Source organism: Pseudopodoces humilis, chromosome 7, assembly GCF_049639895.1.
Source record: "Pseudopodoces humilis isolate 2021_Gansu_Grassland_sample_001 chromosome 7, ASM4963989v1, whole genome shotgun sequence".
Classification (NCBI taxonomy): Eukaryota; Metazoa; Chordata; class Aves; order Passeriformes; family Paridae; genus Pseudopodoces; species Pseudopodoces humilis.
In genome coordinates this window covers 58,490,638-58,776,143 of record NC_142206.1, presented here as the reverse complement: position 1 = coordinate 58,776,143, position 285,506 = coordinate 58,490,638, and the positions used below count along the sequence as shown (strand labels likewise).

At 43.5% G+C, this 285,506-nt stretch overlaps 7 protein-coding genes, 1 long non-coding RNA gene and 1 other non-coding gene across 13 annotated transcripts in view; 5 read left to right on the top strand and 4 right to left on the bottom strand.

Annotated features, from left to right (window-relative positions):
- Positions 1-14,920: 14,920 nt before the first annotated feature.
- ARMH4 (armadillo like helical domain containing 4) lies at positions 14,921-66,926 on the bottom strand. 2 transcript variants are annotated; one of them, XM_005528546.3, is made up of 8 exons: positions 66,865-66,926; positions 58,966-60,331; positions 57,904-58,116; positions 56,468-56,686; positions 46,030-46,284; positions 19,721-19,752; positions 15,879-16,013; positions 14,921-15,687 (listed from the first exon to the last, which is right to left on the bottom strand). In XM_005528546.3, exons 2-8 carry the CDS (start codon positions 60,296-60,298, stop codon positions 15,619-15,621), a joined length of 2,256 nt encoding a protein of 751 aa, XP_005528603.3. In that variant the 5' UTR covers positions 60,299-60,331; positions 66,865-66,926; the 3' UTR covers positions 14,921-15,618. The 2 variants fall into 2 exon arrangements, with proteins under 2 accessions (XP_005528603.3, XP_087913822.1); XM_088057696.1 differs by having other exon boundaries at positions 14,921-15,684.
- A 9,547-nt stretch (positions 66,927-76,473) lies between these two features.
- ACTR10 (actin related protein 10) lies at positions 76,474-87,757 on the top strand. The gene is made up of 13 exons (XM_014257441.2): positions 76,474-76,633; positions 78,138-78,210; positions 78,770-78,852; positions 79,846-79,954; positions 81,773-81,880; positions 82,068-82,135; positions 82,428-82,507; positions 83,471-83,506; positions 84,791-84,870; positions 84,964-85,037; positions 85,860-85,941; positions 86,561-86,762; positions 87,289-87,757. Exons 1-13 carry the CDS (start codon positions 76,557-76,559, stop codon positions 87,468-87,470), a joined length of 1,254 nt encoding a protein of 417 aa, XP_014112916.1. The 5' UTR covers positions 76,474-76,556; the 3' UTR covers positions 87,471-87,757.
- A 2,537-nt stretch (positions 87,758-90,294) lies between these two features.
- On the bottom strand, positions 90,295-90,367 carry TRNAK-CUU (transfer RNA lysine (anticodon CUU)). The gene has a single exon. It is a non-coding gene; the product is annotated as a tRNA-Lys (tRNA).
- An 87-nt stretch (positions 90,368-90,454) lies between these two features.
- Positions 90,455-99,864, top strand: PSMA3 (proteasome 20S subunit alpha 3). Its single transcript, XM_005528543.2, has 11 exons — positions 90,455-90,523; positions 91,387-91,469; positions 92,044-92,167; positions 92,946-93,047; positions 93,169-93,242; positions 93,844-93,916; positions 94,850-94,915; positions 97,520-97,566; positions 99,049-99,116; positions 99,255-99,319; positions 99,677-99,864. The coding sequence occupies exons 1-11, from the start codon at positions 90,503-90,505 to the stop codon at positions 99,719-99,721; spliced, it is 768 nt and encodes a 255-aa protein (XP_005528600.1). The 5' UTR covers positions 90,455-90,502; the 3' UTR covers positions 99,722-99,864.
- A 5,093-nt stretch (positions 99,865-104,957) lies between these two features.
- LOC102105877 (uncharacterized) lies at positions 104,958-112,519 on the bottom strand. 3 transcript variants are annotated; one of them, XR_015772869.1, is made up of 3 exons: positions 110,199-112,519; positions 109,622-109,692; positions 104,958-107,943 (listed from the first exon to the last, which is right to left on the bottom strand). It is a non-coding gene; the product is annotated as an uncharacterized LOC102105877 (long non-coding RNA). The 3 variants fall into 3 exon arrangements; XR_015772870.1 differs by having other exon boundaries at positions 109,622-110,390; positions 112,209-112,519; XR_001331838.2 differs by having other exon boundaries at positions 109,622-112,519.
- A 342-nt stretch (positions 112,520-112,861) lies between these two features.
- On the top strand, positions 112,862-159,065 carry ARID4A (AT-rich interaction domain 4A). Of its 2 annotated transcripts, XM_088057559.1 has the most exons (26): positions 112,862-112,964; positions 113,572-113,633; positions 113,820-113,915; positions 114,849-114,955; positions 117,268-117,333; positions 118,237-118,327; positions 127,987-128,066; positions 128,169-128,263; positions 128,828-128,960; positions 130,313-130,392; positions 132,107-132,183; positions 133,547-133,713; positions 142,539-142,611; positions 144,899-144,993; positions 145,296-145,393; positions 146,820-147,048; positions 148,672-148,922; positions 150,128-150,325; positions 151,445-151,529; positions 151,693-151,825; positions 152,014-152,076; positions 153,092-154,222; positions 154,776-154,880; positions 156,301-156,516; positions 156,718-156,864; positions 157,297-159,065. In XM_088057559.1, exons 3-26 carry the CDS (start codon positions 113,909-113,911, stop codon positions 157,398-157,400), a joined length of 3,831 nt encoding a protein of 1,276 aa, XP_087913685.1. In that variant the 5' UTR covers positions 112,862-112,964; positions 113,572-113,633; positions 113,820-113,908; the 3' UTR covers positions 157,401-159,065. The 2 variants fall into 2 exon arrangements, with proteins under 2 accessions (XP_087913685.1, XP_005528599.1); XM_005528542.3 differs by lacking the exon at positions 113,820-113,915 and having other exon boundaries at positions 114,845-114,955.
- A 7,199-nt stretch (positions 159,066-166,264) lies between these two features.
- Positions 166,265-173,390, bottom strand: TIMM9 (translocase of inner mitochondrial membrane 9). Its single transcript, XM_005528540.2, has 4 exons — positions 173,291-173,390; positions 169,499-169,562; positions 169,095-169,190; positions 166,265-166,759 (listed from the first exon to the last, which is right to left on the bottom strand). Exons 2-4 carry the CDS (start codon positions 169,535-169,537, stop codon positions 166,625-166,627), a joined length of 270 nt encoding a protein of 89 aa, XP_005528597.1. The 5' UTR covers positions 169,538-169,562; positions 173,291-173,390; the 3' UTR covers positions 166,265-166,624.
- A 289-nt stretch (positions 173,391-173,679) lies between these two features.
- KIAA0586 (KIAA0586 ortholog) lies at positions 173,680-241,106 on the top strand. Its single transcript, XM_088057906.1, has 32 exons — positions 173,680-174,134; positions 174,687-174,763; positions 175,329-175,395; positions 176,464-176,530; positions 176,819-176,996; positions 177,415-177,645; positions 178,289-178,457; positions 179,230-179,409; positions 180,206-180,326; positions 181,271-181,403; positions 182,734-182,775; positions 184,113-184,336; positions 185,213-185,285; positions 185,656-185,913; positions 186,085-186,259; positions 191,783-191,971; positions 192,853-193,040; positions 194,194-194,301; positions 195,435-195,515; positions 199,748-199,944; positions 200,146-200,264; positions 200,837-201,021; positions 203,208-203,367; positions 203,948-204,185; positions 204,743-204,984; positions 205,400-205,476; positions 207,138-207,272; positions 208,890-209,070; positions 211,352-211,402; positions 212,373-212,509; positions 216,078-216,165; positions 240,753-241,106. Exons 1-32 carry the CDS (start codon positions 173,891-173,893, stop codon positions 240,896-240,898), a joined length of 4,761 nt encoding a protein of 1,586 aa, XP_087914032.1. The 5' UTR covers positions 173,680-173,890; the 3' UTR covers positions 240,899-241,106.
- A 38,933-nt stretch (positions 241,107-280,039) lies between these two features.
- DACT1 (dishevelled binding antagonist of beta catenin 1) overlaps positions 280,040-285,506 on the top strand; it is an 8,739-nt gene continuing 3,272 nt past the window's right edge. The window contains exons 1-3 of the mRNA XM_005528539.3: positions 280,040-280,396; positions 282,634-282,766; positions 284,373-284,528. Coding sequence (XP_005528596.2) covers positions 280,040-280,396; positions 282,634-282,766; positions 284,373-284,528 — 646 coding nt within the window. The remainder of the gene's footprint in view (positions 280,397-282,633; positions 282,767-284,372; positions 284,529-285,506) is intronic.

Below are 285,506 nucleotides of genomic sequence, written 5' to 3'. Positions count from 1 at the left end.
TAAAGATCCTTTACTTACCATTTCCTCTGCATTTTTAACCACCCTGAGGGAAGGATCCTTGATGACACCCTGAACAGATGCCTGTCATTCAGCATCATGTCCAAGGAAGATTAAACAAAAAAAATTTCAAAAGTCTTAGAAAGCATCACAATAATTTCCATGATTTGTGACTCATGGGAAATGTCTGGCTGCCAGTGTGACTTTAGGCCAAATTTCAACTCCTCTTGCCTCAGGCTTCCTCAGCTGTGAAACAAAAGATGCATTTATAGTGCATGGCAGAGGCCAGAGAACTTTGTCCAGCTGTTTCCAAGTTCGACCTCCCAGGCTGCCAGAGCTTGTGCATGTCCTCAGTGTGATCTCCTGTGTCCCTGAGATTTCTCCTGATGGAGGATATCAAAGTGACTCTCCCAAAGGGACAGTTACTATCACCATGGAAAAATTAAAAAAAAATCAAGCTTATGTTCTCCTATTGAATCCAAAGCAGAGCCATGGACTAAGAAGAAATTACCCCCGCCAAAACCAGGACATAAACCTAAGTTTACTGCCTCCCTTAGAAGTTTGTTCTCCTTTGTAAGTACCTTGTAGGTCTGCAGAGGATGATTTATATCCATTATAGGTTTACATTTCAGGTCTAATTACCCACTCCAGCACCTGGGCAGCGAAGGGTGAGGTTACATGAACAGGGATGTGAAGGAAGGATAAACCACTGGAAGTCCAGGCCACATCCAGCAAGGATCATTGCCAAAAGTCCCTCTTCATCTCTCTTTTATCCCCTTTAGGTACTGAAAGGCTGTTTTTCCTTGCTTCCCTGACTATTTCCCTAATATTTCCAAGCTACACTGCACAGTTTGACAAAACCAGTCTTTCTAAGCATTTGTTTCAAGATTCACTTGCACTAAGGGAGATTTGGGAGCAATTAGAGTGGCTTTTACAAACCAGTCATTTTTCTATTTGCAGTTCAGATCCTGATAGTAAATATGACAAAGGGGCACTAAACCTTTAAGTAGCTCAAAGTATTGCTGTGCTCAGAGCAAGGCAAACTGAAAGAGAAGCCAGAAGAATACTTATGCAGACCACGTTACCAGAAACATTTAAGGAGACTGCATTTATAAAGAAAAATTCTTACAGTCAGTTATTAGCCAATAAGTGGAGCAGTTCATTGGCAAAGACACAGAAATACACAGCAGGCTACTGGAGCTCTTAAGGAAAATACAATTAACTTGGTAACAAAATTAAATATAGTGAGTCTATAATAAGTGTGAGCAGCTTATAGTAAACCCAAAGGGAGTATTAAGAATTCAACCCATCAATCATCACAGCATGGAACCACCCCTGGACAACATTTCTAAGAACCTGTTTGCCATTTTATGCCTGTTCCAGTTACTATATGAATAAAGCTGATCCTTGATTGATTTTTACTGCTATGACTCCTTGAATTCCAGTTCTTCACACTTGTGATTTAATTTCACGTTTGGTTATTCTTGGTCTTTGCACACATATGAACTGTTGCAGTGTTGTTGCAAACCCTTTGGGCTCTTTCCACCTCTGCCAAATAAACTTTGACAAGGTTTTCACCAAAATGGGCATTGCTTTCTCCATCTGAAAAATCTGGATGGTGGTTTGACTTCAAATTATAAACAACTGGAGACCTAAGGCTGCCTAATGAAAATGTGTTGGTAGTGCTGCAGCCACCTGTCCTTTTGCCTCACCTGAAGTAATCATGAGTAATGCCACAAACTTGGTGAAGATTTTATGGTCAAATCCCAGCAGGAGAGAAGATGCATCTCCAATCATTCTAAAGAAGAAAATATGTCCATAAGATTGCAGCTTACAGCAATCACTCCTGTGAAAAATAATTGCTACCTGCTCTGTTTTACCATGATAAACCAGTTTGGGCTCCACAGCGGTGACTTGAAATTGCAGCATGTTCACTCAGCAGCTCTCCATTCTCCACAGATTCCCTTTGCCATCACAGGACAGAGAAATTCACCCTGCCTCGGCCCTATAAGGGAACCCCACACCTTCAGCTATGAGAGGTGACCTCAAAATGCAGCTCCCTGCTTTATCTGCTCTCACAACCATGGATCAATTCATTTCTCTCACCATGGGTGAAGTCAGCACTGACAGAGTTCTGACCTGAGTCTTCTGCTGCTTCTGCCAGCTCAAACCCTCACAATCCCTGCTGAACTGAATTTTTCCATATGTTCCCCTGGAGAAGACAGTGCTCTGTTCCTTCTGTTCAGGACCACTTTATCCCAGGGAGTCAGAAGTGTCTGTAAGTGGAAATCTCAATTTCTAGAAGACCCTGAGGCTCTGTGACCATTCCTAAGTTCACCTTGTACTTCCAGAGCCCTCCAGGGATGTGCAGCCCCAGCCTGTGCTGGTTCCTTTGCCCAAAGAAACATGGATAAACTGCAGTTTCTAGGAGTTCCTACAAGGGTGAGGAGATTTGTTACAAACCAGGGTCTGGAAAACTGCAGAAACACCTGAGAGGTCAAGTATTGACCAAGGCCAACTCTGCCTTCTTTCTCCCTGGCAGCTTCCCAGTTCCTCATCTTCCCAGCTCCTCCTCATCTTCCCTCTCCTCCAGGGACTGGAAAGGGTGTGATGCTGCCCAGGGTCTGATGAAAATGGTCTTGGAGAGGAGGTTTGGGCTTCTTTTCATATTCATCTCCATTCATAAATCAGGGAAAGTGCTACAATGAAATTCCCACCGTTGGGAGCATTTGAAACTCCATTCTCCAGCCAAGGCAATTCCAGAGAGGAGCTGGAATTGGTCACCCAGCATGCAGGGTAACCTGGGAGAGCTGTGGCATGAGGATCCGAGGAGCAGGAATGAAAGCTTTTGCTGGAGATGTTTTGATCCCAGCATTGTGTTTCCTTTGGAAATACCAATCAAAGGCTCGCCTCCCGCAGTTTCCTCTCTAGGTCTGCTCAGCAATCACCCAGAAAGCAATAAAAAAAGAAAGAAAATTGACACAGCTCTCTAGCCATTGGTTTTCCAAAGCATTATTCAGGGGGAATACCTGCACCAGTTGCTTTCTAGGATGAAAAAAAAATGTTTCCGTTCCCTTGGCATTTGGAAAACACATATTGACTGAGCTCTTAGAGAGCAGGAGCTGTTTGTGCCCCAAACCAGGACCCACAGGGACCCTCTAAAAAGCCCTCCCAGCACCAGGAGTGTGGCACAGACCAGTGGTGAGAGCAGTAGAGGGAGGCACAGACCTTGAATAAGAAATATATTTTACAACCCACAAGACATGGCACCAGCTCAGGTAATGCAGAGCATCCTCCAGGACAGCCCAGAGTAGCCCTTATTAGTCTGAACTGTCCTGTTGAATCACTCCAAGGACTTGGGCAGACCCTTTTCTGTCCCCATTTGTACTGCTCAGGGTGGCACGAGCTTGCTTCCTTTAACAGAACCAAACCCTATCTTTCTTTTTCTTACTGCTTTCACCACCAACACTCGGTCCAAGGACTGGCAGTAGATCAAGGGAAGAATCTACAAGCTCTCAGATTGTCTGATGGTTTATTTCTTACTCAGAAGTGGAGGGATGATGGGGGTGCTCAGGCAGACACTCATGAGCTGCCAGTGCTGGAGAGGCTCCTCCGTTCTTGGGGGAAACCAAATCCTGGAAGCTGTGCAGGTGGTATGAGGGTGACAAAGATGCTCCCAGGGTGGATCCTGGTGGATCTCTGCAAAGGTCTTTCATAAATACAGCTAAATAAAGTCACGAAACATTGCTACTTAATCTCTTTGGAGAAAGGGATTGTGCCACTGCTCAGAGCTAGTGAGCACTTCCCTGGCACTTGGCAGGTTTTTAAGAGCAGCAAAAAAAATCCTGTTGCCATTTGAGCAGGCACAGACATACCTGTTCTAAAAAATGTAGTGTGCATGCTCTCAGGGAAATGCTCAGCTGTCACAGAAGAGCAGGTCACAGCAGCATTTGATTATGGACTCCAGAGCTACTGGTGGACATCATGTCCTTTATGGGCAGTTAGGTGCCTGTTCTTGCCTGTGTCCAGCAAATTCTTTCATTTGCAGCCATTCCTATTTTTGAAAGGACTCTGTGCTTTTAAATAGACCATTGAAACAATGGTTCAATCTCCAGCCTCACCAGGAGGCACCACAAATTGGGCTGCAAGGACAGAGTGAACAGGCTCTGTGGCCATGACAGCATTTGGTGACATCCTGCTGCAACATCCCCATCCCAAAGGAGAGCAACAGAACATTGCTGATTGAGACAAGCTGCTCCTCAGCAGCATCTTCTGATCTGTGTTCAGATCCAGGGGCTTTTCTGTGCCTGAAACACAAACAGCACTCGCAGCCTCAGTGACACCAAAGCTCTCCAGGCCCATGGCTGAAGCTCTGGTAGCATGTAAAACCCATGCTGGACCAACATCCTTATTTTTTCCAGGGACCTTTTCCCTCTCTTTCATCTGGTCCTACAGATCATCTCAAGCATCTCTAAAGCAGAGCCATCATTTTCTTGCCCAGAAAAGTTGTGGATGAACCACCCCTGGAAGTGTTCCAGGCCAGGCTGGACACTGGGGCTTGAAGCAACCTGGGACGGTGGAAGGTGCCCCTGCCCATGGTAGGGGGTGGAACTCGATGTTCTTTAAGGTCCCTTCCAACCCAAACCATTCTGTGATTTGTGATTTTATGACACCATGTCACCAGCCAAAGCTGTTTCATGAAGGGAACCCCCCGGGCCACCACCTCTCTTCTGCCTCGTGGATCCCAAATCAGCAGAACCTGCAGTGGAGTGAGGGATGCTGGAGGAGGCAGGAGGAGAAGCAAGAGGCAGATCAGCTCTCTCTGCTCTGCGTGTGAGACTTGGCAAGTCTGTGACTTGCACTTCCATCAGGCTGCTGAAAGAAAAGGGCCTGATTTGCCTTGAAGCGGTGGGAGTTCGGGTTGTGCTCAGCCTCTCTCTTTGCCTTGAAAAGCATCTGTTAATAGAGAGGAGTTGGAGGGGAGCAGCAGACAAAGAGACATCACAGGCACGATCCTCCCCATCAGTGGCACTGCCACTTGCCAGGAGGGTTTCTCACGCAGCCCACGCCTGTGATGTGCTATTATATTCCATGAAAAGAAGGGATAATGTCAAGTTTAGAACATCTTGGCTATTTCCAGAGGTATAATGCCATTTCTGCGCTGAGATGACATGCGGTAGAGGCTGCTGCCTGTTCCCAAGAAGCAATTCAGGACCCAGCTCTTGAGGAGTCACCTGAGTAAAAATAAAACCAATCCCAGAACAAGGCAGAAGCTCCCCATTTAGCTCCTTTTATCCATCAGGGCTCCCCAGATCTCATCCTGAAGTGCCAGTTGTCGACCAGAGCACACAGGGAGGGGATGGTGAAGGGCTCTGACCTCGTGTGACATTTCCCACACTCTGGCATCCCAAAAGCCATATGTCCCAGGACAGCCACCAAATTTGTTGTCCTGCCTGGAACTCATTTTCCTGTTGCTCCTGCAGCAATAGAAGAATCTCAGACTTCATTTCCTGCATGCCAGGTCACTCCTCAACAAATGAATCATCATACCCCCTCCAAATGAGCTTAAAAAAGATCCACTAAACCATTTGCTCTGTGGTCCTTCATGAGATGCTCCAGGTATCCCCTTCAGCATCAAATTTCTCAGGATACCGGCATGGCAACAGCTCCCTTCTTACTGGGGATATTATTTTAAAGCACAGAATAATCGAACATCACACACAGGTTTTCCTTCAGCGCTAGCAAAGAAAATCCCTTTAATCTGAAATATGACACATCCTCATCAGGTGCAGGGGGGGAAAAAAAGAACCAGATCAGAGAGATTTTGCTTTCATGTGGCTACAAGATAAATCATCATCCAGGGCAAGTAATGGGTAGTAATTGTAACTCCTCTCTGCATTTACAGCACATCAGAAACCTGCCAGGGCTGAGATAGCTCGATAGCCACTGAGCCTCCCAGGCTCCAATTACCTCTCTCTCTGCTCTCAGTATCAAAGGCAAAAAATTGCTTTCTTCATGCTAAATGATCTGCAGGGTGGAGGTAAATGGGCAAAAGGACTTGGAGAAACAATTGTGGGCTCTGCTCTGCCCAGGTCTCAGCTGTTCCTTCAGCTCCATCCAGAGCAGGATGCACAGTAGGAAGGTGTGGGGCTGAAGGTGCTGTGATCCTCACCCACCCTGTGATGACCTGGCTGTTTGCTTTAGTAAACAAAACAAAAAAATTAATCTCTGCTGAATTTGGGCTTTGGACACTCCAATGTACCAGACAGAAAGAAACAAACTGCAGAGATAAACGTTTTGTCTTCCGACGCTGCGGTTCCATTTAGGAAAACAGCCTGCAGCACTGACTGTCGTGGGCAGATGGACACGAGCATGTCAGGGGAGCCATTCACCCTCTTAGGAAAGGAAAAACCAAGGCTGATGGAATTGCTTTGCTAGTGGATCACCCCAGCAGCCTTGTGGCATGAGACCTTCAGTCTCTACATCCCAGCCAGGGCTTGGCTTCTCATGCCCTGCTGCTCTCCTAAAAGCAGAGACATACCTGAATCAAGTTTCCCTCCTCCCAAGTAGCACAAGACCTGCCAGGGTGCTCAGCCATGACCAAATCTCTGTCAGGTACTTTTATCTATCCAGGGCATGCCCTCCTCATCTCTTAAAAAATGAATTTGTGGGAGGTGTCCCTGCCCAGACACTTCACACTTGCACTGCCTCTGTTACATGGCCATGCAAATGTTTCCATCACTGCCTGAAACGTGGCAGGTCCAGCAGCTCCATGGCAATGTCCCTGGGCTTGCTGGATGCAGATTTTAATTAATCTGCAACACTTCCAGTGCTCAGGTTCACTTGCTAAATCCAGGCTGTACCACTTCCCTTCTCCACTGCATCAATTTTTTATGTTTTATACACTCATTTGCTGCTGACTAGACCCAAAATCACAGTTATTGCTTCAATTTTGTCTTACAAGCAGCAGCCATGGGTTTATAACCTCAAGAACAGCCAGGTAAGCAGGAGCCTTTCCTTCACCATTCTTCAGAATCAATGCTCAGCTCATAAAACCACACTAACATTTTATTTCCATAAAATGGAAAAAAAAAAAAAAATGTCAGCCGAGATCCCTCTTCCACAGAAAATTCCCAAACTGTGGTTTTCTCATGAGCACCAGTGCCAGGGCTCAGGATTTGCCACGGCAGTGAAGCTCACAAGCAATCCACACTGAGATTTTAGCTCCAGGTTTCTGTCAGGCTGGGGTGTCCAGAAGAGTCTTGTGCAGATTCTAAAAATGTGGATGCTATTCAGCACCACAAGCCCTGGTGTGGCTCACAGCACTTTGCTTTGTTACAGGGTAAATGTGAAATTATGTTTTTTCTATTTCCTCTCTCCTCAAAGTCTGTTCTCTGCTATACAAAAAAAAAACCCCATGTATTTTCTGCCTCAATATTTCCACAGCCTCATCTCCTTTCCACTTTCAGATGTTTCAGGGTAATAGTTGCACATTTTTAAGCCAAATATGCTGACAGCAAAACAAATATCTAGTTTAATACTCATTTTTAATAGATGCTGCACAGCTTGCATGCAGCCAAATCCCTTGATTAGCCTTTTGTTTTTCATGCTATTAAGCCACATTCTTCACTTTGGGTTCTAGAGGGAAGTTTTCCCTGGATTGTGCATCCTCCTGCAGCTCCCTGGCAGTGACCTCCTTACCAACAGGCAGATCCTGTGAGCCATGGTGGCTTTGGAAGCTTTTTCTGTCACTTCCAGCAAGGACAAACCACCCAACAAACCTCTGCCAGCATTTCTCATGCAACCCACGGTCCAGAGGAGCCGCAGACCTGGCACCCTCCTGCCCATAAATAAACCCCATGTGCCCAGCACTGAGGCACAGCTCAGCTTTCCCTCACTCCAGCCTGGATTCAGTGATGCATTTTACTACCTCCCTCCTTTCCATTTTAAACCCAGCACCAGAGTATTTTCTTTATGCAGGTCTCCTTGGCCATGGCTGTGTCTTGAATATAATATCAATTTTTTTTCTAGTTAATTCTTCATTCCTGCTCCTGCTGAAGTGGGGGCAGCTCCAAACTCCTCTAGGATGCAGGATTGACATTACTGGTGTGTTATTCAATCTCACAAACTACAACCTCCCCCCAGCAATCCCCTCAGCTCCTGGTGCCCAAATTACCTTGTCTGTCACCACAAACCCATCCTGGATGTTCACGCAACAGTGCAGCTCCCATTCTGCAGCCCTGCTGCTCCTCTTGTAACAAAAATCCAATTTCTGGGTATTTCAGTTGAATTTCAGCCTGTATCCAAGTGAGATTTAACCAGACAGGAATGTAATGCAGTAAGTCAGTGGAATGGAAGACTGTTATTTGATATTTTTTTAATATTAAAAATGCAAAGTATAAATAATCTGGGGGGAAAAAAATTAAATCAGAAAGCCCAGAATTGCTTCCATAATTGCAGATTAAGTTATGGAAAGAATAAAGCACAACTCCATGGGTAGATGATTGCCAGAGGCAAATCAATAACTTTTAAAGGGCATATTGACCAGCAAGAATGAACCTTGGGAAAAGAGCTAAAATTGAAAAAACATCTACTTGACAAATTATTTAAAATAAGGATTTTTCAGCTTCTTGATCTAAAGTACACTTAAATCCAGTGGTCTAAACATTTTGACTACAAAACCCAGGTCAGGTTACAGCCTGATTCTGGCAAATGTTTTCATTATTGAGACTTCACTTGTGTAAGAGAAGATGTTTTAAATTTACATCAAACACTCTTGATTTAATTCTCAATTTTCTTTTATATGACTATATATGACTTTATATGACTTTATATGACTTTTTTTGCAGGGATTTAATTTTTTTACAAACACACGACAAATTTTTCCTTCATTAAAGAAATAAAAATCTGTTAACATCAGCCTCTTCTGTTGCCCAGTTCCATTTCCTCTGCCTCATATGAAATGAAATCTTTAGTGAAGAGCCTCGATGACTGTAATTTACCCTTCCTAGAGCCACTTTGCATTAAAGATTTGGAAAATTGAGTGAAAGTACAGCTCTGTTCCTGAATGCTGGCCCAACACAGAGGTTAACACTCCTCTCCATGCACCATGTGCAAGACCCAGGAGTCTTCTGGGGATATTTTTGGAAAGGGACAGTCAAAAGCTGCTGTTAATCTCCATTTATGTCCCTCCACAGCCCGGCTGCAGCCCAGCCCTGCCAGGAGCTGCTCAGGTCTTTGGCAACTGTTCAGTGTCAGAGAACCACAGAATCATTAATTTGGTAAAGACCTCTGAGATCAAGTCCAACCATTCCCCCAGCATTGCCAAGGCCAGCCTTAACCCCTGTCCCCAAGTGCCACATCCACATGGCTTTAAAATCCCTCCAGGGATGGGGACTCCACCACTGCCCTGGGCAGCTCTGCCAGTGCTCAACAACTCTTGTTGGGAAGGAATTTTTCCAAATATCCAACCTAAACCTCCCCTGGTACAACATGAAGTCATTTCCCCTTGTCCTATGGCTTATTACTTGGGAGAAGAGAACAACTCCCCCTCAGCCATGAATATTCCTGCCTGGACATCAAGGCTCTGCTGAACACGGTCCTTCAGCCATTGCTGAGAAGCTTTTTCTGGACAGAAAGACAGCATGGCACATTCCCATCGCTCTGGGAAGATATTTTTACCAGGAAATCAGACTAAGACCTAAGCCAAAGGACTTAAACTGAATTTAAAAACCCTGTAGTGTCTGGGAGGTGGAAAACAGGTTGCAAATACCATGTGGAGCACTGAGTGCCCAGCACTTACAAAGGAAATGTTTCTGCTGGGAACATCTCTGCTGACTCCCTGCTGCTGGCTGAGACCCAAACCCCACCCTTGGGATGAAAGGTTTTTTTCCCACTGGGGAAAAAAAAGGGGAAATCTCTGTAAGCCTTAAGGAAGCTGAGAGGGAACATCACTGTGCACTGAAATTCTGCCCATGAGGTCCAACCTTAAAGTGCTTGAGACCCCCACACAAGCAGGGGATTTCACAGGAGGGAGGATGAGGTTTGCCTCTAAGTAAAGGAGGTATTTTTGTGCCCGGCCCTGAGCACAGATCCTGGTGTGTGCCTTTACTACCAGAACATGCAGGGAAGGCCTTTGTCTTGTCCTTCCCAAACACATTGATGAAAACTCCCCCCAGCTGGGTTGTCTGTGCTGCTCTGCACAGTCAGTGTCCTGTCCCCAAGTGCCACTTGGTGATGGAAATGTGCCATGCTGTCTTTCTGTCCAGAAAAAGCTTCTCAGCAATGGCTGAAGGACCGTGTTCAGCAGAGCCTTGATGTCCAGGCAGGAATATTCATGGCTGAGGGGGAGTTGTTCTCTTCTCCCAAGTAATAAGCCATAGGACAAGGGGAAATGACTTCATGTTGTACCAGGGGAGGTTTAGGTTGGATATTTGGAAAAATTCCTTCCCAACAAGAGTTGTTGAACACTGGCAGAGCTGCCCAGGGCAGTGGTGGAGTCCCCATCCCTGGAGGGATTTTAAAGCCATGTGGATGTGGCACTTGGGGAGAACATGCAGGGAATGCCTTTGTCTTGTCCTTCCCAAACACATTGATGAAATCTCCCCCCAGCTAGGCTGTCTGTGCTGCTCTGCACAGTCAGTGTCCTGCTCGTGACTGAAACAGGCTGAGCTCTGTGCCAGACTCATCCTTGTGCTGTGCTCAGCCCCAAGGAACCCACACAGGGCAGGAACCCCAGTGATTTCCAGGACATCCAGCCCATCCTCTCCATCAAGCCATATATAAATGCTGAAAATGCAGGACTTCTGCAGCCTCAGAACAGCTCCACACACACTTCTCTTGGTTATTTTTTTTATTATGGTCTCTTCTCTCCCCCATTTTCACAAACCCCTGGCTTGGTTGGCAGAGTCAGGGACGTTAGAAGGAGACCAGCTGATGGACGGAGGCTGCAAGATCACAGAGAGTAATTTCCTAAGGAAATAGACCTAGGGAAAAAAAAAACATTGTCATTGTTTATCTCCTTTCAGCAGGTCTAGGTGTTTTTTTTCACTGGAAAAAGCCAGCAGTGCAGCAAACAGAATTCATGAATATACAGATTGTTTTTGGCAACTACCAATTAGCAAAGAATGTGTTCGTGCAATCCCCAAGCAGCTATTTCCCTGGGAATTTCTTGTTTTGAACAAGCCATTTTCCATTAGAGAAAATACACACAGTGACAAATAGTTCTTGCTGGCTCTCTGGAGGGAGATGGGAGAAGGGCAGCCACACATCCTGTTACTGGGGTGTTGGAAGATCTGGGCACAGACAAATCAGAAACAGGACAAAACAGAAAGAAAAAATGTCCTGGTGTGCAGAGATGTCACTGTTGTGGCTCTTTCCTGCCACTGCAAACCAAGGTGGGGGTGTTACTCATCCCAGTCTACAGCAAACACCTAATTCCAGGTAAATCCTACCCAAAAAGTGCCAGGCTGAGGTTCCCCATGGCTCCTATGAGCCCTGCAAGCCCAGCCCGAGTCCTTGCACTGACCATGCAGCCTGGAGAGGGAAACACAACACTCAAATCTTTCAAGCATCACTTCACAGCTTCACCTGAGACACTGAATAAACCACAGAGTAGGGAGACGAGGCACTTAAAGTCACCTATGATGGACAGCTTTTTATTTCCCAATGTTTTCATTTAACAAAGTGCTACATTCCATAGTTACAGGATGAGGAGCTGTTCCTGTCCAAAATAGAAAACCACAAGGAAGCACGAGGACTGCTCACAGCATTCTGTGGAAGCAGTGCAGTCCAGAGAAGCCTCAGCAGGGTGAACATCTGGCCTCAGATTCACCTTTAGGAATCAGCAGCTGTGTGGTGCAGGTGCATTCCATCGGGGCAAGAGCTGCCAGGCTTCTGTCAGAAGTGGGGCTGGAGATGCCAAAGCTGTTGTGCAGTGCCTACAATGAAATTCTGCCTTGTGCTAGCAGGAAAATGCAAAAGGGAGGTGAGTGGCTCGTCCTGTGTGGAGTCCAGGGGTTGTTATTGCTGCAGTGACATTGCCATGCCAATGTCACCACGCTCAGCACTCAGGGACTTGCAGTTCACCCAGCACAGAGGATGAGGAGGGGCCTTCTTGGCTGCTTTCCTTGCCCTGCCTCTTCCAAAAGAATCTCCTGGCTTGGCAAGGCAGAGGGAAAGATTAAATCAGCAGCGTTAGGCCACTGGAGCTCCAGGTCCCACCTGAACCCCTGCCCCCTCCCTGCTGCCATCTGATCTTTTCAAGGGAATGAACCAAACTCCAGGAGCTGTGCAGAGAATATTTTTAAGAGTTCAATCCGAAGTCTATTGGCCTTGAATGAGAAGGGAAGGGGCTGAGTGGTGCTTGTGCTTTAAGGACCTGCAGACACTGCACCGATGCCAAGGGCACTGCAGGAAACCTGTCTGAGCTCCAAAGGCTCCCACAAGCTTCCCTCGAGCCAAGGCTGGTTCTGACTGTCCACCTTGCTTCCAGGTTAAGCTGAAGACATGGGGAGCCTCCAGGGCTGACCAAAACCAGCTATTCCACAGAAACCTCCCCTCCAAATGGCCATCAGTTGGCATCTCTGCACTGCTGGGCAGCTCAGGAAGCTGGCAGCAGTGGTCAGGTCCCATCCTTGGGTGAAGGATTTCAGAGCCAGAGTCAGGCCTGGCAGTGCAGAGAGAGCACAAGAAAAACCTCTGGGAAACCCATCTAACTCTTAAACCTGTCTCCAGGGGAGACCAGAGAGCTCACACTGAACTGTGCATGCAACTGGGCCTCCCTTCCTTGTTGACTTCCAGCATCCAAGCCACCCCTGTCATGTTCTCTCTGAGGGAACTCTGGTTCTGAGGACACCAGGGCCCCCACGGATGCAGTACAACCCCACTTTCATCATCCTGACTGGCAGTGTTGCCTTTAATTCCTCAAGTTCATTATGCTGGACAGGGAGAAGAGAGGCAGGGAAGCTGACTGCCCCTGCAGAAAGGCAGTGTTTCCCAAACAGGGGATTTATTAGCACAACAAAAGGCCACAGCACCTCCCCACCCGCCTTCCCAATACATCAAACTGACAACCCATCCTTAAGGATCCTCCTGAGCTGCCAGAGCTGGGCTACTTAAACCAGCAGCCTTCCTCAGCCATCCCTCCTCCTCCTCCTGACTGACCCAGCAGCTCTGTGTTTTATCAGATATTTTATCAGATATCCACTTTGCAATCCCCACCGTGCCTCACCAGAAATAAATTATCAGAGAGCCCAAGGGACAATATTTCCCAATAGTGCAAGACAGCCAGGAATGATCCCCTGGACTGTTAACACCTCCCAAGCACCTCCAAGCCCCAGCACTTAGGAATGAGAAGGAAAAGGGGAGAGATCCTGGAGGGAAAACTTCATCTTAACTTGGAGTGACCACTTACTGTGTGAGAAAGAGGCCTTAATTTTGGATTTAATGGTGTATTGCCAGTCAGTGCCTGTTAAAGATGTGGGGCTGCTTTTAGCAAGGCAAAATCCTCCTGGATGAAGTTTCAAGAACAAAAAGGGAGAGATGCACTGTGGAGCCCTGTCTGGGGAAGCTTCTCCTGGAGGAATTAGGGTAGGAAGAACCCCTCCAAAATGTTGTCTCCACAACCTGTTCCCCATGCACCCAGCAGGAGGAATGACTGAGGTTCCATACACAGCTGCTGGACTGGAAGACTGAGCATTAGAACAGCATTTTGAAACCAGGTTGTCCCACCTGTTCTTGTCCAGGTGCCCCAGTGGGTGCCACAGGCTCACAGGAGAGTGCCTGGGCTCTGATGAGCAGTGGTTGTTCAGACCATCACATCTGATAACTTAATGTCCAGAGCAGACCCTGACCCTCTCAAGGGAGATCTCACCTCACAAGGGTCTTCTGAATGTCCTCTCTGCCTTGCAATCCCTCTGATACTTCCACAGGACATTTGCTCACCATCTGACAGGTCTTTCCTCCTTCACAGGAACAAATCCTGCTCCTGCCCCTCCTCAACCTCTCCTCCCTCCCACTTCTTCCAAGGCTTTGGGATTTAATCTCAGCAGATGTGGGGTCTGCCCTTACTTTTCTGATCAGTTCTCCTCTGGCAAGTCACTGTTCCTTGCAGGAAGGATGATTCTCCACAGAACAGCGATTCCCACCTCAGCAACATGGAAGTTTTGTATGTTAGACTGAAGCAATTCCACAGTGGGAAGCAGAGATCAATAGTGCAGCCCTTTTCCTGGCTATTTGGACAGCATTTTTGGGCAAAGCTACATTATTGTCCCCTGCTCAATGGCTGTGACACCTCAAGCACATCTCCCTCAGTACTCGGGGCTAACAGGGCACCTCCACAAGCCCCTGCATCCATCTGTGCCATGAATCCACCTTTCTCCCTACAGCCAAGGGTTCCCAGTGTGGTCATCTCACCCCCCACAGCTGACATCTCTCCAGCTCCTGCTGTTTTCCCAGTATTAGCCACGAATCCCTCAACAGTGACTGTCACCTGCTCCCCAGCCTTTAGTGCCTTTCTCTGTTCCATGGAGACCAGTTGTCCAGGGAATCTGTGGCTCCCTGGATATTTGCCAGATTGGATGAGGCTTGGAGCAACCTGGTCTAGTGGAAGGTGTAAGAATTGGAACCAGGTCCCTTGAGAGTCCCTTCCAAGCCAACCCATCCTGTGAGACAAGACCCATCCAGACTCCCCAAAGCCACTGCTGTTCATGCAGCTGTCAGGGGCTGAAAATGCATTTTCCAGTGGGGTAAAGGGGTACAGAGGCTCCACTCTCATCCCTATGGGAATGCAGCCTTGGAAAGAGATGAACCTGGAGCTAGTGTCCTTCCAACAGGAGGCAGAAGCTGGGGAAGTCTCTGACCTGCCTCTTCTCTCACCTCCTCGCACACAAAAGCCAAGAGATCCAGGCAAGACCACCCGTCAGTAGGTGAGTGCTGGTATTTATTGTGCTGTAACAGACAGTGCTGGTTGGACATGGACAAGAAATTTCATGGTGGAATCAGGTGCTGAGGCCATTCCTGCATCTCCAAGCAGCGTGGAGCAGAGCTGAAGGAAGAAAGGGGTGACAGTGGGGGCACCCAAGGGCAGAAATGTGCTTCAAACTGTATCAAGAGCCCTGAGCACGGGCACTTCTCAGGCAGCCAGGGATACAGTTCAGGCTTACAACTCATTAATTAAGCAGAGCAGCTAATCTTAGCACTAATGAACTCTAGCTCAGGTAATGTAACATTTAAAATGAATTGGACAGAAGTCATTCACAGTAAAGATTTCCATTCCTGGGATGGGTGAGAGTAATTGTTATGATTAGATTACTGCCAGCCAGGACCAAAACAGTACACCAGGGCAAGAGGAAAATAATCATCCACGTGGATCAGCTCCAGCTGTGGCTCTGAATGAGGCGCCGGGGGCGAGTGTGAGATCTCCACTACTGTATCAAAACAAACATCACGGGTGGCACACGTAGAGCATAGCATTGTCATTGTCATTCGGCTGGGGACACCACCCCTGCCCGGGGCAGCTGAGGGAGCAGCGCTGCAGCAGAAAAATCGCTCGTTCTTCGTCTCCCCCTCTCTCCCTCCTCTGAAAAGTCACCGTCTCTCCCAAGGACACTGCAGTTCCACTCAAAATTCGTCTTCGGAGCTGTCGGCCAAGAGCATGACTCGGTCCTGCATGCTGTTAAATTCCCTCTGCTGGGGGAGGAAAACAAACATCAGAGAGGTCCACGTGCGAGAAGGAACAGAATGAAGAGAATTCGGATGCCCCCATCCTGTAGCGGAGGCGCCCTGGACACTCCAGCTCAGACAGACCCTGCCCAGGCTGCGTTAGCTTTACAGCCAGAAGGGTTCACAATTTCCATACCTTTCCCTGGCAGTTTCCATACCTTCCTTTTATGTCTCTTTGAGCCGTTTCTCCTCCGGCGATTCATAATCTTAATGCTGTAGAGCGCTCCCAGGATGAACAGGGCTCCGGCTATTCCAACTCCCACAGGAACCAGCATCCCCGACATGTATCCTGCCTAAATGGAAAAGAGAGGAGCAGAGCAACACTCCCAAAGCCATCCTTTCAGTCATTTCCACCAGCCAAGGGCTGCAATATATCCCTACGGTGATTTCCTCAAAGTTTATTGGATTTGAGTCCCCATCACCTGCCAGGGATGATTCCTGCTTCCAAGGACTAAGCTTCACTCCAGGAGCCAGCTGGTCACCACCACAACTCAGCTTTTCCTGACAGAAACTCACAGCTGAGACCCTGAAGCGCTTGCCTGCCTTTAGGAGAGGGAACAATTCGGGTGAGTGCTGGGGTGAAATGTCTCAATAGGGATGCAGGTGTGAAGGAAAAGCCTGGCTGCCAAAGGAAGGTGATCTCGAGCCACTCCAAGGCCTCCTTGGCTTTGTGCTGCAAATCTTTGAGCCAAACACTTTGGCTTTGCATGGGAAGGGGTCCCCTGCATGGCAGCAGGATGATGACACAGAGGGAGGGCACACACCTTCAGCTGGCCTTAAGGGGAGCACAAAAAAATTAACCAGGCCTATTTCAATCGCTGGGATCTCTGTGTTTGCACTGCCCATTAAAAAAATATAGACAGCATGACTAATCTAAAACTACACATCTAAACACTTTAAATCCTTAGGAAAATATTCCCAAGTGCCTGTTATTTTATATTTTACTGCTTGAACTGAGCATAAGCTTTAAAATGCCAGATTGCTTCAGAATCCTCACCTACTTTGGGCTGGTGGGCTCAGTGCTGCAAGGGAGGCAGGTACAGCCTGCTCCCACCTCTGCAGCTCTGCCTCTCCTCACACTGCACCAGAATCCTCTGCTGTGCCACTACAGCTTCACCCTTTGCCTGCTACACCCCCCAGAAGAGATTTTACACCTGCCAAGGGACACAGGCACCAGTGCTGGACCATCAGACAGCTCCTAGCAAGCCTCAGCCCTTTGCTTACAACCACTTGTCTTCATCTGTGCCTTTAAAATACAACACAGCACACACACCACTATAACCTCTCTTCCATATCCCACTGACTGGGAGGAAATAAAAAAGATATTCAGGTGCAGTACCCTGCCTTTGTACACTTACCTGGAGAATGAAAATATCTGCTTTCATCTGGGGCAGGCACAATGCCAAGGAAGGCTGGTCTGCTCCCCCAAGATCCTACTCAGTGCTTTTTGCATAGTAACAGCCTCTTGTCTGGATCCCAAAGCTTGAGGGATCTTAAACTGCATTCCCATGCATTCCCATTCCCTGAACACCCTCAGAAAACCAACCCCTGTTCAGCTCAGGTGCTGGGAAGGGGCTGCATCCCTGAGCCCAGCTCTCAAAAAAGGAGGTTAGTGAGGACACAGCTGAAGGCTGTGTCTCCATGAGGCAATTAAGATACCTTAATTGGGTGACCTAATTAGTGCAGCGTGACGTTTTCTATTTCTGGAACTTTGCTGCTGGCATGGGCAGTGAGGGGAGGCTGCAAATGGCTTTTAGCTGCTGCCCAGTTGAGTTTCCATGTCAGAAATCACAATGAGCTCCTCAGCCTGTCTGTGAACCTTTATCACGCCTGACCAGCCCATGGCCTTTGACAGGTTCCCCCCAGCCCCCAGATCAATGTTTTATACCCCAAAACCCTGTGATGTGATGCAAACCCAGCCCTTCTGTGTCTTGCAGCCCAATTTCTGAAAGCTTCTGCACTTTCTTGATAGAAAACCCCATTTCACAGGCCAAAGCCACATTTTTACCCCTTTATGGGGAAGTTTTAGCTTCTTTAGGGATGCTTTAAATACACCCAATCCATGCTTGTGACCTTCCTGGCCCTGCTGGGCTTTGAGGTAACACCATGAGAACTTCAGAGGAACTTCATGTCCATTATTTGCCACACCAAATGCAGCATTTACACAGACTGCAGGATACCAGACATGAATTTGTCCCTGACCCACAGTCCTGGTCCCACAGCCCCCACACCTGAGGGACAGGGAAGAACAAATGAGAGGGGCAAACAAGACTGGTGCTGATAAACTCGACTAGGAAGAGGAGGGAATGGGGTGAACAGGCTCATTTGCAAGTGATTCACTACACCAGCAACTGGTTGGGAGTGGGAGTGGTTTTTGTTGGGCTTTTCTAAGGAAAAATGTGAGCCAGGTGAAAGCTTTGCTGTTCCCCAAGGGAGGGAGGTGGCTCAGGAGTCTCTCCCTGAAGTGGACACCAGTGGACCCTCAGATACACCAGTGCTTGTGCTGGGCACTGCCACACCAGGGTCTGCCTGCACGAGTTCAGACTCTCCAGAGCTCTGCTGGAGACAGGAACATGCAGCCCCTCTGCCACAGGGAAGGGCAGAGGTGGCCAACAAGGTGACAAGAGGAAAGATGTGAGAGCTACAGCTTCAGTGAGAAGACACCGATGTCCCCAAGCTCATGCTGTGCCACGTGTTGGCATGAGCAGGTGACCTGTGCATGCTGCAATCTCTGCAGGCACACAGCCAGCCTCTGGCTGCTCTTTACCTTCACTGGGAAAACCATTCTCTGTCCTTTCAGCCTTTGCTCTGGATGAATCCCAGGCCAAGGAGCTCTGCTGTGAGCAGAGCTCGCTCTAGACTTGCCTCCCTCCTAGTGCAGGCAGAAAGGCAACTCAACAAGGGCTGGGCAGAACCTGCCTTAAACCCTCCCACTCCCCAGCATTAGGAAACAGACACCCAGACCCTGTTTCTCTGCTCTGACTTGATGGTGAAAGTGCTGCTGAAATTTGGTGTGGACCATGTGGGAAGGCTGGGCTGGTTGGGTGAGTTTGCCCAAGCTCGGAGTTGTGTTTTCAGAGATCACTCTCCTTCCTGGGGATGGTTTTTGTTTCTACTGGCTCTGATCCTGTTCAAGAATTCCCAAGGCCTGTTGAGTCATGAAATGTTCTTGCTGTCACCTCATTTCCAGCTTCATGGCTCTGCTGTCAGCAGCACAACACTTGGAAGGCTTCACAACCATTTTGAAATGTCAATATTTGCTCCTGGGCAGCAGAGCTTAAAAAGCCATCACTGCCTGTGGCTGGCACAGCTCTTGATTCCATGGACCAGCCCCCTGTGATGGCAGGGAGGAACGATCAGGGTCTGTTACCTTGCCAGTTTTACTGTGTTTGATCATTGTCCTTCCAGAGATTTGCAGCACATGGAGGTAGGAAAGGCCTGATCCAGAGGCACTGGCATGGCATGCAGCCTCTCACCAGAGAGCAGCACCAGACCCTCCTGATTTGGATCCAGAACTGAGCTTAGCACTTAGGGAAAAGGGGTGGAATGAAATTCTTTACCCTGGAAACATTCCAGGTCAGGTTGGACAGGGTCCTAAGCAACCTGATCCTGATCTGGTGGAAGATATCCCTGCTCAGTGCAGAGGGGTTGGACTAGATGGACTTCCAAAAGTCCTTTCCAACCAAAACTATTCTATGGTAAACTAAGGGGAAGTAAAAGAAAGTAACTCAAGTTATCTGACAAGGTCATTTTCTGGTGCAGAGAAATCAATCAAACACTTCTGTCCCTCCTGCCCTTAGTTACAACCCATCAGGGATTTATTGTGGATTCACACCACTCTATACCAGCAGCATCTGGTTCATTTGCCTCCCAGAGAAAATTTTAAGCCCTTTCTCAACCACCTGTGTAGAGATAAAGAAGTGCACTGACAAGAACTTATTTATTCCTGCAAGTAAAAGTGGCTTTGCTTTGAAAGGAACTGAAACTCTCAGCCTCCTACCTTATCTTTCAGCTTCTCCATCCAGCTTCTCACTGAAAAATAAGGAAAAATAAAAGCTGTAACATGTTACTTCTATTAATTAGTAACAAACAATAGTGGTAACATTAAAATAGACAGCAATTAAATTGACAAGCTGGTAAGGCTGAACCTCAGATTTCCTCTTTTCTCATTCATGAGAAAAAGAAAATGCAGCAAATCAATGCAAGAAACCCTTGGAGTGAGTTGGCAGGCAAGTAGCTCACCTTTGCCTGAGCAATTCACATCTTCAGAGTGATTGAAAAAGGAAGATAAAAACCAGTATTTCATGTTTTGGGTTTTTGACCATCACTTCTCATACACACACTGGGGTGTGTGACCAGGAGAAAACCTCACAGTGCAGTTATCCCCTCCTCTGTGTGGATATTCTTCCCTGTACTTTGTGTAGCTTGTAATGATGGCTAAAAATCTATTATTCACTGCCTTTTATTCCCCTGCTTTTCTGGAAAAGCCACTGCCTGCTCTGGGAAGCCTCCAGAGGGCTGGGATAGCACTGGAGGTGCTAAATCACTAAACCAAGCAAATTTATACCGCCAGCAGTGCGACTTTCTTCTCCTAACAGTTAAATAAGTCCCGTGAAATGTGACAGCTGAGAATTAAAATTCTGTAATGTGCTTTGGGATGAAATATTCACTGATCTCAAAGAGCTGCAGGGGCTCAGCAGTGGGTGCAGGAGTCACTGACACCACAGGGCACCGGGGTGTCGAGGGCAGAATGCCCACAGGGATCCACCAGGATTTTTAACAAATTCCTGCTCAGAAGTAAGAAGCAATAAACAATTAAATGTTGGGGGTTTTTTTAGGGCTCAGCAACTGTGTTTTTTCAAGGATTCCCATCTCTCCAGGAGGACAGTGCTAAAGGCACAGGGGACTCTTGGATGCAGCAATGTCCTTCTGAGAGATATTTCTTCCAGGGCGCATTAAATCCCAAATGTAACACACAGTTTATGGATTTAGACCTGATTTCCAAGCCTGCTTTCTTATAAAATGTCCCTTCAAAGCTTGAATTAGCAATATCAGTGCCTGCACATGCACCTGCAGCACTCAGAGCACCCTTCTGAAAGGAGCCTTGGGGAGGGGAAACAGGAAGGCCAGCAGCAAATGGCTATTTTATGTCTCAGATAGAACAATAAATATAAATAAATAAAATATCAAATGGCTATTTTATGTCTCAGATAGAACAATAAATATAAATAAATAAAATATCAAATGGCTATTTTATGCATCAAAACAATAAATATAAATAAATAAAATAGCAAATTGCTATTTTATGTCTCAGATAGAACACAAGTTCAAAGAGATTTGAATGCTCCCTTTGAAGTGTTAGCAACACAACACCTTCCAAACAGAAGGATCCCAAATTGGCTGAAGGTGAACACGTGTGGAAGAGGCACAGGTGCACTTATCTCTGATGGAGAGCTAAGAAAAAAGATGAATTATCCAGGAGAGGGACACACAGAGCACTAGAAGAGGACAAGAGGTCTTGTTTTATCAGCTCTTTCCACCATTAGTCCTGGCTTGCATAGGCTAAGCTATGAGAAACTCATTTTATAAAGGTGCCACCACAATCCTCCTCTGCCAGCCCAAGCCTGCATGGCCTGGATGTTGCTCCCAGCGGAATCCCAGAGAGGAATTGGCCCTGGAATTGCCCTGGGCTGGGTTTGCAGGTGTGATAGTGCCAGGAGGAGGTGACGGTGGCTCAGCCACAGAGCTGCAGACCCAGGGCTGGGGGACACCTGCAGCGTGTGCACACTGTGCTCGGCTGCCCCAAGCTCCAGCTGAGCACAAAGCCTATTTTTACATCTTTCCCAACAATTATATGGGATCAGTGATCTCATCAATAGCCGACCCACTTTCCTGCAGCTGAACAACGGCAGCAATTAACTCCGGAGTATTTCTGCCGAGGCAGAGGCAGGGGCTGAGCTAAGAATATCCTATCACCTATTTTTAATGAACACAGATTCTGGCTTTGCTCCCCTCTGCTCCACAGAACAGCAGCAGCACGCCTGCTGGGGCCCACCAGCTCAGGAGTACAAATCTTTATTTGCTATTACACATTTGTTTGCCATCAAACACAGCCTTGTTTTCAGGCGTGCAGAACACGTCAGGTGCCTCTGGGAATCAACCCAGGCCACGGGAAAAACAAGCCAAGGTGATTTCTCCCTGACTAGGTGCCTCTCCAGGGGATGCTCTAATGCAGCCACAGCCTCTGATCTCTGCTAGAGGAAGACAGTGGCCCCACATTAATGAGATTCAGGCAGCAGGAGGTCAGAAACCCTTCAAGGTCCTGGCAGGGCTGCACCAGGAAGGAACAGAGAGCATGGAGCTGTCACAGCCAAGGTCCCAGACCTGTCAGGCTGGGGTCAGGACAAGTCAAGGAGCACTGGATTACCATGAATTACAAGCACTTCTCACGTCTCACCAATGCACAACACTGTTCTAACACCTGGGAGGTAATCGCAAGCCACCGTGTCACCAAAACCAAGCTGCTCCAATGATTTACCCATCTGAGGACAGTGTGTGTGGGGGCAGGAGACAGAGCATCATTTCAAGGTAGAATTGATAGCTATGCTAAGCAGCTACCACCAATTAACTGTGGGCTTCAGACTCTAATTATGCAACAGAATCCATAATTAATATTCTGGCTTGGCCTTGGGAGAGGAACATTATGGCTGGCACCTTCCCATGAAAATGCAGTACTCTCCAAGAACATCAGGTGACTTGCCAATGAGGCCAAGCAAATAATTAGTAAGAAATACTCTAGCCCATGTATTTTTCATCATCCCCTTTATTCCTCCTTTCTCTGATTGCTGAATGTCCTGAAGAAATTGCAAGAATCTCTGGGTGTGAATTAGTAACAAGTGTCTGCAGTGCTGGCTCATCTTCCACGGCACTTTCAGGATGGTGACTGGTCCAAACTCTCTGCCTCAGCTTAGTTTTGATCCCTTGGTTTCATGGGGAGCTAAGTAAGATGAGTGTGGAGCACTTCTGCAAATTACATACATAATCTGACATTCCCTCAGTGATTTATATAATGTCTGCATCTCTGCAAATTAATTTTAAATAACATATAGCTTAGGGTTAAGCCAGTCAGGAGCACAGAGGAGGAGCACAGTCCTTTGGCATTGGCCTCAGAGCAGCCCAGGATGAATTCAGACAGTTACAGATGCAATGTGCTATTTTTAGTCAGTTTTACCCAGCTTTCCCCTTCAAAATGTGCAGCTATTCAGATGCTCTGATGCCAGCTAAAGAAGTGAGGCTCATTTGCAGAGCTAAGCAACAGCCTGTGACCCTTTCTGGAGGGACCTGGCCCGAAGGGACAGTCACAATTCCCTGTGAGCAAAACCCTTTGGGAAGTTCAGGTTTTGGCAGATGCAGGTGGGAGGCTCAGGAGGGGACAGCAGTGGGAATATGGCGCCGGATGCCCCAAATCAGAAGGTGCTCTGAGGTCTTCCCAGAGCCTTCTCTTCTCCAGGCTGAATGCTCCCATCTCTTCCAGCCTGTCTCCAGCCCTCAGAGCATCTTTGTGGTCTCCTCTGGACTCACTTGGGTCCAGACCCTTTTTATACTGAGGCCTTGGCTCCTGCTCTCCCTCCCTGCTGCTGTTCCAAGTATTGTCCATCTTCAGATGAGTTCCTTTTCATTATCCAGGTCTCTTGTGCCCCCTCTGTCCTGGCAGCTGCAGGGGACTGGGTGCCAGAGCCTGGCTCTGCCTTTCAGCCTCACCACAAGGCTCCATCTCATCTCTCACCAAAGGCTTTTCCCTCTCCACCCTCTTCTGAAATCAGGAGCACAAGTCCTCAGGGCCTCTTGCTTTGCCAACTTTTAGTAATCCTAATTGCTTAATTATCCACTCCAATGCAATGATAAAGCTGCTTAATAATTCTGTTCGCTTCTCATTCATTCTCTCCCTTCCCAGATAAGAAAATGCAAAGACTTCTGGTGGAGATTTCAATCAATAATTCATGCCCTACTGCCATCAGTTGTGCCCCCCCCTCCCCTCTCGGATGGCCTGCTGCTTTGTCTTGTCACTTTGGTTTCATCTAATCAGCTTGTTTTAATCATATCCTCTTTTATAATCATCAGTTAAAGCAATTCTGTTTTTCCATGGCACATTATCACTCGTCCCTGCAGATGTTGCCTGGATTTCAAATCCAGCACTTACAGCTTCATTCCAGAACTCCATCTTGCTACTGATGAAGGTTCATCCATCACCTTTCCTTTTAATAACTCTCCACCACAACCCCCAGGTGAAAATGTGGCACTGCCAGGGATGGGGGATCCTCAGCCTCTCCAGACAACCTGTGCCAGGGCCTCACCATCCTCACAGTCAAGGATTTTTTCCTAATGTCTAATCCAAACCTGCACTCTTTCAGCAAAGGAGAGCTGGTTAAAGTGTAAAAAATAAGGAAAAGATTGATTACTTTCAATCAGTCTGTATATACCAAGCAACCTGAACTGCTCCATTACAGATTTCATCCCTTTCTCTTAGAGGCTGAACTTTTTTCCCAAATGAGACTTGTGAGAACAATTTTGCAGAAATGCTTCGCACTTCATCTGCTCAGCTCTGACAACTTAATGGCACAAGGGTGCATCAGCTCCTTTCCCTTAAAAAAGCACAATTTTCAATTTACTTACTAGCACAAATAAATAATAAAGAAAATGGCATCTGGCTGGAAGGCAGCATATTTTTAATTCCAGAACAACTACACCTACCTGATGGGAATGTTGATGCATGAATTGCCCAACTCGAGAAGACTTGAACAGCTGGATAATCAAACAAATTAAACTGACAATTACCATTCATGTTTTCAGATAAAAACTTTGCTTGGGTGAGCTTTGAATTAACCCAGTGACCTTTAATAGCAACCATGGCACTGTCTGGTCCCTGAACTGTTCCATTTCACCCTTTTCCCTGCCTGTCCAAGCCTGGTTGCAACCCAAGACTGCCACAAATCTCTTGGAAAAGAAATGGAGATGGGGAGACAACTGACCACACTCACCCAGAAAGCAGGACTTAAAATGGGCTTCTCAACTCCTTCCCTGACCTTACCAACCCTTTTGACACTCTGTTCCCTGTGACATTAGGTCTGGTTCTTCCTTTTCCTTTTCCCTTGCACTTTTTAAGCTGTTTTCCACTTTTTCTGTCCACAGTGAGCAGCCCCTTGCTGAGGCTGGCAAAGGCACTGCCCTTGTGCCTTGCCATTTCTCTGTGAACTCAGCTCTTCTGTGGGGCCTTCAGAACACATATTGACATCTACACACTATTTGTTTCTCCCTCAATTGCCCCAGACAGGCACAAGATGTTAAAACCAAGCCAAGGTACAAAACCTCCCATTATCCTAAAAGGCATCAGCAGGACGCTGCTGAGAACTGGCTGTCACAATTCGTTGTATGATTAAATATTTACTGGATCACACTGCACTCAAAAGCTGTGTCTGCTCTGGGAGAGGAAATGCAAACTTTGTTTATGGAAATGGCAATTTCCACGCTGGAGCACATGTGGGATCAGTTTCTCCCTCCCTCTGGCCTGGCACAGCTCCTGGAGCAACACAGGAGTCACCAGCAGAGAGAATCCACCCTGCCTCAGCTCATGGGGTTCTCCTGTGCTGAAAATGTCCAGATTCACCAGCTTTCAGAGAATCACAGCCTGGGCTGGGTTAAAGGGAACTTAAAACCCATCTGGTTCCAAGCCCCTGCCATGACCAGGGACAGCTTCCCCCATCCCAGGTTGTGCCAAACCCTCTCCAACCTGGCCTTGGACACTGCCAGGGATCCAGGGGCAGCCACAGCTTCCCTGGGTACCCTGTGCCAGGGCCTCACCACTCTCACAGCAAAGAATTCCTTCCCAATATCCCATCTAACTCTGCCCTCTGACAGTTTGAAGCTATTCCCTCCTGTCCTGTCACTTCATGCCCATGTCTGAAGTCCTTCTCCATCTCTCCTGGAGCCCCTGGAGGCCCTGGAAGGGGCTCTAAGGTCCCCCTGGAGGCTCCTCATCAAAGCTGTATCCTGCTGAAGATGAAAAATATGAGCCTTGACTTTTCAGCTTTAATAACCTTTTTAAGGTGGCATCTGTGTGCTGTTTATTTGCCTACCACTGTCCAAACAGAACTACCTAGAAGCAGCAGCTGAAGTGCCAAATTCTATTACAGAATGCTTTCCACACTTTTCCAGTGCTTTTTCCAAAGCCCTGATAGACCTCTTACCAGAGTTTTTTTGATCCCTGCACTCTCAATTCTAAAATTTTACTGTACAAATATTTTTTTCTCAGATGTCTCCAATAAAAAATATATTAATGGTTTATTCTTCCCATGATTTATCCACTGGAGCAGGTGAACTTCTTCAGCCAAAGTGTTTTTTAAAAAGTCTGGGACAAGCACTATGGAATAATCTTGGTCCAAACAGTTACAATTTGGTAAAGTTATCAAGAAGTAGAATAGAACAGACTATAAATCCAACAGATTTAATAGCTCTGCCGATTTACAGGGCGATGCCTTGAGGGGAAACATTTCCTTCCCCAGCAAGTGCAGCCAAGGCCAGGTTGGATGGGGCTTGGGGCAACCTGGGCTAGTGGAAGGTGTCCCTGCCCACCTTGCAGAGGTGTGAACAGAGAGGGTCTTTGAGGTCACTTCCAGTCCCAACCCTTCTGTGATTCCATGATCTCAACCTTACTGGATGATTTTTTGGAGCAGCTTTGAGGCCACTGCCATCCTCAGTTTGTCACCTCCTGATTTACAGCAGCCAAGGATGCTGCCCTGGAAGACAAATCCTTCCTTGCTCCTGCCAGCAGGCTCCATGGTAAATATAAATATAAATAGAAATAGAAATAGAAATAGAAATAGAAATATAATGTTATAAATATATTTATGTTTATGTTTATAGATATAGTTATATTTACAGTTATAGTTACAGTTTAAAAAATTTATTATATATATTATAACTTCCATTTGAGGTTCTCTCCCAAATTTGCCCTAGACTACGACAAATACAATATATATTCTATATAATATATAATATAAATATATATATAATATAGATATATATTATTTATTAAAAATTATTTTATATTTATTAAAAAGCACAAGATGAATTCGGTCCCATGCTACCTTATAATGCCCATTTTTCACCAAGCCTATTTTTTGCTCCATAGCCCAGCAGCCCCTCCCAGAATAGATTTTTTGCAAACTAAAACTAAATGTCAGGTCTCAGTGACGGGAGGAGTGGAAAAGGTGGAGATGCTGCAGGTGGAGAGCACCTGATGGATCCCTCTGCTCCAACAGCATTTCACAGCAGCAAAACATTGGTGGCTGTAATTTGATTAAATACCTTCCAAATCTCCAGCTGAAGCCACGTGACACTCCCCTGTACTGAGAGGAGAGGGCATTTCTCACTCAGCCCTCTCCAAATGCAAACCAGAGAGATCTTCCTGCCCTCCTGACAGTGCCCATGGCCTTATCTACTTTAAAGGATCAGCAGCTATGCTGCAAAATTTCTTTTTGTGCTTCAGTTTGTCTGATATTAATCAGGATTGGAAAAGAACCTTGGTTTGCTTTTTTCCTTCCATAAAGAACAAAAGTAGTTTTCAGAATCCTATTTCCTGGAGACACTGTACGAAGGATTTGCCAGCAGCAAGGGCTGAAATAGGGGATTTTCTATTTTTGTGTTTAAGAAAAAGATTTTATTTTTCTTATTTCAAGTTTTGGCCTTTATTTCCTCTGTCAAGACACAGCACTCCCCATGAAATGACATAAAGATCAATAAAGGACTAAATGGTTGGAAACAAAAATGATGGAGTTGACCTTTGAAGGAAAAAACAGGTATTAGACTGTGTTTTCAGCAAACAATTATTCCAGTAATTAAACCACAAAGCCCTGAGCATCGATTAGATGCTAAAAATAAAGTCTGATTATCACAGAGACTCATTTTCCTGCAAATACTTGGGAAGAGCATCATTATCCAGTGTTAGTCCCAAAAGGAAAATGAACTTGCTTATGTTTGCTAACAGGACAAGTTTTATCCCACATTCCCCCTGCATCCAGAACTGAGCATCAATTCCCACTGTGATTCAATTATCTTGTGATCAAACACCAAATGGGGCCTTAAAGTTCCTGACAGCTGTCCCTGACTTCTTGTATAACTATGGGCAAGTAAACTGATCTCTTACTCCATTTTCCATCCTTGCTGTGGGAATATTAAAGACACAATAGATCATGGCTTAGTTGGTCACTTGTGTTTCTTTTCCTTGTGTCACAGCCTCTTCCTTCATAGTTTAATAGCCCCTACTGTAACACCTCCATCTGTGTGGGATCTTCTGGGAGCTAAGACAGTACAAATAATAAATCACAGTAGAACGGGATTTTTGGGGAACAAATGTTCTTTAGGATGCCATTATTTAAAGCATCCTGTTCCAACCCCCTGCCATGGACACCTTCCACTTTCCCAGGTGGCTCCAAGCCCCATCCAATCTGGCCTTGGAGACTTCCAGGGATCCAGGGGCAGCCACAGCTCCTCCGGGCACCCAGGACCTCCCCATCCACACAGGGGAGAATTTCTTCCAAATATCCCATCTAACCCCTGCCCTCTGGCAGTTTTGCCAAAACTATTCCCAACTACTTTTAACATTCCAGGTACACCTATGGGAATGGGCCCTCAGAAAACGACAGAGGTAGAAGGGAATGAACAAAGGGAAAAACAAACCAAGTGAGGAGAGAACATGGACACAGCAGGATCTCAGGAGCTGCACAGTGATTTTACAGTGGGCTTACACTGCCAGCAATTTATTCCTCTGTCTACAAATGGCTGAGTCAGTGGCAGATTTTATCCCCTAAGAACCCTGGAAAACTCCAGGAATTCCAGCACTCCTTGGAGGGCAGGAAGGTCACAGGAGAGCCAGGTACCTGCAGACTGCTGCTGAGGCTCTGAGCTCCAGGAAACACTCCGTGCCTGGAAGCGAGGCAGACAGGGAGGTGACGGCACAGGGCATGGAACCAAAGTGCTGGGAATGAGAATTCCCTGGCAGCAATGCTCCTGGAAGGAACAGTGCCACCCTGCAGCACGGGCACTGCGCGAGGAAGGCCCTGGCACGGCCCTGAGGCCATGGTTTAAGAGCAGGCCCCAGGAGAAGCCAAGCACCAGGATCTGATGCATCAGGAAGTGTTCCTACAGCACTGGCTGAAATGAAACATCAATCAGACATTCTTCTTGTCCTTCCAGGCTGCTTGGTGCCTACAGGAATCATCCCTCCACAGGCACCAGGGTGATGGATCCATTCCCAGGAGAAAACAGCCCCTCCAGGGGACACGTGCTCACTCCCTGCTGCTGGCAGGCCCCACACAGAATCTGACAGCTGCCTTAAAATGATTTCCCAGGGGAAAAGGCTCAGGGGAATATTCTGAGGTGCTTTTGGAGTCACCTCTCAGGCAAAGGCTTTGGCCTCACTGTATGCTGTGCCCAACACTGGCAGCAGCCTGGTGCCAGAGGAGCAGAGGGCCTGGGATGGGATGAAACCCAGCAGGACAATCCTCATATTTTGTCACTGTGACATCCTGCAGCCCTTTCCTGACTGGGGACTGCCATCTCCATGGGACATTACACTCTCTGGGCTTGTGTCACAACAAGGCCTTTGTGGAGGAAGCTCACACAGATGTGGGCTCATCCCAAGCCTGTGGTGTGGGGTCAGGTCAGTGATGCTGCACAGCCTCCCATGGTCAGAAGCCTCAGCACTCTGATTTATGACTGCACACACTGGGAACTGTGCAAGGGAAAAGGCAGATTCTGGTGGAGCAGAGAATCATCAGAGTCACACAAAGGTTTGGCCTGCAAGGGACCTTAAAGACCCTCCTGTTCCACCCTCCTGCCATGGGCAGGGACAGCTTCCACTATCCCAGGGTGCTCCAAGCCCCAGTGTCCAACCTGGCCTGGAACACTGCCAGGGATGGGGCAGCCACAGCTGCTCTGAACTGGGATAACTGGGACAAACCAGGAAATCCAGTGCCAACCAAAACAATGGCTCTGCTATCTTTTGTGTTGTGACGCTGAAGACAAGAAGATGCTGTCCAGAGGGATCTGGGCAGCTGGAGCACTGCTGAGTGCACTGGGAAAGTCACTTCATGTCTCTGAGTTGGCTCCCCAAATATAGAAGAGGGTTAATGGCATCAGCTGCCTTTGTGCAAGACCTGTTTGGCACACAGAGCTGGATACAGTCACTTGTAGACCCCTCCCTAGAGCTGCACAAGGGGGACAATTATTCAGTTCTTCTATTTCTAAACATGACAGTGCTTCGTGAGCATTGGAAAATGATAGTATCTTGTTTGCCATAAATGTGGTAATTATAGCTAAGACTCTTCATTTACATGGAAATGACAAACAACAAATTAGAATCAAGCATCTACAATTAGGGTAAAAAGCCACAGCAATTTGTTATTCTTTGCAAGAAATCATTTTTCACATCATTTACTGGGAAGGAGGTCTCATTATATAATGATATTTAGCTCTTCAACTACTTTTCAGCTTCGCAGCTTTATTAATTGCACTCACAACAGTTCTCTAATATAAACAAGCATCTTCATCTGCTGACTGGGAATCCAAAGCTGACAGCAGTGACAGGATGTGTTGTATCCAGCTCTGGGGTGTACAGGAGGGACATCGACCTGCTGGAGTCCAGAGGAGGCCACCAAGATGATTTGGGGGCTGGAGCCCCTCTGGTGAGAGGAAAGGCTGGGAGAGCTGGGCTTGTTCAGCCTGGAAAAGAGAAGGCTTTGGGGTGACCTCACTGAGGCCTTCCAGTGCCTGAAGGGAGCTGACAGCAAAGGTGGAAAGAGACTTTTTACAAGGGCCTGGAGGGACAGGACAAGGGACAATGGCTTCACACTGACAGACAGCAGGGCTAAATTAGATATTAGGAGGAAACTGTTCCCTATGAGGGTGGGAAGGCCCTGGCACGGGGTGCCCAGAGAAGCTGGGACTGCCCCATCCCTGGCAATGTTCCAGGCCAGGTTGGATGGGGCTTGGAGCAACCTGGGATTGTGGAAGGTATCCCTGCCCATGGCAGAGGGTGGAACTGATGCTCTTCAGGGTCCCCTCCCAGCAAAACCATCCTGTGGTCTCTGATTCTATTTACAGCCAAATGGAGACCCAAAGCCAGCAAACAGAGGCAAAAGCTGCAAACGTCTTCAGCACAGGTGTAATTCTGTGGGTATTTCTCAGTAATAATGACTCAGACACCTGATGATGGCAACCAAACAAAAAGGTTTCACTGAGCCTATGCTGGATGAGAAGAAAGCAAGTTTGACAGACAAAAACTCTTGCAGGAGGCAGAACATGGCTTACCTTGGTCTATCCAAATGAAGGAGCTACAAATAAACTGGGCAGACCAAAAGGTGGAGAAGGCATCTCCATTTTTAGCTTGCATGGGGGAAACTGTCTGATTTCAAACACTTTAAAAAACTGAAGGGAAATTCTTTGGAGAGGAGCAATTTTGATTTATGTCTAGATAGGCAGCTTCAAGGTGTGGGCTGTGGTAGGAGGACCTGGCCTCTTCTGATCTGCATTTCAAAAGGGCACAAGACCAAATTCAACCCCCAGACAAACAAATCTGGTTTCATGGGGCTGATGGTGCAAAATTGCACTGGTGGGACTCAGCAGCAAACTGGAGCAGTGCCTGGCCATCACCTGGAGTCTGCAGCTCCTGGTTCTTCCTTCTTTATCCACACCTGAGAGAGGTGCCCTGGCTTGAGAGGGTAAACACCAAACTAAGCACTAGCTCTACCTCCACATCCCCCTGGTCTTGTACCCTAGGTCCTCACATATTGTTTGATTGCAGTGGAGAGGCTGTTCCAGGGGCTGCTGTGAAGCAAAACCTCTCTTTTCTCTGCAGCACCTGTTAACAATTATAGGTGAGGATTTGCAGACGAATTAATATCCTAAAATCTTGGTGAAATTTGCTGCCACCCACTGAACTTTATAAAATCATCATCACCTCCCAGACAAGCTCTGCATGGCCTTGCAGTGAAAGGGCTGATTTACCCTTGGATCCTCTGCTATCCACACTTCCCATTTGCTTCACATGTGGCACAGAGCACTGTTCCTCTGTGCCTCCAGTGCCCGTGGGGTTTGCTGCTGTCCCAAACACACACCCAGCACTGGGGCATTCTCCCCTCCTTCCACTCAGAAATGAAAAGATCTGGAGCTTCTCCAAGCAGATTAAGATAATCAGTAACAATTTACTTACCCTGAAAGGGCTTTACCCTGATTGGAACAGCTCAGAGCCCACTCTCTGATTAGGACAGTGATATGATGTGGCTCTAGGAAGATATTTTGAGTATCTCTGAGTCAACTCCTGATTTTGCTGCCATCATCTGTTCAAATAATGAAGAAACAATTTGATGCAAGAGAACCTTCACAACATTATCTGGATAAAGCCTCAGAGGTCAATCTGCCTTCAAAGTAGCAGCAAGTGTTTATGGTCTAAGTGCTGAAGGCCACTTGGTACTGCTTGCTTTCCAAGGACCAGAAATGGGCCAGAAAATTTTCTGTTGGCTTGACAAGGGTGCTCTCAACCCTCTAGGAAGGTAAACTCTGCAGAAAGACACAGAAAGAAGTCACTGACAAACCATAAGGAAGAAATAAGCAGAGGACACTTTTTAAACTAATTTTTTGTAGTGGCCTGATCGCACTGTGGTTTTAAGGGACAAGATACTTAGATGATATGTCAGGGAAAAATTCTTGATGCTGAGGGTGGTGTGGGAGTGGTAGAGCTTGCCCAGAGAAGCTGTGGTTGCCCCACTCCTAGAATGTTCAAATCCAGCTTGGATGGGGCTTGGAGCAACCTGGTCTAATGGAAGGTGTCGCTGCCCATGGGTTGAAGCAAGATGAGAGTCTATAATTCACAGGTGAACTGCTCATACCTTAGCTGCAAGAATAACAAAATATTAGTAAGGAAAGAGGTTGGGGTTGTCAAAATCTCTCCTTAATCTTCTGGAGAAGTAGCTGCAATTTTTCTGTTTTTAACTGCAAATACTGTGCACAGGGAGTTCCCAGGGGAAAAGCTGCCTTTTCCACAGCACAAACAAAACCTTTATGGGCCACCTGAAATCTGAAATTCTCTGTAGGTACAGAAAACAATGAAAGTGCAGAGCACTTCTGATTAAGTCCTAAACATGAAAAGTAGTTTACTGGCCTTACCCCGTAATATTGTGAATATGTTTGACAGATTTGGGCAATTACTGATCCAGCCTAGTTACAGGTTTGACTGACAGGCCCAAAGAACTGTTGACTCAAACCAGTTCATCACAACATCCTGATTTATCCATCTCTCCAGACTGAGAAATGCTTTTTGTCCACATTTCCTTGAACCCAAAGGGGTGCAGGAGCTGAAGTCTCATTTTTAAAGTCCATTTCAAAGAGATAAACAGAACTACCAAAACCAAAGGAGCAATGGCCCATGCATTTCCATGTGAGCTGTGGGACCCATAACCAGCTTTGGGAATCCACAGGTAATTTATACATTCAGGAAAGTTTCCATTTGGTATCTGGGAATAGCAAGCATGACCCTGGGAAGCTGAGCAAAGCAAACCTGGTCCCTTGCTGGAAATGCCACAACTTTCTGTGCTATTGCACCAGCTTTTCTGCCTTGAAGACATGAGATAAGATCATGCAAGAGAGAACTCAATCCAACAGTGACAGCAACTGCAGGGCAGTCTGATCACAAAAGAAAACAGGCAAAGTTCTCATCCAGGGAAGGGGATGACACAGATTTAAACTGCACTCAGCTGCCTGTCTTTGGTCCCTCAGTTAAGTTATTGACAAGGTCACATCTCTGATTTCAGTATAAAAATATTTTATGTGGAGCCTGGTGAATTTGGAAGACACTGAAAGTGCTTTGGAAGGTCCCTTCCCTTCCTGAGGCACAGCTCCCTGCCAGAGAGTTTTTGGGTTTTCTGTCCCCAGCACGTGGTTAAGGGCTGTAGGAGGAACCTCGTGCCAAAGGAAGGAAATATAAGGATGGTTGTACTGCATCAGCTGAGCTCCACATCCCATCTCTGAAGGCTCCCAGGGAAAGGCAAACACAGATCTGATACTTCCCTTCCTCACTCTCCTGCCTGCACCAATTCACTGCTGATCCAGTCCCAGCCTTCCACTCACCAGGCTTCAATACAGATTTTGTCCCAGCAACTGTGAACATTTAATGAGCAAAATCTAATACAGGAGGAAGAGACTGAATTTCTTGTTATTAATTTCTATTATTGTGAGAGCTGAAAGGCCACCTGAGATAACACACACACACACAAACGCTCTACAAACATGCAAAGAAGAGTCAGTATCTGCCCAAAAGAACCTAAAAGAATGAGCCCCCAGAGAGCACTGGAATTGTCCCATCTGTGAACACCAGCACTCAGGCACAGCGTGGGGAAGTGATTTGCTCAAGGACTCATGAAAAAGCAACACTTTTCACTGTAATCAGGTGAGGCAGCTTGGGCCAGACCAAAGGTCAGGCTGTCTCTGTGAGGCTGGCAGTGACCAAGAACATTTTTCTAGGAAAAGTTGACAGATGGCACATCACACAGCAACACTCCCCCAGCACATCTTCCTGGGGCTCTGGATGAGATCTCTGTTGTCATTCCTTGCAAAGAATCCCATTTATCCATTTATCCTCTGGTTATCCATGTTAATTTATCCTTTTGGTGATCCTCCTTCTTCCTCCTACTCTTTCCATCTCTGCTGCTTCCCTTTCCAGATGCACAGAGGGGCAGAATGGCAGAGAGTATTCAGAGTTAAAATGCTGGTTGTTATTTTTCTCTCTGTTCCTTTATCCCCCACATCCCTCCAGGATCCTACTATATCATCCTCTCCATTCTCTCATACAGAGAGGCTTTAATTCCTGCTCTTTGCCAAGAGTCCCCAGTTTGCCATTCAGATTCACTCTCTTGTGGTTACAGGACTAACAATAAAAACAACTCTCAGCCTCAATTTCCCCCTGGAACTTGACTGTCCCTAGGATTTTCTCCAGGATTTCAGAAACACTACTATTTTCAGAAACACTTACCCAGGCAAAATAAGCCCTGTTTTTCCCCATGTATTTACCCTGAACATTAACACCCACACATCCCAAGCCCAGAGGGACTGTGGGGAACATCTTAGATGGGGAACATCTCTGCCGCCCTGCTCAGGGCTGGGAACAGGGCAGGATGGGTCCAACACTCATCACGTGGGAACCCTGTTAGTGAAATCTGCTTTTAGAATCACACAACTATAGAACTGTTTAGGTTGGAAAAGCCATCTAAGATCATCAAGGCCACCACTAACCCATGTCCCCAAGTGCCACATCCACAGCTTTTAAATCCCTCCAATACCCTTTCCCTGGGCAGCTGTGCCAGTGCTGGACAATACCTTGATTGAAGAATTTTTTCATAATATCCAATCTAATTTCTATGCAGTGAAGAGCAGAGGAGGGAAACACCTGAGCTGCCAGGCCATCAGAGGGGACTCCAGCACCCTCAGGAGCAAGCCAGGTAGCTGCAGACCTCTCCTGGCTCATCCCAGGGAGATGAGGACAGGGAAACTCTCCTGCCCACCCACACTATATAATTTATCCATGGGAACTGCTGGCAGGAGCTTGAAGCACATCCAGATTATATTAAGAAAACGGAAAGTCCCACTTCTTTAAACCCTCATATTCATTTTCAGAGCCCACACAGTAGTGATTAAGCAAACCTTAATAACTAATCACTGCTGCTGTCAATTAATACCTCTGAATGTGTTTTTCCTCCTGCAGATGACTCCGACTGGGGTTGCCTGCTCTGGTTTGAGGGGTGGTGCTGCAGCATCTCATGGAACCATTAGGGCTGGGAAAGACCTCTAAGATCATCAAGTCGCACTGTCTGTGCCAGGCTATGTCCATGCACCGTCCCAGGAGCTCCCACCAGCTGCAGTCACAGCTCCAGGGACATCCCTGGGGACAGAATCCCCTGCAGTGCCTTTGGAAGGAGTCACAGAGCTGCACCCCAAGCCCTGCATTTCTGTCCTCCTGCAGCCAGGCAGGGGCGATCTGCCACGGTTTGAGACATTGAAGCTGGGCCAAACAACCACTGTGGCTCCTGCTCTGAGCTTGTCAGGATGCAGAGGCTGAGGTCAGACACAAGGAGCCAGTGATGCAGCCCTGCTAAGCCCGAAGCACAACAGCTCCCAGTCCCAGAGAATCCCTCTGCAGCCCCAAGGCTGTGGGACCAGAGCATTCACCAGAGCAATGCTGAGTTTTGCCAGCTTTTGTCTGCTCCATTAAGACATGCACCTTAACAAAACATGCTCCTGGCTGACTCAGTCTATCAAAAGTTAATTTAACTCCCTGCCTCTCCTGATCCAGACTGCAATTAAAGAATCACAGGATTATTTAGGTTGGAAAAGTCCTTCCAGCTGTACTGGAGCAGGGTTGATTCACCATGGAGTCACTGCAAACTGTGACTTAAGAGGTGAAACAGCACTCACAGGAACATGTTCTGGCTATGGGAGAGCAGACATAACCAGAAAGCTCTGCTTCCCTCAGGACACTCACCAGGTCTGACATGGCACTTGGCCCTCTACCCAACACTCCCTAAAACCAAAAAATCAAATGAGGCTGTATTTAACCAGTCCCAACACAAACAGAAAATTACAAAAGCCACGAGGAAGTTATTTTCCTGACAGGATATTTATACTGAACCCCATCTTACCATTTTCCTGAATTTGCTTATGTGTAAGGAAAGCCAGGATTGAGCAGGGCAAAGTAACTCCCTCATTCACAGGAAGAAACAGCTTCTGGTGGGACTGGAAGGGCAGACACTGAGATCCCTCCTCAGTCCTAAACCAAAGCACACACCAAAGCCATTGAGGGGTCTTGGAAAGCCTCTGCTGGTGTTAGAACTGTCCCAAAGTGTGCAGAAGGAAATGCTGGAATAACTGGCACCCACAGCAGAAGCACAGGAGGGTCACCAAGATGCCACATGTGCCAGGGGTGGCTTCCTGGGCTGTGTTCCTGACAGGGACCTTGGGGCATCCTCTGGATCACCTCAGCTTGGGCATCCCTAAGCTGCTTTGAGGGTGCAACAGCACATCCAGCTTCAGGGGACAGTGACAGCAGCACAGCATGTGCTAAACAAAACAGGGACAAGAAACAGAAGGCTGAGGAGCCACTCCTGCAAAACCAGTCCATTCACACACCCGAGTGAGAAAGGCAGCCTGAGCAGTCAGAGGGGAAAGAGGGATTTGGGAAAAACAGCCTCAAAAAGGACTCAGACTGGAGAACCTCTCGGCCTCACTTCACATTAATAAAGCCTCAAGCACAGATGGTGCTGCTGGTATATTAAAATAAATGATAGGCTATCAGGGAGCAGCCTGGCTGAAACCCTTTATTACAGCCCAGGCTCGGATGAGGCTGTGATTAAAATTACTCAAAAACAAGGGGGTGAAAAAAGAAAAAAGAAAGCAAAATCCTCCAGTAATTCTCACCATATCGACCCCTGTCTGTGATTAATGTTGATACTCAGCATCTCTGCAAAACAACAACCGCTGGAGGTTTGAGGTAATTATTTTATTTGTCAGACAAAAATCTGAGCAATTTGCTTATTTCCAATATATGTTCCTAACTCACTCTCAGGCAGAGCAGAACTTCTACATATTTATGTATAACTATATTTAGAGACAGAGAGAGCATCCTTCCAGGAAATAACTTGGATCTCCTTTGATTCTCAAGGGGTCTTAATCCGAGTGAACACCAGAGGGGAGACAAGTTTAGCATCAGTCATTTCTGGTTTGCACTGTCCAAGTTGAAAGTGCATCTACATTCTCATTAGGAAGGAACATTTTAAAATTACCCTCTGTCTCCCTGCTACTTGTTGCAAAAAGCTCTTTTGCTCCATTTTTCTCTCACCAGCTCTGCCACGGGGCCAACTTTTTAACCCCAAAGATCAGCCTCTGACATAAATCCCCAGAAGGACAGAGGCAATTCAAGGCTGATGAACCTCCACATTCCCCTCTCCATTTTCTGAATGCCATGAAAACAGACAGATTTTTGTACTGCAGTATAGATCACTATTAGGAAATAAATGTGATTCCTCCAATGTAAGGACAAGCCTCTTTTTACACAGCAAAGGCCACCCAGACAGGCACACAAAGGAAAAATGAGTAACTCTCACCCAGGAGTGGCACAGCCCTGCCTGTGTTCTTCAGTCAAGCTAAGTGACTGCCAAAATCCACAGGGAGAGAGGGGCTCCAAACCAGCTCCTGTGTCTAGATGGAGCCAAGTTTTCTGACATGTAGAAATTGAAGGGTGGGAGAAGAGGCAAAGCACACTGAGAAGTGACACCTGTGTACACTGGAACTGCAGGGGTGGGAAAGGACAAGGATTACTGCAGATTAAAGAGAGAGCAAAGACATTTTGATTTACATTCCAGCAGGGCTGACAGGCCAGGGGACAGGCAACCCAAGGCAGCTGACAGCCCAGAAGGATTCCTGCCTCACCATGCTGGAGGAAGCCAGATGGAGCTCGGGCAGCAGATGCAGCCCAGCCTTCAGAGCACGGAGCAGGCTAATGGACCCTATCCTTGAATCCAGGTAAAAAAAAACCCAAGATAAATTACCTGGAGCAGTAAATGCAAAGTCATGTTTCAAGGCAGACACATCCTAACTTTAAAGGATGTGTCAAACAGATGGATAGAGGCAGATAGCTGGGGAAGGTCAGAAACACTCAGACACGTGCCTGAGTTTCCCAGCTTGGCTTTCTTGGGCTGACAAGAGCAACTGGAGGTGCAGCAGAAAGGCTTTTGGAAGGAGTCTTCCTGTGCTGGGGAAGTCCAGGAGCCTGCTGCTGCTGTAGCTGCCCTTCCGTGCTGCCCAGCAAGCCAAGGAGAGAGAATTTCATAGAATCATTAATGCTGGAAAAGATGGCAAAGATCATCAAGTCCAACCACCATTTTCATCACTAAATCATATCCATGTTTTTTGAGCACTTCCAGGCCTGGTGACACAATCTGGGCAACATGTTTCAGATCTTGAAAGCCCTTTTGGTGAAGGGTTCCCTTTAGTAAACCTTCCCTAATGCTCTGTGTACACAGACATCACCTAAGACCCCCCTACCTGAGCCGTGCAGGGGAGTCTTCCACAGATGTTTCCACCAGAGAAGCTGCTGAATCCTCTTTGCAGGTCCTTCAGGGAATATTTGCCTGGCAGGGTAGTGGGGATTAGGGCAGGCAGCATTGGCAGCAGCCTCAGACCTGGATTCATCCATGTATCCCTGCATCCATTAGAAACTTTCCCCAGTCACTGGGACCTCTCACACCAACCATGTCAGCCATGGTGACCAAAATTCCTTCTTTCCTCCCACAACCTGGCAGATGATTTCTCTATGCCTCTGTGCCAACTCTCTCCAAACTGAAGAAAAAGAAGCAGAAATGCCGTGGATGGACAGGATCTCTTCACTCCTCACTGCAATAGCCAGCAACTTCAGTTTAATACTTTGTCTGATGGGGTTCCAACCTCTCTGTGGGCAGGGAGAGGGAAGGCAGAGCCAAAACTGAGAAAATGCCTCTAAATCCTCCCCTAGCCCCTGGAGGCAGCACTTAAGGCCTGGTAACAAATGGGCTTAGTCTTCCTCTGACACAGGATGCATAAACTTTGTGGAAGGGCTGGTATTTCAAAGTAATGTATCCAAGGATGTTTTAGTGCTGCTGTTTCCTGATACACTCCAACAAAAATGTCAGGGTTAAATATCAGCCTGATTATTGTGAGCAACAGTTTTGTGTCACCTGTTTCTGACAGCAGAGCTGGGAATCACCAAGACACCCTCCAATCTTCTGATTTACTCATCAGATCATAGGACTGTTTACTCTGAAAAGCCCCTCAAAGATCAAGACCAACCATTCCCCCAGCACTGCCAAGGCACCACTAACCTGTGTCCCCAAGTGCCACACCATACAGCTTTTAAATCCCTCCAGGGGTGTTTTTAAATCCCTCCAACCACTGCCCTCATCTCTGTTCCCTTCCCTTAGCCTTGATCTCTGCTTTGAGGACAAGAACTGAGGTGGCTCCAGCTCATCAGGGGCTCATGCTCCGTGGTTGGAATCTCCTCATCCCAGTTCACAGAGCAGACACACTGTTCCTGTCCTCCCTTTGAAACACACTGGCCTCATTGCCAAGGGCACAGCAGTCTTGTGCTGGATGGAAAAGGGAAGAGCACAAAAGGGTGGTATGTCAGGGCCACAGGGCTCAGACTTGTCCAAGGTTTGTGTCTCCTGGAAGGTCCCACTGACCAAGACCACAGGGCTGTGCAAGGAACAAGCAGGCTGAAGAAAGAAGGAATGTTAGAGAGACACACTGCCCAAAACACCTTGGAATTAGATGTGAGGAGGAACAAAAGCCATCTCTGATGTGAATTGTCCCCTCTTGGGAGCTGCTCTGCTGTTGTAACAGCAAATGTCACCCTGAGCTGGCAGAGAGGATCACCACTGCTCACAGACAGGATTGCAGAATTCCCTCTGACAAGACAAACCTGATTAAATATGAGTCTGCTCCAGGATTAAGATGCAAGCATGAACAATCTCTTAGATAAAAAAGAAGCAATTCCAAAGGGAGTGCACATCCCTCACGAGGGACAGAAACCTGAGTTAGGCACAGATTGATGGTGGGAGCTTCACTGCTGCTTGGGAGAGGGAAGGGGAGCTAGCAAGGAACATATGGACTGTATAAATTACTTGGAGCACCCAGAAAGACAGGAAAAATAATCATCTCTGTTCCTGAGACTGCTCATTTCTGTCTGCAGCTGTCTGGAACCCAGACCTGGCATGGCCAGTGCTTGGTGCCACATAAATACCTATGATGGGGCAGGATTGCTGCAGGCAGCTGCACTTGGAACATGTGGGGAAGGAAAATTTGCTGGTTATGCTCCTCATCCTGGCTCCTGCCAGCCTCTCCCACCTGGGATTCCTATGGACTGTCAGGATGGTGACTCTCTGAGTGATCCTTTGCTTCCATCCCAGGGAGAAATGCAGGTGTGCCCATCCTGCCTCCAGCTGGGAAAGGCAATGCCCAAGCACTCATCCAATTCCCCTCCTTCAAATCCCCACTCTGCCAAAGGCTCCCTGGTGAAACCAGAGGGGTCAGGGGCCCCTCCGTGGTTTTGCTCACCACCTTTAAAACACAGATGAGCCTTTCCAGGGTGATTAAGGAGATAAATGCATTAAAGATTAAAAGGCACTCCGATGTTCCAATGCCACGAGCTGTAAGAGTACTTAAAATAGATCCATTTGGGGCAGCAATTAAAGAACATATTACTAATTTCTGAGTCTCAGCTCCTGCCTTCCTAATGCTGGTTATTTTTGCCCATAAAAGCATTAATCCTATCTTCCTGTAAAAATGACATTTCAAGCATTCATCATCTTCCACTACTGTCCTTCTGCTCCTCTGCCTCACCATCATTAACCAGAGGCATCTGTTCTATGGTTTATGCAGTGTAATTTGTGACCACAGATCTGCAATACAACGAGAGTTATTTTCTCTGTAAGTAGCTGCTCAGAGCTGCAAAAATTTTTTATCCATTATAAAAAAAAAAAACCCACATTCCAAAAGTGTGTTTATTATGCAAGTGCCTTGTCATTACCTGAGAGAGTTATACGACCTTCCATTATGGTAAGAACCAATGTCCTACCCACAAAAATACATGAAACACAGACATGGTTTATGTTTTGGAAACTACATGTTGAGAATTATATTGTCACACTTCATAATTTCTTCCTAAATTGCTTTTTGTTTGGTTTGTTTGGTTTTTTTTAATCTCTAAATCCTATCCACAGGGATGGTCCAAACTCCCCTGTGTACAATTCCTCCATGGGCAGATGGAAATCAAAAACAAATGCTGTGGAACCAGGCAACTCAGGTGACTTCTCTCAAGCTAAAACCCTGTATTTTATATATATATATATATATATATATATATATATATATAAAATATATACCCTCTGGTATTGCCTTAAACAGGTGTGTGCAAGAAACACACCAATGGGTCAGCTATGGGCAAAAATGGAGATAGGCTGAAACAGAGAATAAAAAATTGTACCTTGCATACATCCAAGCCACCACAGACAGTAAATTCAGATGCAATATGGAACTGCAGTTTGATGAAGACAAAGGTGAAAAATCATGTTAGCAAAAATAGAAAAATTACATCAAGTGGACCCCAAATGGAGAAAACACCAACTCCCTACATTTTAAATGCACAAAGCAAACTACTGCATGGCCCAGTGTGGTAAAATTAAAGGCTTAGTAAATTGCCCTAGATCTCCTGCTGTTACCTACTGTGGATAGCAGGAGTTACTCACCCTGGGATGTGGGTGATAGGCAAGCACTAAGGCATCAGGAAATAGCTTGGAAGCCTGAGGCCATTTTCCTCTGGGCTCATTTTTTGTTAAATTAAGAATTCTCACAGAACTGGGAGAAGAAGCCACCACCAACAGAAGCAGAGGGGTTTGATCTCCTTGGAGCTGTAGAGCAAAGACCACCTGCTCTAAGATGCATGAGGAGTAACTAAAGGACCATGAACTGTTCACCAGGTTTGAACCCACCTCAACCAACTACAGCTCTCCTGGTAATGCAACACAAAAGAGGGAGCAGGGGAAAATCGGGTATTTTTATCTATTTCCTGAAAATTCAAGCTATACACCTGGTCTTTGTGTTCCTCTGACGCTCTCCAGGCATTCAGTGTTTGCCTACCACACACCACCTACACACAAATCAAGAACCAAGTACAGAGACACCAAAGTCACCTCACAGAGAATGCAGACAGGTCCAAAAGTGCTGCTCTGTCCTTCACTGGCAACCTGTGAAAGACAAGCACTTGAACTGGACACCAAACCAAACCCAAATCATATTCAGACCTTGCTTCCCCAGAGCTGCAGGCCTCCAGGACAGCTTTTGGAGGGTCAAATTCTATTTTATAAATGCCCAGGTTTTCTCATTTTCTGCTTTATTCTTTGTCTATATATTGCTGGTTAGAGAGCCAGTTGATGGGCTGTAAAACTGCCAGTCTTGTTATTGGTGCTTATAAATGACTTTTGCTCAGCTGGAGCTGGACTTTTGCTCATCTCACTGCCCAGAACTGACATTTTTAATGATTCTGTTCCTCCAGCGCCTTCTCATTGACCACTACAAAAATCCAAACTGTCTCTTGCTCTGCCAAGCTGTTTTGTGGATCAAATTCCTTGTTCTCCAGGGATTTGCAGCATGTCAGCCACCAGAACAAGCAAACTCAATAATAACTGAGCTGAGAACAGCAATTCCAACACTTCTGGGCTCTTCTGCACTATAGATTTTAGCATTAAATGTCAAAATTCTGAAGGCTAGAGGACAGAAGCATCCCCGGAAAAAAGACACAAGTGCAAAGTATTTTAAAAATGGAAAAATGCCAACTGTAAAAGTTTGGTGCTTGGATGTTGTCCCCTCACTCTGTTCTGTGTTGGGTACTGTCACCTTCCTTCAGGTCTCACTCTCCAATGCTGTATCCCAGGTGAAGTAGAACAACTTCCCCTTCCAAACCCTGCTTAATTTACACAATAAGGGAAATTCTTCACATCTCAGCACTATTTAGGGAAGGAAGAGACACACAGAGTTTTTCTGGGGATGTCCAGCAGTTACAAAGCTGTCCCCAAATTAAAAGAACTGGATTTTCAAAGACAAAAATCACCTAGAGAAAAAAAGGTCTCGAAGAAAAATAGCCTGTGCACCCATCCAGCAGATCTAAGACTTAGCAAGTATTTTACAGCGAGTCTGGTCTCTCCAGGTGATCCAGCAGAACAATGGGAGCAGCTCCTCCAGCTTCCTGACAGCTTTGGGGGATTTCTTGTGTTCTTAACCACCACTTCCTGCTGACACAAGCTGTGTGCTTTTTCCACCTCTCCTGCTCTTCCAAGTACACTCCATAGAGAAGAACATAGGACTAGGAATGGACACAGAGGTAGCCTGATGTGTGCCCATCAATCCAGAGCTGGGAACCAGGGCAGAAATCCTCACCTGGCACAAATGAGGAGGGGAAGGGCTACACTCCTGCAGAAGCATCTGCCATTCCTCACTACTCCCAGGAAATCAGCTCTCTCATCCCCTGGGTTCAGCTCCTTCCATGGCCTTAGCTTATCAGTGTGAGCTCATGCAAGTCCTTGGTTTTCACAGAATCACAGAATGTCTTGGTTTGGAAGGGATCTTAAAGATCATTTAGCTCAAATCTCCTCATCTATTTCCATTTTCTTTGTGCCTCTAAAACATAAATAATTTCCCTTTCTCTTAGGAGTACTGTTGAGCACCAGCACACTGCAGATGGGGAAGGAGCAGTGTCACAGAGCCACTGAGGTCATCAAGACAGGCAAAGAATAAATGGCTCTTTACATAAGTGTGTGCCTGCTGGAATCAGAGGGGTGAGTCACAAGAAGAGAGGCTGATCCCACTGCATCCCCTCCTTTTTTTGTCAGCACAGCACTGCACAAAAGTCCCATCCAATTCCTAAAAATGAACTCAGCTCAGGCACAGCCTCATCCTCTCCCTCATGGATGCTTGCACTGACTGCAACAGCCTAAAAACAAAAGGCAATCCAAACCACTTGGATCTGGTGACTTCCAGAGAGCACCAAAATCCTCGTCTGCCCAGTCCTTCAGGTGCTCAGACCCATCACTCTGATGCTGACCCAACTCACACTTCACAGGGGCTCCTCCAATGTGCGCGGAAGTCAATAAAACATAAGCTGGGGAGAAGAACCCTGCCTTTTACCACATAGTCTGTTTATTCCTTGACTGAAACTTTTGGAAAGCTGCCCTTTCCAGGCTCTGAGGAACAGCATCTGCCCCTGGTCACTGCTTTCTCATCTGCCTGCTGTAGCAGACATGAAATTCCTACCCTGAGCTGGAAATGCAGCTGTGACTCCAGTCCAGACCTGCATAAACCCTGAGCTGAGTGTGACACAGAAGCTCCTCTGTAACCCCAAAGGTCATGGCAAACATTGTCCTGTACAACAGCACCACAAACCTCCTTCACCCAGCTTGCCAAAGACAACCAGACGCCCTTGCAGACTCGGAATTATTCCTCTGCCACAGCTCCTGTGCAGCCTGGTGGGACAGCAGGACATGTGAAACAGGCCTGACACAGCCACCACCCAACAATCCTGTGTTTTTCAAGCAGGATTTAGTGTGACAGGGAGGAATCAGTCCTGCTGCAAACTCAATCTCCCCTCAAAGGCCAACCCTCCCACAGAGTTCTGGAAACACAACCTTTGATTCAATTCAGGAAGCCAACATCACTAAAGCAGGCTGGAAACAGCATCAGAGGAGAACCTCCAGGTTAAATCAGAATTACACAGTCAGGGGAAGCAATAGGAATCACACAGATATATGTAACAGACAACATACAAAAGACTTTGGGTTTTTTTAATTTGATGAGCTTCTCAGAACAGCTAACTCTAACAGTCAGATATAAAGACCTTCTGTCTAGATGTGGTTCAGCTTCCACAAAATCACCTGACACGTTCCCACTGCATTTGACTGGGCTTGGCTTGGGAACTGAGTATGCTGGGAAATTACTCCAGAGCCTTTTGCCAAGCTGGACAAGTTCCCTTCTAAGATCTCCCTTGTCCCACACCAGTTTTGGTTTGCATCATCACATGGACTTCACATATATAAAGACTGACTCTTGGGTGAAGTAAGTCAGTCCAGTCATTAAACACAGGGCCTGTACAAACAGCAGGATTAAATTGTTTAAAGCTCTATAGAGGCTTTGCAGGTTTGTCTTCACACTGCCAGCACAGGCTACCCTGGCTGGACCATGCACCTCTCAAAATGTCACAAAAGTGGAACTCAGACAAATGCTGCTGCAATAACAAACGAGCTGATGAGCAAATACCCCACTCACTTTGTCCCCACAGGACAAATATCCCTGCACCAACCCATCTTGGGCAAAGGGAACTGAAATTTCCCCAGGAATCTCATCTTAGAAGTAATTTTTTTGTCCATCCCTGGAGCAAGACGACACTAAGCTCTGGGAATGCAGGAGCAAGTTTGGAATATCCATATTCCCCCCAAAATGACAAGTCAGATCACACTGCCTGGGACACATCCCAGTGTCACCAGTAATCACTGGTGAACTGGGTTTCCTCATGAATGGACCTGCTTTGTGTTGAGAGCCAAGCCATGGCTGGTAGGAGGGACTGTCTCACGCAGAGTGAAGAGCAGGACATGTGAAAGGTAAAGGAAGAAGGGGCTTTTCTCTTACCCAGACCCTGGTTCTGCTGCTCCCACTCAATGGTGTCAGGAACCTGGTAGGATACCCCAGCCAGCTGGGCCACAGGGTTTTCCAGGCCAGCCAGGGGCTCCTGGGAGGTCTCTCCTGGAAGTGTGAAGCCTGGCAGCTCCGTGTCACCCTCCATGCTTTCATCCATCAGGTCAATGTCTTTGTCCTCCTCGTCTTCCTCTTCCTCCTCTTCTTCTTCCTCCTCCTCCTCTTCATCCTCTTCCTCTTCCTCACCCTCTGGCCAGGGAGACAGAAAGGGAACATCAGGAACCATCCCACCAGGCAGAAGGTTCACAGATCCCCCTAGGTGAGCTGAGCTCCTCCACAGGCAGAGCAGCTGAACACACTTGTGCTGTTCTCTGACAGCAAAGACACCCACAGGGCTTCGTTTGGAGGAGCTCATCACCACTGGGAGCTGCTGGGGGACAAGGAGATGTTGTCTCAGACCCTCAGATTAGTAGGAAATACAGAAATTTTTGGCTTCCTAGCAGCAGGGTGCAAATAAGGATGTGGATGTGTACCAACACATCTGTAACTGCAGAGCTCGCTGCTCAAGCAGTTACAGCTCAAGTGAGAACTCCTTCCCTGACTGCCACTCTTGGAGGCAGCTCTAAGTAACCCTTAACTCTTACTGAGGCTTTCCCAGCTCTGGAAAGGGCTTGGCTTTCAAGACCAGCTTGCTTCAAGTCCCATCCCACCTGGCCTTGGGAAGTGTTGGAAAGAAGGCAGCACGGCCAACGCTTCACAGGAGAGTTGATATTTTAATTTGAGGAAATTTCTGTGAATTTAGTGCAAGGTCTCCCCACCCACTGAAGGAGGGGGTTGAAACAAAATGATCTTTAAAGTCCCTTTCAACCAAAACCATTCTGTGACTCCATGAATTTTCTGCTACAGCAGAGAGCCATTTATTACAAAACTGACTGTAACTGTTAACATATGGAAAAATAAATATTTAAGCTGTATTTCATCACTGGAATCTAAAATGGCAACACAGGAACCACTGTACTGGATCAAACCAAAGGTTTTTTCTGTCCACATCCTATTTCCAGCCACAACTGGAAAATTTCAGATGCTGAAGAAGTCTAGAGCAGGGCAAATACAGAGCCAATCTTCCCACATTTTCCCAAGTTACCAAAGTCTCAAGGACATCCTATGCCAGAATTTGCATTGGAGCTATCTAATAGCTACTGATGGAGCCACCCACCATGGAAAGGTAATATCTGGAACAATGGCATGCTTTGAATTTCTCACAGTTAGTTTTTCAAGGCTAAGAATCAAAACATCATATTTATGCACTTTTATGTAATTTACACCAACTCTGCTCAGCCCTGTAGAAAAATTCCCCCCTGGTGCAGTCAGACTGGGAGAGCCCATCACCCTGCATCCAGGCATTAAAAACCAACAATCCACCCAAATCACCCTTTGTTATCCAGATATCCCTGTAGTTGTACCTCATACAGGCTGGTGGCAATCCATCCTGGATGAAATGGCCCCCACAGACTGGAATATCATACGAGGTGAGAATATGAGAAATCAGAGCATGTTATAAACCCACTGATCCACTGTGCTGTGCCATGGCATCTCCTTCCCCTGTAACTCAGGGATTTGCTTCCAAACACTGCACGTTTTCCTCAGCTCAGCAGACAAGACAATCCTGGTCACTGCCTTTCAGTCCTAGCCCTGTGTTCCATACAAATGAGCTGCTGTTGGGATTTAGCTGCATCATGCTGCTAGAGCATGCCTTTTGGTACCTGGAAAGATCATTCCTGCCTCAATGACACCACACAGAGCATCTAATGGAGCTCACAGGGATGCAGTTAGCCCCTTAAATTCCCACTGCATTTTACAGGCAGTTTCTGTATTATAATGTGCCCGTCATTTAGAGCTGAGAGCAGAATTTTCTCTGTCAAAATGCATGTTTGCATATAAAACACACAGCTGTGGAGCTGAGAGTGAAGCCTGGAGAGTGCTCACAGGAAACCTGCAAAGAAAAGTTAATGTAGGTCTTTTCCCTCTGCTCAGAGCAAGACAGCTATCAACAATCCCAAAATTTAACAGCAGAGATTCTGAGCAGCCAGAACACCAGAGAAGAGGAACACAAATAGAGCTTTTCCCTAGACTGGGTGGAAAAACCAGCCAAGAGAGAACAGGCATCGGATTTTTATCTCTGTAAAACTACTCTGGGACAAGGGTTTTAGAAGCTTCTCATGATTTTTAGCAATCCAAGTGACACACACCCGCCAGGATCCAGCTCTGAAGCCACAGATAGCCATCTCCCTGTCTCCAAAGCCTCGAAGGCAGCCAAGCTGAACACCCAAATTGAAAGTGCTGAGACTACTTATCACATCTGATGATCACCAAGCTCCATCCATCACCACGCAGCCACAGCAGAAAGCTGTGAATAATGAGATCCCGGCAGCACAGCCGCTGCAAGGGGGAAGGAAAAGGCTCCCAAGCTTGTTTCCTTCTCCTCTCTGGCTCATTCCCACAACTGAAAACAGCTTTTTAAGCCCCATCCCGAAATGCCAACAGCTTGCCTTGCTGCAAGGTGCAGCGCAGAGCACCACTTGGTGGTGACAAGGAGGAATCTGCGCTCCCAAAAAATAAACCCCACAAACTTCTCAAGTGTGGGATTTCAGGAGCAGAGGCACAACAGGCAGCCGTGGGCAGGCTGTGCATAAGGCTTGGCAGTCTCAGAAGGTGGAAAATGGAAGTGAGCAGCACACAGCTGAACCTCAAGCTGGAGGTTTGTGCTTCACACAACAGACTTCTACAAAAGTCACATTTCCCCATTTAATCCCCCTCCTGAATTCCCCTCCTTTTGGCCTTCAAAAGACCTCAGCAGCAGATTGAAAGAGAACTATTGGGAAAGACTGAACGTAGCAAGGAGGGAAAGTGCAAAGCCCAGCAGATTCAGAAATAATCCAGAGTTTTATGGGCATTTGCAGCTCAATATGAGCTATTTTTGTGTATCATGGAATGGTTTAGGTTGGAAAAGCCCTCTAGGATTACTGAGTCCAGCTGTTAATCCAGTTAAACCACAGCCCCAAGTGCCACATTCACACATCTTGGAGATCTCTCCAGGGATGGGGACTGGGCAGCCTGGCACAATGCCTGACCATCCTTTTGTTAAAGAAATTTTTCCTGATGTCCAATCTACACAGCCCCTGAGGCAGCTTGAGGCTGTTTTTTCTTGGCCTATCATTTGTTTTTGTAGCTATCAATATGTGTTCTTGTATCATTGTAGGGGAGGCCCAAGGAAACAAGTCTGAGATAAAATAACAAATTTTAAACAGAGGTTTTGGGGGATTCCAACTTTATTAATAGAAACAGGCAGCACTGGGCTTTATCATGGGACTCTGAGTGGATCCACAAGTGACACAGATGAGATCCAGAGGTTGGGATTTGCTGTTTCAGGGGGGCAAAAGCACCTTGTGCTTGCTCCAAAAGTGAGGTTTTTCACCACAGAACTACACATCCACGAGGACAGCTGTGGCTTAAGTGGGAGAAATGAGACCACCTCACACCTCCCTTGTGAGGCACTTCCCTGACCCAGCAGGAACCCACAATCTGTGGAATCTGAAGGAACTGGACAACTCCCAGCATCCAGCAGCTGAAAGCCTCAGACTCAAGTTTTGGGGGTGTGATGGCTTGAAAGCTGTAGCTGAAGCTACTGGGCTCATAACCTTGCTGAAGGTAAATGGGGCTACACCAGGCTTCAGCTGAAGAAAACTTCACTGCAGAATGATGTTTCTACATTTAGATATTTTCCATTAATGTTTGCAAGCACTTGTATTCCTCAGGAGAGCCAGGAAACCAGCATTTGTCAGGTTGAACACACAGGAGAAAGATCTTGCTGTGCCCTGAGCAGCAAGAGGCTCGCAGTGGAAGGTGACAGATTCACTCACAGGCACAAACTGAATTCAAAGCACAACAAAAAACAACACAAACTAAAAAGGAAAGAAGTTGCAGGGCAAAACCTGGAGCTGTCATTTGCACTGACCTTTCCCTTCCCAGCCTCCCTCACACCAAACTCAGTTCATAAAGATGTCTAAATGATACCAGAGGACTGCTGTGATCCATGACAGTTTGAGCTGTGATTTTTTTATGTGGTGTTCAGTGCTGCAGTCACCCCTATGTGCTAAAAACACCATGTAAATATGTAAATAATGCTGTGGAAATAACAGGATTAGGGATGGGTGGGGTCCATGACTCCCATCTCTTGCCAGAGCAGGAGGGAGAGAGATTAAGAAGGCTCTGCCAAGTGTTTTCTCCCACTGAGGTTCACTTTCTGCAGTGCTTTTGTGATCACAGCTGACTGTCAAGGCAGGAAGGCCTTTCTAGGACAACTCTTTCATTATTTATGTGTTGCCTTCACATGCTCAGTCACAATGTCACCATCCAACAGCTCCAAAAGGCTGCCAAGGGCCTCTGAGAGCCTGGAAGGAAAGAGCTGGTAGGAAGGTGGACAGGTTCTCACCAAGGAGTGCTCCTGGAAAAAGTGCTGTGCCACGGTGGGACAACACAGCCAGGCACAGAAACTCTGCCAAACATCAGGGTAAATCCCCCCTGGGGCGAGTTCTGCTAAGCCCAGCCACCTGCACTGCCAAGCCATCCAAGCTATTTGCAGGATGTGGTGTTGTCTTAAATGCTGGGCTCTGGAAAAAATAAATCAATCTCTTGGGAAGTAGTTTCAGCATCTGGGCAATGGCACAGGGAAAGGGACTGCTGGGAGGAATGCACCTCTTGGGTCTGACCCTACCACACAAAGCAGGGTAACATAACCCTACCCACAGAAGCTTCAAGAGAAGAGGAATTTACACATCACAGAATCATTAAGGCTGGAAAAGCTCTCAGATCATCAAGTCCAACCACCCCCCAGCACTGCCAGGGCCACCCCAGCCCACGTCCAAGTGCCACATCCACACATCTCTTAAATCCCTCCAGGGCTGAAGACTCCAGCACTGCCCTGGGCAGCCTGTGCCAGTGCCTGACCACCCCTTCAGTGATTGAATTTTGCCCTAATACCCAATCTGGTGGAACTTAAGTTTGTTTTCTCTTGTCCAAGTTCAAAGATTTCCTGCTAAAACAAAAACAAACTGCATCTACAGCAGCATTCACCTCAAAATTGCTCTCAGACTGAGCCAGGCTAGAGTCAGTTTAGCAGGACAAGACTATTTTAAAGGGGAAAAAAATACCCAAAGCGCTGCAGAATACACTGCATGTGCTATAACAAGTTTGCTCCCTGGCTTGCTGCAGAACCCTGGGTGTACAGGGGTTGAACCAACCAGTATAAAGCTTAAGACAAGAAAAAGGTGAGTTATGAAGCAAGGGCAGTCAAATCAGTGCAGATTTAATGGCCATGACCTGTGAGTGGACAGGGCAGAACAAGACAGATAAAGGCAGATAAAAAGTTTACATGTCCTAACAAAATGCCTTCCCCAGGAAAAGGGCTGTGGGTGTAGGATTTTTTTTCCAAACCACAAAAAAACCCAAAACAAACAAATCCCAACAAAAAACAAAACAACAAACAAAAGAACTAAAAAAAACACCAGCAGAGACACTCATTCCATTTTCATTAGGAAAGGCTGTTGGTGTTTTTTTTCCAGAAGCATTCAAGCCCTCTGAGGACTAAGAGGAGCCAAAGGGAACATGACTGAGTCCACCCAGCTCACATCTAGTCTGAGCTCCTGCTTCTTCCCAAATCCTTCATCCCCCTCCTGCAGCATCCCTGCAGAAAACAGCTTCCAAAAAAAGCCCCATGAGCAACACTCTCCAGCCTGGCAAGGGACTCCAGCCATGAGCAGCTCCAGCAGAAAACGTTCCTTGCAGAGCCTTACTGCCACATCCCTGCTTATCTGAACCCACCTCCCCTGAGCCAGGAGGGTAAACTGCTTAATCCTCAGATTAAAACAAACAGAAACTCATTAAAAACTTTCACTCACACAGCCCAATTACATTTCAATAACAGCAGCTGTGGGGGTTTATCTGCTGTTTTTGTTCAAGCTTGGAGATAAGCATGGGAAAGCTACAACATTAAAGTGATATTTAAGTGAACCCCTCTTTCTTGGACAAATGAAAAATCTAATACAGTTCAAAATTCAAACAAAGCTTGGTCAGAACAGGAACCAAGGTGGGTCAGACTAAGAAATGTCATCCAGCCTGCTGGAGGCACAACAGTGCCAGAACATCACAAAGAACAGAAAACTTGGGGTGCTCAGCCTTGAGATGGGAAAGCCTCAGGGAGACCTTAGAAAACCCTTCCAAGTGCTAAAGGGGGTCCAAGGGAGCTGGAGAGGGAATTTGGACCAGTGCATGACAGCACAAGAGGGATGGCTTCAACCTGGCAGGGTCAGATTGGAGATTAGGAAGGAATCCTTGTCCATGAGCGGAGTGAGGCTGCGGCTGTGCAGAAAAACTGCATGTCTGTATCAAACACTTTCAGAAGAGAGAGGAGAGGGAAAGAAGTTGGGTTTGATACAAGGAATTGTCACTTTTTCTTACCATTTTCTGCTACAAAGGAGAATGAGGGATGAGCCACCACCTACTGTGATGAAGATAGAGGTCAACACAGAGCAGTTCCCATTTCAGTGGTAGCAATAAACAAGAAGCAAGAGAAAAGCGTGTACCAAAACCATTTAATAATTCATTTTGCATGTGCTTTGTTTTAAATCTTCTGCTCCTTGCCAATTTAGTTGATATCCAAAGAGCTGGTGAGGAATTATAATATCAGCCTAGTTAACCATGCTGGGTTAAGTGCCTGCTTTATTTACACCTCTGCATCCTAATTCAAAATTTTAACAGGGTTGTAGAGATTCAGTGAGGCAGATCTTAATCCACACAGTCAAGGTCCAAACAGCAATCCCCTTCAGAGCCTTAATTTCTGGGAAAAATACCCTTCATATCCCCCAAATCAAAAAGAAAGTCCCTTCTACTGTGACACAGTTCAGAAAAAAAATGGGGAGTTGCATCATCTTTTATAAATTTATGTAAATGGCTACAAATTCTGAAATATTCAGGAGGAATTTCTTCACAGAAAAGGTGATTAGACATTGGAAGAGGCTGCCCAGGGAGGTGGTGGAATCACCATAGCTGGAGGTGTTTAAGGAAAGACTGGACATGGCCTTGTTGACACAGAGGTAATTTTGGTCAAAGGTTGGACTCAATCCTGAAGGATTTTTCCAACCTAAACTGTCCTATGGTACACAAAATGGTTCACAGCAGGCTGAAAACACACATGAAACTCCAAACTCTGCCAGCTGAGAGCCATCCTAATTAATTGGGAACACTCCACACAAGAGCTACTTGGTTAAGGCCTCCTCCTCTGGATTTAAAGTTGCCCATTTTCAGAGCTATTGGCTGCTCCTGCCAGCACACAGCAGCCAGAGCAGCTCCTGCTTTAATCAAGCTCTGAGCACCCTCCACAGCCAGCAGCCCTCCTGACCCCTGAACTGTGTGAGCAGCTCGGTCCCAGCAAGGGGATCAGACTGCAGGAGGAAATTCTTCCCTGTGAGGGTGGCCAGGCCCTGGCACAGGGTGCCCAGAGAAGCTGTGGCTGCCCCTGGATCCCTGGAAGTGTTCCAGGCCAGGCTGGACAGGGCTTGGAGCACCCTGGGGTAGTGGAAGGTGTCCCTGCCCACAGCAGGGGTTGAGATGAGAGGCTCTTTGAGGTCACTTCCATCCCAACCCATTCTGTGATACCACGATCCCCTGCTGTCCAGGCAGGGTGGTGGCACACAAGAGAACCAAATCTTGAGCCTGCAGGGCCAGATACAGACTCACCCTCACCCACAGCAACAGGACCAGAGTCTGGTGTGCTCAAGCCAGCAGGTTTCAGCTGAAAACTGCAATGATTTTGCAGAAGAGGGAGCATGGCACACATATCCTGCCACTTCAGAAAGCCCCACCTGCCAAATGCTGCCACGCTGGGGGTGTGCAGTCACCTCTGCCAACACCTACCATGGCAGATGTTACAGCACAGGAATCAAGTTGAAAAGGAATGGGGTTTCTTTCCAAAGAGTCACTTTTTGAATGGCACTGGGAGGTGGTCCTCAGTAAGGCAGCTGAACCAGCAGCTCTGTGTACCCAGAAGCCCTACAGAGAAATCTGCAGTGCTCAGCTTGCTAGAGAGACATACAAATTCTAGGCAGAGACAAAATACATAATCAATTCCCCCAGACAAGCAAGTCTTATCCTCTGCTATGCCCTGTCCCCATATCCTATAATCCCTTTATAGGATTTCTCTGACTAGGAAGGGCGAGCAGAACCAAGCTCACCATGGAGTCAAGGCAGGAGGATATCTGTTACCCAGCTCATCTCTCCAGAGTCCACCAGAGAGGAGGATAAGCTCATCTAGACATATTTTCATTCTGTCTGTGCAATTTGATTTTTTAAAACAGTTTTACATCTGAGCCAGGCAGGTGAATACACAGATGCAATTAACCACAGGCAGTTTGGCACAGATGGTCCCCAAGAAACAGAGTGAGCTGAGCAGCAGGGATTTATATTTAATGATGAGCCAGGCCTTCAGTAGGCAAGTCAGCAGGACCCCACTGAAGGCAGCAGAGCTCACTCAGCTCCTTGCACTTCTTCCAACAGTGAGCCAGGCACAGGCTCTCCCCAAAGGGCCAAGATCCCTCATTAGGGACCCAATCATGTGCTTCCAACAGCATCCCCAAAAAACCTGAGTATCCTGGGCTGGAGCTCTGTGTAGCTTTAAAGGAAAACACTCCCAAACAGATCTTGGATCTGGGAGCATCTAGATATTCTGAGAGTGAACACCAGAACTGTAATTTTGGGAGCTAAGCTTCCAAATGCCACTCCACCATGAGGATGGAATACCCCCCCAATTGCTATTAAGCAGAAAAAGATGTTAAGGGAGCAGAGTTGTAGCTCAAAAAGCCTTCCTTTGTGTTTAACTGGGGCAGCACCATCCCCAGGCAGAAAGCCTTTCCCCAAGTTGCCCCATTTTACAAGATGTGGATTCATGATCCCCAGCACCAGGGAACCTTCTGGCTCCCAGCACAAAGGTCTAGGCTGAGCAGAGGAGGTTTAGCCCACAAAAGCTGTGACAGCTGTCAAATCCACACAGCACAAAGAGCCCCATGTCCCTTTGAGAACAGGCACCTGCAGAGCCAAGAAACCCACATTTCCACTTGAGTCCTCATCACTGAGGGCACCTGGTTCCAGCTACAGCCCACAATTGCCTTTAGAAGATCCCAGAGCACAGAAAACTGAGGGCAGTAGGAATCCAGTAAAGTTGCATCAGTCCTGTACTGGAGCAGAAAGGTTTTTTTAATGCCTGTGCAGAAGGTCTCAAATCAAGAGAGACCAAAGCTCAGCTGAAACTGAAATCCCTCTTATCTTCCCATGCAGAAACCCAGGCTTCTAAAGGAGATCCCAGAGGGCTATAAAACACTTTAGCCTCCTGAATCACACTGCTCTTGCTGAGCAGAGACCTCATTTCCCAGCCTGAAAGATGAGGTTTTCCCTACACACACATGACCTTTTCCTCCCCTGCTGCCACTCTCCCATCAGCACCACATCTTTGCCTTGCCAGTGACATCCAAGATTCATCCTGGCAAGGGGAGAATGCTGCAGTTGGAATCCCAGAGAGCTCAGGGAAGGCTTCAAAGCCAGCAGCAAGCCAGGCATATGCAGTGAGGAAGGCTCCCAGCTTTTGCTGCCCTCTAAACTTAACAGGAGTGAGAGTTATTGCTTCCTGCAGAGAAAAGATGCTGATGAGCTGTTGTCTACAGCACCCCACCTCTACTCAGAGGAGAAATACCATCTGGCAATGCCACCCTGGAGAGCTGCCAACCTTTGCAGTAAAATACTACGGCAAGAGAAGGTCAAGATAAAAGAAGGGGAGCAAAAACAGGCAGAAAGATTAATTCCTGCCAGGTGGTATCAGCCCAGACACTGGAGCACAGAACTGGATGGATGAGCAAGCAGAGAGGAGTTCAAGCAGGAAAAGGAGCAAGAAACAGTTCTCTGCAGGAAAATTGTGGGTGAGCTGAATAGAAGTCAGATCAGAGCTGCAGAGCAGCTCCAGGGCAGGATCAGCTTTACCTCAGCACCCCTTGGTGGGTGTTCCCTGGCACAGAGCTCTGCAGTGCATGCACACACCATTACAGGTGTGCAGAGCCAGACCCTGCTGCAACAGCAACACCACTGCTGCTCCCTATCCAGGAAAAAACCCACCCCCACCCACCACAGCCACTGGAATTTCAGGCATCCTCCAGGACACTGTTCATTGCTTGCTTCCTGTGCCTCCTGGGAGAGGACAGGCTGTTCAACAACTTTATTGGGAACAGTAAGATGTGCACACACAGGTGTAAGCCAAACAGACAAACTGGGGGCTGTCAGGGCAGGTGTGGCACTCCACAGGAGGCCACCTGGCCCTGGGGCTCAGGGGTACCTTCTGACTCCAGGCGGTCCAGCCCGTAGGTCACGGCCGTGCTGATCCTCCGCACAGAGGGAAGAGCTGTTCTCCTGACAGAGGAGGCCACTGATGCTGGAGTCACCAGGACCACACTTCTGCTGGATGGCTCCTCTGTCTGTCCAGCTGGGCTAGAAGACATCCCACCAGTGGCTGGAACAACCTTCTCACTGGTGACCAGGATCCCATCTGTGAGATCTACAGAAGACAAGAAACATCAGCCACTCAGCCTAACAATATTTTTTTTAAAAAAAACCAAGAAACTCCTTAATGAAAATTTAACTCAAAGGAAGTCACTAAACTTTCGTTTCCTTTGAGATGTGACTCTGCTGTAATGAAACTTTCTCCTCAAGGGCAGCCAGCAAAGGAGGTTCCCTCTAATGAGGAGGGAACCCTTAAAGGTTTTAATTCTATTGCTTTAAGGACTACTCATCACCACACCCTTACAAGATCAGAGCACCAAGACACCAGCTGAGAACTGAGCCAAGTGACAGATCTAATAGTTCATTACAAAGATAAAAGTTGGTTGAATTTATAATTAAATCCCAGAAGCAAATTCAATTAGTGGAAACTGCCAGAAGAACCTTCTCCCCCTTACAAATGGACCCTAAATTCAGAGATATAATACAAACAGCTTTTTTTCTTTTGATGCCCTGCAACACAAGAATTACCAGAAAAGCTGCCCAGCAGCATTTTCATTACAATGGTGCCCACCACCACAGAAATACACTCCAGCTCAAAGTCAGCCTCATGCTGAGGGACCCTTTGCCACACTCCTGTTGGGAAGACAGGCTCCAACATGTACCTGCCAAGGTGACACCAAACCAGCAGGCAGCAGCTACAGGAACATGACTGCTTAGAGCATTTCTGTATGAGCCACATCAACCTGAGAATAACCCACCATTGCTCAGGAAAAGTGAGTATCAGTGCAGGTTTCCACACCCAAGGGCTTGCCAGGCTCCTGCAGGAGGGTGTCTTTCCCCCACCACTGGCTCCCATGTAATCTTGATGAAACATTTTCATCCTCTGGACTGAGCATCAGCAATCTGTGACTGCCTTGGGTTCCAGAAGTAAGAACTCTCCCTCCATAAGTAAAAAACTGTTTAAGTGTCTAAAGCTAAAGGCACCTTGCTAGAAAGGACAGATGGTGGGGTTGTTTGGTTGGGGCATTTTTTTTTAACCTCTACTTCACTTATTTGGGGCAAAAAAAATCCATGTGCTGGCAAATTCCAATGTGGTGGATCTCAGTGTGGGCAGAACACAGCAGTAGCCCAGGTTTAGAGGCAGAAACTTAGCAATAAGAAGTCACTTCAATAAGGATGTTGTGTCGAGACTGGAGTGTCCAGGCTCTGACACTGGTTTCAGATGTACCATCTCATCCTGTGTGGAAGTGAGTCCCTGAAGCACAGTCCTACCTTCTGCATGCACAGGGTTCACTGTGGAGGAGGCACCAGGCGCCACCAGCACCTCGGTGGCACTGGGAGCCGTCAGCATCTGGGTGTCCTCCCCGCTGTTCTCCTGAGGAAAGCTGGCAGCCCCTGCTCCCTGCGTGGCACCAGGCACCTCTGTCACAGCTGAGAGAGCAGCACCAGCCTCCTGGGCAGCTGTTGTCACCTCCTGAGTAACACCTACAGCAAGAACAGGTGTCAGGGCACACTCACAGGACAGCTGACAGCAGCAGAGCACACATCTGACGCAATATAAAAGGACTACAACTCCATGCATTAAAAATTCCAGAGCCACAGTGCCAGCAGCAGGTCCAGCCTTTAGTGACCAGCTCCCACTGAAACCTCAGCTATGCAGAAGGGTTTATTTTTGTTGCACAAGTCCTAAAGACAGTGTTGCTTACCCAACATCTGGGAAACAGCAGAGAGGGAACCTGCTGACAAGTCGAGGGCTTATAAATTAATCTAGAAATTAATCAGTCAGGTTTCAGCATCAGCCTGCAATTATCTTCCCTTCTTTTACAGCAAAAATTAGGTCTTTTGGATGCAATGAAGGGAAATCATCATTTTGCATCTGCAGCCAAAGAGGGAAGAATAAAGATGCCCAGCAATTAAAAAGTCCTCATCAAGCCAGAAACATGTCATTGCCCAGCACCTGACCAGCCTTTTTTTTTTTAGCAATTCTTTTATATTTTAAACACTAAGTAGGAATACTGTCATGAGGCTGCAGATGCCATCTCTGGAGGTATGTGCAGGGCAAGGTGACAACATCAGCCTGTGGCAGGAGGATTTCTGCCTGCAGGTGAGAGTTGGGACAAGCACTGGACAACACAGCCTGGCCACAGCTTCACTATGGGGTGAGGAGGCAACACGAGGAGTTTGTGACAAGAGCCAGCAGCTCTCTGCACAGACCTCTTGACCTCAGCAGCCTTGTAAAGGCATTAAAAACATCAATGGCTCACAGGCTGCTTGGTACAACTCACTTAAAATCCCAGAAATGAGAGGCAAGTGCCTGTAACAGGCAAGTTTTACCTTCCCATGAACTCCCCAGAGTAGGAGAGAGCTCAGGCTGGGTATCTGTCACCACAGCAGCCTCCGGCTGTGACGGAGGGACGCTCTTCTCCTCCTCTGCTGTGACTGCACTTATGTTTTCCAGCGAGCCAAGATCAGCTGTGTCTGCATCCGACAGGTTCCCAGTGTGGAAGGCATCATTGCTGCCTGTGGAAGTTGCTGGCAGCTCCTCCCCTTGCACTGGCACTGTGCAGTTGCTCTCCTTGGCAAGCCCAGGCACTGGTGGAGGGGACACTGGGGAGGGCACTGCTCTTGTGGCATCCTCCTCCTCCTCCACATCCTCCTGAGTGGTCTGGGATGGTTCTGTTGTCCCCAGCTCCTCTGTCACCTCCTGGTGAGACATGCTTGCCCCTTGACTGATGTCCCCCAGTTTTGTGTCATCCCAGTCAGGTGGCACAGTGTCCATAGGAGCGACGGTGACAGTGCCAGCCGTGGGGGGCAGCTCTTGTTGTGCGACACCTGTCCCTGCTTCTGGCTGAAGGGAGGCCTCAGTTGCCACAAGGGGATGTCTGGCAGCCACAGATGTTGGTGGAGCCAGGGATCTCAGAGGGCTCCCTGTGCGGGGTCTCGGCATCTCCAGCTCAGAGGTCACACCCACAGCCTGGGGAGTTGGGATGACAGGGTGGCCACTGGCTGCTTCCCAGCTGGGAGAGCTGGGGCTCAGTGTGGGCTGGGAGCTGCTCTCTGCTTCCTCCTCCTCCTCCACAGTGGTCCCAGAAAGGGGCTTTGCTGAGGGGCCAGCAGAGCTGGGCTCCACTGCCACACCACCCTCTGTTGTGGTGTCACCAACAGGGCCACCAGACTCCTCCTGGACTGGAGGGCTCAGCGTGGTCACAGCTGTGGTCAGCATGGCCCTGAGTGCTTCATCCTCGTCCAGCTGTGCCTCAGTGGGAGCCAGCTCCTCCTCAGGCACAGCAGGCAGTGCCCCAGCAGAGGGGTGAGCCCCCAGGGCCTGGCTGCTGGGGACAACACGGCTCGGGCTGGCAGGGAGAGCTTCTCCTCCTGCAGTGAAAGCTTCATCCACAGGTGTCCCAGATGGCTGTGCTGACACTGCACATGGCTCCTCAGAAGCTGCCTGCTCAGAAGGGCCCAGATTGTTTTTCAAGTCCACCATGCCTGTCCTTTCATCTTCCAGCCCATTCCCTGCCCAGGGGCCGTGCTGGACCTTTGTCACACCAGTCTCCTCCAGAGGCTGAGCAAGGCATAGAAGGCTGCAGGACAAGAGCAGGATGCTGCAGGTGACCACACAGATATTAAATCCTTTTGATCTCCTCATGGCTGAGGGAAGATGCATCCAGAAGCCTGCAAGGCTGACAAATCCACAGACCTAGAAGGGGAAAAAGGAACCAAGATTACACATTCCCATAAATAACCATGGACCCTGGGCCTTAAATAACTGGGAGACCAAGTCTATGGCCAGTTGTGACCCCTCCTACATATTCCAAGCAATGAATTCCCCCATCTGTTTTACTGTTCTCAGCCTACCCTACCTGAAGATGCCAAACAGAACCAAATGCTGCTCTGAAGCCCGGGACAGACCTTGCCCAGCTCTCACCCCAGCAGCAGAGTGCTATGCTCTACCCAGCAGGCATCAGACCTGCAAGCAAAGCTGTGGATCAACCTGTTTGTCCTGAACCAAGAATCAAGAATTCAAGAATGATGCTTGTCAGGGCCATGAAGTCTCAGGTTTTCTATGTCCAGCCCTGTTCTGTGCACTGGCACAGGAGGAGAGCAAGGACCCTGCACAGAGAACAAGATGGGTCTGTGGGGGACAGCACAGGACCAGAGCCACACCAGGAGGCTTTAGGGCTGCATCATGTCCTGGCTGAGGTCCTTGGCCCCACAGAGGAAGCCACAGCCCAGCCAGCAGCACTGCTGCATTAGCACAGTGCCCACGCTGCACTGCACCATGGAGGCACTTCCAGAAAGTTCCACACCCAGAATCACTGTGCCAGTCAAGAGTTTCCAAGAGAGCACTGAGCCTGTAGCCCAGCAGAGATCCAGCCAGCTGACAGCCTGCCCTTGGCAAGCTCTGCTGCCTCCAGGCACACAGCTCCAGCTCCCAGCCACCTCCCCTGGGCACTTGCCTCAGTCCTGGGATGCTTCTCCCGCGCTCCAGAGCAGAAGCCCATGCCATCCAAGGCCCCACACATTGGTCACACCAGTCCCACACACACAAACATCCCTCTGTCGCACACAGCCTGGGCTGGTGCTCCTCCTCCCAGCTCCAGGAGGCAGCTAGGCAAGGGCACAGTCAAGCCCTGCTGCAAGAGCCCACAGCCATCAGCAGTTTCAAGTTCTTTCACGTGTTCCTCCAGTTCTGGGGCCCCCAGAACTATTGAAAGATATTCAGGCATATTGAAAGACCTTGAGCTGTTGGGGTAAGTCCAAAGAAGAGCCAAGCAGATCACAGGGCTGGAGTACCTCTGCTGCAGACACAGGCTGAGAGAGTTGGAGAAGGCTCCAGGAACACATTGGAACATATTCCAGTGCCTAAAGTGGCTCCAAGAGAGCTGGAGAGGGACTTTGGACAAGGGCATGGAGTGACAGAGCAAGGAGAAATTGCTTTCACCTGACAAAGAGTAGGTTTAGATTAGATATTAGGAATAGATTTTTGACTGAGGGTGGTGAGGACCTGGCACAGGTTACCCAGAGAATCTGTGGTTGCTCCTGGATCCCTGGAAGTGTCTAAGGCCAGGCTGGATAGGGCTTGGAGCAGCCTGGGATAGTAGAAGGTGCCCCTGCCCATGGCAGGGGGTGGAATGAGGTGAGATTTCATCATTCCCAAGCAAACTGCTCTTCCCTTTGGGCTGCAGGAGTTACAAACATCAGTAAGGAAAAAGGTTGGGGTTGTCACAACCATCCCTAAGTCTTCCAAAGACCAGCAAAGTTCAGCCTGTGCAGTCTCACAGCTCATGGGCACCAGGATAAATCCCTAAACTTGCCACACTCCCCAGTTCCCCACCCAAACAGCACAGGCAGAAGTATCACTCACATTTGTACCCACAGAGTGCAGCAACACAGCTCAGAATCGACCATTGCAGGCTCCAGCATCTGGCTGAGCCTTCAGGGCACACTGAGTCACTTTTTCCATTCTCCCTGAAGCCTCATCCCAGTGGTTTGAGCTACTAGAATAATTCCTTGTCACAGGCCACACACATGCACCAGGTGCTCGGGGACAAGCAGAAGCCACCACAAAACTCTTCACCAGCCTAGATTCCTTCCACTTTATTTTTAGCATCTTCTATCTCTGAAGGATGAGGAGCCACCCATCTATTTTCTCTATCCCCCCCTATCCAAAAAAATAGCTGAAAACTGACAATATTTACCTCTTCTTCCAGGCTAACTCTTCATGCATTCCTGTAATCAAAAAGCACTAAGAATAGATTATGGAAGTTAAATTGTTAGTGCCTAACACTCCGCCTTACCATGCAGCTGAATATAATTCACCTCAACACCCCTTCAGCAAGTGCCTGTTCAGAGCAGGCATATTGAAACATCAAGAAGTAGGGTTTTTTTATACTTAAAAAATAGTTTGGCTTTAAATACAGCTTCTCAAGAAGTCAGGAGCATTTAGGTGGCACAAATGCTTTCAGCAGTGCTTAAACATAAACAGAACTCCAGCTGCACTTGAAAAAGCACTTCTCTTGCAGTCATATACATTATACATATGTATATACACATCTGTACACATTTTGTAGCTTTCTAGCTCTAGGCTCCCAAATAGCCAAAGATATTCAGGACAGGTTAGCAGAGCTAAAATGCTCATCTCCTCCCAACAAGCTTACTCCATATTTACTAGAACCTTTCCTTCTGGGTGGTAGATAATGTAGGCAACTCAATACCAGCCTGATAAGAGTTCTGGAGTCCTTCAGGCAGCTTCATATTGTTTCTACCAGTCTGAAAAGCCCTGCATAATCCTGCATTTCTACAGGGCAAAAATCACATTGGAGACTTATTTGCTCAGGAAGTCCACAAGAGCCAGATGTAAGCTAACCTAGACCTTCACACTCAGTGAAAGCAGGAGATAGCAGCATGGAGCTTGCTGCAGGATAATGGCACGGGTTCACACTTCAAAGAAGATTAGTCAGGGCTTAAGATCTACTTAGCTTTAGGAAGAGGCTGGATTAGAGAGTGTATGAACAGCAGTGACCTGGCTATCTCCTTAAGCAGAGTTTGACACCTTGCTGAAGCACTTCCACTGAATGCAGGAGCTGCAGGTAGCTGGCTGCAGAGCAGTCTGTTCCCCAAGCCGCACTGAGTTACACATTTATCCTTCCATCTCGCTATTTTTATAGTCAGCCTGCTCTCCAGCCCCAGCCAGGCTGTAAGAGCAGGCTGGAGCACACTGCCCTGACCAAGCACCTCCTCTGTAGTAAACCTGAGCTTCTGTTACCAGCTTGAAGGCAGTAACTCAGTATTTCATGCCACAGGAACTCCTTGTCCCCAGATTTCACCTGGCATCCTCAGAGCTGAAGCCCTGGAGGCCAAGCACCAGCCAGGCTCAGGGTGGAAAACTAATCCTTGCTTCCAATAGGAAGCACACACTGAGGGCAAGAGACAGTGCCAGCTACTTCCCCTGCACTTAATAACAACAAATCCCAGGAGATGCAGTTCCTCCAGCCGCAAAGGCAGCGCAACTGCAGGCAGCCAGGGAGCTTTATCTTTAGCATGGAAAATAATAACTTTTCTTTTAACACCTGGTAGGCTGGAAAATAACACAAAGGACTGCGAGGCTGAAAACAGGGGTAAAAGCTGGACATCTCCAGGAGCTCCCCACAAGAATAAGAGCCAACTACCTCAGTGGGGAAGTCAGGAAGCTGAGGGACAATAAATATAAATTGGTCACCAGCTGAAGTAGTCTCAGACTCAGCTGGATCTTTCTGAGCCAGGCTGCTTGCCTGCTCCATACAATTAGCACTTGCAGTAGTTATTAAACCATTAACCCCTCTGAATTAAGGAGACCTGTTTGAGATCAGCTCTTGGGGGGCCCAACAAAAGCCAGCTCAGAAGGAGCCCCAGCCTGTTATGGTCACTCCAGCAAGGCAGGCTTGCAGGGGACCTGCACAGGGCAGAGCAGATGCCTCTCCTTCAATAGCTGCTCCTTGCATGGACCAGTGGTTTGTGGAGACATGCTGCAAAGGATTAAGCTCCCCCTCTGTTCCAGCTGTGTGCAGCTACTCCCTCCGAGAGCTTTTTAAGAGTTTCACCCAGCCAGCTTACTTGGGGAAAACAACACAACACCCCCCCAGAAAAAAAAATAATAAATTAGCTGCTTTTTTTCTCCTGTCTTTGGCAAGTTATGGCTATGTTTCTACCCAAATTCTTGAAACAGTGTGTGTGGGGGGGGAAAAAGTACCAAGTTTTAAACACACTTGGATTAATAACTCTGCTCTGACACAGGCAGGACACTCACACGCTAAAGCAGCTGCATGCATCATAAAGCAGAGAGCAGGAGATGAACAGGTCAGCCCCAGACAAACCTGTCTGGCCTTTGAAAAGAGCTTCTCACACCTCCAAGCACAAGCTTGGTATCAGCCTTGGCTGGCTGAGCAGTCCTGGGTGCGCTCAGCTCTGCAATTCACCTGCCAATTCATAAGGGAACCGGAACAAAAAAACTGCAAATCTTTTAATGTGAAGATTTAGCCACAACATACAAGTCAAACAACTGCCAGCCGTCAAGTGCTCTGTTACAGGGTGCTAATGTATGCCGTCCAAGCCTCATTACTTGTGCTGAATACAAAAGGCAGCAGATAATACACTGCAGAGCTCCAACTCCTACTTTTGTGCACAAACCGAGAAAGATGCCTTCATCTCATCCTGCTTTATGTCCTTGCCCAGTTCAACCGAGTGAACTGGGGAGCTGATGCCCTTCCAGCACACACTTCAGGTAAACAGACCTCGACCAGCTCCAACAGCTCAGTGAAATCCCAGCAGGGACCCAACTCTACACCAGCCACCAACATAAAGTCAGGTGAGAAAAATTATGTCGAGACAAGCACACATCAGAGGGGCACATCCTCGCCTACCCTTGAGGACGCATCCTTAAAAGCAAACAAATGAGATATTAATATTCTGTAAGGCCAGCTTCCCACCGGTCCCAGTGAGGCACCTTAATACATAATACATCACCTCCACTTCCAGCCTCGGCACTCCAGCTGTAGTTCTTTGAGGAGCCAGAGACATGACATGTTTTAGGCATTATTCCCCCAACCACCAAGAGATCACTTGCTTTGTTCAGAACAGCATACGGACCACCTATGGAAATCCCTGCTGGGATTTGCAAGTAAAAGCTGCACAGTTCTCTGTGGCTTCTGACCCGTGCCAGCTCCCCGGCACCACACAAGTCTAAGGTCTACCAAATTCCTGAGGGATTAAGATAGGGAGGAGGGGGTGTTTGAGAAGGAGGCCAAAGGGTGCAGCAGTTTTCAAGCAGCAGAAGGACAGAAACGCCGCTCCCCAGCCTGCCTGGGAGCACAGGGAGAGCACTCGGATTCCAAGCAGCAAGAAACGCTCCACGATTTCAGCGCCTCACCAAACGCTGACAGCACCACCACACAGGAGACCTAGAGGATCACAACTCCCTGCGGGTGAAGCTTTAAGAGCAGATTAAATGCACCTTGCCAGGCCCTTTTGGCTCGGGCAGAACCTGCGTGGGGTCCAGGGAATAGGATTAGGGCTGGCTCAAGGCTTGATTACACCCAGCACGCCCGCTTGCCGGGCACGGGTCCATCTCCCCGTTCTCCTTAGTCATATTCACAGGTGACTTTACACCCCAGAAAGTGCACTCTTACCCCAGCGGGCAGGGGATCAAGTGCGAACAACCTCCCGGAGATTCCTCCCGCCCAGGCCCGCAGCAGGACAGAGGGACAGCGGCGGTCACCCCCAAACCACCCCCGCGAGAAACACACCCCCGCCCCCAAAAGCCTTTCCGAGGGAGCCCACCGGGACCCCCATCCCGGCAGGACGGCGTGCCCCGCTCGCCTCGCTGCCCCTTCCCCATCCCCCGGGGCTGCAGGGACCAGCCGCTCGCCGGGAACAAAGAGCCGCGCAGAGGATGCGCTGCCCCGCGGGCAGCCGAGCATCGTCGGAAAAACCCACGGATCGATTCCAAAGGCACAACCCCGCGGCAAACGCGGCACGGGGAGGGGGTGCGATGCCGACCGTGTGTGTGTGTGTGTGTGTGTCCCGGCCTCACCTGGCTGTGGCCGCCGCCGCCCGGTGCCTCGGCGCCGCGCTCCCCCAGCCCCGCGGCCGCACGGGCGGGGCGGAGCGGGCCGCCCACCGGCGGGCGGTGTCGGGGGCCGGCCCGCTCCGCCCGACCGCCGGCCCCTGCCGGGTTCCGTGCTCCCCGGCACCCGCAGCCCCCGGGAGAGGCCGCCGGCAGCCGCCTTTGCTCCTTCGCCAAAGGGAAGTTTGAGCATCCAAGCGCTCGGCTCCCGCACCCAACTCTTCCTCAGTGCCTGACCCGAGGAGCTGCCGCTCTTCGCTTAGGAGGAGCTGTAAAAACACGGCCTACGGCGCCCTTTAGTAGTTTTCCATCTATTACAGATTCTCCTCCAGTGTTTTCAGCTGCAGAGGTCACCTTCCCCTAATACTCCCTCTGCAAAGGAGAGCAACTTCTGAAGTAACAACACCTGAATTAGAAGAGCTATAGTCAATTTCCCTTTTTTGATGCTTTGTTTAAGCACCTATTTGCCCAGTAGAGAGAAAGATAAACAGCTTTACTTGTGCTTTCCTGCTCCCACCTATTTTTTTCCCAGTAAAACCCCCATAACTAATGAGAGAAGAAAACCTTCAGACCAGTAGGTCCTGGCTCACACATCAATTCACGTTGCCAAAGAACTAAGAATCCCATACCTTGACTCCAAACCCAAAAGATGAGAGCAGTTCAGCTTCCTCTCGCTCCCCCGAGGCCAGTGTCAGGGGCAGCACAAGGTCTCTGCTGCACACAGAGGGTTTTATACGCCCTCTCAGGCAGTGACTCATTCGGAGGGGGCTGCAGCAGGTGCAAGGTGTTTGAGCTAGGCAGGGACAGGTGAGGAGAGACCAAAAATAATGATCTCTCACAGAAGGCAATGGCTGCGGTGGGGGGATTTTGGGGGGTGGAGTTGATAGGAAGGACTAGAGGGAAGGCATGGGACAGGTGAGTTAAAACCTTGACTTCTTGATGAACGTGCTCTACCGCACGAAGCAAATCAGTGAATCTTCCAGTTATAACAAAGTATGAAATAAACTTATTTTTTTCCACAGAAAGTGAGATGTAACCTGCTGGCTCAGGTCACTCAGCTCTTTAAATAAACAACATAACTGGTGGAAGAAAATGAGATATTCCTTATCAACGAATTGTTCATTATTTTTTCTGCTCGCTGTGCTACTGGTAATAACATTTATATTAGTGATTTGCTCTTTTTGTGTCTCTAAAGACACCCCAAACTTTTGCCTGTTTAATTTTAGATAAACAGTGTGTTTTCTACTGGATTTCAACCAAACTGGATCCAACCCAATTCATTTGATTGTAGCACTGTGCATCCAATATTAAAACTTTAAAAAGACAGATTTGTTGCAAGTTAAGGCAGTTTTTTTCAGGGAAATATTGCTAACCCCTGCATGAGTTGAAAATAAAGTGTCAAAGTGCCTGTATCTGCAATAAAGACAGCCAGTGACAGAAGGCATCAGGAAGAACTTCAGAGTTAGGCTTAGGGGAGGAAATGGTCACTCAAAACAATGGGGAAAGTCCCTTCTGGCTTTGCCTCTGGGAACTGTAAAATCCGTGGAAATTATTAATTAATCAATATTTCTAGTGCTGTGTCATCTTTATAAATAAAATACAAATATGTGAAAAGAAAGGATGTTTCCTCTCTCCTCTAGGGGAGATGGGGTGGGAGGGGAGGAAGAGGTAAGAGCTGCATTTCTCATGCCATTTTAAACACTATTAACTCCTGGTTTAGGGACTCAAAACTCTTCACAGGTTCAGCTTCTGTCCTGGCCATTTTGGTCAAGGGCTCTGACTGAGAAGAGGGGGTGGCTCAGCCGTGCAGGAGGTGCCACCTGCCAAGGTAATGTTGAAGCCAGATTTTCCAGGAGACCAAAATCAATTCTCAAGAGCAGCACTGCACCTTGTGGTGGGTCTGGGATTGATTACTAAACTGTTCAGTCATTTGTGTGTGGGGAAAGGGGCAGGAAAACAGGGACCACTCCAGCAGAAATCAGAGCTCTCAGGGATGAGTCCAAGGGCTGGGCTTCAGCAACTGCACAATTCTTCCTAACAGCTGACCTGGGATTCAGAACAAGGGATCTTACAGTGGAAGGTGTCCCTGCCCAAGGTGTCTCATGCAAGGGGTTTGAACAAGATGATTTTTAAGGTTCCTTCCAACACGAACCACTCAGTGATTCTATGATAGTGTTTTCAATCCCACTTCTATCTAACCTTTACAATTATTGAGAAAGTTACTTAAAATGTAAAGCGTGTGTAAGGGATGATTTAGTGTTCTCCAAGGATGCAGAGCTCTTAATAGACTGGAGAGGTTTTCACTTCCCCCTTGCCATCAGCTCCGAACCCAGATTGGCACCGTGTCCTCTCAAGGTTAAATATTTCACTTCTAAGCACTGGAACCGAAATAGCTGGTTATCTGTCTTTTTTTCCCTGCCTAAAATTGCACATTCCCTGTACGCTGCAAGTTTCTCTACCCCGCATAACCTGCCAAAATCAGAGGCTTCTGCCTTATCAACAAAAATATCTGCAGCCTGAAAGAAGGAGGCATGATGAAAGAGGCAGAAATCAGAAATCACCAGAGAGCACTCTTTTGTTTATTCCTTTCTATGGTTTATTAGTTGGAAATACTGATTTTTAACTCAGATCACTATGCCATGGAGCATACATGTAACCAAGCAAAACAAGGCCCCACTTCAGCAGCAAGTTAAGAAACATCCATTCCTCTCCCCTCTCACCCTTGCTCTGGGTTGAGACATTTCAGTACAATCCTCTATTGGTCTTGTCCTTCAGAACTTCTCACCTGAGGTGAATTCAGAGACTAAATTTGGATGTAAGCAGGCTCATTCTTCCATGCAGGTAGCATAGCTGGGAAAGAGTGGGATTCATGTCCCATTTCCAACTCTGCCTTTTTAGAGGACTCTCAAAACTGAGTTTCACTGCTCTCAGCCTCCACTTCTTCTGTAAAATAACGATACCTAATTTTTGTAAGAGCCTCTTATAAAATCTGTGTGTTATTATGGCAGCCAGCTCTGTTGCACAAAGTAATGATACATCAGATTTCTTTCACAGGTAATATTCCTGTCGCAGCCTTATTGCAGAACCCAAAAAGTACCAATAGCATGTCCTAATTAAGAGACTAGGTCACATAAAAATTTATATGAAGATATATTTTGCCTGTATAAAATGAACTAAAATATCATTGTCCTGACAGCAGAATGCTGCACCTTATGCTGCTACTCCTGGCACCTGTGAGGAGATGTATCAGCTATCCTAAGTATGTCAGGACATGCCACAGAAGGTAAAGGCAATTTTAAAATAGTTACCGTTAATTTTGCTGCTGAATGACTTTCCCAAATTGAGTATTGGGGACATCCAGCACACAAATCAGTGCACATCTCCATCACAAGACTCACCTTTACACCAGCTGGTAGTATCTGTTTTAAGGGGGCCCTCTCTTTCTACTGAAAGGCAGTCACTGGAATGGAGTAGTGATGAGTAATTCGGGGAAAGTGAGAACAGCATCTCCTGCCACAGAGGGGGAAGTTTGTTTAAAACAAATCCACTTTGAAAAAGTTTGTGACCAATGAATTATTTTGAATGTAACCATGTTATGGGTGAACAGATTTCTTCTTCCTCCAACTGCAAACCTGGTAAATGTCAACTGCAATTAAAACTCAATCAGGAGAATCAGCTTGGATTCCTTTCTTCCATGTATCTCACTAGTGGCACTAACAGGAAGGCTGGGAAAGGCCAAGTGGTGCCAGTGCAGCCCCACTGCTGGCTGGGATTTACAGTAATCAATCCTACAAGGAGGCACGGGATCCAGCTTCTGTTTCCCAGCTCTCGTGTTTCTGAAGTGCTCACAGAGCAGGAAAGCCATAAGAACTTATTTTTGTCACTGAAGTCAGCAGATGTGACTTGGAGAGCACACAGAGCCCAGATCTGCTGAGTAGGAAATGCCATTTTTACACACTCACTCTTCAGAGTAGAACCAGGCTTCTGCTGACTGGCCCAAGGTCACTGGAATCTGTTGCAGTTGCTGTGGGAATACAGCCCAGGAGGACCAATGATCACATCCATAACGGAATCACTGCACAGCCCTCGCTCTTCTTCATATCCTTCAACAAAATCAATGCAGTTAATGCCAAGGTGCACCACATATTACCATTTTCCCAGAGATAAAGTGCTGAGGAAGCCCTCCACGTGCATATTGGAGTCTCAGCTAAAACATGAACCATCTGTCAGTTCCCTTGGATATTTCCCTCCCTGTCCTACAAACTTCACTACAGTATTAGGCTGACGACAAAAAAGCACTGGACCCACCACCCCAAAGCAGAATGACCCTAAGCCCTGCTCTGACATTAAACCCTCAGCTTCACAGATTCACAGAAAGAGAGACTCAAACACAGATCTCCAAGATCATTGAGTCCAACCTCCATCATATGAAACATGGTTGTTCACACACATAAAGTCCCAGAGGGGCTTTAGATAAACTGCAGCTTTCTTTTGCTTTTCAAAACGTGAGGTTAAACTAAGCCACCGAATCCACAGGTTTTAAACAAGTGCAGTGTCAGTGCTGCCAGTCCATCCCTCCCAGTCCAGCCCTTTCTAAAATAGCAAAGAGGGGCAGAAATTCCCCACCACAGAGACTTTTGGGGTCTTTCCCATGGATAACACATGGAACTGGGGTGCTTGGGTTGGAGGAGCACTATGTTTTAGAGTGAAACAGCAATGCTCCAGACACCACCAGTGTTTTCATTTTTCCCCTTGAGGATGGTTAAGAGCAGAGAAATACACTTTTTTTTTTTTTTTAAACATTCAAATCAATTAAGTCAGAATTTTTCAGCAGGAACCAGATCCAGCAGTTAGCTGAACCCCAAGCAGGGGGCTTTCCTCCTTTTTCTCCCTTTGGAGAGCTGATACGTGGATCCCTTTGAATCCGTGTGCTGGGAGAAGGTGAGGAAGCACTCTGTGATCTCCAGAAGGTCTAAAGCTGGCCCTAAGTATGCAATTCCCTGATTTTGTGAGGAAGGGATGGGTCCGTGCCTCCCTTAGCCTGTCGAGATTAGAGAGACCTAGAAGCAAGTACACAGACTAAGCCAGCCAATGCAGGGACACAAAAGAGCGTTTATTTTATGACCAATTAAAAATAACAATGCTCTGCTGTTGAAATCTGCCTGGGTCTGCTGAAAGCCGAGTCTCTGCAGGGGTCCAGGCAGGCATTTTGGCTTTCAAGGCAGCAGAGTATTAGCGGGGCGTGCTGCTCCGTGCCGTAGCCACGCAGCGTTTGTGCTGCAGGACACATTCCTTTATGTTCGCAATGTTTGCAAGTGCTCCGCGGGGATTAATTCAGCTGAGAGCCGCCTGTTTCGGGGCGAGTGGAGAAAAGTGATTTTCTTTATGAAGAACGTTTCCCCGTTATCCCTCCGGGCGGGTTCTGCGGCTGCCACCTCGAGGCAGCAGCGCTGCTGTGCTGTGACAATGACGCGTCTGCAGGACACCCCAGAGGGGCTTTCTTCTGCCAGTGGCTTGAATACCAACAGAATCCTGAAAAGGGGGAGAGAAAAAGCACTGCATTAGGCAAAAAGAACTGTCCTGCAGATTTTATTTTGTTGGGGAGAGTCCAGAGGAGGCCAACCGAGATGAGCAGAGGGATGGAGCGGCTCAGGGCTGAGATAATTGGGATTGCTCAGCCAGAAAAGAAAGGAGAGGGTTTTGCGTTGGCCTAATTGTGGCCCTCCACTGCTTCAAGGTAGCTGAATGTTGGAGAGGGACATTTTACAAGGGCCTGGAGTGATGGGACAATGGGGAATGACTTCAGACTGAGAGGGAGTAGGTTTAGATTGGTTATTAGGAAGAAATTCCAGGCCGTGAGGATGGTGAGGCCCTGGCACAGGTTGCCTAGAGCAGCTGTGGCTGCCCCATCCCTGGAAGTGTTCCAGGTTGGATGGAGCTTGGAGCAACCTGGGATAGTGGACAGTGTCCCCTTCCCATGGCAGAGTGGAACTAAATGAGTTTTAAGCTCCCTTCCAACCCACACCAGTCTATGATTTTATGATATAAGAGTTTTCACTGATTTCAATGGGCTACTGTTAATTTCTTGTATTTTTATGTCCTTATGCGACCTCTTCCTCACCTGTCAGAGGTAGCACCGCTCACAAGGGTTGCATGAAGTGGCTTCATTCAGGGAATAATTTCTTATTATTCTTATTATAAAAATCCTGCTTTTCACTCTGCTGGACATTCTACTTACAATCTGGCTTAATTGTCCCACCGTCTCCTTAGACTGTGAATAATTATCTCCATTTATATTGTTATCCTGAATGTATTTATAGCCTGATTCTTTCGGGTTAGCATCACCATCTGTTTCCTCAACAGTCACATATTCGGGGGAGAGTGAGTGCTCTTCACATTATGCAAGCAGCTTCCTTGATTAAACCAGCCCGGCTTGGATGAATTTTGTTATGAAACCCTGGCACATCTCTAACTCTCTGGCTCCTATTATCAATAACTCTGAAAAGCCCATCCATTAAATTAAGCCACTTTTAAGCTGCAGCTTGCATTTCAGAACTCTTGTTAACTGTGATTGATTAACGTAATTTAAGAGGAGATTTCCAATGGACTATAAAGACGGTGATGTGATTAGCAGGAAACTCTGATCATTCCTAACCCAGGGATAATACATTCAGGAGGAAGCCATGGGCTGTGGATTTCAAGTAGGGCCCCTGATTTTTCCAAAACATATCTAAGCAGTCATTTTACATAAAACATTATATTAAAAACATAAGCATAGTGCTGTAAATATAAAATTATAGCACGATAAGATACCATAAATGGGTGAGATCTGAGGATGAAAACAGATCATGCAAATATCACACTTAGACTTTGATCATATATTATCTAAATTACTCAGATTTTTAGACCTAAAGTATTTCAAGAGCACCAACATTAAGTATAATATATTATGTCTTTATAAGACCCGTATCACAGAGGTACTCAGGAGAATTTTACAGAATTTGAGAGGAAGAATATTCACACTCCAGTGAGAGCACATTCTCACCAGGCACAGTGACTGCACAGCTTCCCCGTGCTGACCTTGAACAGCAAGGGCAGACAGCATTCCAGGTAGTAATTTATCTCAGAATCACAGAATACCAGATTGGAAAGGATCTCAAGGATTATCTGACACAACTTGTCTTGGTGAAATCACAGTTGAAACAAGATCATCCAGCATCCTGTGCAGCTGAATATTAAAGTGTCCAGAATTGAGGGATTCACACTTCCCTGGGGAGATTATTCCAATGGCTGATTGTTCTCATTGTGAAAATTTACCTTGTGTCTGAACAGAATCTCTCCAGGAGCACTTGGGAAATTCTGCAATTGTTTCCCTGACAGAGAAACCAAATACAGAAAAGTTTCTTGGATATAATTCCTGTCTCAGTCAGGTGTAATTACCACTGAGTGCATATTCTTGCTGCACTGGGGAATTGCTCAAACATAGCAGAGTTAAGGTTCTGTTGTGGAAATGACATTTGAACATATTTTCATGCCTCGTTGTTTGCATATCCTTTAAAGTTCAGCTGCATTTCCATGTTCTGGAAGGCCATAAAATACGAATAATAAAAAATAATTTAAAAAGCCATTAAAAACAAAACCACATGAAATCATAAGGCAAGTTGAACTCAGTGTCACAATGTTTAATCGCTGCAGGGTTTTGTTTGTTTATTTTTTCATGTGTTAGCATCCTCCACTGCTGCCTTGGCAATGATCCCTCCTCCTCCAGAATTCACTGGGTGTGCTGGTCCCATCACTGTTTCTGTATCTCACATCACCACTGCAGCCTTGTCCTTGCTCCTCAGTTTTCCACTCCTAGGAGAGGATGGGAAGCTGGTGATGGGTTATTTGAAGAGTGCCTGGGCCCCTATGGAGTTGTGGGATGGTGCCTGAAGGAGAGATAGCAGGGAATTATGAGGGATGTAAAGGGCTTTGAGAGAAATCTCCCAAGTTTGTCACTGCAAAGTTCCCCTTCTTCACACCCTTCTGCAGTCCCTCTCCTCTGCCTGTATTCCTCGTGTGTCCTCTAAGAGCTCTTCCAGGATGCCACTACTTCAGCTCCCCCAGTCTGCACTTCTGCTGCACACACACCCCAGGACCTTCTCTTCTCAGTGCTGCCTCTTGACCCTGCTTTGTCACCTTGGTGACTTTAGGGTGACCAGAAGTGGGGAACAGGACAAGTCTGTGACAGAAGCAGCTGAGAAAGCATTTGTGCAGAGCTGCTAGCCCATGGGCTACTGCGGGGGGTGGCCCAGGCAACACAGCAGATGGTGGCAGCGACAGCTTTCTGCGTCTCACATCACTCCCCCTCATCATCCAACTCCCACACACCTCCACCTTCAGGGACTGCAAGTAGCAAGTGTGGATGTGGGACAAACAGTGCTGCTGCAGAGTGGAAAGCACGACGAAGAGCACAGCATCCACAAGCTGCTGCAGCAGCTCACAGGTCAGGGGGCTTGGGTTCAGTGACAACAGAGCACAGCAGTGTCACCACAGCAATCCCTGAAATCCTCAGCCTTCATTAGCACCCTTGTCCTCCTCTGCACAAACCCTCAGGCTCTCAGCCTGGTCCGTCTGGCAATGAGCAAATGTCTAGACTCAGCTCTGCAGTTAATTGCTTTTTCAATGCTTATTTTGCTTCCCTGAAGAAGAAATAGATCTCGTGTACTTTGCTGAAATAAATACCCCGGACTCATCTTTTGGGGGTGTGAGCAGGGCCACAGTCACACTTCTGGACATCACAACTGCCTGAAGAGCAGCTGGTTTTACAGGTGTGGTTTTTGTAGGGAAGGGGAGGGTTGGTAGGGGAAAGAAGGTACTTGCTGGGAATGGGGCAAGCACTACCTTCAGGATCTCTTCCACAAGTGATCCCAAATTTGCATTACACTGACCAAAATCTATTAGAAATTCCCTTTCCCTAGCCAGGTGATTGAGTCATGGGGAGACACATACCACAAACAATATTCATCAGAACACCTTTTATTGATTAGGATCTTACTACTAAGCACAGCTGATCTTCTGCCTCAGATCACCTGTCTCAGATGGTCCAGTCTTGAAAGCATGGATTCCTAGAAGGTCCTGAGCTGAAAGGGATCCACTGTGTCCAACCCATTGCCCTACACAGGTTGTTACCACCATGGGGTTTATAATTTCTATACTCACTGTATTTTGAGCTCCCATCTTCACTCCCAACCACCACACTCCTGGAGCAGTGATGTGGCTTTTTCAGTCCCTGAGTTGTTTTATTTCTGTTCAAGAGGGAGGATACCGTACCCCAAAGGTACTATTCATTTAACCTCATAGAAATGGCTTTTTGCATTAAACATGTTTCTGTAGCAGCCATGGCGTGGCAGCAGGACCAGGGCAGTGCCCGTCCCTCTGTGCTGGGCATTGCTGAGGGACCTCCAATCCTGGGGTCAGTTTTGGGCCTCTCAGGACAAGAAAGGCATTGAGAGGTTGGAGTGTGTCCAGGGAAGGAAGCAGAGCTGGGAAGGGTCTGGAGCACCGGGAGAGGCTGAGGGAGCTGGAAAGGGGCTCAGCCTGGAGCAAAGGAGGCTCCAGGGGAACCTTCTGGCTCTGCACAACTCCCTGACAGGAGGGGACAGCCGGGGGAGGCTCTGCTCCCAGGGAACAGGGACAGGACAAGGGGAAATGGCCTCAAGCTGTGCCACGGGCAGTTTAGGTTGACTATTGGTAAAAATTTCTTCACAGAAAGGGCGCTCCGGTCCCAGCACAGGCTGCCCAGGGAACTGATGGAGTCCCCATCCCCGGATGAGGTCTTTAAATGAATTTAAAAGCCATGTAGATATGGCTCTTGGGGGCATGATTTAGCGCTGGGATGGGTGGACTCGACATCCTTGGCAGACTTTTCCAGCCTAAACGATTCTGATTTTTCACGATTATTCTCGAGCGGGCGCGGCTGCCCGAACCCTCCCGCCCTCACGCGGGGCCCGCCCCTCAGGCCCCTCCATGGCTCCGCCGCCCGTCTCCCCGCGGCTGCCCCGCCTGCTGCCGGCACCGAGCTGAGGGGCTCCGCTCCGCTCCGCGCCCGCCGCCGCTCCCGCGGCACTCCCGGCCCCTCTGCAGCGCTGCGGGATGCGGCGGGAGCGGCGGCCCGGGCCGGGGGGGGGCAGGGGGGCGGCGGCGAGAAGGACAGGCGCCGCGGGCAGCCCGGAGCGCCGGGCAGCAGGAAGGCCCCGTGTAGCGGCGGCTGAGGGAGGTGGAACGGGAAGGAAAGCAGGAGAAGAACGGGAGGAAGGGGAGAAAGGGAGGCCGGGCCGCGATGCCGCTGTACGAGGGGCTCGGCAGCGGCGGGGAGAAAACCGCTGTGGTGATCGACCTGGGACAGGCCTTCACCAAGTGAGTGCCCCGCACTGCGCTCGGGATTTGGGGGTGTCCGGTCTGTGTTTCAGACTCCAACACGGGGAGACGGCAGAGCCCCGTCCAGTGCCTAAAGGGGCGCCAGGAGAGCTGGGGAGGGATTCTGGACAAGAAGCTGGAATGACAGGACAAGGGGGAATGGCTTCCCACTGCCAGAGGGCAGGGTTATATGAGATACTGGGAATAAATTCTTGGCTGTGAGGGTGCTGAGGCTCTGGCACAGGCTGCCCAGAGAAGCTGTGGCTGCCCCATCCCTGGAAGTATTCCAGGCCAGGTTGGATGGGGCTTGGAGCAGCCTGGGATAGTGGAAGCTGTCCCTGCCCATGACAGGAGTGGAATTAGATGGTTAAGTTCCCTTCCAATCCCAACCATTATTCCGAGAATAATTACGTGAGGTTTCCCCCTTTCTGTGTTGATGTGTGTGGTGTGGAGCTGATAATGAACAGTCTTGGTTTTTTGTCTTGTGTTTTAGATCAAAACAAGGTTTAGTTTGAGTGCTGAAGCAGGAATGCTTGCTATTTATTTAGTATTTAACCTCGTGGGCCAAAAGCTTTGTTACCTGGGAATGGGAGGATTTAACAGAGCCTTCATGGATAGGGACAAGTGATTCCATGAGTGGCATTTTATGGATTCACGTCATGTGGCCAACTGAAAGCTTTTCCCAAATTTGGGGTGCTTGTGAGCTTTTATTCCCTGGGCATTGTTTATCCAATGAAACACTCTTCTGGAAAAGCTATTTCTCTGAATAGTGTGTTTTTAGGGTCTGTTTCTTCATTCTCATAGAATGAATCCATAGCTGGATTGTATGAGAATTGTTTGCTCTTTTCCAAAAAAAGGCTGAAGTTAGCTGAAAGTTCAAGGAAAACTGCCTGTACATACTGGGATGGCACAAGTATCTGTTTGAGACAAAAAAAGAAAATTAAATTTTGAATTGAGGTTGTTTCAAGATTTTTTTTTTCTTTAATGATCCAACATGCTGACAATTGTCAAATACCAACTGGCAATTGGTATTAATCAATTAAAAGCATGAATTGTTTTTTTGCATTAAAAGTGCTCCAAGTCCAGCAGCTTTACAGAATGCTGTAGTTTTCTTCTGAGATTTGTAGTTACTGGGAGTGATGAGGGTACAACAAATACAAGGCACTGAGACTAAAATAAACCTTGAGTTAATTTTGCTTTTAATTTCCTTTCTTCAGTCCATGGTTCTTGTGTGTTTGAGGAAGAACAGGTGGGTTTCTGAAAAGTTTGGTTTGGGGTTGCTGCTGTTTTTATCATTTTGTTGAGGGAGTCAATAAAAAAAGATACAAAATCTTTATCTTTTAGTCCATCTTTAAATTTATCTCCAGGTGGCTGGATAGGAAAACTGTGCAAAACCCCTCTCTGCAGTTTTAGAATTCACTAATTCATTACTCTGTGATAGTCCCTAGGCCCAGGGGGTCAAATGGTAACTTCAAATAATCAGGTTTTCAACATTTTCTTTCAGGTGTGGGTTTGCAGGAGAAACAGGACCAAGATGCATCATCCCCAGTGAAATCAAGAAACCTGATGTCTCAAAGGTGAACTGTTTTTACAGTGTTGGTATGTTACGGAATAGAAAGAATTTGCAGATGCTTTTTCTGTCCATTACAAGCCATTTTTCACTGCCTGAATAAGATATTCTGAAATACTTTTATATTTTTCATTATTTTAACTGTTGCAATTAAAAGCTGTGAGTAGGTGCAGGTAAATGTGATGCTAGTGCTGGTGTTAACTGCTGCTCAGCCCCCATGGAACTTGTGTTTTGGGGCATTTATTGAGAAATTGCTTTGCCTAGTTATGCTTTTTTTCTTTAATTTTAGGAGAGGGTGGCAGATTTGAAAACTAATCCTAAAATGCCTGCATGAAAAATTAGCATTAATTGACTCTGAAATTTAGTTATAGTGTTAATTTATGAGATGTTTTAAGGACAAAGAGAAAATCAGGCAAGACTAAGTGTTTATATATAATGTCAGATTAAATATATATTATGTATGTATCATATATATTTATTTTTATATCATGTGTGAATAAATATATAGGTACATAAATAATCACTACCCAGCATTTGAGCTGACTGTGGATATTTTCCCTTCCCAGCCTATCAAGGTGGTTCAGTACAACATCAATACAGAAGAGCTGTATTCCTACCTGAAGGAATTTATCCACATGCTGTATTTCAGGTAAGAGACACCTCTTATGCCTTTCCTGAGCACTTTCAGGGCTGTGAGCAGGGGATGGACACTGCCTGGTCAGATAAGAAAACAGAGATAAAACTTTGCAAGGGGCTGCCTGGCTGTGTTGGTGGAGAAGGAATTTGGCAGTGCTGAAATCCAGGTTATCTTACAAAGAGTTCCTGTCCTGTAGCAGCAGTTGCTCTGTAAAAGCAGAAAGTGTATGATAAATGACTTTTCAGCTGAGGTATTTATAAAGGGTTTGAGAAGGGGAAGGCATTACCTCAGGAGTTGCAGTGATTTTGGTAGGGCTGAAGCTCCTGTCCGTGCAGAACTCTCTCCACAGTGGTTTGGAAGGAGGAATCTACCTGTGGGATGTTTTCACCTCAGCAATACATCTCTTTATTCTGTTCTTAGTACCCTTAGTGAATAATGAAATTGGACTTGGTCTTTTCTCTTTGTTTCCAATCCACATTTTTACACAGTGAAAGCCATCACAGGGAAGCTAGGATTTAATTTCTGTGCCTCACATCTGCTGTGGGTTGGGTTGTTTTCTTCTCCTGTCCTGGACCATCACTTTGTAATTGAAATCAGGACGATTTCATCCTCTTCCACTGAAATCAGAGCATCTGAGTATCAAAGTATCATCATTCTTATGTGCTTTATGACACTGTATGACACTGGACAAGCCATTGATGACTTATTTTTGTATTACCTTATATTGATTTGGAAATGTATAATGGATATACAGAACTATGGATATTCAGGCTCTGGCTGAAAGCTCTGTAACTTGTTTCCCCTGCCTCAGTTTCCTGGCTTTCTTTTCGGAAAGCATTGGGGTTTTTGGATTTGTGAAGCAGACTTTGGGGTCTCCTGTAGCAAGTGCTATCTAAATGCAAATCTTTAGGATTTTTGAGGAAAGTGGAATATGACTGTAGGATAGGTCTCATAATACGTGCTTAAACTTCCCAGTTTTATTTTACACATCTTGTTTTTTTTCAGGCATCTGCTGGTGAATCCCAGGGACCGGCGTGTTGTGATCATAGAGTCGGTCCTGTGCCCTTCACACTTCAGAGACACCCTCACCAGGGTCCTTTTCAAGCATTTTGAGGTAAGTGTTTGACAGAAATGTGTAAATTTGCTCCACTTTCCAGAAGGAGTTTTGCTTAGAGGCAGTGCCAGACGTGGCCAAAAAAAAGAAAAGTGGCAAAAGAGTGAGTGGCATAAAGAAGAAGAAAAATCTTGTTGTGAGGAAGTAGGGTGTAGAAATTGGATTAAAGACCATTTTTGTTCCATTCTGACTCTTCATGAGGCCACAAAGCAGCAGCAATTAACAAGACTCTGCATGGTTTCTCTGGCTTGTAGATAATACAGCTCACAGTGCACTGTCCCAGACAGATCCAATAATCCCCATTGAGCACTGCCTGGAGCCAGGATTTATATTTAAACACTTGTTAGTACCCTGTCAGCAAGTCTCATGATTTCTGCCACAGTCAATATCTGCCTAGCACGTGGCTGTGCTCATTTAGGGAAGAACTTACCTGAAATCAAATGTCTTCTCTGCTTAATCATTCTTTTTGAAGAGTTGTGGGGAAAAAAAAACAGCCTGTGGCTGCCCCATCCCTGGAAGTGTTCAGGGCCAGGCTGGATGGGGCTTGGAGCAATCTGGGATAGGGGAAAGTGTCCCTGTCCATGGCAGGGGGTGGAACTGGATGATTCTTAAGGTTCCATCCAACACAACCAGTCAAGGATTTTGTGAAAAGTCTGAACCTAATTCTTGCTCAGTTGTAACAGAAAATATTTTAAAAGGTGACTCCATGGCTCTTCAATTCAGACACAACAAAGGTTAAGGTTTTTCTATAAAAAGTAGTGAAACCAGTTTGTCTGCAGTCCTTCTTCACTGTCCTTCCACAACACAATTTACGAATTAATCTCAAGCTCCTGCATAATTCTTTCTTACTATTGGTAAAATTTTCTGATGACTTAAACTTGCTGAAAGATTTGAGTCGGTTTTTTGAGGTCATTTTTCCTAATCCCTTTACAGCAATAAAATGTCTCAGCTAAAGTTCACCCCAGGCAAAATGTCAAAAATGGCTCATGTATTCAGTCACATTGTGATGGAGAGACTTTGTAACTTGTTAAGAAGTCAGTTAATACTGATGGAAGTTTAATTCTCTCTGGTTTCTTTTTTTCTGTTTGGTGCAGAGTGTTGGTTTATTAATACAGGGTCAATATTTTGCCTTCTGTCCCTGGGTTAAGGGTCAGTACATTTCCTTTAAGTGCAGGATCTATTGAAATTTCTCATTTAATTCACACTTCAAAGTGTTCCTTTAAAGGAACTGTTGCTTTCTAGGAAACTTGATTTATGGAATTCTGGGAGAAGGAAGTAGCTCTCATGTAATTTTAACTTGAGTTTCCACATGGTTTGTGGAAATTTGTTTTGTTTCAAACAGCCTCTTCTGTTTGGGTACAGCAGTGTTTGTCATAATGCAAAAACTTTTATGGATTTTCTAGCACTTTCATTCACATCTTCAGGTTTTTACAGGTTTTCAAGTAGCTGTACTTCAGCTTCTTTAATTTCTTTTCAAAACAATAAGAGACTTGACCTGAGTTTTATAGCCAACACTTGCTTTTCTTACAAACACATTCCAACATCTGTCATTACTTAAGTACCTGGTGTGCGCCACAAAGAAGATGAACACAGAATTTGGAGTCCTGTTGTATTTTGGTCATTAGATTAATACTGGAATAATTCAAGGTACAGTTGTTTGGGTTTTGCTTTTAAAATGCCATTCAGGGAAGGCGTCAGTGCTTTGTTTCTTTTTTGTTTCTTTTTTGTTTCTTTTTTGTTTCTTTTTTGTTTCTTTTTTGTTTCTTTTTTGTTTCTTTTTTCCACCTTCTGTCAACTTTGCTTTTGGTTTCTGTGTAGGTACCTTCTGTTTTGTTTGCTCCAAGTCACCTGATGTCTCTCCTGACACTGGGGATCAACTCTGCCATGGTGCTGGACTGTGGATATGCAGAAAGCTTGGTGCTGCCTGTATCCTTTCATTTTCAGCAGTGGGGCTGTCCTGAAACGTGAGATTTTTATTGACTAGAAATTAACTTTGGACAAAAGCAGTTACAAGGTGGCTGATGCAAGGGATTGTAGAAAGGGAAAGGCATTTTGTTCCAGCAGACAGAAAACTCCTAATGAAAAAGAGGAGAATTTCCTGATCTTCCTGTAGATCTATGAGGGAATTCCAGTCCTGAGTTGCTGGGGTTCCCTTCCCCTGGGAGGAAAGGCCATCCACAAGTAAGTTCATAGTTATCAATTCCAGGTTACAAATGATTTATTTATGAAGGTTACTCTTTGACTATGAGCAAAAATTCCTCTTTAAAATCTTAACTTGCTGTATCATCCAATTTCTGGAGTTAAAACTGTGCAGCTGTTGCTGATGTAGTAAAAACTGTGTGAATGGGGTCTTCCTAAGTTTATATTTAGAAGGATGTAACTGAAAGGAATTAATCCCGTCCCTGGAGTGTAATCCAGAGACCCAGGCTGAGTTCATGGCTGTGTTTCCCCACCCTCCTGTGCACTGTTTTAGGGAGCTGGAGTATCAGCTGTTGGAGCAGTGCACGGTGGATACAGGACTGGCCAAAGGACAAAGCCTTCCCTCCGTGATGGGTGAGGACTGGGATGGGGCATCTGTGCTGGGAACTGCACTGGGGAAAGGGTGTTAATCCTAACGGTGAATCAAGTGGGTTTAGGATTCACTGCATCTCATGTGGACCTTTTGCATGAATTCTTTCTTGGCATCCTGGCCTGGATCAGGAACAGTGTGGCCAGGATCAGGATCAGGAACAGCAGGAGCAGGGAGCTCGTTCTCCCCCTGTACTCAGCACTGGTGAGGCCACACCTGAGTTCTGTGTCCAGTTCTGGGCCCCTCAGTTTAGGAAGGACCTTGGGACACTTGTCCAGAGGAGGGCAACAAGGCTGGTGAGGGGCTTGGAACACAAACCCTGTTAGGAATGACTGAGGGAGCTGGGGTTGTTTAGCCTGGAGAAAAGGAGACTCAGAGGTGATTTTATCACTCTCACAACCTCCTGAAGGGTGGCTGTGGTCAGGTGGAGTTGGTCTCTTTCTCCAGGCAGCAACTGACAGAATGAGAGGACACAGTCTAAGCTGTGCCATGGAAAATCTAGGTTGGATATTAGGAAGAAGTTTTTACTGAAAGGGTGATAAAGTACTGGAATGGTCTGCCCAGGGAGGTGGTGGAGTCACCATCCCTGGATGTGTTTAACAAAAGACTGGATGTGGCACTTGGTGCCATGGTTTAGTTGAGGTGTTTGGGCATGGGTTAGACTCAATGATCTTGAAGGTCTTTTCCAACCTGGTGATTCTGTGATTTAACAAGTATATTATTTTTATGATAAGCCTCTTCTCATGGCAGTTTTGGATAAAGACTGAGATAAAAGTTCTGTAGTAATTTTTCAGTCTGTTTTGAGCAAAGACAAACATTTCTGTTCTTAATAAATTTTCTGCTTTGTTTAATATATTAAATGTAATTCAAACTTAGAACAAAAGTTGTTTTAAGTAGGAAGAGAATTTAAGAATGAAATTAAGTTGTGGGCTTTTTTTGTATTTCAGGCTCAGTCCCAGAAGACATAGTAGAGGATATAAAAGGTAAATTTGTTTGCTTTGTGAAACTCCAGTGTATGAAATTGTGCAGTAGAGTGTGATAGTAACAAGTGTGCAGTATTTTACATTTAGGAATTTATTTCTCTTCTCTGCTATATTTATTGCCTCTTGGATGAACTTTGTGTTGCTCTTCCTCTTTGAAAGCAAAACCAGGTGTTGAATTCCACTTCCACTTTAACCCTCTGCATTGCTGAGTTGCATCTTTGAGATATATTTGGTAGGTGGGCAGAGAAAGAGCATTGCATTGTGTGTGTAGTCTTGTTTATAGATTAACTAGAAAGGTTCAGTTTGCTTTAAAGTCAATTTTTCAAAAGAAAAAGAAGTATTTATAAAAGATATTTTGGTGTGTTAATCAAGGTAGGCAAGAGGAGAAAAGAACTACATTTACTACAAAAGAAAAAACACTCTTTCTTTAGACAAAACTTGGATGAATTCCTCTGTAATTGTTACATGTACAACAGATAGAAAAATACATGTTTTCCTAGAAAATAGCACCTAGTATGTATCCCTTGGGTCAAATTAGGAAGAAATCCATCAGCAAATGCAAAATAAATGCAGCTGGTGCTTTGTGAAACTGCTTTTCTGATTCCTGGACTTGCACACATTTTCTGACAAGTTGTGTTTTCTATGCAGTCTTTTGGAGCCAGAGACAGCAGGCTAGGGATGAAATTTTTGTGGTCTGTGCGTTGAAGGGTTGTTTCTTTGTGGCAGCAGTTTATGGGGAAGGTGCTCACCTGTGCCAAATACAAATAAATAAGTAGTAGCAGTAAATAAGTAAATAACAGTAGCAGCTGGGATACAAGTGAGACTGCGCTCTGTCAGTGTTGTCTGGAAGCAGAAAAACCCTCTGGAATTGTTTAATTTACAGTAAGGAAAATGTTGCATGGTAGGAGTTTGTTCAGAAAATGAGCAATGCCTCATTTGAAGCTGTGGTGCAAGACCTGCAGTGAAGGCAGGATACAACCCCTGGAACCTTGAGGCACCATTAGGAGCATCCCTGTGGATTTAAATCTGGTGTGGTTTGTGTGAGAAAGGACAGGCAGGATTTCCAACATAATTTTAGTGTCGGCTTCATTTAACTCGTGGTCTAGAGAGCGCCTGAACTCTGCTGGAACATAGACACTGCTTCTCTTTGCATTTATTTGATAATATCTTGGACCAGCAAGGGCCTGGAGTGTGTGTTCTTCTCTAAATTAAGAAAATGTTTTTACTGCTGATGAAAGGATCCACCAAGGCCTCACTTGTGCCCCTCTCTTCCCCTCTGCTCAGTGCGTACTTGCTTTGTGAGTGATCTCCAACGGGGGCTGAAAATCCAGGCAGCCAAGTTCAACATTGATGGCAGTGCTGAGGTCAGTGAAGGATGAAGCTCCTCCTGCTCCTTTGAGGTGGCTGTAGCCTTTTTGGGCTCTAAAATAATAATACAAGTCTGTTTTTATTTCCAGCGTCCCTCACCGCCTCCAGATGTGGACTATCCTTTGGATGGAGAAAAGATTCTCCATGTAGTTGGCCCCATCAGGTGAGAAATGCCTTGGCAGAGTATTTGTCATTACAAGGATATATTTCAACTTTAAAAGCACATACATTTTTATGAAATTGGATTTTAATGAGACACTTGCACGTGCTTTTAATGCCTCTAAAACGAAAACTGTGCACTGCGCACAGTGCAAGCCCATCATGGGTGGGGGGTGGCTTCTCCAGAACTCTGAGAGGAAGATGAGAGCAGAGAGATTGGAGGGATGGGGGAAGAGAAATGAGTATCAAAGCCTGATAATAGAACAGGTTTAGTGATGTGAACAGGGCATTTTAACCTGGACAGAAGGAGGCTCAGAGGAAACCTCCTCACTCTACAACTCCTGACAGGCAGGTGCAGCCAGGTGGAGGTTGGGCTCTGCTCCCAGGAAAGTGACAGGACAAGAGGAAAGAGCCTCAAGGTGACTTGGGGAAGTTTAAATTGGATATTAGGGAACGTCTTCACTGAAAGGGTTATAAAGCACTGGGACAGGCTGCCCAGGGAAATTGTGGAGTCACCATCCCTGGAAGTATTCAAAACACACGTGGACGTGGCACTTGGGGACGTGGTTTGGTGATGAACAAGGTGCTGATGCTGGCTTGAGGGCTGAATGTAATCATCTTAAAGGTTTTTCCCAGGGATTCCATGATTGTCCCAAGGATTCCATGATTGTCCCCTCCCTGCTGGCACTGCTGGGTGCATGGGCTGTGTGCCAGGAGTGACAAAGTGTTGGCAGCAGGAAGGCTGGAGGTATCTCCAGCTCTGCTGTGCCTGAGTTCAGCTCAGTGTGGTTTTGCTGCTCATTAACACTCCCTGTCTGTGCCACAGAGACTCCGTGGTGGAAATCCTGTTTGAGCAGGATAATGAGGAGACATCTGTTGCCACTTTGATCTTGGATTCACTTGTTCAGGTATTTTTATATTAGAAACAGTTTAGGGAATGCCTCCAGCTTTAAAGAACCTGCAGTTAAAAATGACTCAAGACTTTGAGTCCTGCAGGCTGCTGGTTTACCTGTGCTAGAATAAAATTAATTTGGACATCTTTATTACAGGCAGTATATTAAATTTATTGCAGATTTTTTTCATGGCATATACAAATGCTTCACTTCTTATTATATTTAAGGAAAAAAAATGCATTAGGAAACGACTATAAATGGAAATTTTCATTATGTGGTGGTGTATGTATGTTAATTAAAGTTGGCTCCCTGTAGCTATTGATGCCATTTAAATAAGTTTGCTGAGATGCAATTTATTGGAGAGACATGGACTTGGCTGATATGACAAACATTTCAATTAGAATTCTTTATGAAAACTAATTGTTTAAGAAGTTTTGTGCCTGGAGCCCTCACCTCTGCATCTCTGGGCATTTCCCTTGCATTACTCATTACGTTGGTTATTTTCTAGCTAAATATGAGGAAACAGCAATTGGAGGGCATAGAAATGGACTAAATTTCTAAGAGACTTCTGAATGGCTTCAAGCTCAGGCAGCCTGACTTATCTGGGGTTTTTTTGTGTCCCTGTTTTCATCAGTGCCCAATAGACACCAGGAAGCAGCTGGCAGAGAACCTGGTGGTGATCGGGGGCACGGCAATGCTGCCGGGGTTCCTGCACAGGCTCATGGCTGAGATCAGACACCTGGTGGAGAAACCCAAATACAAGGAAGCTCTTGCCACTAAAACCTTCAGGATTCACACTCCCCCTGCCAAATCCAACTGCGTGGCCTGGCTGGGAGGTAAGAATGGGAGCAACTGGGGAGCAGAGATGAAACAAAACCCTTCCAAGTGGGATTTGTAGTGAATAAAACCTTTTATTTTTAGGGTTAGCAAACCAGAACAATTTCTGTGCACCAGATCTTGTGATGCTTTTGTTGCTTGGCCAGCTGGTGTGGGCTGAGTCTTCTCACTGCTGGTGTGAATTTGTGGGGCAACTTTTTTGGGGTGAAAATTGCCCTGAACACAATGGGGTTTGATTGAAGTGCTTAAAATAAAAGCTTTGTTGTAAGAAGTGGGTCAACCAGGCCAGGTTTGCTGTCAGCAGAGAGCAGATGATTCCTTGTTTTCAGTTACTTTCCAGGGATATAAATGGAAGCAGTTTGGGACTTAAATGGGCTACTGAAAAAGAAAGCAGCAGTATCCATTCATCCCTTTAAATTTAGAGGCAGAGCTAGAAAATGCCAGTTGAGATTCTCGATAGGAAGGAGTAGAAAGAGAAATTCTACATGGAATTAATGCAATTTTTTTTCTTTGCCAATAATGTAGGAGCCATTTTTGGAGCACTCCAGGACATCCTTGGGAGCCGCTCTGTGTCCAAGGAATATTACAGCCAGACAGGCCGAATTCCCGACTGGTGCTGCCTCAACAACCCACCTCTGGAAATGATGTTTGATGTTGGAAAAGCACCCCCACCACTGATGAAAAGGGCTTTTTCCACAGAGAAATAAGCAACTAAATCTACACAAAGATTCTTCCCCATTTCAATTACATCCATTGGGGTTTGTTTTTTGTTCTTTAATTTGTGTGTAACACTATTAAATGTAAACAATGTGTTCATAGGTGTTGTCAGGGTAGGCACTAACACTATTGAAAACCCTATCCAGTTATAGTTTACAAACTCTGGCAACTCCTCTGCTCTTTTGTCTTGTTTTGGAGAAATTCTGTCCCCTCACAAGCTGTTCCCTACTGAGTTGTTTATTATTTATCTGTATAGTAAATGGCATTGCTGAAAGAAGTTGGTTTAAATACTTTCATTTTTAAGCATGCTGAGAAGAATGAACGGCACTAGGGAAACATCTATGGGAATTTTTGGTGCCAAAGTCTGTACTAAAATAATCCACCTTGAACCATATGTGAAGAAATGGTTTGGGGCTGTTTAGCAAAGGTAGTGGAACATTATTTCCCCTGTTTTAAGAATTTTAGCAGAGAACTCTTCTGTCTGTAATTCTCTCAGTGCTGAGCTAAAACCTCTCCCTATATCTCCTCCAAGAAAGATTCCAGCCGTGTAAGATGATAAATTATAAATTAATTCTAAACAGGTGTGTGGGGTCAAACTTGACTCTGGCTACATGGTGACTGCTGGTATCTGCTGGTTACTGAGGTTTAAATCCTACCCTGAGGAGAAATTTTTGTCTCAGATTTGGGAAGATAAATATAACATTTCTTGGGATGGTGATGACTTTTATTGGCACAAACATGCTTTTTGTGACAGATCTCCCCGTGCTGCCTGCTGCCCACCTGCCGTGTGCCTGAAGCACGACTCTGCAAGCCAAACAGATATTTAAAGAAATCCTCTCCTGGTGAACCCTGACACAGGGAATGTGCTACTGCACTTCAGGAACTCCTGCATGGTTTTGTCAGTGTGCTTTTTACATGTGCTGTTAGTTTTTATAGTTGTGGGATGAATTGGTGTTTTAGGGACCAGCTCCTGGTGCTGTTCCAGGCTGGATGAAGGGACAGTCTCATTGCCAGGCACAGCCAGCCAGTCTCAGGTGCACAGAACATGCAGCCTGAGCTGTGCTGCTCATTTTCAGCCACAATCTGGGTAAGTTGGGGTGCAGGTTCTATTTTACCTCAGTAAGAACTGAGCCAGAGCTTCCTGAGAGAGGAATTTGCCGTCAGCACGAGTCCTGTAGAGCTGGGAGCTCCTTCCCTTCTCAGTGGGAAGGAGTGAGGAGATGAAACTCCTACACAGCCGGTGGTGGTGGTGGTGCAATGAAGTCATTTTCCTGAACTGCAGCAGACTGCAGCTGAGGAAATTCAGGATATTCTTAGCCCTTTCCTTTTTGGGGGTATTTCTGTGCTGCTGTGCGCACGTACCCTGGGACCTCTCCTGGCGTGTTCTGCCACCTCATCTTCCTTCCACCCGCCCAGATCTCCTCCTGTGGGGTTTCTGCATCACTGAACAGCCTCAGCTGCTGCTGTTTCACATGGCAGGGACAGAATTCCTAACTCCCATGTTACTGCTGGCTTCAGTGCAGAGTCCCAGGACTTGCTAAGGCAATTTTTATTTCATTGAAGGGGTGAGAAAGACTCTTAATGGCGTGCCCTGGAAAGCCCTCAGAGATCCCACCCTAAATGTGTAATGGTGTAGAAATGGTTGGGTTTTCACCCTGACTGTTGAAGTTCTTCCCTCCCTGGCACAGCTGTGGGGTCTGTGGATGCTCCCAGCAGACAAATGCACAGTGAGCCTGCCTGGTTTAGCAGGAAGGGCAGTGGCAGACACAAACCCCTGCAGTAACAGGAGGATTTTCCTCTGAGGTTCTGGACTGGACACCATTCCAGCAGGCTGGTGTTGGCCAATTGCAAACAACTCCAGGTGAGTCCTGCAATCTGGAGGAGGATTTTGGAACATGCATGAGCCCCTTGTGGTCTGCCTGTGTCCATGTTGCATCAGCAGGAGCTGGTCCCTGGGAGAAGTGGCATCATCTCATTCCCTCATCTCCCTTTCCATGGAATCAGATTGTCTCAAGTCTGAAGGGAACCCCCTAAGGCTCATGGGGTGCAACTCCCTGCTCCTTGCAGGACTGCTTGAGGTAAATCCTATGGCTGAGAGCATTGTCAGCTGCTCCTTGAGCTCTGGCAGGCTGTGAGCACTTCCCTGGAGGGCCTGTCCAGTGATGGACCAACGCAAACAGCAGAATCCCAGAATGGTATGGGTTGGAAGGGACCTTAAAGCTCACCCAGTTCCATCTCCTGCCATGCCCAGGGACACCTCCCACTGTCCTAGGTTGCTCCAAGCCCCGTCCAACCTGGCCTGGAGCACTGCCAGGGATGGAAACAGTCCCAGCTTCTCTGGGCAACCTGGGCCAGGGCCTCCCAGGGAAGAATTTCCTCCTATTATAAACGCCCCAGCTCCTGTCCTGTGGGCCTGCTCTCCTGGAGTTTGTGTTTAACCAGGGTTGCTCTATCCTGGATAGAGAATCCCACACTGGCTCTTGGTACATTTCCCATGACAGGTGCTTGCCCAGCTCTCTACTTTATCCAGGTATCTCTGTAATTCCTCTCTATCTGCGAGGGAGCCCAGCGCTCCTACTTGATTAACATCTGTTTCCTGCACTGTTTTTTAAAAAAATAAAATTTCCTGTGTTTAGCGGTCACAGCCCAGCTCCTCATGGCTCCCACATTTATTATGCACTTGTTATTCACAAAAAGTTTTTCCCACTGACAGAGTGGTTACGGATCACTGTTGAGATAATCCCGAGTGTCTCCGCACGGGGCTTTTCCGTCCGTGCTTCCGCCTGGATCCCTTCAAGGGGTCCAAAAACACTGCGCCCAACGTGGGGCTCGAACCCACGACCCTGGGATTAAGAGTCCCATGCTCTACCGACTGAGCTAGCCGGGCGCTCGGAGTGTTTGTGACACTACACGCAATTTAACGTAGCGCATGGTTACGTCACGCCGGGAGCGCGGCGCGGCGGCCAATGGGAGCGCGCGTTGCTGGGCGGTGGGCGCGGGACGGGCTGGCAGCGGCGTCGCCATGAGCTCGATCGGCACCGGGGTGAGTGCGGCGTGAGGGGCGGCACCGGCAGCGCGGCCCGGGCACAGCGCGGCCGCCCCGACCGGCCCCGACCGGCCCCACCGGCTCCGGGGCCGCCCCGTGCCGGCAGCGAGCGCAGCGCGGCGGCTCCGGGACACTGCGGGCGGCTGAGTCACTGCGGCCCGGCAGGCCCGGGGAACCGGCGGCGGGGCGAGGCGGGCACAGGGATCATACACTTATCGTGCCCCTCTATATAATATTCTTCTGTGCGTTTCAAATGTACTCCTGTGATCCATACGTTTAAATTATTATTGTCATACAGAGAAGCAGGGGAGGGACTCTTGATCGGGAGCTGTAGTGAAACGACAAAGACTGATACGGGTACAAAGCGAAAGAGGGAAAATCAAGTTTGATATTGAGACGAATTTACCCCGTGAGGGTGCCCAGAGCAGCTGTGGCTGTCCCTGGAGCCCTGGCAGTGTTCCGGGCCGGGCACTTGGAGCAGCCTGGGGTAATGGAAGGTGTCCCTGCCCATGGCACCTCCAGTTGGAACTAGACGAACTTCAGGGTCCATTCCAGCCCAAACCACTGTGATTCCATGAAATATAAAGCTATCATAGGTTTTGAGTGTTGTGTAATGCTCAGTGATTTCACATTCAGGATTTGCAGTGTGGGTACATCCAGCACTGATGAAATGGCCTTTCCTGGCTTTTAGTCTGTTTTCTTCTGTTTCTACATCTTTTATAAGGGGTCAGCCTGTTTTTGGGACTTCACACCATCTCTGGCAGTGACAGGCTTGAATTTTTTTAATAAATAGGCTTGATCTGAAAATGCTGTGATGTTATGTGGGTTTTTCTTCCTGAGAATTGTGTCTTCTTCTTCAGTATGACTTGTCAGCTTCCACGTTTTCTCCAGATGGCAGAGTGTTTCAAGTGGAATATGCTATGAAAGCCGTGGAGAATAGCAGGTAAGATACAAATATCTGTATCAAATATCTGCTCTTTTGGCCTCATTTAAAGCAGTGCTGTTGGACTAGAGAAACATGAGGGTAAATTTGTGGTGGTAAAATGAGTTCTGATCCAAAAGCCCATTTTAGGGATGTGGATTGAGGCATGCTCAGGACCTTCCATGTAAATGTGTGTCAGCTTCCTAGGGATTCCTCAAGACATGGAGGACGTCCAAGTGCTGTTGAAGCTGCACCAGCTGCTCTGGGAGTGTCTCTCTTCCCTGGAGTGCATGTGAAGGAATATTGGGAAGTGGAAATCCCAGCTGTGCTTTAGGGGCAGTGAGATGGATTGGCAGGGCATGGACTGGGTGAGCCAGGGGTCTGCTCCAGATAAGGATTAAAATCACAGAATCCCAATGATTTGGGGGTTGAAAGGGACCTTAAAGATCATTTAGTTCCACCCACTTGTTTTCTTCAGTGCTGGAGTTGTGACAAACCTACTTTGGGGGAAATCATGTCACTGTTTCCTCTGTCTTGGTCATTCTCTATGAAGTATTTTACATTGTGAGAAACTGACATTTTTCTTGTTTTTCAGTACAGCAATTGGGATAAGATGCAAAGATGGTGTTGTCTTTGGAGTAGAAAAATTAGTCCTGTCCAAGCTTTACGAAGAGGGGTCCAATAAACGCCTCTTCAATGTCGACCGACACGTTGGGATGGTAAGGTGCCATTTCATTTTAGGTCTGTAGAAATTGTAAGGTGACCCCCCCTCCCTCAAAAGGACAAATTTAGGAATCAGAGAATCAAAAATAAATAGATTAAGAAAGTAATGTTAATGTGTCTGTTCATAAAGTCAGAAATGCCAGTGGATTTTTTACTATTTTCTGTAATTTATTCTTTGCACTAAAACATACATGAGTAAAATTCAAATTTAAAGTAGGAGATTGAGGCTGTTTTAAATTTTTAGAAATGCTTTTCCAGTTGATCAAATTTGTAAATATAAATATAATAATATAAATATAATATTTATATTTATATTTTATATTTATAATAATACAAATGTAATAGAGATATAAACACAAGTGTTAAAATGGTACTCTTTTACACAGTTACCAAATAAAGGGTGTTCAGGGAAAACACGCTGCATATGAAATTTCCTACTCAACAATGTGGAAATCACCTGAATTGCTTAAAGATTGGTGTATGGAGGCCTGGCCTGTCCATAATAGTGATGTCAGAACAGTGCCAAGGAGTGGCTGCAGTGTGACAGAAACCTGGTGAATACACACAACATGAAATATTGTTTGGGTTGGTGTAGTCACAGTCAATCATGAGATGATAATTAACACGAAGATAACTTTGGTTATTGATGTTCCTGGAGAACAACTCTATTAATATATGATGATACTGGCATGTTTTGAGGCTGATGGCAGATGGGCAGTTTGAACTCCTCCAGGGCAGTGAATATCATGAGCTGCTCCCACGCTCTCGTTGCAGGCGGTCGCGGGGCTCCTGGCAGACGCTCGCTCCTTGGCAGACATCGCCCGGGAAGAGGCTTCCAACTTTAGGTCTAACTATGGCTATGACATCCCCCTGAAGGTAAGAGGCCAGTGCAGCATTCAGGGCTTTTGGCTTCTATTCTTGACATGAGAATTAAATTTTATTCCTTATTTCTGTAAATAAGAGTTTCCATAGTTTTATTTTTCCTTTTTCCACGCAGCATCTCGCAGATCGAGTGGCCATGTATGTGCATGCCTACACCCTGTACAGTGCTGTCAGGCCTTTTGGGTGCAGGTGAGTGTTGCAGACACACTCTATTTGTAAATATCTTTTGGTTCACAGTTGCTGGAACTGCTTTGGTTGTCTTGAGTTCTTTTTTGAAACCTGGAATTAGTAACCCACAGTTACTAATTCCTAAATTACTAATTACAGTTACTTCATCTCCTAAAGAATCCCTTCCCTTTCTGTCTGTGTATGTCTAACAACTCAGGTGAGGAATTCATATTCCCATGCGGCTCTGCCAGGCTTCTACAGAGCTGGTTAATTTGTCCCTGGTTTTTAAAGTTTGAGGGTTTGTGCCATTGTGATGGTGGTGAAAGCAGAACTTCCCTCTGCAATCCTTCTGCTTGCCCTGACACCTAAAGAGCAGGTTACAGCTCCCATGTGATTCTGGTACAAAGGGACTGATAAACACAGATCTGCTGCCAGGTTACTGATCAGTAAAATGCTTCTGGCAATATCCAGGTGCTGTTGTGAGGCAAATTGTTCAATAGAGTGTAGCAGGACAGGAGAGTTTTTCTCCAGGAAGGGTGTAGGAAACTGGAGCTGGTGTAGTCTCTCTAGCTGTGTGTGTGTTGGTAAAAGGAAAGGTTTTAATTTCTCTTTTCTCCTCCAGTTTCATGTTGGGGTCCTATGATAGTGATGATGGTGCACAACTGTACATGATTGATCCATCAGGAGTTTCATATGTGAGTGTGTCAAAAATATTTCCATCTTAGTATAAGTTCCTCTTTTAAAAGTTTCTAGTTGGGAAAATAGTAAGTGTTGGCCCAAAAGAGCTGTTGTTTTCTCCTTTTGCTGGGAAGTTCTCTGGTGAATCATTGCTGCTCGTTTGCATGTCCTTGTTAAAAACAAACATGGTGTATTTCTTAGAAGTGCAGTCTTAGAAATGAGTTTAAAGCTTGTCTGTCAGAAACAGGGAGTTCGTCCACATGGCTATGTCCAGTGAAAACTCCCATGCACTGCCCCTAAAAGGCAAGAATTGTAGTGATTCCCCCTTTTCTAAATACTTAGGTAAGAGAGGGCTGTTCCTCTGGCACTGCCTGCCAGCAGCAAACCCAATCAAAATAAAATTGTTGTTGTTAATTGTTGTTAGTGCTGCATTTTCAGCTATGTGTTACATACAGGTCGATGCACACTCATACTGCTAGATTTCTTAAAATTTTCTTGCGGTATATCCAGTACCATGGCTCTTGAGAGAAATAGAAATGTTTAATTTTTATGTGTTTATGCTTCTAATATATTTGCACAGTAGGTAGGTTTAGCTTGGATCCTGTAGAACTTCTGTAGTTCCTGTAGACTTCCTCTTTTCAAACTAATTCTAGTTTATTCTTCCATTTTTTTGTAATAGCAATTTAAAAAATCTGTTACAACATTTTGAACTGATAAATTTCTGTCCAGGACTTACTGAGCACTTTTCTATCAGTAGTGGTGGTACTTGATGTAGTAATTTGGCTCTATTCAACAATTTGGGGATGTGCCCCAAGAGAGAAAAATGCCAAGGTTTTTTGGCCTCTCATTGTGAGTAAGGTGAGGTTGTTATGTGCTAAGTGACAGTAAGAGGTGTAGAGGGTCTAGTATTTAATTACATTTGCATATTGTTTGTTTCTTTCTTTTTTTAGGGTTACTGGGGTTGTGCCATTGGTAAAGCCAGGCAGGCTGCAAAAACAGAGATAGAAAAACTTCAGGTATGGTGTAACAGTGTTGTGCTCTCAAGACAAATATTCCTGGTTTACCATGTTACCTTTTGGGTGCCTGAAATACATAAAATACAGGAGAAGCAGGTGTAATACTTCCTTGTACATTTGCCAGTGAGCCAAGTAAGTGAATATAAAAGTATAAATATGTTTTTCATTCTGAATGAAAACCATAGGGCAGCATTGTGCAGGGTGCTGTATCTATTTTTTTCCCAAAGGTTTTAGATGATTCTTTTGTTTAACATGTTCTGAAAAGCTGCTCTTGTTAAAGACAAATTGCTCTGTGAAGAGAAGACAACCAAAAAGTATTGAAGTGTCCCTTTAGCTGATTGAACTTAGGTTAGAATCCTGAAAGATTTCCAACTTCCTCATGTGTTTTAATATCTGACACCCTTGGAGACAACATGGAACCAAATTCTTCTTCTGGTCTGTCTCATGTAATTTTTATGTGATGCTCTGTTACAAATATGTTTTATTTTGGTCTGCAGAGGGATGTCACAGCTGTTCATGGAAAGGTTCAGAGTTTATATGATTGCTATATTTTTAAGAATAGAGTATTTATGGTGCTGTAGCATTTTTCACCATGACTGAAAAACTATAGGAAAAATTAGACTTGATTCACTCAGTTTTGAATCTGGTTCAGATATCTGAATACCAAATTAAAGGTAAGAAGCTTGCATGATCATTTGATCTTTTACACTGGAATTGTGGCACCTGGGAAATGATAATTTCAATTCCCATGTGTGCACATTGGCAAAAGACAGTGCTGTATTGGGTAACACACAATTTACTCCAGGTAATTAAATTTCTGTGCACTGCTGGGATTTTCCAAAACTTCTGCAGTTACTGATGTGAATTACTGGAACTTTGCAGCAGAGCTGCAGAATGCAGCACATGGAACAGAGGTGTGGCACAGGGCCCAGCTGCAGGTGTTTGTTTAGGGTGTGTGTGCAGTGTCCCCAGTTAAGTGCAGGTGTGGGATCCTGTCACAGCTCTGGGGTGAGTCCAGCCCCATGTGCCAATAACTTTTGTTCACTGTGGACTGGGGAGGTTTCCAGGTCACAGCTGATTTTGACAAGATGAATTTGTCAAAGTTAAGATGGGAAAAACCAGAAGTACAAAAGGTTTTGTGGGGTGATCCAGCTTAGGGTCAGCTAAGATTTGTTTGTTGGAAGAGATGACTGCAGGTGGAAAAGGAGAGATAAGCAGGGAGGTCAGGACTTTAAACCTACCTCGGGGCACTGCAGAGCAGCTCCTGTGGCTGGGGAGGATACAGTGCCTGAAACTCTGGTGTAGTTGAGAGGGCAAGAAGGAAACCCTGCATTGATCACATCTCTTGCAGTTTATTGTGTGTAAACTCAGCTGTGGGAAAACCTGTTGTGTGGGGACTGCTTTTATCTCTTGATCTCCTGCAGCTCTGATACTATGACAGCTTTTTGATACATGGACATGATCATGGTTAACTCCTGGGATAAAACTGTTCACATTGTTTACTTTCATTGTCTGCAGATGGGAAAAGAATAATGGCAGAAATTAAATTGACTTCAGTTTTCTTTTCTGTAAATGTGCATGACAGTAGTAATGCCTTAGTGTTTCCTGTTTGACTGCTAACTTTATATGCATGAATCATCATTTAAATGTTTGTGTGACACAAGTTACATTTGTGTTCTGGACCGAGTGTCACAAATCCAATGGGTCTCTGTTCAGGGAACTTCTCCAGGTGGGACTGTGATGGCACGTTTGTCTAACCAGGCATGGGCATTTCTTCTCTGGCCCATTGCTTCACCCCAGAAAGGGCTGAGACACTCCACATGAACTCTTGTCATCTTCATCCCTGTATCAGCACCTCACAACTATTTTCCATACTAAGACTTTGAAAATATTTTGGGAATTGGAAGAGATGGTAAATTGCATTAATGAAATACAGGAAATATGTTACTGCTTCATAGGTCAGAAAAGTTTACCTATAAAACACAAGTTTATTGTATCATGGAAATTTGCACCAGCCTTTGTTCTGATTAACTGTGAAGCTTTCAAAAGACTGTGATATAACTGAGAAAGTATGAAATGAGATGCTGATGCCTTGCCCAGGCAGTTGTTGGTTGTTAATATTCTCGGGGCATTACTTAAAACCCAAAATTACTTGCATAAAATGTTGGTAAGACTAAAAATATTGCTATGCAGCCTAGAAGGAATACCAGTATTACATGTGAATATATGGTACCTTTCCCATGTGGTTATTTTGTATTAGTTGAGCATAAAGCATCTAGGAACAAGTCAAGCTTTTAGGATGCCAGCATCTCCAGTGGAGCTTCTCAGATTTCAGCTGATGAGTGCTTTAAACTGGGGAATTTCCAAGTAGTATTTTCTCCCTAGAATCTTTCAGTTGTAATATTCTTCCCTGGAAGAATGACTTGCATAGAGCAGCCTGGAAGATGCACTGTAGAGAAGAAATGTGGTTCTGGCCTTTTCTGTTACTTTGATTACTAAACATGAAGCTCATTAGGCACATGCTCAGCGTCTCCTGTTCTGGCCCTGGGGAAGATTTATATTCTCTTAATAGAAATCTTATATCTGTGTGTCTTTTGCCTACAGATGAAGGAAATGACCTGCCGTGATGTTGTTAAAGAAGTTGCAAAAATGTAAGTCTCCAGCCTGTTTTTCCAACTTGACAAAATTCCAGACTGGTGAGCTTGCTTTTGTTTCAAACTGAGGCTGTTCCTTTTAAATTTGGTATCATGTTTTAAATTGTCTGACTCTAATCCCTGGTTTTAAAGTATTTAAACCAGGTGACAGATGAAGGGAAACTTCTTGGTGTGCTGCTTCTGAAGTAAGAGTTGTTTGAACAATGACCTGATGCTTCAGAGAAGCTGCCCACAAATGATGCTGAGGTCTTGGATCCAGCCTAAAAAAAAAGACTCAAATGCTTGGGAAAGAAGCAAAGTAGAACTTCTTTAAAGGAATATATACAGTATAGCTGTATTATTACCCATTTTAAAATAATTTCTAATAATTAAAATATTTTTCTTCTAGTTCTGCTACTTCAAACTCAGCAGCAGCTCCAGACAGGGTTCTGTTTTTCAGTTCAAATTCAGCTCCTTACTAGGATTTAGCAAGATAGCAAAGATTTTAATAACATTTAAACCAAAAATACTAGGCACAGTCCAGAGCAGTGATTTTGTCAAGTGCTTATAAAGGTACACTTTGTTGCAAAGGGCTTGTAACCAGCTGAAAGATGAGAAAGGCCTGGAGATCACCTCAGCTAAGAGACAGGAGGGTCTATAAGCATAGAAGGGCATTTCCCTGGACACCAATGTTCACTTCAGTCTTTATACTTGTTTCACAATACTGGAAGTGTGCTGCTGAAGGTATCCTGCCTTCCTCCACTGTCTCCAAGGTTTCCATGTTGGGTAGGAATTGCTGGTATTTTTCAGCTTCTGGCTTATTAGTGCTTTCTGAAGCAAACTAAGCAATACAAAATACAGGCTTCTTAAATACTAAATCCACAGGTTATTGTGAGTTCTGCTCTTTCAAGTGTCTCTGCCCAGGATTGTTCCGGTTTGTTTGCATGTTGTGCCACAGAATGAATCAGTGTTAACATTTCTGTCCCACAGCCTAAGCAGTGATTTTACTGGTCTGGGTGGCATGTTGTGATACCACTTGAAGTCTAAATTCCCATTTCCATGTTTGCCATAAGCACCACACTGGGAATCTGATGTACTTCTGATTAGATACAAGATATTGTGGTGGTGGTGTTATTTAGTGCTAAGTATAAACTGAAGTAAGATTTACTGGGCAAATGCAGGAAGCTGTGTTATAACTGATGTAGCAGAAGCAGGCAGTGATGATGGAGCCTTGGTTTTGCAGTATATAAATCTTAATGTTTGTTCCAGTTAAGGCAACTTGAACATCTCAACCTGCATCTTGGCTGTAATGATTTAAGGTGTTGTTAGATTAGCAGTTAAGCCTGGAAGATTCTCTGATGGTGTTTGGTGGGGAGAAGGCACAGGGAGAACTTCTATTAATCATAAGAATATTTTACTGAAGAAATCTGTGACAGGAACAAAGTATATTTAGCCTATTGGTCAGTCTGTTCTGATCTGTTCTTTGTCTATTCCTTTCAGAATCTACATAGTTCACGATGAAGTAAAGGATAAAGCTTTTGAGCTGGAACTCAGCTGGGTTGGAGAAAGTAATGCATTTCTATATTCTATAAACACTCCAGAAAATATGTAACTTTTTGTACTTAAAGTAAAACATTGCTTGTTAAATTCACTCTGTATGTCAGGGTCCTTGTGTGAATTGTAATTAAGACTCTTTTTATTGGCAGTAACCAATGGAAAACATGAAATTGTTCCCAAAGACATCAGAGAAGAAGCAGAAAAATATGCCAAGGTAAGTTCTGATTTCAGTGTTGTCTTAGTGCTTCACTTGACAAACTGTATCATTCTAACACGCATCCCCTCAGTGTTAGCTGGTGTTACTGGGAAGGGACAGTAAGGAAGGCTACAGTGTAACCCAGGGATAGTTCTTGCTCTCAGAAACTGTTAATTCAGTGCCTGCCACAAGTGGGGTCTTTCTCCTTCAAAAGTAAATGTACTGATGGGAACTCTCCTGCTGACTACAAAGGTTTGGACACAGTGAGAGAGAGAGGGGTGTGAAGCTGCAACAAACCTCATTTTGTTTATTGCAGGCTGAATTATAAAACAACTGTTAGACTATTCTTTAATTACACTTTCTTTTTTTAAACAGGAATCTTTGAAAGAGGAAGATGAGTCAGACGATGACAATATGTAACATATTGTTACTCCAAAACAAGTCCAGCTTTTCTTATCTTAGACCAGGTTTGTTTATAATGCATTATGCATGGATGCTGTTGTGTACTTGTTGGAAGAAACCAACTGACCAACTTGCACTAATAAATTTTCCATTTTACTGTCTCTTAGCTTTTATTTCAAATTATGTAGGCCAGCAACTGTACCTAAAGAGACATAAAGAAGGAAAGACATCAGGCCACTGTTGCTTCCTAAAGCACTCCATTTGAGCCAGCCTATGCACAGAAAAACAATCTATTGGGACATTAGACAAATCTGCTGTTTATGCTGCATAGTTTAGTATTAAAAACTAGCACTCTGTTCTTCCTTGATTAACCAATAGTACACTTTGCAGTTTGTTCACAGCCAGAGTCTGTGACTGCTCTTGGCAGAAGAGATGAGAACATGGCCAGCTCCAACAGCAGGTTACAGTTTAAGGTAAAGTGCACAGCTGACAGCTCCTAACAGCCTATGTAACAACCAGGAGTTCAGGGAAAGGAATGTTAATCTGAAGTACTAAGCCCAGGCTTAGTGGAGGAGTAGGAGGAATTAAAAACTAATTCAATTTAAAACAGTGCTTGTGTTAAGTTCTAAAGCTGTCAGATCTATTAAGCAATGTAATTGGAATTAATGCTTGAAGAGCCAAACTATTTTTAAACTGTTTTATTCATCTATAGTTTCTTAACACGCTTCTGAATCTGCTTCATCAATTGTTGACCTTTCCAGAAGTTAAAAACAAGCTTTGCTGCTGTCATTCCCCACTTCCTAGGAAAACAGACTGTCTATTCTAGTCATGTCAAAGTTTTGAAGCAGCAGATTCGATGGGGCTGGGAACAACCTGGTCTGGTGGAAGGTGACTCTGCCCACGACAGGGGAGTAGAATGAGATGATCTTTGAGGTCTATTCTAACCCTTATGATTTTTCTATAAGGTAATAAACTGTGCTGTTCACCTTAAACCTCAGTTACAAATGAAGTCTTGTTTGTACATGCAGTTAAAATTCTAAAGGCCCTGCTAATCTAAAATGCATACTTGTGTAATGAATCAAACTCCTCAGCTGTAGGACTACACACTGCTGTTCACCAGCCCTTAAAACAGCTTTCTCTTACAGGTTTATTTTTATAGAGGTAGTTTGGAAAATAGGTGGCCTTCTCCAGTCTCCTTTGTACCAGGATTACAAAGCACAGGTTTTACTTCCTTTTTGTTACATGGGAAGGGCAGCAGAGAGAGGTGTGGCACTGACTGTGTCAGTTCAGGCTACCTGAGCTCCTGCTGGGACAGATGGGACCAGCCTGAGCCAGCATTAGTCATGGCCAGGACAGCAGCCTCCTTCAGTGCCTCCTCCTGAGGCAACAGCAACAGCTGCTGCACTGAGTCAGCCTGGAATTCCATGTTCCAGGGCTCCAGACTGAATTTACTACTGCAGTTTCCTGCTGACTCAGCTCTTTGAGTCACTGGTGAGTGCCAGTCAGAAACTCCTCAGCAGCACCTTAAAGCATCAGCTGAGGCTGATCTCCCACTCCCTGGGTATGGCAACAGGGAAGTACCTGATTCTCTTCATTTTGTCTTGATTCTGTTGCTAAAATCCCAGAATATTCCGAGTTGGAAGGGACCCAAAAGGATCATCACACCCAGGACAGAAACCCATGAGCTTGGTGTTTTTAGCACCATGCTGTAAACTGCTAAAGGGAAACTGAAAGCTGTCCTCGTGTGGCTACACCCACCCATCCACCCCTCTAATCCTTTCAGTGACAGCCATTCACAATTAGGAACTATAACAACACTCACCAGATTTCAGGGTACAGTGAGAAGAGCAGTACCAGCTGTGTGTATTTACAAGACAGAACTGAAGGACTATAAAGAGATGAGAGGAAGGTGGACAGCCACCTACTTGCTTATCCAAAATTTCCAAATAACTACTTCTTGGAGAACATGGCAATCTAAAAAGCTCATTTGAGGATCAACACTTAATTATTCTGTACCTTTACACAACAAGCAAAAAGTCCCATAAAAAGCAATTTCAAGAGGCTGTGGATAGCAGTACATGCAAAACGCTGCCCAGTGTCTTGCCTGTCATGGCAAAATTTAGTTAAACAATACCAAGATGATTATTTTTGTCAGGTTATTTTCTGAATTTAATAATTACTTTATCAGAGTATAGGCTCAGCCTGTTGATTAAAAAAAAAAAAAAGGAGAAAAACCCTACTTTCATTTCCACTGATTGCATGATAGGGAAAGAAAAAAACTTTTGAGCATTAGGATGTGAGATAAGAAATTTGTTTTTATTTGTGGGGCAGGGGGGAGGGTCAAGGAGGAAAAAGGCAGGAGAATACTAAACAAGATATTTTAATACTGACATTTCCCTTTAATTTAGAAACAGAAAACTAGCAGAATTCTTTTTGATCGTAGGTTCAGCATTTCTACCTCATGTCAACAAGGCCCAGGAACATTAGAATAGATTTCTAGCCCAGAGAGACTCATTCCAGCAGCAAAACTACTGCAACTCCCCTGTGACAGCTATTTTTGTAACCTTGCAGTTCCATGAGACAACCACACTGTATTTTAAAAGTAACTTACAAATTTGAAGTTAGTTACTTAACAATGATTAACTAATTATACAGTAGTGCATTAGCCATCATAATGTTTAATTTCATAATTTAGTCCATAGCTGATAGGCTAAACAGAAACTTCAATGAGTTTTGATACGGCATAGTATTTACTTGTTGCTATGTCAAACAGTGAAGTTGAGCAAGGGAAGAAATCTTTCAGGGAGAAAAAAGTGGCTGCTTATGGCCACACTGACCAAATAAAGAATTAAAAATGCAGTGGGACAGCAAAGCATCATTAAACTTTATTAAATGTTGAAGACCTTTATTTTTTTTTCAAATATATAGAGCTGTCTGAGACAATCAATTGGTGAACAAGCAAAAATAATACTAAATTGCAAAAACCCAAAAAGCTTACATTTAGCAGAGGCTCTGTTTTAATTACAGGATTAGGAGGAAAAAATCTGGCTCTGTTATGGGTACTCCCATGTCCTGCAGGCTTAACCAACATCTAAGGGCAAGAGTTTGATTTAAGCCCAGAGAACAGAACCTGATCAGGCACCATGAGTTCCTACAGAAGTAACACTTGAATCCCCTTCCCTAAAATTAAAATTAGCTTTTCTAGCTGGCTTGAAAATGGTCAGTTATAACTTCAGTGTAACTAAAATGTGGAAATGCTTTGCAAGGCAAACAAATGGCAGGGTGAAATCTTCTGAATTAGAGCTTTGAGCAAGAGGTGATGACCCAAGAGTCTCACTTGGGTTATTTCTGCCCAAAGCACTAGGAAGTTTCAGATCTAAAGATAGCAGAAAAGCAGCACTGCTTCCTTCAGGCTCCACAACTAACCTGCTTTGTCCTACTGTGGCCATTTATGGGAACACATAATACAGCAGAAAGTTAAATACCCACTTGGAATGCGTAACTCCAGTTCTTGCCATGCTGAAACACTTCATGCTCAGGGTTTCAGTGGTGTATTCTTGCTTAAGACCCAAAGCACAGGGCTTAAACATATAGAATAAACATATAGAATAGCAGGAAGGGTGTACAGACCAAATCATGGCTTAGCTCAGTCATCCCTCCACCCAAGGAGTGTTTCAGAAGTACAGATCCAATGATGACACAAGAGTAGCCTGTTCAGTAAGATGCTTTCTCCGTAAGTCTCACACATCCACTGGCTGTTACTCAGCACCTGATGAGTCACTACTCTTCTGTTCATTAAGGCTGGATATGTCACATACCTTGTTACAACTATCTAGTGAGCTAGTCCACATACAGCAGCTTTGCTCAAGAGAGTTAAGAAGGGGACTAGGTGAACTGCAGGTGAAAAATTACAAAACAATACACTCTAGTATCTGATTTACTTACATCTGTCTCCCTGACTGCACCAGGGCAGATTTTAGAATATGAAAGTGCACTTGCAGAGCTTAAAAAGCAAGTTTAAGCTATTGCATCAAGATAATTAATTTTATGCTACTTTAATATGGCCATAAAAGTTACTGCCTTGGATAATATCCTCTTTACAACTGCTAGTACTGCTGATGAAATGATGGCAAGATTGTTAGAAGTAACCCATATGTGAAATTTCCTGTGTGGCAGACATCCACGAGGCCATCTCCAAAAGAAATACTACCCATTTGTATTTGGTGCTGACTCTCAGAAAGGAAACATTCCAAGCAGAATGTGTCTCATGCAGATCTGAAGTATGCCAAGCATCGGGTCATTCATTTGTAACTTCTCATCACCAGAAATAGCTGGATGGCCTGAGGTTAAAGCCCTACATGCTGAGAGTGTGACTGTCCATGTAGATGCAGCACTGCTTGGGTTGTTCTCTGACTATGCAGTCCCAAGCACCCTTAAGGAAGGGGATTTGGAATAACTCCAGGACTGTTTTGCAAGTCTTCCTGAAGATAAAAACCACAGCCATAGAAGGGAATGCAAAACAGTGAATTCAGTAACGCATCTTTGCATGACCTTAAAATGAAGTACACAGTTCAAAGATTACGAAGAGACAAATAGTTTTGATTGTCATGACAATTCTGATGCTGTAATTGCACCAAAAATTTCAGCACAGAGTCTGTTCTCTCCCCCTCATTTTCTTCTTTCAGTTGCATGTCTGTAAGACAAGGACCAGCTTTTCCTCTGCCCACCAGTTTTTCAAGTTGCATGCAGCAAGGAAGTTACTTGTACTTAAGAACTGAGAGCTATTTTGAGATGCCAACTGCCTGTAACTTTCCATTATAGAGCATCTTGCTGTCTATCATGTCCAATTACCCAGAGTTGCAGAAAACAAGTGGTAGCAGAGTTAAGTCTTGCCTTACTGTAAATACATTCTAGTATTTTAGAACATAGGATCTACAGTCAAGCTCAAACCAAGTCTCCTATTTCCAGATGGATGCAGCCACCCCCACACAGTGCTCTTTCATCTTCAGTACATTGCTATTAAAGGACTCTGAAACAGTTGTTTAAAAATGGTTCTTACGAGTTGCTGTGCCAACCAAAAATGGACAACTAGAATGAAGCAGGCAGCAGCATCACACAGTTTGTAGTCCAAACACATGCATGTCTTCAGATAGGAAAAAACTGCAATCCCCTGAAGTCTCCCCTCAAACCAGTGTAAGAACTGCCCATTGAAAATACCATTTTAGGCAATGTGATAAAACCAGCCAATCAAGGGTTTAGAAAGAACACGGTGTGCTTTATTGCTGCATAAAATTAGATATAATTTGGTACACATATTGTCTGTATATCCAAAATCAGTCAAGAGGATTCCAATTTCACCAGATTAAGAGTAGGCTCAATTACAGTGAATTCACCCAAAAACTGATGCATTCCAAACACACATATCTCCCCAAAACCCACCCAAGTGATGCCTAAATTTTTTGTAAGTTAAAATGTATCTTGTTTGTTAGGATTTTAGAAAAGCAGGACATCTGCTGCTTTCATTACATACAGAAAGAACAGAGACCTGTTCCATTGGACTACATTAACAGGTGACAAGAACAGCACAGGAAGCAGCAGCTATTTTAGCAGAATGTTCAAAGCTGTTTCAATTCTAACCCCAGGTGTTCCCAGTTGACAAATCCCATCAAGTGAGAGCTATTTCCCCCAAACACTTTCCTGTGTACATCAGGAATAGAAACGAATCTGAAATGCTGTTTGAGGCAGAACCAAAATGCAGCTAAATGTGTTTTCCATCAGTTGGTTTAACAAGAGCTGCTTCCCCCAGCCAAGTGTTTGTGTCCATGTTCACAGCAGTTGTATCCTGTTGTGCTGCCTGCAAGGACTCACTCTCACAAATACATCTTCCATTGATCCAGAATAATAAAACCCTCTAAAAAGCCATGCATTTTGCTCTGTCAGAGTTCTGAATGTCACACAACACAGCTCTGTTTATAGCTGTAGCTAATAAGGTGACACTACACGGGAGCACTGCAGGGGAAAGCACATCCCTGAAGGTATGAACTCCTGGAAACAGCACAGTCTGGCAATTAATTCACAGGTTTAGAGCTGATGGAGCAGCCAGCTCCCTGGCCACCTAGAAATGAGCTATCTGGAATAATGTCCTCCAAAAGACACACACAAATGAAAAATAACTTTGGAAAAGATGGCTGAGCAGGGAAAAAAATTCAGAATTTAATCACTGGCTGAACTGTAGATTCTTTCCAACAGCAGCTACTTACAGCTCAAAACATTTAATTTGGAAGACTGAGGGCATTAATACTTTTAAAGAATCAATACTGACCAACTGCAGTCTTGTTAGTTGAGGCTGAAAAGTAAATTAACCTGCAGTGATTGAAATAACTTGGACAAGCAAAAGCCCTGGAAGAAAGGCCATGTAACCATTGCTGTCACCAGATTTCTTTTGCTGAGCAGTCATGCTGAACAGCAGTGCTGCTGCTTCCCTCTTCGTGCCAGGCTGGAAGTGACACTCAGACTGCAGTGACACACACACTTCAGGGACACACACTCTGCTTTTGGAGGGTGACAAGGGAGGATTGTGAATCCATAGTCCTGATCCTGCTGGATCACTTTGCTCTACACTCTGCATCTGTAACAATAAAGTATTTTAATCACCAGCTTATCAGTGCTGGCAAGCTTGAGACAACCCTATTCTGGCAGGCGGACCGTATCCAAGGTCTCACCATCAATGTTAGAACCCTGTTCTTTATCTCCACAAGTATGGAAAGATGCATTTTAGTAAAAATCTGAACTCTGCAAGCCACTTGCACAAGCTTTTTCAGACACTGGTATATGAGAACATGGTCCGGAAGAGCTTTATTTCCTTCTTGTCCTTTTTTCCATGGCTATTGCTGCAGCAAAAAGTGTTACCAGGAGGCAGTGGGGAAAAAAAAAAAATCAGTCTAAGATACAAACTAGCAACAGGTAGGATAAAAGGATAAACAGGGCAGATTCTTCAGATTGGCCATGACAGATCACGCAAACTACCAAAAAAAAAAGACGACCCTGAATCTAACACAGGTAAAGAAATTAATCCAGCCACAGTTAGTTCTTTATACCAAAATGAAACACCCATTTCAGCTCTCCAGTCAGCAGCAGCTCACATCTTACCTATGGGCAGCATTAGGCACCTCTTCAGTAAACGTTTAGTCCAGTGTGATATCACAAAAGGCTGAAAAAGTGACCACACTGTTGCTACAAAGTAGATCTTAGAAGTTAAATATTTAAGGAAGAGTATACTCAGAAGACTGCACAAAGTTTCTTCAAATACAACATGCAAAACTTCAAAGACTTTTTCTCCTGTTGGTTTTCATAGCAATGAAATAATTGCCACTCCCAAACCCACATGAATTTTGCTTTCAAGTTTTACTCTGTACATTTGATTTAGATGGGAGTTTACTAAAGTGGAAGTAATTATAGAGATTTGACTCTGTTAGGAAGAATATAGACTATTTAGAGATTCAGGTGTAAGTTTAAATGTTTTCCATTTAAGTTTATTTCAAGAACATAAAATGTATTCAATCTGTAGATGGGTAACTGACTGTATTTACTGACAAAACCACTCTTCCAATTCTGTAAAAAAAAAAAAAATCTTTTCTCCCCTTGAAAGATAAAAACTTCTACAGCAAAAGAGTTTACATCAGGAATAAGGTTTACACCTCAGAAGCCAAGAAAAAAGGCTGCATGCTGCAGAGATAATTTGAAAGCCAGTTAAAAAGCACAGAGAGTTAAAAAAATTTAAATTTACAACATTGGAATGGTTGATGCACTGATGCAGCCTGCACATTCACAGGATACATTTCTGTACTAACCACTGTCTTGTGCCTGCCATGAAAAATGTTATTCAGAAAGCATGAAAGAGAACTGACAGGTAGATGTAGAGATCTGATCCTTCACCTTTACTGCTGGCATCCAAAGTGTTATTTTGAAAAATATGTAAGAACACTCTCCTTCAGCAGCTGTGTGAGCAGTGCTACCCAGAACAGTAACTAAATTCTCATTTTACTTCAAGCACCTACTTCCAAGTTTTGAAAGACAGGCTGATCACTTGATTGCAGGTGATGACAGAATCCTTTGCCACATCTAAATTAAAGCTGCTGCACAAATCTTCAGCTTCCCTGCAGTGCTGTGTAGTTGTTTGAAACACTGCATGACTTCCCCAGGATAGCTGTAACTATCGTCACCAATGTGAACCTGCAGTCCTGAGAAATAATACCAGAAATTCAGTGTATTTGTAATCAAATTCCACATCCCACATGCCTTTATTAGACAAAAAAATAGAAATTAAGCATCTATATTCAGATAACACCACATGCCAAAACATGCAGAAACTGGCTTTAGAATCCATGCTTGAGTAAAGCCTGGCAATAAGCATGTAGTTCCTAAATTAGCCAACATTAACATTTGATACAAATATGTCAGCTATCATAAAATTACATACCAGAAAGAATAAAAATAGCCTCTTACAACATAGCTCTTGTTCTGTCCAAACACAAGATTACTAAATCAGTCTTAAAACAAGCAACATTTTCTGTCTGGCATTAAAAGATTGCCTGATAGATGCCACAGCTCAGGGGCTGGGGGGAAGCAGCAGCTCCATCAGCTGAGAACTTAAACTGCTCTGGTGGTGCTGCGCTGCCAACAGCACCCTCAGTGAATGCATCACTGATTCCTGCACACACTGGAACATGTGGGATTGCAGCTCAGATCTGCAGCCACAAAGCACAACAAAGTCTGGACATCGTTGATTCAGGAAAAATGGGGCTGCTCCTCTCTGGAGAACACTGAGGCTGCTGCCAAGAGCTTGGCCGACTGAGCACAGATTGCTTTACTGGTGTTACTGGGAAAAGCAACGACAAAGTGAGTATTATATTTGAAGAGCTGGTAGAAATCCCAGTTCTGAGATTTTTCTCACATAAGTATTTCTGACAGTGCTCTACATCCTAAATATTTTCGTCATTACTCATGTCCAGAAGATACTGCACTGCTGCAAAACATCCCTAGAGCAGATCCATGAAATCAGCACTGAACTTCAGTGGAGAGAATGCATCAATTCAGGCTTCCTGAGGGTTGCCAGGCTTTGTGTCTTCTCCAGTGGGAAACCTCACAAGGCAATGATTAAAATCAGCATGAAGTTATATTTGAATAATTAAATGTCCATTTTCTGAACTTGAGGACAGACATGTCCCAGAGCTGGGGAAAATGTAAGCATTTCATGTTAACAGGTTTCATTCCAGTTGGTTTGGGTTTTTTTTCCCCTCTCTCACATAAATGATTATAAAAATGAAGGAACTTAATGCTGATAGTTTAAAAGTGAAGCACAATTTTCTCTGTAACCAGGAAAGGTTTGATCTTCCATTTTTATATACCAGCTATTACTGGCTGAATTTTTTTTGCTATCAACATCACATTTATTGGGATTTTTTTTCTCTTTATACCTGCATTTCACAGCTTACCATGCTCCTCTGAGCAGTTTGCAATCACTGAGATAGTAAAGCTTTATGGGAAGCATGTGACCTTAATTTGTACAGAAATACTGCACTTCCACACAGACAGAGAATCTGCAAAAGTGTTGCCTATTTAACTACAGAACAGAAACAGCAAGGGGAAGAGCATTAAAAAAAACCCAATGAAAACAGAAATAAAAGCTAAAAGTCTCCTGAACAGCTGCAAAGTCTGACAGAGTAGCGCTGTACTTAATTACATAGAAAGAAGCTCGAAAATAAGATCCAATATTTTTAATATTAGTACAGTATTTTGGCTGCAATTTTACATGTATTCTGAGTTCTTGTATCTACAAAAAAATTGCAGAATGTCAAGAGCAGTATGTGATTACTGAACAGAATAAAACCATCTTACTTATCCCAGAAATTTTCTTACTTTATCTTGATCTGAAGGAAGCCACGTGATACATTCAACTGCTACTTATTCTGCTGTTCTTATAAAGAGACCTGTAAGATACAGACATTCCTAAGTTTGCTCTTTCTTATCACGTGCAACATTTATGGAAGACTTTGGGCAAGATTTCAGTATATTCTGCAACTAATACACCAAACACATTTTCAAGTGTTTAAGTGTATTATATTTACTAATTTACTTAAAGCCATCACTTAGAATTCCACGTGACCAATGACCAGTGTCATTCTCAGAGTGCCTTAATGCTTCTAATTGTTTTTAAATTAAGAAGCCTTTCATTTGCTCAAGCTAAGACTCAAATGCATTTCCCCAGTCAGATCTCCCGTGCTGCATCTACAAGACCTTTGGTACTAACAAAGTACAGATAACACAAGTACTGCTGCTTTGAACAGCAATCTAAAAAATGAAATGTTTCTCCCTCACAGGTGTCTGTACAGAGAGATTAGATACTAAAATGACTTACTGTGATTGTCCCACTCTAGAGCTTCTCAGCTGTTAACTCTGTGCAGTTAATACAACAGGCCATGATAAAAAGGCTCACCAAAGTGACCTCCTCTGCTCAAGTCTTCCACTCCTTTCCACAGTGTCACTGTAAGGGTTTGCATAGGGGGATGGGGCACAGTGCAAAGATCCAGCACAGCCAGGATAGCTTCAAGTTTCAGGGCTGCTTAACAATGACATTTAGGATGAAAAATTTCAGTATCATGGAGTAAACTCTTGGGTCCTGAGGTTCCTATTCCAATGAAAAGATATTTAAACCAAAGTTAGACTTTTTTCCTGCCTTGCCAAAAGCCCAGTGCTCTCTTTCCATGACACCAGACATCATCCCTAAGCTGCATGAGAACATTTGTGCTGTGCTGAGCTGCCCACTGGGCATTAAGTGCTTTAAATACCATAAAAGAAGAAGTCACCTCTCTTGCTGGCTGGCTATACAGAAATAAAGTCCATTTGCTCACATCAGCTCGGTGAGTGATGTGCCATGAGCCTCCCTAATTGTGCTGGCTGTAACAGATACATTCACAGGGGCAGGATTTTTATGCTAGAAATCAGGAACAAGACCGATTAGTTTAATCACAAACTGTTATTTATTGAATGGTTCTACACTCAGTACAGAGATACAAACCGTGCCTCAGGAAAGCTCACAGCCCAAGCCAGGATTTGCCCAACATATTCCAAAGAGAGATCAGAAGTTCACATTCAAATGGAATTTTGGAAGTTCTGTTAACATTCTGGTTAGACATAATATATTCTAAGTCACAGAGTCAGAGAATGGTTTGGGTTGGAAGGACCAACCTCAAAAACATCATCCAGTTCCACCCCCTGCCATGGGCAGGGACACCTTCTGCTATCCCAGGCTGCTTCAAGCCCTGTCCAACCTGGCCTTGGACACTGCCAGAGATCCAGGGGCAGCCACAGCTTCTCTGGGTAACCTGTACCAGGGTCTCATCACCCTCACAGGGAAGAATTCCTTCCTCATATGGAAACTCGACCTGCTCTCGGTCAGTGCAAAACCATTCCCCCTTGTCCTGTCACTCCATGCTCTTGTCCAAAGTGCCTCTCCAGGTCTCTTGTAGGTTCCCCTCAGATAGTCTCCAGTTTATACACTGCATAAAACAGAACTACAACACAGAATCAAAGCTCCCTCAACACTATGTCTCAACCTTTAGATGTTTTGTAAAGATTCTCAAGCATTTTTATATTTATATTATATATTTATATGCAATCCAGATCCAAACACCAGAATTCCAGACCTTTCCTCCATGTTGGGTCTTGCTTGCAGTCAATTCAAGTCTTGTGTACCTTGTGAATTATTGAACCTTCAGAGTTTACCTGTACCACACACCTCACTTAACTCCCTAGAGAACTCTCCCATTACTTGTCACTTTCCAAAGCATCAGACTTCATAGACAAAAAAAAAAAAACAAAAACAAAAGCCACCTTCAAAGCAGAACTTACTTGGGAACCATACCTAAATTAACCATGTATTTCTGTCAAATTAACACAATAGTCCCCCCGCAGTTGCTTTAGGTAACCTTGAGAGATGCCTTTTAGTTCACAGTGAGCACTGTCAAACAGATGCTCATCACTCTGGAAAAAATACGGATCCGTTGCTTCAGAATAAAAACTATGCATCTGTATTATCATAAACCACAGAACAAATTCTGTGTAATATGTCAAAATGTGAAACTAACGCTAAAACATATGGTTGTATCATAGGCTTCGGCCTGTAACTCCTACTTACGTCAAAGCTCGTCTCTAAGACCAAACTCTCTCAAAGGACTCCGATAGGTGCAGGTATCCCGCCTCGTAAGGCCGCACCTCCAGGACCACACACTACAACACCCCCACACCGTCCCAGAAAAAGCCCTCAGCCTCCTCCACACTGGTCATCCCCGGCCTTGCTGCGTCTTCCTGCAAAGGAAACCGTGGGGAAGCGCTCGAGCAGCAAGAGCCGGTCGCGTTCCCTCCCCACACGCGTCACGGGGATGATGAAGAGCGGCGGAGCTGCGCCCTCCCTCGCGGGAAGGCGGCGCGGGCCGGCAGCCCCTACCTGCACCCCGGGTGTGTCTCTGCGGGGCGCTCGAGCCGCTCCGGCGGCTCCGCGCCCTCACGGCGGGCGGTCCCGGCGCCTCCATGGCGGCCGCTCCACTTCCGGGTCCGGCGGGGCCCGCTCCTGCGCCATCGCCGCCGAAAGCGGGACCGCCACCATCACCCAGCGACGGGGTCATACCGCCGGAAAGAGACGCCGTGCCGCCTCAGCGGACCTCAGGACGAGCCCCCGGCCGCTCCCTCCGCCGATCCCACGGACACTCCCGCTCCTTCCTCTCCCCGCGGCCTAAAATGGGAAAGAGCCGCGCACAAAATGGCGCCTGGGACGCCGCGGCCGTTGCGCCTGCGCGCCGGGCCCGCCGGCTCCGCCCCCACCGCTACCGTCCCGCCCCCGCCCCGTCCTTCCCCCTCCCTCCCTCCCGTCCCGCCCCGAACCAATCACATCGCGCCGTTGCCCTTCCGGTCCCCGCTGCTCGCCAATCCCGTGCTCCCGGGGCCGCGCCGCGGCCCAATGGGGGTGCTGTCCGCGGCGGCCCAATGCGCGCGGGGCGTCGGGGCGGCGGCCAATGGGAGCGGCCCCGCTCCCGCCGCTTGTTTATTGGGGCTCGCGCTGCGGCGCGGGGCGGGTCTGCACGCGCGGGGGGGGGAGGGGGGCGGGAGAGAGGGGGGGCGGAGCGGGGGCCGCGCTCAGCCGGGCCCGCCGCCGTCTGCGGAGGGGCCCGGGCGGCGCGGGGGCTGCGGAACGAGGAGTTCGCAGGTAGGAAGGGACGCGCGAGGAGGAGGAGGGAGAGAAGGGGGAGGAAGAGAAGGAGGAAGAGGAGGCGGCGGTGGCGGAGTTGCGGCTGCCGCGCCGCCGTCCCGGGGGAGGGGACGCGAAGCAGCTCCGGGAGCTGCGCTTTAAAACCCCCCCGCCCCCCCTCCCCCCCCGGGGGAGCGCACGGGCTCGCGCGCCGCCGCCCCCACGGACCGGGACCCCCGGGACCGGGACCCCCCAACTCTGTCCCGGTATCCCCGGGATCGGCCCCCCGCTCTCCCTGGGCCGGGGGGCTGCGGCGCTGCCCCGGGGGGCGAGAGGCACAAGTCCGGGAGGAGGAGGGGGCCCGGCGGGGCCGCGGAAAGTTGAGAGGGGGCCGGGGCGGGTGGGGGGCGGCGGCCCCTGAGCCCCGAGGAGCAAATGGCGACGTGACACACACCGAGCGCGGGGCCGCCCGGCGGGAAGCGGCGGCCGCGCTCCCTCGGCGCGGCCGGGACGGGCGGCGGCTCCTTCCCTCCGTCCCTCCCTCCGCCTTCCCCGGGCTCCCCCCGCCGCCCCTCGCGGGGAGCCCCGCGCTCAGCCCTCAGCCTCCCCCGCTCTTGTTTTGCAGTGTTTCCCGTGCGAGGAGAAGTCCTGGAGCTGGAATCGCTCACATAACCCTTAAGGATGAAGGTAGGCGGCTCCGGCGGGAGCGGGGATCGCCGCGCCGATCGCCCGCCGCTCTGGAGATTTCATTTTTAATCGCTCTCCGTCTGGGCACGGCAGCAGTGGGAGAACGCGGGGTTCGGTGCGTGCTGTGAGTGCTGTTACTGCTCCCCGGCGAGGTGCAGGTGATTTAAAGCTCTCATCGCCGTGCAGGAGCGCTCGGAACATCCTCATCGCCTCTGAGTTGTTGTTGTTGTCCTTCGGGCTCCCGTCTTTAAACGCTTCCTGTATCAGCAGCTGCTATGGCAAGTTTGCAAAACCACAGCTTTTGTCCCGCCTTTGCTGTTGCCGGTTTGCTCAGTACAAAGGCTCAACAATTGCAGTATAATTTACAAAACTTTTCCTTTTCCCTTCACAGTTGAATGAAATACCAAGTTAAAAAAAAAAAAACAACCTGTACATATCCCATTTTATTTTCGATTCTGTACCCATTTCCTGTCTTTTCAATGTGGTAATTTTGTCCTTGTTTATCAGTTGCAATGAACAGAGTAAAGTGAAATGTTGAGTATTAAAGTCCAGGTTAAGGAAAACGTGATGAATATTTCTCTTTAAAAATGCACAGGCAATTAAGTTTTGATAAAGGCATTCCAGGAAAGAAAAATACTTGTTAATAGCTGTTTGAAAGATTGCAACAGATTTCTCTAGAGGTCTCCTTTTAGTCACCAGGAAAGAAATCCTATATATAGAATGTTACAGACTTAATTGTAAGTGTTGGGATGACACTAATCTCAAACGTTTTAAGTTATCTGTGCCATTGGATTGCTTGTAGCTGAAAAAACACAGCTGTCTGTTATGTTGCCTTTTTGCAGTTGAAATATTTTCATTTTGTATAGAAACTACTGGAATTATAGTTGCTTTACTTTGTTGCCCTTTTTATAAGCACGTGTCCCAAGTATCAATGAATACCCTCAAAAACATTTCTGGGAGAGGCTGACAATGAATTGACAGGAGGCGTGTGTCAACATCAGTGACAAACCAAAACTTCCTGGAACTTGTTTGTTGGGTTTTTTTTTTCCCCTTTTGAAGAACTCTGTGTTGGCAATCTCAAGGACAGACACTGTTTATCAATTGAAAGTCAACAGGTTTAAAAGTCTAGCTGTAAAATGAAATATGTAATGATGCAGCTGTAACTATAAATAAGGGCTAAAGTTTGTTTATGTGTTTTTGTCTCCCTCCAGGCAGCAGATGAGCCTGCCTACCTGACAGTGGGGACTGATGTCAGTGCCAAGTACCGTGGTGCCTTCTGTGAGGCAAAGATTAAGACGGTGAAAAGGCTTGTGAAAGTCAAGGTAAGTGTGCTGAGGCTGCTGCTGATTTTGGTAAAGCATTGTGCTGAAAGGGCTGTCACAGGAGATCCTACTCCTGAAGATTAGGAATGTTCATCACTTCACTCACTGTATCACTTAAATGGGTTTTTTTCATATTTTGTTGTTTGGTTTGGGATGAGGGAGTTTTTTTAATTTTTTGTGTTATTTTGGGGGGAAATGTTTTTTAACTATATTTTTTAGTGGGATGCTGGAACAAAAATGAGCTTTCTTGCTCCTTCTTTCCTGACAGAAGCATTTGGCTTCTGTTTTTGAATGCATCAGTTTCCCAGCAGTAATTTTTGATGTCACAAATACAGGATTATGGTTTTACATGAATAATAAGGAATAAGAGTAACCTCTTCAGAAGCAAAAGTTCCTTTTCATATTAACTGTCACTCTCACCTTTACCGTTTGGAGCTGAACAGGTAATGCAAAAATAAGTCAACAGCTAGAGAGATGGCAATAATTTGTTTCTTAGGCCAGGTTTTTGCAATGCCCAGGGTAATATTTAAGTTTTGAGCATCTTGATGAAGCTTCTGAAGCAGCGTGCCCTGGCTGTAGCTAAATTTCTGTACATGGCTAGTATTGGCACATAGTATTCTTTCACATGTACAGGGCTCTTGCCAAAACAACCAAAGAACAAAGTTGTTTTGGTGTTGTAATACTGATGTAAATGCCACTGTGTGAGAATTAGAATAAAACATTGTTAAATGCAAGTTAAAACTGAAAGTAAATATAGAAGTTGTTCTTCTTTGTCTTGTCAAAGTCTTCCCACTTCCTACTTTAGTGTCTGTTCTCCAAGATACGTAAATAAGGCATTAGTGACCCAAAATTCCCAACAAATTGAGGTGAAAGTTGTTATTTGTAACTATACATCCAAGCTTTTCTGTGCTTTAATGCTTAGCTCAAGTAGAACAAGCCATCAACCTCTTCAGTTACGTATATAGATCATATCACTTTATCAGAGTGCTTTTCATCAATAGAAAAAATGTAATTCAGATACTGAAGTCTTTTGCCTGTTCTTAATGAGTACTTAGAGAAACTTGTGGTGTTCTTTGAAATCTGTGTTAATGAGAAGCTCTGTAGGAAGCAGCATGCAGGTCTGACAAGCTTGATTTTGTCTGCATCCTTGGTCTGGTAGAGTATTTAGCCTGTTAATAGGTAGGAGTTTCTTTTTCTCATTAGAATCAGATGCTTTATTACTCCACTATAAGATTTGGAATTACATGAGGCTGCTTGTGGACTTGGTGGAAATTCCTGTCGCTGGCTCTCAATTATATTAAAACAATAGAAGTTTTAACAAGCTAAGCCTGATACTGTAATTAAGAGTGTGTAGGCACACCCTGGCACGCTTGCCAAAAGTGTAAAAAGTCCAAAACGTCCAATAGCCTTTTCCTGAGCAGCAGGACAACCTATATTCATCCCTCTGCAATTTTTATTTTAAATTTTATATCAAGATAAAGTACATTTTTAACCTGAATGTGTGTTAACACCGATGCTGCTGGTGTTGTGTTTATAAATACAGCTACAGTATAGTCTGTGCTTGGAGGATAACTGGGGGAGCCACAAAATTGGACATCATTATCGAAGCAAGCTCCTGGAACTTTTTGTTCCTGAAAACAAATTTTGGAATTTTTAAAAATGGAACTGCATAGGCTGATGATCACTCTGTTTCCTCACTGTTCCCTTCTAGAATATAGGATTTTAAAGGGAGAAGCAGAGTTCATTTACACTTTAACTGAGCCTTGTTTTCATCACATTGGTAGTGTTTCATATCTTTGGCATGAAAACTTGCTCAAGGGAGCAGGAATGCTGTTACCACAGCCAGTTTGGTGATTTTTTGATACATTTTTAATAAAGAGAGTTTTTATTTTGATTGTAGTTTAGTATTTAGAGTGTTGTCATTGAAGTGCCACAGTTGAATCAGAGAGAAGAAAAAACACTGCTTAATCTTCTCATCTGGAAGCCAAATTCCTGGTTTGGCCTGGATTGTGTCAAATGCTAAACTCACCTAAAAAGTATTTTCTTTGCTTTGGGATGACTGGTGTTTGATTTGCCCTGTTCTTTAATTATGATATTTCAGATTAAAAATTGAATGTGATACTTGAGGCTTCCTGTCAGTAAAACTGGCCATACCAAGTCTTTTCTGTGGAGTAATATTTGAGTCTAATTGATAATTCTAATCTGTATAATAAGATCTTTATATATATATTTATACACACACGTTTTCTTGTGTTTTTTGTGTGCTGTTAAGAAATCAGATGCATATTAAAAAGTTCACAAATATCTTTCAGGTGGTCTTGAAGGGGGATAACTCAACTCAGTTAGTGCAAGATGACCAAGTCAAAGGACCTCTAAGAGTATGTATATTGCATGCCTTCCTTTGGTAATCACATAAATTTCTAAAACTCTTAAATTTTGATGTTGTTTAGGTGGGTACCTGTTCTTCAGGATTGAAATCAACCGAAGGAAGCTCATCACTTTAGATGAGATGGATTCTGAGGAATTTGTCTTAATTTTTGTAGCCATTTATGCTTCTCTGTGTAGTGTACTTGATACAGAGTTTGGCCTGCACAGGGATTTTTGATCTTCTCATAAGATGCAAAACTTCTTATAAATAATGAAACTTTGAACTTCTCAGAAGTAATTAGCAGCTTGAGTGCCAAGCCAAGTTTGAGCCCATTAGACAAGAGTAAATACAATTACTTTGTGCTTTAGAATAGTTGATATATTTTATATAAAAAGGTGTTTGTATTTTCATTCTGTGTAATGGTTGTGTGTTAAAATACAGAGCTGTGTCATAAACACTGAATACAGAGTTTTCCAGAAAAGGTCATCTTGCTTGTATTCCTCTTTTCTGTATTGCTTTCTCCTGCAGAAACACCAAGGCTGCTGCTGAAATTCTGATCTAGCTGACAGTAGAACTGTGTTTAACATATAAGAAATAGTAATTGAACAATTATCACTAATGAACTAATCACTTTGGATATGTGTTTTCTGTTGGCCTTCTATTTCTTGAGATGATGAAGTCATGGTGAATTTAGATGTTCTGAGTTTCTCAGCGTTATAGTATCTACTTGCAGTTCAGCCTTCCTGCTGAAGGACTTTTGTTCTTACCTGCACAGTAACTAAACTTTTAAAGCAACATTTAGCTAAACTGAGTCTTAAAAAGTAAACCTGGCTTTCTGGGAGGATCAATGTGTTTTTCTTAATTTTCTAAGTGTGGGCTTCCAGGGCTAACCTCGAGCTGCTCCTTGTTGCAGGTTGGAGCAATGGTTGAAACCAAAATGCCCGATGGATCTTTTCAGGAAGCAGTGATCAGCAAGCTGACAGATGCCAGTTGGTACACTGTAGGTGAGTGGCCGTGTTTCATTTATGAGCTGTAATCTTAGAACAATATATTTCTAATTATAGGTGACAATGTCAGTAATTGCATCTTGTACTGAAAGATCTGAGATAGTTTTTGGAGGGGACTTTTTTTTTTCTTAAAGTCATCCACATCTTGATTCCTTTTCCATTTCAAGTAAGATAATAATTAATTGATGTTCAGGGAGGCTTTTGCACGAGTAATTGCAGGGCTGAATAATCAAGTTTTATTTGACACAATGTACCTGTAATGATAGCGGTTGCACTCACTGAAATTGAGAATAATTTTTGCAGATTTTAAGACATAAACCTTGTAAAAACCATTCTTCCAGCTGAAAACCTGTGGCATGAAATGAATGCCTGAAACACATGAGCCTCCTTGCACTGTATACAAGCTTGTACACAAGGAAGACATGGGGAGTATCAACAGAAGACAGAATCAATGTCTTTTTAAGAGAAAAATCAACATCCCACCCAATAAAAAGAGGAGACATTAATTTATGATGTGAATAGCTGTTTCCTTTAATAAAATTTTCAAATAATGATCTAAAATGAAGTAGAAAACTATTTTTCTCCTCATGTTGGAGGCTCATGTGGTGTTCAGTTAATGAAATAGAAAGTTCAGAATGCAGGGTCAGTGAAATGTCAGTGTTGAACAAGAATTCATTTTAAGAAAAATTTCCTTATTTTCAATAATTCTGATCTCTAGGTTTTTCTGAAACAGCTTTAAGAACAGAATGACAAAACTCCGCAAGATTCAAGTAATAGTAGATAAGCAAGTATAAAAGGACAGTATTTGAATCAGAGGGCTTTGCAAGCACAGATCCTTTTTTTGCACAACTTTCTTACAGCAGTGGAGCCTTCTGTTCCCTAATAGTTGCCTAGAAGGAACATGGTCCTGTTAATTGTCCTGTACATGCTACTCTTGGGCATTGCTTTGGAGATTAGTACTTGTAAATTTAAACTCTGTGTTTCTCATTAGCTGCCTTGGGTACCAAATGTATTCAGCTTTACTTCATATTCTTCCATCCTCTGTCCCATGAACTCTTAATTATTTTGGTTCATTAGCTCCTTTTTAAGATTTAAATAAGCTATTTTCAGTAATTCAGCGTTTCCTTTGCTGTAGGTGAGGTTATGTCATCTTTGGTGGGATCAGGATAAAGCTCTGCAGATAATTTGGAAGGATTTATTGCTTTATGATTATGATTGTTAGTGAGTGCTTTAACTCTAAGCTGGTTGACAAAGCTCACTGTCCTTTGCCTTTTTCTTCAGCATTATAACATTGCTGTGAAATTGTAGTGGATGTCAGGTGAGGGAGGGAAAGGCAGGATTATTTTGGAGTGCAGAAGATTTAAAATCTACTTAGTTTAGTACTCTGATATGACATATATGAGGTAGAACACTGGACTTTTAACATCTCTTCATAGGTTTCCAGAGATTCGCCATTCTGTTGCAGAAGTTAAAAGAAACACAGTCTTGCACTAACAATCTCATGGTTTATGAGTTAGCATTTTAATTGTAGAACTCCTCACTTATTTCAGTTTTCAAGTAGCACTTTCAGCTAATTCTGTTTGAATTTGGACCAGAAGATATTTGTCTTCTTACATTTGACGTGTGAACTTTAAATCCCTTGTTAGGGGAGATGAGTTTTGTCTGTGTTTTATTTTTTTTTTTTTATGGGTTTTTTTTTCCCCTTTTCTTTTGAGCAGTGCATTTCTGCCAAAAAATCTTTACTTGATGAGCAGGAAATTTGAACAGTGAATAAATGCTCTGCCCTGTATTAATGGATTGTTGTTTATATTTAACAACTTGTTGAACTCTCCCCAATTATGTAAGAGAGAAATCATGCATGCCATGATTTTTACTTCATACATTTATTAAAGTGCAGTTCCTCAGAAACTTGAACAAATGGATTAATTAACTACCATAATTTTCTTTCCCCAAATAATAATTTTTGACAAGCAGAATGGAGAAATATTTTCCATATGCAAATGTGTTAAGACTGCTAGGATTTGGTAAAAATTTGGAGCTCAGGGGATTTAAGTAATCTTAGGGTAAAAGAACATGCAGAGCTGTTAAATGGCTCTTTCACTATGAAAATACAATTGTAATTGTTGGATTTAGATCTTAGGAACATTTTTCTTAGTTCTGTGTGGTGGGTTGCTTGTTGGAGCTGAAAGCACAGGTAACTTTGACCCCAGAGTAAGGAGATCATCAAATTTGCATCATGGTTCTTCGGCAGTTTAAATTGGGAAAGTGGTCTAGGTTGAATATAGGAATATTGACGTGTGAAAAATAAACCTTATCTTTTGCCTCCTGCTTCCATTGTGTCTCTGCAGAAAGTTTTGGATAGATGTGAGGTGTATATGGTGCTGGTAAAGCAAACAGTTGAATTGGTTGCTTTTTAATAGCTGGTGAGTGTGCTACTCCACAGCCTTCCTGACTGGTGCAGTCACAGCTGAAAAGCTGAGAGGGAAGTGGATTAACCAGACTCCAGGTTTACAGGATGCCTTCCTGAACATTTTGAGATGGAAAGCACAAGGGAAAACTTATATTTCAGTAGTTTGTGCATTTCCCTTATTATTTATTCTCTATGTTATCTAACATATCTTTCTCAGTGATCTAAAAGCAAACTGATCTCTGGCTAGTAAAACCAGTAATATATACAGGCAAACATTTTCAGAGTATTAAGTACAGATGTGTAAAAAATGCACCAAAATAGACTGCCTGCATGTCTGGTGGGAAGTGATGATGTTCACTTTTGCAAATCAGGTTCTCTGTTTCATGTAGGGATGTAAAGGAGAAAAGACACCTGAAACAACTTTGCTTTGATCAATAAATTGAACCAGTGGAAGTGCTGAGTTTGCTGTAAAAGGCTGCTTTGCCACCACTGTAATGCAAGAGTCACGGTGATGATCAGTTTGTGTGTTTGAACAGAATCTCCTGTTTATTAATGGTGTTCATGTACCCAGAATAAACAAGGCTTTATTTTTATTGTAGCTTCAACAGACTCACTTTTTGAACTCTTTTTATATGATAAACATGTTTATCTAGCCATGTAGTCCTATTGAACTTTTCAGCTGTGATTTGGAAGTACTTTTGAAATTACCTATGAAATTCAGCATAAGCAGGTGAAGAAACAAAAGCTGTTTGGAGGGGAAGTTTAAAAGTGTCTGGGAAATGTCATTGAACAAGGCACCCCTCAAATACGAAGTGATGTGGCACTAATAAGTGTTCAAATTCTGTGGTTAATAAATGGCTCAGTGGGACCTGATGATTTTAGTAAGTGATTCAATGATTTGATGGTGTTTGTCTTTAGGATGCAGTTATCTAAACTGAACTTCCTTAATTTACAAATTACGAAGTGCTGCATTGATACTTTTGAAGCGCTGAATATATTGTTAGGTGATAATTGCATAGAATAAAAATGGTCTGTCAGATCTGCTTTAGCTGAACAAGGTTTGAATTACAGTTTGAGTGTACCATCCACCTGATTCTCTGTTAACTTTTAAAATGCTTCAAGTAAATACTGAAATAATGTCTTAAATGACTGACAGACAAAGAAACCACAACCCAGACCACACCTTACAAAGTGCATAGTTGTATTCTGCTTCTCTCATACTCTGCCTGGAGTCTTACAAGAATTACCAGAATTTCAGAAAACAGAAATCCTTATGTAGATGTTCTTTGAGGAAACACTTTTGTATCACTTCTGGACAGAATTAGAAGGGATGTAATATATATATAAAAGTGAGAAACAGGATTTCATTTGAGCAAGCATCCAAGTTGCTGTTGGAATGGCCTGGTTCATATTATATATATATACATATAGATATATATTTATAGTGTATTTGTAATATATTTATATTGTATACAAATATTTTTATATATTTGTATTATATATATTTATATTGTCCTATGTCATCTCTCCTTTGGCAAAACTCAAATCAGTAATCTGTGTGTACTTAGGTCTCTTTTTATTATGTAATAAAATAATTTCTACAACTTTAAACAAGATTAAACAAAACCAGATAAAATACATTGAGTCTGGTATTTTGCTAGGTAGAATAATGGAAAAGTGTTTTTAAAGAAAGAAATAGAAAACACATATTAACTTTCAGAAATGTTTCCTCTGAATTGAATAGGAAATAGGAGAGGGAAACAGTGAGAGGTCCTTGCAGAGAAGTTTCTAGCAGACCTTGCTGACAGTCAATAGGATTTTACTTACTGTTTAGAGTGAAAGGGGATGCGATTCCTTTCTTTTTGAAACTTGAACCTTTCAGACACTTCTGAGGCACCTCAGTGTGCCCCACAGTTCTGCTGGTTGCTTCTTCCTCTCATGTAATCATGGTGGCAGATTCCAGGAAATGCTGAGTGGAGTGTGTGCTGAGAGGAGTTAGAGACCTGGGTGCTTGTTCTGGAAATGAGGTGCAGTCTCAGCCACCAGCTGCATCACTTCACGTTACTGTGGTGAGGTCACGGAAATGAAAGATACTGAGGATTTGGTTTTAGTCATCTTGCTTCCATGGATTTTGGAAATTCCAGTTCATAATGTTAAGGCTACTTATCAGCAAATGAACCGACACTGATGTCCTGGGACTTCAGGAGCAAGGTTGCTGACAGGAGCTATTTATAATCACATTTTCTTATTTTTAAAAGAAGTTTTCTTCTGATGCTTTATGGAGATATTTATGCTAAGAGGAAAAATAGGTTTGGTCCTGGGTCCACTACAGCTGTAAGCTCTTGCACCAAGGGTGATGGGAGCTCTCAGTGCTCCCACAGCCAGCTGAGTCCATCCATACCAGAGCTGTTGGTTTGTCCCTTCAAAGCTTGACCAGCACCCATCCTGTGCTGTGTGCCAGGCACAGGTCATGTCTGCAGGGCTGGTTTGACCAGTTCCCAGCATCCTGTTGTGTTCCACGTGGCAGAAGCATCATCTCTGGACGCATGTGTCATGCAGGAATCCAAAACCACAGCTGTTTGACTCCATTTGGCTGGTGTTCTCTACCACCTATGACCCACCATAAATTTGTTCTTTTTCCTCTTCAAAATTCACTTGTGTGGATTTTGAGGATACTCTGTATCTCTCCAGACCCCTTCCATGGCATGTGTTAAGTGCACCTGTGGCACATAAAAATGGTGCAGTAACTCTGTTGGTTGCTCTCTGGAGAATCTAGGAAAAAAGAACAGCACTATGTGTTGTGTTTACACGTGTTTAGGCAACAGGTGTGTAGAGGAACAAGATTTTGTAGTGAAAAATAGTATTTTAACAATAGAATTTGCTGCAAATCAACTGGATTGAAACCTTGCTTATAAAATTACATTTCTTACTATGTGAACTGAGTGTTAAAAATATTTTAAAATTGTGTACAAAAAAATACTCTAGGGAAAGCAAGGAGGTAGATTTTTTGTCTCTAATCTCTTTATGTTTAACAATAATAAGATTAACATTTCAGAAAAAGCAGTTTCAGGGAGCAGGCTTTTGTTTGTGAGGTGATAGTTTTCTATGAGTAGACTCAAAGGCCATTCAAACCTCCCTGTTTTTTGGCTATTTCAAGTATATTTTTGTAAGAGGAACTTGGGCTCCCTTAAAATCATTTAAAAAATAGCAAATTTGAGTTGTGTGGTCTCTCAGTAGCACAATACAGAGCAGTACTTGATCTTAACTCCTTTTACAGTGATGAATCAGTAGTACAGCCCTTGTCTACAAGGCCATTCAACAAGCACTGCACAGCTCTTGGTACTTTATATATCGTTTCCACAGCTGAATCCCAAATATCTGCAAAATCTGCACACATTAGTTGAGATATTTATTCATAGACAGCATCTCTTGTAGTTCATAAATTGCTGCTTTGCCAGGCAGCCACTGAGAATAATTCAGTGTGCACAGTGACACTGGAACAGCTTTAATTTGCGGTATGTACTTTCATTTCATTGCCGTGGTGACTTACCAGTTTCTCAATGGGCTGGGAAACGAGACAAAATCGTTTCCTTGCAGTGCAGTGTGGAGTCTAATCTCTCTTGGTTTGGGCAGCAGCAGTAACACAACTTGTTGGATTTGAAGTTTGCAAGATGCAGCTTTGAGGGTTGTTTTCCCTGTGCACTTGTGTGTCACAGAACTGCCTTGTCCTGGTAACACTGGTGGCTCTGTGGAAGTCATCTCATAACTGCTATGAGGATGTTCTCTCTAGAGTTCTGCTCTCTTCTCCTTTTTCTGTCCTTTTTTTTTTCTTAAATCTATTTATAATACAGCTATATATATATATATTTCTAAACAAGATGTAGTCAAACTGATCTGTAGTATTTTGTGATGGGCTTCTTCATAGTTCCTAAAAACTATTTTGATTAGTTGACTTATCAACTTATTATTTATTTTTATTATTTTATTTATTATATATTTATTTATTATATATTTATTTTATAATTTTTTATTATTTATTTAAATACATGAAAACCAAACTTGACACAGCCTAATTGTAAAGACAGGGGTAGTGGATTTTTGCTGATGGTATATACAAGTCTGCTACAGACAGAAAATGGAAGATATCAGCTCATCAATAGTGAGTTTAAATTTGTACATTTTAGTGCATCTTTGAGGTACTGAACTTTTAGTCAATTTACTTCTAAAATTCTTGCTAAGTGTTGTATTGATCACCACTGGAAAGTTTGTTTTTATTTTTCTGTCATAGATTAGGGTTATGTAGATTTTCACAAACACAAAAAACCCAATTCTCTTCCTTTCCTATTATCATAGACAAGATTGAGATGCAGCAAAATTCTGAAAATTTCCATTTTATTGTCACTGTTTCAATATGCTCTGTATGGAGCATATTGGACTCACTTCTTGGGACTAGACCAAGCATTATGGCAGACTGTTCCTCCAGGTTGTGCTGCTTACTCATCTCTTTTCCCCTTCTGTCAGTGTTCCTCATTAAAGAGCATGTTTGGAAGAAAGGGCTCTGCCCGGCAGAAATGTCGCTTTTCTTCCCTTCCTTCCCGTGATGTTCTGTTGACTGTTCAGCAGCAGTGAGCAGTTCCCTGTGTTCAGCAGCAGTGAGCAGTTCCCTGGCTAGTTTGTACCTTCCCTTCCCAGAAATCAGCTGCTGCACTGTGTTTCCCCAGCAAGCCCCTGCCCACCACCAGATGAGGCACTGAGAGGACCTAAAGAGCTTCTGCTTTTTCACTGTTTCTTTGGAAAGACAGGACTGTAATTTCCTCTTCAGAGATGAGAATCGTGACACTGTAAACACATCCTTTGATGACTGCACTCTCGGTGTGTGTGAATGGAGAGGTCTCCTTCTGTTCCTGTGTCCTGCCCTCTCCCTGCCCAGTGAATCCTTACAAAACACAACCTTTAGGATTTTTGCTTTTGAAGAATTTGGAGTTGTAGCAATAACCTGTTGAAGGAATTGATTAATTGATATAAGTTATTCAACATTAATTTAAAAGTTTTTAGTTTAGTTGTTAGTTCTAGGCATTTTAGCTAAACAGCCTTGCTTCTGGGTGAGATTAAAAAGAGGAATGAATTTGCAGCTTACGAGTGTATTAAGTTCTTCTGACACGACTGTTATCACAGCTTCAAAATATCTCATAGCCAAAAAACTGTGCCATCTGCCTTACTGCTTATATTTACAGAATCCTTAATATTTGATACTGTGCCTTGGAAAGACATTCCCTTAAATCCTCAAGGACTAGCATTAAGGAGTCACGCACAGGGTGACACGAATATGAACAGTACTTTGGTGTAGCAGATTTTTCTGAAGAGTTGAGATGGAAACCACAGGGCCTATTTAGTTTAAGAAAGGCTTATATTTTTAAAGGTGCTGAGTTTGTCAGTGTGAGTTTCTGATTGCCCTTTCAGTAAGGCACAGTCAAGTGTTTTCCTTAGAGGAGAAGCAAGTTTGAAGTAGCTACAATTACGAAATACTTCAAGCATCATGATTAATTGGAGAGACTCCTTACTTGGCTCCACCTTAGTAACTCAAATAATTGATATTTTTGTATGACAAATGGTGCTGCCCTTTTTCCATTGAAACTTATTAAAGGGATCACTTATATAGATAAGGAGATCTTTCTGTTTATGCTGTTCTTTTACTCCTTCTTGTTCTACAAGGATATTTTAGTCCAAGTGTTGCAGCTACACTGGCAGTTGCAGGTGCTTTGTAGATGTCTACAATATAAAATTGTTACTCTTGATTGTCATAATTTCCTTATGTGTCTTAATTTGAGTTAAGTGTATTTTACTGAGAGTATTTTACTTAACCTTTAGTATTTATAACATTTTATCTTTTAAGGATGAAAAACTAGTATATGTCATCTGGTTAATGAACAGTTGACTTGATTCATCCCTCTACTAGACTAGGTTTAAATAAATAGGTAAAGCTTCCAATTTTGGAGCTAATAAATAAAAATAAGCAGTTGAGTTCTGTTGTCAGTTGTTCTATTGGTGCTGTTTGCTTTTTTTAAATCAAGTTACCTGTTGCCAATCACCAGCCATTTGTCTCCTAAAATGATTATTCTTGAAAATTTAGTAGTTTGAGATTTTTAGAGGGGGAAAAGTTAATTGTTTTGTATGTACAAGTGTTCTAAGCCATTAAGATAGTGTGGTAGTGGAGCATATGGAGCATACCACAGCAGTATTTACTCTGAAGATGGAGGAACCTTAAAGCTTATCTTATCCAGCTTAATTAATTTTATAAGTATGCCAAAATTACCATACTGCTATGCACAACACTTGAAACTTTCTTTCACTAGTGCACAAAGCCTGTTTCAAGTAGTATAAATAAAGAGAAGCATTCTGTTCTGCACTTTGACCCCACAGAAATAAACTTGTACCTTGCTGGGATTCCAGCCTGCAGCCACCACAGGGCTCTGCTCTTTGGACTCAGGAGGAATTGGTAGCTTTGCTTTCCTTCTCATCAAGAAAATTTTCATGAGGAGGTTTAATCTAAACTGAAGAGTAGATCTTTCTCGGGCGAAGCTTGAAGTAGCCTCATAGCATTCCAGTCTTCTTCTGTTATGTATTGGTGAAATAGGTGGAACTTCCTATTCATGAGCTATAACACAACAGGATGTATACTAAATATTCCTTATGAAGTGGTCAGACTTGGAATTGCAGGTTTCCAGTATCTTTATCTGTTTGTAGGATGGCATTGATAGTGTAGCAAAAACTTCCCAGAAACTTGTTTTTCTTTCTATTGATCTTTTTGTGGGATTGCTCATAGCAAGAGGAGAACTAAAAAGTGCCATATTTATTAAATGATGATAAGTAAGGAATAAATGCATAGGGTGGCAAAAAAACCCCACAAAACCAAACAAACCCCAGAGATTGCTGGATAATAGTAACTGGTATGCAGCCAGGGCTGTGGTTTGAAATGTGCAGTTGTACTGATAAGAAGAATGTCAAAATTACACTGAGACTTTTGCATCCAAAACCTTACTTTGTACTGGCTTGAATCTCTGTGTGAAAATCTATTCCAAGACTGAATCCTGAATAATGGCTTTCCTTTTGCTTATGAACTTAAGAGTGAGTAAATTAGGCTTGAAAGTGATGTTTTAGAGAATGTTCTTGATGGTGATTTAAACAGTAGATGTGGGTTTGAGATCTGACCAGCTTGTGCTGATGTGTTTTCTTGGCTTCACCCTAGTTTTTGATGACGGTGATGAAAGGACCTTGAGACGAACTTCATTATGCTTGAAGGGAGAAAGGCACTTTGCAGAAAGTGAGGTAAGACAGTGGTGGACATGGAATTAAAAATAAATCGTTAATTAATATCTTTTTTATAACAAGGTATTGCAAACCATTGTTGCTTCCCCCTTTTCCATGTAGACACTTGATCAACTGCCACTAACCAATCCAGAGCACTTTGGAACTCCAGTTATTGGGAAGAAATCTAATAGAGGGAGAAGATCTTCTCTTCCTGTGTGAGTTTTGAGAGTGTTCTGCTTTTCCATTAGTGTCCTTTGCTAAAATTGAAGCAGTCCCATTGAAGCTGCAGTGGTCTCAATGCTGTCACCTGAATTTTGTGTGCAGCTGATAGATATGGTCATATGCTGGCAATATTATGAAATTGAAGGGTTTTTTTCTGTAGTACCCTTAAGAGCATTTATGCTTCTTTCATCTAATAGGAAATACAGGATTTTTAACCTTCTTTATACTGAACACAATAAAAAAAAGGATGCTTTCTAATTTTTGGGCTAGAGAGCACTTTTCTTTGTTTCATGTCTGTGCACAATCAGAACCTGAGTCATGTCTCCAATTCTGACATGATGCTGTTTTAAAATACTGCTACTTGGAAAGAATTCCTACAGAATTCCTCTTACTGAGTAAGTGCACTTAATATTTAAGTGTATTTCAAGCAATTTCAGCTCTTAAAGTTATAACTGTTTTTGGAGCTTTGTAAAATAGAAAGAAAAATCTTGTGAGCTCTCTTTGGTTTTCAAGTAGTAACTTCAAACTTTAAAATATTATACATTTTGGTAATTCAGTACTGAAGATGAAAAGGAAGAAGAAAGTAGTGAAGAAGAGGATGAAGATAAGAGGCGCCTCAACGATGAATTGCTTGGCAAGGTTGTGAGTGTGACTTGTAATGCAGAGAAGGCAGACTGGTACCCAGCTTTGGTGAGTTCCTTTTGCAGCAAAGCTGTGAATGTAGTCAGGCTAAGCTCTACTCCCATGTTTGCTAAAAATACAAGTGTTTGCAGTATCTATGAAGAGTAGGAAAGCAGAGATTAACATTTATGTGTAAGTTACAGTTTCATGGTGTTAAAGTGTTTTAGAACTGCATACAAAATGATCAGTGTGTAATGATACTTTTCTTCTAAAAATAAAATGTTAGGACTTGCACTCCCAGGCAATTTAAGATGATCTAGATTTATGAATTTTAATTGCAGTGGGATTTAAATTTTTTTTTAATGTAATTGTCTTTTTCCTTAGATTTCCAGTTTTATGAAATACTAATTCCTTTGATGCTCCGATGTAATGGTCAGTTACTCTAGGAGCAGATGTTGGTGCTTATTTATATTTGACTGTCAATAAATGATACAGCTGTTCATTGCCACTGCTGATAATAAATATACATTAAATAAATCCGAGTTCAAGTAGACTTGTAAAGGCAGACAGTTTGCATCTTATTGATAAACACAGAAAAGTTTACATGTGCATATTAAAAGTTGCTTTTTGTAGAAAACTTTTTGGTATTTTCAGACATGATGTAATGAATAGTGAACAGTTGACACTGCCTTATCCCCCTGTATCTACCTCAATTTAAAACATGGTATTGTACACATTCTGGTTGTAGCTCCCTTTATTAATGGCAGATTCTTATTTAACATGGTTCTTAACTGGTGGGTTAAGTCCTTAGGGGTCATATATATCTATTTAACATTTTCTGCTTGTATATAGCAAAAAAAAAAAAAAATTCTGTTAGTTGTAAATACCAATTCTGCAAATGCATTTTTATCACTTTCTTTAGACCTACAGGTGATACTGCTGTGGAAGGATGTGCTGGATTTCACAGTGGTTTATGTTATCCACACCTCAATAAACAAACAAAAAAACTAACTTAAGTCTCAGTTTAAATGCCAAAAATTGGAAGCTGGTATAAAATAAGTGGGTTTGTGACTTTTTAAATAGGCGCTTTCAAAAAATTTTGTGTGAGCAAGAATAAAAAAAGCAGATTGAATGATCAGGGTCTTCTGATATGACCTCAGTAGATTAGTTTTCAAATGAAATTTTAGACTTTTTTGGCTTGTGCATAGTAAGTCAATAGTTTGGGGTAAATTGCTTCTTGGAATTTGTTGTTGTTGGCCTTGGTAGCATAAATTGAAGTAGGTTTGTTTACCCAATTCTGGAAATAAAAGAAACAGAAAAGAGCAGTTTTCCTGCAGTCTATCTTTCTTTCCTTTCAAGATCAGCTTTTATTTTTTTTTTGTTTTTTTTTTGATAAAGGAATGTTTTATTTGAATCTTCAGGTTGTGTCGCCAAGCTGCAATGACGATGTCACTGTGAAAAAGGACCAGTGTTTAGTTCGATCCTTTGCAGATTCCAAATTGTAAGTGATAGCTCATTTTGATTAGATACCTGTGGGAGGAAACTGGGAAGCTAATCACTTACTGCTCCTGAAGATGGTATTTCTTTCAAAAGGAAAGGGTACAGTTTCCTGTAATACTGGATGGATACATCAGGCATTCACAGTCTTATTTCCAGCTGACTCCTGTGCTTCCTCACCCTTATTTCCATTGTGTGTAACAATAAGAATTCATTCAATCAAGAAAGTTTCTAGTGCTTCTTCATTTAAAAATATTGACAACTTAAATAACTTAAATTGTAAGCACCTGGGTATTTTTCTTTTTTTTTTTTTTACATAATTTCTATCCTTTAAAATGAATTTTGGTTTTAATTATTTCCCTTATTGCCTTAACCTTCTTTATGGGTGTCAGTTGTAGTAGTTTGGGTATCTGCCTCATTACCTCCAGTGCCCAGATGTCCATAGCTGTTTAGATAGTTTATAAGGGTTTAATCTACTCTTTTTTAATAGAAAAGAGAATTTAAATAGAATTGTTAATTAAAATGTTTACAGAATCTGAATCATATTCCTTTAAAAAGACGGAGAGGTCCTGTTAGTCCATCCTGCACTCCAAAAGGGAGAGAGAGGAGAGAGAGACAGAGATTTTTACATAATGAATAATGTATTCATAAGAGCATGAAGACTGTTTCTGGGTTTTTTTAAAGGCTGTTCCCCTTTATTTCTCTTCATTATTATTGCATTGCATCTGTGTTAACACATTGTAACTAAAAACTTCTTCTCCAAAGGCCACCTGTCACCCTTTATTTCAAAGTGAGCAGTTTTTGATTTTTGCTAGCCATGATTTTGAGTAGGTTATGAATACTTGTTTACTGAAATGTGCTTCAAGTACCTGAAGACTTGGTTAATTTTGATCTCTTAATGTAGATACATGTCATCAGCCCTTCTGCATGAGCCTGGCTCTTTCTGTACTGAAAGTTGAATGTTACTGGTAAAATCCAAACTTGTTCTGTTTGGCTTTTTATTTTTTTTCTCCCAGAGCATTATGGTTTTAACTTCAGAAAATGGCAGCCTCTAATTCCTGAGGTTTTACTCCAGATTTTCTGAAATAATGAAGGAAAAAAAAATGCATTAGACTAACTCACTTTTTAGGCTTTCCCTGCAATTTGGTTAGGATTTTTCTTGTAACTCGGTGACTGGATATCCAGTATGACTTTGGAACAGAGAAACCTCCATATGCTTTGCTGTGAGAACACTTTTGTAATTTAAAAATTAAAATCAACTGCCTATCAATGCAAATCTGTGAATTGGCTTCACTGTTGTTCTGTGCTAGTAAAAAGGCATTTTGAAAATAGAGGACTTGCTTCTGTCCTCTTCGATAGTTCCTTGCTTTGGAGAGCAGCTGTGGATTCTTGTGAATATTTTCAGTTTAGAAAATTGTTTTTGCCTGCATGTTTAACCTTTGCAAATTTATGCAGGTTAAGCAATTAAAATAAAGGACATTTACAAAGTTTTCTTAGTTACTTAAGGATACTTTAATGCCTGGATTTCAAAGATTGGAAGCTTACCCTGGGTAGCTTACTCTTGTATTTGGACCATACAATAACAAGTGCCTTGGGCAATTAATTCTTAGCAAGAACCTTGCAAGTGAATAACTCTTGAAAATTTTAGAAATTGCTGTTTTCCTAAGTCAAATGCTTGCTTTTCTGTGATGTAATTGCAAAACCTTATTCTTTTACAGTTACTCAATAGCAAGAAAAGACATTAAGGAGCTAGATCTTCAAAACTTACCAAAATCAGAGTCTTCTCCTAAAAAAGGTAATTTTAAATAAATTCTAGGTGTTTAAAAGAAGTAATTTCATATAAAGGTTCTTTTAACATTTGCTGATAAATGTTGATTTCTGATAATTCCTCTTGGGTATTTTGTAAACAATTTTAAATGGGAGAAATTAGAGAAACTTTGGATAGACCTGTGTCTAGTAGAAACTTTTATTTGATTTTTATTTCATTATTTTGATCCAGTCCAAATTTGTGGAAAATGAATAGAATATTTTCAGGATAGTCTGTTTGAAGTGTCAGTGAGCAATGGAATATTTAGTTACCTGTCCTAATGCTAAAATTTTGTGTTGTTGCTCAAAACTCTCTGTTTACATTAAAGATACTCAGACAGCAAGGTGTAAACTTCATAGCAACCACAGTCTGTGATTAATATTTAGTTTAAAAATATAATTACAGAATTGGATGGATGAATGGATGGATGACATGGATACCACAATCCATCAAAACATGAAATGCATTAAGGAGAAATGTCTAATTATCTTTATTAAAAATTATAATAAAAAGTCCCCACTCAACAACAAAAGTATCTGGTTTGAGTAAAGGTGTGGAGCAGCTCCTTACAAGTCAAGATTTAAAATGCTTCAAATGAAAGCTTGAACTGGTTTTGATTGATTTGTCTAATATTACACGATTTCTCTTCTACTTTGTTCTTAATAGCTGTTTCACAGTACAAGAACTTTAAAACAGCCAAAAAAAAGCAGATGCCAGGTTTGAGATAAATTGAAGAAAGGGACTTTTTTCCTGTGCAGAACATAATTGGGTTGTGACATTCCTTGCTACAAGGGAATATTTTGGAACCAGAGGTACTAATGGTTTCCAAAAAAAAAAGTTGAGACTAATGTCTGGAGGTTTTTCTGTCAGCAGTGTTAAAAACTGGTACCTTTTCTTCTCTGGTAACACTGAACAGGTCATTGCAGTATGTTCTTTTGGGTGTTTCTCTGGCTCCTTTATTGAAGTCTTTTATTGTGACTGAAGGGTTGATTTTGGGGTTATCTGGGTTTGTTTTGCTTTGTTGTATTCCACCCTTGGAGCACCTCTTCAAGTAGAAGAATTTGAGGTATTTCCATTGTACAAGTGTAATTTCTGCCTGTCTCATCTCTCCTTTGCTCACTAAACGTTAATGTCACATTTCTTTGGGCAGTGCTCTTTTTTATTTTCTTTTTTTTTTTTATCTAAAACATTATATTTTGGAAAGATCAAAGTAAGCCATGGTGCTTGATCTGTGATGGATTCATTGCATTTGAGTTGGTGTTGTGATTTTCAAGGTGAAAAGGAAATAAAAAATGCTTTGTTGACTGTGAATGCTACAGATGAGGTAAAGCCAGGGCCCTTTCCTCTGTAGGGCTACAGGAGGCAACCACGTTTCTCAGCACCAGGGGTGTTCCCCGGAATTGGAAAATGGACATCAGTGAAATTCTGGAGTCCTCTAGCAGTGACGAGGAGGATGGAGCTGCTGCAGAAACTGATGAGGAGGAACAAAAACGAGAAGAGAAAACGGAAGAAGTAGCGGTGAGTCTGGACAATTTAAATTATTTTTCAGGGATAATTTAATAACTTGGTTGCCTGAAAATCCTGCACTTTCCAACATAATTATTCTCAGACTCGTCTCACTTCAGTGTCTTTTCAGTCATGTTCATCTTCTCTCTGCAAATTGTCTTTATTGGGATTTGTGAACAGTGGCAAGTTGTCTCCTGCTAGCCAATGAATAAACTGGAGACAAATCTCAGAAATTAGGAATTCAAGGCAGAGAAGAGTGAAAGGTTCTGGGTCAAAAGAAAAGACAAACCCAAGAAACTTATGTTGAGCCTAATAGTAGTAATTGCACCTTAAATATAGTATCTTTGTATTTTTATTTTGTAATTTCCTTTTGTATTTTACTTTGATTTAAAAAAAAAGATAAATGTTTTCAAACAAAAACAGGTTGACTGAAACTGTGAACTCATCCACAGGGCAATAAATGCTACTTAGAGCAGTACAGGACTGACCTTCGTGCGTGTTAGGCTGGGAATCACGGTATGATGTGGTGGATGGATTTTCTGTCTAACGTGTTGTGGCATGTACAGACTGTGAGAGGAATTCATGGAGAGCAGCTCTGTGGAGAAGGGCTCGGGGGTTCTCATGGATAAAAGGCTGGACATGAGCCAGCAATGAGCACTCGTGGCTCAGAAAGCCAAATGTGTCCTGGGCTGCATCAAAAAGGGGATTATCCCCTTTCCTCTGCTCTCATGAGAGCCCAGTGAAGCACTTTTCCAGCTCCAAGGTCCTCTGCACAGGAGAGGCCTGTGGAGGTTGCTCCAGAGGAGGCCACGAAGCTGCTCTGAGGGCTGGAGCCAGGCTGGGAGATCTGGGTGTGTTCACCTGGAGGAGGCTCTGGGAGAGACCTGAGGGCTCCTTCCAGGGCATAAAGGGGCTCCAGGAGAGCTGGAGAGGCACTTGGGACCAAGGCCATGGAGTGATAGGACAAGGGGGAATGGCTTTAAACTGAAAGAGAGGTTAAAGTTGGACATCGGGAAGAAATTCTTGTTTGTGAACGTGGTGAGGCCCTGGCACAGGTTGCCCAGAGAAGCTGTGGCTGCTCCATCCCTGGAATTGTTCCAGGCCAGGTGGGACAAGGCTTGGAGGAACCGGCTCTGTTGGAAGGTGTCCCCATGCAGGGAATTAGAACTGGATGATCTTTAAGGTCCCTTCCGACAGAGATCATGGAATGTGATTCCATGATTCTCAAATCAACAGTTTTTCTGCTTTCGAATATTTTAAGTGGCTCGTTTTCTATGAAGTTAGCCCGTTTCTTCATGTCATCAAAACTGTCGTTACAGAATTCCTTTCTATTTCTGCTCCCTGCTTGTAACCTGGATGTTGGATTTAGAAGCATAGGCGGAGGTGGGGGGCGGGCAGGGCAGGCACTGCGGGATTTATTTGTTTCCCCATCAGGCCGTTCTCACAGTGTCCCCCAAAACAGGGGCCGTGAACCCCCAGTGCGGGCTGTGTGTCGGGAGGAAGGTCAAACGCCGCTTCCCTTTCCCCGTGCCTTCCCTTCCCACACGGAATGGCCGATGGCGCTTGGCGGCGGCCTCGGCGTTCCCAGGGCAACCGGCAGCGGGCGCGGCGCAGGCGCGGGGAGCGGCCGCGGGAGCCGGGGCTGGCCGGGGGCTCGGAGATGGGCTGGCCCTTCCCTTTCTGCCTTTCATCTAATGCCTCGCGTTCTCCCTAGTATTACTAGTTCGTTTTATTAATTTTTTTTTTTTTTTTTTTTTTTTTTTCCGTGCGGAAGAGAATGTAAGTAATGCCGGTTAACCGCGGCCGCCGCGCGGGGAGAGAGAGAGAGAGCGCGAGCGAATATTTGGAAGTCAGGCTGAAAATATGTCCAGGCAGTGGGCAGATTAGATAGAAAGGAAGTAAAACCATTTTACGTTTGAAAGAATGCAGCTGCTAGGTAAGGATCGTGTGCTTGAATCTGTGATGTGAACGTGTTGGTTGGGGATGGGGGTTTGACTTGGGTTTCTGCTCTGGGAACTGTCTGGTGGAGCTTGCAGCCAGGGGAGATCTTTCCAGGTAAAAAAAAAAAAAAAGACAATAAGAATCTATTTTTAGGTGTGAATTTTATGTTCGGATATCAGTGTTTTGGAAAATGGAGTAGATGGCTGTATAAGAATGATGGTGTGATAAGATAAATCTGAGATAAATGTGTGCAGAAATGTAAAATCCTCTGGGTTTTTTCCCTCTGTTTGCAGTGAAAAAGACTGAATAGGCCACATTTTGCAGGGTGTGAACTGTTGCAGTCTGTATTGCTCTGTCTGTATTAACATTGGTTAAAATTTGAGTATCAGTCACTGAAAATCAAGGATTGCTGTACTAGTTTTCTAGTACCCATTTTATTATCATTTTTCATGTCTATTGCATAAAATGCTGTCTGTTTCAAACAAAGAAGGGGGAGGGGGAAGCTTGGTTGTTTAAAAAAAAAATAAAAAAAGGCATTCCTGTAAAAGAAATAGAGATTATTTTTAAAGAATGATGTTAATGTAAAATAGTGAAGCAGAGGATTCCAGACAGGTGGATGTGCTGATAGGAGAAGCTGTGGAATCCATTATTTCCAGGTGACAAGTAGGAATGTAAGGTGAGCATCTTCATGCTGAAGCTGTGTAGCAGAGGATAGATACGAATCTTTTTAGATAATATCAGAGCAGAACTGTCATGATGGCCCATTAAATCAAATTCCTGGTTCAGCTGTTAGAATGCATATTTTTAATTGTGGGCCGTGCTAGATATTGCAACAGACAATGTTTAGGGAATTTAAGGAATTTCTATTTCTTCTCCCATAGAAAGGCAGTAATAGTGGCCACAGAGAGAATCGACAAGTGAATGATTGGGGGTTTTTTTTGCCTGTATTTGAATACAGATGTTGCATTACTGATATTTTACATTTTACACAGAGTGCTTCCTTTTACTAATCAAGGTCAAAAAATAGCTCCTGTCCATCCTCTCCCAGAACATTCTCAGTTTTGTTTTAGAACTGTAATCGGTTATATTATTAGAGATGGGACTGAGATTATAAAAATACTTTATTTTCCCCCATTCCCATCTTTTGGTATGCACAGCAGCTTTGCTGTCAGGGCCTGTCCAGCTGCTGCCCAGCCATGATAGGCCATCATTAAATAATCAAATGGACACAGACCTACTTAATATATAATCACAGGATAAAGTCAGTCAAAAAAGTCTAATTCTGGAATGGAAGGGATCCTATTTTTCTGAATTAGGATCTTTTATAATGATAATGGAGCAGTGAGATCTGTTGTAGCTGGTGACATTAGATCGTGCCATTTTTCCAGTAGCTGGCTTAAAAATCTGTAACTTTTTTTTTGGCAGAAACTGTCTTTCTGAGTGTGTTGCCTTTTATGACATCTTTAAGAGGTGGGAGAATTGGTACCACCAGGTTTTACATGGCTTTTGTAAGATAAGGTGGGGGAACAAACATGGTGTTGGTTTGGTGCTCCTCCTCCTCACCCGTGGAGAGTGACTTGTGTGGTCCAGAGTTGACTGGGAAGGAGGACAGTGTGGAAATTTCTTTTCATGGCCTCTAACAGGGATTGCATTACGCAGAGCTACTCAGCATGTTCAAATTGCTGGAATTTTGGTGATAGAGTGGTACAACTCAGGATTATTTTCCATTAGCAATTAAGGTTTTAATAACACATTTCATCAAAAGTGTAAAAATCCAGAGGTATTACAGAAAATATTCTTTATTGAATGAAAATTAAAAGAATCATTCAGTTAATTTGAATCCAGATAAAAATCTGGGTATTGCTTTTGCTTCTTAACCAGTTTTCAACATGTCAGAATAAGATGGTCAGCTATGTTTGGAAGGTACATTTGGCAGTCTGTGCACTGCAGCTACAAGGAAACAGAAGATCTTAAGTCAAGTATCTCCACATAGAAACAAAAGCTTTTGGAACATTGACCATTACCTGATTTTTATTCAAAACAGGTTGTATCTGTTACTGTATTTGCTTGTATTTAAGTTGTTCTGTCAGGGAAGAAGAAAGAAGAATCTAATCTAAACATAAGGTAGTGAAGTGGAAGATTCCAGACAGGTAAATGTGCTGGTAGGAGCTGTGGAATCCACCACGATCCATCACATTTGTTTCTTAAGCTTAAATATTCAAATACTCTCTGTTTTACAAGGGAATGTGTAAACAGCATTTGGTTTTGACTCTGTCTCCCTGTGAGCCATTCTGATTCCATTAGAGTGAAGATCTTAACATGTAGTTATTTCAGATATCTTTTCAGTATGTGTTCTTAAAAGATACATTCACTTAAGACCAGAGTAAAGGCAAGGAATTTCTTCAGAAAAATATTCCAGCTAGCTGGTCTCCATGGCTCATTGAGGGAAGAGTTGTAGCACCTCCAGGTGTTTGCTAGGAGGGAATTTCTTCAAGGCTTATTTCTGACAGTCACCTGGAGGACGTATGTGTAGCATGTTTAATGGGGTGCATTCATTTAACCTTTTTAAGGTTTGTGCCTCACAACAGCATCAAAAAAAATCAGTCACAGTTACTTTACATTGTTGAAAAGGGAAGATGCCAGAGGCGTTTTCCAATGTTCCTATTCTGCAAATAAGCAAGGATTTCAGTTCTCATGATAAGTTGTTACTGTATATTTTATTAGCATTAAGTCCATAAAGGAAGGATGAGAAATCCATTATGTGTTTTAGGAGGCTTGAAATTCCTACAAATAATTAGTAGTCAACTATTAAAATATTTACATTTTGCTTCAGAATAATTCTTGTTCCCTGTGTAGGCTTTGGTCTAAGTAGTTGTGGGGGAAATCACACAAAATCATACCCAAATTGCTATGTCGGTTGCAACCTATTTGTATTTTAAAATAACATTGAAATAGCTGACTCTGGAAGTTAAATACAGGAAAACGGTCATTTCAGAGTTAATGAAGGGTGATATCCAGAAAGAAGTGATTTATTAGATACTAAGAAGAAATTCTTCCCTGTGAGGATGGTGAGGCTGTGGCTGTGTCCCATTCCTGGGACTGTCCAAGGCCAGGTTGGATGAGGCTTGGAGCAACCTGGTCTAGTGGAAGATGTCCCTGCCCATGGCAGGAGATGGAACAAGATGGTATTTTAGGTCCCTCCCAATCCAAACCATTCTAAGATTATTTGATTTATGTGTATAAGACCCCCTAAGCAGCTGTGATGTGTAATGCACAGAATAGCCTTTAAAAATAGCTGAACATCGATTAGCAAATCCTCCTTCTCATGCATGTGTGCATTTGTAGGAGTTCTGGCTACTGTGAAGCACAGCCTGCATCATGCCATGCACAAATGTTCTTTAAAGGCTTTCTTGCTCACAGTTTGATGCAAAGAGGCATTCTCAGAATGTCAGTCCAAGAGAAGTTGCAAACTGAGGCGCAGCTCTGGAGTGAGTCATTGTTGGTTTGTGGAATTTCTGGTTCTTGTTGGTACAAATTAACATTTTAAGACCATGCTCATCTCCACGTGGTTTCAAGCTGTTAACTTGTTGCAATCAGTTTAATTCTTGTCATTTCCTTAATTAGTTTTCAAGCTTGGCATTAGAAAGCAAATGTGCAAGTGATGAAATCACATTGAAGTACTGTGAAGCAACAAAATTACATTAACTGTAATTCTGGCAGCTTGTCTTGATCATCTCCTCCTCTGAACTCCAAATCCTGTGTATGCTGCTCTTCCTCTTCACCTGCATTTCTTTCAGAGGAGCATTTATGGTCTTGTCAGTCTATTTATAACATAAAAGAAAGATCTGTCCCTGGTAGCTCCACCTCGAATTGCCTGAGTTCAGGGTGTACGTGCTTGGAGGTAGAGATTCATTCTTTCTTTTGTAGAAGAAACTATTTCATCTTTTGTGCTCCCACTCAGCTCTAAAGGTTGGCACCCACAGAAGCTTTAACATCTTTCTGTAGAGTAAATGATGAGTCAGGATAACAGAGCCACATTCTTGTTTAAAATCATGCTAAGGACAGAGGTAAAGCTCATGGTGAATTAGGTGGCTTGAAACCAAATGAGGCAAAACCAGTTATGAGTGTTCTACACATTTCTGTGTGCTTCATGTTGCTGGTGCTTGCCATATAGTTCTAGAAAACACACAAATGCTGATAGCATTGCTTGGAATGCAATAAGAAATTGAGTTAGGAAAGGAAGGTGGCCATTATACAAAGATAATCTTCATTGTTGATTTTATTGTTTTACTGTTTCCAGTGTTCTCTAATGGATGTGGCCTGTTTGTCAGAAAGGAGGAATAAGATTACAAACCCATATAATTTGAGACTTTCAATTAGAAAAGGGGCATCTTGGAGATTTTTATTAATTTTCATTTAAATGAAATTCAGCCTCTCATCCTGAAATGGAAAAGCTTTTCTCATGTTGCATTTAGCTGTGGTATTGGATGAACAGCAGAAAAGTCTCAGTTTTGAACTCTTGCAACTTAAAATTTTCATGTTGTTTTGCCTTTCATAAGAAAAAATGAAATGGAGAGACAGAACTCTCTTCAGTAACTGGTTTTAAACAATTATAACTGTGAATTTATTTATGCCTAGTCTAAAATGGACTGATGATGATCACAGGTTATGGCATTAGCATTTCTCAGGTGTGTCCTTGATTTGGGTGCAGATTTACAGCAGCTTAGATGAACCCCCATGGCAGAGGAGATGGGACTAGATGGTCTTTAAGGTCCATTCCACCCCAACCTGTTCTATGATTTTGTGATGGCTGATATATTTAAAGTAAAACTCAGCTCTAACTCAGAACAGCAGAGAATCCTGGTAATTCTTCAGTGTCCACTTCCAAACAGATAACCCTAGTAAAAAAATGGCATTTTATCCTCATGTTGCAGTTAAGCATATGCAGGAGGGGTTGGTCTTTCTCATTCTGGCCAGAAGCAAAAAAGCAGCTGATCCATGATTTATTCCATGGTGACAGTCCCTCAGGTCTTACTCAAGTGACTTCTCAGAAGGATTTGGTGCCTGTTCTGGCATCAGTACCAGGCACAGTTCAGACTCCCTCTGTCAAGGGGCTCATACACTATCAACAGAGAGAAGCAGGTGCAGAATTTGGGATATCTCACACTGGTGTATGATTATTGCAGCCAGGTTTTATGCCCCCACCCTATAATGCTTTTCATCTTTCCTTTTTGCTTTTCTTCAGCTGAAAGTACTGGGTTTCAGTGGAAGGGTTAAATTCTGGCTGCAATATATATCACTATTTCTAATCTACATTTCTGCTGTTCTGACCTACAGTTCTGGTTTGGCATTGTGCCCACACAGAAGAAATGGCTTTAATTCAACTATTCAGAAATATTTCTGAATGTTTACTGTTATTAGATGTATTTAGTTTGCACAGTTTGAGCCATATTGCCTTCAGTCAGTAAACATTACAGTAGATGGTAGAAATTTCTCGATCTTGAAGTTATTTTGCAGTCTAGATGGGGAGAAAAGAGCTGTGGTTTCTATAGCAATACTTCACTTGATAACCTGGAAGAGCATGCTAATTCTATAGATAACTGTCTCTCCTTATATAATCCCTGTAAATGTGCTGAGCAAATGGTAACCGATGCTGTACAGTGTTGTGATTACACATTTAATTTCCTCCAGTTACTCCTGAAGAAAAATTAGTGAAGACACAGATATTGTGTATTTCTGATTGTAGCTGAGCCCTGTTGGGTTCAGAAGCTCAGAATTCAGTGAAGCAGGCAGGGCTGGGATTCATTCTGATGCTGGGCAGATTGCTTGCTGGTTAGCGAGGCACTAGCATGTACATCCCCATTTCCTTGCCGATTTCCTTGCCTTGAAGCTTAAAGTTTACAGAATGCAGAGATGACTGAAATCTAAATTGTTGTTCTGGTTTCCTTCTGGAACTGCTTGTCACTTTCCTGTTATTTTTAATAATGTAATGATGAGATTTTTTGACACGTACTGTACGTCTTTCCTTCAAGACAGCTGCAGCCTGCCTTGTGCAAACTGCCAGGCTGGCAGGAAGAAAGTGGCATGCAGAAAGCATTGCAGGGAAAAGGTTTTCTTTTTTTTTTTGTCTCTGCTAGAATCTCAGAATTCCACAAAGATACATAGACATTATTTTCTCTACCTACCCCTTCCACCTCCCAATAAATTTACTTTATTTTAAATAATTTTCACTGGAATGGAAGGAATATCTTTATTTTACGCTGTGGATTCATTGCCATAAAGTTAGTAAGTGTTTATCTCTTTGAGGCTTTAAGTCTTAAAGGTAAGACTAAGGAATTTATAATAATAGTAAATTACAGAAGTGACTTTAAAGATGTTTCCAAATATAAGCTGAAATCAAGCATTGGAGCTTAATTACAAAACAAATACTGTCTGGAGCATCTTCAGCAGGTACTGTTGGAGAAAGAATTGTTCTGCTACCTGAGCTGAAGTTGGGATAAGGAAAATGAGTTAAACAAAAAAGCCCTAAACAAACAGAATTAACTGAACCAAAAGCCCCCCTGGAATTCCTGTGAATTCTTTCAGTCTTGTAAATACCAGACCTTTTCTGTGTTAGGCAGATATGCTAGGTGTATTAGTGTTTTCTTTCTGAGGGTCACTCATTCATTCTGTTGTGGGCTGGTGCTTTCCCTGACCTGCATTTTCTTTCTTTCCTCCTGCGGTACCACTTCAGTCTTCCTGAGTAAATTTTGTTTTCTGCATATTTCACCATTATATGGGTTCAGGGCCAAATGGGAAGTGGTTTGGGTTTAATTCTTGCTCTTAGGCTTTTGTACAAATAAATGGTTACTTTGCATATTTGCTGTTTTTATTTATGACTGCATTTATTTCCACAGCCTGAGGAAGAGCTTGATCCTGAAGAGAGGGACAACTTCCTCCAACAGCTTTACAAGTTTATGGAAGACAGAGGTAATGCTGAATTTTCTTCCCTTTTTTTATCTCCTGTTTACTTCTTTAATGGCAAAGCACTCAAAGGGAACTTAAATCCTCCCTGAGGTGTTTTGGTTTTGTTTTGCTTTCACAAAGCCTTTTTTATGTTCACAAGGCCTGTTCAATAAGCCCTTGGTTGATTTCTGGTTGTGACAGCCATGACTGACAGCTCTGCTGCTGTTAATCCCAGGCTGGAAGCTGTGGAGTCTGTCCATGGATGGTGAAATCCAACCGGCAGAGAATGGAGATGTGCCATCCTCAAGTCTTCGTGCACAAATGGAGCAGTGATACTTGAAGAGACAGCCTAAAAGATTCTATTTTTTCCTGTAGCTAGAACAATAAACTAGTCTGTTTTAAAGGTCTGTTTTCACACAATTGAGTGAAACTTGGTAAATTACAATAGTTGAAGTCTTGGCTTCAGAGCTGTATCAGAAGTGCACGTGCTCTGCATGGGGAGCTGGATGTACCTGCTGACTTGGGAGGGCTGCTGTTGCATAAGGCATTTGCAGTTGTGATGAGACTGACACTAAAATGGAGGCTTTATGCTCCTTTTTAAAATATATATATGTTCAAGCCCTTGAGAGTTTTGTCCTTTAGACTATATTGGTTTGATTAATTTTACTCATGAAGTCACTGTTTCAATCCCGTATTTCAAATACCATTTTCATCCTGCAGTAGCCTTGGTGTGGAGGTAGATTACAGGTGTAACTACTGCCCTTTCCTCTTTTTTTTTTAATCTTTTCTCTTGACAGCAGTTGCCTGAATGATATTTCCATAGCAGCACAGAGTGCAGCAAATGTTGGTGTATTTGAATTTGAAATAACCAGAGCTAAGGATAAAAAACATGAAGTACTTGCAGAGTCTGAATATCTGCCCCTTTCATTTTTTGAGGGGGGGGAGGTTGTTAATGGGGAAATCAAGCTGCCTTTGTAAGAGGGTCTGTATGCCTCCTAATGAGGTTTGTTCTAGACCACAGAATCATAAAAGAACAATTCAAAAGCTGTTCAATATTGCCAGTTCTTATCATAGGTTTAGAAATCGAGCATGTATTATAGCAAAGTGTTCTGGAGCTCATCCAATATAATTTTGAAGGCCTCCTGTGTATATAACCAGTGTTTCTGGAGAATAAGCTGCCTTAGGGGAATAAAAGGCTAAGTTGGGGGGGGAAAAAAAGAAATCAGTCTGCTGCTGGGCTAATCCAGAGTTTTCCTTTCACGTAGCCTGATTCTTCTCACTTTCCTGTTTTCTTCCTTTCTCATTCTCTTTCTTAAACACTCTCACAGACTAGAAAACAAGTAACGATGTCAGGACTTTGTGAAGGCAAAAGGAGAAAGCATTTGTGTACTGAATTTGAAGACTCAGTCCATGAAATATTCTTTAAACCAGTATGTGAACTGAGCAATGTGCAGGACTTTTTCAGGACTGGAACTTTCTCCCTGTCTGTTTGCTTTTTATTTTCCTTCTCTGTCCTTATAGGAAGATTTCTGTTCCCACCAGATTTGTTCTACATTCTGTTCTCTCAGTATAAATGTTTTGATTCACGGAATCATGACAGTATTCCCTAAGTCCTATAAAATTATTTTAATGATTCTAAATATAATTGCATGAAGATGAGGGTAAATATGAAGCAGCAGGGAGGGAGAAGGTTTGGTATTCTTCCTTGCTGGGAGGATTACTGTCTACGTATGCAGCCACTTGCCCCAAGTCACTTTTGGTTTCTCCTTTTGCAAATAATTACTGTTCTTTATGTCACTGCCACTCAGCTGATTTGAGTTCTTTTTTTTCCCTGGAACTATCCCAAATATTCATGTCTGGTCAGGGCCTTGTGCTTTTCCACATTCTGACAGTTTGCCTGAGTCTCTTCCTAATCCAACATCTCTGTTTCTTCCTCGTTCCTTTCGGCCCACAGATTTTTAGTTAATCACTTCACACATTGTTCTATTCCAGCATTCCTCAGGTGTGCTCTGGAGCTTCCTGCAGTTCTGGCTGTTCTCCCTGCTCACAAGAGGAGCAGTGGGATGCAGCCAGGTGGATGGGGGTTAATAAACCTGGGAGGCTGACAAACCACCCAGAGATAGTGATGCATTCAAAAGAGGGTGAAGCCTTAACTGGTGATTGGAATTTACTGACTTGGGAATGTACTTTAAGCCATTAAATACAGATTTTAAGATGCAGAAGAATACTTGTAATCAAATGTGTGATAAAGGAATGGAAGAGGCAATTTGATGTTCTTTGGGATAACTTTTTTCTGTTTTATTTTATTCAGGTACTCCTATCAATAAACCACCAGTTTTGGGCTACAAGGACCTTAATCTCTTCAAACTTTTTAGGCTGGTTTATCAGCAGGGTGGGTGTGACAATGTAAGTGCTGGATGTTCCCTGAGCTAAATTTGTCTGTTCATTTGTATCTATAAATGGTTGCCAGGGATACCCCATCCCTGGAAGTGTTCAGGCCAGGTTGGACAGGGTTTGGAACAATCTGGGATAGTGAAAGGTCCCATGGCATGGGGTTGGAACTGGATGTTTATTAAGGTCCCTTCCAACCCAAAGTGTTCTGTGGTTATAAAAGGCTTTGGCTTTTAGCTCTGTTAGATACTATTTCATAATGTTCTTATTTAACAAAACCTGTAAACTTCCTTTTTTCTTTTTTTTCCCCCTCAAAGATTGAGAGTGGTGCTGTATGGAAGCAAATTTATATGGACCTTGGCATTCCTATTTTGAACTCGGCTGCTTCCTACAATGTAAAAACTGCTTATAGAAAGTAAGTTCTTATATTGGATAATGGTGAAAACACTTCTGTTTTCTTCTTCCTAGATGTAGCATGTACAATATTCAAGAGATTTTTGATAGTTGTGGACAGCAGCTGATACTCTTCAGTTAATGAACAGCTATGAGCATTTTCCAGTGCTGATGTGGAGGAAAGGAGGGAGTGCTCAGGGCTGTAAGTTCCTGTTGCTCCAATACATCAGAATTCTGCTCATTTTTTTTACCAGGAAACTTTTTTTGGGTGCTGATGGCATTTCACAGTACACCAATGAAATTTATAAAATAAGCTTTGGCAGATTCATTTTTGCAAGTTCAGGCAATTAACAGTAACAGACTCCTTAATCTTTAGATCTCATGTGCATTGAAGAGAATTTTATACCAGTTGCTTTAATTTCATGAAAGGTGTTGACTGAAAAAAAACATGTTTCAGATTGTATATTTCCATATAATCTTTGCAGAATCTGTGGAATAATGACTTTAGGGCTGAACTGTGTGCATTGCTATGGTAGATGTGACAGTTATTAAATAGTAAAATCATTACTTAAAATGACCAAATGAATGAATCCTTTTCTTCTGACCCTCGCTTTTCAACTGTGTTGTAACTTTTGAATTGGAAACCTTTCAGGAATGACATTTTCCAAGCTTGTTTTCTAAATAAAAATTGTTTTTATTATTTATCCTCCTGGAAGTTTGACAAGAAACAGTTGAGCTTTTTGAGTAAAAGAGAAGAATGAGGTTCTCTTGACTCAAACCTAAGGAAATTTGGAAATAGGGATGACTCAACTCATATTAATGTCGATGAAGATGACAATATTGAGACTATCTTCAGTGGGATTTGAACTGGGCACATGCTTAAGGTCTGTATTTTACACAGAAGAGTGTTTATCCTGGCAAGAGTAATTGGTAAATGTGTACTGGGTTGCTGTTACAGTGAAAATAATGATGTTGCTTGGACACAAGAAAATGTGTTGTGACAGTGATAGTGTGTTGTAACTTGCATATTAATTTTTTGAGGAATAAGCTAATTCATACCTCTCTCACCTATAACTGGATTAGAGTGTGCACAGGCAGTTTCCAGAGAACAAGGTCATGCATGGCATTACTGTCACGAATTCTTCACTGGATGGGGATGAAGTTAAATATGTAGGAAGCACCTCTCTGTGTTCTTTTTCAGCATTTGACTTGAAATTGTTTCACTTCAAAATCATCTCTAGCATTTATATTTTCATTTATTTGGGTTTGTTTGGTTGTTCTTTTATTATTATTATTATTATTATTATTATTATTATTATTATTATTATTATTATTATTATTATTATTATTATTTTCCTGAAGTTACTGAGAAGGAAAATAGGTTCATGCACTTCATTAAATAGAAAATAAACCATGAAATATAAATGGGACCTTCCTTGTGTCTGTAGGTATCTTTATGGTTTTGAAGAGTACTGCCGTTCTGCAAACATTCAGTTTAGGACCATCCATCACAATGAACCAAAAGTGGTAGAAGACACACAGAAACACGTGGAACCAATGGAGGAAAGTGTGAAAGAGGAACAAAAAATGCCCCCAACAGAAGTTAAAAAAGAAGCAGAAGAAAATTATTCCAGCAGTGAAAGTGAGAAAGAAGAAATTGAGCTAAGATCCCCAAGGGTGAGTGGTTTGAAGTGATTTGTGTTTAGTCCTTAACAAAGCCCCTTTGTATAGTGAACAGTTTCCATAATGAGTTTTCCCTGTGGAGCAACTGCACGTTGGAATTGGTGCACTGGTACAAGTGTGGAGTTCTGTGCGTGTTAACTGTTAATTTTTTCTACCTGGACACAGTCAGGTTTTGATTATTCCTTCATATTCCTCACCACACATGGGATTTGGTCAGGCTCAGTTGGATGTGCTGTGGTTCAGGGATGGCTCGGGAGCTGCTTGGGGCTGGTTATCATCAGGATAGTGAAACACAGCAGGACATTCTTGGTTGTGGGTGAGGATTTCCACAGGCATATGGGACCTGGAGCCTTCTAGCAAGAAACAGGAATATCAAAAACCTGCTATGGATCTAAGAATCAAAGGAAGACTCATTCCTCTGAGTTGGTTTTTATCACAAGTTTCTCTTCTGACAGAAGAAACACTCAAATATTAGCGTATATAGACAAAAGCAGAGTGAGGAACAATTAAACTTAGCCTTCAATTGTCTTTAAATGCTGTAGAGATGAGGGTTGTATTAGTAGCTATATAGATCAGATCAGTAGCCCATCAGCTGGAGGATACGGAACACCGTGAGGAATACAGATAGTACTTGAAAGGTATTGGAATATAACTGTAGCACTCAATTATGTTAAAAGAACATTTTATGTTCTTTAATAGAGAATGACTACTGAAGGACAAGAATTGCTGCTTTTCAATTGTTCAAGTTCTAAAAATTCTGTTCAACTAAAATGTTATTCTGTTAAAGTTCTTGTCTTGCAAAGCAAGAAGCAAATTATGGTCCTATAAATTAATAGATGAAAGGACATGCTGTAAACACAAGTTGAGACTTCTATTATATATTATATATCTGTTTAAATGAAAGTGGTTGTTCTAAGCTGCATCAGCCTCAGTGAATTTCCTGACATGACATTAGCTTTGTCCTTAGCTTGTTTATTTATTTTTGAGTTAGTTTTCTTTTTGAGAACAAAGGATAAAAAAATAAAGTTTTTTTTTAATAATTGTCTCTTTGTTTTGATTAAAAAACAATGATCCTATCAAGAGACTTTTAATAAATCAAATTATAATCCTCTGCTAGATCTCTAAGAATCAGTTGCAGATAGTCCCAGGCAGCAACTGCCTGAGTACTCAAAGTGCCTTTTAAAAATGGGATACTTAGAGTTTTTTGAAAGCTGACAAATTTCTGCCTGTGCTGTCCACAGGTGACTGTCAGGATTGAAGATGCTGAGGGGAAGATGCCTCCCCTCAGTACTCCAACACAAGCACTTCAAATAATGCTATTGCTGTAGGTGAACAAGACATTTTGGCCCTCTCACAGCAACAAACATTGCAGGTCCAAACAAATGTCCTGAAAGCCTCCATCAGTTAATCAGAAGCTCATCCTCATTATTCCAAGTGAAGCAGATATAAAAACTTACAGGTTTAGTTTTACCATTTGAGAATATTTTACGCTTTTTTGTCATCTCCAGCCTTTTTTCTCTACAGGAGTTGCATGTCTCACTTTTTTGCTGAGATTTGGAGAGGTTACGGACAAAGCAGGTGACAGGAGTCATTATATTGATCTTATTTGTATTCTAGGGACGAAGAAGACTTGCCCGTGATGCAGCCCCTGCTAAAAAAGATGGTGAAGAGGATAAAACCCAAGACAAATTAAAAGACAATAACAAAGAAAACAAAGATGTAGAGGAAACACCGGAGAATGCAGAAAAGAAAGAAAATGAAACTCCACTAGGGAAGAAAAGCACACCAAAGCAAAAAGAGAAGAAAATTAAAAAGCAGGAGGATTCTGATAAAGAGTCGGATGATGAGGAAGAGAGGCAGAGGGAGAGGTAAACACTAACTTGTATCACCTTCTTTGAATTTCTCTGTGCCATGACAGAGCTGTTCTCCAGGCAGGAGGACAGACTTGATCTTACTGAAGTGTGAAAACCAGAAACGTCGTTCACTCAGGCAGGCAGGGAAGGGAACATTTTATTTCAGAGCCTGCTGTACTTTCTGGAAGCATCTTTTTGTGCTTGATGCCAGGCAGTATTTTTCACTGTCATTTTACTTGCCAAGACTGTGTTGGTGTTTTATCACACCAATACCACCAGACACCAAACTGACCTGGCTTTAAGTCTGCCAGGTGCTGTGAGGATGGGACAGCTTGGAGACACTTCCCTGGGCAGTTGAAACAGAAATGGTAAAAATCCCTCTTCTGCTGTGCTTTTAAGGGTTTCCTGATGGCTGGTGAAGCTGCAGGCTCCTTGTTCCTATTGTGTGTCAGATGATCAAGGCATCAAAGAGTTTGCTTTAAGCTGTGTGGGTGTTACTTGTCCTCTGAGTTGCTTGCCACAAGATAATTGATATTTCGCTAAGGCCAGCAAATCTATTGCATTAAAAGCAAACCCATAGTCCTTTCTAGTATTTTATTTCTTGCTGACTTTTTTGTAGAGTAACTTCTAAATTATGCTAAATTCTCCCTTTAATAGGGGAGAAATTATAGCTAAAAATAGGTTAGACTGTAGTTCTTTAAAATACATTTGAGTATAATATTTTAACAGTAGCTAAAGGTATAATCAGAGGTGGATGTATCTAATAAGAGCCGTACAGACACTTGGCTGAACAGTTTTGTGATCAAGTTTTTTTCCAATGGAATGGTGTTTGTGTCCATGAGAGGATCACTGTGATGGCAACTCAAACTTATGTGAAGTTAATAAACTGTCACATGTTAATCCAATTGTAAAAGTACCTTTTTTTATAAATAATGTGTCAAAATCGAATATTTCAGAAGCTGAAGTTAGTTCTTCCTATGTGTTAATAAATTATGTTTAAATTTTAATAAAAGTTTCTGGATATTTTTGGCACTTAGGGAGACTAGAGCTTTGTTCATGATTTAAAAAATCTGTTTCTGAGCAAGCTTCAGAGACAGGACAGGGTGCAGAAAATGAATTACTTTTTTTCTTGCAGCCTTTTTCTATCTTGACTACTCTCTTTAAATTTTAAAATATGATTGTCACTAATTAGTGGGTATCTTAAATACATTTTACTGCAGGGAAGAAATTGAGAACAAAGGAGAATCAGAAGGTGAAGAGGATGAGGAGGACACAGAACCCTGCCTGACTGGAACCAAAGTGAAAGTAAAATACGGACGTGGAAAGACTCAAAAAATTTATGAAGCCAGTATTAAAAGCACAGAAATTGACGATGGAGAGGTTTTATACTTGGTTCATTACTACGGTTGGAATGTGAGGTGAGGATAACAAATTGTCTTTCATTTCTTTGTTCAAAGGCTTATTTACAAAAGAAATTTTTCTTTTTAAGGAAATAAAGCAAGAGATGGTCAGTGCCGTATTGAATTATCAAAATAAGAGTCTCTGGCTTCTTCACTCTTCACTGTTGGTGATTTTGTTTGTGGTGTTGCATTGAAATGTCATAATATACTTGTATTTTTCCAAGTATCCATCTGCCTTAGTAATCCTCACCCCTTCCAGGAGCATTCCTGATATTTATGTGTCTATCAGTGTTAGCACTAGCAAACTTCCCTTTAAGGGAGTCATTGATAACAGTGAAGATATTTACAATTCAGTGTATTAAGCTCTGGAATTTTGGCAACAAAATACATTCTTGTTTTGAATGTTAACTGTGATTGTAAAAATGCTTCTCCTGGCAGCCAGTCTTTATAGTACTTTATATTCTTATGGTATATAACTTGTGGTGCTCCAAATCCATAAGCAAATTTCTTTACATGGCAACATGAAGTTTGAGTGTGGCAGTATTCCCCAGATATTTACAAGTTCCCTTTACCTTATTAATGCCTTTAGGAGATTTTGAGGAGCAATAGTGTGTTTGTGATTTTCAGAATCTCATCCAGTTTGTTTCCATAATGTAAAAACTTTACCTTTTAAAAAGAAAAGTACATTTTCCTGCTGAGGCATGGTGTGATGAAAACTGTCTTATGATGGAATATCTGACACTTCAGAGCTGACTCAGTCCTGTGAGTGTTCCAGTGCTTTGCTGGTGAGAGACAGGGAAGAGTTTGTACCTTCATTCCCTCATGCCATAAGGTTTTTTTATGGACTGGAAATGTCGCTCACCTTTCTAAGGCCAGATACTGCATGAGTTGTAAATACATGCTCTGCTGTCATGGAATGGTTTGGGTTGGAAAGGAAAGCCCATCACATTCCACCCTCCTGCCATAGGCAGGGACACCTTCCAGTATCCCAGGGTGCTGTGAGCCACATCCAACATGGTGTTTGGGCATTTTCCTACCTCATTAATAAATATTTTGTGCAATTCAAGTCTTTTACTCCTCATATTCGAACAACATTTTTATGTGCAGTGTTAACAGCATGTTGTCATTCCCTTTCAGGTATGATGAATGGGTGAAAGCTGATCGGATTATCTGGCCAGTGGAGAAAGGAGGACCAAAGAGAAAACAAAAGAAAAAAACAAAAGTAATGATTTCAATATGTTTGTTGTAGTACTGCATTTAATGACTAGCACTGTCCCTGTTAAAAAAAAAAAATAGTTATTCAGTCCACAGTCTAGTTTTTAATAGAGCAAAAAGTTCGATAATCAGTAGTGAAACTTTAATAAAAGATCCAGTTTCCCCTGCAGAATAAAGAAGATGGTGAAAAGGATGAGAAGAAGGACGAGGAGAAACAAAAATCCAAGCGTGGGCGGCCCCCTCTGAAATCCACTCTCCCATCCAACACGACCTGCAGCCTCCCCAAAACGCCCAACAGCGAAGGTAAATCCGGCTCCAGAGGTGCAGGGAGCAGCGTGTGCTCCCCACCATTCCCAGCTGGAGCCCAGCGTGGTATGGTGGCCTGGAGCTGCATGTGAGCTCTGAGGTTCCTGCTCCTGGCACCGCCACAGCAGCAAGGCTCGGCGCTCCTTCTGCTCCATACAAATTAATTCTTTCGATTTTAATTTTAGCAACACCTCGCAGGCAGACCAGACGTAGCTCAGGAATGTTTGATTCTGATAGAGGATCAAACGGTGAGTGATCTCAGCCCTGTGTATGCTTTGGAGGCTTTTTCAGTACCTTTTTGAAAAGAGGTTTGGTTTTTTTGTTTTTTGGGGATTTTTTTACCTTCTTTTTTGTTAGTTTTTTTGTTTTTTTTTCTTTTCTCCTTGTAAATTTTATTAAGTAAGCAGTTGAGCTGACACTGCTGAGGAGCACAGCTTGCTCACAGAAGAGCAGTGACTGTACAAGTCATTCCATGTTCTTCAGCCAGAGCCTTTCAGCCCTGAACAGACCAAATCCAGTGCTATAATGATGGTCTTTATTGTGCTAATTAAGTCCTCAACCTCAATACTCCATCATCCAGCAGAGCTGTTAATTATACACAAATTGCAGCACATCTTTGGTATTTCTAAGCCTCTCTGAACAAGAACTGAAGTGAAATCACTGTCTCATTTTAGTAAAGGTCCCTGAATAATCTTCTGGTAATGTACTAATGCTTGCTTTCTGCGTGGTGCATCATTTGTACAATAGTTTAGCAATGACATGTCCATATTGGGGTTTAGAAGGTTTTTATTTTTTGGGTTTGGGCTGGGTTTTTTTCTCTGCATGGAAGGGACGAGTGTTGTTTTTTGGTCTTGAAGTGTGTCATATGGGAGAGTCAGTATCCATGAGATCAGGGGAATCTGTAAAACTATTTTTGCTGCAATAAAATGTAGTTTAGTTTATTTGTATTGGCTTATTTGGGAAATAATAGTAGGAGAGTCATAGACTTCAACTAAATCACCTGAGTTAAGAGCATCATCCAGATGCTTCCTGAACTCATGCACCACCACTACTGCAGTTTCATAGAAATTTTAGGTAAAAATAAGAGCTGTAGCAAGTGTGTTGAATAATGCAGGATTTTTAAAGTGTAAAATAATTACTGTAAACTGATGTTGACACCATAGATTACTGAAAACTGGGCTTTTTGTGAGGTTCAAATAAAAAGTCATGCTGCAATTAATTATTTAGGGTTCTGTTTGCTTCTTTTTAAATTTTTTTTTTTAGACTCTGGCACATCTGACAGTGAAGCAGATGAATCATCTGAAAAGAATTTGAATGAAGAATTTTCTCCAGAAACTTCAGAACTGGAAAAAAGTGAAAAACTCCATGATGAGAAGCTGGATGAGGAAAACCCAAAGATTTCTCATGCGCTGAAGGAAAACGACAGGACTCAAGTACAGCCACTAGAAACACTGAAACTGGAAGTTGAGGAAAGTGAACAAATTGTTCAAATATTTGGGAATAAAACGGATCAAATGGAAGAAATCAAAAGAGAAGTTGAAAAATCACCTAAAGGAAAAGGGAGAAGGAACAAGACAAAAGATCCCTCATTGGAGAATGCGAAGATTGCACCAGGAAGCCAGGAAGATGTGGCAAATGAGTCTCTTACAGAACCTGAAAGATTAGATGTGTCTTCCTTGGACTGTAAAGACATTTCCAGCACTACTGAAAGTGAAACAGAGCTCTCCACAAAAGATAAGAAGCTTCTGAAAAGGAAAACTTTGGAACAGGCATCACCTGAGAAGAGAAATCGGCGAGAGAGTGAGATGGAAGTGCCAAATATTGTATCTGAAGAGAGGACCAATGAATGTACTGGAGCAGAGGAATGTAGAGGGCTGAGTGCTGAGGAGTCACTCAGAACTGAAAATGAGGAGATGCCATCCCTGGTGGCAGAATCGGTTCCGCATGGTCCGGAACTGAGGAATGACAACTTTCAACATCCGGCCGAAGCCAACGAGAGCGTTCCCTTGAAAGATGAGGATGACACAATGCCTCAGATTGGTCCTGAAACCTTGCTGTGCCATGAAGTAGACCTGGATGACTTGGATGAGAAGGAGAAGAGCAGCAGTGAAGACACAACAGCAGAAAAGCCAGACCCCAATGCTTCCAACTCAGCCCCCTCTGCCTTAGCCCCCGCCATCCCCTCGAGCTTCCCGGTGGCCTCTCCTCTGGCCCTCAGCCAGGACGAGTCGCGCAGCATCAAGAGCGAGAGTGACATGACCATCGAGGTGGACAGTGTGGCAGAAGAGTCTCAAGAAGGGCTCTGTGAGAGTGAGTCTGCCAATGGATTCGAAGCCAGTACCACGTCGAGCAATTGCAGCATGGCCGGGCAAGAGAGGGAGGTGGGAGAGAAAGGTGAGCATTTCCTGGAGGAGTCATTCTCTGCTCTAATCCTTGGCTGAAGGTGTCTTGAGACTGGTGTCACTTTGCTAAAAATTGCTTCGCTAAAAATTGTTTTGTGTGCTGGTTATAGATTCACAGAATGATTTGGGTTAGAAGGGACCTCAAAGCCCGTCTTATTCCAGCCCTCTGCCTTGGGCAGGGACAGCTTCCACTATCCCAGCTTGCTCCAAGCCCTGTCCAGCCTGTCCTGGAACACTTCCAGGGATGGGGCAGCCACAGCTGCTCTGGGCAACCTGTGCCAGGGCCTCCCCACCTTCACAGGGAAGAATTCCTTTCCAGTATCCCATCTAACCCTGCCCTCTTGGAGCCCCTTCAGACCCTGGAAGGGGCTCTAAGTTCTCCCCAGAGCTTCCTCTTCTCCAGGCTGTGATCAGCCTCAAGTCTCTCAGCCTGTCTGGTTTTAGATTTCTTTGTTGCTTATAAAAAGAGCTTTTTAGTAGCAGAAGTATTTGAAGTGTCTTATGTTTTATTTTCGGATTTGTTTTTTTTTTCCCTCCTCTTACAGGTCAAAAAAGACCCAGTGACAGCAATAGTGGAACACTGGCAAAAAAGCAAAAGCGAACTCCAAAGCGAACCAGTGCTGCAGCCAAAAATGAAAAGAATGGAACAGGTATGTTCCTGTAGGGAGAGGAGGGGGGAGGTTATCCTGTCCTGTAAATACATGTAAGAACCTACAGTTCTCATGTTACAGTTTTCACTGGATGTGGCTTCCCTCTCAAGGTTTTTCATTTTTATTCATTGTGGTTATTGGTGATAAATTGGAGAGGTGTTCTGAGCTTTGCAGTCGCTGTGTAACTGGGAAATCTCTTGGCTATTTTATATTACTTACTTAGGAAAAAAGTCTAAATTATTATTTATATTAGTAGTTACTGCATAATTACCATTATGCTGATTTTTCTATATTGGATTGATTATGAATTTGGCAGAGGGCTCATTTAAAGTCTTAAAACAGGTGTTTCTCCTGGGAAAAAATTCAACATTTTTGAAATGTGGAAAAATGGAATATTTTTTCATCCAAAGGAGTCTTGTCTAATTTTCTTCTCAAGCATCTGTCTATTTTATAACTTGCTATAGGAATCTGGATTTTTGTGTTTCTGTAGCTCATTTTTCAGAGAATCACAGAATGGTTTAGGTTGGAAAGGACCTTAAAAATCATCTTTTTCCAACCCCCTGCCGTAGTTATCGCAGGTTGCTTCAAGCCCCATTTAACCTGGCCTGGAACACTTCCAGGGATGGGGCAGCCACAGCTTCTCTGGGCAGCCTTTGCTAGGGTCTCACCATCTTTATAAAAAAGAAGGACGTTCCCTCTTGTCCCATCACAAAATTTTTAACAATCATTGCATGAATGAATCAGTGGTTTTGGCTTTGTGGCAACACTGTTATATTTTTAAATATCAAACTAAAATACTAATTATCTGACATACACTATTCAGATATATTTAACATGCCTGTGGAAAACTTGGCAGTTATTGTGGGAATCTAAAATATTTGAATATATGAGTTAAAAATTTTCTGTTACATGTTGAACTTCTGTTGTTGTAGTCACATGTTTCAGAACTGTTCCTTTAGATGTGTCCTTTAGATGTTTGATAACTAAATACAATCATGTGCTACCTACCCATAGTAATACAGGCTTAATCTTTAAGAAAAGGGTTTTACTGTCTGCTTTATATTAGAAAGCTAAAATAGTTGATTATTTATATAGAAAGTTTATCAGTACTCTAATATTCTAATTTTGGTAAATTTATTTATTATTTTTGTAAAGAAATTTGGCTTACCTTTTAACTAGGCCTAGTCAGCTCTTGAATTCTCCTGCATCAACCATGATTATTACACCTGAGAGTTCAGTGCATGTTGTGTCTGATTAGGTTATCTGTGGAATTTGAGATTGTTATTCCTTGGGTGTGTTTTGTGATTTTCTGAGCAAGAAGCAGCAGCTTTTTTCTTAATGAATGTTTCTTTACTATAACCACAGTTTTTAAAATGTCAGGGTGGAGGTTTTAAGTCCAAATTAATTATTTTTCCTGCAGGGCAAAGCAGTGACAGTGAAGATCTCCCTGTCCTGGACAGTTCCAGTAAATGTACTCCTGTCAAACACATCAATGCATCCAAACCACAGAAGATTTCCCGCTCCCCTGCCAGAGTGATTTCTCCTCACATCAAAGATGGAGAGAAGGACAAACACAGGGACAAGCATCACCACCAGAATGCTTCTCCCAGGGTGTACAAATGGAGCTTCCAGCTCAGTAAGGATTCTTGAAATGACTTGATTACAGAGAATTTGTGTGAAAACTTGTTCTGAAAGAAAAACATGGAAATTTTGGGTTTCTAAATTAGGTGTGGGCCTTTCCTGGCAGAGTTATGGAAATGGGTTATCTTCCTTGCTGTGCCTTACATCCTCTTATAAAATCACCTTGACAAAGATATATTTTTCTTTCCACTTGCAGATGAACTGGACAATATGAGCAGCACTGAAAGGATCTCTTTCCTACAAGAAAAACTCCAAGAGATACGAAAGTACTACATGTCCTTGAAGTCAGAAGTAGCAACCATAGACAGGAGAAGGAAACGATTAAAAAAGAAAGACAGAGAAGGTAAGGTTGAGATTTGCTTTATGATTCCCATGAGGAGTTAATTTGTTTGGAAATGTGTAACTCACAGTAGTTTGAGATTAACTGATGATATTTTAGAAGAAAGGAAGGTGTTACCATCTGTTTGCATACGTATTTAGAAAGAATATTTGTGGCTTTTTGGAACCTGACAAAAATGTTTGCTGACTCTCTTATAACTGTGCAGTAGAAACTTGGACTTTCTAGTGCAAGTATTTCCATTAGACTCATCTGAGTTGCCTTTTCAATAATTGGGTAAAGCTAATCCTGTGTCTGTGAGTAGAGCAGTGAAAGCAATTGGCAAAACCTCTATATGAGCTTTTGTGCCTGTGAAGTTGTTTAGATATCTTTTACACAACCTTCCTAGTGAGCTGTACCTTGATAACCTAATGCTGATCTGTTGTTCTGCGTGTTCAGTGTCCCATACAGGAGCATCCATGTCATCTGCTTCCTCAGACACTGGAATGAGCCCCTCGTCATCCTCTCCTCCCCAGAACGTGCTGGCTGTGGAATGCAGGTGATAAACATTTCTCTGCCTTGCCAGCAGCTTGCTGCCATGGACATAAACCCTGAAATTCAGCCACAGAAAGCACTCAACTGGTTGGACGTTGCCAAGTATATCCTGTACACACTTCCACTGCTGGACTGTACCTGTTCCCCCCTCCTACCCTCTTCTTTTGTTTAATTTACTGTTCAGAGAACTTAAACTCATTGGTAACTGAAGGTTTGTAGGCACAACGTGGCATCCTTGTCATTGTGTTTGTTTTTGTTTCTTGTTTGTTTCTTTTTGTTTTATTTTTTTTTCCTAACACAGAGAAAGGGCACTTATCAAATTTGCAAAGTTATGTCCAATGAGGCATTCAGGTGTTCTAGGGTGATCTTAAAATAATAAAAAAAAAAAGCAAGTGCACCAAGCAGACATCAGAGTATTATCCAAAAGAACTGAGTAACTGCTGCACTTTCACCGAGCTGTGGGTAACTCTTGGTGAGTAGTTCCTCTTTGTGGAAGCACTTGCTATACAGAACTGCCAAAGTATGTGTTCAGCAATGTGCCCAGTTTTAAAGTTGTAAATGGGACAAAATAAATTGTGAAAGGAAGTGTAGTTGACTGAAAACTACAGTTGTAATAAGTCTTCCACTTTTTATAGGATTTTTGAGCACACAATTATGCAAATGTTTTAATGTTTATTAATGTTTACAGTGGAATTGTGAATAGGTTTTCAGTGGACTATCTTATCCCTTGACAAAAATATTTTGTCTTTTTTCTATGTAATTTCAGAGTTTTTATTTTGTTACAAAAAAGACGAAAAATGAAATATATAACAACAATGAAGTTATTTAACAAGATTTCTAAAGCTGAAATTTTTGTGTAAAATAAGGTATCTTGCAACTTGTTAAATATATTTATTCAGACATTGGATGTTGTATTTTTATGTATTTTTTAAAATATTAATAAAATTGGAAAAAAAAAATAAAATTCTAGGTTAGTTCACTCTTTGGACAAAACATCCTTATCAGTTCTGGCTCTTCAGGAGGAGTTATCCAGTAGCCAAACCTGTACTTCCAATGGGTCTGTCTACATATCCTCCACCACACAGATCTGCCAGCAGGCATCTGGGTTAAAATAAAACTTTATTTGGAAACTTTGGCAGTCCTAGTACTTAAACTTGTTTGGAGGAACAAAATTTATTGGGTTGCCCTTAAGATGCTTTGTCACAAGTTCTTGTGTTTGCTGTACTGCCGAATAAATTTATATCTCCCAAAGTTGAGATGCACCAATAAAGTAAACGCGACTGTGTGTGCTCTGCCTGTGGATTGTCCCACGGGCAGATGCAGTTTGTAAATAGCTCTTCCAAACCCATGTATTTAAAGCAGTTTGCATATACATTATGTATAAAAAGTGATTTTTTAAACAATTTTTTTATTCATGTTTGTACATTGAAAGGGGGCCTGAGCCCCTTTTTCTGTGTTTAATATGCTGTAGAGTAATAACATAGATGCTCTAGACTGTATATCAGGATATTCTGGTTCTACACGGCAGAAGGTCAGGAGGAAACACTAGTGATGGCGTAGCATTACTAAAATTGATGTTTCTTGAAATTTCATTTTACAGCATTTGTCAACTTGTGATTCCAATTCCTTCCATTTTCGCAGAAAATTAAAGAAAAAGTACTCTTGTAAATGCACTTTTTCTGTCTTTTCTTAAGCAAAGCAGAACTATTTCAATGTAAGATAAATATGGAGCTCACTAGACAGCGCTAATAAAGGCCATGTTTTAAACATAGGCTTTATATTCTATTTTTATTTAAGTGATTGTTCTTGTAAATGTCTGGACTTTACTCTAAATAGGAAAGTTAATCTCCATAAATTACTGTAAAGACTTTTTGCAGAGCTAACTTTTACTTGTTAATCTTCTAACAGCTACGAATAAAAAGCAATACTCATTTAAAAGGAAGTAACATGGGTCACATGTTTAATATTTGCAGAAGCAATCTAAAATCCGGGGAAATAACAGGATTAATGACATCTCAGCTCTCTGATATCTAACCTGTGTGCACACTCTGAGATCTTCAACAGGCACTGAGGTGCTCCCAGCACAGAGGATGGAGGAGCTGCTGCCCTGGCCTGGATGTTCCCCACGTGTGTTCTCAGATGACTGCTGCTTCTGTCGCTTAGGAATATTTAAAACTCTGTTTGCAAGGCTCCAGGTATGATCCCATGGAACATGGAAACCTATTCCAGCCCATTGACAGGGAGAACTACCTCCTTGCTTCCTCTTCCACCTGCTTCCCTTGCACTGCTCACCCCCAAAAGAGCTGGTGCTACTCTGGCACTAAACCAGCAGGAAAAGGGGGACTTTGTGCCAAGCCACTGGCAAAGCCTCCAGCAGGTCACTGATTTCCTGGTTTTATCTTTCTGGGAAGGAGCATATCAGATTATTCAGTAGAATTTTGCAGTAGTTTCCTATGATGTTAAAAATAACACAGGGAAAAGAAAACTAGCTGCAATCATTGGGCTGTCCTGGGTTAAAGGTGAAATCAAGAAGAAGCCCTAATAAAATCTGTGATTTCTAACTCTACAATAATCCCCTTATTGAAGCCTTGTTGATATAAATTCCAAATATACGTTGATATAAATTCATCCTGTCTAAGACACAGTAATTATGATTATAAATAATTGGGATTTTTTTTAAATAAGAGGTTAGGTATTGTGTTTCCGAGACCAAGCAGAAATAAAGCACCATTCTTGGCTGTATTTGTGCTGTTCTCCTGCCTTCTGATCTCCTACAGGTTTTCCTCAAAATTACACTTATTTCAAGTTTCCTTAGGAGGTGAAAAAACCCAAAAAATTTGGGATCCAATGCTGTTAAAAAGAACAATGTTGTAAGAGAATCAGACTCTTCCTTCATTTCTTGCAATTGATACAAAGAACTGTCAGATTGCTGGCAGATACCTTATTTTTGTATTAACAAAAATCTGAAAGATGGAAAACCTTGGAAAGTTTCCATGCAAGGACATAAGGTAAGATTCATTTCCCTGCTTGTTTTCATTTTCACTTTTTTTCCATCAAGTATATCAGCTACATTTGTACTAATGAGTTTTTATTTTCTAATGTGAAAGTTTAGCAACACCCAGTTAAATCCCTGCTTGGTTTTGGCTCCTCCATCAGGTTGCTGGTAGCTGAGAAAGTTTTTCCTGCTTAATCAGCCTGAACAGATCAGGCAGGGGAAGCAGAGTTGTCAGAACAATAATAACAAGTCAAGTTAAACAGATCTTCAGTAGTAATTATCAGTGAATGAAAAGCATAACAAGGGCAAAGAAATGTGTGTCTTCATGAAGGATGGATGTATCTGACCTTCACAGGGAGCAGCAAAAAAGGTGATTAAATCACTGATTCTGCTTTTGTGCATGCTTCTATCTAATTTTTTAAAAGGTGCAGTATTCAAATAGACAGATTTTTTTTTAAAAAATATTCTCATTTTTTTGTAGGGTGTCCCATGCAGAAATGGCTACCAAAAAATTACTCAGGATGGCTTTGATGTGGAGCTGGGAAGAGAATCTGAATCTTAGGATTGTCATCTCCTGTGCCTCAGTCAGAATATCCACTGCTGAGAGAGCCTTCTCTCTGCAGACAGGTTTGTCAGCCAGATGGAATATTACAGTAAAAAATTAATACTTTCATAACATGTTCTTTTTTTCCCCCATTAAAAATATTCTTGGATAGCTGAGGCAGCCAAATGGATTTTCTGGGCAGCATTTACTGGAATTCTTTTACAGCAGTAAGTCTAAATGCTGTTTGTTGTCTTCTTTTTAAGAAAAGAGCTGGATTGGTTTGATGGCTTGAAAGAAATCTGACATGAGGCAGGAGCCAGATTTACCAGCTGAAATAGAAGATTAATTTGTTCACAAAAGTATGTCGAGCTGTTTACTTCACTGTGCCCCTGCCTTTGCAAAGATTATGCACTGAAATCTTGGTTATTTTTCCTTCTCTGGTCTTGGGATTTTATTATTTGCTATAGTGTGCAGGATAAAGGCTCTGGAGATGTGAGGGACATAATAAAACAGTGGAACCAAAGAGGATGTTGCCAGAGGCTGACTCACTGTAATTCCAGGGCTAAGGAAAATGACATTTTATAATTGGCTCACACTATTAAGCTATTGCTCTCATATTTTGAGAAAAATTGTCATTCTCCCATCTTGCATTCTCACACCAAATAGGATGGGATTTTAAAGAGGTCTCAGAGTTTAAAATTATTCACTTTTTATCAGTTACCACTGAGTAACTGGGATTTATTCGGGGCCTTTTGTTTGCTCTGGAGATCTGTGAGTTCTCCAAGTTCCCACAAGTATTTTTTAGTCACATCCATTGCTTTGGATGGATATGTAAATTCATTTTTTTTGTGTTCCAGTGTTTTTTGTCTGCTAGTGTGTTTGTTTTAATGCCAGGGAGTGGTGGATTTTATGATTAACCACAGCCCAATGGCAAATACCATGCTGTCATTTAAAGAAGACTGGAAGGATAAAGCTGTTGATTGTGAAAGCAGTTTTTCTAAGAATAGGACTTGTCTGGTTTCTTCTTTAGTTTGAATTACCTTTGCTATTTATGCTGTTATTCCTGCTCCTTCCCACTTCAGAGGAGCCCTAAATTCTGGCTCAGAGCAGGTTGGTTCTGCTTCAGCTCTGCAGCTGTTCACATTGGTTAACACCCTTATGCTGCTCCTTATTCCCACACCAAGAGTTTTCAGACATGAGAAGTGTCTTTGTTTGATGCCACTTGGCCTCAGTGCACCAGCACAGCTCACTCACTGCAGTAACCACGGAGGCTTTGCTTCACTTTCCCTCTTGTAGTGTTTGCCAGCAATGAAAAGCTGCCCTGGAGCTCTGCTACAGCTGTGACAACCTGCAGGGGGTTGTCACTTCGTGTTTAACCCTCACCTGAGCCTGCTGCTGAGGGACACACTGCTCTGCCTTGGTGCTGTGGGTTTGGTGATGTCTCTGGCTTTTCCTGCTGTTCAGAGTAACCCAACATTTCCATTCCAGCACTGTTGGTGTCTTCAGCTGTTCCTAAACTCCTCCTCTAATCCCTCATCTGGGTACAGCTTGACCTAATTTACCGTGCTCATGCCAGCTATGCCAGTTTCATAAGGAGGGGTAAGATGTGGAATTTGTGTGAAATACTTTGCTATATTGCACAAGAGTGTTTTTTCTTTCTGTTTTAACAAGGCACTTGTTTATGTGTATATTTAATTTAAAACCATCTCTCTTGATGCTCTTTTATTTCCCTTGTGAATAAATAAAGCTATTTTAAAAGGAAAAAAAAAAAGCCCCAATCCTTGATTCCATCTGCACATGCTCTGCTTCCCACCCTGCAGGTGACCCCTGTGTGCCATCCCAGATGGAGAGGCAGTGGCTGCCCTCAGGTGGGCAGGACAACCCCTCTCTGATAAGAAAATGTTTTGGCAGTGGAACCAGTGAGAGGTAAAAGACCAAAAAGTGTTGGTCTGTGCAGGTATTTGAATGTGATTAACTCAGAATGTGAGAGCAGCCCCACTTTATCCTGTGGGAATAATTATGGAATAATGTTATCCACAGGCAATGCAGGAGGGAGCTGGTCTTTGTGGCTGTGGTTTAGCTGCTGCTGTTCTTGTTTCCTGCTTTTCCTTTGGAGGACACTGAACAATTGTGGAGAATGTGATTTCTCTTTGGCTCAGAGGCAGTGGGCAGGGTAACACCTCTCTGGCTGATGTTTCATTCAGCCCAGAGCTGGTTTCATATAAAACCTTTACTGTGGGACTGTCCCAGTGCACAGGGCTGACACTGCTCACTGCATCCCCTGCAATGTCCTGCCTCCCCCAGAGCCTTGCTGGAGCTGAGAATGTGCAGGCAAACAGTGAAATGTGTTGTCTTTTCTTCCAGATCTTCCATAAGACATTTCATTTTGATGCTGGAGAAAACAATTTAGACTGGGACTCTTCCAGATCTACTTCCAACACCCCCAGGAGTATCTTCTTGTGCCCCAGTCTTCTCTGTGGTCCCCGAGTACTCCAAGGGTGACCCTGCCCCTTTCCTGGTGCCCCAGGATCCTTCCTCCAAGTGCCTTCTGGTGTGACCCAGCCACCTACCTGTGCCTTTTAGTGCAGTGTGGCCAGTAATACAACCACAGTTTAATTTGAAGAAATAGCCACTAATGTACTTCCCCAATCTAATTCCAGTTGGTGCTGTAAAAAGGTAACACATGCATTTTTCCTGATATTTATTGTGAAGAACCTGCTGCTCCCTGACACCAAAACACAAAGGAGTGTGAAGTTAAGGTAAAACATAATTTTAAAAACCCTCCAATATGAAGCAGAATTGTAACTTTTTGAGTTCTTTTAATGCTGTCCTCTGGAAATTCAGGATGCAGCCATGATGCAGGTTCAGGTGTCAGAGGCTTTAATTGCTTTTAGAGTTTGGGCCAGACTCATTCAAGGAATTTTGGAGCTGAGCTTAATGGACTTCCTGAGATCAGAACTGGATTCCTCAAATGCCATGTGCTGACTTCCCAACTAGCTAAGAGAAACTGCTGAACTGAGCTGTTGCTAAGCTCCAGTTCCCAGAGTGGGGAATGCCAGAGCACAGAGGATTTGCTTCCTTGCTCTGAAGCCACAGCCAGACTCAGTGTTTCACCCACACTCCCTGACACAGCACTGCAGTCACTCCTTTTCTTGCCTTCCAACAGAGCTCAGCAGTTGAAGCTCTCAGCAGGGGATTACATAAATTGGGGCTTTGCTTTTATCCTGGAGAGAATTCAAGGAGCCTCTATTATAATCTTCCAGCTGATTGATCTGATGGCTGTGCCAGCACTGCTGCTGTCCAGGGCACTCTGGAGCAAGGTTCTGATTTGACCCTTCCTGCTGAGATGGTTCTTGTTTCTGTGAGCTGAGGAGGCACTGTGTGTGTTTCCAGCAGGAAGGATCCGTGTTCCCGTTGCTGCTGCAGTGAGCATCTCCAAATGAGTGTCTGTTTACCAGCTCAGTTTCATTGAGCTGATTTTTGGCAGGCTGCCCTCCTGCTCCCTCCCCTCCCACCTCCACTTTGAGCTCCCTTTTTCCACAGCTTTCTCAGTACTCATTCCTCAGCAATTTCCCATTTTTCACCCTTTGCTCCTTCTCCCATCAGAGTGAGATCCGTTCCTGCACTTAGCGTGCCTCAGCAAGGTGATTCACCTCCTCTTGACACCCCTTACCAGCATTTAGGAAAAACGTAGTTGTCTTTCTCTTAGGATCCAGACTGAAACCATTTTTATCCTATTTTTATTATTTATTTTTATCACCTGAATGCTTTAGTTATGTGGATGCATTTTATTTCCAAGCTCAAATATATTTGAATTGTCTGTATGCAGCCTGTCATCTGGATTTGAAAGACCACATTTTTGTAAAGAAACAGAGCTTTGACAAACCTGGTGGGTAATTTATTAACTAAGTCCCTCTAAAACTTGCTTAATCATTTTTTCAAGAAATCTGTCCTCATATGTATTTATATATATTCCTACCTCCAAATACTGAAATGAGAGAAAATTATTTTTTTAACCCCCCTCAGTTCAGCCCCAAGGTGGTTTGTTCAGAAGACATGAAAATCCTCCACTTCCATCAGTTAAACTCTTCAGACACTTTCCTGAGCAGCTCTTTCCTCATGAAGATCCAGTTGAAAATCTCAATCATGGATTACTTTCACATGTTTAACAAAAAGAGAGCTGCTTCAAGGAAAGCCTTCAAGTCTTTGCTATGCATGTATTGATTCTAATTGGCTGCAACATTTGTGGCCTGATTGTAGCAAACAATCTGGACAGTTTTAGCCTGATATTCCTTTGAAAAAACAGGACACTGGATACTTGCTGCCTTATTTGGGCTGGTTTTTAGCCTTCACTGTTTCAGAGGCAGCGCTTGCCCATCTCCACAGTAACAAGGCACAGGAGGAAGGAGTTGTGGTACAGCGAGTCCAAACGTGGGGACTCGGGCTCCTTCCACCTTTGCAAGCACAGGAACAGCACCCAGGGAGAGCCGGACAGCAGCACAGAGAGCAGTGTCTGCTGCAAGTGGCAGGAGCACTGCTGCCCTCAGGGGCCAGGAATCCACAGCCTGGACAGCTGAGTTAGTCATTAAAGCTGCTGCTGCTGGAAATAAAAAGGAGGAGAAGGTAACAACAAAAAAGTCCTTTTGCCCTTTCTGTTCCTTGCTGTTGCCTCTCTATAAATAACAGAATCTGGCAGTGGATGTGAAATAGCTTTGGTTCACTCATCATTTAGAATCTCAAAATTGGTGCTTCTGGTGTTGAGTTCCTGTTGTTCCTGTATTTTATGAGCTAGAACTGAAGCACAGGGTGCCTGTTGACTGTCATTCCACGGCACTAAGGCCCTGACTGAAGGATTTCAGCTGTCAGGATCCTTCCAAAGCACTGCTGTGTTTCCTAACCCAATCCAGCTGCCTTCCAAACCTCTCTGGGCTCATGCAGCAGCAGGACAGGCCCTGTGCTGTGCACAGCCTGTATTTCCTGCTGGCATTCACAGGGAGAAAGGAGAAAACTGCAGCAAGCTCAGTGCTTGGAGTGTGTCAGGCCAGGCAGCCAGGCTGGGAGGAGCCCATGGGGCTCCCTGAGGGAAACAAAAGGTGCACAGGAGCTGCCAGTGCCCCTCTGTCCCCTGTTAAGTGACAGGATAAGGCACCAAAGATAACCTGGGGCAAGGCCAGCAGAGCGGCCCTGCCTGAGCTCCCTCTGGCATCTGTCAGCTCCTAAAGCAGCAGTGAACGAACAGAACTCTAGAGCAGCTGAGCAAAGAGACCCCAGTAAACAAAATGCTGCTTTCAAATGTCCCAAAAATGGCTCTTTGGAAAGAACACACACGTGTATTTAGCTCCTGTTGATTTTATTTGAATTAAATAAAAAAGTGTATTCCCCACGTTCAATTGATTCATCTCAACCAGTCTTGGCACAAGGCAAGTGAGCCCTCCCACCACCCCTGAAATTCGGACACCAGTCTGTGGGCCCTGGGAAAAGCTGTATCTGCATTATTCCCTCGTGGAAACAAATTCCACTGCCAGGCCACCATGACTGAGCTCCTGTTTAACCCTTCATGGCCCCCACTGCCTGAGCAGCACCCACAGCTCTGCTCTGAGCTGCTGGACACACATCCTGACAGTAGGAATCCCCCAATGTGTTCTTGCCCAGGGAACACTGGCACAGCTTAAGTCAGAGCACAGTGCTCTGGTCTAACGAGGTTGGCTGAGCAGTCCTGCCTTGGCTGCCAGAGCCTCGTTCTGCTGGATGTGGTACTCCTGGAATCTCATGGAGATCCTCTGTGTCATCTTTAGATACTTCTGCAGGCAGTTTTCTGAGCAAGTTATCTACAGCAAGAGGGAAACAGAGGGCTTCAGACAGTGAATCAAACACGTCCCCAACCAGGACACAAAATATCACCACAGACAGGGATAAACAGGTGAGGACATCTCATATTGTCAAGCCTCAAGATGAGGACAGTAGAAAATGTAAAGTTGAGTTCTTCTATGCCTGAAACATCTACTAATATTCATTCTCATATTAAAGTCTCCATGGAAAACACCCTGGACCTAGGAGGTACCATTCTTTTGTCCTTGGGCTCCTCTTGTGGAATTGAACTGTACATTTTGAAATGATTAATAAATCTATTAAATGAGTAAATTTTATTTTAATTCTGTTTACAAACATACTGGCTTTGACAGCTACATATGAGCTGCTCTCTGCTAACTCAGTTTAACCCTTTTTTACCCTTGTTCCCATTGGCTCTATCAGCCTTCTGATACCTGCCTTGTTACCCTTCAGCAAAGCCACCAGAGTACATCCGTCAGCTGGACTGGCAAATAAATACCAGAGCCTATTCCAACCACAGTAGTCTTCAAATTTAAAGTGGTTTCTTAAGTGTAAAGAAAGAGTTATGAGATAATTTCTGAACTACAGTCCTACCAATTGGATATTCTGTGCCATGGCTCAAAACCTTGCTATCACTGCAAAGTGAAATTTGGGCAGAAATGAAAGCTAACCCCTTTGCCTGGGAAAGCAGCCATTGCTTTGGTTCTGCTGGTACAGAAGGATGTGAAAAGCAGAAGGGGTGAAAATGAGCTAGACAAAACCCCAAGAAGCTCCACACACCACCCAGCACCTGCCCTTCTCTGTCCTCAGCCTGGCAGCAGCTACAGCCAAACCTGCTGAGCAGGGGTGGAATCTCCCTAGGAAACAACTTCTGGACCTGCCCCAGCCTCTGCTGCCAGAGGGAGCGGCGTGTGTGACACCTTGCTGGGAAGTCCAGACTTGCACTGGCACTTGTGCAAGGAAAGAGCTCACGAGTTGGGTTTTTTCAAGTGTAGGATCCCAAAAGGGATGCATGGAGGTAGCAATCTCAATTACTTAATAAGGAACTATAACTCTCAAGAGAAACATGGGCATTTCCACAGCAGACAGACAGTGTCCATCTAGACAAGTGTCCTGTTTCCAGAGACAGGTGCTCTGCAAGAAATCCCATCATGGACAAGATGGGCAGAACTTTCCATAAGGAAATTCCTTCCTAGTTCCACTGTTAACAGATGGTTCCTGTGCTACCAGACATGAACCATCTGCAATGGTTCAAAACATGGCAGGTCACAATCAGAAAATGGTTTGGGTTGGGATGGACATTAAATAACATCTCATTCCAATGCCCAGCCATGGCAGGGACACCTCCCACTAGGCCTGGCTGCTCCAAGAATATTTTTTGGACCTAAATTATCTTTAATCCAAGAATAAATTATGACCTGTAATAGAATTCCACTAAAGCAGATGCAGAGAAGATTAGGAAAAGAAGAAATCTGTCTTGGGAAGCTAAGAAACTTCTGTTCAGGGCAGCAGAACCAAAGCTGAAAGGAGACGAGTTTTGCCTGCAGTGAGGAGGAGGAGGCTGCAAGGAGGCAGAAAGGCTCAGAAACAGTGGTTAGTTTAAAATCTTGGGCTTTTTTTTTTTGTCCTGCCAGCAGAGTCAAGCAAAGGTTATTAGATTTTTAAGCAACAAAATGATTAGGCTCTGAAACAGCCTCTCTACAGGCAAAGAGAAGCAAAAACATGCAACTAATCTTATGGAGAGCTTAATCTTTTTGCAGATGACGATGTGAGGGAGCTCCCTGCAGTGCAGGGAAATGGATTTAACAGCCAGAGCTGTGTTCCCATGACTCACTACAAAGCAGGAGCGTGGGCAGGTAAACAAATACTTCAGCAGAATTCCTCAAAGAATGAGATGCAGGCTGTAGGTGGGTAGCTTCCATGTCCATGGAGTTGCCATCCATGAGAAGGCACAAGAACCTCCACTGACAGTTCAGGGAATGAAACACATAAAATTGCAATAAAGCAGCCAATATTCAGTGGAGACTGGGCAGATTCTGTGTGTGGCAACCACTTCTAGAATGGTTTTAGTGTCAAGGAACCCTAAAGAGCACCCAGTGCCACCCCCTGCCATGGGCAGGGACACCTTCCACTATCCCAGGCTGCTCCAAGCCCTATCCAAGCTCGGATGTGATGGGACACTGATGGAAGCAACATGCCAGACACCCACACTCCACTGAAGGCTGCTGCCTCACTTTGTATCTTAGTTTAAAGATCAAAACTCTCTAAGTTGTTTCTGAATTTGGAATGCTACACAGCAATTCTACCAAAGGGTCATGAGAAGCCATCACCTACCTCTTCTGGTTTCACATCTCTGCTAGTGAAATCCTTTATGCAATCCACAAAGCAATTTTCTGTAAGTTTATTGTATGTGCCAAGAAACTCCTTGAACTGTAAGTAAAAATTGGACAATGAATATTAAAAAAAAATTTTACAAAATCAGTGTTTATTTTTCTTACACACAGGTGCATGGTGTAAGAAAATCTGAACAAGTCACTAGAAATATTTACTCTCCATCAGAAGATTTCAGCACCAAAAGCTGCTTGTACACAAAACATGCTGTTTTGTCAATGGTCACCCATTGAAATTTTGGTTGTGTTACCTCCGTTTTTATCCTTCCCTATGCCCTACACCTTCCACTCTGTGGGACAGAGCAGCTCATGACCTTCAAACCACCCCTCCCAAATGCAGCATCTCACCTGCTTGATCTGATCCGACTCTGATATTTGTCCAGCCATGTTCTACCACCTGTGACTCAGTCACCTAAAGGTGAGGATAAAAGTCGAGTTTTAATTAAAAAAGCATTTTGCATCAGAATGGAATTTTGTGCATCCTTGAAGTTTAAATGCAACTTTGCTAGTAAACTTCCAAGCCATTCACTCAAAGGGAAGTTACCTATTGGGAATGTATTCAGTTAAAAAACCAAGATAATTCCAGGTATGAAACCTTACCAGATCCACCTGCTAATTGCTGTCCTTTAAAGACTTTTAGGGCATTTCACACAGCTAAAGTGACTTACAGAATACCTTATTTTTATAGGTGCTGTCAAACTTACTAAATAAGCTAGGGCAGGAGCTGGGGAAGAAGCAAAGTCGTAACACTTCCTAGCCTTAGAGTTTCAGTGACTTTAGATGTGATCTGTAAAAAGTAAGGAAAAAAGGCAAATATAAACTGGCAGTCACTGAACAGATGCAGAACAAGGTGCAGGGCCTGGTTTCTGTGTAGCTGCACCAAACACCTGAACTACAGCAAAAGTTGTGGTTATTGTAGTGAATTAAATGCAAGAAAAACACAGAATAATTAAAATGGCCTTAAAGGAATGACACAGACAAAGAAAAAGGGAAGAAGTAAACAGTGATGGATCCAAGAATTTAAACAAGCATCCTCATGAAGACTCACATTCCTAATCCAACACACTGAACAAGTTAAGGCTTGAAAACTGCAGGTTTCCTTGAAGACTGAAGCCTAATCTTCCTTTTCTCTTAATTTCCATGTTATCTAAGACCTATTGCCACAGATGATAATGCAAACTAATATCACATGTAGGCAAGAACGAGCTCCTTGAGTGTAATTCAACCTGTGGAAGAAAAATGAGCACTGAAGAGCAATCACTTTGGAAAAAAAAAAGTTCTTTTAGTCCTTTAGCAAGGGCTATTTACAATTAATCTTCTATTATGCTTTGCCAACTTTGGGCAAGACATTTGTGTTTTTGTGAGCTTTATCTATTGCAGTCTCTCAGCAGGGGGAAATGAAGGGATACACAAGCTCCCTGAACATGAACAAAGAGACAGCAATAATTATTTCTCCAACAGAAAGAAAATGAAGCAACTAAAAATAGCAGCAGGGAGCTCTCATGAGAGTGAACTGCCCCTACATCCCCTCCCAGCAGCACAGGGATGGTGACATCTGCCTCTTAACATCACACTTTATCCCTGCACAGGGAGCCAGTTCAGAGATTGGAGGCCAAGGGCACAGATGATTCTGGGATGTAAGATACAAGAATTCCTCATGGGCAGACAAGTCACACAGGTTATTCTGAAGCAGAACCTACAGGATATGGTGGCTAACAAGGAACCAGGTTTTAGTTAGGTTCTCACTGAATCACAAACTGGTTTGGGATGAAAGGGACCTTCAAGATCATTTCATTCCACCCTCCTGCCATGGGCAGGGACACCTTCCACTATCCCAGGCTGCTCCAAGCCCCCTCCAGCTCAGCCTGGAACACTTCCAGGATGGGGTACCCACAGCTCCTCTGGGCACCCTGTGCCAGGGCCTCACCACGGTCACAGTCAAGATCTAACCCTGCCCTCTGGCAGTGCAAAACCATTCCCCCTTGTCCTGTCACCCCATGCCCTTGTCCAAAGTCCCTCTCCAGACTCTCTCCTAAACCCCTAATTTGTTTTAGGAAAATGGACATGCCCTGGAGTAGGCAGTGAGAGTGATGGCAACTCCACTCTCATTTCTCAGCCTGTGAAAAAACAAGACCAGTGACAATTCTCTCAGGGCAGGGTTTGTAGATAATTAAACAGAAACTGTAGGGAGCAGGGAAGACTTTTGTCCTCTGCCAAAGGCGGGAAGCTCAAAGCTTCAACTGTCAGTGCCATTTTCTCACACTTGGTGTTGATCTGTGTTTACAGCAAACCTGATCCCTGTCTTTCTGTGACTGATTTGGCAAGACTGGAAATGGCAGTTTGAAACTGTAGTTTCACAGAGCTTTGACACCTGGGAAAGGCTCTGATTCACATCTGATCTGAAGTGCCTGAAGCTCTTGTCCCAGTACAGGTATTTCACACATTCCACAGTGAAATTACAAGGCTCTGCTGCACCTTCAGCTATAAATCAGTTTACAGCTAAATACAAGCTACTGAACATTCCCAGGAATGTGCCAATCTGGTTTGTGGCAAAGTCTAGTAAATGTATTATTTCAAGCTTTCCTGCTGCTTCTCCCTTTCCTTCCAACTCTGAAAAAAGTTTTAGAAGGGTGATGAAAGAGTGCTCAGCACCTCAGCCAACCCAGCCCAGAGTTTACTACAGAGCTGTTCATACCACTCCTGCTCCGCTCAGGTTTAATCCTACAGAGCCTGGAGGACTTCCCTGTGGGCTAAACATGATTTAAAATTCAGCACTGCCCTTCTAAGCAAGGATATTCACACTGCAGGAATCAGAGGTCTCTGAATAAACCTCTGCTGCAAGGGACACACAGTCTGGGCACACTGGTTCACCAGAAAGGAGCAAAAACTGGGAAATCTCCCTTCTTGAAAGGTCCTTGGGCTCTTCCAAACATATTTTGGTGTTCTAAAGAGACATTAAGACAAGTCCCTTGAGCAAAATAAACCCTGTGTTTGGGATTTTTTCCCCATCTTTTTATGAAGAGCTGCATTTTTCTGAGAAGAAGAGTGATGGAAAGACACTATAAATCCCTCACAATTGTAAGCCCCATTAACCATCTGAATCAGTTGTAATTATCACCTACTCCATAAAAACAGCTGAAATGTCTCTTTAAACCATTGCTTCCACCTGCACACAGACAACACCCTGCAAGTGTTTATGAAGAGTGAAAACATCAAATCAAATATCTCAAAGAATAAAAATCTCAAGTCAAGGAATTGTGTCAAGGTAAACTCCCCACAGCTTGTAGAGAAAGTTCTTTTATCATGGGGGATTACTAGACTACAACTGGATTAACATCAGATTTAAAAGAAGCCCAAACAAATTGATTTTAAGAGGCCAGAGGCATTTAAAGAAGTGATTAGGGCAGGGTGACATGAGAGGGGCTAGTGAGGAGCTGGATAACCGGGTGTAGCTGATGCACGGGTTGTTATCATTCCCTGTCTCCTGGGTTTGGCCTGGACCCTGCTCTGAAGGGATCCGAGGTAGAAATCGAACACCAAAGGTGAGTTACCGAGTCAGCCAGACCTCAGGCACCAGGAGAGCCTCTGAGCACACTGAACCCGTGTACGGGCGTCAGGCCTGAAGGAAAATACACGTTTTCCCACCAACACTCTCCTATTTTAAGTGACATCACACCTGGCTGACGCTTCTCGCTCAATAAACCCATAACCTGAGGCTAACACGTCAAGCTTTATTTTTTTGGTCTTTTCCTTCTACTCCACCTTCCATTTCTCCATTCCAAGGGCACACCGAGTTCCTCTCCCTCGGGAAATCACTCGCTCAGCCAAGCCCCGGCCCAACATCGAGCAGAGAGCGTCCTTATCCCCACCGAGCCACCCGGCACGGGGAAAACCCCCGGGGCAGAGCGGGGATTTCCTCATTGAGGGCCCTAGGGAGCTCACACGGGCCACGGGGAGGCTCCCGGTTCCTCACGGGCTCTCCCAGGCCACGGGAACGCTCCCGGTCCCTCCCGGCCTCTCCCAGGCCACGGGAACGCTCCCGGTTCCCCCTGGCCCCTCAGGAACGCTCCCGGTCCCTCAGGAGCGCGCGCCCGTTCCCCCGCCCGTCCCCTCACGCGCTGCGGGCCCGTGCGCACTCACCGCCCCGCGCGCCGGCCCCGCAGATTCGCCACGCGCGCGCGCGCACGAGGCGGGCCCGCCCCTCCCCGGCCCCGCAGATTCGCCACGGGCCGGCGAATCGGCCGAGCGCGGACCCGCCGCCCGATTTACCCTCTCGGGCCGCGCGTTCCCCACCGGACGCTGTTGAGCTGCGGACCCGTGTTTCCCGCCGGACGGCGGTTGAGGGGACGCCGTGGCCATGGCACCGCGCGCTTCCGGTGCCGCCGGCCGGGCTGGGACAGCGGGAACGGGCAGGGACAGCGGGAACGGGCTGGGATCGGGGCTGGGATCAGGACTGGGATCGGGACTGAGACAGCGGGAACGGGGCTGGGACAGCGGGAACGGGCAGGGATCGGGGCTGGAACAGCAGGAACGGGGCTGAGACAGCGGGATCGGGGCTGGGACAGCGGGATCGGGGCTGGGACAGCGGGAGAGCTGCTCTCAGGGACGGCAGCCGTGCCCACGGCGGGGGAGGGAAGCCCGTCCCGGAGCCTCCAGGCTCCTGCCGCAGCCGCCACAGCGCCCGGCCCGCACGGCCGCCGCTCCGAGAAGGCGCCGCTGGCCTCAGCCCTCAGGCTGCCCATGGAAGCGGGCAGCAGCGGCAGCCAGGACTCGCTGGGCAGCCTGACGGCGGGCGATGTGCTGATCCGCTCCACGGCGGTCCGCAGGGAGCGGCTCCCGGCCCGCAGCCGCCCGGTGACGGACGGGACGGGGCCGCAGGACGCTGTGCCCAAGCTCCGTGCCGGGGGCTCGCCCTGCCCGGGGGATTCGGCTGCAGACCGGGCTCCGTGTGGGACCTCCCGCCGCTCCCCCAGCGCCGCTCCAGGTGCGTCCGTGACCGCCGGGTTCACCTCAGGCTTGTGCTGACAGCGCTGAGAGGCGATTTCAGCCACCGAACAGTTCTGTGGTTAAGGAACCTTTGCATCATCGTACTGCAGCTGTCAGCACTCTTTGTGTTCCCAAACTGTTTTGCACATGGAAAGTGAGTTGTGCAGGCCCTGGCACAGGGTGCCCAGAGAAGCTGTGGCTGCCCCTGGATCCCTGGAAGTGTCCAAGGCCAGGCTGGATGGGGCTTGGTGCAGCCTGGGATAGTGGAAGGTGTCCCTGCCCCTGGGGGCAGTTAATTCCTGTTAAACATTCCTGTTTAAAGGATGTTTAGTAATGTTCTCTTTTTCAGAGGTTTCCCCGTGCTGTAAATCAAATTTCTCATTCAGACTCACAGAATTTATTGATGTTTTTAAGCTTCAGCTCAATCTCTGTGGTCATTTGTGTTATGACAGTTGTGATGTTTAGGCATTCAGAGATAAGGGAAATGTGGAGTTTTACAGAAAATGCACCACAAATTATTCTGACCACAGTAAAACTGATTTTATTTTAGGAGTCCTAAGCACCAAAGTACATCCAGAAAGTCTGCTTCCAGTTGAAAATTCAAAGCCTGTGTTTTTATCCCAAATGGTAAGAAAAGTTGCTGTTCCTCTCTGTGATCCTGAGCTAAGAGAACACGGTTTTCCTCAAAAAGCTCCCCTATAAGCAGCACAAGATTTTGGCTCAGCCTCTTCACCACAAGTGTGCAACTGCTTTTCCTCTTGGAGTTGCTGCTAAGGTGGTTTTATTGTTGGTGTTTTTGGAGGGGCTTTATTTAACACTGAATGTTAGCAGTGCTTAATTCTCTGTGTTTGAATTGTCCAAGATTAGCAGCTTCTTTAAACTTAAGCAGGTATAGTTTCACTTCTACTTCTTTGCCCACAAATGAGGAGAATAAACTTACTTAGCACTCAGAATATGTGGTTTTAATTTGAATTGTGTTTGTGGAGTTTTAGTCCCTAAAATGCCGTGTGAGTTCTTGACAGCAGTGTCCAGACCCTTTGTGGCAGAGGTCATCACATGTTTTGTGCCAAGACCTTTGTGCTGCTGTGTGCAAATGGTTCCATTTGTGTGCTCAGCAATTCCATTTGCCTCCAAATATTTGCTACTGTTGGCAGAGGCTTTGATGTCTGCTTTTTCTGCTCTTGTTCTGAAGGATCATCCTGGAGAAGCTGCAGCACAAGATGATCCTTCACTGCTGGAAGACATCAGAGAACCTGAAGGTAAAACATCAATCACCCTTTTTTTTTTGTAAGGAGACTGATTAATTAAATAAAAAGGGAGCTTTTAGGTATTTTTTATATTATAGAAACTTCTGAGTGAAAATATTCAAAGGTTGCTTTGAGAAAAAGATGATAATTACAACAAACATTTTTAAATTTTGCAAATTTTACCTCATTCTTGCTGGCATTACATTTTTTTAATTGAGTGGGACATCTGCCAGTGTGCCAGAGTGTTGAGATTCCTCCAAACTATTCATGTCTCTGAATAGACAGTTTGGGGAAGGGGCTTGTTTTGATCCATTTTCCTCTTGTGAATTATTGTACTACAAGGGCATATTTTTCTTCAAGCAGCCTATACCAAAAAAATGTATTTCTAATCCTTAAGAATCCTAGGAAATCACAATGTCAGTGTATTTTCCTATAATTTCTGAACCTGCCAATTTCAATCAGATTTAGGGAAGTGAAGGCTTTTTAAAGAAAACACACTTATGCAGGTTTCTTGCATATCTGGAGCTGTGTAGAGGAGAAAAAATACAAATCAATACCCTAGTTAAGACCAAAAATCAATATTTTGTACTCACAGGCAGCACTTACCAGCATTTGCTTCCTCTGCCCAGCAAAGAGGGGGTGAGGGAGAGCCTGCAATCCTTTTAGCATGATTTACACCTATTAAGAAAGTCTGTTGTAATTTATGAATATGGTAGGGAAATACTGTTTCTGGGGTTTTCTTAATTGAATATTTTTCAATTTTATTGAATTTTATTGGCTGGGTTGTCTGGGCTTGAGTTACCATTGAGACTTTACTCACTATTATTGGACTTCATTGATAATAGCATTCAATGCTATAAAAACTGTGTTAAATGAAGCCTGCTCTTACTCTTACCATTATTTAGGTTTTCTACTTACTGAAAGGAAACAATTTGTTGTTGCAATAGATGATGTGGGTCCTGCAGGCAACAGATTCTTCACAGCAAAATTAAATGTACTGAAATAATATTTTGTCTCTATTTGTGAAATAGACATTTTGTGCCAATTATCTCAAAAAAGGATGTTTGTCCTTTCCCACAGATAATGTTTTTATTTCTCAGTATGCTGCTGGCCAGAAAGAGGTTCTGAGAGGAGTATTAATGCAAAAGTAAGTGTGAATTGTTGTTGGTGTCTGAGCTGTTCTGTTTCTGTACAATAGAATGCCAAAATGCATAGCTGGTAAGGAAGAAGTGTTTTTACTGTTCTCTGTCAGTGGTTTGGTTTTTTTTTCTGTGTATGAAAATGTTTTCAGTTGATTTTATTCCCTGGAGTGCCTTGTGTCAAAACTTCCAGGAGAAATGCTTATACAGTGATATCAATACTGTGTGTGGGAAATCATTTGCTTGGAGGAGATACAGAGAAAATGCTGTTTACAGGCTCTTCTTTATTTTTATAGAATTCAGAACATTCCTGTTCACAAGGAGGTGAAGGTGCAGCTCTTGGGAAATGCCTCCACAGGAAAAAGGGAAATTGTTGGGGGTGACAGCAGGTCAGCAGCCAGGGAAGCTGATTCTGCAGCAACCATTGCAGCAGCCACTGCTGCTGCCATTGCCACCACAGCTCCACTTCTCAAGGTGAGTGGGTGGCTCATGGGAGTAGCAGCTCTTTGTCCTCTGAAAAGAGTAAATGTTCCAAGCAAGCCTGAAATTGTTGATAGTAGCTCCAGAGAACCTGAATGTGTCTGCTCACTGCTTTGTGTGTTTGTCATCTCACACTCACTGACCAGTATACCAGAGGGAACTAATTTGGATTTAACTAAATGGGCAGAAGACAGAGAACATTTGATTTATCTGTTAGAAATTCGCAATATTGCTGAACTACCAAACTTTAAGGCTAAGTAGAATTTTGTTTCTTTTGGGATGCAAATCCAGGATTCTGTGAAGGATGTTTTGTTCTTACCATGCTCAGACATCTTCTGCAGTAATGGGATTTTTCCTCCCCACCTTCCTTTTTTTTTTCTTTATTTTTTTTTTTTTTAATCCTTTCTTTCAGGTTCAAAATGATTTGGAAGCAAAAGTGAACTCAGTTTCAGAGATGCTTCAGAAACTGCAGGAGACAGACAGGCAGCTGCAACGAGTGTCTGAACAGCAAGCAAATATGAAGGCTCAAAATGAACCCCACTACCACCAGAGAGTCAGCGAGCTTGAAAAACAAATGAGCACTTTCATGGCACAACGGATTCAGCACTTGGAAAAGCTACAGGAGCAACAAATGAATATTCAGGTATCTAAGTCACAATGCAAAAACTTCAGGTTAATAATTTCTTTTGTATCTCGGTGTTAATGTTGTAATAATTTGGATTGTTTCTTAGTGTTAGAAAGAAAGAAAGCTAAGTGGAAGTGGATCAGAGAAAGTGAAAGCTCCCAACAGTGAGAAAGACTCTGAGGGACTGGAGCATGTCCAGAGAAGGGCAGTGGAGCTGGGGAAGGGTCTGGAGCCCCAGGAGGGGCTGAGGGAGCTGGAAAGGGGCTCAGCCTGGAGAAAAGGAGGCTCAGGGGGCCGTTCTGGCTCTGCACAGCTCCCTGACAGGAGGAAAGGGCTAGTGCAGGTTGGGCTCTGCTCCCAGGGAACAGGGACAGGACAAGGGGAAATGGCCTCAAGTTGCACCTGGGTAGATTTTGGTTTGGTATTAGGGGAAATTCTTCACTGAAGGGTAGTCAGACATTGGAACATGCACAGGGCAGTGGTGTAGTCACCACCCCTGGAAGTGTTCAGAAAACATGGATGTGGCACTGGAGGACTTGGTTGGGTGGGGAATGTGGTGCTGCTGGGAGAAGAGTTGGACTTCAAAATCTTAAAGATCTTTTCCAACCTTAACAGTTCTGTGATTCAATGACCAGAAATACTCTGTAATTTTGTCTCCCAGTCCCATCTCATCAGCTCTGCAGTGAGCACCCGTGGCCTGCAGCAGGGTCCTGTGCCTGCCCCTGGGCCCCTGGCAGGACTCTGGGAGAAGCCTGAGCAGAGATCGCTCACTAACGAAGCACCTTCGTCTCACAGGGGTTTATTTCCTCCCAGTGCTGCACCTGCCCAAGGTGGAGATAAATTCTTACTGTCTTATTTTCACTGTTGGTTTTGCATTAATTTTGTGTCCATTAATATTGGATTGTGCATCACATCAGTAATGAGTACTAAGCATTTCTTCTGTGTAATTTGTTTTATTGCCCAATGTTCTTTATAATTTTTGTGACATTCTGAAGATGTTACAGTATCCTTCAGTTTAAATTAAAGTGTCACTTTTGATTTAATCAGTCTGTACCAGGAGGGACCTGGACTTAAAATAATCTTATTGAGACATGATTTGTCTGGAAGCCTGTGATGAGCTACAGTGGGGTTTTGGGTTTTTTTTTAAGTCAGAAGTATGAAATTTTCTTCCTGTTTACTTAACTAGTGTAGTAATGTTTTGCATTTTTGTGAAGAATTTATAGACCTGGCATGGGTTTTTTCCTAGATTTTTTTTCCTAGAGTCTGCAAGGGCAGGTAGTGATAGGACAAGGGGGAATGGCTCCAAACTGAAGGAATGTAGATTTAGATTAGATGCCAGGAAGAAATTCTTGTGAAGGTGGTGAGGCCCTGGCACAGGTTGCCCAGAGAAGCTGTGGCTGCCCCTGCATCCCTGGCAGTGTTCCAGGCAGGGTTGGATGGGACTTGGATCACCTTGGGATAGTGGAAGGTGTCCCTGCCCATGGCAGGAGGTTGGAACTGGATGATCTTTAAAGTCCCTTCCAATCCAAACCATTCTGTGATTCTATGATATCATTTTTCTTGAAGAAAATTGTTAACATTTAAATATCTTTAATTTTTTAGTGCTCCTTGAAGCATATTCAAGCCATTTTCCAAGTCATGGGGCTCATACACAAAAATCTCCTCTAAAGACACCAGTTCCTCGAAGATATGCTCCAGAACCTGTGCCCAAAATTGGGAAAATCACAGAGAAAGAAAACTCTGTAGTAGAAAAAGAAAATATTCCCAAACCTACAAGAGAAGGTATTGTCCTCCACTGACCTAACTGTTACGGCCTGGTGGTTACTTTATGTATTCCTCACATCCTCTGACCTTTTCTGTTGGGTTGCTGACACTTAAATGCATATATTCAGAATATTAGGAATCTACATTTGGGAAGGGTTAATTTTGTATATAAGTAACTCACAAGTAACTAAAGACTTAAAGACAGTGCTGATTTAATCTACAAAATTTCAGCAGGACTGCCCACTGAAATATTTTTTCAAAGACAAGTTTCAGGAAGATTAGACAAAATAATGTAAAACTTGGGAGCTACTCAATAACTTTTGTAATTATCATTGGTTAAATAGAATTTTTATTTCATTTTTTCGTGGGTCCACAAGGTCTTTGGGTTGTTGTATTGAAAGCAGCAAATGTAAAGCAAATGTAAATGAATTTTCTTTTACTGCTTTTGATCAGGTTCTGTTTCTGTTACAAAGCTGTTAGGTATTCTTATTGTTCAGTGGGTCCAGGAATAAATGAAGTAAGACAAAAGGAGAAGCATTCTGTCCATAATGTCACAGGTTTGTTCTCAGGGATTCAGTTCATTGCCATCCCAGTTCCTAGCATTGCTAATTTAAAGCAATCTTGGAAAGAGAGATCAGGTTTTAAGTGACTTGCCTTATCTGAAATAGATCTACATTTTTAAATATAAAAAAATATTTTATTCTTCTTGGTGAGTATTATATAACGGTGAAATACCTGGAAAGGAAAACAAAATATTAAATATATTGAACTACCCTAACTTTCTTTTTTTCTTCTTCATTTCACTTCATTTCAGGTGAAGGGAAATGTCTGGAACATGTTTTGAATTCTCAAGAAATACCACTAAAACAAGCTGAATTTTCCAAGAAGACAGCATTAGGCAGCAATGAAAGGAGCTGGCATTCTGAGAGAGACAGGTGGATAAACACAACAACCCAAAACTGAGGAAGAGTTTCTGTTTCAGTGAAGTTGAGGGAGGTGGATTAGACACTGATGGTATAACAGAGTCACTGCTGTGGTCCTTGAGGCTGGCACACCTGTGCTGGAGTATTTCTGTTTTGGCATTACTTTTGACAGGACATGAGGGAACAGCTGGAGCTGTGCCAGGGGAGGTTTAGGTTGGATTTCAGGAAAGATTCCTCCCCCAGAGGGTGCTGGCACTGCCCAGGCTCCCCAGGGAGCTGGCACGGCCCCAGGTCGACAGAATTCAGAGAGTTTGGACACCGCTCTCAGGCACAGGGTGACATTGTTGGGGTGTCTGTGCAGGGCCAGGAGTTGGACTCTGATCCTTGTGGGTCCCTTCCAGCTCTAATACCCCACGATTCTGTGGTTTCTTTTGAACTGCAGGCAGATGTTTCTAAGGATAGCTCACTACACCTCTCTCAGATGTCAGCTGGCTGCACTTGGAGCGTTTTTCAGGAGCAGCATCCACCTAACAATTCCTGAGCTTTAAAATAGGTGAAAAAATGTTCTTAGCCATGCAGTCTGAACCATATTTTCCCCAGGCAATAATGTGAAGTTATAATTTCACTAATTCAGGGAGAAACTGCTCATACATGCTAATGTAGAGCAGTGTAAACAAAAATGTTGATTGCTTCAAATGGAGAAATACCAGAAGTTTAAATGTTGTTCTATTCAATGTAATTTCACTATTGAAAATAAAAGGATATAGCTGAAGGTGTTAAGTGGTAAACAAAGAAAACCCAATAACCTCTCTATAACTTCAGATTCCAAAGCAAGTTTCATTTTATTTAAAGATTTGGTACTTGGGCTGTAAATTCCTGCTTGCTTTCCCAGTTGAATCTTTTCTTGGGCCACCTCAGGAGCCATGAGAGGTAACCAGGAGTGTTTCTCCCCTCAGACACAATGCTTTGCCTGGAGGCTTAATTCCTTCTATTGAAAGCTACAATACAATTGAGAAAACAGTGAAAAAAGCAGATGCTTTACTTCAAGATCTTGGCAAGCTGAGAAGAGAAATGCACAACATTCTGCAGGTAAAATCAGTCTAATCACAATGAGCAGGGGTTTGAGCAAGGTGAATAAAAATTGTGGAGGAAAACATAGAGGTGTGGTATCAGCAAAAGTGTTGCTCTTGCTTCTACACCTGTTAAAAAATCCACATTTGTTTTATAATTGAAATATTGGAGTCTCTGTGTGTTGAGGAGCTTTGAGCCTGAATAATGCTCTGGGTGTGCAATTGTCCCAGACATAAAATAGGTGAGAGAGAGGACAGAAAGAAGAAAAAAAGAAGTTTATTTGTTTGTTTTAAGGTTTTGGTTATTTTCAGTTCCTGTTCTCTGCAGAGCTACAGAGCTGATGTAATTTTTGTATTTGGGAAAGAACAATGTTCCATTTATCTCCAGTCAGCTTTAAGCATTTCCTTTATCATTTTGCCACTTCTTTTTGTATTGGGTACTGTTTCCAAGGAATTGCCTGGCATTGAATCCTTGAGCTGTTTCTTGTGCTAAAGATTTTGTACCTTTGGGGGTACAAGATCTGCTTCTGTGCTGGCAACATGGAGCTTTTGACAGCTGAGGCTTTTATCTTTTAACCTGGTGCTATTCCTGGTTCCACCCATCTGCTGTGGTCCTTTCTATCCTTGTCAATATACACAGTGAGAAAGAAGAAAATCTTGAAAATTCACCTCTGTGAATTGGCTTGAAATGTAGTAACTGATTCTGCTGGTTCATTTCTGTGGTTGAAAGTTTCAACTTGTATATTTCCCTAAAAAATACTTTGTATTACCAGTCTGGTTTTCGTTGCTGTATCTTTAGAAAAAACGGGTTCATCTGTCATATTTTACAGCATAGCTGGTGTGTTTTTTATAGATTTTGTAACACTTTGTGAATTTTACATTTAACTGTTCTTACTAGGAATGGAACAGGTGCCTTGTGCCCCACTGAGGATGTAAATATTTTCTTACCACTCTTGCTGAAAACTTAAACAAGTCACATTCCTTAGTACAGGCAACAGAACAAGATGAGATGGGATAAGGAATAGGAGAAAGACAGAAATTAATTACAGAAATGATTTGAAATCTCTCTAATGAAAAAGGTCAATAGAAAGAGATGTGATGACTTAGCAAATGTAGAGTTGGGTCAATTAAACAGTTAGCTACTGACTCCTCATCACTGAGAGGTTTGTAGAGTGAGATAATGATAAATTTTTGGGTAAATGATAAATTAACTCTGTCATAAAGCAAAGGTCTGAATTAGCTGAGGACAGAAGGTGGTGCTCTAACCCAAGGAATTCAGTGAAACTGATCCACAATCTCCTATGGATTTTACTTTAAAAATTTCAACAGCTCTTCTTCTGTCTTTTTAGGAAGCAAGTTCATGGAAATCTGACATGAATAATCTTATTAAGGTATACCTTGAAATTTTTATGTGTGTTTCTTTTGTGAGCTTTTGGGCTTTCTGTAAAGTACTCTAATGCTGAAGCTGTTTGCAATGAAATACCAGTGCCTGCCTGTTGCACACCTGGGTGTTTGTTAAAGGATTGCTCTTGCACAGATCACATTGCTCCTGTCTGCTTCAGTCCTAGGAAATCCCTTGAGGGGATAATATCAGGCAGGAAGCTGCTGTGTCAGATTGGCACATTGTGGGCTGCTGCTACCAGCATTTTTTACATATTTAACAGATCCAGTTGCCATTTCATGATCTGGGTCTCACTACATCATTTTACAATTGATCATGTATCTGTATTTCTTACCTTTTCTCACTGATTTTACCTGTCTTATTGAATTAGTATTTGTCAAAAAGTTCCATTTTAAAATTAATGCCTATGTAAAATTGATAAATAATTTGGTATATTGTCTTTTTCTCACCAGACCAAAACCAAGGTCATGTGATCAGTGTGTTGATTCCAGTGCCACATCTATGCCAAATTAAACTTTTGTTTAATTCTGATTTGACAAAAGAGTAGCCTTAAAGCCAAAACCGAGTTGTGATCTGCGAGATTTTTTTTTTCTGTTCATTCAGTTGATATTTCCACAGTCTGGGTATTTTGATTTTGGCTTGAGGTTTGTTTTTTTTTAATGTACTTGTATCACTTTTAAAATTTTTTTACTGTTTAATGAAGTTTTCATGGGCCTCTGGGTTTTTCCTTAGGAGTGTGAGAATGAATGTAAGAACTTGTTTCCTGTGTTTGTGTCCTTTGCTTTTGTACTTAGCAGATAATTTATGCTCGATTTTTATCTTTGTAAAAGGGTTCTGCAAAATGAGAGGTTTCATTGTTCCTTCTGAAAAGTGAAAATGAGTAAAAGTGAGAGAGGATCAAGGGGCTGCTGAGGGATTTATCTTGTTAAAACTTACAAATATTGCTTGGTGTTTCTTGGGGTAGATTGATGCCAAACAAGTGCATATATTTAGAGGACTTGGGCTTTTATTAGGCTCTTAATTATGTTTAATTACTGTTACATGGAGAGATTTGCTTGTGATGCTTCATGTATCTAATTGCCATCTTTTCACATGCTTATTAGCCTCATTAGCATTGCCTCTCATACTTCACATCATTTTTCATTTGAGATCTTTTGGATGTCTCACTTCTCTAAATATATTTGCAACATAATGAACGTTCTTGAGTAATTGAAGTTGCTGATAGTGCACATGGGCAGTATTTCATATGATGGCATTGATGTGATTACAGATTAATAGGAAATTTCAATCTCTGATTAAAAGCTAGAGGTTCTGTTTCAATTTTAGCCCAAAAGTCCTTCTGTTGGACCTGATCCTCCTGAACATCATGTGCAGAATGAGCCATCCATCCTTCAAAATGTCAAAGTGCCAAAGTCTATACTGACAGATGCTGAAAAGGTTTTGAGAGGAGTGCAAAACAATAAAAAAGTCCTTGAGGAGAATCTGGAAGCTGTTACTCGTGCCAAAGGTGGAGATGCCACGTATTCTTTCAGTAACTCGACTACAGACAGGTCAGACCCTGCAGTTCAGTGCTTTGTGGGATTAATGTTTCCAGATCTGGGCACTGAAGAACTCATGCTCTTGCCTGCAAAAAGGATTTATTGTCCCTTTCTAGCAAACGTCGTCTGATTCTTGAAATTCAGATGTTTTTCAACCCTTGTGGTATGAACTGATTTTTATCAGGTGTCTAAATCTGATTTCTGAGGCTTTATCAGCTGGACAAACTGCTCTGCTGCCAGGGCATTTAACTGTTCCCATACCAACTTTCATTAATAAGAAAATTGAAGCCTAATTTAATTATTCAGAGCCAGAAGAGGCTTCATAGCCTGTAAATTTACAGAATTTAATCACCTCACAACAGATCTTTGGCTTTTGAACTTTTGGTTTGCTAGTTGTGTTAAATACTCTTGCTTGAATCATAATGGAACTTTTCTATTAAAATACAATCTAAATTTGCATTTTCCTGAGGAAGGTAGCTATTCTGTATGCATAAGGGATTTTTCTAGGCCTGGTACCTGCCCTCATTATCTTCTAGAGGATGTAATAATTTGTCATCTGCTTTTTTGTTAAGTTGGAATATTTTTGTTGATTTTTCAGTTGTGATCAAAGTAGGAAGTGACACATGGCTGCCTCTTACTCCTAAAACATTTGTAATAATGTCAGTATTTCCCAGCAGGGAGTGGGGTTTGCAGGTGGCACCATGCAAGAGCAGATTTGGGGCTGGGACTCTCCATGGGCTTTGCTTGATGCCTTTAGGGCAGTGTAGAGGTGCAGAATCTCACTGTCTGCTTTTCTTTTAAAGTATTTAAAGGTCACTACTTTCCCAGGAGCAAATCTGTGCAATTTGAGAAGCACTGACCTAAAATGTTTTTTTCTTCTGTGTTCAGAGATTTTTTGGAGGAGATTCGTATCCGAAGGACTGTGGATGACTGGATCAAGACAATCAGTGAGGAAATCCAGGTAGGGCTGGCAAAATGAGATTAGTTTGGATTTTTGTGTTATGTTTTTCTACCTTGTCTTGTTCTTTCATGTCCACAGTAAAGTGATTTACTCACCCCTTGAAAACATGAGAAAGCTGCCCATTATTGCTATCATGAAGTAAGGCATAATAGAATATTATACCTTATAATATAAATATATTCTATTATATTCTATAAATAATATTTACCTCTGTTTTAAAAATGTAGTTGTGTAATGAAAATCCCTGGTCTCAGTTGCTGGCTAACATGAAAAACGGACCCTTTCTCAAAGCTGCAAAGTTATCCACACTCTCTGCTGATGGCCTTGAAGATAAATATCTCCATTTATTACATTTGTGTTTCCTGTTTAGGCTGAAATGGGAACAAATGATTCAGAGCAAGAGAAATGTGATCCAAAAGCCCCATGGAACAAGAGAGCCCAAAACCTCAGGGCTGTGAAGACCAAGAAAGAAATTAAAGAGAAAACTCAAAACATCCAAGGAAGCTTGACAAAAAGGCCTTTATCTGCAGCTAAGCCATTGCAGAAGCAGGTGGAAGATGACACAAAGAAACAGAGGTTTAGAACTTACTTTTCTGAAAATGTGCAGAGCAGAGAAAGAAAGGCAGATGTGAGTTGCCAAGTAATTGGTTTCTTTTTTGAAAAAAACTGTTCAGTGTTGATGTGAAAAATTTTGTGTGCAGGAGTACTGATTCAAAATGAAAGTGATAGCTCTGTCCTGCTCCAATTTACATAAATGAAGAATTATAAACTACTTTTTTTCCTTTTTGGTGTCCATCAGGAAGATGTAGGTGGAACTGCACTGGTCCAGAATGAAGATTATCTGTCTCGAGTTTATGGGAAACCCATTTACCAGGGTCACCGTAGCACACTTAAAAAGGGACCTTACCTGAGATTCAACTCTCCCTCTCCCAAATTTAAACTTCCCAGACCCAAGCTGATAGAGACTGTTAGAGGTAAGTGATTCTTTGATGGGAACAAGGTGTTTCTTCCCTATTTTTCTACCAGGAATTCCTTGTGAAAATTAATTGTTAATTGTAATTCATCCGCTCTTCAGTATAAACATTAAGCAACTGCAGTGACTTTTCAGAGAGGTGGTCACTGCCTCAGGTTTGTCAGGGCTTGAGAGGCATTTGGAAAATGCCCTTAATTTAACTTTTGGTCAGCCCTGAAGTGGTCAGGCAGTTGGACTAGATGGTTTTTTTAGGTCCTGTCCATTTGAAATAGTTTCTTTCTATTTAAGATCCTCTTTTCAAAACTAAAAAATACTGGAAGTTTTTCAACTTTGCTTAATGTGTCTCTCACTTATTTTAGATTGTTAAATAAATTATTCTAACATAATTATTTATTTCTAAATATGATTGATGTGTTAGTGTGTATTTATTGTTGTCCAAGATTTAATGAGCTGAATTGCTAAAATTAATCACAACTGAGTGTGTTGAAAAATGAACTCAATTTTTGATAGAAATCACTGGGAGATGTATTTTTTGTGTCAGGTTTATCCAGTGATTTTTCATTTAAATATTTAATTTATTCAGAGTTCAGAAATATACTGAGATTTGAAAACTGAAGGAAGTCTGATATTTAATTTCCTGTTTCTAATACATCAATTGAAATAGGAAAAATTAAATATCAGGGCATGAAGATGACATCTGTTAGCTTGAAAATATTGAAAGATGTAATCAGAATCACTGGTTAAGTTCACTAAGTGCAAATAACTCCTTCTTCATCCAGTTAGAGTTATAAACAGAGTAGAATTCCTTTCTGTGATAGCTTGTTAAGGTTAATTAATTGATAAAGGTTACTGGTTGATGAATTGTTGCTGGTTGAATGAATTGTATTTGTTAGTTTTGTTGGCAAAGTGTTAGGATAAGAGGATCCTAATTCCCTAACCTATTAAAAATGTGTAAAAATAATTACAAAGGGAGACTATATGATACCTGACATAGGTCAGTGTAGATAAACTTCACATAGAGTTAGTGGACAGTAATGTTTTGATTGGATCTGTTTTGTTTCCTAGTTACCTTTTGAAAACTTACTTGATTCTTAATACAAAAACTATGAATAATCTTTAATTGGTATTATAAAAAAAAAGACAAAACAGTGTGGATCATTTTACTGGGGAGAAAGTGAGCAAATGACATGAGAAAAGATAATAATGAAGGGAAAGTGTGGAGATGGGAGAGAGGCTTAAGAGGAAGAGGTGGTTAAAGTGATGGTGGGCACAATGGAATAAATAGGATGTGCATCCATGGAAAAAATATTAACTGGCTCTCCCCATGCTTCTTGCACTGAGGCTGTTGTTACCCATGCAGGGAAAATATGCTTGATGCAGTCTTAAATGCAATGTTTAAAAATGCTGCCTGGGTTTTTATTATAACTGTCAAAACATTATATTCTGTGTGAAATACAAGAGATTAACATCAGAAGGCAGCCAGTCACTTAATGAAATCAGGTTTTTAGGCCATTGCAATGGATGGTGTAAAACATATCTACATCTCTGAAGAAAGGCACTGCTGGGGTTTGAGGATGGGGATTTTTTTACATTATTATTATTATTACTGTTATTGTTATTTTAATATTATTGAGTAACCTGGTCTAGTAGAAGGTGTCCTTGCCCATGGCAGGGATTTGGAACTGGCTGATCCTGAAAGTTCCTTCCAACTCAGACCCTTCTGTGATTCTGTGGTTATGATGTACATCCACAGTGGCAAGTCCTCAGAATAGTTCAAGAATCTCTTGTTTGGTCTGACATGGTCTTTATGGCACTTTCCTTACCTGTGCTCTGGAGCCCAGCTGTGATCTGTAAAGAAAAAGTGTTGGTAGAAGGTGTTCACAATTCTCACCCCCCTCCTGGAAAATATGTGTTATAGTCCTGGCAAAAAACCTAGAAAATTTCTCAAAACTCACCATTTTTTAAAAGGTGAGACCTTGGTACATATAATCCACCTGACTTGTGACTTAGGTATTTTGTTTGCCATCTCTTGAATGTCTTTTCTTTGGTGAAAAATGGTGTTTCCTCTGGTGTAGTCATTTGAAGCATGATACATCACTGTTTTTGACTATTGGCTGTGCTGTACACCTATAATTTAACTTACTCTGTATAGATATTTTTGGGTGAAATGTGTGCTAGTAAGCACTTAGGGTAGTAATGGCAGTGATATAGTGACCACTAAGATTTGGATTGAGAACAGGCACTTCTTTAAAAATATTTAATCAGCAGTTCTGCTTTTGCTGAGTCCTAAATGAATTTTCTTCTCTATTTATTGGGCTCTTGTCCTTTACAGAAGGTCATAACCTTTCCAGGGAGGCCAATTTCATCACTGCAGAAACAGTATCTTGTAAAGTGGCAGAAAGAGTGCCCCCCTCCCCAATCTAATCACAACAAATAGATCATTTGAAACCACCAGTTGAATTCAGTTGTGTGAGTGATGTGGAAAGGTGCAGGTTCTGTGCTCCTGTGCTTCAGATTTCTTCTGCTGGAGGCAAATAGAAATGAAAGGGAAAAAACTGCACTGGATCAATGCTGCCTTCAATCTTCCAGAACTCCTGCATGTGACAAACAGCTTCAAAGCTCTTTGCTGGAAAACAGAGTGAACTCTGGATAGCCTTTTCCCAGAGTGGTTCCCTTCCAAGTCATTAAGTCATGCTGCAGAGCAAATTGTGTGTTAGCAACAGTAAAGCCACCATAAAATTTGTTTCTTTATTTAACATCAGGCTGGAGTTACGGTTTTGTCTCTATCCTGACAGTAAATAAAATAAGACACCCCCTTGTGTTCTTATCGAAGTGTTTTGCACATTGTGTAAGGAACAGCACTCCATGAGTGTATGCTATTCCCAAGCTTTCTTATTTTAACTGAGACTGAGGTTTGTTTGATACTGGCATTATGTATCTTTGCCTCTTGGTAAGACTTAATGGTCAAACTGCTTCATTTTTGTCCTTTCCTATGCCTTGCCAATAAAATGGAAAAATAATCCATGGTGTTTCACATGGGTCTCATGAAGACAGAGCAGTTCAATCATTTTGGGGGCTGCTGTTCTGGAAGAAGCTGTTATGGCAAAGCAGAGTATAAATAATAAAATTAGGAACAGATCTGTGCTCCTCTATAGTAGGGGTGTAAATAAAATGCACCAAGGTTGAATGAGCACTTCAAAGCACAAGGTTCTTAAAAAAAGAAAAGAGAAAGAAATAAACAAATCTCTTTCAGGTTAGGCATGGTGAGGTCTTCCCTTCACACATCTGCACCCACAGATTCCCTTCCTGGCCTTGATGTACCAGGTGATAAAGGCTTCAAAATTATTGGAAGTCTTTGGCCTTGGGTTTGATTGGCTGAAAAATCCAGCCTTGTTAAATGACTCTATTTTGTTAGAGCAGTCCAGGGAGCTTGTTTTAAATTAGTGTTAGAATAAGGATGTTTGTTTAAGACTGAAATGGCCATCTGGAGAGTCTCTTTTCAGTCATTTTATAACTCTCAACCATTTTCTTTGCAAATAAACTATGGTGACTAATGCTTAGTTTCTTATGGGAAGTTAGGAAAAAAATTCAACTAACTTTTATGAGTAAGAGATCGTTTCTAAAAAAAAAGAAAAGCTGGAGTTGTTTTCTTGCATAATGTGAACTGATAAATACATGTAAAACACTGTTTTATTAAAGCTAAGTTTAATTAAATGTCTAGTTTCTGCCCAGTGCAAATAAACTTTGCAGGGAGAAATGAAAAGTTGAAAGCAATTAAAATGAGGTGCTGTGTGTATACAGTACTTAATCATTCTCACTGTGAAAACCTTGTTTTTACAAGTTGGCAGCATTACAGATACACTGCCAATTTCTGCTTTTACTCAAAAGTTCAAGGCCAAGGGGGACTGTTAGATCATGTAGTGTGACCTCTTCTAAATCACAAGCCTCTGAACTGTATCTATTTATGTTACAGAGTCCAGTAATTTGTCTGACTGCAGAACATTTTTTTTTGCTAACCTTTGCTTTGCAGAAAGGCACAAACTCATGTAAAGACAGCAGAAATTCTGCTTCTTCCCATGGCAAATTACCTTGTGCTTCAAAACCAAATAGGACACTTCAGATTTATTATCTGATTTGTAGTGAGGTTTTGGCTTCAGTTTACAGCTACTTCAGTTTCCAGCTGATTTTTCTTTAAAAAATGAAGAGTGCCTGTTAATGTCCAATCTATTTTAATATTTGCAGAGATACAGAATTAGTGCTGAATGCAGTGTTATCATCTATGGAAGTCTTCTCCTGCTTAATTTCAGACGTTCTGTTGAGACATCTGGGGGTTTACATTTATCCTGTTGTGTTGTGATTTCTCATTCCATTGCTTGCCCAACATGACCATAAACTCTTTTCTAAACATGCTTCTCTCTTAATTGTATTTTCCCACTGAAGAGTTCTGACTTGTTTCCACACTTGCAAGCCATAAGTTGTACAAAAATACCCCTTTATAAGTGAACTGCTTTACCTGCTTGTCTGCATCTAACAAAAGTCACATTATCAGTCTTTATTATCCCTATATTTTATAATTGTTGACTTTCATTCCTCAATTAATTAGGAGGCTGTTAAATGTGAACAGAACTAAAAAGTGCTTGTTACCACGTGTTAACTGGCTGTAGGTACAGGGAGGTAGTTATTAGAAACAACAGAGGAGTAAAATGACATTTTTTTGGCTATAATAAAGGTATGGAGTTGGTTATCAGAGTGTTTCTTTCCAGATTCATTAATCTAACACCTACAGAATAACAGTAGAAGCACTTCTGCCTGATTGACAATTGTCAACACCTTTTTGGGGGGAATTTTTAAGCAGTATTTATCCACTTACATTAATAATTTCCTTAATAATATCCATTGTTTGCTGTAAGTTGAGTAAGACCTTGCATGGTGAGAAATGCACATTGCAATAAATGCTCTCCTCTGCTCTTTGCTGAAGATGTTTTTACATATAAATTACTTCTGGCTGGCTATTTACCATACACTTGAAAAACTGGGCCAAAACATCAGCGTTTTCTTGATGATGGAAGTCAAGACTTTTGGGTATTAGCTAGGGCTGGATTTTGCAGTAGCACTGAGTTGTTAAATCAGAAATTTACAGATTATACCTGTCCCTCTGAGTACCTGTCAGTTTTGTGGCTGGATTTCAAACCCAAGTTCTGGATTTCTTCTTAGCTGCTAAATCACACATTTCATTCCAACTTACTGCTGTCCTTCAGTCCTTTTCATGTTTCTGTGCCCTTATCTGCTAAATTCAACTTAAAAATTGCAATTTTAACTTCTTCATTGCTGCCAATACTGAGACATCTGTCTATCATCTAAATACAGCACTTTCAGGTCCTGCCCTTTGGGAGTCCCTCCCTCATTCCCTCCATCCCACAGCAAAAATTTGCAGTGGATTCAGTAGGAAGGCTTGGATCAGCAGAGTGATCTCACTGGGTTTGTTCATGCACTGGGACCTACAGTTCATCTGCTCTTGTTGCAGGCACAAAGATGAAGTCAGCAAGGACCCAGACCTGCCTTCACACTCAGAAGGTCATCAGCAGCCCCAGGAAGAAGCATCCTGTGTATGCCTTTGCCCAGCAGAGCCAGTACCTCTTCAGCCCCAGCCAGGATGTCCCTGCTGCCTCTGGTCCTCTGGAAGGCCAACTCATTCCCATGGCTATTCCACTAGGTAGGAGCAAATTACCTGGGGAAGATTGTGTGCAGGTTAATCGCTGCTATTTCATGGAAATACAACTTTTATCTTCTCAAGTCAGTGGTTTGGGGGCTGGAATTAGATGATCTCTAAGGTCTCTTCCAACCCAAATCATTCCATGAGATTTGCACCTGCCCTTCTCATCAGAAATCTGAGGGATCAGTTGAAAATGTTCTGGTTTTCCTCATCCTTCATGCTGGATGTAAGGTGACACCCTGACAGAGCAATTCCTTGCTTAGCTGTACTTTTTAAAGTTCATTTTGGTTTTAGGCTTCATGTTCTTGCTTTCAGTTTGGTATCCACGTAAGCAGGAACTGAATCACTCACTCTTGGATTCAACATTTGCAATGACTTCAGCCCAACAATTTCAGTAGGACTGTGCCAAGCACAGTAAATTCCTTGTCATGACTTCTGGATTTTTGGACTTTCAATAGAACCTTTATATAGGGCTTGTTTTGAGAAGGGTTAGTATTATATAGGCATTGAAATAAGGTAATTATTTTTTTAAAGGCTGTCTCAGACAAAAATGTGTGGGTTGTTATACTAAGTGTAATAGTACTGTAGTTATTGAATGGCAAACACAATTCTTGTTTTCAGCAGTAGATGTCACCAGAGTCAAGAAAAGTGAATAATATTAAAAACAGGTAGTGTTGAGTTGACAATTTCTGCTGGGAAAACTTAAAATTAGCTGGTGAATTACTGTAGTTTAGCTAATGTTAATAGGGGGCTTTTTAATTGGTCTGTAATTGCACAAAGAATCTCTAAAACATACAGAATATAATTTTAATTAATTTATTAATTTACTGGCTTTGGAGATGGGTATATGAAGTTCTGATTGTTTTTTCAACTGTCTTTAGGTCAAACCCAAAGCAGCAGCACATTACTGCAGCCAGCTGGAGTAATCATAGATAAACCACACCCTGTCACAGTTACAACCTCCCTTCCTCAAGTGCCACCACAGCCTCCAGTCGAGGTAAAAAAGCCAAACATAGCAGTAATAGAGATGAGATCAGAGAAAAAGGACCCACCTCACCTCACTGTGCAGGTACATGTCAAGAGTGATGATGATTTGTTTGTTTGTTTTAATGAGTGCTAACTACAGGCAGCCTGATCCATCAGTAACACAGTTTGACATCAGTAGATGGTTTTCAGTGAGAACTAGAAAAATCTGTAATGGAGTGACCAAGCATTTCTCATGCTATAGTAATATATTTATTCATACTTGAACAACTATCTTTATTATTTGACCAAAATAGAAAAATATTTTTCCCTAAGTCACCTGTGCAAGGCATTTGTAAAATATATGTCACATTTTCTTTTTTTTTTTTTTTAATAAGATTTTTGAGCCAGAACAAACTTGGAATAAAAGAAGTATAAATATAAATGTCAGTTTTCTTGGATGATTGCTTTGGCCTTTAAGATTTCTGTTTCAAGCATGATTGTCAACCCAAGGGTTTCACTCCTGATAAATCAACCCTTGCAGTCCTTACCTCGTGGGTTGGGGTTTGTTGTTTGAATTTTTTACATGAGTCTGTTGTCAGGGAAGTGAATGTTTCTTACGTGTTCATTGTTTTGGATTCTGATTGTTGAGACTGCACACACTCCCCCACACCTTTCAGACACAAATGATTCATGGAGCTCAGAGTTAAACACACGTAGAGTGTTCTGTGCTTTCTTCCCTTGCCGTGTCACTTTATTCCACCCACCTGCATTTTGCTGTTATTTCACCCACTTCTTAAATATTTATGGTGATTTTTCTTTTCCCAAAGGAATAAACATTGAAATCTTTGTTCTTAACAGAAATACAACACATTTTAATGCTGTACTGGACATACCTTGATTATAAATTATATTGTAATCTTCTAAACTAATTGCAGGTCAAACACAAGAGCTCTGCTCTGACTGTTGTAGGTAATTATTATTACCTTCTTCTGTTCTGTGCAAGACAGTGCCAGGGAATTAGAGAACAGGAGAAATCAGGTACTGCAAGAGGAGAGATGACCATTTCTGGTGTTAGTTTTTGACATTACAGTAATTTGATTTTCAGAACCAAATTGATATCAGATACAGGCATGAGAAAAGGAGAACACTGAATTTTAGTGACTCAGAACCAGGTGGAAGAAAAAAAATCTAAAAAGTTCAATAATAGCCAAGCTAATGGATAGATTTTTATATTGATGCTTTTTTTTCTGTCCTAGGTGTTACCAAGTATTGATATTGACAGTGTTTCAAGTGCCAGTGAGAGTGTAAGACACATTCACCCAAGCTCTGAGCCTCTGCTCCCTCCTGTCGATGCTGTAATACAGGTACTGATTGTCTGGGAATTCAAACTTGTTCAAAAGGAAAATATGTTAAATTGCTGCAAAGTTCTCATTGTCTTTCTTTAGTTAGAGAAATTAGACAGTTCTAGGAAAAATGGAGTAATTATTCTAAAGAATTTATCGCGCATGGTATTTGTTTCAGAAAATGAAAAATTGTAGAAAGACGCTCTTTTGCCAAGATTACATGATCACCATGGTAAAACTCTAAGAAAAACAGTGTTCCTGTGTCCTGTAAAGAATTATAATCCTTGTTGGCCCATGCCTGCCTTGTTTTCTCTGGCTTCAGTGTTCTGAGGATGTTCCTCGTCCCTCCCTCTGCTGCTTGGCTCTTCAGGAGTGGTCAGTGGTGTGGGCACTGAGCCCCAGGAGCCTGTGGGGTTGGAGTGGCCACTCTATCCCCTTCCCCTCCAACTTTTAAGAACTGCTTTTAATCTTGATCTGAGCAGCAAGAAAAGTTTTTGTGCAGCTCTAAGGGTAGCTGCTGCATGCTGAGTGATCAGGACAGAGTGTGTGAAGGCTTGGTGAGGCAGTGATTGTTTTTGTGTGCTTATTGTCCGTTCTATTTTCCTGACTTCAGGAGCTGGGTCCTCTAGAGTCCTGTGATCCAGTTATTCACTCAATCAGACAGACATTGTGAACTAAAATAGTGATTTGTATTTAAAATCCTATTACTCCATCCTAGCAAGTTGATTAGAGAGGTGGAGCACCTCTCCTATGAGGAAGGGCTGAGAGAATTGGGATTGTTCAGCCTGGAGAAGAGAAGGCTCTGGGGTGGCCTCATTGCAGCCTTCCAGTACCTGAAGGGACCCTACAAGAAAGACAGAGACTATTTACAAAAGTAAGGACAAGGGGGGATGGTTTCAGAGAGTGGGTTTAGATTGGATATTAGGAAAAAATCTTTGGCTGTGAGGGTGGGGAGGCCCTGGCACAGGTTGCCCACAGAAGCTCAGGCTGCCCCATCCCTGGAAGTGTTCCAGGCCAGGTTGGATGGGGCTTGGAGCAACCTGGGGTGGTGGAAGGTTTGATTTAATTGATTATTGTCATGAAGTTTATCTTCTAATGCATTTCCACCCCCCCAAGATGAAATACCTAACAACTGCAATCTGTTTTTTTGTAAGACTCCAGAAGAAGTACACAGTGAAGAGGAAGACACAACGTTTCCAGGAACTAACTTCATTGATGTTACTGATGTCATGCAGGTAATCCCATTGCAAAGGTGTCTTTTCCTTTTAATAATTTTTGTATTTGTTTCATACTATTGTGTCAAAACTGGAAACACAGTGTAAAGAACTATTTTGCTTTCCTAGCAGCTTTAAAAGTACACTTTGTGAGCAAGACTGAACTGTTTACAGTGTTATAGAGGATATTAGAAATTACTGTGTGTTGGTGAGTAGAGAAGCTTTTGAAAAATTAGAGTAAAAAGCTAAAATTAGCTTTTATTTGGATATATTAGGATCCACTAGAAATACAAGTAGTTCTCTAAAATCAGCAGTGATTATAGCACTTAGACTTTACAATTTCAAACTCTGCATGTAATGAACATAGTGACAGGCTGAGAGAGCTGGGGTTCTTCATCCTGAGGAAGAGAAGGTTCTGAGGAGACCTTGGAGTTCCTTCCAGTGCCTAAAAGAGCTCCAGGAGAACTGGAGACGGACTTTGGACAAGGGCCTGGAGTGACAGAACAAAGGGGGAATGGCTTCAAACTGACAGAGGGCAGGGTTAGATTGAGATATTCAGAAGAAATTCTTGACAATGTTGTTGTTTCTGGTTTATGGTAACACAGGTTTATTTGAGATCCTCTTTTACAGTTTAATTTTTTTAGGTAGTAAATCCTTCCTTTGGTTAGCTGACCTCTTGTCTGGGGGGTCCTGAGACACGCTCAAGGTTGGTGAACCAGCCTGTGTTCCACTTTACTGAACAAAATCTACTGCGTGTAATCAAAATTTACCCCCAAAGACATTCTTTTTACTTCTTTTATGAGTTCCTGATCCCAGGATTAGAGTGTACATCAAATATTAGCCCTAGAGCTTGCAGGTAGATTTATTTTTTAAATTAATTAATCATTTCACATTATCAGTTCATTAAAACAGACCTAATTTGATGGTTTGTCTATCAAAAGTGTGCAAATGATTTATTCATTTATAGTTTGAAAATTATCTTATGTTACTGGAGGGGAGGAGTTAAAACTCTGTGGGCGTTGTTCTTCTGTTAGCACAAGAAAAAGGCTTTAAAGAAATAATTTTAGGAACTATCAAAAAATGCTGTAATGTTAAATTTTTATTATGTGAATAATAGTTACTCATCTTTTCTTTTTTCATTTATTTTTCCTGGATTGCTTTTATCTTTTACTTTTGGCAATAGGATATATTTTAACCACAATACCAAAAATGTTCCAAGTGAAACATATGTTTGGCCTATGACCACACAGACAATGTTCTTAAAAATGTGCAAAGCAAACACAATGGGGAAGCATAAAATCAGTCTCTGGAGTGGCAGGGGTATTTAAGACATCAAAAGAAAGCAAAGTTATTGTTATAAAAGAGTTTTCAGATTCATGAAAGTATGTGCATAAAATGCTGTACAAAAAAATAGCTTTTGTTGTCTTCCCCCCACTCCCCTTTTATTATGAAAGCTTAATTCTGTTAGAACTGAGTAGGATAAGGATTTGTGTGAAATATCTTCCTTTTTTGTTTGTTTTTGTTGCCTTTTTCTGTGTTTGTTTTCCCTGGAAGTGTTCCAGGCCAGGTTGGACAGGGATTGGAGCACTGGAAGTGTCCCTGGCCATGGCAGGCCTTTGGAACAAAATGGTCTTTGAGGTCCTTTCCCACCCAAACCATTCTGTGATTCTGGGTTTATTTCAGAGTGAGAAACTTGCTCAATTTACATGAGCCCACAGCTGACTCTCAGATTTACCGAGTCTGCTCTCAAATTATTACAAGCAGCCGCATCCTGCAGTTTCTGTAGCAAACTTCCTGGGATTTCAGATTAAATGAACTTTTTACTCCCTCTGAATATGCCCTAATTGCAAGATAGGGGCTTTTTTCTCAGAATTTTTGCTTCTAATTTGAATGCCACAACAAAATGTGGAACCTGCAGAGCTCAGAGTAAATGTATTTTCCTCAATCCTCATTTCCCTTTGATGCTCTTGGGCAGGACATTGATATTTTTACACTTCTCTCTTCAGACAAAAGCTCACAGGTGTCACCTGCAGTGCAGCCTGACCTTGCTCCCGAGAATGGCTTTAGAAATCCATCAAGAAGAAATCCATGGCTTAAGTTTCAGAAGTCTTTAATAAAAGACTCTGCATGTACATGTTTAGTAATGGAACAAAACTAATCTATAACATCTATTAATTTCAAACTTTTTTTTTTTTTTGTTAACTATCTGAATGTAATTTGGGAAATAGAATTTTGGCTAGATACTTTATTATAAAGTACAGTGATTAATATTCCAGTCATATCTGAAAGACTTTCTAATTTATGCCATGTTTTGATTGGGGGTTGTGATAGATATTTTCAACAGTCTCCAGGGAAGCAAAATGCAGAATTTAGTGCAGATTACTCAAGATTGGTCTACAAGTTGATATATGTTCAAGTTCAATCTGTATAATTAAATACTGACTATTACATTATTTTTGTATTTCAGCAGAGATAATATATCACCCCCAAATGAATATAATTTTGTGCATTATTGTGGATTTGTGCACTATAAAATATAAAATATTATAGAAATGCAGTAGAGCTGCAAAAGTTTGTCAGTTACTAAATAGATGTAAGATGTATTGTATGTACTTGCTTTATTTAATCCAGATGTTTGTATTTTGCATACTTTCAGAGGTATTAAATAGGCAACATCAAAGAAAATTTATGGAGTAATGCAGGCAGAGGAAAATGCATAATGAAATGCTGGACAAAGACATCTTTACATTTGCTGTCAGAATGAATTATTGTTCTCAATACACATATCCCAACAGCCTGAACTGCTGAGCAGCTTGCAAGGCACCCAGAGCCTTCTGACTTCAACTTCACTGTTCATTTCTATGCCTAGAATGGTTTAAAGATCTTTCTTTGTCACCCAAATACACATATTCTGGTTTTCTCCCTTCTTTGAAGATTATTTAAAGATCCAGAAAGACCCAGTAGTTCTTTGTGTAATACCCATCAGGGACCTCTCTGACTCTGCAGTTTTAAAATGTGTTAGGGTAGGAGAAGTGTTAATTCTGGGATGGGGAAGGAGACAGGGAAATGTTACTTTTTTCGTCCTTTCTCTGTTCTTTTTCTTTTCTGTGATTTTTTCTTTTTTTTTTTTTTTCCTAGATAATATATAGCATGGGGTCTTCTTATTTTGTGGGATGAAAATAAGTTTAATTTATGTAAGGGAAAAGGAGACTTTTTTCTCCTTTCACTGTGTTGGAGATTAATCTTTGTAAATATTATTTACAGTTAGCTTTTATGCACCATCACATATTTCTCACTGGTAATTCAGGGCTCAGCTCCTCATCTCTTTCTGGCATGCCAAATTTTCTTCTTAGAGAGTCATATTACTATTAGAGACATTTGTTTTCAATATTAGAAGTGGAGGTTGCAGGTTCTCATTCATCAGAAGACATTACAATATGATGGGTTAGTGGCTGCTTTTTGGGACTTAGTGCTGTGTTTGTGCTCCAGGGGAAAAGGAAGGAGGCATCTTTGGGAAAAGCCAAATATTTTAACACACCAAGTCACTTCTCTGACTTTTTAGAAATAGCATTTTGACATTAAAATCAAGATGTCTTTGAGTGTTGTCTGAATTACTGCCCAGAAATACCTTCCAACTTCCAGCAGCTGAAGTTGGTGGAAGTGTAAACACACATGTGACATATGTGTAAACTATTAATGTCTAGTTTTCAGTGCTGGCAAGTTTATTAGAGTTTTGATTGACTACATGCTCGTTAACTTTTGTGAATTTGTCTTTTCAGACTGGAGACTCTAAAGAACAAGTTTGATTTATTTTAAGAAAAAAACACCAAAACCCAACCCAAACAAACAAAAAAAAACCCTAACCCAACTAATAACTGTAGAATGTTTCCTAAAGTTTTTTGTTTAGAGGAGGAGCATTTTTGGTGTGACATTAAAGAAACCTGAAGCAGGTCACAAGTAAATTTTTCAAGTATTAGCATTGCCACTGGCTCCCTGCCCTGCGCAGCACAGGCAGGAAATATGAGCCAAATCATGTTTTACTGAGCAGTTCCTATGGCTTTATACCTCTACAGATTTATGATTTGCTAAGCTTAGAGTTGTATCAATTAACTACAACGCACTGAGGAGGGAGAATGTGGTTTGTGTGCTGTCATACATCCACAAATGTTTCTGAAAGAAAAAACCTGACAGCTACCTCAGTGACATTGCCTTCCAGAAATGTACCATAACTTAATTTACTGCTTATTTATTAGGATCAGGAAGAGGAGACGGATGAAATTCCAGAATTCATTGAGCCTCTTCTGGAGCTTAATGGCCAGTTTAAAGTTGCCTCGCCACAAGACAATGGTCCTTTGTTTCCTCCAGTGGCTTCTGCTCCTCAGCAGCCTGCTGATATTTTGGATGAACTGATTGAAAAGAGAGAAACTATAGAAAACAAGTTGATAAAATGGTGAGTTGCAACTTACCAAAGTGGCAAAGAATATATATGGAAGAAGGAATGATTCCCTCATTATCCTTCCCTTTTTTCTCTCCTCCATTCCCTTATCCATTTTCCTTTGAGCTGCCTTGCATTTTATGTCAAGAATGCTGTTTTGTGTGCTCTTAGGTGTCTTGGTGTTTACTGACACTTAAGTGGGTTTTATTCTGCCAGGGTGGAACAAGAAATAATGGCAAAAATTGTCAGTGAGATGTGCCCAGCTCAGAGAGAAACAGTGCCCAGCATTAGCAGCTTAGAGAGTGAAGACTGTGAGGTTGTAACCCCTAACATTGGTAAGTAGGAATTATTGTTCTCAGCAGATGGATTATCTCAATTTTTGGCTAATTTTAACAAGCTGTGTAGGTGGCTGTTGACTCAGCCTAAGGGTGGATAAACCTGAACCAGTGAAACTGAGAAAAGCAGCAGTGCATACCTGAATTTATGTTGAGACAGAGCAAGTGTTACAAGGCCATTGAAATGAATGATCTAAAATAAAAAGACTTAGAATAACAGCACTGTACAAATCACCTTCTGTTATTGGCCACCTAAATCACATTTGGCATTTTGCTGAGCTTGTAATGTTTGTTTGCCTTTCTTTTTTTAATAGATATGTCCAAAATTGCTTCTGTTATGAATGTGTGAGAATGGAGAGAAAAGCATTTCTCCTGTGATGTCACTGTCCTTTGCTGTTGCCTTCTTTTATGCTCCTGATTTGTTTCTCTACTGTTGTTTATCTGGAAGTTTAAAATAAATAACTTTTTTCAAAGAATGTTTAAAATTTCATAGAAAGTGAGTGGCTGCAGTACAGTACATGGATTTTAGGAAGTGAGACCTGGCTGTGTGCTTCACATTCCTTCATTTTCAGTTGAAGTCGCAGGTGGTGGAGGATTTCAGCTCTTTGTCAATGCTGGTATCCCTGTGGACTCAGAAATGATAAATGATTTTGTAAAAGAAGCTCTCAGTGAAACCATTGCAACCATGCTGGGTGACAGTCGAGCTCAGAGAGCAGTTCCTGATCCAAGTGTTCCTCCCAGCACAACCACAGTGATGGTAAGAGTCTGTTTTATTTAAGCTTTCCTACTGAACTTCTGAGGGACTTGGTACTTTATTTCATGTTGTTGAAAGATAGCTCATGTTATTTTCAACCAAAAATAGTTATTCTGCTTTCTTGCAAACAAATGAGAGATGAAGAAATTAATTTCCTCATCTAAGAAGAAATGGAAGCTGAGAGCAATATTATTTTTGGCCTTACGGGCTCGCAGCCATTCTTTAATATCTGTTAAAATGACTATTAATTCTTTCTGAGTTTTGACTTCAGTAGTTTTGAATAAATGCTTAATTGATGAGTAGAGCTTCCTGTAATACAGGATAATTTCCTGTGTTCCCTTTGATAATCAAATGACAGCTGGCTCTTACTTTGATAACAACATGACTGCTGCAATCTGGTGTTGTGTAATGTCTTTGGGATGCTTGTGGAAATTGCTGTGCTTAGAAATCCAACTATGGAAGGCTTTGTTGAAAGTGGGATCAGTCATTCTGTTCTGCTGCAGTGCAGATGGACTGAAAAGCCTCCTGCTGCCTGCTGCAAGGGACAAAGAGGTGATTCTGTAGGCAAAAGTAAAGGTTTCACTGCTAAGGGCTTAACCTGAGCCCCCCAGCATCTCTTCCACTCCATTTCAGATTGAGGAGGGCTTAATGTTCCTCTCAGCTTGTTCTGATGCTCAGAAACCTCTTCTGTTTTCCATTCTGTTTACTGATCTCCCTTTTCTTTCTCTATCAGCTTAAACTGAAATATCCTTTAGCTGAAGTGGTTGAGATTTCCTTGCTATATATATAGATTTGTGCACTCCAAGAGATTAGTTTTGTCCTCTTTGGCCCTTGTTTGATTAGCAAAGAAAGCAACCATCCATATGTGAACCATTTTTTGAGTCTTGCTGTTAAGCAGCACTTAGATGTTTTCCAGTTTAAATTTGTTTTAAGCACAGGTAACACTAATAGACATTTTTAAGAATAATGTGGTCTCCAAGTTGGGGTTTCCTCAATGCCTTGAGCTGTAGTAGTGATTCTCTCCTGCCTTTATTGGAATCCCAGGTGCCTAATTATGTTTTTTAAAGTCTTTCCACATTTTGTAGCACGATAGCACAAGTTAAAGGATAGGTAGCAAAGTTTTTTTAATTCTTTTTCCATTTGTGCTCAGTCTATAGCACAAGTTCTTAAATATGTAGTTTATGCATTCTTGACTTCTCCCTTCCCACTGTGAATTTTCCTGTCTAGAACTGAATTTTAGCTGTTACTGAGTTCTCTGGTGCTCACAATGTCACTCGGTTGGGTGTGAGCTGCCAAATGTGCTGGCAGGTTCCACTTCCCATGAGAAATTTTAATAAAAATCATCAGCCTGAGGACATACTCTTCAGAAACTAGCCTGGAAGTCTTCCTATAGCCTCCTTGCCTTCCTTTCTTTATGAAATGTCAGAGAACAAGGCTGGAAAAAGCCCAGAAAGGTCCAGCATATTCCTCCACAGCTGCCCAAACAACAGCCATCATATTTGCTTGTCATATTTATGTCCATTGCTGTCATCTTTTTAAGGAACATCACAATTCTGTTTGTGCTTCTTTCAGTGCTTTGCTGTCTTGGTTATTGCTTTGTTATCTTCTTTTAGCTGATTCTTCTTACAATAAAATCATCATACTGACTCAATTTTATCCATGACACGAAATATTTTCTTGCTTAACACTGTCTCAAGTGCTTTATTAAAATCCATATAATAATAGAATTCATGTTTAGACTGGACATTAGGAAGCATTTCTTTACCAAGAGGGTGGTTTAACATGGGATTAGGCTTCCTGAAGAGATGGTTGGTATCCCAAACCTGTGAGTGTTTCAGAGGCATTTGGACAATGCCTTTAACAACAAATTCCAGCTTTTGGTCAGCCCTGAATTGGTCAGGCAGTTGGACTGGATGATGATTGTAGCTCCCTTCCAACTGAAATGGTCTCTTCTGTTCTACACATAATGATTTCCCAGTTTAATCCTTTTAATGCCTAATTCACTGCTTTTAATTTATTTTGTCCTGGTGCAGCTTCCCGGAGGAGTTAGATCCATGGAAGAATCAGGATGTTCCTGTTCTGTGATGGGCTGCCTTTCCCTCTCTTCCTCAGCTCTCCCTGGGGCTCCTGGGAAGGCAGGAATTCTGCAGGGAGATCCTAACTGTGCTTATGATTTTTCTTCCCCTCAGGAGGCTCCTGTGCCTACTCCAGTGCCAACACCCCAGGCCACACCACCACCAACCCCACCTTCAGAAAAAGAATCGCCTCAGGTCAAAACTCCAGATTCATCTCCATCTCCTCCAGAGATGAGGGGGGATGTTCATGGACATGAAAAAATTAAAGAAACAGGTATTGAAAATAATAATGGAAGTTTAGAAGTAGCAAATATGCTTTAATCTACTGCCTTTAATTTTCTTCTTCAAAGAAATGTTATCTCTCAAGATAAATATTCTTGAGGCTATAATTCAAGTGGAAACTCATGTTCTACAAGAATTTATGGGCTAATTTATATAGAAAGCAAACATCTTTTATTTGGTAACAGTTCTATTTTCAAAATTAATGCGCATTTCTATGGTCTGTGTGATATCCACCCCTCCCACCCCCTCCACAATTTCTCACATCAGAAAAATAGCTGTCTTTTGCTCCTTCCTGTGCTTGTAATGTTAATTAAATCAAATGTACACTCTTCCAGTAAAGCAGCTTGATTTTTTAAAATGCAGAGCAGTCTCCCTTGAGGAAGAAATTGAGGTTTTGCTCAAACTTCTTCAGGTGCCAACACTGTACATAAAAGAAGCAATTCTTAATCTAGTCTTTATAACAATTAAAAAGTATCACAAAAACTGCAAGTGCTTGTTAGAACTGACTCTCTCTGTCTGAGATATATTTCCTGCTTTCCTTTCTGTTCTGAAATTTGTCTTTCCACGTGCAGGAGTTGAGATTGCAGCTGCCATGGGCCACGTTGTCACCCCTGTGGTCACCCCTGTGGTCACCCCTGTCACCACACCTTCCCCAGGAGCCACACCGAGCCCTCCTGTCTTAGAATGGGGCTCCCAGGCTGATAAAAAGGAAAGTCCAAAGCTTCCAAACCCATGGGATGGTGCAGAACTTCCTCTGGAAGAAGAGAACCCCAGTCCTGTCCCTGAAGAGCCTCTCTGTCCCAGGGCTGTGTGAGTTCAACAGGCTGCACAATTTTCTCATTTCTTAAAAGCTGGAATATGTATGTTCTTTTAACTTATATGCTCAAGGTGTCAGCAGAAAGAAGTGCTTAATGTATATATCAGGAGGCATTTGAGATAATCCAGGCTTGGACTTTGTTTTTTTAATTGCTTGAAGGGCATTTTAGAGAAAAATATGAAATCAGGGCCTTTCTCAGGGTTTATCAGCCCTTATTCATTGCCCTGCTGAACACTGTATTTAGTGAACTTGTATTGCTACACCTGCCAGTAACACAAAGAGTGACAATGAAATACTGTGCTATTAGTATTTTAATTTTTGTATTGCCTTCTTGGGAATACACATGCTAATTTTTAGTTATAACCAGAAACTCACAGATATCATTGTTTATCTAACCATGTTAACTGTTGAATTATTCTGGAAAATGCTGTGCTCTTGTATGGGAAAAAAATACTTCAGAATTAGTTTCTTTTCAGTATTGAGTTAAGATGTTGGTCTGCACTGTTCAGCGTGTCTTAGTGTATTCACAGTGCACATTCTGACCTTGCAGGAAGATGTCAGTGGCCAATGATGAGGAACCAGAGGCCTTGGTTTTGCCATCTCAGCAGCTGCCAGCGAGGTCCTTTGAGCCCTTTCCCAGCAGTGCCCAGGTGCCATCACCTGTGCCCACGGCCAGCTCCGGGGTGTCCCCGCGGGACAGCAGCCTCACCCCCACAGAGACCGAGACCACAGACAGACCCCTCTCAGAAGGGGAGGTGCTCTTCACCTATGAACAGCCACTGCCTGCAGCAGGTAACCAACTGTGGAAATTTGAATTTGAATTATCTTTTTTTTTATTCTTCTAAAGCTGCAAGCATTAACTTCCAGATTGTGAAGATTGACAAGACCTCGTTGTTCTTTTTCCCGTCGCCGAACAAAACGCTGCTGTTTATTAAAGAAAAAAGATTCAATCTGCTCTTTTGTCATGAGATCAACTTGGAAAATAATTGGGACTTGTCTTGCTGAAGTACCATGTGGTACTTTGCTGTTATTGAAAGCAAAGAAATATGAAAAGAAATATGAAAATATGTCTTTATAATAGACATCCGGCAGTAGGAATTTCCAAATTCGCTATAGCACAGTGTTGCACTTACTAAAGAAAGTGGCTTGGGTTTTCTGTCACGTAACTTGAATGTTTTTAATAGTTGTAACATAAAATATTTTTCAGCCTTAGCAGAAGGAGGATTGTCTATTCCAAACCTCACTGAGAGCTTATCCAGTACTCTCCGAGATGCCAATGAAATGGTAAGGAACTCTTTCATAAGGAATTAGAGATAATGTGGGTTCCACCTTGGGCATCCTGCTGAATTGGATGTGCTTTAAACATTTTCACTCACCAACTTTTTTAATTCACACTTTTAAACTGCATACTCAAAAAGAGTGATAGAATGTCAGAACAACAAAGGAAAAAAGATCACATTATACAAACTAATTTATGTTTTTAAAAAGCTGTATGATTTATGTACTTCTGTAGGTGAGAGATAGCCATTTTGCACTTTTATTTCTTTATTGTTTCTAGTTTTAAGGCATCTTAAACAGAATAGAACATTGCTATGCTTTGAGCTGTTGCAGCTTTGAGTCATGTTTTAATTGCTTGTGTGATTAAATTATTAAAGTGGGTTAGCTGAGGCTGGAGTTATTTAAAGCTGCTTAAAACATCAGAATAGTTTCTTATCCAATGTCTGCTCTAGTCCATGGTTCTGGAAGCCTTCCAAGTCAAGGTATTCTCCATTCCCTTTCTCTTTTGGTATTCCTCAAATGCCTGGACTTTCCCTCTCTGATTTTGTGTAAAGCTTCTTGGTAAGATGTAGCTGTGACATAAATTATAGGAGATAGGAGAGAATATGGAGGAGAGGAAGCTCTGGGGGGAGCTATACATTACCAATATATAAATATGTGGGGGAAAAAGTAACACAGAAAGAGACAGTGAAAGACAAAAGGGAGTGGACATAGGCTGAAATTCAGGAAATTTGGTTTAAACATAAAAGATGTTTTTAGCGTGGAGTGGCCAAACACTGGAAGAAGGGCTGCCTTGGGCAGCTGGATTGGGCTGGACAACTTCCAGAGGTCCCTTCCAAGCTCCACAAGGCAAGTTTAATGTTCTGGAGCAGGAGTCCTCTTCTGGCCTGTCCTTCCTACACATTTCTGCACAGTCATGGGCACACTTCACCTTCCCATTTAATATCCATGATTTCATTCAAGTCATAGCATCAGAGAACATCCTCAGGTGGAGGGGACCCACAAGAATGATCAAGTCCAACTCCTGGCTCTGCCAGAGCCAGGAGCCCCCCCCCAAAACAACCACCACAGTTGTGAGACTGTGCCTTGAACTGGCAGATCTTTAGGTGCCTCCTCTGTCTGCCACACTTCCTCTCTTAAACTCTGGGCTTGAAACTCTGATATCAGATGCATCTAAATTAAAGTTCTCTTCATCAGAGGAGCATTTGCCTGCTGAGATGTTCTTCCCCCTCTTTGTCAGCTGGATTGTAGCTCCTTCTAGTATTTCTCCATCCTCAGTCCAGGCTGTTTGGTTGAGGAAGGTAATTCCTTGCTGGTGAGAGCAGCTCTGCAGCCAGATAGTTGCTAGCAAAGCATGTGTTAGGATTTAACTGCATCCCTGATCTTTGGAGACCTGAAGGGCCTTGTTCCTCTTTAAGTGTTGCAGTCTTTTGTATCAAATAAAGAAATGTGCATGTCTGTGGTTTAAAAGATAAAACAGTGTGTCATCTGTTTGCTTATTTTTAAATGCTTGAATTTTCATGGCATAATTTTTCAGTGTGGAAACTTACTGTTAAAAAAAGCATGGTTGTGAACTATAGTAAGAATTATTCAAATTCCTACCAAAAACCAGTTTTGGAGCATGCATTACATGGATTTTTTTGTTTTGTTTTGTTTCTTTGTTCTAGGATTATGATCCTCCAAGTGAAGGGCAGGTGGTGAGGAGAATGAATAAAGGCTATCACAGGGATCCTGTCCTGACTCTTTTAACCAAATTAAATCAAGCACCTGTTTTTGCACAAGAAGCAATAGACTACTTGGAGGTAATTTACAGTTCTTGGCTTTCCAGTACAGTAGTTTTGAAGTGATTTTTTTCTACTTAAAGGTAGATAAAATATCCCAAGCTTATCCTTCCTGTTGGCTGTAGAACAGCTTCATACACTTCCTTCCCTGCTGCAAGGGATCCAACTTCTGTTTGCTTTGTTCTTGTGTAAAACTCTTTAAAGAAGTCTCAGTGCTATAAACGATCTGTACGTCATATGTACCTCATTTTCCAGATATTTTTGTGACTGTCCCCATGTCCCAGGTTTGTCCTGCCACTTGGAGTACCAGGGAATTTTCTGTCACTTCAGCAATGCAGGTGGAATGCTGAACAGTACAAATACACTGCATTTAACAGCCACAGGAGTGTTTTAGGGAGCTATGAGGAACAACCCAGCAAGTGTTTACATGTACTTTGCACATGTTGTTGAAACTGATCTTGGAACAAAACCTCAAAAATTCCTATTCAGTTGGCAGAAAAAAAAGAGGCACAGAAAAATGTAATTATCTGCATCACAATTTTTTTGTCACACATCTGAGTTATTTCTGTGTTGGAAAATAGCACTTTGGACTGGGTGTTCATTCTAACTGACATAGCTGGAGGAATGTTTGAAGGAAATTAACTTTGAATACTGCAGCAATGGTTCATGAGCACCTTTATTTACAGCAGATACTGCTTTTTTGTGATGCTGCTGATGCATATGCAGTTTCTTCCTTCTGTCTTGGTCAGTTTAGTCTAAATAATTACCAACTTGACTCACTTCCTTGCTGTTCCTTTGCTAATTTTTTGGTTTTGCTTGTTTATTTTGCTAATGAGCTCCGGTGGCTGGACTTGGTGAAAAGCTTTCTACAGTATTAACTCCCAAGTCTGCCTGTAATTGCAGTGACATTTTCTCATCAGCACTACCAATTACAAGTGCAGCTCTGATTTGCTTTTTTCTTTTCCCATCATCACAGACCACTCAGTCTGTCCATACAAGGCACTCATAAACTGCCCCCAGATTCTGGCAAGGTGTGTGCAGGTGTCCCTTCTCCTTTAGAGGAGAATCAACGTTCTCCTGGATGTTTCTTGTACTGCCTTAGAGTGAAACTCTGCACATTTGTGTGGTGTGTGTGTGTGTGTGTGTGCATTCTACCTGGAAGCAACCTGGGTTTAACCTGCAGCTTTGAAAGTCAGAATCCAGGGAACCATCCCTATTTTTAGTGCCCTCCAAACCTACTTGAAAATTGAAGCTTTTCTGACATGCAGTGCAGAGAGTCAATAGCTTTTAGATGCTGCCAGTGTTTCAAGGTCAGGCAGTCAACAGTGGCCAAATCTATAATATCAAAGGCTTCATGTGCTAAAAATGTAACTTAGGTTCTGATCACGTTGAGATACCACTAACAAAATAAATAATGTTTGGCTGCAAGTGTTTCTTTTCTGTCCAGTACTGATAAATTGAGATCTTGACTTCAAATCTAGATGATATCTCTAGGGCTTGTTTTCTTCATCCAATGCAAATAGACTAAACTTAAGTTTAAAAATGCTTTCAGGGTTAATGCAATTGGAAAACAATGCCTGGGTTTGGAAGACTTACTCTGGGTTTTTATATGTGCTGTGGTTTTGGTGTTCTCTGCAGGATTCTGATGGCAGCATTGGGGAACTCAGTGAAGGTCAGAGACCGAGGCTGACCAGAGCACAGGAGAGAATCCTGATGGGAAATTCCATTTTCATGGAGCATCCAGCTGCTCAGAGCTCTGGGAACAGACCACACCAGAGTCTCCGTTCTGCATCTCCAGGGCAGCTTGCCCAAATTGGAGGTACAAGCTGATTCTTATTTTTTCTCTATTATATTCATGTGTATTAGGAGGATTTTCCATAGCAGAATCTGAAATAATTTCAGACCATACATTCAAAATCCAATATTTACAGGCAATTCCTACAATGAAATTATTAGTGTTCCTGTTTCAAGAGCTGGATTTGTTTCGAGCCTTGTCTTCACTCTTCTTAGCAATTTCCTACAATTGGAATAAAATCATGGCAAATACCCAGTTGCCTATACAAAATTAAAGTGTATATCTTATTTTTTAAGTCAAATTCAGTTCTGAGAAACAGATGGAAGCAGTTTCCATTGGACAGGTGTTAACACCAGCAGTTCAAGCTCCTTCTGTCTGTCCCCTTGCTCAGCACTGCTCCTTTTATCACTCCATCGTGGCAATGCTGCAGTGGCTCATAAATGGCAATATATTTTAGCTTCATATATTCTTCTAATGTTATAGAAATTAATGTTTTCCCAGATAGATAGCTTAGGCACACACATCTTGTACAAAGCAGGGATATGTTGCTGTGGTAAAGCAGGGAAATTTATTCTATTTCAGTTGAAAGTAGTGCTGAAACCAGTGGTCTGTCCTTCTTCTTCCTTATTTTTTATCCCAGGTTTTCTGTTGTTGTCTGAAAATGTCCTTTTATACTCATTTAATGTAACTGCTGCAAGCATGTAGAAACTATTTTGTTGACTGTGGTTTTAAATGTGTCTAAATTAGACTGAAATAATTACTACACTGTTGCAACACAAACGTGGTTGCACTCATTCATCAAAAGTTGTGTAAATTACAGTGATCAAACAGCTGGTTTTCTGTCCTTTTAATTTTCACATTTATGAATTTGACAAGAGAAGCTTATCTCACATTATTAACCCTTGACCAGTAGGAAGTGGATTGAAATTAAATGTGTTTAACACGTGGCAAAAACAAACTTGGAGAAAGTGGAATATTTGCTTGGTTTTGAAGTGATTAACATTTGAACTGCTCACACAATAACCTTTTAAACCAGCTATGACCTAACATTTTGGACAACTACACCAGTGTCAGCCTTGAAAATATGTTCTGTACCTTATCTATTGTCAAACTTTTCCTTTAAAGTAGTTTGTTGAAGGTTGTTTGGAGATTGGTTGCATGAGGTTTCCTGAGATAAGAGATTTCTCCAAGTCACTCCTTTGACTCTGTGTTGGTAGAGGTCAGTCAGCACTAAGGACACTGTGATGTAGCAATAAATCAGTGATCAGATCATCTGCAGACAGTGTAAGACGGGGGGGAATGGTTTTAACTAAAAGACGAGAGATTTAGATTAAACGTGGTGAAGGTGAACCCTGTTCCCTGTGAGGGTGGGCAGGCCCTGGCACAGGGTGCCCAGAGCAGCTGTGGCTGCCCCTGGATCCCTGGCAGTGCTCCAGGCCAGGTTGGACAGGGCTTGGAGCACCCTGGGATAGTGGAAGGTGTCCCTGCCATGGCAGGGATGGAACAGGATGAGGTTTAAGGTTCCTTCCAACTCAAACCATTCTGGGATTTCTCTTTTCTGTAAGTCTCTAACAGTGCTCAGGACCAGGGAGCTAGAAGATGCCTGTTAATGGCAGAACCTGTCTCTATGTCTGTCTGTCCTTTTGTCCTCCTTACCCAGACTGTCCATGTCTGTATCTGGCACAACAGGGTTGTATCTCCTTGTATCTTTAAAAATACATTTTTTTAATCTATTTAATTTAAGTTAGGATGGCCTTTGACTGTCCTGTAAATATTTTAACTTCTCAAACCAGTTCCTGCATGTGATGATAATCCACCAGCAGTGTGTTTCTCTACAGATTTTTAAGCTTATCTCTGAATCTTATACTGTTGTTTTTAGTTTTTATTGTAGCATATTTTTAAGAGGAGGCAAGTGCCCTGGACTAACTGCCATAGGGCAGTGCCCTGTGCTTTTACATAAACTTTATAATCCCAGACTGAGTTCTGTTGCATTCTGATGATTTTTAATTTAGCTTCCCTCCCTCCCCACCTCTGAACACAGCACAGCAATTTGTTGCATTGCTAAGGAAACGACATTGTATAAAAGCTTGGATCTGCTTTCAAGACAAGAGTTGTTTTCATATCAAGGAGAAACAGAAATCCTTGTTTCTAAGTCCTTTTGTTAGTGAAGTGAACAGTGAATAGAAAACAATCTGGTTTGGAGGGAGGGTCAGGTGAAGGGTGGAAGGAATGATTTGTTATTGTTTCCACTTCGCTTCAAAACCTTTTTTCTCTCTCCACTGGGATGTGATTGCCTGTCCTTCAGCCTCTGGTGCAAGTCAACTATTTCCTGATAGCCACAACAGCTACAATTCAGGTTTGGTAATTATTTTCAGGGCTAATACTAAATAACAGTTACACCCATGGGTGTCAGAGCTCACATATTTGAGGGTGTGCACCTCTGCACATGAAACCTTGCAGTGGATACTCAGTTCCTCTGTCAGAATGAATCACTCACAGAGGTGTCTGTGGGGACTGTGTGTCTGTTTTGGGTTTTCAGTTTTGTGACCAGTTTTTATTTGTGTTATGGAAACACAATGTCCATTTATAGGATGGAGCAAGTGTTGCTCATGTAGGTACGTAACAGCATCTTGTTAATCAGTCATTTATAAAGCCTTGTTTCCAGTGCTTAAAGTCAGTGATATAAAAACCAACATGCAAATGAAATGTGGCACATGCAGTCTTAAAGTGAACAATAATTACAGTTAATTAAGCAATGATTATAGTTAATTAGGCTTAAAATTCATTCTTTGGCTCTGTATGATAGCAGAAGGCTAAAGTTAGTTCATGAGCTGTCAGTACATTTTTCATAAAGATGTTTTACACACTTGCAGGCTGCAAAGCCATGATAAACGTTGGATTAGAGAGCAAATTATCCCTTTAAAAGAGACTATATACAGGTTGATTTTAGTTCATACAGGACTGAAACATTTTAATGAAGAAGCTTTTCCAATTTCTTTCCACTAAGTATGATAAAGCTCATTAAGCATATAATGGTATGATGAACTGTACAGCTCTGAAGCTTTCTCAGATGCTGCCACATTAGAAATCTACAGATGATAAAGCTGATTTATTTTTTCAATTTCCACAGCCATGTATTTCTTATTTCATTTTTATCCCCACAAGAGCAATTTAAAGGGTACACAATGAGCCATGTAAGGAGGAAATCATTCTCTGTAACACTGCATGTCCCACTGTTGCAAGTTTGAAAGGCTGCACATTCTGCCACATGAGTTGACCAGGAGATTATGGCTCCAGCTCATTAAGGAATTTTTTTCTCTCAGCAGAAATTCTTGAAGGTGCAGATACAAGTCCTAGTCCAGTGCTTTTGGCTGAACTGGAGTCACAGCCATGTTCAAATCCTGCTCTGCCAGCAGCCGAGCCAAGCTGTAGAATGTCACCACTCCCAGAGGATCTGTCCCAGGTGAGCTGAAAGGACTTTTCCTGTGCCTAGTCAGAAGGAGCAAACTGAAACCTGGGAAAATAAATCTTCCTGTTTCACTATCGTGCCTGGTATCACAGAACTGGTGCATTTAAAGTGACACATTCGGCTGAGAAGCTGCAGTCAAAGTGCATGTGTGCAGTAAAGCTGATTGTGCTTCCCGTAACAAATCCTTACAATATCCCTTCTTTAAAGCTCAGACCCTCTTTTTTATCTTTTCTGCACTTCCTCACAGCTTCACTGGTCTCACAGGATCCAGTCCTATACAGTGTTCATTGGGGCATTCCCATGTTTTAGGGGCACAGTCCTTCCAATGCAGGATAACATCCTGGATACATGGCTGGGGAAGTGACAACAGAGATTTGGCCTCATGAGTTGTAACCCACTGACTCAGCATTCCAGGAGCTTCCTTTGTCCTTGTAGGGGCAGGGTTGGAAAGGCAGTGGGGGATGCTGAACCTCAGAGCACTCAAAGGTAGAGAAACATCTTATTGATCTTTGCTTCAAACCTAGACAGTTAATTTTTTACTACTTTATTAGAATGTGCTGTTACCTAGAGATGATGGTTTACTTGCTAACTAAATTCAAGTAACAAGTGGCAAAAGCTAAAAATGAGGTGGCAGACTGCTCTCTAATATGTAAGGCTTCACAGTGTGTTTAAAAGCATTATATACTTACCATGGTTGCTGTGTTCATGGATAAATTCTGTCCTTCCTTGATTTTTTTTTTTTGTATTTGATGCTTTATTTGTATTAAAAATAATCTAAAGTGCCTTTGGCTTTATGTTTTTGAGCCTTGATGTGTATTGTGCCACTGGTGTCTGAGCAGTTCTTAAATTTGTCACCTGAAGTGATGTGCTGCCTCTTCAGAGAAGATTTTTAATGTTACACTTCTTTTACTTCGAGCTCATCAGAACAGACTTTCTTGGAATTATTGTTCACAGGTAAAAGTGTATTCTAGCCAAAAGTAGTAGTGACAAGAGAGGGTAACACTTGTGTCTTTCACAGAAGATACACAGATAGTTAATATATTATCTTATCCCTTATCTGTAGGTAGTTGTACATTATCTTATCTTTAGAAACTTTTCCTTGCATCTGAACTCTTAGTGTGGCTTTTTTTCCTTGCCTGCTGGCATGCAAAACTCACCCTCCCTTCAAACCATGTAACCAAACCCCAGAACTTCGTGTGTTTTTTTTCCTGAGTGTGGTTATTCCTGATGTAAAACTCTAAGTCACTTTCTCACAGGGTAACACTGTCTTTTCTTTGAGGTTATCATATTTATAAGTGCTTGCCCCATCCAGGAGAGATGTTTACTGTGTCTGTAAGATCCAAGATCTGTACACCCTTCTCAGAAATGAAACAATAATCCCTGTACCAGGTGATTGGAAAGCTTGTTGTGACAGCACTTATCTACCTTGTGACAAGAATGAACCTTTCCCCTGGTTTAATTAAGGATTGCATCTGTGTTCAGCTCTGCCATTGGATCTGCCTTGTCACCTGCCTGCAGGAGACAGATTTTCTGGTAACATTATACCAGCTAAGAGAGCAAGAGGTACTGAGGCTTTCAGGATGATTCATTCATTTTATGCAATGTTTAAGGCAGTAATCACTTCAGACTTCTTGAAGGCTTTCCTCACAAGTTAGTTACTGACTCTCACATCTTGTTCCACATCTCCAGACAATGTTTGCCTTCATTGAAATGAAACTGTATCACCTACATACTACAAAGCCAGAAGACAAATCTATTTAGGAGCAAAGTTTGCTGAGAGACCTGAGAAAATGCAGGATTTCAGATGGTGTCCTGCTGGGCCTTGGGCTTGGGAGGTGATGGCAGAGCCTGGGTGGTTTCTGCAGCTGGTGTGAGCAGGACCCTGGGCTCAGGGAGGTTGTGGCAGAGCTGTGGAGCTGCCAGGTTTGTTTTCTCCCTGGCACTGGTGTGTAGGTCAGGTTTTCACCAGCAGAAAGAGCACTGAGTTTTCACACAGGGCACAAGCAAATGCCTTTTAGTCGTGAAGAGTGAAGTCTGTGTGGTCACTCAGTCCAAAACAAATGGCTTAAGTCATGCAGGAATTTTCTTATCTACCCAAATTCCTTGGCTGCTCCTCTATTTCTGGCATTAGACTTTTTTTTTTTTTTTAGATTTATATATGCTTTTAGCCACTGTTAGACAGAAAGCCAGACTAAATGCATCTTTACTTTGACCCCTCCTGTCCATTCTTGTGCAGCAATACAGGAATTGACTGTTATTTGTGGTCATTTTGCCCCCATGGTCTTAGCTCTAAGAAGCAAGAGAATGACATGGAGGAAGCTGGGCTCTTCCTAATCTAAATAAATCATTTTGATCATGGGAGGGACAGGAACATTGAAGTCATATTTGTATGGCTACGCATTCCAGAGATGGTAAATCTAAATAATGTAAGTCCCAAGTGCATTGTTAAAATCTTAGAAAATCACTTGCTTGCAAAATATTTTCATAATATTCTCTTATAAGTATGGATGTTTTTATACAATCCACATTTTTTAAGTGGGATTGTCACTTTGGTATTCTCATTAGCTTTCATTTTTTAGTATTTCAAAAGATATGTTTTTCTTTTAATCTTCAGGAATGCATAATTGTAGGTTATGAATCTGTGTTATCTCTCAATTTCTGTTTGCAGCTTGGTTCAGTTTAAACTGAGTTTTGCTGTATTATAAATCCAGTAGAAAAAAAACTCACTTCAGATGGACCAGTGAGAACTGCTATGCTGCTGACATTTAATATTCATTTAATATATTGGTGTCCTTCAGTCACGCTTCCATGAGACCTTCTTGCTCTCAGCAAATAATCTCCTTTTTCTCATCTTGTCTTTAAATTTGTCTGTTTTAAGAGAAAGCTTAAGTCTTCCAGATAGGCACATAGTGACAGGACAAGGGACAGTGATTTTAAACTGCTAGAGGGCAGGGTTAGATTAGAGATTAGGAAGGAATTCTTCCCTGTGAGGTTGGGGAGGCCCTGGCACAGGGTGCCCAGAAAAGCTGTGGCTGCCCCTGGATCCCTGGAATGGGAATCCAGTCCAGGACCAGACTGGATGGATCTTGGAGCAAGAAAGTTGGTTTTTTTTCTAAAAACATGGCCAAGGAAATAAATTCTAGATTTGGCCTGGGTTTTCCTACCTGTGCGCTGAAATTTTTATATTTCTTTTCTCTTTCATCTTTCTCGTATTAGTCAGGAGGGTAATACCTAGGGAGATATCCTGGGTATTGAAAAAAACCAGGGAAATTTTATGTTCTTTCCACTACATGCTTTGAGTAAAAGTTTAAAGTCTCCTGTGTCTTCAGGTCTAAATGGTACTTATCCATCCATTCCTGCTGCTCCCAGGATGTTTTTCTAGAGGGAATTGCTGTAATAGGCTAAATCAGAGCTGCATTCTCTTGGAAGTCAGATGTAGGGAGAACACGTTTAATGAATCTTTAAAAACTTCTTTGGATGTTTCTTGAAGCTGAGTGTAATCTTGCTGTGCTTTTACATCAAAAGGGAGATTTGTAATGTGATTTTAATGTATAATACCTAGGAGGAAAGCCAAGGAGCTGCACACGTTGAGACTGTGAGACCCCGAGTTATCTTTGTGAGAAGGAAATCTGAGGAGATGCAACAGGAAGGTAAATCAATGTCAACCTGCAGAGTCCTCTCAGTTAAGCACATCACTTCTAAATGTTGTATACTGACATAATTGTGCTGATTTTTTAAAATTTTTCATTCCTATAACATTTCCAGACATTGCTGTATACATGTGTACAAAGTTATGGCTGTATGTGTACACAGTTATATTATTCTTGAGGTGCACTGAAAAGATTGGAAATTCAGCCTGGAGAAGAGAAGGCTTCAGGGAGACCTTGGATCCCTTTGCAGTCCCTGGAGAGGGACTTTGGACAAGGGCATGGAGTAGCAGGACAGTGGGCAGTGGCTTCACACTGCCAGAGGGCAGGATTAGATGGGATGTTGGGAAGAAATTCTAGTCCCTGTGAGGCTGGGGAGGCCCTGGCACAGGGTGCCCAGAGAAGCTGTGGCTGCCCCTGGATCCCTGAAGGGCTCCAGGCCAGGTTGGACAGGGCTTGGAGCACCCTGGGATAGCAGAAGGTGTCCCTGCCATGGCAGGGGGTGGAAATGATGAGCTTTAAGTTCCCTTCCAACCCAATGCATTCTATGATTCTATGAAATGTATCTGTATGGAAGCCATGAGAATCTTGGCAATTACTTATTTCAATTTGGATTTGCCAAGAGCATTACAACGTGCATTTTCTGTAGTCAACTGAATGTTAATTGCTTTATAGAGTGCTGTTCAGCAAATGAGATGTTCATGATGTTGTGATAAAGGGAGTGGCTCCTGTGCTTGAGAAAACACAGGAGTGCTACAGGAGAACTGGAAGATAATGTGAAGTTAAGATCATGCAAATGTGGGGAGAAAAAGAACTTTTCAGTGTTAAAATGACCTGGTTTGAGATGGGCTTCAAGCTGGAGTGTAACAGATAATGATTTTCTGTTCTGAAGGGCACTAAGTATTATCTCTGCTATTTTTGGAGGTTGCTTAACAGTGTTTGTAAAGGTGTTCAGGATGATGAAAGAGAGGGAGAAAAAAATCTTTTGTTGATTGTAGTTCAAGTCAGTGTGGGAATAGCATAAACTGTGCACATGACTGCCATGGGTAATTGTTTTAGCAGATAAGAAGTTTGTGGAGGTGCTACTGTGAGATGTGTAGCAGTTTTAATCTTACATTCTAAGAACATGAATCTAAAAACCTGCCTGTCTGCAATATATGCAATTATAATTGCTCCACCCTAGCACAGAGAAATTCTTCCTTCAAGCCCTTTTAAAAATAATTCTTTGAACTTCTTCCATTTAATTTTTTTAAAAGCATCTCATCGAATTCTACGGGAATTATTTTGCTTCAAATATTTATAAGTGGTAAGAAAAGCCCCAGGCCAATGTTATTGGTCGTGGGACTTGGAACCTAATTTCAAAACCCTGGTTTGCATATGAAGAAAGTGATGAATAATGTAAAAATTATCTGTGGATAATTAGTGGAAAAGCTTCCAGAGCTGAAGTGGCACAACTTAGTGCAGGTCTGTGTTTACCTATTTTTACCTCTGCATTTATCTGTACTGTAACACACGGAGTTTGGGCATGGTCCAGCTGTGTCTGTCAGCTGAAAATGCGTGACCAGGAGATGGCAGTAGTCAATTTTCTTTGAGAGGAGCAAAAAGAAAAAAAAAGGATGATTTATATACCAGGATAATTGAAATCTCATTTGAAGTATACATATTTAATAAGCCAATAAAAATCTCTAGGATTAGCAAATGGAAACAACTGTCTGTCACTTTTAACCAGGATGTCTTCTCTGTCTAAGCTTTACCACAGAGACCTTAATCAGGCCAAAAGTTGAGGGTAAAAATTAATAAGAAGCATTTGAGAGAAAAAGGAAAGCCTGCAACATGATAAGTGTACGTGGGTTTAAGTAAATACAACATTTTAAAATTAAGCACATCTGTTCCTGTAAGTTCAAAGCACCTTGTTTATAAAAGCTGCGTGTCAGATGGTTGCCTTCCCTGGGATAGCAAGGGACAAGGAATGCTTGCCTGGAAATGCAGAGGCATTCTGGAGGCAGGACCATTTTGGTAGTTTTTCACAGTGTAAAGGGTAAGTGGTTGGATTGGTGTTAGACTTTAGGAAATCCAAAGCCCTGAGATGAAGTGTGAATTCACAATGTTGAGAGAAAATCGTTTTGGACTTCATGTTGCATGTAAAAAAAACTCATTTTTATTTAATTGATAAGTACATTACAAGATTTGATTCATCTTTTGGTGGCCATAAACATATATACACATTAGAGCTTTCTTTTGTTGTTTAAAAATTTCTGTGGTCTGCAGTGAACATGTGTTTTTACTGAAAGAAAGTTGGTTGATGGCTTCTAATGAACGTGGAAGTTCAGGACTGTTACAATATCATGCCTGAAAGGGTAAAGTCTCCTGAAAAGTTACAACTGAAAATCAAGCCTGGATGCATTATTAATTGAAATGTGTGCCTTCTCTAGACACAGTGGAGACAGTGGTTTGAAAACATAGAGTTGTAGTACATAATATACATGCATATATATTTTTGGCTTTATAATACCCTTTAATCTTTGTACTATTCTTTCATATATCTTCATGAATTTAATAGGATAGTAATTGTTGTGGTTGGTGAATGCTCGTATTTCCAGAGTTTAAGCATTTTCAGGCTTACATTAAAGGGATTCAGAATTTTTAAATTAAAATGAAAGAACAGGTGGCAATGCTTGAGTGCAGAGCGTTTTTCAGCTTCAATATGAGCAGTTCAGAGGTTGATGTATCTTCACTTAATTATTTTCCTACAGCATGGACTCTCAAAATGCGACCTAAAGAGCACAACTTGATGATAGTAATTCCTTTTTATCTCCAGCTCGTGAATTTTATTCAGGCAGTGTAAATACATGGAAAAGGAATATTGGGACATGAAGCAATTGGCTTTGTTTCCACAGAGAGATTGCACAACTGCTTGTGGGAGGAGATGATCTGTGCAATAAATGAATAAGATGACAAGAAGGCCTTAAAACAATCTGTATAAAAACAAGAATTCCATAGTTGTTCAGTATTGAAAATGGGCTGCTTCTGTGCTAACACTGACATTAGGCTGCATTGAAAGCTGTAAAATATGGCTATAAAAAATACTTCTTTGTCTTTCTTCTTTAGCCAGGAATTGCTCTGAGTTAGGTTTTGGGTTATTTTTTCTTAAAACTATTGTGGCATGAGGCAAATCTGTAACAGATGCTTCAAGGAAGGAAGAAGATTAGGATAAGGCTAAAGGTCTTTCTTTTTTTCTTGGAACTGTTTTGGTCAAACTCAATGACTGTTCTACTGAAAGCTTACTTTTCCCTTAATATCCTGCTGTTCCTTTTTTTTTTGGCCTGAATTTCACTGAAGGCTTTTGCTAAAGACTCTCCACACCACCCTGGATATAGCAGCCAGTGAAGCAAACCAGAGCTCTTCTTCCACACTGTAGGGAGAACCACCACAACCTGAGAGGCTGAAATAGTTTGAGTAGCCTGTAATGCTCCTTGAATTTGCTTAATTTCTGAGGGAAGATGTTGGAAATTGGAGCAATGAAATCACTTAGCTGTAGTTAAGGCATTTTTCAGGCAAGTGTTTCATGTAAATTTTTTTCAGTGCTTCTTCAGAATTCTTGTCACAGACTCACAGAGTGGTGTGGGTTGTAAAGGACCTCAAAGACTATTTAGTTCCACCCCATCCATGGGCAGGGACACTTCCACTAAACCAGGTTTCTCCAAGCCCCGTCCAGCCTGGCCTTGAACTCTTCCAGGGATGTTTCTGATCTATTTTTCCTCTGGTTTTCCTATCTAGTTACCTCTCTGTGCTATCAGGTGGCTCACTGACATCACTCAGTTAATGTATTTTACATTTGGGCAAGTCAGGAAATGCAAGGCTGCATTTCCCACAGAAGTTCTGTCTTTTCTGTAAGTAGTCATTAGGTTTTAGGTGCTCCAAGTGGTTTAGAATGCCAGTTCTCAAGGAGGTTTTGTTTATTCTGCACATGTCCACAGGAGTTACACAACAGCCCATGCAGTAGAAAACATGCATGTTAGTAATTAGTGTGCATTTTGAATAATATCCCACATAAAATCCTCAGTAGCCACACTTCAGAGTTTCTACTGTGAATTCCTGTAAGTAAATATTTAGCTGTGTTCTAGTACATTTGGAACAGGAGCTTTTCATTTCTTGGCTTTTGTAAATATTATTTATCTGTTAACAAATGTCATTTATATCTGTGGCAGCTTCTTTCCCCACTGAGTTACTTCAGTTATTTTTCAGACAAAATGTTAAACCAGAAGTTGGACTTTTCATAGCTTAAGGCAAAGTCTTGTGTGAATGTCTCAGTGTGGATGATGATGTCCTGCTGTGGGTGTGTTCTGCTGCTTCAGGTTTGAGTCACGAGGAACCAAACACCAGGAGCTGCTGTGAGTTTCATGGGACTGTGCACATCTTTGTACCCATTCCCATTTCCTGGGAAATGATCTCATACACCTGTCATTTCTTCCCCTTGTTTATTTATCCTAAAGCTGTGAAAAGCAGAACTGCAAGCAGGTGAAGCATGACTCTGGTTTGTTTTTTAGACTCCTAGAATGTAATTTGATTTTTTGAGGCGCCTAAATGAATCGAAATATGAGTGGTCAGATGTAGAAATTAAAAAAAACAATACAACACAGTTTATACTTGGAGAAAACTGTACCAAGCAGTGTCATATTGCCTTGCAGTCTGAGGGTTTCCTGCTGAGTGCTGGGCTCAGGGAGAAGGGATTCTCCTCATTCTCCTCTGGGGGCCAGTTCCACACCATGGAATCCTTTCCCTACAGGTCACTTGGCAATTTCCTTCAACTTCTAAGAAGCTGAGAGTTCATTCTTCTCTTCCTGCAACCCTCCATAAGTGTCGCGGCTCTCTGTGCTGCTGTGGCATTGCTGTGACCTTGTGCTGAGGCTTTTGCCATGTGCAAAGGCAGAAAACTTCCCTTTTCAGCCTCCCCTTGGTGCCTGTGCTGGTGGTGCTTTACAGCCATCCTGAAATCTGCACAGCTCGCTGCATCCTCCCTCATCCAGCCCTCAGGAGAATCCACTGCTGGCTGTGGCTTTGGGTGATCTCTGCATGGAACCATTTTGCATACAGTAAAAAGAATAAAGCCTCCCTTTTGAGAAGATCTTTGTGTTTAAATACGTTTATTTTGCTGAATTTCAGGGTGTGTTCCTGTATCAAGCCCCTCCTCTGGTCTGAACACAGCAGCAGGGATTTTCAGTGAAATTCCAGCACCAGATGGGGTTTTTTTTGTGCAGAAAGGGAAAGAAAAACTTCTCCAAAGTGACGTGATCACTACTGAAAGCATTACTTCCTATGGAGACTGTCAAATATTTAGATTTTTTTGCTTGTGTTTATTCAGATTTTCTGGGAATCAAAAGTAAACATTTGAAAATCTCATCCGATTCCCTCTTCAAGCCCAGATTTTAAAGGATTCCAGGTGATCTAATCCAGTGACCTGTGGCATCCCTCTAAGTGTGTTTTATAGATCACAAGTTAAACTTCAGGGCAATGCCAAAATTCAGCCTGATATTTCAGTCATATGTGGGGGCTGTAATGTGAAAATACTGAAGGACCAGTCCCTTTTTCATGCAGATAAATTGAAAGCCTGTGACACTGCTGCCCAAAGCACCCAATGTACATTTGGAGTTTGTCCTTTTTCATTGAATCATGGAATCACAGACAGGTCTGGGATGGAAAGGACCTTAAAGCCCATCCAGTCCCACCCCAAGCCATGGCAGGGACACCTTCCACTATCCCAGGTTGCTCCAAGCCTTGTCCAACCTGGCCTGGAACACTTCCAGGGATGAGGCAGCCACAGCTTCTCTGGGCAACCTGTGCCAGGGCCTCAGCACCCATATAATTAAAGAGTTTCATCCTCATATCTAACTTAAATCTACCCTCCTTCAGCTTAAGGCCTTTTCCTATCATTTTATACACTTTTTACCTCAAAATATCATGTTGTGCCTAGTCCAGGTGCCTGCTGAGCTGCCTACATCACATCACCCAGACAGCAGAAGGTTCAGAGGATCTTCTGCTCTGAAGTATATCATAAAAATATAAAGGATTTTACATCCAAATTAATTGGAATTTATTTTTAAAAAAATTAGTCATAATTGCATTTACTTTTCAAACACCTGTGATGACCTTGGAACCAAAGCAGTGCAGTTCTAGTAATGCAATTCTCTGTATTTTCTCTTCCCCCCCCCCCCCCCTTTTTGCTAATTAGCATGGGGTTTTTTACAATAGTTTAGTTGTTTGGGGGTTTTTGATAATTTTGTTTCATTTCAGGGGTTTTGCTGGCTTGTGTCTCTAGTGGCCAGGCATATCCTAGGCAGAATTCTCCTTAATGAAAGGCTACCTCTTGCTGCTGCATATCCACTCTTAGGAGTTGGAAAGTACTAGCTGAGAGCTCCAAACTGCTATTTCCACTTTGGCAGCCTACCTTTGATCTCTCACCAGTTCCAGTTTTAGTTGTATAAATCCATCTATTGTCAGCCTGTCTGGGGGTCAAGCTCCAATGTGAGGCATTTTCTTTTGTCCAAGACCCTGAGGTGATGGTGAATCAGCTGGAGTTGCTGTGGATTCCAAACAGGGGATGGTCTTGATAACAACTATTTAATACAAGTCTCTGATCTCCTGGACACTACCACACTCCTCCCCAGTCTGTGGAAATTGTTGTGCCAGGACAGCTTTTCTCACAGCCTGTCTAGGATTCCTAAACATGCTGGGATCTGACTGAAGCAGCTTTGTATTGAGGATTATGATTCGTATGCACTTTTACAAACTTACAGTAATTGCTGTTGCCTTCATTGTAAAGAGCAAAAAATAAACACACACAATAAACCCCTTTAATGGGCACTGATCCCACTGGCACTGATCTTGAGCAACTCTGAATAAAAGCAGATGGTGGCAAGCTGACTAGGCTGACCTGCTTTCCCCTTTCATGCAAACATTGCTTATATAAATGGGGGACACACACAAAAAATTAATGGGCTTGGGCAAGCCACCTAAGGACAGAGACTCCCCATGTACTTAATGCTTACATCAGCCCCAGGGCTGTTTCCAGTTAGTTCTTCTCTGGAGGGAGAAGTTTCTCACAAATTAGTGGTTCCACAGCTCTGAGCCCGTGGTTTAACTAAAAAGAACTGATGTGCAACCAGAAAGTAAGCATGGTTAGCTGTTCTGTGGCCTGTGTGTTGTGGTGGGTTGTGGAAGATGATCAGAACAGTCTCCCCTGAACCTGTTGCTCATTTGTAGACATATAATTGAATCTGAAGTCCCTTTTGCACATCAGCTGCTGTCATAATGTTGTGAAGAGGCACTGGATTTTTGTGGTCTTGTACTAGTTTAATTCACATGCCTATTTGTTAGCAGTGATGGTAAAAGAATGTAAATTGTGATTCTTGGTTGTTCTAAAGGATGTGCCTCAGTGTGTCACTGCAGCAAGATGTGATCAGAGAGCTGGAGCACCTCTGCTGTGGAGACAGGCTGGGATTATTCAGCCTGGAGAAGACTCCAAGGACACCTCACTGTGGCCTTCCAGTACCTTAAAGGGGTCATAAAAAGGAGAGAGATTGACTTTTTATACAGGCAAAGAGTGACAGGATGAGGGGCAGTGGTTTAAAACTAAAAGGAGTCACGTTTAGATTAGATGTGAAGAAGAAATTTTTTGCTGTGAGGGTGCTGGGGCTCTGGCACAGGGTGCCCAGAGCAGCTGTGGCTGCCCCTGGATCCCTGGCAGTGTTCCATGCCAGGTTGGATGGGGCTTGGAGCGCCCTGGGATTGTGGAAGGTGTCCCTGCCATAGCAGGGGGTTAGAAGTGGATGATCTTCAAAGGTCCTTTCCAGCCCAAACCATTTTGTGATTCCATGATTGAGGGAGGAACAGCATTCCCTTTCCAGCAGGGCATTTGGTTCTGCGTCCAAAACTATGCTGCAGCTTCTCACATAGATTACAGCCTGCAAAGGCAGTTTCCTGAATAAGATATATTTACATTTCTCAGTCCCTATCTGTGTACAGCCTGATGCATCTGTACCAGCTAAGCTGAGTCAGGAACCATTCCAAGGTCTCAGGCAGACCTCCTGCTGGCTGGGCTAGCTCAGTTGGCACATGCACCACAGCATCTCCTAGGATGACCATCCTTACTTGGATTAACAGTCATTTAAGTAGGTCTCTTATCTCCCATTTTTCTTTTCAGTTTTTTTTTTTTATAAAAGGCATCAGTATCAGAGCAGGAAGTCTCGATGCTTTTGGGTGCTGGCTACACATTGCCTGGATACTGTTTGGTGACAGGTGAAGACAAGGAGTATTACAAACATATTTCAGCTTGGAGAAACATATATAGCACTGTGATAGGAGAAATGCAGGCTTTATGTCTTCAGCATGTGCTGGGTTTGTTACATTTTTCTGGTTGGTAGGGAAGGCAGATGTTGCCTTTTATAATTCAGCAGCTGGTGCAAGCCTGAGAGCAGCGCAACAGAAGGAGCAGCTTCTGCTCTCCCCACTCTGCTGGGTTTGCTGAGCCCTGGGCAGAGGCAGCTGGACTCCCTTCAGCTTTACCTGTTCTTAAATTGCTCTCAAATCAGCCTTTTTAAGCACTACATAAAAGCTGGAAGGAGCCAGCTGTTAGTGTGGGGGGTGGCTGGGTAGGAGAGAAATCCCTGGGACATGAGTGTGTATGAGGTGAGTTCTGAATAACTCACAAATTCTGACTGCCTGCCCCCAGACCTCTTTTACAAAGCAGACTGGGGATTCACAGAAGCTGTCATTCTCAGACAATAAACTTCTTTTTCTTTTTTAATGCTTTGTTAATTTTTGGCACTGCTAGGAGAGGCAAGGCACAGCTGTAAAGTTATGAAGAGAACCAAAGTGGCCAATAAAAATGGGTATTTAGACAATTTGTGTCCACAATCAAATCGTATTTTTAAAATTCTATTGCTTATTAGTTTATGAAAGGGCTTGATTTACACTCAGTTTTCATGCTGCTGACCAGTGTTGTTATTAGGTACTGAATTTCTTGTTTTTTACATGCTTTAGGAGTAAACAGACCTTCCACTTCATGCACCAAAGAGAAGCCAGGTTTGTCCAGCTCCACCTTCTCAATACAGTGATACAAAGGCTGCTTGTAATTAAACATAAATATAGGGTTCCCAAACCCACAGGATTAATTTCTTAAGAATAGGAGCCCATGAAGTTTTCAAATAAGGCAACAGCACGGAGTAAATGTTATCTAGGATGTCTTCCAAATGAAGAACACTATGTAAATACTGGTAATGCTCCTCCTTGATAACATGCTGATTTTGAGAAATGCAGGCTGCCAAAGTAGCATTCTTGTTAAAAAATAGGGTAAGGACTGGTGAGTGAAGATTAAAGTTGTCATGCATGACCTGTTGCTCAGTGCTGAGGCTGCACATGGGGCTGTGTTTTGTAACTCTGTGGAATAACATTTCCTAACATAAAGCTGGAGTGAAATCCTCTTCATCTTCCATGCAACTGATTCTGTAAGTGAAGTGCAACAAATGCTCATCTCTGAAATACCATTTGCAAATGTGCTTTTGGTGACTGCCTTTGCAAGGAGCAGTAGTAAATGATGGAGATGGGTTAAACTTTGTCTGTGGACTACTGTGCTCTGGTTTTTATCATGAGTGCTGTCATTCAGGAGAGAGGAAAAAAAACCTACACCTAGAAAAACTTAATTAAAATATAGAACCTTTGTATGTCCTGTTTGCTCTAATCTTAAACTTAGATTTTACTTAATTTTGCTGTTAAAGAAGGAAGAGCTGGTTTTAAGCACTGTTCTAAACAACCTGAGTGAAAGCTGTTGAGTGTGACACAAAGTATGGAGTAGGTCTGTGAAATACATTTTTTTTCCCAAGTGCTTTGGCTGCAGGGAAGTAACTGTTTCTCTTTGTGTACAGCATGACTTTGCCTTCCAGTTAACTTTATTTTTTTAATGTCATATAGGCATGTATTTTTAATACAAATTGATAAATCATCAACCAGATGTGAACAATGAAAATGCATCTCACCTTTTCTAGGTCTGGTAGAATTATGTTTAGATTTTGGCTCAAAATTAGCCAGTTGAAGTGGTTTAGACTTAATATGGTGATCTGCAGCTCTCCATCCTAACTCAGGTTGTTACAGTAAAATAATAATCAGGGTTGCATATCATGACCTTGTTTTAGGCACTGTGCATATTGCAAAAGTTAGAGCTGTATTTGTTTAAAGACAGTAAAACAGTTGCAGTGTCTGTCCTTGTCAGGCCATTGCATCTTCAGAAGAAGTAAAAAAGCACGGAATTTGTTGCAAATTGCTTAATTTCTGACTTTTTTCTTTTTGTGTGTGTGTGTGTGTTTTTATTATCCTGAAACCATAATTACAGATCTTGAGAAAATTGTTTAATGTACTTAACAGCAGCTATTGTGGCCTGTTACGTAAATCAGAGTTATAAATGGGAAATATTTACTAGTTTGAATTACAGTGTAAATACACGCTCGACTTCTCAGAAGCGCATGTTGCTTATTTCAGTAATTGGACCCGCTCCTAGAGACAGCCAGGCAGGACAATCACACAGGGAATGCTTGTTTCTGAAGATGAGGCTTCCTTCCTGATTAAAAAGAGAAAAAAAAAATAAGAAAAAAAAAAGAGAAGAGAAAGGGGGAGCAGTTTCCTGTTGGAATCCTCACTTTGAGGGAGCCTGGGCAGCCGTGCCTCCCCCTGCTCCAGCTGGCCTTTATGTGCAAGCGTTCTCTGACGGTCCATCCAAAACCCTTTTTATAACAGCAATTGGGGTTTGCCTGTGCAGGCAGACCTGGGGTTTAAAGAGGTTTCTGCTCTTCTCTCATCTGCTTTTAATGCAGGACTATGACTGCCAGTATCTCTGAGGTTTTAAGGCTTGATAAATAAGGGCTGTTCTGTTCCTAAGGTTCGTAATTTTCTAGTAACGACCTAACAGAGACTCAACCCAAAATTTCAGCTGCACGTAGAAAATGTGGTCTGACCTCGATATATATGATGTGAAAAATGAATAATAACAGCACTGCAGGCAAAGTCTTCTCTTGCTACGATGTGACAGCCCAGCCCTGAAGCAGAGGTTTCAAGAATTTGGCTGTGCTTTTGGAAATGGGCCCTGTGGTTCTGCTGGGGAGATGTTTCAGCTCAGAGAGAGAACAGCACACAATGGCTTTGTTGGCTCTGTGCTTATGGCAGGACCCTGATGTAAAACCTGGTTTTTCTACCTACAGTACGTGGTGGTTTGGTTTGAATGCAACCAAGGCTGTGTTTTGGCCTTTTTTTGAAGTGAAGCCGTGCTCAAAGGCTGGAGAACCACGGCAGCTGAAGGTTAGAACCACTTAAGAGGATGATTAGGGCCTGACTCTCTGATTCCTTAATTCAGAGAGGGTTTATTTCACTTTCTTAAAGGACAAACTCCCTCTGCCATTCCAGAGTCAGCCTGTTCAATGAGAACCATACATTCAGAGTGGGTTTAGATTAGGTATTAGAAAAAAAATCTTCACTCTGAGGATGCTGAGGCCCTGGCACAGGTTGCTTAGAGAAACTGTGGATGCCCCATCCCTGGAAGTATCCAAGGCCAGGTTGGATGGGGCTTGGAGCAATCTTGGATAGTGGAAGATGTCCCTGCCCATGGCAGGAGGTTGAAACAAGATGTTTTTTCAGGTCCTTTCTACCCCAAACTGTGGGATAGATGTGATTCCATGATGTGAGGAGGTGTGCTAAAGCTGACAGGAGCCACTGATCTCACAAGGTCTCCAGGACATCTCCATCTCCAGGTCCTTGCTTGGATTTCCAGGTGGTGCCATCCAAGCTCTCACACTCGTGTGGAGCTCCACAGTGCAGGGCCTGCCACAGGGAATAGTCTGAAGTGTATGAAAAGAAAGTTCAGATGTTTTCAGTCTGAGAGTGAAATTGCAGAAGGCCCTTAGAGGTCTGAGTTATTGTGCAATCTCTGTAAGTAATTTGTAATCAAAATACCTTTGCACATGTCACTTTCATATTTCCTGTAATAAAACAGCAAGAGCAATTAAAATTTTGGACCATAATCTTCTACAAGCTTCTAAAAATGAGTGGGCTGGGGATTTTTTAAGTTACACCTGAAATAGACAGTTTTTAAATTTTTGATTGCTTCAAAAAAGGTTTGGTAATAGCTATCTTAATATATTTTTTTAACCATAGCCTGACAAAACTCTTGTGTGGCAACATAACTGATCTGAAGTTTGCCTAAAAAAAACCAAAACTAAGTTAGAAACCAGAAAAACTCTTCACAAAATTGGGGGACATCTGTACTCTGGTAACTCAACATGTGACCTATTGGGCTTTATGCATTTCAAATCAAAAAGAATCAGTAAATATATTGCCATATGCATGCAAATATGTCTAATAACGCTCTGTGTATCTGTAATGTTGTTCTGCCACGGTTCAGAAAGTTGTCTGTGGTCTTGGCATTCCTCAGGAAACATTAGATTAATATAGCTGCCTTTGTCATAGATTTTTTTCTTGTTTAAGTAGGTGTGTGAAGGCTGGTGCTACATAAATGAATTACACGGAAGACTTTGGAGGAAGAAGGGGCTTGTAAACGAGACTGAAATTAATGAATATGAGAATTAGAAATCAAAACTTTATGTTTAGTCTGAGGAGAAACAATTCCTTAAACCGTAACCACATGGCTGTTTCTTGTTTGCATCAACTCTGGTTGACTGTTATTGTCTTCTGTTAATTCTCTGGGGCAGTGGCCTGACTTTGTTGAATGAGCCAATTGTTTTCCTTTGTGTTGCCCATGAAGTGAGTCCCCATCTGGTTTGTATCAGACTGTTTTCACAGCCAACAACTGCTGCCTTTTCTATATCCTGACACTTAAGGGCCCCATGCTATCAAAGCATTGCTGTGATAGCCTGTCTGGCTGGGCCCATACAGCTGTGCCTTGCAGCTTGAAGCCATTACCCAAGTAATGGTAACTTAGAACTTGAACTGGCTCTTATTCCCATTGGTGTCGTGTGTACAGTGAACAGAATACATTTTTGTTGAACTCTGTGTTCCACAAAAAAAAAAAAAAAAATAAAAATAAAAATTCTCTCGTTTGAGTTTATGCGATCGGTTCCTTTTTATTTTCCAGCAGCTTCCTGTATCTACAGGCAGTTTTGTGTTCTTCTAAAATTAATGGATACAAGACAAGCAGTATTTAGTTAAGGTGCTGTTGTTATTACTTTTATGGTACATTAAAGCCCAATAAGTGAAAATTAAACAAGCAAATGATTCTTAATGAGGATTTTTCTTATCAGATTTCGAATAGGTTTCCAGGAAACTTTCCGTGTGTGATAAATGTAGGTTGTGTGAATAAAGCAACACCTTGGATACTTCACTACTCCATTTCCAAGTAGCTCTCTAAAAATACAGAGCAATGCACAGTGAGTCTGCATTAACTCATTTTCTTCTCATCTGGAGGAATAAGGAATGATTGGAGAACTCTGTAATAGCAGAATTAAAACTACATTGCAGTTTGCATTGCAGAATTAGTGAGAAGAGGCCCCAGGAATGATCCAGACCCTTTCCCAGCTTCCAGCATTGAAGGAAACAGTCCTGTTGCAGAGATTTTGCAACATATGTCTTCTCTGCCTCCAAGATTTTAAAAAAACCCAATATTGCATCAAATAACAGTGACACTTAAATGTTGTGTGTAAAGAAAGATGATCTTTAAGCATTTGTTCTCTCCTGCTCCTGTGTAGGCAACATAATGCTCAGTGACAGAGTAATGACAAGGGAAAACATATTCCCCAACTTGGAGATGTATTGAATTTTAAGTATATTCCAGGCTCAATTCTTCCCTCAAACTTAAGAGGCAGAAAGAAAGAAACTAATGGATAATGTTTCTTAAAATTCTGGTCTTATTGTAGCATGTGCAAGAGACTGCCAGAAAACAGATTGCTTTATCTGATACTTGCAGAGAAAGTGTTCCTGAGCTTGGGAGTGTATTGTGTGTATAATGTGACTGAATTTGCTTCAGGTAACATACTGAGGAGCCATTAAATTCCATGAGGCACACGAGATAAGACTTCCTTTGCCATTGTGCTTTTCCTTCTGGCACACACGGGGTGTCATCGTGTCAGATCAGGATTGTGCTAAATAATTGAGTCTGTGTCATTGTCAGGTGTGTGGAGGGTTTGCAAAAGTTGCTTTCCTGAGGAGCTTTGTGCAACTGCTGCTCCTATGAACAGCTCCCAAATTCAGGTGTGTGCTCTGTAATGATGCACAGAGACAGGTGTCTGTGCCCTTCACCTTAGAGAACTTTTCCAGCCTGAATGGTTGGGTAATTCCAAGTCGTGTCCATCATCAGGCAGAGCCACCCTCTGCTCCCACACATGCAGACTGCATTGCCATTTATGCTCCTTTGCAGAGGAGCACGTATGGAAATACAGTGAGATGTCAGTGAAAAGGAGTGCACATCTCCCTGCATTTTGGCCAGGGATATTTAAGCCCAGAGAGCTGATAAATGGTTTTCCCTCAGGTGCCTGCAAGCTCTGTTAATCCTGCTCATGGCCCAAAGCACTGAGGGGAGCTGTGGATGATCGGGGTGCTCACCGGGTTTGGCACCGACAGCTTGAGCTGGGAAGAGTCAAAGAGCTGCAGAGTTTCCTGAAGGAAACTGGTGCAGCCAGCATCCCAAATCTCAATTTGTGTGCGTGTGGCTGCAGCCTCAGAGGCAAAGAGAACCTGCCCAAATGAGAACATGATGGAAAAGGGTCTGATCAGGGCCCTGCTGGACACCAGCTCTGAGTTGTGCAGAGCAGCCCCTGACAGGAGTTGTTGGTTTCTCTGGTGATGCTGGGGAACTGTTCATTGGCAGAGAATCCTTTGAGAGGCTGGTGGGAGCTGCCTGCAGTTCTCCCTGTGTTTTATTCCACTTAGCAGGGATGGAGGAGGTGTGATATTAAAATCAGTGATGTGTCTAGGAGAGAGCTGAGAAGGTGGTGCACTGTGCTTAACGTGCAACATAAATGTAGAGCAATACATTTCTCCAGCTCATTTATTCTACTGGTTTAGAGCTGAGATTCACCCAATTTTGCAAAATAATTTTGGTTTCACTCTTTCCCATGCAACAGGCCACCAAGGTTTTTTTATTATTTTATTTTTTTTTATTTTTTTTATTTTACTAGGAGGAATGCATGTCTCTATTGCACAAAGTTTAATGATTTTATACTTTAACAAACTTTAAAATAGCACAAGGTAAAATCATATATTTACTCTCAGACCTTTCCAAGTTTCTGGTCCCAGGCATTAGATTGTGAGGGCAGAATTACTTGTCATCACACTGAGTGCTCATTTCAAGAGCAGGTCAAAATAGGGTCTGGACACAGACAGACCCAGAGGAAATGGTCTCAAGTTGCACCAAGAGAGGTTTAGATCAGATATTATGAAAAATTTCTGCACTGAAAGGGTGGTCAGACATTGGAACAGGCTGCCCAGGGGAGTGTTGGAATCACCATCCCTGAAAATGTTCAAAAAATGTGTTGGATGTGGCACTTGGGAACACGGTTATGGGGTAAACATGGTGATGGTGGGCTAGTGGTTGGACTTGATTTTAGAAATGTTTTCTAACCTAAATGATTTTATGCTTCTATAACAGTGAGCTCCCAGTTCTTCCAGTAAGGACATTTAATGTTTCCCTTGTTTGAACATGTGCTTACTTAGTCAATCCTCTTTCTGAGCTAACAGAAAAGTTGTTTGCCTCTCTAAGCTTCCTAAAAATGCTTATTCCTATGCATTTTCCAAAGGTCATTGATATCCACAAATGGTAAGACCTGTAGTGGCCACCATCTGCTGCTAAACAAAAGGCTGGAAAATATGTATTTTTTTTTTAAGTTTGTTTGTTCATGTACTAGAAATGTGCATAGAAATGTTCTGGAATTTATTAGACTGACATTGGAAAATGCAAACTGTATAGGGCTGGCTTTTGCTCTGTCTTGTTTCGTTTTGTTCCTGGGGAAAATGTTCATCATCTTCTTTTGAAAAGGTGTAATTACAAAAATTTTGGGTAATTGTACTTTAGGTACAAGGATTTTAATATGCCAGATCATGGTAATGGTAGTACAGTAATGGAAGTCTTGGCAAACTCTTTCCATATGGGGAATCCCATGACTTTTTGAGTGAAAATCATCAAAACAAATGCACAGGATCATGTGAATATTTAAATATTCAGAGTTGAGAAATAAAGCTGTTTGCTTGTGGTCATCTAGAAGAACACTTGTTATTTGAAGTTTTCTTTATACTGAGTATACCTTATTTAATTTTTTTTATTATAAGAATGCATTTAGTGACTCCATTATATGTGAGGAGTGACTTGCAGTGAGAATATTCTGCCCTGCAGCACTGCCCTTCAGGCAGAGAGTTTTCTCTTTTCTCTCTGATACCCATTCCCTACCTTTCACTCAGGTCTGGGTGCAGATTGCAGCCGTGGCTGGAGGGGATGAAACCTCCTTGCCCAGGAAATCCTCTTGTCTGGTTGAGGGAGAGCTCATCGAGGTCTCTCACTGAACTTTTTAGTGTAGAAAGTACCTTGTGATTTCTTACAGGGATTCACTGAAACTTGACCTCTGAGATTCCTAAGGATTTTTTTGGGATATTTGGGATATTTTGGGATATTTGGGGAGCAGGTAGGACTGGACAGCTTGGAATTCTCCAGTTCTGTCCCCCTGCCATGGGCAGGGACACCTTCCACTGTCCCACATAGCTCCAAGATCCAACATGGCCTTGGACACTTCCAAGGATGGACTATCCACAGCCTCACAGGGACACCCCACCTGCATTTTAGCTCTGAACTGGGAAGATGTTAATTTTCAAATCTTAATTAATCCATTGAATCCATGAAACATCCATTGACTTCAATTATTCGTGTAAAAATATTTTTAAATTACTTTTCAATAAAAGGAGGCCATGTAACTTCTAAGAATTAAAAAGATGCTTTGATTTTTATTTCTTTTCCTTGCCACTCCCCAAGAAGGCTGTGAGTGCTGTTATATCTGGCACTGTGGCACGATGCAGATAAGCTGGAGGCAGTATTGCTGCAATTAATATCATTAAGATACGAAGTCTCAGTGGATCCAGTCCTACTGCTGGCTTTGCACCGACTCTGCATCCTAAGGGAATTCAGCAGAACTTTATCTTAGAATTAAGTGTGAATTCCCACCATTGATCATTCGAGTTCCTTTTTTTTAGCTTCTTAATTTTGTTTCAGATACAGGCATTAAAATGTCTTTTGGAGCCCCAAACATGAAGGTGTGAATAACAGAACCAAATATATTATAAAAATATGCTTTTGAAATTACCTTCCTGTCCACTTGCTGGTTAGATTTTGCATACAATTAGGAAAAAAAAAATAAATTGGTATGTAGGTGATATTAGTTTTACTGAATAAGTAAAATATTAATTACACCATTAGATCTGTGGATTTTTAATTATCACTTGTCAGATTCTCCTGATTCCACCAGCTGTTTACCTAGGTTATCTCTTGTGGATTTAGGGATTACTCCTCCCCCTGGCCCTTGCACAAGATACACGTTTTCCTGGTGGTTTTTCAAAGACTCTGGACTAGTAAGGAACCAACTTCTGCTTTTTTTTATTTTGAAATAAAAGCTGCAGCTTCAGTATTTGCCACAGAGCTTCATCTGAGTTTTCCTCAAGAAAATGGTTGCAGCCTGGAGAGCAGTGCTTAAATGTTAAAGTACTTTTTCTGAGCCAATTGCACATCCAAAAATCACAGCCATCTGTGTGGTAAAATCAAATTAATTAATTTTCAATATTTCTTCTTAGTATTAATAATTATTTTAGCTATTTGGAAAGATCATTACATGTGTTCTGGAAGGGATTTGATGGGAAACAGGAGCAAGAGATGTGGCCAGGGAACAAAGTTAAGTAGTTAACGTTAAGCAGTGAGAGGTTCTACAGAGCAGAGGATGCCAGATCTAAAGGAGCAGAGTAGATTTTAGGCACCAAAAGGAAATTTATTTAGTGAACTCTGCAATCTCATTTCTAGATGTTTTTGGAGCTGCTTTCTGTCTGCCCTCCTCTACCAGTCTCTGTATTAGGATTTTGAAAAATCTGGTTCTAGTTTATTTAATATTTCTAGTTTTTGTTCTGTTTAGTGTTGCTGTTGGTGGGAATATAGAGTGTTTTGGAGAACCACTGAACCTTGAACTCCGATTTGAGAGGAGGAAAAAACCATTTTCAAATATTCTGCTTTGAAATATTTGTTAGCTGCTGAGCCTGGCCCCACCCTCCTGTACTGGCTGGGGATCTGCATTTATTTTCTTTTTGGAAATATTTATAGCTGGGCTATACATTGGGGGTTACACAAACAAACAGCAAAAGCACACAGTGTGTGTATACACGTGTTTATTTTCTGTGTGCTTGTGTGCAGGCCTTTTGTAAGTACATGACACCAAGGGGAAGGTGGAATTTGCCAAGTTTAGGTCAGAACTTGAACTGAACTCATACTATAGAGTTTTCTGTCTCCACTGGTGTCTGTGGCCCACTTATGGAAGTTTATGAGTTGGCTGCAGCCTTTGAGAATGAAACTGTGTTTTTTCAGCTCCAGCAGTAGACTCGTGCTTTTAAATCCAGACATTTTTGGCTCAAGTCCTCCAGATGTCTGTCCATTTCTGTAAAACAGCTCAAGGGTTTTAATTGTAAATGTAGCCCTTTCATGTAACTCAGCCCTAGAAATTTGGCCTTGTTTTGCCTCGAGTCTTTTCTGTTTGTCATGGGACAGCTAAGTTGGGGCAGTCTGGGTTGGAGTTGAAAAAGAGAACTGCAGGCATTTGCAGGACATCTTGCTCCTGTTTTCTGTGTTTCTGTCCCAGTGGAAGGCAGAGCTCTCACCCACAGCCAGGTAAATGTTTGGCAAAGCATTCACACAACAACAAGAGAGCCCCTGCCCTAAAAAGCACATTTCTGGCAGAGCTGAGAAAGGTCAACTTCTCCACAATAACCTAAACAAGCCCGTGGATTCAAGGTAAGAAGAGCAAGAAAAGTTTTGGAGGAGGGACTTTCATTTCTAATAAATGGAGAATAATTTGCCCAAAAATTTGGATTATTTGAGAACATGTTGATGGTCCTGCTTATTCCTGAAAATATTGTATTCATTTAGTTCTATAACCTACTCGCTTTCAACTTTATAAGCCATTGAATTCCAGAAATATGAAATAGCCAGTATGCACAATACAGCTAAACACAACTCTGAACTGGAAATGCTAAATATTGTTATAATTAGTGGCATGACTGACATTGCAGTGTAATTTCTCTTTTCATTGCAGCCTTCAGAATTACTTACATCAAAATATGGATGTTTTTTATCAGTATGTTTTAGCCAGCAAGCCTGGAATAATTTCAGTTTTGCCAAAAATGCCACTTCTTGCTCTGCCTGGTAACTCACCTGTACAGCCACGTAAGAAAGTGACTGAATTTCAGTGTGGTACCACACACACCCATGGAGACATGGACAGGACATATATTGGTACAAATATGTACCTCACAGGTTTGCTTACAGGTGAAAGGAGCAGATGGGAGAGGCTGAGAGAGGAGAAAAGAGAGGAACAGGTAAGAGAGGAGAACTGAGGTGCAGATAAGAGAGACTGACAGGCTGAGAGCTGGGGATGTCCAGCCTGGAGAAGAGTCCAGGGAAACCTTAAAGGACCTGCCAGTGTCTAAAGGGGCTCCAAGAAAGCTGGAGAGGGACTTTGGAAAATGGCTTGGAGTGACAGGACAAAGGGGAATGGCTTCAAACTGACAGGGGGCAGGGTTAGGTGAGGTCTTAATAAAAAATCCTTCCCTGTGAGGGTGGGGAGGCCCTGGCACAGAGAAGCTGTGTTTGCCCCATCCCTGGAAGGGTTCCAGGCCATGCTGGACGGAGCCTGGAGCAACCTGGGATAGTGGAAGGTGTCCCTGCCATGGCAGAAGTTGGGAACTGGATGGTCTTGAATGTCCCTTCCAACCCAAACCATTCTGTGACTCTATAAAATGACAGTGATTCTGTTACCTTGGAGGCTGTAGACATTTGTTCTACTTTGCTTCAGCCATTAGTGTAAAGAATTTCTGACAACTCTGTTTCCCTTCTAATGGTCTTTGTAACTATATGCCAGATGTAAATCTTTTTATGTAGGGAAAAAGCAAAATTGGGGGATGACAATAAAAAAAAAAAAAGGCCCCTTCAATGAAGATTTGAAGATGCTGAGTTGGATCTGCAGGTGTTGTGCTATCCCAGTGCTCAGAGCACTTGAGCTAATGCCATCTGGAGGAAGTTATTTGTTGGGACAGGACAGTGTTTGAAACTTTGAAGTCAGGAATAAACAAAGCAAAGCAGCTGGAATCTGGCAGAAGAAGAAACAAGCCATTCCTATCAGCCCCTGCTATTAAAGGAATGAGAGCACAGCACTGGAGTTGTTTTTACAGTCTTGGAAGTTTATTCTTGCTCTTGAAGAGAGCTGGTTCAGTTGGGAAATAGAGGGAGGATTGTTTTGAAATGTTAGGAAGCAATATGTAGGTAATTACACTAATTATGGTTCTAGTTTTATACTGAAAAATAACCTGGGTCCTGATCTTTCAAACCCCTCTCTATTTATTGTCTTGATGGGGAGAGATGATTTACAAGACCATGGACTGACAGAGAAGGGGGAATGGCTTCAAAATGAAAGAGAGGTTTTAAATTAGATATTGAAAAAAAATTCTGGACTGTGAGGATGGTGGGACACTGGCACAGGGTGCCCACAGAAGCTGTGCCTGCCCCATCCCTGGAAGGGTTCCAGCCCAGTTTGGATGGAGATTGGAGCAACCTGGGATAGTGGAAGGTGTCCCTGCCCTTGGCAGGGGTTGGGATTGGATGATATTTAAGGTTCCTTCCAACCCAAACCATTCTGTGTTTCCATTTCACTTCCAAGATATGGCTCCATTTCATCCCCAGATAGATATAAAATAGTTTTATTTAATATATGGACACCCAGTCGGAGGAGTTAAAGCACGTGGTTTTCATTTGGCTTAAAAGTCAGACTTGTTTAGTCTTTTTATTTTGCCAAATAGAAAAATTCAAAAAGAAAGATTTGAAACCTTTTTCTTTGTTCTTACTGTTGCCATATGATGTGAGTAACCAAACCTCCCTTCAGTGTGGTTAATTCCTTTTTCCTTTGGCATACATTCATGACACCCTTTGTATATGGCATATTCTGAGTGTGACGGTACCTCTTAGAGAAAAACTCCCTTCACAGGTCACTGGATGGTTGACACACCATTAATTTTTATGCTTCTGTTAAACAAAGGTCTGGAAATTTAGTACTGTACATGAATTTGTTATAGAGTGCCAAGAACAGGAAAAATCTCTGATCTGAAATGTGACCTTTTCCATCAGTGGGTCGCCAAGATGTTTTCAGTCACTGATGAGTTTCTACCAGCCAAGGACTCTCTTACCAAGAGTGTCAGTTTTCACAGTTCATATGAATTTATGCTATTAGATGGTGACAATGAATTTGGAAAACTGGAGGTCACCTAAGGTCACACGCTCCATTTATTGGATTTTAACAAGGAAAATTTTTATAAATACACCTAACTACATGATTACAAAATTGTACTGAGTACTCCCAGAGGCTCTAAAGAAAGGGGGGGAAAGCCATGAAGATTACCTGCCTGCTTGCCCTTTTCATGCCTTGTAAGGAAAAAAATTTCATTTCCATTTTTATGGTGTATCAAAAGATTTTAAGCATTGCAGGTTGCATATCTGTGCTGGTGAGGAACTCAGTGTTCAAGAGGAAACCATCTTAATATTGGTTATGAGCTGCTCTCTGATGAGGGGAAGACGTAAAATGGAATATCACATTATTAAAGAAGGAGCAAACCAGGGGCTATACAAAGATTTAAACCAGTCTGCCTCTATTTGTGTCTTTATTCCCACACCCCTCCCTGTATGTGTATATAAAGTGTTTTATGCACTGTGCATGCACAAGGTTACACTCAGCAAAAGGTAATAATGATAAAACACATGTGAGAGTAACTTGGTAGTTATATTTTTGGGGCCAATGTAGAGTTTCAGGAATAGCAGCTTTCTATCCTGGGAAGTTACAGTCATGGAGCAGAATCTCCCATTTAGCTGAAATATGATATCCACAGTTTTTTCACAGTTAAAATGCTGAAAATCCACATTCTGTATTTTCTGTGTGAATTTAACGAAGTCAGAGACTTCAGAGACTTTTAAAAAGGGCAGTGTTGTCTTTGGGTATTTTTAAGTTAAAGGTACTTTGATAGCTCAGGAACTGGTACATTTTCTGTTGAGCAAGTAGATGGAATTATTCTTTTTATTTTTTCTCTCTTTTAGCATTTTATAACTACTGTAAAATTTTGTCTGTAGTGTATCTGTAAAATATATTAGAGTATGTGTTAGGAGGAATGCAGACTAATATGATACTTTCTTTTAGCTCTCCCAGAATCAAAGACTTGAGAAGTTCCGACAGAGCCTTGGGATAAGGGAATATTACTTTCTTTTTTCCTTCCATTTTTTCTTTTTTCCTTTTTTTTTTTCCCTTTTTTTTTTTTTTTTTTTAACAAACCTGAAAACAGCTGTTGAAACAATGACATCATGGAATGTGACATGACTGTGGAAATTATTAAGAAAGTCAGGCTTTGAAAGCATCAAACTACATCTAGTGTTGGAGAGGGGCTTTAGCAGAGGATGATTTGCTAGGTTTCCTTGGGCATTGCACAGTCACATCTTTTCTGTTTCATTTTCATGTCTGACCAAACAAACCCTTTGCTTTTCTTCTTAGCAGCCTCTTTGTGTGACACAAACACGGCTACAGACTGGAATCCCAAAATCCCAGAATGTTTTTGGATTGGAAGGGACTTTAAAGCTCATCTCATTCCAACCCCTACCATGAGCAGGGACACCTTCCACTGTCCCAGGTGGCTCCAAGCCCCGTCCAATCTGGCCTGGAGCACTCCCAGGGATCCAGGGGCAGCCACAGCTTCTCTGGGCACCCTGTGCCAGGGCCTCCCCACCCTCACAGCCAACACTTCCTTCCCAATATCCCATCTAACTCTGCTCTTTATTAATTTAAAGCCACTCCCCCTTGTTCCATCGCTCCATACCCTTGTGGAAAATCCCTCTCCAGCTCTCTCAGAGCCCCCTTAGGTACTGGAAAGCTGCTCTAAGGTCTCCCCAAGCTTTTTCCTCTGCAGGTGATGTGCTGATTCCCCAAGGACACAAAAAATGCTCTTGTGCTCCTGCTGCCTTCCTGAATAGCAAGAGTCTGTGTTGGCACAGGTCACTCCATGTCCTGCCTTTACTGTCTTTGGCCTCACTCGTGTTTGACTTCCCAGGCTGTTGGCTGCTGTTCTAGCAGGAAAAACACTGATGGAATTTTATTTTAGCAGTGGCGTTTTGTTTTAATTAGCCATTCGAAGCATGCTTTGCTGCCAGTCAGATGAATGCAGATGACTGCTTCAGTGACATAGTAGATAATTAACTGGGGTGAAAGAAAGCCTAACTTTTTGGTTTTATTGAGAAAATAGTGTTTTAATTATCTAGTCTATCACAGAGGAAGGGAGAATTGTTAGAGCTTACTGGAATAAGAACAAGCTCCAAGACAGCCTTTGCTGTTGTACATGGACTCAGATATGTTTGTTTTGCTTGTAGCTGCTGCACTTAAATGCCCCCAGGACAACTGAAATCTCAAAATGCTCTTTCTGTAGTTGAGTGAATGTTGTGCCATTCTCCCAGTGCCATTTCTCCGGAGTTCCTTCATTCTTTGTCTCTACCTTGATCCATAAGTTCCTCTCCCTGCTCCATGAATTGATTCATCTGGTCTCCTTCCTTTGGCTAAATACACTAACCTTTGCCCATGCCTTTTCTATGGATCCCATTCCAATGCTGTGGAAAACACCAGAAACACCATTATATATATATTAGAAATTTTTCTGGGTCTACTGGGGATTTTAGATATATATGTGTGTGTGTGGTGTATCTGTATGTAAATACAATCCAGTGTTTGTATATATAATATATATAAAGCTCAGTCCTTTCAGTACTTAAAGGGTGTCCAAAAAATCTGGAAAGGGACTTTTGACAAGGGCATGGACTGACAGGACAAAGGGGAATGGCTTGTAATTAAGAGAAGGTAAGGTTAAATTGGAGATTAGGAAGAAATTCTTCCCTTTGAGGCTGGGAAGGCCCTGGCACAGGGTGCCCAGAGAAGCTGTGGCTGCCCCATCTCTTGAGGTGTTCCAGGCCAGGTTGGATGGGGCTTGGAGCAGCCTGGGATAGTGGGGTTGGGAATGAGATGGTCAGGAAGTTCCCTTCTAACCCAAACCATTCAGTGATTCTGTGTGCACAGAAATTCATCCCTTGGACAGCCAGTAAGGAGAGCTCTGATGGCTGAAGCAGCACCCTCTGAAGTGCCTCAGAACTGTGGGCAGCAAGGGTGTCTGGGGACTTGAATTTCCATGGAAAATGGAGATGGCTTCAGCAGAGTTCAGTCATTTGTCACAGACAGCAAATATTGACTTTAGTTTTACTTTTTTCTTTCTTTTATTTTTTTTAGGAGAGGATGCTGCCCCTCGTCTGAATCCACATCTTTCTGCAGCAAGGGTGTCAGTGCAGCTGCCTGCCACCAACACAGATCATGAAACACAGAGTCTGAGCAGTGCACAAGGAGATTCAGATTCTTCAGGGACAGACACATTTTAAAGCTTAGGGCTGTTTATGACAATCTCTCTCTGAAAATGTTGTCACTGGTACATTTGCCTGGCTAGTGTGATGGCTGTTCCATCAAAATAAGTCTTCCACTACTGTTTATTTTCTACTATTTTTCTTATAATTTTGTTATTATTTTAAATGATTCTGTATGTGAATATATCAATTATTTTTAAGCAAATAAAATGCAGCTTCTTCACAATCATTGTGAGTTGAATAAAGGGCTTTTAAATATTTATCATATTCCATGTGAATGTGAAGGTGATTGGTATTAAAATCCACTGCAAAAGTGTGTTTCACTTATGGCAAACCTCTTGGCTCAATATCACATCAGTTCTGTCAAAATATTGAGCCAAAGGGAAATGCATTTGGAACCAAAGTCTAAAAGAGAAATATGTTTCTAGGTATCATCAGGGTTGTTCATCCTTAGAAGACCACCATGACAATCCAGTAATTCAAAACCATGTGTGAAGGCCTCTAGAGTTTGTATTGCTATTATGAAGAATTTATTTTTTTACACTTAGAAGAATTTCTTAGCATTTCATGTTTGTTTCCTTAAAGATTTTTTCCCATCTTGAAGCATGCAAATGAGATTATGTGAGTAAGGCTATTTCTTTACTTCTGATGTAATTTTTTTTTCCTTCTCATGAGACAGAATTAATTCCTGCAGTCTCAGCCCTTCAGAATCATGACAATCTCAGCTGGGAATGCCACAGTAATGGTTAACAGCAAGAGTGTGCTGCTACTCTTCCAGGGATTGCTCCACCTTTGTGTTGCCTCTATCAGGACAAGGTGGTTGATCCAGGAGGAATGTGGGATCACCAAACAGCACCCAAACAAAATTAAAAACAGGAATTCAGATATGTTCCAGTAGAAAAATTGGGAGATAAGCTCTTTTCTGAGCAAGGCAAACTTTTGCTCTGTTCCTCATCACTTCTGAGAGGCACTTGGTTGTTGCAGATACTCGTGACTGTGAACAGTTCCCATTACTCTCATTTTCTGGAGCCTGCACTGATTTCACCTCTCCTTAACAGAGAAATAGGAGAAGTTCCTTTTGTCTTTATGTTGATCCCATTGACCACGAGGTTCAGTTAATTTCCTGCAGCATCTGCAAGGGTAAATGGAAAAAGAGAGAAAGCTTCAGCCTTCAAGGTCAGTAATATCCCCAGGATTCAGCTTTCAAGGGGGTCTCTTAAGCACCTTGCAGAGTTGTACTCTTCTGTGTTGAGACAGACACATAAATAGCAGATTTGTGTGGAGGTAAAAGAGTGTCAGGCTTTGTGAAAAAAAAAAAAAAACTTTAAAAAGAGAACTTTTAAAATACTTTTTAAAAAAAGGAAAAGCACAAAAATGAGAACCACAGAACCATGGAATGGTTTAGGTTGGGAGGGACATCAAAGACTGACCATCTTGTTCCAGCCATGGGCAGGGACACCTTCCACTATCCCAGGTTGCTCCAAGCCCCATCCAGCCTGGCCTTGGACACTTCCAGGGATGGGGCAGCCACTGGGCAACCTGTGCCAGGGCCTCACCACTCTCAGAGTCAAGAATTTCTTCCTAAGATCCAGTGTGTGAGGTGGCACCTCTGGTTCCAGCCTGTGATGCCACAAGCCCTGCTCCAGCAGGGAGCTGCTTCTCAGCATCCTGGTGCTGTGAGGAGGATCTACACAGTTCTGTTCATTGCTGCTCTCTGAGGAACTGCACTTCAAATCACACTATTGACCCAATCAATGCTTTGTATAAACAAAAGCTTCTCTGGGGAGGATGGAGATGTTCTTTTACTCTGCAGTAGGTTGCTTTGACGAGTGATTGCACTAAAACAAGTGAGAGGACGAAGAAATGCAGTGGAGAGGGCAAGAACTTCTTAAACTTAAAGCTTTCCTGCAAGAGCAGACCTTCCTGAAGCTGTGTTCCAAGGCTCAGTCAGTATCCTGGGTGGTTCAGGGAGCTGATGAAGAATTCAGGTCCCCTTTGTTGCAGTGTAAAGAGCAGTTGAGCTGTTGCTGTGCCCAGGGCTGCAAGGCTGGGTCAGGACTGTGCTTTGCTAAACAAAGTGCAGTAATTGAATTGAGAACATGCAGAGAGCTGACAGATGAGAGATGGGGATGGGATGGGAGGCAGCAGATGGATACACAGGCAAGGAGACTGTTTAGGAAAGGATGAGGCAGCCCAACCAGTGGGAGAGGCCATCAGCTCATAATCCCAGGAAAATTACTGCGTGGGGTTTTATTGTCTGCAATGCTGAACATCTCATATTTTGTTCCAATTATCTTCTCTTGCAATTAATCAAAGGTGTTGTCATTGTCATTGACTGAACTGTGGAGAAATTTTGAGGAAAATATGTCAGGAAATGGCCAGTGAATACCATTTTCAGTCAGTTGTAGAAATTCCCCATAGGGCTGTGTTCTTTCCCAGCTTGTCGTGACTGACTGATCTTTTTGGAAGCTTCTGGGTTCTTGGCACTTGGCTTCAAAGATGTGCTGCTGGTGGGGATTACACCATGGATGGCAGTGGGGTCTGCTAATCCTTCATCCCCACTGCAACCTCTGCCATTCCTATTCAAAGAGCATTTTAGAGAGGTGAAAAAAGTGCAAACTCTTGGCTTTTCCTTCCTCCAGGCTTCCCCAAAACAATGTCTCCTGCCACATAAACATGAGGGAACCTCTGTAAATCTGGCACTCCATGCATGGATCATATTACAATTATTTATATTCCTAGGAAAAGCCAGGGGGAGGAGGGAAGGTTGCTTTAGTTTTTATCTGAGTCTCCATTTTGACTTTGAAATGGAAAAAAAAACCTCCTAAACATATCTTCTAGAAATTTATCTATTTCTTACTTTTGGATTCAGTTTTGTATTTCAGGTTCCTGTAAGTAGTTTTCCGGAGTTGGAAATGGTAAGCACATGTTCTGTGAGCACAGCCAAGCCTTGATAAGGAATTTTTCTGTCTGTGTCTCCAAGTTCCATTTTGTTTCTACAGCTTTTACGATTGAAAATGCACATTTCTCATGGGCACTCACGGAACTGAAACAGCGTGATTTGCAAGCTTGCTAAATGGATTTCTTCCAAGCCAGTCATTGGGGTATGTCATCAAAGCTTAACAGCATCAAATAGAATTCCACCCAGAAAAAGTATTAAAAAACCACCTCTATACAGCTCTATTTTTCAGTTAAATCTCAGCAGCAGAGAGGTGAGGGGGTAAGGGAGGGTGTTATTGAATTTCAGGATTGTAGTGTGGAATCCAAACCCCTGGCTTTATTTTTTGGTTTGATTGAATTCCTGGTGAAGTTTGCTCGTGTCTTACATTTGGAAAGCACTGGAACGAGGCTGTTTGTTCATGGATTGGACTGGCAGTGCTAGGAAAGCACGAACCTGAAATGTCAGAAGCTTTTATATTTGCAGAGAATCTTTTTTCTGGCTTTGATAAGGAAAATCTAGCATTTTGGAAGTGAGGTGCTCAAGAATTCATGGCTTTTTTCCCTTTTTCTCCCCTTCCTGAATATAAAAGAGAGCTGCTGTATGGAGAGGGTGGTAGGACATGAGATTCCTGGCATGGAATGGACATAGTGGACATGAGATCCCAGCTCCCAGGCCAGCACTGGCTCTGGGAGAGGACTCCAGCTGGTGTCACCTTTCCCTGCTCAGCTTACCTGGATTTTTAGTATCAGAAGCAGAAAATTTCATCTTTTCTGAATTGTGGGAAATTGGATAAAAGTGAGGTTTTTGTTATTCCTGTTCATAGCTCAGAGATGGAAGTTGTCAAAATTAGCTGCTAAAAACATGAGCTGACCTTCCCAGGTGCTTTATGAATTGCTACAGGATAACATTTCTGTCCTGATGGAGTAAAGATGTGTGTGCCAACCTCCTCCCAGTGGGTTAAGCACTCAGATGTGTAAAATGACAAATGTGCAGAAATTCTGTTGGATTCCAATCTGAAATGCAGCCACAGAAGAGCTGGAACCCTGCAACTGCTTAACAGCTCTGTGTTAACACTTTGCACAAGCACTGGGGGCAGGATTGCATCCTATGGGATTGTTACAACATGGGAAATCCATCCTTCCCATAGGTGTCCCGTGGTGGTTTGTGTGTGGAACTGAAAGCTTCTGTATAAGCATTGAGATATTTGCCTGGTTGGCAGGATTGTTCCTATGGAGATCTCTTTTTTATTCCCCTTTTTCTGCTGCACTCCTGATTTAGATGCATGTCTTTCATAAGTTACCTCAAAATATTCATTCTTTTGATTGTGTGTGGATGCCTCCCCCAACCCTCCAGGACTTGGATGGGATTTTGCCTCTTTGCTTTTGTGAATGTGGCCAGATCCCTTATCCAAATCTCCATGTTGTGGCATCCTTGAGCCAGGTCAGGGATCTGCAACAAAAGGATTTTCCAGAAATCCCAAATAAAATTATGGAAATCTCAGTATGGTGGTGTGGCCAGCTGAGCAGAGGCCAGAATAAGGCCTGGGCTTTGTTCCTGTGATGTCAATAACACAAATCCAGTCCTGTATCCGTGTCTGTAGCTTTTGTTGTATTTTGGGTAGAAGGGGAGGCCTGGTTTTGTCTTTAGCTCTCATCCTCTGCCTTGAGAGGTGAGTGCAGAAAGGGGATTCTTATAGCTCAGGGTTATTTTGTTCTTTATGCAGTACTTCATATTTAGGTTTAAATTGAGAAAGGAGAGAAAATCAAGTAAGGAGGGGATCAGAAGCCTGTGAAGTGCCTTGATCATGGGGGAGATCATTCTCCAGTATTTCCAGTGCAAGAAAGGGCCATTTTGAGAAGAGGTGCTTTTTTACCCCCTCTGTAGAGTTTATTTGGGGCAGAGAATCACTGTCCTGGTCAGATTTCATCCCAAAGGCCCCAGGCTCCCAAGCTGGCAGATCCTGCACCAAAGTTGTAGAGGACCTTGAAGGGGGATGTGAAGCCCCTGAAATTCCTTGAACTAAAAGCCAGTGGGGCTCTTGCCCCTGGAATGGCTGTTGCAGGTCTAGGGCAGCTCCTAAAAAAACAATTGGGAAGAAGAGATATAAAAATTGGGAAGAAGAGATAAAAATCACTCATATAAAGAGCTGAGCAAAGAACTTCACTAAAACCCAAAAAACTAAAACCACCTGGGAAGCGGCAATCCTGCCACTGCTGCCTGCTCTGCTGATGAGCTGGAAGCCCAAGCAGCTCCCAGGAGGGAGGTTTGGGAGGGAGGCAGTGAACTCCCAGCAGTGCCAGTCTTCATCCTGCTTACCCTGGGCAGACAAGGCAGCAGCTTGGACTCTTCAGACCACTCTCTCAGCTCTGTTCTCTCCTGGCAGGGGTGCCCAGCCTTGCAAATTAGGGTTGCTAAAACTTCCTATTGCCTTGACCTGGCGCAGGCAGGGATGCAGTGGGGTCGTTCCCTGCTCTTCTGGAGGTCTCAGCACTCCAATTTGTTACTGTCAGATGAAAAAGTTTCCCCTGGTCGGTGCCTGTTCCTTAATACAGGTGCAGTTGTACTTCCCTGCAGCCTGTTATCACCTGGAGAGCTGAGTGTTTGATCACCATGGAAAAACCTTGCCGCTGAAATGAGGACTTAAAGCTTATTTTTAATGGGTTCTGGGAGCTGCTTCTTGCAGTGACAGAGGATTTGGCTGGGTGAGTGTCATCCTGTCTTCTTTTTTTCTTTCTTTTTTTTTTTTTTTTTTTTTTTTGTACCTCCTTCTTTTTCTCCTGCCAGTCTGGGAAATGGTGCTGCTCCTGTTTGACGTGCCCTTGGCGAAGGGCATTCAGCATCCTGCATCTGTCACACAAACACCATCTTCCCTCTCTCCTTCCCTGCTGAGCTCCCTTAATCAGCACCTATGGCAGAGCAGCAGGCACCGAGCCACGGATCAAACACTCGCTGTGAAACCCAACAACTGCTTCAAGAGCTCTTAGGGCTGCTAATGCTGAGTGTTTAAAGCAGCTTTGCAGGCAGCACCGTGCCAGGTGCTGGAGACTCAGGGATTCCTCTGGCCCTTAAGCTCTGCAGCTCAAGGCTGAGGGGGATTTCCTGTGCTGGGGCTGCTGAGCTGTTGCCTCTTTGAGCTGCTGATTTTGTTTTGAGTCACAAAATTCAAAGGGACCTTACAGACCATCCAGTTCCAATCTAGGGACACATTCCTCTAGCCCAGGTTGCTGCAAGCTCCATCCAGCCTGGCCTTTTGCTTTGTTTTGTTTCCCTGGATCAATTAACTAATCTCATCTTTGCTGTAAGTGCTTTCTTTCTAAAAGCAGTCTCATTCTTGCCTCCTCTAACTGTGGCAAGGATGTTTTTCAGGGTGTGAAACACCAGTGGTTTTGTTTAGGTTTTTTATATAGACAATAGTGGCTGTCTTCTGCAAGCCCTGCTGAATCCAGGAGGGTCCAAAGGGCTGAGATGGGGACCACATCACAAAGAAGCATTCTTATGGGGAAAAAAAGAGCAGGAGTGTGAGTCAGAAGGTGACAGATTCCACTTTCATGTTTGGAGCAAGAGTTTTGCATCTTCTCCTTGTGTGTGACAGGTAAAGGTCTTTGAGGGAGTAACTCCTTGTTTTTCTCTGCACAGGGCCAGTAAATAACAGCAAAGAACTGTTCATCCCTGCCTACCCTGAACTACTTGTGTTCTTATCTTAATTGCTTCATTCTCACAACCCACACTCAATCTTCTCAGAAAATCAGAGCCTTGAACTTCATTCCAGGATCTTGAGGAAATCTCACATCTCCCTGCCGCTTCCCAGCCTCTCTCATCTACGAGAACAAACCCCATCTCTCCCCGCTTGATGTACTCCGAATTTCCTCAGGGATTATCTAAACAGAGCCCACGTGATCCATCTCTCTCAACCCCTTTACAAATGGGAAGGCATAAATCACGGGGCCCTACAAATAAACACAACTGGCAAGATGTTATTTTCCCCTGTCTGAAGTACCAGCAGTTCTTTCATCTGCCGCCTCCTGGAAACATGTCTGTTCAGAGAAAGTACAACCCTTCCCATGTACACACAGTGTTTTTCTGCCACTTCTCCTCACAAGCTGTAATGGGAACCCTGCACCAGAAACACTCAAAGAAATGCAAAGAAATGCAGCCAAGTGAATACCTCTTACTGTTTTCGTTTCTCTTCAGCTTGGCTCTGAAAGCTGAAAGCATTCCTGTTTGTGAGGAAAGGAATGGTTGGCTAAGAAAGGGAAAATCCTGACCGTGAAATCCTGCTGCAGCTTAATTTTCAGACTTGTGACTTTTCGTGTTCCAGTTGGGGGGTGTTGGGCATCGTTAATTCTGAAAATATTCTTTGTAAGCTGAAGAAAGGCTAAGTTCTTGCCGTAACAAAAACAACTCGGAGCCGAACACTTAAAAACGCTACAAAAACTGGAGAAGTTTTTACAGTTAAGCCTCATCTGGAGTTCATTTAAAATAATCATATTTACATGGAGGTGAATTAGTGAGCTGAGCTCTGGCAGTGCCTCACCAGAGCTAGAAATACCCAGCCAAGAACGATAACCCCAGTAATTCAGCCTGCTGCACCCCCAGCTATGTGCAAGAACCCAGAGGCAGAAGGCCAGTCTGGGGGGCATGGGGCACCCAAATTCACTTTAATCAGTGCTGAATGTTGTAGAAATATTCCTTGGGGAATAAGTGCTGGATCCACGCTTTGCCTTTCAGTGCTGAACTATTTTTCTGTATGTAACAAGTAAGGCCAGACAGGAGTCCTGTTGCTGTGACTCTGCTGAGAGTGGGATTCCATTTGGTGGGAATTTGGTGTCCACACCTCTGCTGTCCCACTGTGGTTTTTAGAACAGGCTCTCTAGGATGTCAGCCTAGGATGTCTCTGCTCGTGGAGACTCCTCCTTTGGGGCAAGGTGGGTTTTTCTGTTCATTCACCACATCCCTGGATGGTTGAGATCGGGGCTGGTAGAGATGAGCCCACCCCAGTGGTCATTTTCCACTAGAACCATTGTCCTGAGAACCTCTAAGTGAGCAAACCTCATCTTCCAACATTTCTTTGAGGAGTGTTAGCTGCTAAATCTCTACTGGAATTAGCAGTGGCCCAGAGGACTCCATGCAAGCATTTGACTGCTCCACTCTTGTCCTTAGTTCAGCTACTCCCTGCTTGAGAGTAAAATACACTTATGAAATGAGTTCTGCATCTGCTACACATACATAATACCAGGGGATGGCTCTGGCATGTCTGGGCTCTGTGATCCTTCCAGGAGCCTGAGAAAACATTTCTCTCCCTAAACTGGCAAGTGGCAGGATGACTTCCCAGCAAAGGTCTGTGAGCAATTGCAAAGAGCAAAAGCTTTTCGGTTTTGCTTTGATGATCAAAAATGCAGTTGCCTTGAGTGTCAGCTGATATGAGAAAGAGCTTTATTTCAGGCAGCCTCTGATGTTTTCAGTTAATTGAGGCTCGTGGTTGTTGCAATGCCTCTCCTGACCCTCGTCTCGTCTCCTATCTCCGTCTGCCACTAGTGAGCTGTCACCGGAGATGCTCTTCCTGCCTGGGCTCTCAGCCTGCTCCTGGAGATGCTGTTCCTGCTCAGCCTGGTCCTGGCAGACTGGACCTGTCCTTGCCAGGCTGTGTGTCAGCAGGGACACGTGGCCTGGCAGCTGCTCCGTGCTGGAAGCTCGGTTGCTGCCGTCTTCCTCGTTACTGCACCCCATGCTGGCCAGGAAATGTCAGCCTTGGGGCTGCCAGCTCGGGCCTGGCTCACACACCCCCATCCCTCTGAAGGGAAAGGTAGACATAGGGAACCATTTGGAATGATTTGGGTTTGGGTTGGAAGGGACCTTAAAGATCATCTCATTCCAACCCCCTGCCATGGGCAGGGACACCTTCCACTAGACCAGGCTGCTCCAAGAAAAAAGAAGGAGCTGACAAGGAGCAGGTTACAAAGGTGCACAAGGTTACAAATGGCACCAGAAGGTGCCAAGCAGGCAGGGATAAGCAGGGGGTGTGTGTTGGTGGCAGATGGGCTCTGTGCTGGGTGCTCACTCCTTTGGGTCTGGATCTGTATGACCATGAGATCTCTTTCTCCAAGTAGAAATAGGCTGGTGGAATCTCGATGAGATGGAAAGGAGATCATTTTATTACAGCGGCCTGCAAGTTCCTTTTTTTGTGGGTATTACTGCTGCTTAATGTTGGGGATCAAATTCTTCCCTGATATAAATCCTCCTGTGGCTCCTTGGGTTTTCTTTGGCACCAAAGCCATTTACTGCATCTTGCTGTTCCCTGGGTCTGTGCCTGGATGGTTCCCAAGCTGTTGCCTACAGATGACTGGAATCACAGCCATGGGTCTGTGCTGCTCTGCTGGGTGTTTGCAACCCAGAGCATCTGCCCAGAGAAGCTGTGGCTGCCCCATCCCTGGAAGTGTCCAAGGCCAGGCTGGTCAGGCTTGGAGCAGCCTGGGATAGTGGAAGGTGTCCCTGCCATGGCAGAGGGTTGGACCTGGATGAGCATTAAGGTCTCTTCCAACTCTAATAATTCTAGGATTCTGTGACTCCATCAAGGACTTCTTAATTAGGCTGCCTTGTATTGCACAGTAAATTGGGTATGTTGACAGCAGCCTGTGGCCCAAGAGCTACAGATCCCACTGCTCTGAACACTCCTCACTAACCCATTAGCTTTTAATTTGTGCAAATAAAGATTCTTCTTACTTCTTTTTTCTTTTTTTTTTTTTTCTTTTTTTTTTTTTTTTTTTTGGTCACTTCTGGGGCTGTTAGAGCTCTTTGCCAGCTGCTCTGCCCACAGATCTTTTTCTCCAGATAACAAATCTTGGGACCAGCAGCTGAAACACAACATGCTGCCATTTTAACGAGCTGTAAATTTAGAGCATCTTGGCATATTTGGGAAAAGTATAAATCATGGATTATTCCTGATGTCTTCTTTTTTTATTAATTTTTTTTTTTTTAAATTTCCAAAGTGAACAAGTAGCCAAGCATTAGGTTTCTTTCAGCAGTGACAGGCTAATTGTTTCAAAATGGGGCCGTGAAATATGTTGAGTGCTTCAATGCGGGATCAGCTGGAACATCTGTTCCTGAAAAACGCCGTGTAGGAACATGGCTTCTAAACAGAGATAAGCCAGTTCAAACAGGATATGAGGGAACCTTGCAAAGCTGAGAAAATTGCTGTCATGACAGCTGTAAAACCAAAAACCTCTTGGAAATGCAGCCTGGGAATGCTGCTCCTAAAGAGAAGCAGAGAAGAACCAACCTGGGTTTCCAGGCATGGTCTTCTTGCAAAGCCTTTAAAAAGTTCCTTGTCCATTCCTCTCTGCAAGAGCATTTTGTGAGCTCTGAGATGGCTTGGAAAGGCAGTGCTAACATGAAGAAATGAGCTGGGAATTGATGTGGTTTTCAGGAAATGCAAAGCAGTCACAGGTTGGATTTTCCCTGTGCTATGGCCACCACCAGAAACGTGGCACAAACTTAGATGGATGCAGGACAGTTGTTGTGCTCCATCTGTTATTTTTACAGCTATTTCTGCATCCTGCTAGGTTGCAGAAAGACCATCTTGGATTAGTTTTTTTTCCCTAAAGGTGCTTGATATAATGGGAATTGAACTGCGATAATTAATTTTCACATGGTAAATGAAACATCTGGATATTAGGATGAATATTTTTGGATATTAGGAAAAGGTTTGGGCTTGAATATGAGGAAAAAGTTTCTCAGAGGGTGGCTGGGCACTGGAACAGGCTCCCCAGGGCTGGAGTTGGACTCTGTGATCCTTGTGGGTCCCTTCCAACTCAGAATATTCCATGCTTCTATGACCTGAAGAAAACAGTTCTTGGATATTGGCTAGTTTAGGGTTAGGTAAAAGTAATACATAAATTTCTGATGCAACCCAAGCACCTGATCCAATACTGGTTTTCCATGTCCCTGGGAGTATTTGAATTGTTTGGGTGTCTGCTGCTGCTGGTAAAACTGACACCCAATGGAAAATGTATCCACACCAAATGGAAAACTTAAGTGTGCAAATGTTTTGAGTAATGTGAAAGAAGCTCTGAAAGGAGCAGGGCTGGGGACAAGCTTAGAAACATGGAAGTATTTTGAGTTACTGTGCCCAAGCTTCAATTTCACAAGATATTTTAAATCTCCACATTTACATCCCTACATTTAAATATAAGAATACTTGTACCAGCTTCAATGAGCCCCTTCTCTTGTGTAAATTTAGGCATAGGCTCAGATGTCTTTGTGGATGAGAAAGGAGAAGGAGTCAGCTTGTTTCCTCCTCAGAGCCCAAATAGTGACAACTCCAAGTAAATCTTGGTTGAGTACATAAAGCAGATGAGTGCAAAACCCACTGTGATAAATGCTCTACCAGTCCTTAAATCTTGCTGATCTTTAATCTGATAACTTTTCCTCCCTCAAACTGGTGGGTGTAGGATTTCAGCCCTCAGACTGTGCCTGTGTGTGTGGATGTAGTACATGTTGTGCCTCAGGGCAGCCAGTGCATGCAGAAATTAGGAATCTGGGTTTTTCAGTAAGATACAGGCAGTTGTTAATCTGTCTTTTGTTAAGTTTATTCTTTAACAGAGAGCTTTCTCATTCATCCAGGAAATGCTGCTTTAGAGGTGCTGGTGCTGCAAATCCAGCTTACACATGGGTTCCTGATTCAGTGAAGATTAAATAAAATAATTTCTCTTGCTGCTCCCTGTCCTCTGTTCCTCTCCCTGCTGAGGGATTTGTTCCAGATGGTGGTGGCTGAGGAGGGAGGTGTGCTCTGTCCCTGTGCACCCTTCACAGGTGATGTCCAAAGGTGCCAAACCCCACCACCCTCTGCTCCAGCTGAGCTGAGAAAGGGCTGCAGAAAGACCTCCTGCTCCTGCCTCCCTGCCAACATCATCTGGCCCTTCCCTGCATCCTTCAGGCATCACCATAGGTAGCAGAAAATGACTGAAAATCCCTGGGTTTGTGCTTGTCAGAGGATGGAGCAAACCATCCATCTACAGCTCCCTGAAAGGAGGTTGGAGTGACGAGGGGGCTGGTCTCTCCTCCCAGGTAACAAGTGACAGGACCAGAGGAAACAACCTCCAGTTGCACCTGGAGAAGTTTAGGTTGGATACTAGGGGAGATTTCTTCATGGAATGGCTTGTCAAGCACTGGAATGTGGGGGAATCACCATCCCTGGAGGGATGTAACAGGCCTCTGGATGTGGCCCTTGGGGACATGGTTTAGTGGTGGGTTTGGCTCTTGCAGGGCCATGGTGAGGTGCCCAGCTCAGCCCATTTCACTGCTGCTTTGCATTGCCTCGGGGTTTGTGCTCCTGCATCCCCTCCTGTGGGGCTGGGCTGTTCTGCCCTCTGTGGGCTGGCACTGCAGTTCTCTGGGGCAGCACCACCTCCTTTAAATCCCAAATATCCCCATTTTTGAGGATGATGAGCTTTCAAACAGCAGCATTATGAGGAGTTTCAAAGCCCGTTCTTCAGCATTGAAATCACCAGTGTTACATTTGCTCTTGCTGGTGAGGACTGGCTGCAATGCCAAAATGTCTGTATGAACTAAAATAGCAGAGCCTGTTCCCAGTGCCTTCTGTTTGTAAAGAGAATTTCAGAAAGCCATGGTTCCTGCAGCCAAAGAGCAGTGACAGTGATACAGGAACTTTCTGTAAGAGCTGATTTAAACCTTTTATTTGGTTAGAGGTTAATAAAGGCAAAACAGTGCTGCTGCTTGGGGCATCAGGCATTGACTTTAAACCAGCAGAAGCTCAGGAACTCAAATTAAATCCCAGCCAGGAAGACATCTCCCCATCAGGGATGAGAACTACTGCCACAAAACACTTTGTCCCTGCTTTTGTGTGTGTCTTTTCCAGGATATTTTGGTGCTCCTTGTGCTCTCTGCCATTCAGGGACCTTCCAAGTACCACAGCTGTGTGGGTGCTGTAATTTTTGTGTGTGGTTACTCCTCACACAGGAGGAGATAAGATCAGCCTTGGTTCCAGCCTTGTTTCCCAAGTGCTGGTTCTGACCCATGGCTCTCACTAACTGGCCAGGCCTGGCACTGCTCCTGCAGCCCCACTGACCCACTCACATGTCCACCTGAGCTCCTTTGGCTCTGGCTACTCCACTGATCCCCAAATTAATCATTCCACAGCCTTCTCTTTCAGCCACTTTGCAGCTTTGCCTGGAGCAGGAGCGTATTTTTCATCTCTCTGCTGGGTTTACACGAGGTGAATTCTCAGAGCTGCCAGCGCCGGCGAACTTCCCAGGCTGCAGCAGAGACATTCCTGCCTCTGAGTGAAAACCCAAGGCTGAATTGGATTTCTCTTGTTTCACTAATTGGCTCGGAGCTGTGGTTGGTATTTATGGCTTTTGTGCTGCTCCTTGATTTCTCGGTCTGTCTGTTTTGTTATGCTGCTCCTACGAAACACGGGAATATCATGCTCTCTTTGGGACATGCCAACAACTCGAGGAGTGGGTGAGTGTAGCCAAACAGATTTTCCACCTTCAGGAGCAGGGAAACTGCTGAGCTGTTGCCTGCCTTTTGTTTAGCATGGGAGCTGCTGTGTAGATCGTATTTGCTGTGTGTATTTCTCCAAAGGGAGCCAGCAAGGAAAGACTTCTGCCTCCATCATCTGTAGATCCAGGCAATCTGCTTGGTTCACAAGGGAATGGCCTTAAAATGAAACAGGGCAGATTTAGATTAGATTTTAGGAAGAAATTCTTGACTGTGAGGCTGGTGGGGCCCTGGCACAGGGTGCCCAGAGAAGCTGTGGCTGCCCCATCCCTGGCAGTGTTCCAGGCCAGGTTGGATGGAGCTTGGAGCAATCTGGGATAGTGGAAGCTGTCCCTGCCCATGGCAGGGGGTGGAACTGGATGATCTTTAAAGGTCCCTTCCAATCCAAACCATTCTGTGATTCCATGAATCTCCTTCTGAGATTGTTTTCAGATCCAGACTAGGCAGGAGCACAGCCAAGTACTGGGAGGCTCATCCTACTGTAGAATTATTTCCTTTCATAACTATTATCTTCCCTATTTTGGAGGCCCCCTGCTCCTGCAGAAGAAGTGTTTTTAAGTGGTTATGAGGCTATAAAAAGAAGAAATCAAAATGCTGGGAGAATTTTTGCTGACCCTTCAATGACACTTCTATGAGCAGCAATGGAAAAATGCACCTGGGCTGCTCTCCTGGAGCTTTTGCCAGTGGTTGACTCCTAGCAAAGTCTGTCTTCAACCAGCCTGGTGTCAACAGCAGTGCTGCACCACTGAAGTTCCTGAACCCCTCCAGATCCCATGTGAAATGGAAACAAACAATTTCTCTTCTCTTTCATTGCAGGTCTTCAATTTACTCTTGGCCAACGCAGCTGGAAAGAGAGAGGGGAAGTGTTGGGGGTGTGATGCCATCACTGATGGTGTTCCTGCATCTGTTGCTAATCTGAGCCTTTTGAAACCATCCTTGAGTGGAAGTCAACCTGCAGCAGGTCCTTTGCAGGGGATGGGATTTTGGGGATTTGGGGGATTTGGGGGATTTTGGGGATTTTGGGGGGGGGGGGTGAAGGTAAAACCTGAGCTGCCTGTTTGGCCATTTCCCCTAGGATCAGCTTCCCTGAGTTCATCAGGAGAGTGCCAGACCCCTCTGGATTCCTTCTCATGGTTTAAAGTAAGGCCTTTTCCCCCAAGGAGCTGCTGTAAAAAGTAAAAAAAAAAAAACCCTCAGGGGCCTCTTTATAACTTTTTATGCAGCCACATTCTAATTAAGAAACAAAACTCATCATAAATTGCTTTCCAAGGGACCTACTCCAAGTGGGGATTGAGGGCATTTGCCATGCACCAGCAGAAACATTTAAAAATGTGTTTTTAGAGTGCAGCAATTTCAGCACAAGTGAACAAGCTATTCCAACTCAGGGGATTTGACTATTCCTCATTTGGGGGCCCTGAATAGTGCTTTGCTGAGGACAAAAGCAAGTACAAAAATCCCCTTTAGCTCAAGGATTCAGTGGATGGCCATGCTGGAAAACTGAAGCATCAGCAGGGAAAGCTGTTCCCTTGATGCTCTGGTCAGATGTTGGCACTTCTGAGACCCAGCCATCCTGAGGGATTCTGGATTACTTTAGAGTCATTACCCCTTGTCCTATCACTACGTGCCCTTGTATCCCTTTTTAATTTTTTTTTTTTTTTTTTAAGCAGAAATGTTTCCATGGCAAGAAAAACACAAGTTTTGAATAAAGAATTTTGTTTAAATTTCTGGTGAGTGGTCTCTGAGCTGACAGCCAGGGCTGGGAGGGTGACTCCTCTCCCTGGCCCATGTCAGGAGTGAACAGCTCAGCAGCCTCACAGCTCTGAGCCCTCACACCCCTCAGAACCCCTCCTTGCCCAGCTCTGAGAGCAGTCACACCCTTCAGAACCCCTCCTTGCCCAGCTCTGAGCCCTCACACTCCTCAAAACCCCTCCTTGCCCAGCTCTGAGAGCAGCCACACCACACCCCAGGGCAAGGCAAGGCAGGGAAACAACCCCTGAGGAAATGACCAAACCAGCTGTTTCTAACCCATGCAGGGGTTTTGAGGCACTTTGGAGCCTTTCTCTGTGGCCTCAAGCCTGCCCAGAGGATGCTTCCCAGCACTCCAGGCTGTATTCAGTCAATTGCAGCAAAATTTACCATCCAATATTTCCATCCTGACAGAGGGAGGGTTCCATCCCATCTTCCTGGGCTGATGGGGGAGTGAGGAGGGGGCAGCCAGAGGAGACAGGCACTCTGTGAGCCAGGAACACTTGTGGGAGGGAAGAGAGGGAGGGCTTTGGGGCTTAAGAAAAATCTGCAAATGTTTTTTCTTCCATCCCTGGTTCCCTCTCTGGTGGTGCTGCTTTGTGGGCAGCACCATCAAACTCATCACCTCCTGCCCCAGCCATGCAGAGGTTTTCCAGGAGTCTCCCAGGCCCTGGAGAATTGCAAAGGGCTGCAGGAAAGCAAATTGGCAGCAAGAAGGGGCAAGAGCTCAGCCAGGCACAGAGGCAAGTGAGGAAAGCAGAGAAAAACAAAGAAAAAACCAAAACTCAAACTGCAGACCAGTCCTTTTTATTTCCCCCTTAATTTTCTGAGAGGACTTCAGTATCCTTCTCCCCTTTCTCAGCAGAGTCCAGCTGATTTTTCCCTCCCAGGGAGGGGTTGGACTGCCCCTGTCAGCAGCTGCAGACAGCCTGATTGCAATGTGTCACACATGCATATGTATAGGTGTATTTATATGCACATCTATATATAGGTGCTGCCCTGAGACTCTCTGAGACTATCCAAGGGCATCACCAACCCCCCCTCAAACTTCTCCCTCCCTTACCCCAAATTGGAAGGCATTTCAAAGTCGGATTAAAGGTCTTCAATTTCTGCACTGCCTTGGAAAACTTCCCTGCTGCTGGAATCAGCATCTCCATTGAGGCACTGCAGTCCTGGCATTCACAAGCTCTGCTCACCCCAACCCAGATCCTGGTATGAGAATTTTATAGTGAAAAATGTGACAACCCATTTATGAACAGGCAGGATTTGGGAAGAGCTCTGACCTGGAACAGTGGAGTTTCAATATTGCCTTACAAATAGCAGGAAAATTGAGGCCCATCTCTGTCCTGGGAATGGGGAAGTTCTGCCATGGATGTGGAGGGGTGATTTAAGATAAGAAAATGCTTTGAGTGAGTGCTGCATGCAGCTCTGGGGTACCAAACATCAGAAGAACATGGACTTGATGGAGCAAAGATGCTCCAGGGGCTGGAGTGCCTCTGCTTTTGAGACAGGCTGAGAGTTGGGGCTGTTCAGCCCAGAGAAGAGAAGTCTCTGAGGTCTCCTCAGAGCCTCTTCCAGTGCTTAAAAGGGCTCAAGAAGAGCTGGAGAGGGACTTTGGGCAGGGGCATGGAGTGACTGGGCAAGGAGAAATTACTTTAAACTCAGAGAGTAGATTTAGATTGGATATTAGAAAGAAGTTCTTGACTGTGAGGGTGGTGAGGCCCTGACACAAATTGCCCACAGAAGCTGTGGCTGCCCCTGGATCCCTGGAAGTGTTCCAGGCCAGGTTGGACGGGGCTTGGGACAACTTGGTCTAGTGGAAGGTGTCCGTGCCCATGGCAGGGGGTTGAAACTAGATGGTCTTTAAGGTCCCTTCCAACCCCAACCATTCTGTGATTCTCTGATTGTCCTGCTGAGTTTGTTTTCAAATCAGAACCAGTAAGGATCACAGCCAAGTTACCAGAGGTCTCATCCTTACCAGAGAATTAATTTTTTTCCATAATTCTTATCTGGCCTTTTTCTCTTAGATGCTTTCTTCCTTGTGCTGTTGGCTCAGCCAATCCATAAGATTGATGCCACATTTTTCTTCTGGTCACCAAAATTTAATCTGGGGCTCAGAGGGACCATTGCCAACATCAGTGTGTGGGGACACCTGTGCCTTTGATTTATCCCAGTGTGGAGGGAAAGGCCTCATGTGCTGCCAAGTTCCAGGGTTCCCCCATCAGATCTATTATTAAAGATACTCCTGCCACTGAGCTCATTAAAAAATACTTTCCTCAGCTCCTTCTGGCCTGGCCCTGCCTCTTTTAAAACTGAACCTTTTAATTTGAATGAATCTTTAATTTGATTTTGTGCTCTCCCTGTAAAAGCTATTCCCCAGGATCCTTAGGATGAGGAGTAATTTGATAAGGTTTAAAGCGGAAGTGAAGCCGTGGAATTGATCTAATTTTGTTGATGAGGCTGCAGGATTTTATTGCCTGCTTGTAGCAGGACTGGGTAGTCATAAAAAAGAGAGGGAGTGGGAAGTCCTGGGGCTTCTTGGACTGAGCTGCTCATCTCCAATGGATTTAGCACATGGAGCAGCGAAGGGAAGGGCTCACTCCTGGGTTGGTTTCCTGGTTTTCTCGGGGGGATGCTTCATTTTCAGCTGTGCATTTTTTTTGTGCTCAATCTCTCCATGCAACAGGATACCAGGAGGAAGGGGGAGCAGGGGGAGAATATTTAGGAACAAAAATTAATCCATGGGGACTTTTTGGAGGGGGGGGTTAATGGCTGCTTTAAGGTCCTGCTCCTATTTCTGGGAAGTAAATGGTCAAAGGGCTTGAGCCTTTTGCCTCTGGAGGAACAAACAGAGCAGGGAAACAGAGCCAGGCTGGAGTGTGGCTCTGGATTTGTGGGCTTTTGGTTTTGAGCCCAGGTTTGGTATCCAGCTGGAGAGCACTGGTGGAACGCACACAGCTGCAAACCTGCAAACCCGGGCAGAGCTCCTCTGATCCAGGGAAACCATCAACATGTGCCGCCATGTGGGGTGAGAGGGACGAAATCCCCTTCCTGCCCAGGCCACAGTGCCTTCCTGCAAACCCTTTCTTGTCTGACAGCCGAGATGGAGGAGGTGGTTATGGCTGGAAATCCCACGGGTTCCTTCCTTCCCCTCACAGGCCTCTCCTGGATGTGTCCTTACCCACAACACCCTGTTTGCAAACCAATGCACAGAAAAGCATCTTCCCTGCTTCCCATCACCTCTGGGCAAGCCCTGCAGACAGTGCTGGGTCCTCTCCTGATTTACAACTCTGGAGTGAGTTCTGGGCCCTGATCGTGCTCACCCCAAGCACTTTCACACCAAAACAACAAAAGTCAGCTCAACTTCAGCCATCTCCAGATGAGCTGGTGCCTCTGCGGCACCCCTGGCCTCCCCAGTTCCCAAAATGCTGAAAGCTTTCCTTAAAATCTCCCCCACAGGTTGTTTTTCCCCAGGGCCTGCTCTGTGTGTCCCTGTAGGCAGCTCCTGGGCCAAGGGTGCTGCCTTTAATGCCCCACCACAATTGCTCCATCCCTCCCAGGCCAGACCCTGCTCTCTCCCTGCTCTCTCCCTGCCAGGTGAAGGTTTCAGGGTGCAAATCCTTGTCTGGGAACAGCCCAGCTCAGCTGCTCCAGGTGTCTCTCTCCCACAGCAGCAGCACCAGCTGGGATCCAGGGATGGCTGCAGGTTGGCTGTGACACCGTGGGTCACTCTGGGGGGCTCTGGCTTGTGGCAGAGCTGCTGTCACCTGGTCCATGTCACCACTTGCTACTGCTGCTGCAGGGCCTGCACATCTCACGTCTCCCATCAGCCAGAAGGGCTCCTGTGGGTGATGGCCCAGCTGGGCTCTGCCTGCTCAGGTGTTAAACCACCCTGAAAACACCCTTTAAATGGCACCACAGCATGCTGAGGGCAGGAAAAAACACCATAACCAACCCCAAGCTAGTGAGCTGGGCAAGGGGATGGACTTCCAGTGACTACACCCCATAGGGATGCACCCAAAACCAGCCCCTTGGCTCCAGAAAAGCTTCCAGGCCCTCCCTGCATCTCACACTCCTCAAGGAGAGCTGTGACCAAGCTGCAGGCTTTTGCCTTCACCTTGCACAAACAATTCCCAGCCGCCCTGCTTGCCAGGACCAGCAGCACTGGCACCCCACTCGGAAGGACACAGCAGGATTGCTCCCAAGGGACGTGGATCATGGCACTTTTGGAGCCTTAAACCAGCCCTAAACCCCAGACCCAGATTCCTGCATGAATCTTGTGTAAACCCTCACTTGCTGAAGAGCTCATTTCCCATCCAGGGTGAAGTGGACAGAACAGTGGAAACAAATGCAGCTTTTGTGCTGCTGGATCCAAGTCTCCATCTGTGTTTAAGAGCTTGGCTACTAAAAACAGGGATGGTGAAAGCTGTTTAACCCATGCCTGGCAGCCAAAATGTGGCTGTGCCTGGCCCTGGGGGTGGGAAGACAGAGGTGCTCCAGACTTCTTTATTTTTAGGTGCCATCAATGCAGATAAAAGCAGGCTTTGCTGCTGATTTAGATGAAATTTGACCAGCAACACCATTCCTGGCCTAATTTTATACCTTTTTGACTCTCCCCTGTATTCCTGCCCTTAAAATGTTTTATGGATTATGTAGCTCCTGCCAAAGGATTTGAGTTTGAAACCTTACTATATTTTGGCCTGTAAAGATGTTGAATGAACGATTTAAAACTCTGAGTCATTAAAACTGTCTGGGAGAACCTAATGAATGTTATTTACTGTGCTTCCCAGCTCAGCAAAAATCCAGCTCTTTCTTCTCCTGCTTTCTATACTTCTCTTTTAAAAACAGCAGCCAAAGTTGTCTGGAAAGCATTCCTTGCTAGAGACAAACTGGATCAGTAAGTGAAAATGTCAAGTTTTTTAAGAATCTCTGCCACTACTTTGAAGTAATTTAATTTTTTTGATTTTTCTAATTCAAAAGCCTTATCTTCTAGGCTATCTCTTAAAAAAAATAAATAAAAAGGAAATATAGGGGCTGCCTCTACTTTTTAAAAGGAGAAAAAAGCAAAAAAAAAGCTGCCAAATCCTGATCTTTTGATGATAGTCTCTTCAGAAGGCTGCCTAGGTGGGCTGGGCAGCACTGCTGAGCTGAGCTCAGTTACTCTCCCTTCCTGTGATGCCAGAGAGGTCAGAATAGGACCCCCCATCCTCTTTAATTTCTGTTTGTGTTGCCGAGCTTAGCCTTGGAAATGGAAATCTGACTTGAAAAGAAACTACTTGCGATTAGAGGCTGTGAAAAAAAAATAATCTAATGAGCTGCTGCTTTTAATTCCACATCTGAAAGGCAATCTATTACTGTCTTTTATCACTCCTGTCTCCTATTAGGGAAGCAATCTCATGCTGGGACTCTTTCAACACCCAGGCAGTTAATATACATTATAATTATTGCCTAATGTATGAATAGCCTGGTGTGCCCAAGTTGCCTGTTCATTTTTACTCAGCTCCTGGAAAAGCCCGTGCAGTACCTAAGCAGGGCTGGAGAAGGGATCTCATGAGATTGATCAAGGTTTGATTTTAAATTATTTATTTTTTTGCATCATGGTGTTGCCCCAGGGGCTCTGTTTGAGAACAAATGCAGAGTACTTATGTAGAAACAGACAATTCCTGTCCCAGAGGGGTTCCAGAGTGATGGGTAGAGGAGGGAAAGGAAGGGGAGAAATCCCAAGAGATCAACAGGGAAGGATCTGCCAGCAGTGAGCTCAGGAGGTCTGGGCTTAGGGTGGAAAAATATCATAAAATCATGAAGAAAAGAAAATACAAAAGAATTGATGAAATTTTAAAAAGTAAGCAATTCCCAGCGTTTCACTCAAAATATTTTTTTGGCCCTGATTTGTAAGTCTCAAATTTCAGGTTATTGGGCCAGTTTTAAAGCAAAAAGCAGAAGAAAAAAGGCCAGTATTTTTGAGGCAACACACAACAGCAAAACCTCCCTGCCCACACTCCCAGAGGGGCCTGATTGTGCCCTGGGTCCCCAGCTGGGGATGGTGCTCAGTGCCCCAGCCCAGAAGTGACGTGACCACTGAGCCCCAACCCCTTGGTGACCCGGCACGTGGGGTTTCAGACAAGCCAGAAGCTCACAGCAGGTTGTGAAAATCCTTTATTCCTCACCACATGTCGGGGACAGCTCGATGCAGTGATGGATTTTTGGTGCAGCAACAAGCACCGGGGCAGCGTGGCACAGCACTGAGCCTTCGCTTGAACCTTCTCCTTGCAAACTCCTGCTTCTCCCTCTTCCCCATGGCAGATTCCCAGGGGTCCATCCACACCCAAGGATGGTGTGAACCATCACTGAGGGACTGAGGTCTGGGGGGTTCCTTACACCCCACGGAGAGCTCAGCTCGTCCTGCCAGGAGCCCACATTGGGCACGACACCAGGGAGGGCTGGAGCAGCCCAAACCCCCAGGACAACTTATTTGCCCTTTCCTAAAACTCTTGGAGTGCAGTTAATTATTTACAAGCCTTAACACTTAGGGCCACGTGGAGCCAAGGATAGAAGGGCATTAAAATTCCACTTGATGCTCACCAGGCCTGACTAATAAAATAATGTCCAACAAGGACATCAATTAGCTGCCGATTCGCCAGCGCTAGGAGAGGCTAATGACAGCTGGAGCGAGGAATTTGAAACCTGAGTCGTCTCTCCAGCCTGCACTGGGGTGCCAGGGATAAAAGGTTAGTCATGTGTACCAAATGCAGCGTGAGCTCCTCCATTATTTATGTGTGTCAAACAGACAAGGAGCATTTCAATGCCTGCAGTCACTCTATGGTAATTTGTATTATATAAACAGATATAATCTGGTCATTAATACACATAATTCTGAGAGAGCTGACAGTAATGAATCTGGAGTAGATTATTCCATTGATTTGTTCCCTGGCTAGATAACAGTTTGGGGTAAAAAGGGCTGATGCACCAGGGACAGCAGCATTAGGAGTGTGGTGGGTTCATGGTGGACTCTTTGTGGTGGGTTCATGGTGGACTCTTTATGGTGGATCCAGGGTGGACTCAAGCTTTGCCCTTCGCTTTTTATCCTAAATTTTTTTTTCCAGGCCCTGGCTATGCACTGTAGGGATTTACACTCCTCTTTCCCCATCCCAGGTCTCTTCAGTTTGCTGGCTCAGGGCTGCTCACGTTGCATCAATCGCTGCTTGGCACTGCACACCCCATGTCTCTGGCTCTGCTGAGCTGGGCTGGGCTCATCAGCTTTCCCGCTCCTTCCCACCTCTTGGAAGAATGCTTTCATTAATAGTCAATAAATGAGGGCTTTTTGTAGTGGTGTAATAGGCGTTTTCTGGGAAAGTGGAGGTGGGTGTGTGTGGACATTGCTTAGAGACTTGTCTCACCACAAATACAGCAGATCTGTGCCTCTCTCTGTAGATTTCCTTATTCTTTTAAGGCACTGGAAGGTGAAGATACCAACTAGTGATGCCTCTCCACATGTGCCATGAGTGGGGCAGCTCAGCTACTGACAGCTGAGCCAACAGTGGCCCGTGGAGTGTGTTTAGATGAGCTGATTTCCATGCAGCTGCAGTGGAAATGGGAACAGCTTTGTGGGTCAACAGCAGGATGGCCACTATTCTCCACAGCAGTGACATGAGACATCAGTCCCCCATTTGGAAAAGAGGATCTGGATTTCCCTCTTGGGAAGGTGGCTTTAGTCAGGGAAATAGGGAGCAGAGTGGTGCCTTGTCCTGGAAGTGAGCCTGGCCATGTGCTCGCTGAGCTGCCCTGGACTCACCCATGCTCTGGATCTGTCTCCATCAGTGAAAGGTTTCATGACTAACTCTGCTTTTCTGGTAACTCTGAGGATGATTTGGGAGCTCCCTGAAGGGCTGCAGCTCTGCTAAAGAGCAGGGAAGAGGCTGAGCATTATTTGTATGGAGCTTCTAAACCGGATTGGCAATAAACAATCTCTTAACAAACCCAGATGAGGTGGGTTTGGGAGTGTTCAGTTGGAAAGGCAAATTCTTGATCCCACAGTGAGTCTCAAGCCCAGGAGCTGTAGGGGAGTGTCTGAAAGATCCTGTCCCACCCAATGCCCTGGTCCTTCTAGCTGCTCCAAGAGCAGTATCCAGCAACAACAGCACAGGCTCCTCCTGAGATTTAATCTCCAGGATCCAGGAGGCCAATCCTGCTGCTCTTTAGGAGGACAGGAAAGATCTGTTTGCCAATGGTACAACTGGCTCATAACTACCAGTGGAGATGGGGGAGAGATTTACTGGAAGGCTACTCCCAGTGTTTTAGGTGTTGCACCCATGTTGTTGTTACCCAGTGTTACCTCACACACTTTTTGGCCTCTGCATGGGAATTCCCAGAATTGCTTCTGTTAGCAAAGCATCAGTGGGAAATTGGAAGGCAAAAGCCCAACACAGACAGTTCTGCCTTGCTGCAGGTTGGACAAACCCCTTATTAAAAAATATCTAATCTTTCCCTAATGATCACCCTACTTTCCCCTGGGGGGAAAGCTCTGTCATCAGCCCCAGGTGATGTCACTTTACCCTCTGGCTGTTCTCAAAGGACACACAAAAATTGGTGCTTTTCTGCTGCTGCCTTTTCTGCAGGGCCATTGCCCCCCACATGGAAAACTAGAAGCTTCCCTGTACTTTAAAAAAAATTGTTGCAATTGCCCTAATTCTCTTGGCTGTCTCCTCCCCTTTTGTTTTCCGTATGGATGATCTGTAGATCCTACCTTTGGATTTGTACTCACTGCCTTCAACATCTCTGTTCCCCATTTGTTTATAAAGGATATCTCTGTTCTCCTCTAGATGAAGAGGTATTGTTTTAACCACTGGAACAGTCCCCAACTTGTCAGATTGTGGCTTTTGGTCAGTATAGAGAAATGTTCTTCAATATTCCCTAATATCATTCTTGGAATTATTTTTGTTTGTTTGGTTGGTTGGTTGGTTTTTTTTTGTGGTTTGGGTTTTTTTTTCTTTTCTGTTTAAATTCTTACTCTGAAGTCAGTTAGCTCATGATTGTTTTCAGGTTGGTAACAGCAGCCTGAGACAGCAGCAAGGCAACGTCTGACTGGGTTTGATTTTATTCCATCTGCATATAACAAATGTTTCCGAGTGGCAATCACTTCCCACCTAAGCTACTGTGTGTTTTCAGTGCTGTGATCAAATTCTCTGTATCTGACAAGAAAAAACGTCTGATCCACAGTTCTTCCCTGTTGGATGTGTGAGTTCTTTTGAGATAGCAAATAATCACCATCATCCCTCACAAACACGGCGCCTGTCTCCATGCTGGAGGCAGCTTTCCTGCAGATTTGCTGTATTTGAAGTTTCCCTGTGACAATCTGGCCCTTTTCCCCTCCTTGCCTTTGGCAGCTGCTTGGGGGGATGCTCAGATGGTTCACAGGTTTGATTTTGTGCTCCACTGCAGACACTGGCTGGTCTATTTTGTATGTTCTATTTTAGATGATTGAGCCATCAATTTGCAGATTCATTTACTGCTGAGTCCAATGACCTGGATGTTCATGTTCCCATTTCTAACAAGTCCCTATCTTATCCCCACTTCAGCATCCCTAAAAGCCATGGTTTTAACACTCCAATGAGCTTCCCACCAGGTTTCCATCTTTCTAGCTAGGCCAAATTTTTGCTGTACAGCAAATTCCAAATTCCTGTTTATTAGCTAGGATCTACCTTTGGTGAATAGGTGATGAAAGCGTTTTTCTCTGCTTCCTTCTTTGCTTTGATTAATTTTGTTCTTAGCACCTTCATTACGTGCTAAATGAGTTTCCATTTGTTCCCTCTTTGCACCTTTCCCTTTTGTTGTTAGTTTAACGCCTCCCTGCCCAAGGCAGCCTGCCTTTGCCTCAGAAAATTGGTTTCTAATTTGGGAAGCAAGCTACCAAAATCCTCCAAATCCTCTCATGGGGGGTTGAGGTAGGTGCTCTGTAAGCAACACTCATCTTGCTATTTCCATGCTCAGTTTTCCCATCAAAAACCTTCTGTTTTTCTTCATTTACAGGAGAGGAGAGATCTCTGAGAGCTCCTTTAGAAACCTTTTTAATATCCTTTCCAGTGATGCAGCCTAGAAAACATGAGAGAGGCTGAGATTTAGGGACACTGGTGACAGTATTGAGCTGCAGCTGAGTTCCTCCCTTCTTGTCTCAGTGTCCTACCTGCTGGAGCCACCACAAGGTAGCTGTGGCTTTCTTTTGGAATGGATCCAACCTCTTGGAAAGATGGTTGGGCTTGGTAAATTAGCAGAAAACTAACTTGGTTGGAAATTGACAGTTTCTCATTGTCTTTTTTCTCTCTGGAGCATTTCTTCTGGACAGAAATGATATCATGGATTGATCCCCACGGATCATCCCATTGATTTTGGCTACCATTGGGAAAGATGTTTCCTCTCCCTCCCAGACCTTAAGCATCTGTGCATGTCCTACTCATCAACAAACATTCCAGCAGATGCCAAGCATCCCTTGGACTCTCACCACGCTGAGCCACACACATGCTCAGGTGCTCCACTTCTCTAAACAAGAAGAGACCATTAGTTTTGGCTCATTAGCTTAACTGAGCTGACTATTAAATCCCACTCCTCCCGCCACTTTCTGTAAAATAAACTTAGAAATGAGCCATCTTTGCAGCTGTGAGAGTAATAAATCCAATTAATTTCCATGTCTTTAGTGTTAATATATGCATTAGACATGTCAGCGCTGCCTTTTTGTTTCCTTTGTGGAAAAGGTTGTCTCAGAGATTCCCTTCTAATTAGGATGGGAGTTTAATCCTTTGTGGATATATTCCTCCAGGAAGCCACTTGCTGAGATGCAGAATCTTCAGTCCCAGGGAATTGTGTTACTGTTTGTTTAGCAGCTTTTTGTTTCTTTTTTTTTTATTTATTTTTTTGGTTGTTTTTTGTGCATATGGCAACTATTACCACTACAAATTCATCCTTCCCCTGCTAATGTAAGAGTTAAGGAAAAAAAAAAAAAAAACCTCCACTTTGTCCGGTGAAGATGTCACCAAACAAAGCAGAAAGCCAGGCACAGATGCAGCTCTCTTTGAAATCTGCATAGTAATGAGTGTTTACCCTCCTTTCTCCATCAACACAAAGGGTACAGTAAACAGCTGTGTGGGATTCATGGTCAGATCCATTAGCAGGATGAAGCACTGGCTGAGTGCAAGTCTCATGCCAGTCTCAGGGCAAGCTGAGAGGAAAACCACAGAGATCACAGCTCGGAGGCCAAGCCTGTTAGAAGTGATGCTGGTAGTGCTCTTGCTTACAGGGAGATCAGAGCCCCGGCACAGATGGAAGGGCAAAGTGCACGGGCTCCAGAGAATCCTTTGAAAGTTTATCAACCCTTCTGCTCCAAAAACTGCCCGCAGGTGCCTGATAGCTGTGTCACAGAGTGCAGCCCACTCAAAACAGGAGCTGCTGGTGCTGCTCTCAAGGCACCCCGGGCTCTGTAGATAGAAGGAGGAGCTGGAACTTGGATCCTGTGCAGAAGCCACTTTTAATTCTGTCACAGCAGAGAGAAAATGGACCCAGAAGCCAAATTTACATGAACAAACTCAGCTACCAAGCTGTTCCCACTGCCCCATGACTGCCCTTTCCTCTCCACCCTTACAAACACTGCAAGCTCCCAGCTTCGTTTTCTGAGATTTCCCAGAGCACTGCGGGTTCTTTTCTTCCTGCCAGTCTCTCCTGTTCCATCCAGGAATGGCTATTTCTCCTCCCAGAGGTTATCTAGGTTTGGAGCCTCCTCCCCACCGACACAATCATGAGGTCTCTGATGAGGAACAGCACGTCTTTGTTCACTCTCAGTGCACAGGGGCTGTAAATCCTCGGAGGGTGACCAGGGAAACCGAGAGCTGGCTGCCCCAATAAATCTCCCAGGGTGGCTGCTGCAGTCCTCTGAGAGCTGCAGGTTCCCAATGAGGTTGTGGGATAGAGAATTAGCCAGTGTATGCACTAAGGAAAAGGAGGGAAGATGGTTTTTGTCACTTTAGTTAAAAGGTTGTCTGGATAAGCTGCTGGGAAAGGCAGGAGAGGGTAACAGCCTTTGGAGCTTTCCCTGCATCTTGGTTAATCCAGTGTGGGTCACCAGGGCTTTGTGCATTAAGCTGGAAGTGCTGGCAAAACCCCTGCTGCGGTAAACCCAGGGTTACACCCACACTGGGGCTTGCTGCACTCCCTTGGACAGGACCTGGGGTCTGGGGACAGCTGGGGAGGGTCTGAGTGATCAGCACAGTCCAGCCAGCTCCCTGCAGTCTGGATGCAGGCTCTTGGGCTGGGTCCAACCTCACCTTTTCATAGAATATCCTCATTTGAAAGGGACCCACAAGGCTCATCGGGTTCTGGCCTTGCACAGGACAACCCCAAGAGCCCCACCCTGTGCGTGAGACTTGTCCAAACACTTGTTGAACTCTGGCAGGCTTGCTGCTGTGACCACTTTCCTGGGGAGCCTGTTCCTTTTATCTTCAGTTCAGGGAGGCTGAGAGAGGACAGGAGATGGCCTGTAGGGCACTGAGTGACACCCAGGAGCCAAACTCGTGTTATTGTACCAACACTGCCACCCAGTCCTTCCCAGCACTGCAGCCCTCTGTGGTTGGTGCCTTCATGGGCCTGTCCATGCAAGGTGAAGCTCTTGCCTCATCACTCTTGCAGTGCAGTGAGGTTATTTTGAGAGCTTCTTGCTCCAGGATGTGGCTCGTTTGCAAAGCTGGGCAAACATCTGTGAGACCAGCACGCCTCAGCATCGCCACCTCAAAGGCAGAGAGGCAGAGTCTGACAGCCCCACAGTGCCCAGCCCAGCCTGACAGCTCTCACACCACTGCTGGGCTGCCAGGAGCTGCTGCTTGACTTATTTTAATTATTTATTACTGTTTTCCGAGTCTGTTCCTTCCCAGGAGTAATCCTTGTTGTGCTGTGTCATGCAGGGGTGTGAAGGAGCCTGATTTTGTGTCAGCAGTGTCAGATGGTGACTGCTCAGATTCGGGTACAGATGCCAGCTCTGCTCTCATCTCTGTGCCTTAGCTCATGCAGGTCTCCCCATCCCTGTTTCCCACTTGGTCACATGAGGCAATCCCTCTTCATCTGCCTCTGGAATTAAGGATTCTTGGTGCCTCCAGCCCACATCCTTTGGTTCAGAGCAGATACAGTGGAAAGCACATTCACATGGAAGTTCAAGGCAGTTGTCATTCCTGCCTTTCCTCATCACCGCTCTCCTTGTCAGCCTCTGTGCCAGACTCCCTTTGGCTTTGGCTGCCTGGGAAGGACCAGAGCATGGATACATGAGGGATATCGTGGCTTTTGTGGCAGAGTCATGTGACAGAAAGCAGCAGGACGTGCCCTAAGAGAGGTTCAAGGCAGAGTCATCTGTCACATCGGGGACACTCAGTGAGTACCACCACCAGAGACCCCTTTAGATAGCCCTTCAAGACCACAAATGGGTTCCAGTAAGGGACAGGTGCATGAGTTAAACAAACAAACAAAAATGATTATGGGTTAGCTAGGAAGTGTGCTGTAGTGAGTATGTGGGATCATGATGGAGTAAATAGCCTGTTATAAATTTCACAACACACCTGTTTAGAGGAAATATCCCCTGGATGTCAAGCATGCTGAGAATAAAGAAAGCCTGCTTTCTAATATTTCAGCTTGTATTAGAAAGTTTGGTTTCTAGTCAATTTCAGTATCATGACCAGCAAGGAAAGGCTGCTGGTTCCCTGGGCCTCCTTTTGCTCCAAGTGACAGCTCCTCATGGGCCCTACAGCCCTTGGATGCTCCTTCCTCCTCTCATCTTCTGGCAACCACTTCATAAGCAAATCCTTCAGTCATGCTCTTATTGGCAGCCCCAAGATGCAGCTATTTGAATTCTGCCTTTTGTTTTTAACCAGGTTCATTTTCTTCCCCCTCCAGGCCATTGATAATGCCTGTGGAGAGGCTCCTGACTCCTCCTGCTGCCTCAGACATCTGACTGCCACTTCCCTTGCTCTCCCAGACAACTGGTAGTCCATTTGTTTTCAGCCTCCCTGGAACAGGTCTGGCCTTTTATTTCCTAGCTCTCTTCTGCCCTGCCAGCAGCCCTGAAGCTCCCTTGTCAAAGCAAGAGAGGAGAAGAGTTATGTTCCACACACTGAGATGCGGCTGGCACTGGTGTGAGATGGGACGCAGGCCTGGATTTGGCCATGTGGCCCAGATGTTTTGGGTTTGATTTATTTGTTTGCTACTTTTTCTGATGCCTGCTGCTCTGCTCTGGAGGATCTCAGCTTTTGTTAGAAGCAAATTAATAAGAAAAGAAAAAAAAAAAAAAACAGGGAAAGAAAGAAGAACAGAAAGTGTTGGAGGAAGCAGTGACATTTGGAAATGTACATGAGGCAATGTTTGCTTCAGTCTGCTGAAAGCTTGAGACAACAGCTTGGAGGAAGATGGAGGATCTCCCTCTTGGCTGTCATCCCTTTCCTCTGCTGCATCCCCTGGTGGGCTCAGAGCATGCTGAGCCCACTCCCTTTACTCTTTCCCCCTGCAGCCACTAAGTGGATGCTGGATGACATTTGGATAACAACCAAACCTGAGGATTTCACTCAGTTCTGGGAGCTGTGCTGCAGAGGCTTTAAATTTTTGGAGGAGCAGCCAGACTGGAGGAGATTTGCAAATCCTGTACACTCCTGGGCTGAGCATCCACCCACTGAACACTGAGGTGGTGCCTCAGTTTTGCATCGCAGTGAGGTGGAGTTGGAGAAAGCATCATCGACTCAAACCTTGCATAGAAACAGCTCCCTGCCTGCTGTTCAACCTCTATAATGAACACAAGCATAGATCAGAGTGAGGCACAAGCTGAAAAATTCAGATCCCAGTCCAAAATATGAATGTGCCAGCACCTGGGTGTGTAGTTCTGGAGCTGGAGTCTGACTCACTTGCAAATAGGGACCCTTTGCAAAACATGGATCGAGGTTCGAATTTCTGTCCCTCCTCCAAAATTTAAGATTGAAGAAATTCTGAGAACTCAATGTTTTGATTCTGGGCCATCTAAGAGGGGTGAAATATGTGCTTAAGTGCTTTGTTGAATAGGAAGAGACTCGAGCACGTGCTTAATGTTATTAAGTGCTTAACTGTTTTTGTTGAATCAGAGCCCCCCTGCTTTTAAAGTCAATTCTAAACCTTTAGGCTGCATCTGAAAGGATTTGGAAAAGAAGTGGCATCCAGATACTGCTGGATGTTTGACTGCTGAGCTCTGCATTCCTGCTTTGAAGGCTGGTTCCTCTGAATCTGCTCTCCTTGCTATTCCAAACCTTCTCCAGGCTTGGCCCTGCTCATCAGGTGACTGAGAAGAGAGCACAGAGGGTTATGGACATTTAACATAGGCCCTGGCACAACTCCTGGAGAAGTTTGGATGTCCTGCAGTTTCCATCAGTGATCCCAAAGCAGTGTGGTAACACCAGGATTGCTGCCTGAGGGGATTGCTTGTCTCCAGGACCCTCTTCAATCCCAGCAGGGACTGTCAGGATTCAGTTTAACTTTCTCTGTAGCTCAGACCAAGAAACTCACATAGGATTCCTTCATCAAACATCTGCTTGCTGTGTGAGCTGTGTCTGTTTTTAAGGCATCTGCCTGAAGATAAAGGCTTAAATTTATAAACCAAAATGTTTGAATTAAAAAAAAGAAAAACAAAACTATAAGCAAAACAACTCTGTAGTGTCACCTGGTCTAGTGGAAAGTGTCCCAGCTCATGGCTAAGGGTTTGGAACTAGATGATTTTTAAGGTCCCTTCCAACCCAAAACCATTCTGTGATTCTGTGATTCTCTGAGATGTGATGCAGTTGTGCTGGCCCAACTGAAGAGGCCTTCTGAAGGCCTCTTTTGGTGCTTGTAACCAGCTTCCCCTTGTTGTGAGAGCCCCTGAAGTCAGGGTGGCTCCAAGGAGTGGGTGAGCACGAGCTAAGCTGGCTCCCTGTGGCTGAGGGAGCCATCCCAGGAATGCCATTGATCCCTCACTGACAGCAGGGAACTGAGAGTAGCTTCAGGCAGTGGGCTTTGCAGCCAGCAGAGATGCTGCTGGGAAGGTGTCCCCAAAAATCTGTAGGAAGAGGATGTGAACTTCATCCCCTGAAATAGCCTTTTGGTGGCAAAAATGCTGGAGCTGTTGTTTGAGAGGAATGAAACTCCAGAAAACAAGCGGAAAAAAATAGAACTTTTCCTGCTTTACAGGTAAAAAAGTGTCTGAGACCAGGATGGAAATAGATGGAAAACTCATGCACAGATGAAAGGCTTGAAATGAAATACATTATGCATGAGACTAACAGTTGGAATCTGAGAAGCACTGGGAGGTAATCATCTGAAAAGTGGGAACAGTTCTGGGCAACAATACCAGCTTTTTGCAAGGGCACCCAAAAGGTTACCAGAAAGTGCCTTTGGAAGGAGCTGAAATTGCAGGGGTGGAGTGACCTTCTCTGGACAAACCAGTCCCTCCTTCCCCCATGTCCTCTCCCAGGTCTGGAGGGCTCCTGGGTCAGTCCAGGACAGGGCTGGCGGTGCTGTCCCATGACAAGCAGTGCCATATGAGAGAGGCTTTGATTGGCAATTTTGAAATGGAGTAACATCCCTAGTGCTGCCTTGCTGTTTCAGGCTATTTTATTATGAAAAATATGGTCCTGTCTGCACATCTAGTGGCAATGCAGCAAACACTAATGTAAAGATGCAATGTGCCCTGAATGAACAGTTCAGCTGTGAGAATCAGATCAAAGTTTTTGGGCCAATAATTTCTGGAAATTGAAATGCCATTCTTTCCTCTTTCAGGTTTGAAGATGCCTGGGTTGGTAGAAAATGTGTTCTTTGAGAACAAAAGCTTTCATTAGAGAATATTAAAAAGTGTTATTCCCTCTTATGCCAAGATTCATAAGAGGCTCAATATTAAACCAAACAAAACAGCAGAAATTCAGGTACCTCTACATGTCAGTTTGCACCTGACTTCAAACCCAGCCTTTCACAGAACCAAAGAAATTTTTAGGTTGGAAAAGGAGTCAGGCAAACATGACAATGGAGTGACACAACATACAGGGAAGGAACTGCAGGAATAAATGTTCCCATGGCAGGGACCAGAGCTGCTCTCATCCTGCAAGGTGGAAAAAGAGTTGCTCAGGTTTCTCAAAGGAGAATGGAGCTGACTTGTGGGTCATTCTGCTAAATCCTGCAGCTCTTCAGCTCATATTTTTAGTTAAGGCTCAGAGACTGGCAGCAAGAACCTCCAGAGCCCTTTCAGACCCTGCTGTTTATGTGTCCTGGACTCTGTGAGTGCACACCTGACCTTCCCAGCTTTATGGGACTCACTGATGCAAAGCCTGGGGCCGGTGACACCTTCCTTTCTCCAGGCACGTGCCTTAAGAACAGCAAGAGGTCTGTGTTTGTTCTCCTGAGAGCAGTGGAAAAGGAACTTTTTCAGGCAAAAATGATTTATGGCTCTGGGTTTTTTTAGTGGTTCCTTGACCTGCTGTTGTTACGCACTAAAGAGACTTACTCCTGTTATTTCCACTGAGTGTTTTGCCCAGTTCTAGGCTCCCATCACGTGCCAGCTTCAGCTGAGGGGTCCCAAGGCCATCCAAAGAGCACAACTGCAGTCACCTCTGCCGTCATCACGGGCAGTTTGAAAGCAAATTGTACTGCAGGTTACATCCTTTTTTTTTCCCTGGAAAAGTTCCTTCTGTTGGGAAATTTTCCCAGGCTGTCTAAATCTCAAGTTGTAATTTAAGTCCCAGTGGCTGATTGCTCACAGTTTAATAGGTATTCTTCCACAAAGTCCATGCTGCTGAGGGCTGTCCCCAGCCCAAATGTGCTCAGTGAACACTGGGTGTAAGAAGGCATTAAACTAAGCAGAAGTTTATGTCTCCAAATTTAGGCATTTTAAAACGTATGGAACCCAGTCCTGGACAAAAAATATGAGTCAAAATACAAGAACATCAGACTTGTTATTGTAAGGATGAATTAAAAGTAACTGGAGCAGAATTCAACTGACATTGTCTGCTTGGTGATGAGGGGAAAAAAAAAAGTGAGAAAGGAAGTGTCACTTGGAATAGTCCAGCTCTGACTTATTTGAAGTGTCCATGAGCCTGAGGAGGGAATGCAGTCCCATCAGTTATCAGGGCATGATGGATTAGGTGATTTGCTGAAATGCAGGTAAAGTTTCTTTATGGTGAACAATGAGGGCGGTAGCTTCAAGCTCTGGTTCTTGTCAGCTGAGAGCATCATATGTGACACTGGTTTGTTTAACTCCATTTTTTCCCTCCCTGCTGCTGTCCTTATCAAACCTTTTCTCATCCTTAGAAAACAGGTTAAAATGGAGCTGATCATGCCTGGCTTTCATAGAATCACAGAATGGTTAAGGTTGGAAAAGATCTGTAAGATCTTTGAGCACAACCATGTACACAGCACATGAACAGTTAGTGTTCAGCACTAACCCATGTCCCTGAATGCCACATCCACAATGCCTTTTGAACCCATCCATGCTGCCCTGGGCACCCTGTTCCAATGCCTGGCCACCCTGTCAGTGAAGAAATCTTTCCCAATATCTGATCTAAACCTCCCCTGGTGCAACCTGAGGCCATTTCCTATTTTCCTGCCACTTGTTACCTGAGAGAAGAGGCCAACCCTCACCTGGCTACAGCCTCCTTTCAGGTGATTGTTGAGAGTGAGAGGGTCACCCTTGAGTCTCTTCCACCTTTCCATCAAATTTTCTCACAGATCTTCCCTGATGAAGGGACTAGAAGCAAGTTTTGCATCGCCTTTGCCAGTGTGACACCAGACAGGCACTGGGCATTGCTGAGCAGCAGTGACACCTCGCTGGGCTCGGGGCTCACCACTCCTGCACAGGTTCTGCATGAAGTGGGTCTTTTGTGGCCTTGGGGAGCACCACAGTGTTGGAGGCAGCAGTGGGTGATCCAAAATCAGCCCTTTTCCTGACACAACAGATGGGCTGCTGCTGTGAAAAGGAAATGAATGTCATTGCATGGCTTGTAGTCTGACAGGAATGTCTGGAGAAGCTCTAATGTTGCTTCCCCACAAGCAGCTGTCGTCTGCATCCTCTTCCATGGCCTCCTGGGTGACTTCTTATTTTGAAAACAGCCCATCCTTCCTTCCACATTCCGTCTGGATGGAGGTTTTTGCTGGAGGGTTTCCTGCTCTTGTCTCTCCATTCCTGCACAGCTCTGCTTTCTCAGTCGTGCCAGCGCAACTGCTCACCCTTAAAAGTGGATCACTGAAATATCAGCAAAAAAGGAAAGAAGTTGTTATTTTGGGTTTTTTTTTTAAACTCAGACCAGAATAGAGATCTGTTTTGCAGCCACAGACCCAGCACAGCTGGTGGAACAATGGTGTGCAACAGAGGAAGAGTAGAAAATGCCCAAATGAACAGTCTGGAGCAGGGAAGGGCAGCGCTGCCCTCGCTGGATCCATCACATGTCCTCCTCTCCTACAGCAGGTGGGGGGAGTTGGACCCTCACAGTGACCCCGTGGGAAGTGTTTTTTGATGGGAGGCCACAGCAGATGAGAGCAAGGGGGAACTGGGCCCTTGAGGGACCTAATCAAGCTGCCAGAGGTTCCCAATGCAGCAGTTTTTGTCACAACTGTACAAACGTGGCAGTGTTTTGACAGGCTGGGGCAGTGCTTGTCATCTGAATACTGTGAGTTTGTGTTAAAGATTCTATTCCACTTTCTGAGAATCTGGCCTCTGTGCCTTGTTGAGAGCAGGGAAATGTATAAGTGCTGTACAAATGCAAGTAAATAAATGCAGAAGGTTGAAAATGCATCCTAGGTATGCCGCCGTTACCTAGCACCCAGAGAAATTAGTTTTGTTTGACAAAAAATGGAAACACCTCCAGGATATTTTGCTCCAGTTTAGCTTGTTTGCTAGAATTGTTTGTGGTTAGTAATGAGCACAAGGTTCACTTGTAATAATAATGTAACCATGGTAATACGATAACACAGCCTGATGCCAGGCTGATTTGCTGATAAGATTTATGCCCTATTATATTATCCAATGCAATTAAGAAATACTTGGACAATTAACATTAGAATAGATTAAAATAAAGGATCAGACAGCTGTGGGTCTTAGGCACGGACCCCAAGTGTTTGTGTCACCCTGCTGTGTTTCGATGAGCAAGGAAAGCATTTGCTTTCATTTCACCAACAGGGAATTGTCATGTTCTTCAATTTTTCCAATTCCCTACACTCATTACAGTGTGACAGGTCAGAAGTGAACCTAGGAAAAGCAACAAGTGGTAATTGGCCTCATTCAATCTAAATTGAATTTGATGATCAGCAGGGTGAAAGGCAAATGTGTGGGTTGGGATGTAGGGGTTTGCTCCCAGTGGGAAGGAAATGACCGGGAGATGGGGGTCAGAATCTTTCACCCCTTGCCTGTGTGTTTGGAATTCACTGTGCCATCCACTACTTTCCCAGGGCCCCTTTTATATTATCAGAGGCAGCTCTTTCTTGTCTTGTAAGCTCTGTGGGGCAGAGACCATCTCTTCATTCCCCATCTCTGAATCCTGAAGGAACACAGCATTTCTACCACTTAATAACACAACCAGAGGAGATGAGCCAGGATCATCATAAGAGATGAAGCATTTCATAACCGCCTCTGTAGCAGACAGAATTACATCTCTCATAACATCCTAGCAACAGAGCTCCTCAATCATCAGCTCTTCTCCTCACCTGCAGACATCTCACCGCCTCACTCCTTGCTGTTTCCACATTCAGTGGGGAATCTGGGATTATTCGTGGAGAATTGAATCTGAATACCCCAGTGAAGGAATAGCTTTCCAAAAGAGTGTAAGAGCAAGTCCTTCAGCTGTTGCCATAAGCCGGGACATGAATGGAAGACAATTTTAGACTAGATTTATTTTTTTTTCCATAGGAGAGTCCTATTATTCAGCCCTTGCAAAGAGTTTTGAGATGTTTGGTTTGCTGAGAGAGAGGCCTCCAAAGGTCCAGTCAGAGCTAGCACAGGGACTGGGGCCTCTCTCTTCTCTCAGACTGGTTTTTCATTGGGATGATGGACTGTAGTGTAACTGAGAGGGGAGAAAGCAATCTCAGTCTCTTGTTCCTCGTGTGCTTAAAATCCCTATTTTACTAAAGGATGGTACCTACCCCTTTCTCCATCTTCTCACCATACTGTCCCCTCTTGCTGCCTATGAGCCTTTCATTTTGCTGTTTTCTGAGTGACTTCCTGAGTAAATTAAAAGGCCTGTATTTTATGCTCATTCTCTTTGCTCTCTCTCCTGCTTTCATACCCTGCCTTTCCAGGCTCTCTCCTCCCTTGTCTCCATGCTGAGCTGTATCCCAGCTCTCTGTGGCCCTCCCCTGCCTTGTTATGTCTTAGGTGATGCCTTGTTTTCCTTCTGTTATTCACATAAATTGTCATTTCTTGCTGGCTGCTCAATTGCACATCTCCTCCCTGTCCAGTCTCCCCAGTCCCATTGCTTCCCAGGCACCTCATTCCTTCCTCTATGGGGAAAAACCTGAGTTCCTCTTCATCAGATCCTCCTTCCCTTCCTCTTTGCTGATCCTATAACCACATGTTGAGTCTGGTTCACCCGAAGCTGTGTTCTCCCCTCCATGGGATGTAGAGAATTCACTGTTCTGGCAGTTCCTGTGTTTCTTTTCCTTCCTGGAACTGATGCACTGTGAAGGATGAGCACAGAAATGTCAGTAGAGAGTCCTGGAGACAGCACCCTATACTCCTCAGAGTGGAAGAGGTGACTTGGGAGGAAGGATTCGGACTGAAATCTACCAGCTGATAAGTTGCAAAGTATAAAAAATATCATTAAGACAGATTTTATTCAGCTGTATTTTATGCAATGTCTACATTGTACAGCACACAACAGCTCAGAAGGAGCTGAAATAGCTTTGCATAAATATTGCATGAAGCTTTGTGTGCAAACACATACAAGGCACAGAGCTATATGCAAAACCTGGCTACAAAGGGTGAAGGAAAATGTGGAAGGAAGTTTGCTTCTGTATCTGGAGAGCTTCTGGTACCCTTGGAAAATCAACTCTGTGTTGCAATATAAGTTTCAGCATCAGCATGCTTAGGGGTTCTGTGAGCCAAGACCCACACAAGAGGGAAAGCCATGGAGAGGATTTTTAAGTCAGCAGTGGTGGCCCAAATGTTGTGGGGCAGGGGTTGAACCTACTTTTGGGCCTTTTTATGGGCTCAGATACATAAAAGGAGTAGAGAGAGAGCAGTCCAGCATGTGGCTTCTTTTTATTTCCAGTGTTTCTTAGCAATCTCAGGTGAGCTGGGATGATCTGGAGACACCCTTTGAAAAGTCCCTCCCAGTTTAAATTAAAAGATGACCACAGATGGCCTCCACTGCCATGGCTGTGGGCTGAAGCAGCAAAAAGGAGCAGAGCTGTCTTTAGCCCCAGCCATGTGCCCTCACCTACATCTGGGTCAGGATTTGTGGGGGCTGGTTTTAAGCTGCAAGAGGAAGTGGATGTCCTTTTTTGAAAGCATTTTACAGTGGTTTAAGAAGCCTGTGAAGTAAGGATTTTGCCAGCTGTGGGCTCTCAGGACAAGGACCCACCAGGTAAAGCAGGTGTGTGGCACAGCACTATGTGTTGTGTGTGCAAGCAGCATGGGAGTGAGGAGACAAATTCCATCTGAGGCCTTTCAGTACCACAAACACTCATAATCTTTGGAGGGCTAGTGAGAAAGAGCATTTCCTTATGCTCATAATGTCCATGATAGCCATTGTACAGTGGGGACACCTCTTCCCAAACAAAGCCCATATTGTGGAGGTTCCACATTGTGAGGCATCCCTCAATGCCTGTTTCCACCTCTTCCATTTTCTCCCCTTAGTACATGTCTGCAACACAATTTTTGCTCTATTTTGAAACTAACATTTTCCTTTTTTTTTTATTTCCCTTCAGCATCTGCATTCCACTCTCCGCCTCTTTCCACCACATGCCCATTGAAAACCTAATTGCAGATCCTTTGCTGCAATTAGTCTGCGTGCTGCTGCAAAGTTCACTTCATTATGGCTTTTTTTGAGTGGTTTACTCACACAGGCTTTGAAGAAACAGCTCCCCAGTGCTTTGATCCCACTGCCCATGCCATGGTCAGCACCCCACTGTAAGGACTTCCATGTTCTCCTCTGCTTCCCACTTTTCCCTCTCCTTACACTCCCACCTCTTCATGCGTGGATTTTTATTTTTTATTCAAAAATGATGCATCATTTTTGCTCCTGGTTTGGATGTGTTGGTTTGTATAAGCAGCGTTTGGCTTTAAACTGTCAGAGGGCAGGTTTAGATAAAGAATTAGGAAGAAACCCTTCCCTGTGAGGGTGTGAGGCACAGGGTGCCCAGAGAAGCTGTGGATGCTCCATCCCTGGCAGTGTTCCAGGCCAGGTTGGACGGGGCTTGGAGCAGCCAGGTTTAGTGGAGGTGTCCCTGCCCATGGCACGGGGTGGTCTTTAACATCCCAACTCAAACCGTTCTGCGGTTCTATAACAATAATTCCATCATCACTCTGTGCTAGCCCGTGACTACGCCCTGCAGGGCTCCAGAGGTCGCGGATGGAGTTTTTGGGAAGGTCAGCGGTTTGCACTCCCGCATCCCCCACCTTCCCGCACTCCGCCGCAGAGAGCGGACGACGGAGGTGAGAGGAGGAGGAGGAGGAGGAAGATGAGGAGCAGGACGACCACGGGCGTGGAGCCACGGCCGGGCGGGGAGGAAGGCGGGCGGGAAGGAGAGATGAAGGAGGGATGAAGGAGGGATGGAGGAGGGATGGAGGAGGGATGGAGGCGGGCGGTGGGCGGGAGCGGGGCGGTGGCAGCCGGGGAGGCAGCCGGGCGCCCCGCGGACCATTCGCGAGCGGCGGCGGCAGCGGCAGCAGCGCGGGGCTCGGCGCGGTGCCCCCGCGGGCAGGGCTGGCAGCGGCGGCCGCCCCCTCCCCGGCGATGAAGGCGAGCCCCGTGGCGAGCGCCGCGGCGGCGGCGGGGCCGGGGCAGGCGGCGGGGGGAGCCGCGGGGGCGCCGCGGGAGCCCGATGCGCGCTGGAGGGAGGAGGGCGAAGCGGAGGCGGAGCGGCAGCGCACCCGGGAGCGGCTGGAAGCCACGCTAGCCGGGCTGGGCGAGCTGGAGTACCTGCGGCAGCGGCAGGAGCTGCTGGTGAAGAGCCTCCTGCTGCGGCGGCCGGCGGGAGCGGGGCCCGGGGCGCAGGGCGGCCGCGGGGGGCCGCCGGGAGAGGGGCCGCCGCCGCGCAGCCTGGAGGAGAAGTTCCTGGAGGAGAACATCCTCCTCCTGCGGAGGCAGCTGGTGAGCGGGGGCGAGGGGCGCCGCGGCATGCGAGTGGCGAGCGCCGCGGGATGCGGGCGGGGATGCGGGCGGGGAGCGCCGGGGGATGCGCGGCCGCTCGGTCCCCCCGTGTGGGTGTGAGCCGCGGGTCCTGCCCGCGGAGAGGCGAGGAAGGAGCTGGGAGTCCCCGCGGGCGGCTCCCCCGCCCCGCTGTCACCCGGCGCGGCGCGCAGGTGAGCCGGCGGGCCGGTGACAGCTCGGAGGTGCGCGGGTCGTGCCGGGGTCGTGCCGGTGGCCGCACAGTTCCCTTCGGGTCCCGGAGCCAGGCCGGCCGTCCCGCTTCCATTCATGGCAAAGAGAGGCGCCGCCGTTGCCATGAATGGAAGTTGGGAGTCAGCTGCCGGGTCCCAGCCCCGGGAGGAGGCAGCGGGCACCGCCAGGATCGGGCCCGTGAAGAAGGGATGCTTTTGTTGGAGGACGCGCTTTGGAGCTGGTGTGGGAAGAGATGGAGGGCGGCATGAAGCGACAGATCATTTTTCAATGAAAATAGCGTACAGCTGTGCCTGGCGCTCTTTGTGCGCGGCTCAGCATTTGCTTTCACCCAGGGAGAAGTTGGATTGCGTGATTTACTTCCCTGTTTTCTTCTTTTCCCCACCCACCCCCCGTTTTTCCTCTTATTTTTTTTTTCTTCTTCTCCCCCATTTGGTTTAGTTAGGTTAGGGTTATTTCCCTTTTAAAAAGATAAAAATAAATTCTTTTTTTTCTGCTAAGAAGGGGCTGGCTGCCGGCCGAGAGCCGTAGTGAAGGATCACGGAATCATTACTGAAAAAAAAAAAAAAGGAAAAAGAAAAAAAGAAAAAAAGTCGGGGATTTGTGGTAGCACTTTAATTTGTGCACTTGACATTGCAGATTGGAAGCAGATGCGGTGCTGACTGGGGGAGGGGGCGCTGGTGGCAGTAGGTGGCGCAGCGAAGTCATCCCTTGAACCCATCACCTCCGCCAGCCTGGCTGCCAGCCAGCCCCGGCTCCCGCAGGAACGGGGGAGAAGGTTTGGGATCACCCCTTTGGTTCTCCAAAGGATGGCATTAAACGCCAGCACATCTTCAAGCGCTGCTTGCCAGTGCTCTTAGCATTTGTTCTGCCTTTGACCAAGGCCAGGCTGGACAGGGCTCTGAGCAACCTGGTCTAGAGAAAGGTTTTGCCTTCCCATGGCAAGGGGGTTGGAATGAGATGATCTTTAGGGTTCCTTCCAACTCAATCCATTCTGTGAATCTATGATTCTTTGACTGGTCCACTCCATGGAAAAGATTATCCTGGATTTAATGGGTTTAGAACTAGTCCTGCTATGAACATCAAAACTCATTGCGATGAATGTATCAGAGCACCCCTGAGTGCCAGTCAAATGATGCACTCAAAGAAACAAAAGTAGATGAACCTTCCTCCAGCCTCCTCCACTTTCCCCAAAGCCAGAGCAATTAAAGGGTATGAAGCTGAACAGATGATGGATAAGCAACATTATAATACACAGGGGGAAACTGATTGTGTTGACCGTGGGTTAATGAGTGCCTTGCAAAGTAATTTCTTACTGCTTATTTTATGCCATCAAATTACCTTCATAAATAGCCTTAAAATTCATCTTGCAGCAATTTCATACAATTATAATGGGAGAAGAGGAAGAATTACTCTTCCTTCCTGCTGCACTGCAAAACTTATAAAAGGGCTGTGATCCTCGCCCTGGGAATCTTGCTCTCTGGATGGTGGACTCTAAGCTCATAATGTGCAGCAGAACAAGGCGGTTCCCACACCACAGGCACTTGTTGGCAGAGCTGTTTGGTGCTATTGTGTGAGCAGATGTGATCTTTGAGTAGCACCAGTGTGGTGGGGAACGTGCCCTGCTCGGCTGGCACGGCCGTCCTTGCCCGTTCCATGTGCACAGGTCTGGTTTGGCCGTATCACACAATCCAGCTTTGTTCTTACAGCTGTGGTCAGCACAGCCTGTTGGTCTTTGTGAACTGTGGAACATGCTCCTCATGCAGAACTGGCTGGAACAGGCTGGGATGAAGTGCCTGCATAATTTTTCAGTTAAGTATTTATCCAGAGCATCCATCTAAAATGTTGGGGCTTTGTTGGGTTTTTATATAAAAGGATATCGATGAGGTGTTTCACAAGGCTTAGACAGACAAGTCTATTGGTCCTTGGGACCCTTTCACATCTGCCTCACTGAAGGAGCTGATGTTCTTTGTCCTCTTCTCTTGCAGAACTGCTTGAGGAGGAGGGATGCTGGGTTATTAAATCAGTTGCAAGAGCTGGATAAGCAAATAAGTGATCTCCGCCTGGACGTGGAAAAAACGACAGATGAGCACCTGGAGACAGACAGTCGTCCAAGTTCAGGTAAGGGCAGTACTCAGCAAAATGCAGCCTCCCTTGGGACCTGGAATTAAACTGGCTGTAGATTTTAGTGCTGGAGTTTTCAGTACTCCAGCAGTAAATGTCTACATCTCGTTCACACTCTGATAATTAATTCCTTCTAAGAGAGTTCACTGAAAGACTGCTGTTTGCTTCTTTCAGAGGAGCATTTCAAGCTTAATTACATTTTTAGTGTTTGGAGCATTTGTTTTTTCAAGGCCACCCTCACATTGGTTTGCAAAGTTCTAATTGTCCTGTATATTAAGGAGGAGGCAGAAGGAAAAATGGTAGAAAGAAGCACCACCATCAGGAGGAAGACATCAAAAGTGGTCATACAGCCAGAAAGGAGCACAGAATCAAACAATTTCATCCCCCATATGTTGAATTTAATCTCATTCTAACTGCGCTGAAGCCAGTAAATGGTATTTAACTATGGAGAGCCTTTCCTAGAGGCCTCTAGACTTGTTCTGAACACACTAAAAAGGAGAATTCTCCAACTTGCAATTGTTAAAGCCATTGCTAATTTCTAGTCTGAATCCTTCTTGTTCCAGCACTGATTTTTGGGTTTGGTTTTTTTTCCCCTAAAGAAAGGTCTTTTCTAATACCCAGCTTTCCCTCCTCTTGGAGGTGCTATACAGTATAATTCCTGGCTTTCGTTTGATGAGCTAAACAGGTCAAGTTCTTGAAGTCATTCATTTTAAGGCATTTTTCCAAGCTCCTAAATAGCTTGGTGGCCTCTTTCCAATTTTTTTAGCTTTGTTTTAAGCATGCTGGATTCAAGGACTGTGCTCACCATTCCAATGTTTCTTACCAGGGCCATGTAGACTGCTGAAGTCATTTCCCTGCTGCTCTTCATTAGCTTCTTTGTACATCCAACAATCTCATTAGCTTTTTTTTTTTTGCCATATCATTAAGCTTGATTGAGCTGCTTTTCCATGCTGACTAAGCCCTTTCCAGGATTATTGTTTTCCAAGATGCATCTTCGTTCTGAAGGCATGCTCTGAATTCCTTATTCCTAAATGAATGATTTAAATTTTGGTTGTGGTGTGTTGTTTTTCCTTGAGTAGTCCCAGTTTACCAGGAAATTTAATTTGATGCATCTGCACATTATTTACCATTTTTCTTCATTCCTCTCATCCACAAATATTATATTTATCTCCAGAACTTTGAGGAAAGTAATGGATAGCATTGGGCCCAACACTTTCATAGTTAAGTAATAGTTGGAGAATCTGTCTTGGAACTATAACACTCTATTAAATGAGTGGGCTGCCAAACACAGCCTGGATCCTTGTTGCTAAAATCTGAAAATCCCTGTAAGGGTTAGAACCCAACCCTTGTAAAGTTAAAAAAAAAATCCATATGCTGAGATAAGCTCTGCTGTTTTAAGTGCTTTACTTTTAAACAAAGTAAATTCATGGCAATAAGGATATTACTAAATTGCTGGCTGTTTTTGGGGTGGCTGAATGAAATCCCATAACTACTTGTGTTAGAATAAGCCAACTCAAACACCAGCTTGACTGCCTTTCTAGGGACACAAATAGTAACTTTGTGTAGTCATAACTAATATAAATCCAAACTCTTATTTTTATAGGGTTTTATGAGCTGAGTGATGGAGCTTCTGGATCGCTTTCCAATTCATCTAACTCTGTCTTCAGTGAGTGTTTATCCAGTTGCCATTCTAGCACTTGCTTTTGCAGCCCTTTGGAGGCAACACTGAATATCTCAGATGGACGCCCTAAATCTGCAGGTATAGTAAAAGCAGGTCGAATACATCATACTCCAGGAGGTGGCTTTGGCTTTGGAAATACTGCCTCAGGAGCACCTGGGTTGGATTAACCCTTCTTCCTTTCATGTGCCATATTATGCTGTGAAAAGATCCCAGTGCCTCTCACATACGTGGGTCATGAGGCAGGACTGTTTGCCCTCCACTGGTCCAGCTTTGCACATGAATATGTCACTCTTAACACATGAAAATGGCATGTGAAGATCTGACAGCTGCTCTACCCAGCAGAGGGCAGTGGTACCTGTACACAGAAACACATCAGTCAGCTGATTTCTCTTTCTTTAGAAAAGCATTTTTAGTGAATAGCAATAATTAACGGTAGCTCTTAGCCATGTCAGCATTAAAGTCACAGAGTAAGGAGCAGCTCCAGGTTTTAGGGGGTCAGGGCACATGTTTTTAGCAGTCATTTTGTCAATTCTGATGGTCCCAGACCCCCAGGTGAGGCAGATGAGGTGTGTCTGTATTTATATAGTATAGACAAATAGACATGATGAACAGGCCAGGTACATTTTGTCTCACTGGCAGAGAGCTGTGAACTTTCTTTGGACACCAGTCTGAAGATGCAAGCCTTGATTTGGGGGATGATTCAATAGGAAGGCCTCCTCTGTTCTCCAGGAAAGACTCTTCAGTAGGACTGTTGTGATCAAGTGTTATTGAGTGCAGACATTTTCAAAAGCTTTAGCTCATTCTGGGTTGGGGAAGGTGATTCCAACCACAGTATTTACAATATTTCCAAATTTCCAATTTGCATTCTGCTTTTAAGGCTAAATTATAGTGATTTGTTGTGAATCAAGGACAGAATAATTCATGCTATCCTGTTTCTGAACTGGGAAAATACAGCCTGGGTTACATTCATTCTGAGATGCTGACAAGTCCCCTAAGTTTTTCTGTGAGCAGCTCAAGGTAATTTAATGTTCCCTGTTGTAAGGTATATTTGATCTT

Excerpts from the sequence above, each read along its gene's own strand:
- ARMH4 (XM_005528546.3), bottom strand. The coding sequence starts at position 60,298 with ATGCATCTTCCCTCAGCCATGAGGAGATCAAAAGGATTTAATATCTGT. Across the intron at positions 56,687-57,903 it reads GAACCCTGTGCATGCAGAAG|ATCTCACAGATGGGATCCTG; the intron begins GTAGGACTGTGC and ends TGTCTTCTGTAG. Across the intron at positions 19,753-46,029 it reads GCAGCAGAACCAGGGTCTGG|TGAGAAGCTGGATGGAGAAG; the intron begins GTAAGAGAAAAG and ends CTTATTTTTCAG.
- ACTR10 (XM_014257441.2), top strand. The coding sequence starts at position 76,557 with ATGCCGCTGTACGAGGGGCTCGGCAGCGGCGGGGAGAAAACCGCTGTG. Across the intron at positions 83,507-84,790 it reads CATAGTAGAGGATATAAAAG|TGCGTACTTGCTTTGTGAGT; the intron begins GTAAATTTGTTT and ends CCCTCTGCTCAG. Across the intron at positions 86,763-87,288 it reads CTGCGTGGCCTGGCTGGGAG|GAGCCATTTTTGGAGCACTC; the intron begins GTAAGAATGGGA and ends CCAATAATGTAG.
- PSMA3 (XM_005528543.2), top strand. The coding sequence starts at position 90,503 with ATGAGCTCGATCGGCACCGGG. Across the intron at positions 93,048-93,168 it reads GCTATGACATCCCCCTGAAG|CATCTCGCAGATCGAGTGGC; the intron begins GTAAGAGGCCAG and ends TTTTCCACGCAG. Across the intron at positions 99,117-99,254 it reads ACTCAGCTGGGTTGGAGAAA|TAACCAATGGAAAACATGAA; the intron begins GTAATGCATTTC and ends TTTTATTGGCAG.
- ARID4A (XM_005528542.3), top strand. Across the intron at positions 148,923-150,127 it reads GAAGAGAGGCAGAGGGAGAG|GGAAGAAATTGAGAACAAAG; the intron begins GTAAACACTAAC and ends ATTTTACTGCAG. Across the intron at positions 151,826-152,013 it reads CAAAACGCCCAACAGCGAAG|CAACACCTCGCAGGCAGACC; the intron begins GTAAATCCGGCT and ends TTTTAATTTTAG.
- TIMM9 (XM_005528540.2), bottom strand. The coding sequence starts at position 169,537 with ATGGCTGGACAAATATCAGAGTCGGATCAGATCAAGCAG. Across the intron at positions 169,191-169,498 it reads AGTCGGATCAGATCAAGCAG|TTCAAGGAGTTTCTTGGCAC; the intron begins GTGAGATGCTGC and ends TTTTACTTACAG. Across the intron at positions 166,760-169,094 it reads GAGATGTGAAACCAGAAGAG|ATAACTTGCTCAGAAAACTG; the intron begins GTAGGTGATGGC and ends CTCTTGCTGTAG.
- KIAA0586 (XM_088057906.1), top strand. The coding sequence starts at position 173,891 with ATGGAAGCGGGCAGCAGCGGCAGCCAGGACTCGCTGGGCAGCCTGACG. Across the intron at positions 174,135-174,686 it reads CTCCCCCAGCGCCGCTCCAG|GAGTCCTAAGCACCAAAGTA; the intron begins GTGCGTCCGTGA and ends ATTTTATTTTAG. Across the intron at positions 195,516-199,747 it reads ATGTTACTGATGTCATGCAG|GATCAGGAAGAGGAGACGGA; the intron begins GTAATCCCATTG and ends CTTATTTATTAG.